Source organism: Hemiscyllium ocellatum, chromosome 13, assembly GCF_020745735.1.
Source record: "Hemiscyllium ocellatum isolate sHemOce1 chromosome 13, sHemOce1.pat.X.cur, whole genome shotgun sequence".
Classification (NCBI taxonomy): domain Eukaryota; kingdom Metazoa; phylum Chordata; class Chondrichthyes; order Orectolobiformes; family Hemiscylliidae; genus Hemiscyllium; species Hemiscyllium ocellatum.
Window position 1 is genome coordinate 23796333 of NC_083413.1, and position 288358 is coordinate 24084690.

General features: G+C 42.1%; 3 protein-coding genes across 9 annotated transcripts; all 3 read left to right on the forward strand.

The window, feature by feature from the left end:
* The first annotated feature begins 253 nt into the window (after positions 1–253).
* slc2a2 (solute carrier family 2 member 2) lies at positions 254–113575 on the forward strand. Of its 5 annotated transcripts, XM_060834636.1 has the most exons (12): positions 254–298; positions 4460–4555; positions 12233–12426; positions 14084–14208; positions 16183–16298; positions 17778–17940; positions 23450–23637; positions 24742–24846; positions 34361–34462; positions 38575–38778; positions 46941–47072; positions 60341–60377. In XM_060834636.1, exons 1-11 carry the CDS (start codon positions 263–265, stop codon positions 47025–47027), a joined length of 1416 nt encoding a protein of 471 aa, XP_060690619.1. In that variant the 5' UTR covers positions 254–262; the 3' UTR covers positions 47028–47072; positions 60341–60377. The 5 variants fall into 5 exon arrangements, with proteins under 5 accessions (XP_060690619.1, XP_060690621.1, XP_060690620.1 ...); XM_060834638.1 differs by lacking the exons at positions 46941–47072; positions 60341–60377 and adding an exon at positions 113102–113575; XM_060834637.1 differs by lacking the exon at positions 46941–47072 and having other exon boundaries at positions 60341–60505.
* A 1234-nt stretch (positions 113576–114809) lies between these two features.
* On the forward strand, positions 114810–140928 carry LOC132821814 (eukaryotic translation initiation factor 5A-1-like). 2 transcript variants are annotated; one of them, XM_060834640.1, is made up of 5 exons: positions 114810–114891; positions 127638–127826; positions 129202–129306; positions 138799–138930; positions 140186–140928. In XM_060834640.1, the coding sequence occupies exons 2-5, from the start codon at positions 127662–127664 to the stop codon at positions 140249–140251; spliced, it is 468 nt and encodes a 155-aa protein (XP_060690623.1). In that variant the 5' UTR covers positions 114810–114891; positions 127638–127661; the 3' UTR covers positions 140252–140928. The 2 variants fall into 2 exon arrangements, with proteins under 2 accessions (XP_060690623.1, XP_060690622.1); XM_060834639.1 differs by lacking the exon at positions 114810–114891 and adding an exon at positions 114898–115007.
* A 4126-nt stretch (positions 140929–145054) lies between these two features.
* On the forward strand, positions 145055–149098 carry LOC132821815 (ribosomal protein eL22-like 1). 2 transcript variants are annotated; one of them, XM_060834642.1, is made up of 4 exons: positions 145055–145139; positions 146441–146545; positions 147849–147970; positions 148847–149098. In XM_060834642.1, exons 1-4 carry the CDS (start codon positions 145131–145133, stop codon positions 148989–148991), a joined length of 381 nt encoding a protein of 126 aa, XP_060690625.1. In that variant the 5' UTR covers positions 145055–145130; the 3' UTR covers positions 148992–149098. The 2 variants fall into 2 exon arrangements, with proteins under 2 accessions (XP_060690625.1, XP_060690626.1); XM_060834643.1 differs by having other exon boundaries at positions 145092–145139; positions 146444–146545.
* The last annotated feature ends 139260 nt before the right edge of the window (positions 149099–288358 follow it).

A 288358-nucleotide genomic window follows, 5' to 3' on the forward strand; every position in this document is an offset into this window, starting at 1 on the left:
TTGTCACCTCTGCTCCTGACTCCAACCTGCTGGTCATAGGTGCACACTAGCACACTCTGTTAGGCAAACTCAGACCCTCTCTCAAACTCTCACTGACTCTCCCATAGGCTGACACACACACACACACACACACACAACGATAAGGTTCATGGGTCTGCCCCTTTAAGATGTGAAAGCGGACGTCAGTTAAATAGGGAGGATCCAGGTGCCTGTGTTAGCTTCGCTCTCAGGTACTTTTATCACTTGGAATTCCGCACCGGGGATGGGGAAGATCAGTGCAGACAGCCAATCGGGAAAGGTGAGTGGGACCAGTGAGAGGGACCATCGGTCCCGAGCCCGGGATACCGGCGTGTTTCAATTTTCCTGGGGACATGCGGGACCTGTCCCATTCCTCAGGGGAACCTGAGGAACTGAGCCGCACTCAGTCTGATCAGAAACTTCTGCCGGTTCTGTCTCTCTCAAACACACACACACACACACACACTCGATGAGGCTCACAGCGTTGCACCTGTTGTGAAATGACCTGGAATTTCTATAGCGTCTTCCGTGACTACAGGATGTGCCAAGTCATCAGAGTCAGATCAAGTATTTTTTCAGGGGTTGGAATGTAATTGTTGGTGTGAAGGAACCCCAGCAGCTAGTTTGTGACTCGCGCGAATAGCAACGTGTTGGACTCAGGACATAATGAAACAGAAACAGAAGTTGCTGGAAAAGCTCAGCAAGTCTGGCAGCATCTGTGGAGAGAAATCAGAGTTAACCTCTCCTGTCCGGTCACTCTGCAGATGCCACCAGACCGGCTGAGTTTTTACAAAAATACAAATCGGCAGTTCTTTAGATTTTTTTTAGTCAGGACCGAGTGAGGCTGAGATGACTTAACATCCATCTCAGAGGTCAAACGGCGCCTTATGTACAAACTTAAAAACACTCCTCTGCAGTGCGGCACTCCCGCAGCACGACCCTCTAACAGTGCGGCAGTCACTCAGTACTGACCCTCTGTCAGTGCAGCACTCCCTCAGTACTGTCCCCTGACAGTGCAGCGCTCCCTCAGTATTCACCCTCTGACACTGTAGCACTCCCACAGTACTGAACCTCTAACACTGCAGCTCTCCCTCAGTAATAACCTCCCGGCAGTGCAGCACTCCCTCAGTACTGACACCCTGACAGTGTAGCACTCCCTCAGTACTAAACCTCTGACAGTGCAGCAATCCTTCAGTACTGGCCCTCTGTCAGTGCAGCACTCCCTCAGTACTGACCCTCTGACAGTGCAGCACTCCCTCAGTACTGTCCCCTGACAGTGCAGCGCTCCCTCAGTATTCACCCTCTGACACTGTAGCACTCCCACAGTACTGACCCTCTGACAGTGCAGCGCTCCCTCAGTACTCACCCTCTGACACAGTAGCACTCCCTCAGTACTGAATCTCTGACACTGCAGCTCTCCCTCAGTAATAACCTCCCGGCAGTGCAGCACTCCCTCAGAACTGACACCCTGACAGTGCAGCACTCCCTCAGTACTGGCCCTCTGTCAGTGCAGCACTACCCCCGTATTGACCCTTCTAACAATGCAGCACTCCCTCAGTACTGACCCTCTGACAGTGCTGCACTCCCTCAGTACTGATCCTCTGGCAGTGCAGCACTCCCTCAGTACTGACCTATCTAATAGTGCAGCACTCCCTCAGTACTGGCCCTCTGTCAGTGCAGCACTACCCCCGTATTGACCCTTCTAACAATGCAGCACTCCCTCAGTACTGACCCTCTGACAGTGCAGCACTCCCTCAGTACTGACCTATCTAATAGTGCAGCACTCCCTCAGTACTGACCTTTTGACAGTGCAGCACTCCCTCAGTACTGACCCTCTGACAGTGTAGCACTCCCTCAGTACTGTCCCCTGACAGTGCAGCACTCCCTCAGTACTGACTGCAACAGTGTAACATCCCCCCAGTGTGGCACGGCATGTCCACGTTTGTTACCTGTTCAAATCCCTGCAATGGTTTGCAACAAGACATTCTGATTCGGAGCCAAGTGGGTTTCAAAGTGCTATCTACAAGAGCAGGAAACGCAGAGAAAAAAAATCTAGTTAAAACAAAAACTCTTGGTTAGCATTAACAAGAAAAGAAGGAATAAATTAATTTAACTGAATTTCAGTAATCATAGGTTCGTAATGCAGGATGTTGCCAGTTATGTTCAATCAAGCGATCTTTGTTCATTGTGGTGATTATCAAGGGAGATTCGGAGTGATTTCTAGTCTGCCGTTTAATTTGAAGCTGTGGCCCTTGGGGACCATGTGTAACTATCGATCCGGTTAACTGAGATCAGCAGTAAATATTAACCCATTCCTGACAGTGCAACAAATTCCGAAACACAGTCAACTCAGTTGCATGTTTTTTTTAAAAAATCGAATAAACACAATTACTGAGAGTATCCAGATTTATAAGGGCTCCCTGGGAAGTCTGACAGTATTTATAAGAGGTTCGATTAGTTGTGTCAGTGTTTGCAGGAGGGAGTCGTGGGGACTGTGACAGTACGGAGTGTGGCAGTACTTGCAGGGGTCTCCGGGCAGAATGTCAATATTTTCAAGGCATTTCGGGGGCATGTATCAGTAGTTAATGCAAATCGCCCAGCTGAGGTAATTTTTTTACAGGGGTTATGTTGGGAATGTGCCAGTATTTATTGGGGCTAGTGTTAGCATTTGCCAGGGGATTTTGGGGAATGTTTCAGCATTTACTGGGGGTCCTGGGGCTAATGTCAGTGTTTACCAGGGCTCACTGGGGAATGTACTAGCAGCTCAGGGTGTCAGGCTAGCTCAGTGGTTCGCACTGCTGCCTCACAGCGCTACTGACCTGCGCTCGATCCCCAGCCTTGAGCTCCTGTTTAAATTCCACACGGATATTCTCCCAGTGTTTGGGTGGGTTCCCTCCAGGTGCTCTGGTTTCTTCCCACAATCTAAAGATTTGTAAGTTAGGCCCGATTGCCCTTTGTGTGCAGGCTAAGGATACTAGACATAAGAAATGTAGAGATAGAGGGGTGAGATGCTCTGCAGAGGGTCCGTGTATATTCGAATGCCTATTGGCCTGTTTCCACGCTGTCGGGATTGTATGATTTACAAGAGGTCACTGGGAATGTAGTCGTAGTTGCAAGGAATCTCAGGTCTAATGTCAATATTTACAGGGGATCTCTGGGGAATGTGTCAGGATTTATATACAGTACAAAGGCATCATTGAACATTCGCAGGTTTGGTCTCGGACTTGTCAGCATTTTATGACTCCTAGAAGGTTATAATTTCTTTGAAAGCTGTCCACAACCAGTTGACCACGTTTAAAAGTTTGCTTTTTGGTCACGATCTCCCGATTTTCTGTTCTTCCCATACCAAAAGTGCTGACATAGTTCACAAGTGTCTACTCCTTGACCACAGGGTAAGGGTCTCAGACGTATTACCTGTCCCTGATCTTTACCTGAACGGACAGTATTGGTGGACAGTGGGGCTAGGAAGTATTAATGTCTCCTGCAGAGGTCAATGGGCAGTGCTTGGAGGAAAGGAAGGTATTTGTGGTGACTGGGGAAGTTTCCTTTATTCTCTAGCGCTGTGGTGATGACGTCTCACCAGGTAGCCTGAGAACTATAACTTTAACATCGTGAATTTGGGATTAGTGATTACAGCACAGTTAACGAGAGATGTTGTTAGTAACATCGCACATGCTCCGTTGCCCGGCTGATGCCTTTTAAATGTTAAAGTAACTGCAAGGTAGATTCTGTCAATCAACAAAAACTATAAGCAAACAATTGATTTGATCTCTGCCTGGAAAATTTCAGTTTCCTGTTTAATCTGATCTGAAGCAGCCAAGGCTGGTGTCACAACAAAATCGTGGGTGTCCAAGTATTTGGAAAACAACTCAAGGCTTCCTTCCCTTCCAGTCCATTCCCACCTTTAGCCCTTCCCTTGTTTCTAATTCCCTTCCTTCAGTGTTTGCTTCCCTCCAATTCTCTCCCCTCAGTCCTACCTCCCATCCCATCCCTCACTCCTTCCCTCTGTTGCTAGGTCCTCCCATCATTCTTCAGCTTTGCTTGTAATCCTTTTCCTCATACCCACTCCAATTCCGACCCCTCCTTTTCCATTCTCTCAAATCATTTCTCCCCTTACCTGCCAATCCCTCCACTCAGTCTTCTCCCCCCATCCCTTCCTTCATTCCTTCCTTCTGTTCCTCTTTCCTTAGCTTTGTTTCCATGCTGTTTCCTCTCCCTCCTCATTCCCTTCCTTCCCTCCCTGTCCCACAGCTCATTTCTTCACCTCTACCTATTTTCTTCCCTCATTCCTCATTTTACCTCCCAATTCCTTTTCTTCATTCCTCATTTCTGTTCCATTGTCTACCGTCATGTAAAAGTGCTTTTGGTAATCACACTGTTGATGATTGATTCTCATGACTGATTGAACTTCTAAGTTGAGTTTTTCATTATCTTCTTTCAGGAAGTGACAGGATTGCTGCTTCTCTCTGTCTTTGCAGCAGTGCTTGGCTCATTACAATTTGGTTATGGACTCGGTGTTATCAATGCACCCCAGGCGGTAAGATTTCTCATCAATGTACTTAATGGCAGCTTCACCCTTGACCTCTTGTCCTTTGAAAGCAAAATCTTGCATTTCTGTAGCACCCTTCAGAACCTCAGAATGTCCAAGCGCTTTGCAACCAATGAAGTGTATTGACTGTTGAAGTGCAGTAAATGTGATTACCAATTCATGTTCACACAAATGGCAATGTGGTAATAACCAGATCACCTATTTTGTAATTGATGTTTGTTGAAAGATAAATATTGGCCAGGACACCAACAACAATTTCCATTGCACTTTTTATTTGGTAAAACATTTCAAAGTGATTGACAGGGGCTTTATCAAACTAAATTTTCAACCAAACCACCAACTAGGATAGATGGTCAAACACTTGGACATGGTGGTAGATTTTAAACCTTGTGTTAAAGCAAGAAGTAGTGAGGTGGGGGAGTAAGGTGTTTATGGAGGACTTTTTTTTCTGTATTCATTCACAAGATGTGGGCATCGCTGGCCAGGCAGCATTTATTGCCTATCTCTAACTGTCCATAAGGCAGTGAAGAGTCAACCACATTGCTGTCAATCTGCAGTCACATGTAGCCAGACTGGGTAAGGACAACAATTTCCTTCCCTGATGGATATTAGTGAACCAGACGGGGTTTTCCTGACAATTGACAATAGATTCATGGTCAGCATTAGACTCTTCACTTCCAGATATTTATTGAATTCAAATTCCACCATCTGTCATGGTGGCATTTGAACCCAGATCTCCAGAACATTACCTAGGTCTCTGAGTTAACAATTCAGTGATAATACCACTAGGCCATCTTCTTCCCCTTATTCCACAGCTCAGGATTCTGGTGACTGAAGGCACAGCAATGGGAGAAGAGTTAAAAGAGATAAGCAAGAGGCTAGAATTGGAAAAGGTCTCAGAAGATTGTGGGCTGGAGGAGATAACAGAAGAGTGTGGCCAAGGAGGATTTGAAAGCAAGTTTGAAAAGTTAAAAATTGAGCTGTTGTCTCTTGTTCTTTGAGCAATGTTGTGTGATCATTTATGGTCACCAAGAGGGAAGATGGGATCCTCAGTTTAATAACTCAGCCAAAAGACTGCCCTCTGAACAGTGCAGCAGCCCCTCCCATTTATCTCTCCACCCTGGAGGCGCCCTGCCTTCACTCCTGATGAAGGCCTTTTGCCCAAAATATTGATTTTCCTGCTCCTCGGATGCTGCCTGACCTGCTGTGCTTTTCCAGCACCACTCTAATCTAGACTCTGATTTCTAGCATCTGCAGTCCTCACTTTTGCCTAGTCCTTCAGTACAACATTAGAAAGCTTGCTCAGATTTCATCCTCAAACTACAGACTCACTGAGCTACATCTTTAATTATGAGATATATGGGAGCTTTTATTTCACATTCATGAGTTTTCTTATTAGACTGAAATGGAGGTTATGACTTTTGGCCATGTCCCAATATCGCTTGGGGATGAAGTAAGGAGTGCCAATTCTATTTGTTGTTTAGATACTGTGAAAGGTTTGTGTACAGGTTGTCTAGTGACTAATTTACTTGAAATCAGCCCATATTATGGTCTCTTTCTTATAAGTTAATTAAACCTAACTGATTGGCATCAAGGCTAAAACAGGAACACAAGAAAGAACCAAACATAGTAACAGAGGTAAGCCATTCAACCTTTCAAACCTGATCCATCATTCAATAAGATCATGGCTGATTTGGTGGTGATCTCAACTGCACTTTCCTGTCTGTGTCCATTAGCTTGGACTCGCTTGTCTATCACAAACGACTTAACTCACAGTTGAGTAAATTTAAAGACGCAGTTTCCACTATCCCCCAGGGAATGGAATTCACACTCCAATGACCTGTTGAGAAAAAGCATTTCTCCTCACCTCTGTATTAAAATACAACTCTGATATCCTGAAACATTGTTTCTTTGTTTAAATCACCTAAGCAAGAGATTTAAAGAACCCGTTCTCTGAGGTGATTTTAAAATGTATCACAACTCAATTTTGAAGACCAGATAGATACTGTAAGATGTTCTGGCCAATAGTTATCCTTCCAGCAATAACGCCTAAACAGTTTACCTGATCATTATCTAATTGCTGTTTCTGGGAAATTGTTATGCACAAATGGTTGCCATGTTTCCTGTATTATCACAGAGATTATGTTTCCAAAAAAAAGGCACATGATTGGCTGTAGAATGCTTTCTTTATGTTGTCTTGTTTTTTTTTAACAACCAAATTCACATGGATTTTAGCAAGGCCTTTGACAATGTCCTTAATGGAAGGCTGTTACAGAAAGTGAAGTCACATGGGATCTGCAGTGAGGTGGTAAATTGGGTAGAGGTGATGATGGCCTAGTGGCATTACCATTAGGCTGTTAATCCAGAGATCCAGGAAATGCTATGCAGGCTTGGGTTCGACTACCGCAATGGCAGATGGTGGAGTTTGAATCCAGTAAAAATCTGGAATTAAGGCGGAAATGATGACTATGAATCCATTGTCGATTGTCAGAAGAAACCATCTGGTTCATTAAGGTGCGTTAGAGAAGGAAACTGCCAATCTAGCCTGGTCTGATCTACATATGACTCCGATGTTGTTGACTCTTAACTGCCTTCTGGGCAATTGGGGATGGGTAATAAATGCTGGCCTAGCTAGTGATGCCCTCATCCATGAATAAATAAAAAAAAGACAGAGTAGCAGTGGAAGAGTGTTTTTCTGACTTGAGATCGGTGACCAGTAGTCTGCTGGGACCTCTGTTGTTTGTAATATATACAAATAATCTGGAGGAGAATGTGGGTGGTCTGATTAGTAAGGTTGCAGAGGACACAAAGACTGGGGGAGCTGTGGTTAGGAAGGAAGATTGCCAGAGGATACAGCAGCATGTAGATAGCCTGAAGACTTGGGCAGCAAAATGGCAGATGGAATTTAATCTGAACAAATGTATACTGATGCGTTTGGGAATGAATACAAGAAGGAATTGTACAGTAAACGCAGAACCCTTAGAAGCATTAACGTATAGATGGATCCATTTGTACAGATCCACAGTTGCCTGAAAGTGGTAATACAAGTGGTCAAATGGTGTATGACATGCTTGTCTTCTTTGGTTGGAGCATAGAGTATAAATATTGGCAAGTCATGATGCAGCTGTATAGAAGTTTAGTAAGGCAGCATTTGGGATATTGCTTACAGTTCCAAATGGATGTGGAAACTTTGGAGAGAGTACAGAAAAACATTACAAGGTTGGTTGGTTTAGAAGGTAGTAGTTATGAGGAGAGATAGGACAAACTTAATTGTTTTCACTTGAACTTCGGAAGCTGGTAAAAATTTACAAAATTATGAAAGACAGATAGTATGGATAGTTAAAGTCTTTTTTCCAGGTTAGAAATATCAATTACAAGGGGACATAGATCTTACATAAAAGTTTAAAGGAGATTAAGAGGCAAACTTTCTACATAGAGGGCAATAAGTGCCGGGAATATGTTGCCAGATTAGGTGATAGAAGCAAATGCAGTAGGAAAATTTAAGATGCATTTTGTCAGATACATGTATAGGCAGGGAATAGAGGGATGCAGATGACATAGAGGCAAAAGCTTTTTAGTTTAGGAAGGTGTCATGTATTGGTGAAGGTGCCAAAGGGCCTGTTCCTATTGTCTTTATTCTTTTATTTCAGCTGGTCATGAGGAGAAAAATGTAGCTCTTGTAGCAAAAGAGCATCCAAGAGATGAATGTGATGGACAAATACCGTGTGAGCCATTGTAGTGTTTGGTAGTATGTCTCACTCAGTAAAGCATACTCAACTCTCTCCGATTCTGGCCTCTCCCTCCCCAACAATCCTCAATGCTTCTTGGCTCCAGGCCACTTGGCCTCGTGATCCCAAATGTTAATTCTATTGTTGAAACTCCCAGTTTTCAGCTTCCCTCTCTGAGTCTCTCAGTTTCTCATATAACGTCTCGGACATTTGTTTCCATATATCCCTGCTTCAACCTCCTGATCCTTTACACCCCTCTCTGAGGTTCGTGAATTCACTCTGTGGTCTCATTAACACCAAATCCTGTTTAACAGACCGATATTCAAGCATTGAATTATTCAAATGACTTTCAAGAATTTATAAGTTCCATTGCAAATCCACAGTATAGCACAAACAATCATTTCCACCTTTTCCTTCATGACACTTACCGGTCTAGAAGCCAACTCTCCATGGGGAAAGAACCCAGCTTTTTTTGTTATTGTTGACAAAGTGGCATATTGGAGGATGAGCGAGTAGAACAAATGGCAATGGTGCCCAAGGGGAATGTCAACCAGGGAGTGACCTTGATTGAAAACAGGTGCCAATGATAGCTGTGAACAAAGAACCCAGCTTTATTTTTAAGCTATTTTTAACCAATCTGATCTGACATATCTATGGAGCTGTTGATAGGGTGGTAGAAGAGGTAGGGTGCCTTCAATGTACCACAGATCCTGAGAACACAGTTCTTTTTCTAAGTTTTATTTTATAAATCACACCAGTAAATCACCCAATCATGTAACTAAACCGAATAACTAAAATTGCCCTCTGGGGAGAATCTAACAAAAGCAAAAAACAATAAAAAATGCAGGAGGACAAGGGAGAGAACTAAATCAAAATAATATTGGAGGGGGAGATAATGCACTCCAACCCCACAATGTCAATTACACAGGTCTTAACAAAGTCCAAAAAGTGATATTTGATTTCAGTTAGCTCTGAAGCTCTTCTGATAGATTCTGAAAGAGACCTGTATTTCTAACAGTGATAAATCCCTCATTCTTCTCTCTCAGGCTTTAAATCCCCATTTTCTGTGTCTCTCAGGTTTATGATTCCCTAGTTGATTGATTTAACATTTCCATTGCCCCTGTTTCCCTCCCTTAGCTTCTTCAGTTCTATGCCAGTGATTGTAGGTGGGCTGCTGGATTCCTTTCTGGGATTCTTTTGCCTGGAAAATAGAATTATTTTTGAAGTGATTCAGTCTTCTGCAGTTTTACACGTTCCACCAGCTATTGAACTCCAAGAACTGGAGATACTAAAAGATACTTCATTGCTGCCAGCAATTCTTTTAATCACAATCTGAATCATACCTGGGCAGTAATAACAAGTTAGGTTCACCCTGCAGCAAGTTAGGGTTTGATATAGAGTTATAGAGTCAGAGAGCTGTACAGCATGGAAACAGACCCTTTAGTTCAACTAGTCCATGCCGACCAGATATCCCAACCCAATCTAGTCCCACTTGCCAGCACCCGGCCCATATCCCTCCAAACCCTTCCTATTCATGTACCCATCCAGATGCCTTTTAAATGTTGCAATTGTACTAGCCTGCACCACTTCCTCTGGCAGCTCATTCCATGCACGTACCACCCTCTGCGTGAAAAAGTTGCCCCTTAGGTCTCTTTTATATCTTTCCCCTCTCACCCTAAACCTATGCTGTCTAGTTCTGGACTCCAGGGAAAAGACTTTGTCTATTTATTCTATCCATGCTCCTCATTATTTTTATAAACCTATATAAGGTTTCCCCTCAGCCTCTGACACTCTAGGGAAAACAGCCCCAGCCTACTCAACCTCTCCCTATAGCTCAAATCCTGCAGCCTAGGCAACATCCATGTAAATCTTTGCTGAACTCTTTCATGTTTCACAACATCCTTCCGCAATATTCAAAAAGTGGCCTAACCAATGTCCTATACAGCCGCAACATGACCTCCTGCACTCAGTGCTCTGACCAATAAAGGAAAGCATACCAAATGTCTTTTCACTATCCTATCTACCTGCAACGCTACTTTCAGGAAGCTATGAATCTGCACTTCAAGATCTCTTTGTTCAGCAACACTCCCTAGGACTTTACCATTAGGTGCATAAGTCCTACTAAGATTTGCTTTCTGTAGGTTTACCAATTGCATAGCTTCCTTTAACACTAATATTCCACCTCCACTGATCCAATGGAATTCTGTCTCTTGTGAACTTATAGAGAATGTAATGCATCACTATTGATATTGAAATTACTGAAGGTGAAACTGTGAGCCATCCAAGAGAATTGGTGAGTCCAGCACAAAAACATGTCAAAACAATTCAGAGCAATATTATTAAGTAGAAGAACAGGAATGATCTCCCCGATGTCCTGACCCAACATCTATTACTCAGCCCATCAGGAAAATAGATTGAGCGGTCTTTATTTTATTGTTGTTTGCAGAACCTGGTTTCAATATAACAGTGGCTTCAAAACATACAGTTCATTATCTGGGAAACACTGAGGTGGTGAGGACACTATTTAAATACAAGGCCTTTCTTTCTTCAATTTAGTTCTCTAGTGATAAGGAGTATTACGATCAAAATAAGTCAGCACAATTTGTAAGTGTTTAGGCACAACTTGCAAGGCAAACAATTACTGTCCGTCCTTAGTTCACTTTGAAGAGATAATGAACTTTCTTCCTGAACCATTGCATTATCTGAGGTATTTTGCTGAAGTTAAATGGGAGTTTCAGTGAATGGACCCTGCTCGTGCTGCAAATGCATATAAATATAGTCTTGTATGTGTAAGAGATGTCTTTAACTTGTTTGGATAGAGTCAAACTCCAATTTTCTTTTTGTTTCTTTGATAGCTACTGTAGAAAACTGAATGCATTTGTTACTATGTATATACACAAAGATATATTATGTGAATAAAGTATATTTTTGAAATTTAAAAAAAATTGCAGTTGTGTGTAGTCAGGCGTAGGGTTGGGAAAGTGTTCTGTCACTATTTTGTTCGGGATGGAATTCCAGGAAGTTTACTGGGTATTAGTGAAAGAATTAGTAATGTATACCTAAATTGGAATCGCATATGTGACCTTCAGGGGAACTCAGAAATGATGATATTTCTTTTTTCTATGTCAGTGGAAGTGACAGGTTTGGAGGTGTTCCTGAGCAAAACTTAGTGAGCTGCAGCATTAAAAATGATGCAAGTCAAATCAAGAAGCATCAACTACAAGCTTTGTAATAAGAAAGGACACAACGCTCCCCCAAACCACCTCCCCAGATCAGAAAATAAGAAGAGTCAATGATTGAGGAGCTACGATACGCAAAAGGCTAATGGTAGCTCTCAGATAAAATACAAATATAAAATAAAAACACCCTCAGCTTCTGGGGAAAAGAAAACAGAGTTAATGGATCACATTGATGAACATTTGTCAGAATTGGGTAAAGTTAGAAATGTACAAGTATTGAGCAAATACAGAGGTTATGAAAGGAAGTGGAGGGAAGAAAGAACAAAAGGAAGATCTGGTCGGGAAGAGGGATAGCTGAGGGAGACTTAAAGTGATTTGCAAAAGAAGCAAGTGTGAGGTGAGGAAAGACTTTTCACACGAGTGGTTAGGGTCTAGAATGCGTGGCCGAGAAGTGCGATGGAGTCAGGTTTCAATGAGGCATTCAAAAATGATTGGTAATTTAATTAGAAATAATATGCAAAGGAATGGGGGAAAGGCAGGAGAATGACACAAAGTCATTAAACTCATTTGAAGAGCCAAACCAGATGCAATGGGCTGAATAGCCTCCTTCTGCACCACAAAAATGCTGTGACTCTGTAAAGAGGTTGATGCAAAAGGTAATGGTAATGGAATTAGTAAGCAAAAAGGAGATGGTTCTGGAGGAGGTGTAAATGAAAAGAAAATAATACCCCTCAATGTGGCTTTCTAATTCTTTGCAGATTATTGAGAAACATTATGCTCACATCCTCAACATTGACCAGAATGAGACAATGGCCACCAATCTCACACAATCACCCAACCCAATCAAAGATCGCAGAATCATCATTTATTGGACTGTTTCTGTCTCCATCTTCTGTATCGGTGGAATGTTTTCTTCATTTTTTGTTGGATGTCTAGCAGACAGGTTGGGCAGGTATGAATTTTAATTAAGTCACCATTGAAGCTCAGAATATTTAGGCCATTTTTAACTGAACAAGATCAACTATAATTTTTGCCCTCTTCCTTAAATTCCCCATGCTCCCAGAGATGGGAACACCTAAAATGATGTCATATTTTCAAAATGGATAGTCAATTCACCTTAAGCGCATAAGAATGAGTGAAGAGGTGAAAATCCCCTTTTGAGTTCATCATTATTGAGCTTTATTAGAGAATGAGCAGGTCAAAGGGTTGAGTTTGACTGGATGTTTCTACAGATGAATAGCCAACACCCATTGCCTTGGTTACTTTGTGAAAAATGCAAGGTTTTTTTTCACTTATTTATTCATGGCATGTCAGCATTGCTGGCTCAGCTAGCATTTATTGCTTGACCTTAGAACATAAAACAGTGCAGCACAGAACAGGCTCTTCGTCACTCAATGTTTTGCTGACCTTTTATCCTACTCTAAGATCAAAATAAACTGCATACCCTTCATTTTATCATCATCAATGTGCCTGTCCAAAAGTCGCTTAAATGTCCCTAATGTAACTGATTCTACTACCACAGGTGACAGTGCATTCCATGTACCCACCAATCTCCCCTAAACCTTCCTCCAATCATGTTAAAATTATGTCCCTCATGATAGCCATTTCCACCCTAGGACTATTCACGCTATCTATGCCTCTCATCACCTTGTATACCTCTATCAAGTCACGTCTCATCCTTCATCACTCCAATGAGTAAAGCCCTCGCTCCCCCAACCTTTCTTCATAAGACATGCTCTCCACTCTAGGTTGCATCCTGCTAAATCTCCTCTGCACCCACTCTAAAGCTTCAACATCTTTCCTATAATGAGGCAACCAGAACTGAACACAATATTTCAAAGTGGTCTAAACAGGGCTCTAGAGAGTTGCAGCATGACCTTGCAGCTCTTGAACTCAGTCCCCCTGCTAATGAAAGCCAACACACCATAGATCCCTCTATTCTTCCACACTGCCAAGAATCCTGCCTTTAACCCTGTAAGCTGCATTCCAATTCGACCTTCCAAAATGAATCGCTTCACCATTTTCCAGTTTGAACTCCATCTGCCACTTCTCAGTCTAGCTCTGCAACCTGTCAACCCTCAAAACTTAGCATCAGCTCATAACAATTTCTTGTCCAACTTCTCTTATTGCATTGTGTTTCTTAACAGTTAGACCTCTGTAAAGGAACGATTTAATAGAGATGTTCAAAATAATTTTTGTGATTTAATTGAATAATTAAGGACAAATTGCTTCTTGTGACAGGAAGGCTGGTAGCCAGAGGGACACAGATTTAAGATAAGCTGCAAAATGAAACAAGACAGAAATTGGGGATGTTTTTCAGGCAGCCAGTTGTTGCCTTGAACACCTGCATGATGGGAGCAGATTCAATGAAAATGTTTATTGGGGCTATGGGGATAGAATGGGGAATGGAAACCAGTTTGATAACTTTTTAAGCATAGGCACAATGGGCCAAATAGCCTTGCATTGATGGCTCTATGAAAGCCCTTAGAACTGAACTTGGACAATCAGTCTCATTACATGAACTGGGCTCTAAGTATCTCTCTGCAAGTGAGATGTTTGAATAGGATTATATTCAAAGAAATAACTTTAACATTTGATTCTTTTCCTAGACTGAAGTCTATGTTAGCTATAAATATCCTTGCAATAGTTGGTGCCCTTCTCATGGGATTGGCCAAATTTGGCCCATCGCACATCCTCATCATTACAGGACGGGCTATCACTGGAATTTATTGCGGTAAAGTATCAATATTCTGAATGATTTTTCTAATGTGACTGGCAACCTTACAAATTTTTGAATGAGCTTTGAAAATTTCTTGATAACTTCCAACAGAGTGCCATTTGGATTTAAGGAGAACTTGCTGTGGATCTAGAGGAAGTGTCAAGTCACTCTGGCATTGTGACATTTTATTTTATAACCTTGAGCCGAATTAAGTAACCTGGCTTTTACAGAAATGAAAAGCTTAAGGATTAAACTGTGCCAAACCCTATTGAGAATTAAGGGGAAATGTTTCTGTCTGCAGGTTTCTTAAGTGTCAAGGTGGGCAACTGGAACAGGAGTAGGCCATTCAATCATTCAATTGGATCAGAAATGACCATTGACCTCTATGGCATTTTCCTGCACTATTCCCATATTCCTTGATGTCATGAGTATCCATAAATCTGGGTACTGGGGAGTGTTGCCGAACAAAGAGACTTTGACATGCATGTTCATAGATCCCTGAAGGTCAAATCGCAGGTAGACAGGGTAGTGAAGAAGGTGTTTTGTACGCTTGTTTTTATTGGTCAGTGTATTGAGTATAGGAGTTGGGATGTCATATTGCAGCTGTATAGGACATTGGATATGCAATTTTTGGAAGATTGCATTCAATTCTCCATGCCATAGGAAAAGTGTTGTTAAACATGAAAAGGCACAGAAAAGATTTGCAAGGATGTTGCTGGGGATGAAGGGCTTGAGCTATAGGGAGAGACTGAATAGGCTGGAGATATTTTCCTTGGAGCTTTGGAGGCTGAGAGGTGACTTTATAGAGGTTTATAAAATCATGAGAGGCATGAATAGGGTGATAGGCAAGGTGTTTCCCCAGGGTAGGGGAGTCCAAAACTCGAGGCTGTGGGTTTAAGGTGAGGGGGACAATTATTTCACACAGAGTGTTGTGCATATATGGAATGAGCTGCCAGAAGAAGTGGTGGAGTGCGGTACATGAATCTGGATGGGTATATGATTAGGAAGCGTTTAGAGGGATATGGGCCCAGTGCTGGCAAATGGGACTAGATTAATTCAGGATATCTGGTCAGCATAGACGAGTTGTACCAACGGGTTTGTTTCCATGCTGCACCATTCCATGACTCTATGACTCCAAATCTATTGATTTCTATCTGCAATATACTGAATGATTGCCTCCACATTTCTTTGGGGAAGAGAATTTCAAAGATTCACCATCCTCTGATTGAAAGAAACTTCTCTTTACCTCAGTCTTAAAGAACCTGTCCCTTATATTAAGACCATGCTCCTTGTTTTTATCTTCACTAGCCAGGAGAAACAACCTATCCACATTAACCCTGTCACACAATTCAAGCTGAGCCTTTTGGTAAGAACTGGGATGTTGCCAAGTCACCAAAACCTCAGATTTTCATTTCTATACATCAGTAGAAATAAAATCCAATGATCAGAGATTTTGCATAGCAGGTGTCTAAAATACAATGCTTGTGTTATATCTTGGACATTAGATACCTTACTCTGCACTCAGGAAAAGCAGACAAGAGAAGACTTTATTAAAAAAAGAGTACATTTCACTTCAAGATTCCTCAGCAGCCAATAGACATGTCTGACTGAGACATGCTATTGGAGCAATGAGTTGACAATTGAATCTTGTTGATGTTGATTTTAGAGTAAAAAATGAGGTCTGCAGATGCTGGAGATCACAGCTGCAAATGTGTTGCTGGTCAAAGCACAGCAGGCCAGGCAGCATCTCAGGAATAGAGAATTCGATGTTTCGAGCATAAGCCCTTCATCATGATGAAGGGCTTATGCTCGAAACGTCGAATTCTCTATTCCTGAGATGCTGCCTGGCCTGCTGTGCTTTGACCAGCAACACATTTGCAGATGTTGATTTTAGCGCAGATTTCATCAAGGGAATTCTTTAACTTTGGGTGCCATTGTTCTTTAAATGCTTCTTCAAAAACTAATCAAGCTCTTTTTTCACTCATTCAGGGCTGTCTTCAGGATTGGTACCCATGTATGTCGGAGAGATCTCACCCACCAGGTTGCGAGGGGCACTGGGCACCATGCATCAATTAGCCATCGTCACGGGTATCCTCCTCAGCCAGGTACAGAATTTCAAAAAGCTTTGTGCATGCAGTGAGATTTGAGCCAGAAAAGTAACCTTTATCAAAATTGATCAACCAGTTCTGTCAATTCAAAGCCGTCATTGCCACAGATGTGAAACTGCTCAATGTTACAAACAAAGCATGACATTTTATTTTGCCTTATTTCCTGTCATGGCTTGTGTGTTACTGACATTGCCATTCCTTTGTTGCCCCTTGAGAAGGCAGTGGTGTAGCTGCCTGTAATGAAGATACCTTCACATACTGTAACATTTTGAATTATTGAATAATCACTGACTAGGGCAACACAAAAGGAGACCAATCAGGCTGAGCCAATTGTCCCACAGTTGAATTGATCTGTAAGGGCTAACCTTCTGGCATGTTCTGAAGTGTGTGTTTGGGAGGGAGGTGCATGGTGAAGTTGTGATAAAGACAGCATTGGGTGCAATGTCATGGCTGAGGGTGGAATGAATTACCTAACCTATACACAATGAAGGAACATCCCAGTTACCATCGCGGCATCTGTTCACTCAGCCAGTGGTACATTGGGTGGCAAAACAATCAGCCAGTTCCAATTCCAAGGGAATTCAGGGCTCATACTTATCCCTTGAACAACCTCTTAAGAAATGACAGATGACCTGGTGATGATCACCTTACTATTTGTGGGGCATTTCTGCAAACAAATTGGCAAATGTGTTTCTTAAATGATAACGATGACTAAACTTTAAAACAATTTATTAAAGATGTGGTAACAAGGCACTTAGAAAACCATAATGTGATTAAGCAGAGTAAATGCGGATATGTGGAGGGACTTGAGCTTTTGTTAAAGATATTATTAGCATTACTTCATTCTTTTAAGAATGGGTGCCATTGGCAAAACCAACTTTTGTTGATTTTGATTTGCGAGGTTTTTTGACTATAAAGTATTAGCCCTACATACTGAGGAAAACTCCCCTGGATTAGCGTTTGGATTTTTGGCTATTCATTCACAATTGCTAATGATGCTGTGGCTGATTGTCTTAGTTCCTAGCTTACCAAAGACTGAGTAAACAGAGTGCTGGGATGGAACAGGGCCATTCCTGCTTGACTGAATATGTTTGGTTGAGATAAGAGGATCATAACTTTATTTTATTCACGTGAGGGATGTGGGTGTCTGATGGCTCTTTCTGTCTTATTCATCGCCCCAAGCTGTTAAGCTATTTGGGAGCCAAAAAGGCAGGCAGAAAGCCTTTGGGATGGATAACTAGTCACTAGTCCACAATCCAATCAGCTACTTGCTGCAATTTAATCTCCATTTGTACTCAACCATCTCACTCATCCCCAGCAGCTGCGTAAAAATGAGTGCCAGGTTACTTACTTTCAAACAGTTCTTTCCCCTTGTCAGTCCACAAACAAAAATGCAGGGAAATAAAAAGAGAAAAGCAACATTTACAAAAGCACAACAGGAATTAAAGTGAATTTCATTATTTTCCATTCTTGTAGGTGTTTGGCTTATCGTTCCTGCTAGGTAATGAGCGGTTGTGGCCTGCAATTCTTGGCCTTTCAGGTGTGCCAGCCCTTCTACAGACCATCCTGCTGCCCTTCTGTCCTGAAAGTCCTCGCTACCTCTACATAAAACTCGGAAGAGAAGATGCAGCAAGGAAAAGTGAGTGAATAGGAGCGCAGGGTCATACCGAAGGACTATGGCACTGCCCAGGGGTCAGTACTGAGGGAGTGTTGCAATGTCGGAGGGTCAGTACTATGGGAGTGCAGAACTGTCAAACAATCAGTACTGTGGGAGCACTTTACAGTCAGAGGGCCAGTACCGAAGGACTGCTGCACAGTCAGAGGGTCAGTACTAAAGGAGTGCTGCACAGTCAGAGGGTCAGTCCTGAGGGAGTACTGCACTATTAGCACATTGGTACTCAGGGAGTTCTGCACTGTTGAAAGGTCAGTACTGAGGGAGCATTTCAATATCAGGGGGTCAGGGCTGAGTGAGTTCTGCAGTGTCACATGGTCAGTACCAAGGGAGTGCCGCACTACTTGAGGGTTAATATTGAATGCTGTACCATCAAAAGATCAGTACTGAGGGAGTGCTGCATGTTTTGAGGGTTAATACTGAGTGCTGTACTGTCAAAAGATCAGTGCAGCACTGTTGGAGGGTCAGTACTGAGGGAGTGCTGGACTGTCAGACGGTCAGTATTGAGGGTGTGTTGCACTGTTGGAAGTTCAGTACTAAGAGTGTGCTGCACTGCCAGAAGGTCAGTACTGTTGGAGTACTGCACGGTCAGAGAGTCAGTACTGATGGAGTACTCCACTGTCAGAGGGACGGTACTGAATGAGTGCTCCACTGTCAGAGGGTCAGTAATGAGGGAGTGCTGCACTGTCAGAGAGTCAGTACTGAGGGAGTGCTGCACTGTCAGAGGATCAGTACTGAAGGAGTGCTGCGCTGTCATTAGGTGAGTACTGAAGCAGTGTTGCACTGTCGGAGGGTCAGTACTGAAGGAGAGCTGCACTGCTAGAGGGTCAGTACTGAGGGAATGTTGCACTGTCAGAGAGTCAGTATTGAGGGAGTGTTGCATTGTCAGAGGGTCAGTACTGAGGGAATGCTGCACTGTCAGAGGGTCAGTATTGAAGGAGTGCTGCAGGCTCAAATGGATTCTTGCTCCTATTTTTTGTGTTTCTATGAGAAAGGATCTGGTTCTGGGTCATTGACCCAAGTTAAGCCCAGTACTGTTTTCTGTCCAGAGATATCATTTCAGCCAATGTTAGTGAGTCTTTGGTGCAAGGTATTCCTTTGTTGTAGTTCTTTGCTCAACGTAAATGCATTGAAAAATGTGCTTGATCATCCTTGTGGCTGGTCGTGCTGGGAGATGAGGGTCTCAAATGTGATGCCCTGTGTGGTGGAAGATACTCAGAAAGTGCTTTTTTGGCTGAGGACCTTACAGGGTTCCAGGCTCTCATACAGCATCATGAGCACATACCCTTGCGGGAGCCAGAGGGGTGGATGGGGAGGAACTAACTGGCTGGATTAGGAACCAATAGGAGGCCTGGATCATGCAGACAAATTGCTTGAAGTATTGCCTGAGCAATTTAAAATATTCTTCTACAAAAGGGTGTTGCTTTGAAACAGTAAATAAGGATTGGGGATGACGTGGATTCAGGTTGAATGAGTGCTTTCAACATAACAGTGTTGAATGCATTACTGTAACAGGATAGTGTTTATGATTCATCAACAGACATGTTTGACCAGACATACTTTAAACTCTGATTGGCTGAACGCAGAGGTGTGTTACTGGCTGGACAGAGGTGGGGCAACACATTGTTCAACTTGGCATTTATTTTCGGTCTGTTTGAAAGTATTTGTGTATGTGCATATACGTATCTGCTTTCTTTTTTAATACTAACAGTACAAAGCGAATTAAATGTTAAAGGTGACTCTTAAGCCTCAGACTGTGTTGTCCCAAAGGCACTGGAGTTTGACCTGGGAGGTGAGGGGAAGGAATAAACGGTCTGAGTGAGATGACAGGAAGATAGTTGAATGAAGTTTCACGTTCCCATCAGATTATACAGCCAAAAGTCCCCATTCTCTCATTAAAGAGTGATGACCGGTGGTGGCTTAACCTGAGGGTCACCGTGCCTCAGGTGAGGGGAGAGGTTAGCAAGGAGAATCCTGTATGGAAACTGCAAGAATTGAATGTGTACCTATGGTGTTGTTCTGCATTGTGAGCCAACCAGCCAACTGAGCGAACCAATCCCCTTTAGGGACTCACTATATCTGGGAAGAAAGGGAAAATGCTGGCAAGCATATTGGGTTAGGCAGGGGAGGGTCAGCAAGTGTTCTTGGACAGACAGGAACAATGATCAGAACATCAGCCGATGATTTATCAATGGCAATCAAGCCCTAAGAATCTATTAGCACAAAATATTTCTCCACAAAACAAAAATGTGTTTAATAAGTGTAAATTCAGGCTGGGAAGTGATAAGAATCCGGGTTGAATGAGGTGAGGTATTGTAACAATCATCCTTCAGTGTTTGAGATTAATCACTAGCTGTGTTCTCAACTCAGATTGGCTGAGTGCAGGGGCTTGTCAAAGGCAGAGCAGAGGTGGGGCAAATGGTTGTTTAGTTTGGCATTTAGTTGCGTGTACAGATGAATTTCTACGTGTCTCTTTATGTCTTTCTGTTTGGGTGCGCCTGCTAAGTCGCTGTTAAAACAAAATTAAGGACTTGCATTTAACTTTCAACATGTCATAACATCCCAAATCACTTTGCAATTGAATAAATACTTTTCAGAGTGTTGTCAGTAATGCAGCAAATGGAGCAAAACGTTTTTGCACATCAAACCCCCATGAAAAGCAATAGAGTAATGACACAATTTTGACTGAGCGATTAATATTAATGAGGACAGTGAAGACAATAGGGCGAGCTCCCCTGCCCAGCCTCAACTAGCAACAGAGTTCATCCAAAAAGCAGCATTCCCATTGTGTAATTAAGGCGAGCAAAAGTCTGACAGAATTCTTCTTCAATGAGAGTGACCATTATTCACCCCAGGGAGAGCTGGTTATATACTGAGAGAGAGTTTTATGAACTCTCACACTAGAATGGAAGAGATACTGCAGACACAAGATTTCCCCTCATCATTTTTCTAATTGAGAAGTTCTAAGTTTCTAACTCTGTAACAGGAATGGCAACAAACGTGGTGGGCAAATTGTTGGAGGGAATCCTGAGGGACAGGATGTACATGTATTTGGAAAGGCAAGGACTGATTTGGGATAGTCAGCATGGCTTTGTGCATGGGAAATCATGTCTCACAAACTTGATTGAGTTTTTTGAAGAAGTAACAAAGAAGATTGATGAGGGCAGAGCAGTAGATGTGATCTATATGGACTTCAGTAAGGCATTCGACAAGGTTCCCCATGGGAGACTGGTTAGCAAGGTTAGAACTCATGGAATAAAGGGAGAACTAGCCATTTGGATACAGAGCTGGCTCAAAGGTGAAAGACGGAGGATGGTGGTGGTGGGTTGTTTTTCAGACTGGAGGCCTGTGACTGGTGGAGTGCCACAAGGATCGGTGCTGGGCCCTCTACTTTTTGTCATCTACATAAATGATTTCGATGCGAACATAAGAGGTACAGTTAGTAAGTTTACAGATGACACTAAAATTGGAGGTGTAGTGGACGGTGAAGAGGATTACCTCAGATCACAATAGGATCTTGACCAGATGGGCCAATGTGCTGAGAAGTGGCAGATGGAGTTTAATTCAGATAAATGCGAGGTGCTGCATTTTGGGAAAGCAAATCTTAGCAGGACTTATACACTTAATGGTCAGGTCCTAGGAAGTGTTGCTGAACAAAGAGACCTTGGAGTGCAGGTTCATAGTTCCTTGAAAGTGGAGCCGCAGGTAGATAGGATAGTGAAGAAGGCATTTGGTATGCTTTCCTTTATTGGTCAGAATATTGAGTACAGGAGTTGGGAGGTCATATTGTGGCTGTACAAGACATTGGTTAGGCCACTGTTAGAATATTGCATGCAATTCTGGTCTCCGTCCTATCGGAAAGATGTTGTGAAACTTGAAAGGGTTCAGAAAAGATTTACAAGGATATTGCCAGGATTGGAGGATTTGAGCTATAGGGAGACGCTGAACAGGCTGGGGCTGTTTTCCCTGGAGCGTTGGAGGCTGAGGGGTGACCGTATAGAGGTTTACAAAATTATGAGGGGCTTGGATAGGATAAAAAGACAAAGTTTTTTCCCTGGGTTCGGGGAGTCCAGAACTAGAGGGCATAGGTTTAGGGTGAGAGGGGAAAGATATAAAAGAGATAAGATATAAAGGACAACATTTTCACACAGAGAGTGGTACGTGTATGGAATGAACTTCCAGAGGATGTAGTGGAGGCTGATACAATTGCAACATTTAAGAGGCATTTGGATGGGAATATGAATAGGAAGTGTATATGAATATGAATATGAATGGGCTGGGTGCTGGCAGGTGGGACTAGTTTGGGTGGGGATATCTGGTCAGTGTGAACAGGTTGACTGAAGGGTCTGTTGCTATGCTGTACATCTCTATGACTCTAAATGAACTAAAACCTGACTCAGTCTTTTGGTGTGTTGCATTTTTCACATATGAAATAGATAGTCATCAATTTTTGATCATCCCAGATGCTGTCATCTGTCACACACCTCAAATAAGAAAATAATGTCACCATGAATAGAATAACGTTGGGATAATTTTAGGTCTGCAGGAAACAATTTATATAGTTTACATCAACTAAAAGTCATAATAGGAAGTGAAATAAAGAAACTTTGGACTACAGTGCGATGAAACCTTCAGTTCTGCTCAAATTTCATTTCTGAATTCCTTGAACTGTTCACATTTCCATTTTTCTCTTTAGAAATATTTTAAATCATTACATGTGTAAAGCAGTTCTGAAGTAGATACAGAATTTTGATTGTAGGAATTTCTTGAGACCCCACTTCTGAGATATAAGAAGCCTTGCATTTCTACAGTGACCTCTACAACCTCAGATGTCTCAACATGTTTTATAGCACTATGAAATAACACTTTTGAAATGCGGGCACTGCTGAAATGGAGGAAAACACAGCAGTTTGCACACAGCAAGCTCCCACATACAGTGTGCTCATGACTGGATAGTGCCTATTTATTAAATTGAGGGGTAAATATTGTCTGAGGGTACTGGAGAGAGCTTCCCTGTGTTACTCCAAATAAAGTTAGGCTTGCTTATGAGTCAAAAGGTAATGGGCTTAAATCCCTCAGTAGAAAGTGCTGTACTTGTCTTAGGAGTGTTTGAGAAGAATAGTGTAGAGAAAGACTCACTAAAATAAAAGAAAGAACCACTGATGATAGAGATCTGAAACAAAAGTAGAAATTGCTGAGCTGGAGATCTAGCAGTTCTGAAGAAGGGTCACTGGACTCAAAACACAAACTCTGCTTTATCTCCACAGATACTGCCAGACCTGCAGAGTCTCTCCAGCAAATTTCTGTTTTGGTTTCGAAGTAACATTCGTAGTTTGTCACCCAGTGCTGTTGCTGCACTGAGGCCAGCATGAAGGGAGAACTGCTTTGTTTAAAGGGGCCAATATTTATGTGCTTGCTTGTTCTGTTCTGTGCAATGACTTGGTGATTAATTTGTTTGGCCTTTTGCATTTGCCAGATTTGAAAAGATTGCTGCAGATATCTAACACTGACAAGTACATTGAAGAGATGAAGAAGGAGAAGGAGGAAATCCAGAAAGAGAAGAAGGTGTCCGTGGCACAGCTGTTTTGCTCTTCCAACTACAGACAGCCCCTCACTGTTGCCTTGATGCTGCACATATCCCAGCAATTATCTGGAATTAATGCAGTGAGTGCCAACAATAGCAGCTCTGCTGAGGTTTTACTATTCAAGTTAATGCTGAAGTAACAGTTTGGCAGTACAGACCTTGAGAATTGTTGAAAAAGTAATCACTTGTTGAAGTTTTTCATCGTACACATATTAGGATAATTTATAAGAATGCCAATGTAAAGGAAAACACATATTTATACCATAGAAGAGGAGAATGCTGTTTAGTTGGCAAGTGGACTATGACTGGTGTGAATGTACTGGCCTCATCCAACAGTCTGTACTAGCAAAACCCCCAACAATGTCTAATATTAACTGTGGCTCTGCAATTGAATAACATTTGCTGGATAATCCTGAATGTGTGAAGAATTACAGTGCCAACCAATTTAAAATGATCAGTCAGGCTTGCAGTGTGGCACATATGCACATAGTAGAAGCTACAGACATTCGTACACAAGGCTCTATGTAGTCCAGAAAGAACATGTATATGCAGTTCACCTGTCTCAACCCAGCAAAGTAGGTGACAGCCATTTGCTAGTTAATTTCTCAGATCAATACCCTAACTGATCAGAGGCAACTGCATGGTTTGAAATCCAACACAACTCAGTAGTTAACTGTCAGTTATCATTAACTGCTGCATCCTCCAGGGCAACACTTTTACCTTTATCTGGTAATGTTCCCAAAAGAAACAGAGGGTGAATGTGGAAGATTTGACATCACTCGGTGAGTTTTTTGTGATCTAGAATGTCCTGCTTGAAGGGGGAGTGAAGGAAGATTCAACAGTGATTTGAAAAAGGAATTAGACAAATGCTTGTAAAAGACAAAAATACATGTAAGCTTATAGGAGAAGGTGGGACTTTTAAAGTGTTGGCACTGACATTTGGGTTGAATGGCTTTCTTCTGCGTTGTACATTCCTATGCTTCTTGTCTTATTTCAGTTTCCAGGGAGTGTGTCTAAGCGAAGTGGGAAGGTTGTACTTTGATCTTAATTTCAGAGGTCATGAGATCATAACCTCAAATTACCACGCATCTTCTAGGTCCAATAGCACTTCCCAGACCTTCAGTTTGATCCAGTATCAGATATCTGCTACTTTTTATCATAACACTTCCTCTCATTCCCTCTAGATATTCTACTATTCCACATCTATTTTCAGACAGGCTGGTTTATCACACCCTGTGTACGCTACCATCGGGGTTGGAGTGGTCAACATCATCTTCACTGTGGTTTCAGTAAGTAGTCAGAAAAACATGGTTTTGGAATCTTTCCTGATGAATAAGAGAAAGACATGGATTTCTATAGCCCTGTGTTACAATCTCAGGACATCACCAGGAGTGAAATATATGATGCGTATTCACTGTTGTAACATTTGTGAGGGAAGTGGGAAGGTTAGGTTTTTTTAAAATATATATTTTTATTGAAAATTTAACATGTTTTTACAAACTTACAAAATAATACACTCAAATACAAACATTAATATACAATTGAATATTAAATAAATAATAACCAGGGAAGGTTAGTTAGCTGGACAGCTGGTTTGCAATGTAGAATAATGCTAACAGCACAGGTTCAATTCCCACACTGTCTGAGATTACCATGAAGGACTGTTCTTCCCAACTCCTCGGGTTAAGCCACCACCAATCATTTCTCTCTAATAAGTGACTATGGCAACTTTACCTTACCTTTTTAATGCAACATAGGAAATGTCATAGCTAGTTTTCACATAGCAAGATCCCACAGGCAATAATAGATGACTAGTTAATCAATTGGGGATAAATATTGACCAGGAGAAATCACTTTCTCTTACACCAATGTCTGAAAATTTAATAGATTTTCATGAGATCACCTCTCATTTTTTAGAATCCAGAATTTTGTTGCAAGGTAATGGTTGTTAAAGGGAGAGTGTATAAAGCTCAACCAATCTGATGATATCATACTGATTTGGGTGGGGATAAGGCAAACCATTTTAGGGTCTTTCTGAGTACAAACAAGTCTACTCATAGCCTTAGTAACAAGGATATTCCTATGGCCATAGATTTGTTGAAGAAGCATAGGCCAGAATTGTACATCAGGAGCCGGTGGAATCCCAGACACAGCAGACTCCATCAGAATAGCCTGCAAATGGAAAATTCTGATGGGAAATATCTCTGCATTTCAAGACTCATTATTGTCAGAGAAATTCATGAATAACTAAAGGAAAGGTAGATGTTTACTAGCCTACCAACTCCTGAATAGCTATTAAGCTAAACCCTCAGATTACAATTCCCTCCCCCCGCCTACCCTTTCCCTGAACACCCTTTATAACACAACAACATCTCCAACCAGATTCCCTCAACCAACTGCCGCTCTGGTGTCAACTGCTTCACACACCAGCCCCAATATTCACTGCATTCCTACCATCCTAAATCACCTGGTAACCAACCCTGACAACCCTCCACAAGCCCTGACATCTACCCCCACCTTTTCAGTTCCGACATAACCCATCCCCCAACCCTGCCAACCCCGATAAAGCCATCTGACCTACCTGAGGCAAGCTATTATGGAATCATACAGTATAGGAGAGACCTCTTGGCCCATCAAGAGTCTGCATCAACATAAATCACTCTAAATCTACACTAGTCCCACTTGCCAGCATTTGGCCCATAGCCTTGAAGGCTCATCCAATTACTTTTAAAAGGTCCCTGCCTTAACTACCCTCCCAAACAGTTTCCTAGTACCCTCTGGGTGAAAACATTTTCCTCAAATCCTGACTAAACCTCCTTCCATTCAGCTTAAATTGATGCCCCCTTGTTATTGACCCTTCAGCTAAGGGGAATGTCTGTGTTCTATCCATCCTATCCATGTCCATTATAGCCTTATACGCCTCAAATCAGGACCCCCTCAGCCTTCTCTGCTCTAAAGAAAACAACCTGTGCTTATCCAGACACTGTTCATAGCTAAACTGTTCCACCACCCGAAAGATCCCAGTGAATATCCTCTGCATCCTCTCCAGTACAATCTCATCCTTCTGATGATGTGGTGACCAGAACTATACACAGTCTTCCAGCTCCAGCTTAACCAAGGTTCTGTACAGTTCCTGCATGACCTCCCTGTACTTATAATCTGTGCGATAATTGTTGAAGGCAAGTCTCCTGTATTAATCTGTCCTGTCACATTCAAGGAACTGTAGACAAGCACCCCAAGATCTCTCTGTTCCTTGGAATTTGCTAACATCCTTCCATTAATGAGTATTCCCTTGTCTTGCTTCTTTTTCCAAAGTGTATCACATCACGCCTATCAGGGTTAAATTCCTTCTGTCATCCTGTCAAGCTGTTTGTATCCTCCTGTAATCTGAGACCTTCTTCCTCACTGCCAACCATCTGACCAATCTTTGTGTCATCTGCAAACTTAATTATTGTCTAGCTCACATTCTCATCTGCATTGTTAATATACAGTACATCAGGTTCAGTAAAGGACACAGCAGTGATCCCTGTGGTATGTCACTGAACACCAGTCTCCTGTCACACAAGCATCTTCTACCACCAACCTCTCTCTCCTACCACTAAGCCAATTTTGGAACCCACTTGCCAGGTTACCCTGGATCCCATATGCTTTTATGTTCTTTATTAGTCTCCCATGTGGAAACTTGTCAAAGCTTTTGCTGAAGTCCATGTAAACTAAATGGAGAGAATTCTGAGGATAGGATTTAAGTACATTTGGAAAAGCATGGCCTAATTAGGAATAGTCAGCTTGACTTTGTGCAGGGCAGGTCATGTCTTACTAACTTGATTGAATTTTTTTGAGGAGATGACAAAGGTAGTCGATGAGGGTAAAACAGAGGATGTTATTTACATAGATTTTCATGAGGCTTTCAACAAAGTGTCTCATGGTAGGCTCATCCAGAAGATTAAGATGTATGGAATCAATGGTGTCTTGGCTGCATGGATTCAGAATTGGCTTGCCCATAGACAGGAGAGGCTATGGTGGAAGGGTGTTTTTCAAGCTGGAGGCCCATAACCAGTGGTGTTCCACAGGGATCCATACTGGGATCTTTACTGTGATATATATAAATGACTGAAATGAAGATGTAGATGGGTCAGTCAGTATGTTTGCAGATGATACAAAGATGGGTGCAGTTGTGGATTGTGTAGAAGGTTATCAAAGGATACAGTAGGATACAGATCAATTGTAGATATGGGTGGAGAAATGGCAAATGGGGTACAATCCAGGTATGTGTGAGGCGCTGCACTCTGGGAAATCAAATGTTAATGAAAAGTATACAATTAATGACAGGACTCTAAACATCATTGATGTATAGAAGGATCTTGGGGTTCAAGTGCGTAGCTCTGTGCAAGTGGCCACACAAGTAAATAGGGTGGTAAAGAAGGCATATGACATCCTTGCCTTTATTGGGTGGGAATTGAGTACAAGACTCAGGATGTCATGTTGCAGCTTTATAAGACTTTGGTTTGGCCACATTTAGAGTATTTTGTTCAGTTCTGGTTACCCCATTCCAGGAAGAATGCAGAGGCTTTGGAGAGGGTGCAGAAGAGGTTTACCAGAATTAGAGGGTATGAGCTATAAGGAAAGGCTAGAAAAACTCAGGTTGTTTTCTCTTGAGTGGCAGAGGCTGAGAGCAGAGTTGGTAGAAGTCTGTAAAATTATGAGATGCATAGATAGGGTTGACAGCTGGATTTTTTTTCCTTTGAATTGAAATGTCTAATACGAGGAACATTTGTTTAATGTGAGAAGGGACAGGTTCAAAGTAGATGTGAGGAGCACATTTTTTTATGCAGGGAGTGGTAGGAGTCTGAAATGCACTGTCAGGGATAGTGGTGGAGTCAGATATGAAAAGGGTATTTAAGGGACTTTTAGATAAGCACACGAATATGCAAGGAATGGAGGGAAATGGATGAAGGGCAGGCAGAAGGGATTACTTTCATTTGGCGTCATGTTCAGCACAACATTGTGGGCTGAAGGGCCCATTCCTGTGCTGTAGTGTTCTATGTTCTATGTTCTACATCAACTGCACTACCCTCATCTATACACTTGGTCACCTCTTTGAAAATTCAATCAAATTTGTCAAGCAAGACCTCCCTCTGACAAAGCCATGCCTTCTATCCCTGATCAAACTTGTCTCTCCAAATGGAGATTAATTCTCTCCTGCAAAATTTTTTCCAGTCATTTCCCCATCTCTGATGAGAGACTCGCTGATCTATAATTCCTTCGTTTATCCCTACCACACTTCTTGAAATGTGCGGCACCTCATGGGCAGTATGGTGGCTCATGGATGGCATGGTGGCTCAGTGGATGGCATGGTGGCTCAATGGGTGGCATGGTGGCTCAGTGGTTAGCACTGCTGCCTCACAGTGTCAGGGACCCAGGTACGATTCCAGCATCGGGCGACTGTCTGTGTGGAGTTTGCACATTCTCCCCGTGTCAGCATGGGTTTCCTCCAGATGCTCAGGTTTCCTCCCACAGTTTAAAAATGTGCAGGTTAGGCGGATTGGCCATACTAAATTGCCCCATAATGTCCAAATATATATTGGTCAGGTGAATTAGCCATGGGAAATGCAGAGTTACAGGAATAGGGTGGGGAGGTTGGGATAGGTTTGGATAGAATGCTGTTCGGAGGGTCAGTGTGGACTTGATGGGCCAAATGGCCTGCTTTCATACTGGAGGTATTCTATGGTTTCTAAGTGGAACCACATCAGCTGGTGTCCAGTCCTCTGGCATTTCCCCTGTCACCAAAGAGGTATTAAACATTTGTCAGAGCCCTTGTAATTTCCTTCCCTCTGTCCCACAAAGTCATAGAGTCATAGAGATGTACAGCACAGAAACAGACCCTTCAGTCCGACTTATCTATGCCAATTAGATATCCTAATCTAATCTAGTCCCATTTGTTAGTACTTGGCCCATATTCCTCTAAAACCTATTCATATACACATCCAGATGCCTTTCAAATGTTGTAATTGTACCAGCCTCCACCACTTCCTCTGGCAGCTCATTCCACACACGCACCACCCTCTGAGTGAAAAAGTTGCCCCTTAGGTGCCTTTTAAATCTTTTCTCTCTCACCCTAAACTTATGCCCTCTAGTTCTGGATTCCTCCACACCAGGGAAAAGACCTTATCTATTTACCCTATCCATGCCCCTCATGATTTTATAAACCTTTGTAATGTTACCCCTCAGCCTCTGTCGCTCCAAGGCAAACAGCCCTAGCCTATTCAGCCTCTCCCTATAGCTTAAACCCTCCAACCCTGGCAATAGCTGCTCCTATATCTTATGAAATTATGAACATCTTGTAAATCTTTACTGAATCCTTTCAAGTTTCACAACAGCCTTCCTGTCGGAGCGAGACTAGAATTGCACACAATATTCCAAAGGTGGCCTAACTGAATACCTGTACAGCCTCAACATGACCTCCCAACTCTTCTACTCAATGCTCTGACCAATAAGGAAAAACATACCAAATGCCTCCTACACTATTCTATCTACCTGTAATTCCACTTTGAAGGTGCTATGAACCTGTACTCCAAGGTCTGTTTGTTCAGCAACACTCCCCAGGACCTTACGATTCAGTGTATAAGTCCTGCCTGATTTGCCTTTCCAAAATGCAGCACCTGGTATACAACGCAGGTGGACCTGGGGATGTGTCTCCTTTCAAGCCCATCAAATCATCCAATTAGATGGGCTTAAAAGGCCAAAAGTTCATTTCCTTTGCCAAACTGCTCAAGAACCTCACAATCCTGCTTCTAGAATTCTGTGCATACATCTATCTTCTTCTGAGTAAAGAATGATATGAAGTCCTTGTTTAACCCCTAACAATGCCCCTTGGTCCTTAATGGGCCCAACTTGTACCCTCTTATACTTTTCCCCTTGATATATGTTCTTGGGATTTTACCAATCAGTGTTTTTTCATATCCCTGCTTTGGTTTCCTAATTGTTTTCTTAAGGATCCCCAGTACTTTTCTGTCCTTCACTAGGGCCTCTTTTGAACTTGTTAAAAGCTTCTCATTTCCTTCTTATCCATTTCTGAAAATTCCTCGACATCCAAGATTCCTTGGGTTTGTTACTCCTTTATTTCACCTTAAAGGGACCATGCTGGGCCTGTACTCTCACCAACTCACTTCCATGGTATCTACCACCTCATACACCTGACACCTTACTCACGTGACACCTTACATAGCTGACACCCTAAACCCACACTTATATATTCAGCCTTTCAGAACAGCTGTCAAAGATCCTGGCTGTACTGCTGGATGCTTACATCACAAAATGCATTATGCTAACTGGTGCAATGGGAGCATGGTTTGACTTCCCCTGAGTATACCACAGGAGAGGTAATTATTTTTTCATTTTCATAAAATCCCTACCTACACTCTGCATGTCTGAAGGAGAACAAGATTGAAACTCCGAGCGGAGTTCAATAGTAATACAAAAGGAGTAAAGTGACAATCTCTCTGTGATTGACACTCTTCAGAATATCCAAACCAATGTCTATCATACCAGTTTAACTGCTATCATGCAATAAATTACATCTTTTTTTAAGAAAAGAGCATCTGCTTGCTAGTACTCAATAATGTTTGACCTTCTACCAAAATAGACCCTTGAACACAGTCAAGAAAAGAGGATTTGTTACTGAATTCCATAAGCAACACAAGTTACCACATAGGACATTTCCTTAATCTCAGGAGTTAATCTTGGGAACCTCCAATTTTAAGAGTTTGAACCCATAAATACTAATTCACAGGCAAGGGTGCTATCAGATGAACAAATAATTATATTTTTAATACAGCAAATATTCCCAAAATGCTCACCTGTGCGAGTAAAGTTCGGGCTGTCCAAGGTTTCATTGCCAGTCTGTGTTCTCAGTGCAAATAATTAGCTGACCTACAATTAATCTCAGTCGGCGGTCCTGAGAATAATCAACTGAGACTCTCACTGGTGACTACTGGTCAGAGACCCCTGTTATGATGAACATCATGAGCTATATCATGGATTAATGGACATCAGACGATGACAGCCAGTTTGTTTTTCATCACAATCATCACCTCTATCCCCAACCCCCATTGTGATTTGGTTTGCTGTAACTTCTTATATTTGAAACATTCGTCACTACTGTCAATGTCTCAGAATGCCAAATATGATCTGGGATATCTTGGGTAGATTCCTTGCCACCAATCCTTCTTTCTAGTATAGGTCGAGGCTACTGATATCTTGCAGGAATAGTTATCCACATGAAGTTTTAGGCAGAAATGTAAGCTTGATCTTGGTTAAACAGAGTATATTTATTGCATATTTTTGGACAGCTAGTTCCACTACATCTAAGACATATAATGGTCTCTTATGAAACATCTCAATTTAAGAGTACATTCACATTCCAGTTTTTACAACATTGCCACACAGTATTGGTAACCAGCACATAATGAGAAGCAGAGCTGAACATTGGAGAACTAGTTAGCTCTTTCCAGGAACAGGTCTCCATATCCTGATGGGCAGAGCTTATCTTGTGATGTCAATTTTTAGGTCTTAGCTGTCTTACGCAAGACCATTGAATTAACCTATAACAAATAGATCTTTTTTCACTGAAGGGATACCAATCATCATCAAACATGGTGCCCAAGCAAGGACTCAAAGTCAATTATCAGCTGAAATATTAAGTCTATCTCCATTTCTCTATCTGTTGACGTGCTGCATAATACACAGCATTCTTTAATTAGTAGCTTGCTATTTGTTTTATAGCTCTCAGGATGGGGATAGTTTTGCAAAACATTATTCATTGTGGAATGTGGATGTCAGTGGCTGACCAGCATTTATTGCATGTCCCTAGTTGTCCTTGAGAAAGTTACAGCCTTCTTAAACTGTTTCCGTCCACATGTGGGGTTGGCTCATGATACCATCTCCGATTGTTAATTTTGATTAGCTAGCATTTATACCAGAGCACTATCAAAGCTGAATTGAATAAATAACATTTTACAATCAAGGCCAGTAATAGTTCAAAGTATTACAAGGAAGGACAAAACAAGAATAGACAATTCTATAGGACCTTGCACAACCTCAGGACATAGCCCAGCTGATTTGAGTTGGAAATATTCCTTCTACTATCAGCCAGGTCCCATATTCCTTTTGTTATGTGGTGTACTCTTTGTGGAAATTTTTATTTGTTCATGAGATATTGGTGCCTCTGTCTAGGCCAACAACTATTGTCTATCCTGAATTGTTAGATGTTAGTTAAGAGTCAACCACATTGCTGTGGGTCTGGAACTACATGGAGGCCACACTGTACAAGACAGCAGATTTCTATTCCTTAAGGACATCAGTGAACCAAATGGGTTTTTACAGCAGTGTTACCATCAGGCTGGCTTTTTAATTCCAGATTTTTAGTAAGTTCAAATTCCACCATCTATTATGCTGGGATCCGAATCCATATCACCATGGGGGTCTGGATTACTAGCCCAGAGACAATACCCCTAGGACATGTCCTCAGCTGTATCCTGCAAAAAAACATGCAGTTTTAGTTACAGTGCTTCTATATAACAGTTTAAGAAGCTGAAAATGTGTTGCTGGTTAAAGCGCAGCAGGTCAGGCAGCATCCAAGGAACAGGAAATTTGACGTTTTGGGCAAAAGCCCTTCATCAGGAATTTGCCCGAAACGTCGAATTTCCTGTTCCTTGGATGCTGCCTGACCTGCTGCGCTTTAACCAGCAACACATTTTCAGTTCTGATCTCCAGCATCTGCAGACCTCAATTTTTACTCGAACAGTTTAAGAAGGTGATTAGTCACCATCTTGTCAGATGCAATTATGAATGAGCAATAAGTGTTGGCCTCACCAACATAATCACATCTCATGAAAGAAAATAAACAAACGTTGGGAAGCCTTTTACCATTAACCATTAAGGATTACACATCAAGAGGCATTTAAAATACTTAAAGTTTCAATTACGTCAGGCATAAAGAGAAACCATTTCTGCTGATGGGGACATTAAAAATATGAAGACTAGCATTAAACTTGGAACTAGACTGATTGGAGGGGAAAGAGGACGAGTTTTTCCACACAAAGAGAAGTGGTGTTCTGGAATTCTCATTTTCAAAGGCTATGGATTGTGGGATGAAATTAAAGCTTTATCAGACAGTGATTATTAGATATTTGTTGGCCACCTAGACTAATGGACCAAAGGTGAATAAATAGAGTTAAGAATTAATCTGAGTCGAGAGTGTGGTGCTGGAAAAGCACAGCAGGTCGGACAGCAACTGAGGAGCGGGAGAATTGACATTTTGGGCTTAAGCTCCTCATCAGGAATGATTCCTGATGAAGGATGTATGCCTGAAACATTGATTCTCCTGGTCCTCGGATGCTACCTGATCTGCTGTACTTTTCCTGCACTACACTCTCGACTCTGATCTCCAGCAGCTGCCGTCCTCACTTTCTCCTCCTTGAGAATTAGATCTGCCGTAGTGTAATAGAATGATCGTGTTTGGAGGTTCATGGCCTTCTATTCTTTCTATATTCCTAAGATTGAACTTGGTATCAATATTTGTAGAAATATTCCCAAATGCTAATCTATAGCTTCAGTGTTAGGACAGTGCTGAAATTTGAAGAACTGATGTACAAAGATATCTGCATAAGAAACAACAGGCAAGATCCATCCAAGAAGGCTTGCTGCATAGCCGGAGGAATCTTAGCTATGGTCTCTGAGAAGCAGCAGCATCACTGCTTCTAGACTGGACATATTTTGTTTCCTCTGACATGTATCTTTTTTTAGGTCTTCCTGGTGGAGCATGCTGGCCGTCGGTCTCTCTACATCATAGGCCTGGCAGGGATGTGCAGCTGTGCATTTCTAATGACAGTCGGGCTAGTTTTCCAGGTGAGTGGATTTGATGTACAAAATGTATCCAGCGAGAGAAGGCACATGTATGCAGCTGTAAACATGTAAAGGAAAACTTTGCATTTGCATAGTGCCACTCGTAGCCTTAGAAATCCACTTTCCTGCTCCTCGGATGCTGCCTGGCCTGCTATGCTTTTCCAGCACCACACTCTTGACCGTTCACAGCAAATGGCAAACTTTTAAAAGTTTATTCACACACCATCAAGATGTTTGGTCACCCGACAGAGTTCACAGACAGATTACTTTTACCCTTGTACGTTTATTTTTAGCTAATTTTAGTTGGGTCCACAGCACTGAAATAGGCACCTTTCATTTAGTTTAGACAATGTTAGAAATTTCTTTTGTTCTGAAAGTGCTAATATTCTAATGAAAAAGGAAATCACTTTGTTTTCTTATATATATATATATATATATATACCTGTAACTAACAGCACAGAGGCCAGCATCCCAACATCAAGACACCCTTTATTTACATGTGCACTCTGTGACCCAGCTCAAAGCCAGTCCATAGATTGAAGCGCCCTTCTGAATTTTTGTGTGTTCTTCTTTTTGCAAGATACAGTGAAAAATACCAAGTGAAAATAACTTTATTAACATTCCACGACCAGATAAGACACCCATGTGGTCAATGAACCAGTGACTAACAAAGCCCAGAGTGAGCCATGCTTAAATGAAAAAGGTGAAGGGAAGGGTAGCTACTAAATCAAAATAGAATTGGAGGAGGAAACAAAGCAGTCCATTCCCCATGGTGTCCCTAAAGAGGCCAAGAGAATTGGTAGACACCACGTGCTCCACCTCCAGGGACACCTGTGCCCCAATATAACTGCAGAAGAGGGGAAGGCAGTCAGCCAGAATGACCCTCTCCTTGGCCCGCTGCCCGGACCTGTTAATGGCTAGCTTGGCCAGGCCCAGGAGCAGAAATCTCCTGTTTATTCCTTTCTTTTCATTTTTCTTTTCTCAGAGTGAACAGAACCTCTGACATTCCAGTTTATTTTTTCTCTTTTTTTCTTTTTCCTTTCTTTTTCTCTTTTTTCTCCTTTTTACAAAAAAAATTATTTCCCTCACACTACTGCCTAACAGTAGTAAGTGCCTATTTTTCCCCAGCACCCATGTCATGTGTGTGCAGGTGTCAGACACAGTGAAGAACAATAAGTGTGTAAATCTTTATTTATAATCCACCACCAGGAAGAAAGAAAATGCCAGAGAGGCCAGTGACAAGCAGTGTCCTTCTTGACAAAGGGCATGCTGCTTGATCAACAAGTGAAGGGGATGGCAGGGATTAAATCAAAATAGAATTGGAGGGCAATATCCTGGGTTTTTTTTCTTTTTCTTTTCTTTATTTTTGACAAGCAGTGCCCTTATCCCCTGTTTGTGTTTTTTTTCTTTTTTTTATTTTCCCCACACTACCGCCTAACTGCAGTAGTGCTTATTTTTTCCCCCAGCACCCATGGTGTGTGTGTGTGTGTGCAGGTGGAATCATACAATTCCTGCAATGTGGAAACAGGCCATTCGGCCCAACAGGTTCACACCAACCCCTCTGAACAGCATCCTGTCCAATATCCTGTTTATTTTTTTTTCTTTCTACCTTTATTTAATTTTCACCACCAGGAAAATAGGAAAACACCCAAGTGGCCTGTGACAAGCAGTGCCCTTCACATCAAAGGGCAATGCTAATCTAATATCCTGTTTATATCTGTCAGTCAAGGCTCCCTGATTGGCTTAGTTAACAACCCTAATCAAGAATTGCATACTCAATGTGATCCACCTGGCCATGGTGCCAATCACTGGAACCTACCTGAACATACAGAAACTGATGCTGCTGCAGGGTGGGAAGTTCTCTCTTTCTCTAAAGTCTGTTATCCAAAACCGTTGACCAGCTGTTTCTCAATTAGGTTTTCAAATATCTGTCGAAGACAGCCACTGCTTGGCTCCGACAGGGTATTTTAGATGATATGGCAATGCTTGTTATATCCTATAACATAAGAAAACGAGTGATAATATCATAACATTGAAAAATCCAATAGACATTCATTACAACTCACTATTTTGTTGAAACATTAAATTTCCCATGTCCATAAGTATCTGGGCTAATAATACATTGTCATGGAATGTTACAACAGAGGAGCATGCCTTCATAATGTTTTTAAAAATTCATTCACGGGATGAGGGCATCACCAGCTCGGCCATCCTTAATTGCCAAGAAGGCAGTTAAGAGTCAAACACACTGTGTGGACCCATGTAAGCCAGACCAGGTAAGGATGGCGTTTTCTTTCTTAAAGATCATTAGTGAACCAGATGGGTTTTCCAGCAATCAGCAATGAATTCATAGCTATTAGACTCTTAATTCTACCCTCTTATTGAATCGAAATTTCATTATCTGTCATGGTGGGATTTGAACCGGGATACCCAGTACATTATCTGGGTTACTGGATTAACAGCCCAGTGATAATACCACCAGGCTGTAACCATTGAAAAAATAGAACATGAGAACTTTATAAATTCAGGTTACATGCTATAATACAGTGATGATTTCATGGGTATAACTCTCAGAGGTATATTGCAAAATTGATCATTAACCATAACACAATACACAAGCCTCTTTTTATGTCTCTTCAACTGATTCTATCAGCATATTGTCCTATTCCTTTCACTCTCACGTGTGTATCCAACTTCTTCTGATTTACTGTAACTACTCTTTGTGGTAATGAGTTATTGTCTGGGTAAAGACTTCTTTTATGAATTTCCTGTCTGATTACATTTGTGGCCCTATCTAGTTCTGGGCTGCCACCAATGGAAACATTTTCACTGTCTAACCTCCTAAGCCTTTCATTATCATAAAGCTGTCCATCTGGTTCATATTCAGCTTTTGTTTCAAATAAAAATTCCAGCATGTTCAATATTTCTAATTATTTCTAACCTCTCATTTCTGGTTTGATTCTCTTCTGATGTCTTTTTTTTGTATTTTCAGAGTGCTCCAATCAAGGTTGGGGGCAATTTATTAGCTAGGATAGAGGATTGACTAACCAACAGAATGCAGAGAGTTAGTGTAAGAGATTTAGCAAGATAGAACTGGTGGGGTGCAACAGAGTTAAGTCCTTGTGCCCCACCTATTTACAATCTGTGTTGATAACTTGGTTGGAGGGATCGATGATACTACAGCCACATTTGAAGATGACACAAAATTAGGTGGGAAAATAAGTTGCAATAAAGAAATAAGAAATTTACAAATGGAAATGCATAGATTAGGTGAATGGGTTAAAATTTGGCTGATGGAGTTTAACGTAGAACAGCATAATGTGATCCATTTTGGTCAGCAGACTAGAAAGACAACTTATAACCTAAATAGAGAGAAACTATAGAGTGATTGGTGCAGAAGCACCTGGGCATCCCTGTGCACGAAGCGCAGAAAACTAGTATGTAGGCACAGCAGATAATAAGGAAGACAACTTGAATGTTGGCATTTATTGCTATAGGAATAGAGTGTAAAAGTAGGAAAGTATCGCTGCAGTTGTACATGATATTAGTTAGACTGTACCTGAACTATTGTGTACAGTTTTGGAGTGATATAATTTTTGCACTGGGGGAAGTCAGATGAGATTCAGTTGATTGATTTCAAAGGTACGTGTTTTTTCTTATGAAGAGGAATTGAGCAGCTTAGGCCTATACTCACTCGAGTTTAAAAGGAAGAGACGAGATCTATTGAGGCAAGTAAAGCATTAAAGGGGAATGACAAAGTAAATGTAGAAAGATTGCTTCCTCTTGTAGGACAAGCTACAACGAGAGGGCACAGTGTTAGGATAAGGGATGGCAGATTTGAAACTGAGATGAGGAAATATTACTTCTCTCAAAGGGTCGTGAATCTGTGAAATTCATTATCCCAGAGTGCAGTGGATTCCCAGGACACTAACTAAATTTAAGGTGGAGATAGCAGATTTTTAATTAGCAATGGGTTGAAAGATTATGGAGAGCGGGTGGGAAAGTGGAGTTGAGATCAGATGACATCAGCAATGATCATGTTAAATTGTGGAGAAAACTCAAGGCCTACTTCTGCTCCCCGTTTTTATGTTCTTATGCTCCTTCTTTACCCACAGCACAATTTCACCTGGATGAGCTACCTGAGCATGTCAGCTATCTTTATCTTCGTAGCCTTCTTCGAGATTGGACCAGGCCCGATCCCTTGGTTCATTGTAGCTGAGTTATTTCGGCAAGGGGCACGGCCAGCTGCTATAACCATTGCGGGTTTCTGCAATTGGACCTCTAATTTCATCGTGGGAATGTGCTTCCCATACATTGCGGTAAGGGAATTTACAACCTGCTTTTTCAATGACGTATAAGTCTGGAAAGACATAATCCAAACTGACATCTTAATGTGTCTTTGTTCAAAAGGGTGATATCTCCAGGATTCACTAATGCTATATACCCAACATGCTAAGACCATGATAAAATCACACACTCCTAAACTCCATCACAATTTGCATTTAGTTAGCATTTTAAGCATATATATAGAACATAGAATATAACATCACAGTAAAGGCCCTTCAGCCCTCGATGTTGCGCCGACCTGTCATACCAATCTGAAGCCCATCTAACTTTAGACTATTCCATGTACGTCCATATGCTTGTCCAATGACGACTTAAATGTACTTAAAGTTGGCGAGCCTACTACCATTGTAGGCAAAGCATTCCACACCCTTACTACTCTCTGAGTAAAGTATAGCAGAACAAGTCAGAGTAGTAGAATTGAAAATGTGTTGCTGGAAAAGTGCAGCAGGTCAGGCAGCATACAAAGAGCAGGAGAATCGACATTTTGGGCATGACCCCTTCTTCAGGAATGAGGAGAGTGTGCCAAGCAGGCTAAGATAAAAGTTAGGGAGGAGGGACTTGGGGGAGGGGCGTTGGAAATGCGATAGGTGGAAGGAGGTTAAGGTGAGGGTGATAGGCCGGAGTGGGGGTGGGGGCAGAGAGGTCAGGAAGAAGATTGCAGGTTAGGAAGGTGGTGCTGAGTTCGAGGGATTTGACTGAGACAAGGTGGGGGGAGGGGAAATGAGGAAACTGGAGAAATCTGAGTTCATCCCTTGTGATTGGAGGGTTCCTAGTCGGAAGATGAGGCGCTCTTCCTCCAGCCGTCGTGTTGCTATGGTCTGGCGATGGAGGAGTCCATCGAAGAGTACTCTTCTCCTCGAAGAGTAGTAGAATTCCAGAGTTTTGGGTCCAGGGCAATGTTAGAGCAATTAAAATCAGGGATGTGCAAGAGGCCAGAATTAGAGAAGCAAAAAGATCTCAGAGGGTTGTGGGCTGAAGAAGCTTACTGAGATAGGAGAGATTTTGAATATCAAAGTGTTGCTTAACTGGGAGACCATATGTATGTTGGTGAGCACAGCAGTGAGGGGTGAGTGGGAATTGGTGTAAGTTGGGACAGTGACATATCACTGTAGCAGACAAAGATTTCATTTTATTGAGCAGATGAAGTGAAAACCAAGAAGCACAGTGCCCAAAGTCATGTAGACAGGAATAAGGAATAACACAGTTTTATTTAATTTTGTTGGCATGACTCCGATCTGATCAGAGCAAAATGTTGTTTTATAGAACCATTAACAAAATTTCAGCAAATGAAGAGGCCATTGAGCTCAACATATCTCCACTGGCTGAATAAATATGCTGCCCATCCTAATCCCAGTAAATAGGTCCCAGTCCAGAGATTTGCAGATTACAGATCTTCAGGTGAAGAGTCAGGTTTCTTTGACATCAGTTTCTTCCCTAATTACCAAACCAGATGCAAAATTCCAGACACTCAACACCCTCTGGGTGAGAAAGCTTTTTCTCATGTCTCCTATAATCCACCAACCAATCACCCTAAATCTATGCCGAGGTTTTATTCAGGATTTGTTCTGCATTCACCTTAGTGGAATGTAAAGTCAGCAAACTAATTGGTGGATCGGATCATATCAATTTCCCTGATTGAACAGTTGAATGAAATTATATCCTAATTTAGAGATCTCTCTAAATTCTATATTCCAGCCTATTGCCATGGTCTTCAGTGTCCAGGTGCAAACGCATCCAATCCCAGTTAGGCAAGAAATCCAAAGAGTGGAAAAATGGAGTAGTGCAGCATGAAAACAGACCCTTCAGTCCAACTAGTCCATGCTGACCATGTTCCCAAATGAACGTAGTCCCAATTGCCTGCATTAAGCTTATATTGCTCCAAACCTTTCATATTTATGCATTTATCCAAATGTTGTTTAAACGTTGCAACTGTAGCTGCATCTACTAAACCATTTCTATGTAAAAACGTTGCCCCTCATGTCCTTCTTAAAACTTCCTCCTCTCACCTTGCAAATATGCTCCCTAATTTTGAACTCCCCCCACCCAAGGGAAAAGGCCTTTGCTCTTCACCTTATCTATGGCCCACACAATTTATAAACCTCAATAAGATCATCTCTGAAATTCCTACACTCCCAGCCCATCTAGCCTACTTTTATAACTCAAACTCTCTATTCCTGGCAACATCCTGGTCAATCTTTTCTGAACCCTCTCCAATTTAACCATATCATAAGGAACCAGCATTATACACAGTACTCCAGAACAGGCCTCACCAGCACCCTGTACAGCCTCAACATTACATCCCAACTCCCACACTCAAAGGTCTGATCTGTGGTGAATTTGGAAGCTGTGGGACACTATCTCAATCTCCAGCTCGAGGCTTTTCCCCATTACAATGAATGTCAATCTAGAAAGTAGATTGATGCATCAGATTTATCCACTGGTCAGGAACTATAGTTGACAAAAGAAACTAGTGACATGACAGCTGTTTCACTTGAAGCAGACAAGATTGACAGGCGATGAAATTAACAATTATAAAGCAATGAAGGATTTTGACATGTTGAAAGGGTAAAAAGTGCATTAAGTTGGAGCTTAAGCAATGAAGTGTCACAAATTATTCTAAGATTGTGAAAGAGTAATTTCTTTCACAGAGCATTTTTAGAACATGGAAATACTTTAAAATTGTGGATTGGTTACAACACAGGGGGACATTTGGCTTGTACAGCCATAGCTGCCTCTAGGCAAGCGCAACTCACTTGCCATTTTGCTGTATCCCTGAAAAAGATTCCTCTTGAGGTGCCACAGGAAGTGCTTGAACCAGAGAACATTGCACCTTCCAAAGGAAAATTAGGTCGATATTTGAAACAGAGGAATTTGCAGACCTGGAGGGAGAGAATGGTTTCAGGACAATGGGATTGATAGAGAGCTATGGTGAGATAGAGGGATTAGTATTAAGTTCATAGAATCATTGAGTCTCTACAGTGCAGAATGAGGCTATTTGACCCTTCGAATATGCATTGACCCCCTAAAGAACATCCCACCCAGATCTGGCCACCTCCTCTAACTCCAAAACCCCATATTTACCATGGCCAATTCACCTATACTGCACATCTTTGGATTGTGAGAGCAAACCAGAGCACCCAGAAGAAACCCAAGGAGAATGTGCAAACTCCACACAGTCACCCAAGGATAGATGCAAACGTTTCGTCCCCTGGCTAGGAGACATCATCAGTGCTCTGGAGCCTCCCGCAAAACGCTTCTTTGATGTTTCTTCCAGTATTTATAGTGGTCTGTCCTTGCCGCTTCCGGGTGTCAGTTTCAGCTGTCTGCTGTAGTGGTTGGTATATTGGGTCCAGGTCGATGTGTTTGTTGATGGAGTTTGTGGATGAATGCCATGCCTCTAGGAATTCCCTGGCTGTTCTCTGTCTGGCTTGCCCTATGATAGTAGTGTTCACGATTCACAAGAGAAGAAGAAAAGGATAGCCAACTCCCATTCCTAGACGTGATAGTACAGAGAACACCGAACGGGGAATTCACCACAAGGGTACACAGGAAAACAACACACACAGACCAATTCCTAAACTAAGAAAGTAACCACCCCAACACACACAAACGAAGCTGCATCAGGACACTATTCAAAAGAGCCACAACACACTGCAGTACACCAGAACTGCGAAAAGAGGAAGAGGAACACCCTTCAAGGTATTTGCCAAAAACGGATACCCGCGCAACTTTATCAACAGATGCCTAAGAGATAGACCACGGAACGAGGACATGCCACAACCAAAAGGACTAGCCACACTACCATACATCAGGAGCGTTTCAGAACTGACAGCCAGACGACTGCAACCCTTAGGACTCATAACGGCACACAAACCAACAGCCACGCTCAGACAACAACTTACTAGAACAAAGGAGCCAATACCCAACATGAGCAAAACTAATGTAGTTTACAAAATACCATGCAAGGACTGCACAAAACACTATATAGGACAAACAGGAAGACAGCTAACAATCCGCATACATGAACATCAACTAGCCACGAAACGACACGACCAGCTATCCCTAGTAGCCACACACTCAGACAACAAGCAACATGAATTCAACTGGGAAAACACTACTATCATAGGGCAAGCCAGACAGAGAACAGCCAGGGAATTCCTAGAGGCATGGCATTCATCCACAAACTCCATCAACAAACACATCGACCTGGACCCAATATACCAACCACTACAGCGGACAGCTGAAACTGACACCCGGAAGCGGCAAGGACAGACCACTATAAATACTGGAAGAAACATCAAAGAAGCGCTTCACAGGAGGCTCCAGAGCACTGATGATGTCTCCTAGCCAGGGGACGAAACGTTTGCAACAAAAACTTCCAGCTCGGCGAACAGAACCACAACAACGAGCACCCGAGCTACAAATCTTCGCACAAACCTTGAACCCAAGGATAGAATCAAACATGGGTTTCTGGTGCTGTGAAACAGCAGTTTTGTTCCTGATGAAGGGCTTATGTCCGAAACATCGATTTCCCCTGCTCCTCGGATGCTGCCTGACCTGCTGTGCTTTTCCAGTACCATACTCTCGCATCTGCAGTCCTCACTTTCCCCTAGCAGTATTGGACCAGTTTGCTTTCCGTTTTGCTATAAACGTTTGTGGGCGTATAACTCAAGTACAAATTGGGAACTATTTCTGATTCAATCCTCTTCAGGCTGATTGATCACTATTTATTTTGAAGACATTCTCTCCACATTTTCTCCACAGGAGCTGTGTGGTCCTTACGTATTTGTCATTTTTGCTGGGCTGCTCTTTGGTTTCACCTTATTCACGTACTTCAAAGTGCCCGAGACAAAAGGAAAGACATTTGAACAGATCGTGCAAGGATTCCGACGAAAGAAATTGTCATCAGCCCAACTCAAAGCTTCCGCTACTGAACTCGAACATTTGGGCAGTACAGAGGCCTAATGGATGGACAAAGGGAAAAGATCAGATTCTGAAACTTTCTATTGTGCATATTGTGGTGAATGGATTCAAATTAAGACTGAAACAGGAACCATGTTAAAAGGTCTACCAGTACCTCGAGGGAAACATGTTGGAAAATCGCTGTGCATCTTCCCTTGCTGTTCGATGGAACCAGAACCATCTACAATGCATATTGATATTGTACGAAGAATGACTAAATGAACACAATTAGTAAAACAGATTTCCCAGTGTGGGCTGGTGCTAGTCTGGGCTGGATCCCAGTGTAAGCTGGATCACAGTGTGGCCTGGATTGTCTCTTTGCCCTTTGTTCCAGTGCTGTCCTGGAGGTGGATGCACAAGATCATTCTGTCAACTGTCCATGATTAACCTTAAATTTCTGGTGACTCCAGGTTAATTTCTGGATTCTGGCGTAAATTGCCCTGGAGGGTTATCATCAATTTCTTTCTCTGTCTGTTTTCTTTGAACACTTACACTTGAAAAAGTTCGGAGTTGGGGAGAAACAAAAAGTTCTTTTAAGTGACAGTTGAGCATTAATCAAATCACTGGAGATGAACACTGATGACATTAGGGCACAATAATAATGGTGCTAATGAGAAACAGTTTGAGATTACTCTACGTGGAATTAGTGGATGAACACTTACCTTGTTTAAATGAAATTAATTGCCCAATTGGAGTAAAACAGAAATGAACTCCATTGTGTTCTTTGGATTAGCACCATCTGCTAAAATGAGGGTGCCATTTCAGATGAACCATAAAGGATTTTGGAAATAGAATATAACTTTTTTAGGGAAGGAGTGAAGTGGTGCCTATTGCGCACTCTGCCTGATCTTTTCTTCACTCATGTTAATGCAAAGGGAAATGGCGATCTGATGTACATTCATTGCCACACAAGTTGTGATTTTTCCCTACTTCCTTTTATTGAAGGTCATGCTTTTTGATGTGTTATTGCCATGCAGCTTTAAAGTTATTATTAACTACCCAACAGTATTCTTAAATCTTGTCGAGAAGAATATTAGCAAGAATTTTGTGCTTTTAATGATGTCATCATTAGCCTTTGAAGTTGCCAGCAACTTCTGCCATGCACAGTTAAACATGGAAATCCAGAAATTGCTGTTTTCTGCTCCTCTGCAGGGTGCACTGTTGAAGTGTCTGTAGGTGACAATCTGTCAAAATCACTGACTGATGAAAATTGTACCTTCTAAGTTGTAATCTTGCTGTTAACAACCCACAAAATGTCACACCTCATTGAAACCTTCCCAGGTTTTTAAGTGCATTTAGTTACAAAAAACCCCCCAGAAATTTCTGGAAAAACTCAGCAGATCTGGCAACATCTGTGCAGTGAAAGCAGATTTAACGATATGGATCCAGTGACCCCCTCTTCACAAGGACCCGAAATGTTAACTCTGCTTTCTCCCCATATCTGCTGTCGGACCTGCTGAATTTTTCCAGAAATTTCTGTTTCTGTTCCTGATTTCCAGCATCTGCTGTTTTTTGTATTGTTCATATTTAGTCACAAGTATTGCTGAACAATCAAAAATTTTATATAATGGAATAAAGGAAGAAGTTTAATAAACGTTTAATAAAACAAAACATAGTTTTACAATAATATTGCAAAATAGTTTTAAAAAGTGAAGGATAATCAGTATATTCCTATTCTTAGGTTGCTTATTTGATTGCATCACAATTGCTGAATGCATGGAGATACCCTAGACTGGATGCCAAGTTCAAATTAGCATTGGGAAAGGGGAAGTCCCCACCAAAGATATTGTTGGAGCTGGGTTTTCGCCAAGATCTGTGATCTGAGTCATTGCTTCTCCATTGACCAGAAGAAAATATATTTTGCACAGATTTAGGCCATTTGAGCAGTATGCACTGCTTCTCCCTACCTCCTACTTGTAGTCCTTCTGTTATTCTGGTTTGAAAAGGGGGTGATGGAATACTGTAAGTCTGTGGAGGAGATCATAGGTGGAAAAGTACTTATGTAAAGTTTCTAATTAAATAATTCATCTATAATTGTTCATTTCTTTTATAGTAACTTTTGCCTGATTGCTAAAGCACTGAAAATGGGTGAATTGAGGATTGAACTGAATCTTCACTGGTGGTTTATTGGCATACCAGGCTCTGGGGAAGCAACAATTGAGGTATTCATTATTTCTTTCCTCAAGGTGACAGACTTTGTTTCAGTCACCAGCCCTGAACCCATCAGCCATCAGTGCTCAATCCAATCTTTTGCCTCTGAGAGCCATTTTAGAATGTTTAGGATTAATTTTGCAACATTAAGCATAGCATAGGTGGAGCCGTGGCTCAGTGGTTAGCACCGCTGCCTCACAGTGCCACGGACTTGGGTTCGATTCCACTCTTGGGCATCTGTCTGTGTGGAGTTTGCACATTCTCCATGTCTGCGTGGGCTTCCTCCAGGGGCTCTGGTTTCACCCCACAGTCCAAAGATGTGCAGATTAGGTGGATTGGCCATGTTAAATTGCCTAGAGTGTCCAGGTTGTGTATGTTAGATGGATTAGTCATGGGAATTGTCGGGTTACAGGGATAGGATGGGTCTGGGTGGGATGTTCTTCACAGGGTTGATGTGGACTTGAAAGGCCTAATGGCCTGCTTCCATGCTGTTGGGATTTTATGATCTCACTCCTGATCTTAAAAGATACAATCATAGGGAGAGTGGCATGGAGTTGGATTAGAGAGGGATGGGCAGGCTGAGTAGGTATTCAGGGTAGTTGGCCTGGTTATTGTGATCAGGAAGTGATGATATAGAATAATGTACACCAGCAATTCATGGAAGCTGATCCACAGAGCAGCATATTACTCACTGCTTGCCTCTCAGTAAATGTCATCTGCTATGCAGAGATTTATAATGTTTGAGGATTGATTTAAGTCCCATTAACACATCTAGTAGTATTTTTTGAAAAGACTCATGTACAATTTATTAAATTAATCTGTTAACAGACTGAACAGTTGGTTACTGGAATTTACTTCAAGACTTTTGATTATCATGATGTCATATGCAACAAAGAAAGCCTCTCTGATGTACTGCATTTTATTAAAACACATTACAAAAGGAGGAGAGTAGGAGAAGGGATGAGTTGTTGTGTCCAGTTGGAGTTAGAAGATTGCATGCTGTTCATTTCTACCATTTCAGATTTGCAGCTTTCTTCCCAACCATTCTGAAGAAGGATCGCACTGGATTCAAAATGTTAACTTTGGGTGGAATTTTCCACTCCCTTGAGTGGCATGGGGAAGAATGTTAGAAAGATACAACTAAATGAAACAGGTTGGAAAAACTCTTGATTTTCCTTTCAAGCTTCAAACACCAATTTCAGAATTTCACTAGAAATTCCATGCATTTGCCTCACATTATTAGCCTAACTCATTTTATTCATGTGCTATTTCAATATTTCTACTCTTACTTGAGAAACGTAGTATATGCAGACTTCCAAAAGGCATTTGATAATAGTGTCACACAACAAACTTGGGTGACAAGCTATAGCTCATAGAATAAACACGGACAAGAAAATAGCTAAGGAGCAGGAGAAAGATTTGTAGCTCAGCTCTCTCGGGGTAAGTTTTGGAACCCTTCCTTTTCCTAATAGCTGTTAATGACCTAGACCTTGGTGCTTGGGAAATAAATTCCAAGGTTATGGATGGTTCAAAGCTTTGTAAGCACTGTAAACTGAGAGAAGGACAGTGAAGAAATGTCAAAAGGACATTAACAAATTGATGGAGTGGGAGACAGATGGCAAATGAAGTTCAATACAGGGAAAATGTGAGGTGATAAACCATGGTTGAAAGAACATGCAGAGACAGTATAAAATAAAGCATGCTACCCTAAAGAGTGTGCAGCAGGATATGTGCAGAAGAGTAAATATGACAGGGTACGTGAAGGGACCAGCCATGATTTGTTAAAGATACAGAGAGTGCAGGACCAAGGAGGTTATACTGAACTTGCAAGAATCAATTGTTAGACCACAGATGAAGCATTTTGTGCGGTTTTGGGCAGAACACTTCAACCAGGATATAAATACAGTGGAGAAAGTGCAGAGGAGGTTTACAAGAATGATTCTAGGGATGACAAATTTCAGTTATGAGGCTAGATTGAAGAGGTTAGGATTGTTCTCCTTGGAGAGAGGAAGGCAAAGAGGAGATTTGGTGCAAGTTTTCGAAATTAAGTGGGACTGGACAAAGTAGATCGAGAGAAACTATTCCTGCTCATTCCAGATTTAGAACCATAGGGCAAGAATATAAGATAATTTGTAATCAATGTAAATGTGAGGTGAGAAAAAACATTTTCACACAGCAAGTCGTTAGGATATGGAATTCCCTGCCTCGATGTGTGGTGGAGGTAGGCACAATTCAGGCAATCAAGAGGGTATTATGTGATTTAAATAGAAATAATATTCAGGATTATAGGGCACAGGTAGGAGATTGGCACTGATTCATAATGTTATTTTAGTGTACCAAGGCAGATAAGGTGAACCAAATTACCTTTTTTTATCCTAATAAATATACAGTTCCGCAAGGCCAATAGCCAGGCAGTGGAATTCTCCACTGTTGCTGGCTCCCCAGGTGTAGGGCACTATAGCCTGCACCCACATTGTTGTAAGTGCCCTGACCACAACCTGCCAAATTCATAGTTTCCAGTTTATCAATGTTCAATTGAATTAGGAGATCTGGGAGCTGGCAAGCTGGGAATGACCATGATGCCTATGTAATAGACAATCACAAGTCCCTGCTTCTAGCCAAGATCCTTGGGTCAAATAAGGATAGCTCCTAGGAGACAAGGGCTATCCCCTACAAGCATAGCTGATGACTCTTTTACAGACTCCCCTCCTTATGATGAAGTTTTGACGCCTGGATCGCTTCAGCATGGCCTAATTGTTTTAAGAGACCATCTCTTTTCTTTAGGCTGTGGACTGAAAATTAGAAAGATTGACACAGCCTTTAAAAGTGGAGAATGTACAAGAGTTATCTGCAGTTTGGAAAATAAACAAATGAAGCTAACTGACGCATGAGAGATAATGTTACATTTTGGGGACATTCAGGTCACCTGAACTAATTGCTGTTGGAGCAGTAATAACTCCCTAATTGGTCAGGTTGTAAATTAACATGGACTTTGTAAGGGAAATTAAAAACAAGAAGAAACAAGGAAATCTCCAGTTATTTCTCTCTCTCTCTCTGAAAAGTAACTGACTCTAAACTTCTACCTGAAGTACAGAAAAATTATGTTCAGAGTCACTGAAAGAAACAATTGTAAAATCAAAAGGCAAAAGGAAGACCCTGTGTGTGCATGTGTGTAAGTTTACGATGTACAAGTTTGAATTTTGTTTCTTTTACTATTCATGTTGAAGTACATAACAATAAATCATGTATATTTTCTCTGTTGCTGAAGGAACCTGATGTAATTTGCTTTTGTCCTGAGAAAAACACACAGGGGAGGACAAGGTAATCATGGCTGACAGGGGAAATTGGAGCAGCGAAAAGCAAAAGAGAAAGCATTCAATGCGGTGAAAACTAGTGGGAAGCCAGAGAATTTGGGAAGCCTTTAGAAACCAGCAGAGGATGACTAAAAAAGCAAGAAGGGGGCAGAACATGAAATATGAGAGTAAACTAGCTAGTGATATAAAAGAAGATTGCGAAAGGTTTCTTGGAGTTATAAGAGAAAGAAGCAGGAGTGGACATTGGACTGCTGAAAATGAGTCTAGAGACGTAGTAACGGGAACAAAGATATAGCAGAGGAACTGAAGAGGTATTTTGCCTCTGTCTTCACAGTGGAAGACACCAACAGCAAACCAGAACTTCAAGAGAGTCAGGGATAGAAGTGAGTGTAGTGACCATCACCAAGGAGAAGGGGCTGGGGAAAGTGAAAGGTCTGAAGCTGAATAAATCACTTCGACCAGATGGACTACACATCGGAGTTCTTAAGGAGTTGGCTGACGAGATTGTAGAGCATTGCAGGTGATCTTTTGGGAATCACTGCAGTCAGGGAGGGTTCCAGAGGACTGAAAAAAGGCTAATATAACACCCTGGTTTAACTTCTTAAGTTAAGAACAAAAGACGTAAAATTGTAATCTGGTTAGCCTGACCTTGGTCATTGATAATATCTTAGAGTCCATAATGAAGGATGACATTGTGGAGTGATTGGAATTGCATGGTAAAATCGGGTTGAGTCAGCATAGCTTCATCAAGGGGAGGTCATGCCTGACAAATCTGTTGGAATTCTTTGCAGAGATGACCAGCAAGTTACTCCCTGCCATAGGAAAGATATTAAACTTGAAAGGGTTCAGAAAAGATTAACTCTGATGTTGCCAGGGTTGGAGGCTTTGAGTTATAGGAAGTGGCGGAATAAGCGGGGCTACTTTTTCTGGAGCATTGGAGGTTGAGTAGTGACATTACCGAGGTTTATAAAATCATATGGTTGCATGGATAGGGTGAATGGTCAAAGAATTTTCCCTGGGTTAGGGAAATCCAAAACTGGAGGGCATAAGTTTAAGATGAGAGGGGAAAGATTTAAAAGGGAGCTAAGGGGTAAGTTTTTCATGCAGAGGGTGGTGCGTGTATGGAATGAGCTCCCAGAGGATGTGGCAGAGGCTGGTACAATGACAACATTTAAAAGGCATCTGATTGGTATATGAATAAGTGTGGTTTCGAGGGATATTGGCTAAATACTGGCAAATGGGACTAGATTAATTCAAGATATATGGTTGGCATGGTCAAGTTGAATTGAAGGATCTGTTTCCATGCTGTACATCTTGTACATTCTTCAGTAGACAAAGGAGAGCCTGCAGACGTGATCTGTTTGGATTTCAGAAGGCCTTTGATAAGGAGGCGCACAAGGGGCAGCTGAATGAAATAAGAGACCATGGTGTTAAGGGCAAGATATTGGCACGGAAAGAGAATTAGCTGACTGGTAGAAGACAGAGAATGGAGATAAAGGGGATTTTTTCAGGATGGCAGCTGGTGACCAGTGGAGTTCCAAAGGGATCGGTGTTGGCACCACAATTATTCACGTTATACATTAACAATCTGGACGAAGGAACTGAGGACATTGTTGCTAAGCTTGCAGTTGAGATAAAGATGGATGGAGGAATAGCTAGTGTTGATCAAGTGGGGAGGCTGCAGAAGGACGTGGTCAGTCTAGGATAATAGGACAAACAAGTAGTAGATGGAGTACGATCTGAGAAAGTGTGAGGTTATGCACTTTGGTAGGTATAATAGAGGTGGAGACTATATTCTAAATAGGGAAATACTTCAGAAATCTGAAGCAGAAATTGACTCGGGAGTCCCAGAACAGGATTCTCTTCAGGTTAACATGCAGGTTCAGCTGGCAGTTAGGAAGGCAAATGCAATGTTACCATTCATTTCAAAAGGACTAGAATACAAGTGCAGGGAAGTACTGCTCATGATGTATAGGGCTGTTATCAGACCACATTTGGAATACACTAAGCAGTTGTGGGTCCCATATCTAAGAAGGATGCACTGGCATTGGAGGGGATTCAGAGAAAGTTTACAAGAATGATCCTGGAGATGACAGGCTTGTCATGTGAGGTGCAGTTGAGGACTCTGAGTCTGTACTTGATCGAGTTTACAAGGATGAGGAGGCTCTGATTGAAATGTACTGATTAGTGAGAGGCCTGGATGGATTGAATGTAGAGTAGATGTTTCAAGTAGTAGGTGAGACTAAGACTGAAAGCATAGCCTCAAAGTGAGTGACAGCTCTTTAGAACTGAGATGAGGAGAAATATCTTCAATCACAGCATGGTTGATCTGTGAAACTCATTGCTGCAGAAAGCTATGGAGGCCAAGTCATTGAGTGATTTTAAGACAGAGATAGACCGATTCTTCATTAGTGAGAGGATCAAGAAGACAAGAGAATGGGGCTGAGAAATGTATCATCCATGATTAAATGGTGGAGTAGACTCGATGGGCCAAATGGCCCAATTCTGCTCCTCCATCTTATTACCTTATGGTAACAATTAGGCAGTCAAATTGGGATTTTTGGTAGTTTAATTAAATTCTCGCATTCATGGGAAGTCCAGGAATAACGGGGGTTGATTTCCAGCATCAGCCAGTGAGTTGTCACAAAGTGTAGTCCATGAAGGATGAGTTACATCATTTTGCTATGCTGTGTCATTCACAACTGGAGCTGACAAAGTGAGAATGCCCGGAATGTAGAGGACATGGGGGCTCGATAGCAATCTTCTGAGGATGAAGATAAGGATGAGGATTAGGGCATTAACTGGAAGGAAAATATCCAAGAGGGCATGGCAGAACAAAGCATGAAAAGCCAGAAATAATTTAATTGAAATCCATTTCCAGAATGAATGAGGTGGATTTGTTCATCCTTTAATTGACAAATTTCTGTGGTTTTCTGGCAAGCAGCTCTGCTTAGTGCATTGGACATGCAGAGCTGGTTATTTGTGAAATCTATGACCTTTTCCAGAGGATAAATGTTTTCTTTTATCCATCTGATTATACGTTTGATATCCTTCGGCAATCTCACTTTCAAGTATCTAACCATTACTTGTCTTATTGACTGTAAGGGAGAAAGCAGCAGTCAGTGAGATACTCCACAAATATCACATGGTATAAAGGTTAAGTTTCCCTTTAGGCTTCATTCAGCATATAGTACCAAGTATGCAGTGAAGGCTGCCATGACAGGCTCCACTTTGCGAGTAATCTTTGAGGCCTCTGCTTTTGACCCTTCCTTCATTGGCTACCATCCAACATTTCAGAATGTTTGTCAATTGCTCAACTGCTCTGAAATGCTTCAGTATCCTTAAGTTAGAGTTTAACTTGAAAAAGGCAATACTTCATGTTGTGATCTGTTGCGAGAAATTGCACATTATGGACAGCAGACATATGAACTGCCAGACTTGAATGACAGTGAATTTTCTTGAAAAAAGTGATACAAAGAATGAATCTTTTCCTCCAGGGATGTATGGAATCACAACTGGTGATTCTAAGCGTGGAAGAAATGTGCAATCTCGGTCCCATGTCTACATTGCTTTTAACCTTAGTGTTGTCTGTATTAAAGTCCAATGTCTTGGCTGCAGTCATCAATGTCACAGTTCAAGGATCTCTAACATCTGAGGTTATCTGCAGTCAAGGAGTCTATTTCTTGTTAGCAGTGAGCAATACATGGCAATTACAAATTCTTTTATCTTTCAAAACTAGGTATGATCGTGACAAAGTCACTTGGATAACCATTTTATATTTTTTTTAACTGGAGGTAGGGAGTCTACCACTGTACTACAAATAAACATTTTAAGAGTGCAAATGCACATATATGTGTATTAAAAAGTGGAACATAATTACAGTGATGTGTCACGCTTGCCATCTATATGTCCTCATTAAGTATTTTCTTTCTTTCCTTCTCACTACATCTCAATAAAGTTTCAACTTCTGCAGCTGGTGTGGAGGGAGTCTGTTCTGTAGTTGGACTTGTTGCTATGGAAGATTTGATCAGTTGTATCTGGAGGCGTCTGGGCCTAGAGGATCCTAGCCTTCTGAGAGTGTCTTGCCCATAGAGAGTCATAGAGTCATAGAGATGATTAGTATGGATATAGACCCTTCTGTCCAACTGGTCCATGTCGACCAGATATCCCAACTCAATCTAGTCCCACATGCCAGCACCCGGCCCATATCCCTCCAAACTTTTCATATTCATGCACTCATTCAAATGCCTTTTAAATGTTGCAATTGTACCAGCCTCCACCACTTCCTCTGGCAGCTTATTCCATACAGGTACCACCGTCTGTGTGAAAAAGTTGCTGTTTAGGTCTCTTTTATTTCTTTCCCCTCTCACCCTAAACCTATGCCCTCTAGTTCTGGATTCCACCAAACCAGGGAAAAGACTTCATCAATTTATTCTATCCATGCCCCTCATAATTTTGTAACCCTCTATAAGGTCACCAATCAGACTCCGACACTCCAGGGAAAACACCCCAGCTGGTTCAGCCTCTCCTTATAGCTCAAATCCGCCAACCCTGGCAACATCCTTGTAAATCTTTTCTGAACCCTTTCAAGTTTCACAACATCTTTCCGATAGGAAGGATACCAGAATTGCATGCAATATTCCTGCAGTGGCCTAACCAATGTCCTGTCCAGCCGCAACAAGACCTCCCAACTCCTGTACTCAAACTCTGACCAATAAAGAAAAGCATACCAAATACCTTCTTCATTATCCTGTCTACCTGTGACTCCACTTCCAAGGAGCTATGAACCTGCACTCCAAGGTCTCTTTGTACAGCAATACTCCCGAGGACCTTACCATTAAGTGTATACATCCTGCTAAGATTTGCTTTCCCAAAATGCAGCACCTCACATTTATCTGAATTAAACTCCATCTGCCACTTCTCAGCCCATTGGTCCATCTAATCAAGATCCTGTTGTAATCTGAGATAACCTTCTTCGCTGCCCACTGCACCTCCAATTTTGGTGTAATCTGCAAACTTACGAACTATACCACTCATGCTCACATCCAAATCATTTATATAAATGACAAAAAGTAGAGGACCCAGCACTGATCCTTGTGGCACTCCACTGGTCACAGGCCTCCAGACTGATAAACAACCCTCCACCACCACCACCACCCTCTGTCTTCTACCTTTGAGCCAGTTCTGTATCCAAATGGCTAGTTCTCCCTGTATTACATGAAATCTAACCTTGCTAACCAGTCTCCCATGCCTTACTGAAGTCCATATAGATCACATCTACCACTCTGCCCCTCATCAATCCTCTTTGTCACTTTTTCAAAAAACTCAATCAAGTTCGTGAGACATGATTTCCCACGCACAAAGCCATGTTGACTATCCCTAATTAGGCCTTGTCTTTCCAAATGTATGTACATCCTGTCCCTCAGGATTCCCTCCAACAACCTGCCCACCACCGATGTCAGGCTTACTGGTCTATAGTTCCCTAACCTGTTCTTACCATCCTTCTTAAACAGTGGCACCATGTTAGCCAACCTCCAGTCTTCTAGCACCTCACCTGCAACTATCGATGATACAAATATCTCAGCAAGAGGCCCAGCAATCATTTCTCTAGCTTCCCGCAGAGTTCTAGAGTGCACCTGACCATGTCCTGAGGATTTATCCACCTTTATGCATTTCAAGATATCCAGCACTTCTTCCTCTGTAATATGGACAATTTTCAAGATGTCACCATCAAGATGTCAATATGCAAGCGCACCCTCCTCAGTTTGGACTCTGCAAGCTTTGAAATTGGGAAGGTGAAGGAGCCAGATATCTCTGGAGTGTTCTGAGAGAAAACTGTTGGGGTTCAGTGTGTGGCTGTTTTCTTCAATGGGAACCTGCTGGCTACCTCTGGTCTCCCTAAGAGAATGAGGCACCTGAAGTGAGGTCAATTGCTGAGCTTCCATGGTGAGAGCAATGGAGTGCAGTTTCATATGCATATGTGAGACATTGAATGTGCTAGACCTGGCTTTCCATATCAGTCACCAACTTGGCCATGGAGACAACCAGATGCATGCATACCGGGCCATTATGGTACAAATAACTTTGGTGGAATCCTCCATCCTTCAATCCAACCTCTCACAACCCCCACTACTGTCCCAGTGCCTGTCTGTGCAGTTTCACAAAGCCATTAATGACTGGAACCCTGGGATCATCTATTATCTGGCTGAGCAGATGCCCAGTCTCTGGCTGCCATCAACCTTGCTTTCTCTCCACAGATGCTGCCAGACCTGCTGAGTTTCTCCTGCAGTTTCTATTCTTGTTTCTGATCATCAGAATCCGCAGTACTTTGTTTTATTTTAGTGCTAATAATAGACTGGGTCACCACCAGGAATTGTGTCTCAAGAGGTAAGTAGGTTAGGATGCAGATTGTAGGGAGGGGGCAAGTGGGCAGGGGTGTATTTCATGCAAGGGCAGAAGATGGTTTGCAATGCAGACACCCTTTCTGAGAGTCTGGGTGCCTCAATTGAGCATTAGGTGCCTATGAGTGAGGGATACCTTCCCATACCCCCAGCTGGTAACCCCAGCTCTCTGGAAATGTGGTCACATTCAATCCCTGAGCCACTATAGAATCCTAGTGGGAACAGGAATAATTAAATTAAAGTGGTTCATTGACAATTCTAGTTACCATCCCCCAGCAGGTGCACCAGCTCCATGTTTTGGTCCTTACCACTACACACTTAATCCAGAGGTTTGCCCTTGGCTGAGGATCAGATATGTGGAATCCTGCGTGGTTCTCCAGGATCCCTACTCCAGTAACTCCAATTAGTGGACAATTGCTCCCCAGTTCCCTCTGACCTTAATTTTATTGTTAGAAGAACTTGTCTGTCTTGTTTACAAACAATTTTCTACAATCACCTGCCACCCAATTAGCATTCAGCATGTAGAAAATGTACAAGCGTTCAACAGACTCTGTAACAGAGATGGACTTTGTCTTTAAAAACAAGAAGTTTTGGAGATAACGGTTGGCTTGAACTTTCAGCCTTCTATCATTTTTTAACTACTCCAGCTAATAATTGCTTCTATTAGTGCCAAAAGGGTTCAAGCAGTTGAAGGCAAATAAAACATAATCAATATTCATAAAGGTTAATGAGTCCAGTGAGCAATTATTTATTGCTGAAAAATATCTGACGATTTAGCTTACTCTTTTCCATTTTGCCAAAGGATTGAGATCTTAATTCAACTTCGATGTTCATGGCAAACTTTGGGCATGACAGGTTCATGCAGTGTTTGCTGCTGACTTTGTGACTGTTGTGTCAAGGTTGGTTGTAAAAAGCCAGCCCTTTGCACAAAGAGAAGGAATGCTGTCTGATATTCAATCGGTCAACTGTTTTAAGTTGCGATGCTAGAATTGGTCATTTCTGACTCTGCAAATGGGGATTTAAGAACAAAACACATTGCACTTTACCTATTGATCATGTTCCAGTAGCCACATTCCATTACCCCCTCCCCCCTACTGCACTGAAAGAAGACATCTCATGATGTGAAAGAAATAGCATTACTGCGAAGGGCCAAACAGTCTACTCCTGCTCCTATTTTCTGTGTTAATGTTCCAAATTGCAAGTGACATGCTTTTAGAAAGCACTGAAAAAGCACTATTTTCATGCAGGACCAGAATCCTGTATGAGGTCCAGACTTTTAAAGACTGCATTTTTTCCTCCCTAAATGGGTTCTTATGTCACTCCAAGTTTCATGTTCATTTATACTGACACTAGACACGTATTTTCAGATTTTATGAAACTGAATTCAATTCTCAAACTGGACTGGTGGGATATGAACTTCTATTTTCTAGACTATTCCTAGGTTGACTGAGGACATGGGAAAAATTTTAAAGAGCACCCAGCAACAGTAAAGGAGACAGCACAAATCTGAACAATAAGAATTCTGAAATAACAGGAGAGAAAAATATATAAAGATTACCTGAAAGTCTGAAACTTAGATTAGATTAGATTAAATTCCCCACAGTGTGGAAACAGGCCCTTCGGCCCAACCAGTCCACACCGACCCTCCGAAGAGTAACCCACCCAGATCCATTTCCCTCTGACTATTGCGCTTAACACTATGGGCAATTTAGCATGGCCAATTCACCTGGCCTGCAAATCTTCGGACTGTGGGAGGAAAACGGAGCACCCGGAGGAAATCCATGCAGACACAGGGAGAATGTGCAAACTCCACACAGACAGTTGCCCAAGGCTGAAATCAAACCTGGGACCCTGGTGCTGTGAGGCAGCAGTGCTAACCACTCTTAAAGACCAGTGTCCATTTTTAATGTCACTCATGGGATGTGGGTTTCACCGGCAAGGCTAAGATTGACTGCCCATCTATAAATGCTGTGGAGAAGATGGAGGGGAGATTTCTACCTTGAAAACAGGTAAGTATATGCTAAGTAAAAACTGAAAGAATTGCGGATGCTGTAAATCAGAGACAAAAACAGAAATTGCTGGAAAAGTTCTACAGCATCTGTGGAGAGAAATCAGAGTTAATGTTTCCAGTCAAGTGATCCTTCCTCAGTAAGTTTGCTGTGGATCTGGTACAAAATGACATTAGCATTTTTTTGAAAAAGAAACCTCAATTTATCATAAAACTGACTATTCACACCAATGAAGCTCATTTTATCTGGTTTGAAAAGTCATTTTCAATTTTTTTTAAAAAATTCTCTCTGGTGGCATAATGACATTTACTGGTGTTATTCTTTGCACTAACCCATTTTCAGATGTATTAATCAAACTGCTCCAGCTACACTCTAAGATATATGAAGGAATATATTTTAATGCATATCTTTTATTTTAACCACAAATGTAGATCTGAAATGCTGCCCAATTCCACTGGTTCATGTCAGGTTCTTTGCTATGCAAATAAGTTGATGAGCAGAAATTTGAATACAAAACAATACAATTTTTAGTGCAACTTGCCTTCACATGACACAAAGCTAGAACTCTTGTCCTTAGAGTCTTTAAAGTCATATGTTTTAAACAGTGTGATTCAAAAGCTATGGCAACTTATGCAGCCTGATGGCAGGAAGGAGGAATAAGGGAGTGTGGGTTCTATATTACAGAAAAAGGCCCTTCAGCCTCTTAAGGCTACGTCAGTCAAAAATGTATTCTAACCCCTGCTGGCTGTTCAGTTTGATATTTTTCAACTACTCCAGGTATGCTTTGTTAGAATAGGGAATTCTCCCAGCTATCCTAGCCGCCATTCCTCCTTTGACAAGCAGTTTGCCTAGTAAACTACTGTTTGTGCAGTATTACTGGTGCAGATGAGCTGTATTACCTTGTTGTGTACCAAGATTGATGAATTTTAATAGAATTCACTGCATGAATAGTTTTGAAGCACTTCACTGACAAGTTAAGGTAGCTAGTAAATTTCACAGCATTTCTTCGTTTTTCAAAATAAGTATCAGCTGTTATGATCTGGAATATGCTGTCTTGAAAGAGTATTGGAAGTGATTTCACAAGTTGTTTTCAAAAAGGGGAATTTAATATTCACTTGTAGTGCTCTGTGGAAAGAGCAAGCAGAGTTAGATTAATCAAGGAGCCAGAAGAGACCAGATGGACCGAATGTTCTCTGCATAATGAAACTGGGTGATATTGTATTATTATTTCATATGATGTTGGATGTTTTGCTGTGCTGTATGTTTTTTCATTCTATTAGACAGCTGGCAGTAACTTGGATTCTGTTCTATTAGGCTAGTGAGCTAACCTACACTTTTTGATCAGACTAATCACAATTTTACTCAGAGCCCCTCTGCTGATTAGAGCTGAATTCAAATCCTGATCAAAAAGAATATGATTCTGCATCTATACAGGCAAAGTGCATGATCCCAAGATGAACCAAAGTGCTTTCAAGCTAACGCAGTACTGTTTTAAAGTAAATTCAATGCTATAATGCAGGCAAGTTTAACAGACAATTGTTGCACAGCAAGGTTTCACAAACAACAATGGGATAACTAATAATTGAGTTTCTGATAGTGGTTGATTGATCAATACTAGCCAAAACAGAGAGCATTGTTTAAGACAACTCCGTTGACAACGTTCCTGAGAAATGCTGGGATGTTCTTCTATTCAGGAAGGTTCCAAGCATTAGGAACTTTGAGAGAAGGTGATGATATTGTAGATTTTATGAATTATAGAAAATCCTCTGAGTTTCAATGGCCATGTTTCTGAGTTGAGTGAGACCCAAGAAATCTGAATTTTTTGAGCACCACTCTGAATTGTTTCCATTCGTTTGTGTCTCTCTGAATTTTTCCCCAAGTCATCTAACCTTTATTAACTCAGATGCTTGTGAAATCAAACTGAGTAGTGTACTGCCCTGCAGTGAGTTGTTCAATTTATAAAGCAATTGCTTCATACCTCTGGCAAGATTCCATCGTGAGGAAAAAGCAAAAGGTTAAGGACTGTTGTCTTGTTAATGCATAACTGCCTCAAATGAAGCTTCAAACATTTTATCAGTGAAAAAGCTCCACAATAACATCTGTAAATGACTAATGACACTCATTAATAAACTAAGTGCTCCTATTGCATGATATTGCCTGCTCTCCTGAGAACCATTGGCCCAATCAGCTTGGCCTAATGATGCAGTGATTTTCCTTTCCCCTTCAGATAGCAAATATAGCCTTAGCCCTTTGCGTGAGCCAAACACAATCTTGAAAAAAGGTGTATCTCATCTGGAACCAGAGATGCAAACAACAATAAACAACAGATCATTCTTTACAGATTTTTAAAAGAAGCTGTTGGCTAGTGAATATTTCAAGTTTTCAGATGTTGCTGATAATATCTTTTATAATGAACACCTAAGGCTACATAGAATAAGGAGACCATTCTGCCCCTCCAGTTTAATCTTCTATATTCAGTGATGTTATTGTTGATCTCTATCTTAAATTCATCCACTTAGTTTGGACAGTTACACTTGTTTGATCAATGTCAGATTTAAAATACTAATTGAAGCTAATATGTACTTTTTTTGTGGCAAAGAGTTCAATATTTTGACTACACTTATATTAAGAAATGTTTCTTCGTTTCTGTTATAAATTGCCTAGCTCTGATTTTATGATTATTTTCCCTTCTCCTAGACCCTTCTTATCATCAGAGAAACAGCCTGAAATCTACCATTTCATCTCCTTTCAAAATTCAAGAAACCTCAAACAGGCTGTTCTTTGACTTCCAATATTCCATGATGTCGAGATGCCAGTCTTGAACTAGGGTGGACAAAGTCAGAAGTGACATGACATCAGGTTATAATCCAACAGGTTTGTTTAAAATCACAAGCTTTTGGAATGCTGCTCCAAATGATTTTGATTTTAAGTAACCCGTTGAGCTATAGCCTCGTGTTGTGTAGGTTCTGACTTTTTCAATATTCCAGGGAATAAAATGAAGTAATTTACCTTGTATCATTCCAGTGAATATATTCCTTCCAAGGCCTTTCTAAGGTGCCCAAGCAGAACAGTATACAATACTTTAATATTCAGACCTTGGTACTGCTGTGGAAAAACCTTCCCTTTATATTCCAGTCCTCTTGTCAAAAAGGTTAATTGTCCATTAGTCCTTTTAATCAATTTTTGTAACACATTGAATAATACTAATCTGTGTGCGTGGACTGTTACATCTCTTTGAACCCTCAATATTCCTAGCTTTTCCCCAATTAGGTAATATATGATCGAATCATTTCCATCAAAAATTATCTCACATGTACCTCAGTTGAAATCCATATACAATAATTTCAGCCACTCACTTAGTCTTCAGCAACAATTTATAATATTGAGATCTAAATTACACAACTTTTTAAGTCACCGACCTTTATTTTAAAATAGTGATGGAAAAGGGTAGACCAGATCTAAAAGCTGAAGTTCTAAATCGGAGGAAGGCCAATTTTGATGGTGTTAGGCAAGAACTTTCAAAAGCTGATTGGGGACAGATGTTCACAGGTAAAGGGAAGACTAGAAAATGGGAAGCCTTCAGAAAAGCGATCACGAGAATCCAGAGAAAGGAAAGGCTGGTAGGTACAGGGGATGCTGGATGACTAAAGGATTTGAGGTTTTGGTTGAGAAAAAGAAGGAAGAATAAGTCAAGTATAGACAGGATATATCGAGTGCATCCTTAGAAGAGTTTAAATGCAGTAGGAGCATATTTAAGAGGGAAATCAGGAGGGAAAAAAGGGGACATGAGATAGCTTTGGCAAATAGAGTTAAGGAGAATCCAAAGGGATTTACAAATACATTAAAGGCAAAAGGGTAACTAGGGAGAAAATAGTGCCCCTCAAAGATCAGCAAGGCAGCCTTTGTGTGGAGCCGCAGGAGATGGGGCAGATACTAAACAAATATTTTGCGTCAGTATTTACTGTAGAAAAGGATATGGAAGATATAGAATGTGGGAAAATAGATGGTGACATCTTGAAAAATGTCCATATTACAGAGGAGGAAGTGCTGGATGTCTTGAAATGCATAAATGTGGTAAATCCCCAGGACCTGATCAGGTGTACCCTAGAACTCTGTGGGAAGCTAGAGAAGTGATTGCTGGGCCTCTTGCTGAGCTATTTGTGTCATCGATAGTCATGGGTGAGGTGCCTGAAGACGGGAGGTTGGCAAACGTGGTGCCACTGTTTAAAAAAGGTGGTAGGGACAAGCCAGGGAACTATGGATCTGGCTGATATCAGTGGTGGGCAGGTTGTTGGAGCGAATCCTGAGGGACAGGATGTGCATGTGTTTGGAAAGAGAAGGACTGATTAGAGATAGTCAACATGGCTTTGTGCATGGGAAATCATGTCTCACAAACTTGATTGAGTTTTTGGAAGAAGTAACAAAGGATTGATAAGGGCAGAATGGCAGACGTGATCTATATGGACTTCAGTAAGGCATTCGACAAGGTTCTCAACTAGCCATTTGGATACAGAACTGGCTCAAAGGTAGAAGACAGAGGGTGGTGGGGGAGGGTTGTTTATCAGACTGGAGGCCTGTGACCAGTGGAGTGCCACAAGGATCGATGCTGGGTCTTCTACTTTTCATCATTTATATAAATGATTTGGATGCGAGCATAAGAGGTATAGTTAGTAAATTTGCAGATGACACCTAAATTAGAGGTGCAGTGGACAGCGAAGAAGGTTACCTCAGATTACAATGGGATCTTGATTAGATGGGCTAATGGGCTGAGAAGTGGCAGATGGAGTTTAATTTAGATAAATGTGAGGTGCTACTTTTTGGGAAAGCAAATCTTAGCAGGACTTATACACTTAATGTTAAGGTCCTCGGGAGTGTTGCTGAACAAAGAGACCTTGGAGTGCAAGTTCATAGCTCCTTGAAAGTGGAGTTGCAGGTAGACAGGATAGTGAAGAAGGCATTTGGTATGCTTTCCTTTATTGGTCAGAGTATTGAGTACATAATTTGGGAGGACATGTTATGGCTATACAGGACATTAGTTAGCCACTGTTGGAATATTGCGTGCAATTCTAGTCTTTTTCTATCTCCTTCCTATGTTGTGAAACTTGAAAGGGTTCAAAAAAGATTTACAAGGATGTTGCCAGGGTTGGGGGATTTGAGCTATAGGGAGAGGTTGAATAGGCTAGGGCTGTTTTCCCTGGAGCATTGGAGGTTGAGGGGTGACCTTATAGAGGTATACAAAATCATGGGAGTCATGGATAGGATAAATAGGCAAAGAATTTTCCCTGGGGTGGGAGAGTCATGAACTGGAGGGCATAGGTTTAGGGTGACAAGGGAAAGATATAAAAAAGATCTTAGCGGCAACATCTTCATGCAGAGGGCGGTATGAGTACAGAATGAGCTGCCAGAGGAAGTGGTGGAGGCTAGTACAATTGCAACATTTAAAAGGCATCTGGATGGGTATATGAATAGGAAGGGTTTGGAGGGATATGGGCTGTGTGCTTGCAGGTGGGACTAGATTGGTTGGGATATCTGGTCGGCATGGACAAGTTGGACCGAAGGGTCAATTTCCGTGCTGTACATCTCTATGACTCTATGACTCTATGTGATTGGCAAGCCTAAGAATAAAGTTCTGTCTTGTACAGTCAAATCATCAACTATAGTGAATTGCAAATATAAATCTTTGTGGAAACTGCTTATCACTTCCTTTCCATCTCCAGTGCTGCAAATGGCAGACATGGTGTCATGACATAAAGAACCAAGACAAATATATGGAGTTTGTCTTTATTCTTTGATAGGGGTCTGGGCATCAATGGTGAGGTCAGTATTTGTTGCCCATCCTTCATTTGTCTTCAACGGAGTGGCTTTCTCGGCATTTCTGGAGGAGGTTAAGAATGAGTCAAGTTGCCATTGATTTGAATCTCAAATAAGCTAAGTCAGGAAGTGCTACTGAACTTGTCTCTAAATAATAATAAATCAATGATAGTTTCATGGTCACCATTACTGTGAATAGTCTTCAATTCCAGATTTTATGATTTGAAATGCCACCATCTGATATGGTGGGATTTGAACTCATTACCTCACAAGGCATTAACGTGGGCTACTGAATTGTAAGTCCAGATACATTACTGCTACACCAGCTTCTCCCTCATGGAGTAGCATTTACTTAGTGTTGGGACCACAGCTAATAATATTATAAATTAACAGTCTAGATGAAGAAACCAAGAACATTTTTGCTCAGTTTGCAGCTGACACAAAGTTAGGTGGGGGGACTACTAGTGTTGAAAATGTGTTGCTGGAAAAGCGCAGCAGGTCAGGTAGCATCCAAGGAACAGGAGATTCGACATTTCGGGCATAAGCCCTTCTTCAGGAATGAGGAAAGTGTATCCAGCAGGCTAAGATAAAAGGTAGGGAGGAGGGACTTGGGGGAGGGGAGTTGGAGATGCGATCGGTTCAACTAGTGTTGAACAAGTGGGGAGACTGCAGAAAGACTTGGGCAGGTTAGGAGAGTGGGCAGAGAAGTGGCAGATGGAATACAAGGTGGGAAACGGTGAGGTTATACACTTTGGTAGGAAAAATAGAGATATGGGCTATTTTCTTAATGGGGAAAGGTTTCAGAAACCTGGGAATCCCAGTTTAGGATTCTCTTCAGATTAACAGGTAGGTTCAGTAGGCCATGGCAGGATTTTCCTCCTTTGTCCTTGAGTAGGTCAACCCTTTCTCCTGTTACTCGCTTGCTCTTTATATGTGAACAAAAGGTTTTGGGATTTTCCTTAATCCTGTTTGCTAAAGATATCTCATGACCTCTTTTCACCCTCTTAATTCCTTGTTTCAGGTTCGTCCTACATTCCAGATATTCTTCCAAAGCTTTGTCTGTCTTCAGTCGCCTAGACCTTATGTATTTATCCTGTTTCTTCTTAGCTAGTCTCACAATTTCACCTGTCATCAATGGTTCCCTAACCTTGCCATTTTGATCCCTCATTTCCACAGGAACATGCCTCTCCTGAATTCTAACCAATCTCTCTTTAAACGCCTCCCACATATCAAATATGGATTTACCTTCAAACAGCTGCTCCCAATCTACATTCCCCAGAGCTGCTCCCAATCGACATTCCCCAGAGCTGCTCCCAATCGACATTCCCCAGCTCCCACTGAATTTTGGTATAGTTGGCCTTCTCCCAATTTCCTTTAGGACTATTCTTGTCTTTGTCCACAAGTATTCTAAAACTTATGGAATAGTGATCATTATTCCCAAAGTAATCCCCGACTGAAACATCAACCACCTGGCCAAGCTCATTTCCCAACACCAGGCCCGGTATGGCCCCTTCCCGAGTTAGACTATTTACATGTTGCTCTATAAAATCTCCCTGGATGCTCCTTACAAAAAAACCATCCTGGATGCTCCTTACAATTTCATTTCGAGAGGGCTAGAACATCAAAGCAGGGATGTACTGCTAGGGCTATATAAGGCTCTGATCAGAGCATATTTGGAATATTGCAAGCAGTTCTGGGTATCTAAGGAAGGATGTGTTGGCCTTGGAGGGGATCCAGAGGATGTTAACAAGAATGATCCTGGAAATGAGGGCTTGTCATATGTGGAATGGCTGAGGGTTCTGGGTCTGTATTCAATAGAAGTCAGAAGAAAGAGGGAAGGATCTCATTTAAATTTTTAGAATACTGAGAGGCCTGGATAGAGTGGATATAAAGAAGATGTTTCTACTTGTAGGAGAGACAAGGATCCAAAGGAAGGGACGATCCTTTAGAACTGAGATGGGGAAGCATTTCTTCAGCCAAAAGGTGGTGAATCATTGCCATGGATTCTGTGGAGGCCAAGTCACAGAGTGTATTTAAGAAAGCGATCGATAATTTCTTGATTATTAAGGGGATCAAGGACTATGGGGAGAAGACAGGAGAATGGGGTTGAGAAACACAGCAGCCATGCTCAAATGCCAGAGCAAACACGATAGGGTGAATGGCCTGATTTTGCTCCAATATCTATGGCCTCTCATACATTGCCCAGCTTCATGACTTGCTGCATGAAGAAATTCTCTGACTTAATTTCTTAAATTTCATTCTACATCTCTCATGCTAGAGACATCAACAGTGTAACTCATCAATTAAATAAAATGTTGGAGCATTGAACATGAGAGCGCAATCTGATGCTGTTTGTGTCTTTTGCGGGAAATTTAAACTTAACTTAAGAGGAAAGTGATGGCCTAGAGACCCAAGTAACATTCTTGTGACCCGGGTTCAAATCCTGCCATGGCCAATGGTTGATTTTGAATTCAATTTTTAAAAATCTGGAATTAGGAATCTAATCATGATTATCACTCAATTTTCAAGAAAAACCTATCTGTTGCACTAATGTCCTTTAGGGAAGGAAGCTGCTGTCCTTACCTGGTCTAGCCTACATGTGACTCCAGGCTCATAGTAATCTGGTTAACTCTAACTGTCCTCTGGGCAATTAGGGTCAGGCAGTAAACGTTGGTTTATCCACTGATGCCCACAACATGTGAATAAATAAAAGATGTCATGTCACTAAAAACCAAAAAGATTCACCAAATTAATATTGGAGCTTGTTATTGAAGGACTAGATAAACATGTTTTCTGTAATTTGAATAATGAAAGTTAAGAAGAGATTGGCAGGAACACATTAAACTTATGAGAACCCACAAAATAACTTAGAAAACTCAACTATTTTCACTGATCAGAGAAGTAAGTTCAAGTCCAAATACACTTTATGACTGAGGTGATACTCAGTAAAGAGAGGCATTACTACTGATCATTATTGGACGGGATCTGAATACTGAATCAAAGGTTGTATGAAAATCCCACAGTCTGCTCCAGTTTAACAGTAAGAGTGTTGCTAATGCACAACGTAAACTTCCTTTTCGCTACGTCAGGACACCTCATTGCATTTTATAGCCAATGGATTACTGTTGAGGTGTATTGACTGTTGCCATACAATATGTGGCATACAGTGGCTGAACTGCAAGTTACCACAAACAGCCATGTGATAAATAACCAAATCATCTGTGGTTTTCTTATATTGGTTTACGTTTAAATATTGGATTCAGGAAATAAGTGAGAGCCTACCTGTTAATCTAATTCTGATGTGGAATCTTTTACACCTTCCTGTGTGGCTGACAGTGCATCATTTCAACTCATCTGATGAATAGCACCTCAGACAGTGTACTGCATGTTCAGGACTGCATTCAGACTGTCAGTCTGAATTCTGTGCTCAAACCTCTGGATTTGACCCACAATTTTCTGATGAAGGGCTTATGCCCGAAAAGTCGAATTTCCTGTTCCTTGGATGCTGCCTGATCTGCTGCGCTTTAACCAGCAATACATTTTCAACCACAATTTTCTGACCAATGCTGACTAATTCCCAAGGTTGACAATCACTGTAAAGTCCACAACTCCAAATCATCCACAGTCCAGCCACATGTATCCTGCTCTACCAATAGACCTTGCTTCTGAGATGGCCAGAGCTGAATGAGCAGTGGAAAAGCTTTTATGTAAGCACATAACCATACAGGAGATAGAGCACAAGTAGGTTGTGTGACCCTCTGAGTCTGCTTCATGATTCACTAGATCATGGTTGAATCTGATCTTGTTTTCAACATTCTGGCTAGTTGCTCACACTTCTCTGCTGCTATACAGTTCAAATATCTGCCCAGGTTAAAACAATGACTGCAGATGCTGGAAACCAAAGTCTAAATTAGAGTGGTGCTGGAAAAGCACAGCAGGTCAGGCAGTATCTGAGGAGCAGGAAAATCGACGTTTCGGGCAAAAGCCTCTATTCCTGATGAAGGGCTTTTGCCCGAAACATCAATTTTCCTGCTCCTCAGATTCTGCCTGAACTGCTGTGCAAATATGTGCCCAATCCAGTCTTTAATATCATCAATGACTGAGCCTCCACAACTCTATGGAGCAGAGAATTCCAAAAATTCATGACTCTCTGAGAGAAGAAATTCCATCATATCTCTGCCTTCAACAGGAGACAATCCCGTTCCACCACTCTACTTCTCTAATATTGCTGCCTGTTCAAGGCCTACCACAAAGGGACATTTGTCCTGTCCTTTAAAAATTATTTATGCTTCAATAAGATTAGTTCTGATTCTTTTAAACTCTAAAGGGCATAGGCCCATCCTGCTTAGCTTTTCCTTGTAAGACAACACCTTCATGAACAATAACAGTTTGCACATTGCATTATAAAAGTATGACACTGAGGCTTTTAAATAAATATTAGGTCAAATGACCAAAAGTTTGGTCAAAGCGCTAGGCTTTAAGAGGTGTCATGAAGGAGGATAAATCAGTAGAAAGGCAGAAAAGTGAAGAAAGGGAATTTCAGAGCTTGGAGCTTAGGCAGCAGAAAGTGTTGGCACTAATGGTGGAGCAATTATGACTGGGATTTGAATAAAACTAAAATATTGCTGTGTGGAGTTTGCACGTTCTCCCCGTGTCTGCGTGGGTTTCCTCCGGGTGCTCCGGTTTCCTCCCACAGTCCAAAGATGTGCGGGTCAGGTGAATTGGCCATGCTAAATTGTCCGTAGTGTTAGGTAAGGGGTAAATGTAGGGGTGTGGGTGGGTTGCGCTTCGGCGGGTCGGTGTGGACTTGTTGGGCCGAAGGGCCTGTTTCCACACTGTAAGTAATCTAATCTAATCTTCCCTTTGGGGCGGCACGGTGGCACAGTGGTTAGCACTGCTGTCTCACAGCACCAGAGACCCGGGTTCAATTCCCGACTCAGGCGACTGACTGTGTGGAGTTTGCACGTTCTCCCCGTGTCTGCGTGGGTTTCCTCCGGGTGCTCCGGTTTCCTCCCACTGTCCAAAGATGTGCGGGTCAGGTGAATTGGCCATGCTAAATTGCCCGTAGTGTTAGGTAAGGGGTAAATGTAGGGGTATGGGTGGGTTGCGCTTCGGCGGGTCGGTGTGGACTTGTTGGGCCGAAGGGCCTGTTTCCACACTGTAAGTCTAATCTAAAATTGCAGATGCTGGAAATCTGAGATAAAACAGAAAGTGTTGGAGAAACTTAGCAAGTCTGGCAGCATTAGTGCTTCCAGACCTTCTGAGTTTCTCCAGCTGTTTCTGTTCTTGTTTCACTTATGATCGGGGATGCTCAGGTTGCCTGATGAAGGGCTTATGCTCGAAACGTCGAATTCTCTATTCCTGAGATGCTGCCTAACCTGCTGTGCTTTGACCAGCAACACATTTGCAGCTGTGATCTCCAGCATCTGCAGACCTCATTTTTTACTCGGAATTGGAAGTGGTGAATATCCTGGGGACTTGTGGGGGAGAATCAGATTAGAGACAGGAGGGGTAAGGACATGGAGGGATTTCACAACAAAGGTGGGAATTTCAAAGTCAAAACTTTTATCGGGATATGTCATAAAACTCAGCGGTGAAGGGGAACAGACTTGCTGTTAATTGAAATAGTAGAGTTTGATAAACAAACAGCATTCCGAAATTACTAAATATTCAAGGGACAAATAGAGGAGAGGAAATTAATACAATAATTAACACCGGAGAAAGAAGAATTAGGGAACTAATGGGCTCAAGACTGATAAGTTTCTGGATCTAATGGGATGCGTTCTAGGATAGTAAAGAAAGTGGCTCAAGAGATTATGTATGCATTAGTAGTGTTCTTCCAAGAATTTTGAGATTCTGGAAAAGTTCCAGAGGTTTGGAAAACTACCGGTGTGATACATTTATGCTTAAAAAGAGAAGGAAGCAAAAATGTTCCCTTCCAACAAACCAGCCCACTCCTTCTCCATTCCCAACATCTTGCCATACCCCCATGGCACTTTCCCATGCAATCACAGAAGGTGTAACACCTACCAATTACTTCCTCCCTCCTCACTGTCGAAGGCCCCAGAAACACCATGGTCAACATTACTGTCTCAGGCCTGTTGCAGTGCTCCAACAAAGCTCAGCGCAAACTGGAAGAACAGCATATCATTATCATTATATGAAGTTCAATAATTTTAGGATCTTAACATCTTGTTCTGTGGCATTTACCCACACCCTTGGCCCTGTTATGACATGTAGGCTGGTTTCATCACAGCCAACCCAGTTTCACCTACTAATGGTCCAAATTGTCAGCTTTTCTTTCTCCCTTGCTCACCATTATGCATTTCCACTTTGACTACCTAACTGCTGTTTTCTTTTGCTGGGTTTCAGCCCTGCCTGTCGTGTACTCCTTCACCTACCCCCTTTCTTCAGCTTACATGCCCCCTTTTCCTTCACCAATTCGGAAGAAGAATCACTGAATGCAAAAGGTTGACTCTGCTTTCTCTCCACAGACCTGCTGTGTTTCTCAAGTATTTTCTGTTTTTGAATGTGACACCAGATAGATTTACTTAATCTCAAAGTGTCGCAATGGAATGGGATGGAGTCGGAAGCCAGGGGTGTGAATTAAAAGGGGAAACATAAAGATATTCAGTATTCCCAATATATAATAAGAAGGAATGTCAGCTTATTCAGTGCTGGTTGTAGGGAATCAGTCTAATAACATAGAAACAATGGAGAAATCAAGACTCAATAGCATGGTAGAACTGGATGTCATTGGTATACATATGAAAATTGACTTTATTCTGCCAGATATGTTGCTGAGGGGCACAATACAGATTTGAATTTATGAGGAGGCCGAGTATGGACCCTTGGCAACACCGGAGGCAACAATTTGGAAGCAGGACAGTTATGAAGACAAGCAGGTGAGAACAGTCACAGCAAGGGCTGGAGGATTCATGCCTGGAGTCAACGTAATAAACATTCCTTAAATGCAACAACAAACCCAAAGCTGCATGCAATAATCTAGATATAATCTCACTAATGCCATGCACAATTCTAACAAGACTTTCATATTTGTATACAAAACCCATCCTTTTATACTAAGTAACATTCCACTTAGTTTCCTAATTACTTGCTGTATCTACACACCAAAGGTCAGTGTTTCATAAACAAAGTCACTCAGATCCCTTTGTACAGTGGCATTCTTTAATCTTTCTCCAGTTAAGGAATCCATCGCTTTTCTATTTTTCCCACTGATGTGGATCTCTTCCCTTTTCCCCACAGTTTACTCCATCTGCCATTTTTTTGCACATTCACTTAATCTATTCATATATATTTTGTTATGACTCACTGGGGTAGTGCAGTGGAAATCAAGCCCTATTCTTCATGGAGTAGTCACAAAAGTTAAACATTTTATAAAGAATACAAGGTTCCCTTATTTAACTGACTTGCAGGTCCAGATTGACAGAAGGTATAGACCAGGTTTCTTACTGAACAAGAATTATCATTTATTACTAGTAATTAGACTTTAGCTTCAGATAAAAATTATAAACTGTCAGTACATACCACTAAATAAAAATATACTGTCCTTATAAATGCCTCTTCTCTCTCTCTCTCTCTCTCTCTCTCTCTCTCATACACACTCACAGACAATCAGGGAAAGGTAGGTTCCTAGCAGAGGGGAATAATAATTCTGTAGGTTTAGATTTTAGATTTTATTATCTTATGTATTCAAGTACAGAAGTACAAGAGTATAACGAAAACTGCATAATGTTGCCACACATGTGACTTAGATACCCAATTACTGAAATTTTAGGTGCAAAGTAGTAAGCAAAATGAGAGATGAAATGTTAAGCATTATTTCATAGAATAGTAGAAAAAAAAGACAAAAGATAATAGTTAATATTAAAGACATCCATAGTTTAAACCAGGGGAATAAAGGAATAAGTTAGAAGTTCAACAATCTATGCTGAATCTTGCTCTCTGGGAGACCTCAGCTGTCTGTTCTCAATGTCGCTGCTGCAGATACCGCCGCTGTTGCAGAAACTGTCACCTCTCCCATCTCCTCCTCTACCTCAGAAAAATGCCTGGGCAGGATCCACTTTTACACCAAGCTGAGATACTGCCATGAGCCCCCAAGAGACCGGCTGACATAATGCTGAAAGATCAGGCTGAGAGGCACTGTGAGCAATCGAGAGACCAGGCTGTGACCCACCACTCGGCATCATGAGACCAGGCCGGAACTCACCATGACACCGATGAGACACCAGGCCGGAATTCACCATGACACCACCGAGAGACCAGGCTGGGACCCACCACAGCTCATAAAGGGAGCAAGCAGAGGCCCACCACAGGCCACTGAGAGACCAGGCCGGAATCCACCATGACACCATCGAGAGACCAGGCTGAAACCCACCACAAACCACCGAGAGACCAGGCTGGGACCCAATATGAGCCACGAAGAGACCAGGCCAGGACCCAACATGAGACACTGAGAGACCAGGCTGGGACCTACCACCAGTCATACAAGGAGCAGACAGGGACCTACCATGAGCCATAAAGAGACCAGGCTGGGACCCACCATGAGCCACCAAGAGACCAGGCTGGGACCTACCATGAGTCACTGAGTGACCAGGTAGGACACAGCATGAGCCACCAAGAGACCAAGGTGGGAACCACCATGAGCCACCGAGAGATCAGGCTGGTTCCCAGCATGAGCCACTGAGAGACCAGGCTGGGACTCAGCATGAGTAATTGAGACACCAGGCCAGGATGCACCATGAGCCACCAAGAGACCAGGCTGAGAGATATCACGGTGCCAACACAGTTTTGTGAAGGGTAGGTCATGCCACACTAACCTCATGAGTTCTTTGAGAAGGTGACCAAACAGATGGATGAGAGTAAAGCGGTTGATGCGGTGTATGTGGATTTCAGAAAGATGTTTGATAAGGTTCCCCATGGTAGGCTATTGCAGAAATTACAGAGGCATGTGATTGAGGCTGATTTAGTGGTTTGGATCAGAAATTGGCTAGCTGAAAGAAGACAGAGGGTGGTGGTTGATGGGAGAAGTTTAACCTGGAGTTCAGTTACTAGTGGTGTACGACAGGGATCTGTTTTGGGGCCACTGCTGTTTGTCATTTTTATAAATGACCTGGATGAGGTATTGATGGATGGGTTAGCAAATTTGTGGATGACACTAAGGTCAGTGGAGTTGTGGATAGTGTGGAAAGATGTTGCAGGTTACAGAGGGACATAAATACAATTTCTCCTTCGAATCCTCCCACTTCCTCCCGACCAAAGGAGTAGCCATGGGCATACGTATGGGCCCCAGCTACGCCTGTCTCTTTGTTGGCTATATAGAACAGTCGATCTTCCGTAATTACACCGGTACCACTCCCCACCTCTTCCTCCGCTATATTGATGACTGCATTGGCGCCACCTCATGCTCCCGCAAGGAGGTTGAGCAATTCATCAACTTCACCAACACATTCCACCCTGACCTTCAATTTACCTGGACCATCTCTGACACCTCCCTCCCCTTCCTGGACCTCTCCATCTCCATTAATGACGACCGACTTGACACTGACATTTTTTACAAACCCACCGACTCCCACAGCTACCTGGATTACACCTCTTCCCACCCTACCTCTTGCAAAAATGCCATCCCATATTCCCAATTCCTCCGCCTCCGCCATATCTGCTCCCAGTAGGATCAGTTCCACCACAGAACACACCAGATGGCCTCCTTCTTTAGAGACCACAATTTCCCTTCCCATGTGGTTAAAGATGCCCTCCAACGCATCTCGTCCACATCCCGCACCTCCGCTCTCAGACCCCATCCCTCCAACCATAACAAGGACAGAATGCCCCTGGTGCTCACCTTCCACCCTACAAACCTTCGCCTAAACCAAATCATCCGCCGTCATTTTTTCCACCTCCAAAAAGACCCCACCACCAGAGATATATTTCCATCCCCACCCCTTTCCACCTTCTGCAAAGACCATTCCCTCCGTGACTACCTGGTCAGGTCCACGCCCCCCTACAACGCACCTTCCCATCCTGGCACCTTCCCCTGCCACCGCAGGAACTGCAAAACCTGAGCCCACACCTCCTCCCTCACCTCCATCCAAGGCCTTAAAAAAGCCTTCCATGTCCATCAAAGTTTTACCTGCACATCCACTAATATCATTTATTGCATCCATTGTTCCCGATGCGGTCTCCTCTACATTGGGGAGACTGGACGCCTCCTAGCAGAGCGCTTTAGGGAACATCTCCAAGACATCCGCACCAATCAACCACAACGCCCTGTGGCCCAACATTTCAACTCCCCTCCCACTCTGCCAAGGACATGGAGGTCCTGGGCCTCCTTCACCACCACTCCCTCACCACCAGACGCCTGGAAGAAGAACGCTTCATCTTCTACTTCGGAACACTTCAACCCTAGGGCATCAATGTGGACTTCAACAGTTTCCTCATTTCCCCTTCCCCCACGTCACCCTAGTTCCAAACTTCCAGCTCAGCACTGTCCCCATGACTTGTCTTACCTGCCTATCTTCTTTTCCACCTATCCACTCCACCCTCCTCCCTGACCTATCACCTTCATCCCCTCTCCCACTCATCTATCGTACTCTATGCTACTTTCTCCCCACCTCCACCCTCCTCTAGCTTATCTCTCCACGCTTCAGGCTCTCTGATTTATTCCTGATGAAGGGCCTTTGCCTGAAACGGTGATTTTGCTGCTCCTCGGATGCTGCCTGAACTGCTGTGCTCTTCCAGCACCACTAATCCATAATCTGGTTTCCAACATCTTGCAGTCATTGTTTTTACCTACATAAATAAGCTGCAGAGCTGGGCTGAGAGGTGGCAAATGGAGTATAATGTGGAAATTCTGAGGTGATTCACATTGGGAGGAGTAACAGGAATGCAGAGTGTTGGGCTAATGGTAAGATTCTTGGCAGTGTGGATGAGAAGAGAGATCTCCATGTCCAGGTATATAGATCCTTGAAGGTTGCCACCCAGGTTGATAGGGTTGTTAAGAAGGCATATAGTGTGTTAGCTTTTATTGGTAGAGGGATTGAGTTTCGGAGCCATGAGGTCATGTTGCAGCTGTACAAAACTCTAGTGTGGCCGCACTTGGAGAATTGTGTACAGTTCTTGTCACCGCATTATAGGAAGGATGTGGAAGCATTGGAAAGTGTGCAGATCAGATTTACCAGGATGTCGCCTGGTATGGAGGGAAGATCTTACGAGGAAAGGCTGAGGGACTTGAGGCTGTTTCCATTAGAATCACATTAGAGAGGTGACTTAATAGAGACATATAAGATAATCAGAGGGTTAGGTAGGGTGGACAGGGAGAGCCTTTTTCCTCAAATGGTGATGGCTAGTATAAGAGAACATAACTTTAAATTAAGGGGTGATAGTTATAGGACAGAGATCAGAGCCAGTTTCTTTACTCAGAGAGTAGTAGGGGTGTGGAACGCACTGCCTGCAACAGTAGAAGACTCGCCAACTTTAAGACCATTTAAATGGTCACTGGATAAACATATGGATGATAATGGAATAGCGTAGGTTAGATGGGATTCAGATTGGTTTCACAGGTTGCCACAACATCGAGGGCCAAATGGCCCGTACTGCGCAGGAATGTTCTACAGCTATATGCCTACTTCTGTGCCAAGAGACCATGCCGGGACCAGCCATGGGGGAGGTCAGCACTAAGAGGGGAAAACACCAAAAAGGGGGAAAAAAAGAGGAAGAAAAAGAAAACATTAAATAAACAAAAGGAGCAGAGAAGCTCCGGTTAGAGTGTCCATCACCACCACCAAGAGGTTCTGCTGCTGAAATGACTCTCCTGCACTTAGATTGTTGTTTTAGTCATTTTCTCTGGATGTTTCACTGGTTGCTAAGAGACACAAGGTGGCTGGTTCATTTGTAAAATGTCTCCGACTTATCAATTAGAAGTCACAGCTAGCATCATTTATTGTAGGAAAGATCAATTTTTCTCTAGGTTTAAAGTGAGTTTTGTTTACAAAGAACAGAGAGACTGCCCCCGAGTTGGGGAAGAACTGAACACATCTAGGGCCAATGGGCTGAGGAGTGGCAGATGGAGTATATTTTAGATAAATGTGAAATGTTGCATTTTCGAAAGGCAAGGCAGGGCAGGACTTATACACTTAATGGTAAGTTTCTGGGAAGTGTTGCTGAACAAAGAGACCTTGGAGTGCAGGTTCATAGTTCCTTGAAAGTGGAGTCCTAGGTACACAGGATTTTGAAGAAGACATTTGGTATGCTTTCCTTTATTGGTCAGACAACTATATACAGAAGTTGGGAGGTCATGTTGTGGCTGTACACGACATTTGTTAGGCCACTTTTGGAATCTTATGTGCAATTCTAGTCTCCCTCCTATCAGAAGCATGTTGTGAAACTTGAAAGGGTTCAGAAAAGATTTACAAGGATGCTGTCAGCATTGGAGGATTTGAGTTTTAGGGAGAGACTGAATAGGCTGGGGCTGTTTTCCTTGAAGCATTGGAAGTTGAGGGGTGACCTTATAGAGGTTTAGAAAATCATGAGGGGCATGGATAGGGTAAATAGACAAAGTCTTTCCCCTGGGGTGGGGGAGTCCAGAATTAGAGGGCATAGGTTTAGGATGAGAGGGAAAATTTAAAAGGGACATAATGGGCAACTTTTTCATGCAGAGGGTGCCAGAGGAAGTGGTGGAAAGCTAGTACAATTACAAAATTTAAAAGGTAACTGGATGGGTATATAGAGTGTTGCTTTTTCATTGATGAAGGAGCGATGCTCCGAAGGCTAGTGTGCTTCCAATTAAACCTGTTGGACTATAACCTGGTGTTGTGTGATTTTTAACTTTGTACAGCCCAGTCCAACACCAGCATCTCCAAATCATGGTATATAAATAGGAAGGGTTAAGAGGGGCATGAGCCAAATGCTGACAAGTAAGACCAGATGAGGTTAGGATATCTGGTCAGTATGGACGAGTTGGACCAAAGGATCTGTTTCCATGCTGTACATCTCGATGACTATGATATCTCTCCTTCTCTGTGTAACTTGTTCACAGCCCCAAGCTGTTCAGTTATCCGAGAACCAATCACACAGCGCAGGCAAAAAGGTCTCTGTCATTGATAAGTCATCATTTCTCCATAGACCAGTTAACTTCTGATTGCATTGCTACACTCCTTCAGCTCTGAATTAACTGCAATTCAAACAGTTACATAATGTATGCAGTGGAAATTGGGTTACTTGCTTTCAAGACATACAGCCACCCATTCAAACACTGGATTTATAATAGCTCTTTCTCATTTCATTCTACAGGTTTTTTTTTTAAACACACAACATAAAGAAACACGATCCTTACACTTTGTACACTGTTTGTGCTCACTTCACAACTTGTTTTCCAATCCGTCTTTGTAGATGGCAATTAGGAACAAATTTGGTTACAATACATTCAGTCCCTTCATCCAACACTGAAGACAAACTGAGGCCTCAGCACCATTCCTTGAGGTACCCTGCTTGTGGCCAATGTTGAAATATCCCACTTACCTCTGTTCTCTATTATTTGGACATTCTTCTATATCTGATTACATATTAGCTCCAAAAAAACAGGATTCCTTATCTTTTGTAATAATTATTTATGTGGTACCTTTATGGAACGGCCTTGGAAATTCAAATAGACCGGATCTCCTGTTTCCCCTTCTCCATCCTGTTTGTTATATTGGCTAAGGACTCAAATACATGGGTCAAACATGATTTCCCTTCTATAAACAATGTTGAGTCTGCCACAGCTTTCTAAGTGTCTTGCTGCTATTTTCGTACTAATAGCTTGCAATATCCCAATGATTGATATTAGACCTTCAGCTTCCTCTGATGATATTCATCATAGAATCATAACGTTTTGTTGTAAAAAAAGGAGGCTATTCAGCCCATATGTTTGTACTGGCTCCTTTTTTTTACAGCAAAATGTTATGGTTCTATGATGAATATCATCAGGAGAAGCTGTAGGCTTAACATCTATCATTGGAATATTGCAATGTATTAGTCCGAAAGTAGCAGCAAGACATTTAGAAAGCTATGGCGTTTGCCTGAAACATCGATTTTCCTGCTCTTCGGATGCTGCCTGACCTGCTGTGCTTTTCCAGCATCACTCTAATCTTGACTCTGATCTCCAGCTTCTGCAATCCTCACTTTCGCCCAAAACAGCTACCTAGCTGATTCCATTTTCCATCTCTGTTGTTGCAATCCTTCAAATTCATTACTTTCAAATGTTTATCCAGCTCTTTTTTTCAAACCTGTTATGGAATCCACCACTCTCCCAGGCAGCACACACCAAATCCTCTCAACTCTCTTAAGTAAAGAAGTTTCTCCTTACCTCACTCCTGGCTCCCTTCCTGACAATCTTGAAGTTGTAGCCTTTAGTTACTGACATACCAATTAATGGAAGCAGAATATTCTTCTTTACCCAGTCAATATTATTCATAATTTTGGAAACCTCAATGAGGTTGCCTCTTAATTATCTCTGCTCCAAACAGAATAAGCCAAAATCTGTCTGATCTTTCCTTGTATCTAGAATCCACCATTCTGGTATTACTGTAGTAAATCTCCTTTGCAATCTGTGCAGGACTTCGACTTCCTTCCTTAAATAAGGTGCTCAGAACTAAACACAACATTCCAAATGTGGTCGGACCCATGATTTGGAGAGGTGTACCATCACCAACTTGATTTTATGCTCCATGTGGCTATTTATAAACCCAATGATCCTTTAAGCTTTCTTAACAACTGTTTGAATTTGCCTGGCCGCTTATGCACTTGAACACCAAGGTCTCTCTGCTCCTGTTATCCTCTCATTGACCTTGTACTGTCTCTCTGTGTTTCTTCTATCTATATGTATTACCATACATTTCTCGGCATTGAAATGTATTTGCGTGGTATCTGCCCATTGGCCAACTTGTCAATGTCTCTCTGAAGTTGCCTCATGTCATCCTCACAATACAATTTGCCCTCAACACCAAACTCCAACTCAGGGGAGGAGTCCTAACTCTAACCCCTGAACAACACCATTTTCAAATATCGCTAATCTGAGAAATGCTCATCTCTACCTACCTCTTTTTTGGTTTTTTTAGCCAATTTCTAATCTATTCTGCTAAGGACCCAATCCCAAACACTTTAAATTTGCTAACCAAGCTGCCATGCTTTCTGGAAGCCCAAATATGTATTACCCTCGTCCATTGCTTGTGTGAAAGAACTCGGTCAACTTTGTTAGACCTGCCCTTTACTTGTTGACAGTCTGTTATTAATTTATTTATCATTTTCAATGCCTCAGTCCCTTTTGGCCCTTGATTTTTGACAATTGCTGGGATGCTTTTAGTGTCTTCTACCTTAAGGACAGATACAAAACATCTCATGCCAGGCAGGTGACCTGAAACATTTGGCTGAATCTTATGTTTCTTTGGCTATGTGCCTGTTCATCGAGTCTTGAGGAAGGCTCCGTGCTGCAAGGTCTGGCACAACTTTTTAATGTGCCTTTATCAAACTCACCTCATTGACTACCACTCCTCTCCTATGCCAATTCTCTCACCAGATCTTAGCCTCAATCTACCACTTGCCATTCCTGGACCAACTTGCCATTGAGCAGATATCTGCCAAAAGACCAGCATCCCTGGCACTTGAGCCAATTTTAAAAGGCTGCTGTGCATTCGGATATGCATTGGGCATCTGGCATTGCCCTTATTGGCAATGTGATGGCAGAGCAGACACAGCTTATAGCACATAGCTAGCATGACCGATACTCCATCACACACAACAACTCCATTCTCTCATCCTAGTCACTGCTTAACCACCAGGTCACACTTTACCTGTTCTTAGTTACACCTGTATAAAGACCCTCTCTAAGCCATTGCTACTTTGTCCAAATTCCTACTCGACATCCACAAACTGTCATTGTCCAGTAGGGGAAAATCATATTCAGAAAAGCAATCACCCATTTATAAATAGCACGTTCTCTTACACCAACCAAAAACAAACACCAACCAAATATGTAGAGGCTGCAGCTCACCACCACAGTGCAAAGCAAATACTGGCATAATGACCAACAAATATTCAACAGTATTTGATGATCTGCTGCACCCAGCTCTCATCTGGAAGCTGATGTCCTGTCTGGTTTGTAACACCTGAACTATTTTGCTCAAAGATATCTTCCTTTTCCCCAACATCCTCATTTTTCTTCCTTGGAAGACTGCTCCAATTCTCCCAGATCCGCAGCATTCACTGCATTGCCTGCTCCAATAGTGCTAGCACAGCAGGAATGATGTACCATGCTCTGTCTGGACTAAACAGGAAGGTGCTCTCCACCCAGTCCAAGCAGCTGAACTATAGTCTGATGTGACATGATCCCAATCATAGCAAGTGCACCAAATTGATGCAGATGTAATGCTGGCTGAGGGACCAATGACATCAAAAAGAATGTGTCTGCTGCACTTCAAACCCATTCCCATTCAAGACCCACATCAATCATTCAAGTTTTTATTGCAGTCAGTAGATGTCATTGTTATACCTACAGAAGAGATAATCAAGTGATATTTCCCACCTCCTAGAGCACTTGGAAATTTCCAAGTGCTCTAGGAGGTGGGGAATATCACTTGATGGGATGCTTTTGGCCAGTATTCAACTCTTTGAAGTCATTGCCACTAAATTCTGAAGCATTGTGATGCCAATGTTCAGATTAAATAAAAATTATATGATGCAAATTACCAGCATTTGGAGTTTAAGCATGTTCACCCAGCGGTCTACTTCCAGTAATTTCTATTTTTATTTCAGCTTCCGACATCTGCATTATTTTTCTTTTGTTTCCATTCTCTTTAGTGTTATGAGTCAATATTTATGCCTCAGCTCACTTCACTAAGAGAGTTTATCTGGTCATTATCATATTATTGTTTTGGGGAGCTAGCTGTGTGCAAATTGCCCACTGCACTCTCTACATTAAACAGGCAAAATACTTCAAAAAGTACTTAATTTGCTGTTAATTGTTATGGGACATTCTGGGCTGATCAAAGTGTGTTGTATAATAGTGACTGTAAGCATTTAGCTCTTGGCAGTTCTGAGGAAGGGTCACTGGACCTGAAATGTTAACTCTGATTTCTTTCCACAGATGCTGCCAGACCTGCTGAGCTTTTCCAGCAGTTTCTGCTTTCCAGCATCCACAGTTCTTTCGGTTTGCATTTAGCTTTGCTGAGATCAAAACCTCTCCAGAGTTAGTAAGAGAGTAGATAAGGCAAAGCCTTTTCCCAGTGTGGAGGGATCAATATCCCAAGAAGAGGCAGGAGATTTAGAGGAGATGTGAGGAAAGCAATTTTCACCCAGAGGATGGTGGGAATCTGGAACTCACTGCCTGTAAAGGAAAGGCAGAAACCTTCATACATTTAAGAAGTACTTAGGTGTATATTGCAGTGCTAAGACATGAAAGTCCAATCCAAGGCCAAGTGCTAGACCATAAGACCATACAATATAGGAGTAGAATTAGGCCATTCAGCCCATAGAGTCTGCTCTGGAATTCATGGCTGATATGTTCCTTAACCTTATTCTCCTGCTTTCTTCCTATAATCCTTGATCCCCTCACTAATCAAGAACCTATCTTTCTTTGTCTTAAAGACACTCAATGGCTTGCCTTCCACATCCTTTTGCAGTAATGAGTTCCACAAATTAATCAACCTCTGGCTGATGAAATAACTCCTCATCTCTGTTCTACCCCTTCACCATAAGGCTGTGCCCTTTGGTCCAGGTTTCTCCTACTCATTGAAACATCTTCTCAATGTGTGCTCTATCCAGGTCTCCCACTAATCCATAAGTTTCAATGTGATCCCCCCTCATCCTTCTAAATTCTAATTAGTACATACTGCTCCTCGTATGATAAACCCTTTGTTCCTGGGATAACAGCTGTGAACCTCCTGTGGATCCACCACCAATGCCAGCATATCCTTCCTTAGATACAGGACCCAAAACTGGGATTAGAATAGTTAGATGGTTGGTTTTGATGGTTCAGACCGGATGTGCCAAAAGGCTTTTTTTTTGTTGCGAGATCTCTATAACTTGAAAAACACATTTGGTTCAGTGATGCCCTTTGGAGAAGAAAATTTACTGTCTTTACTTGGGTTGGCTTACATGCGACTCCTGACTCCAGATTCTTAACCACTCCTAATAGCAATTATAGATGGACAGCAAATTCCTGCAATACCCACCATCCCATGAACAAATAAATAAATGTAAATTTTCCGATAAAGGACAATCCAGGCTATTACACTGGGATCAATAACATATTGATCACAATTACTCAGGTCTGATGCTAGTGTCTCTACCTCTAGGCAAAAAGGTTTTGGGATTAATTCCCATCTGCCATGGATGGGTGTCACTATGTGTCCAAAAAAAAAACAAAAACTTTCATTAAGTTGCAGAGGGAAAACGAATCCCTGAATATAATGGGAGAGATAGGAATCATAAAATAGCTATAGCACAGAAGAGTTGTGGCTTAGTGGGTAGCATTCTCTGTGATACAGAAGGTAGAAGTCCCAGACAATGCACAAGCTATAATCTAAACTGACAGTTGAGTGGTTTATTGTAGTCAAAGGTGTCTGGGGGCTGAACTCTGTATAATAGTGCACTATGTTTGGCATAACAGTCCTCCATGCTGTGTATTAACCTTTTTAAATCTTATTAATAACAGGTTTTACTTATCAGGCTCATCTTCAGTTTTATCCTGAAGTTACAGCTCCCTCTGCTGTATATCTGTGCACGTGGTTCTGACCTGGTGTTCTGACAATGTTAAATGTACTTTCATGATCAGCTGATTTTTGGGGGTGGTGAGTTGAAGTCTGCACAACAAGTCATGATGTTTGATTATCTTGCATGAAGCAGTGTCATTCCCAATGATTGGGGTTCTAGTTCGCAGTTATTTAATAACAGCAGAACACGCAATGATTTGACTGGGCATATCACCAGCTGATCCATGACAGAGTCTTAAGGCCCAACCACAATATCAACTTGCCAGGCACAGACAAAGCTCAGTGCTAAACTGATGACCCCATTCTCTTGTCTTAAACCTTGATACACAGCTTGACATTACTTTGAAATATAACTATCCTCATACAAGTAATGTTGAAGATGAATGGAAACAGTTCCATGGTCAGATCTTTAAGATGTCAGGAGACACCCTAGGATACTGTAAGCACTAAGACCTGTTTGGCAAGAATGATGAAAGTATTTCACATCTTCTTAAATGAAATAGCTTGCCCTTTTGAGTCCTCAATAATCCCCACAAGGTCAACAACAAGCATCAAGGCTTAAAAGTACTAAATATCACCGTGCCTTAAGAGAGATTCTGAATGAATAGAAGAATATATAATCTAATGAACTGCACCATCTAGCTGAACGGTATGATCGTGCTTTTATAGCATGCGATTAGCCTACACACCACAACCTTTGTTTTAACCACAAATTGATGGGAATGAACAAATCACTGATAGGAGAGTAGTAATACAATTGTGGTGGGACCACATTGCCGAATTTCTCAACAAACATTCTCATGTTGCAAGAGATCCTCTGCATCAAACAGTTACCCAAGAAAGAAAACCTTCCTCATTCCACTGTAGAGGCGACAAAGGCAATCCAATAACCATATAAACACAGTGACTAAAAGTGCAGGTCAGAGGCAAGGAATACGGCAGTGAGTAACTCACCTCCTGACTCCTCAAAGCCTGTTCACCATCTACAAGATACGAGTCAGGAGTGTGATAGCATACTCCCAACTTACCTGGACGAGTGCAGCTCCAACAACATTTGACACCATCCAAGACCAGGCAGCCACTTGACTGGCATTACATCCACAAGCATTCACTCCCTTCACCATTGATGCTCAGTAGCCGCAGTGTGTACTGTCTACAAGATGTAATTCACCAAAGATTCTCATATAGCACCTTCCAAACCCTCGACTACTTCCATCTTGAAGTACAAGGGCAGCAGATATTGTACATGGGAACACCACCATCTTTACATTCCCCTCCAAGCGACTCACCATTCTGAATTGGAAATATATCACTGTTCTTTCACTGTCAAAAGCCTGGAATTCCCTCTCTAAGGGTATTGTGGATCAAGCAACAACAGGTGGACTGCAGCGGTTCAAGGAGACAGTTCACCACCACCTTCTCAAAGGGCAACTAGGGACGGGCAATAAATGGTGGCTGGCCAGCGATGCCCACATCCCACAAATGAATAAATAAATAAAATCACTAAATAATGTAAAGCCCTGGTCCAAATGATGTTCCATCACAGATGTGGAATTGTAATAGTACAGAGATTGTTAACAAATTTCAAGAATATTTCAGATTGGGTAATAGTTCCATAAAACTTCCAAGATGTCACCTTAGTCTGCATCTCAAAGCAAGAAATATCCAAAATTGTGACTGAAACATATCTTATTTCTCCATGATGAATCTCACAAAGATACTATTAAATTTTGCAGATGATGTCTTCCCAGAATCCCAATGTAGTTGTACGAGTTTTCTTATTTTTAGATTCCCATGAGTGTGGAAACAGACCCTTCAGCCCAACAAGTCCACACCAACCCTCCAAAGAGCAACCCACTCTGGCTAGTGCACCTATCACTACGGGCAATTTAGCATGGCCAATTCACCTAACCTGCACATCTTTGGATTGTGGGAGGAAACCGGAGCAAACCCACGCAGACACAGGGAGAATGTGCAAACTCCACACAGACAGTTGCTTGAGGCAGGAAATGAACCCGGGTACCTAGCACTGTAAGGCAGCAGTGCTAACCACTAAGCCACCAGGTTATGCGGGACAGTTCCGCACAAGTCATATCAGACTTGAAATTTTAACTGTTTCTCTCTCCACAGATGCTGCTACAACTGCTGAGTTTATCCAATGCTTTCTGTGTTTATTTAATCCTTCCTGTCTTGTTGAACTGCACAGAATCCTATCAGCTATGGTCACCACTGAATACTTTCACTAAAGACACCCAATTATCAATCAAAGGACTTTGAGGAGAAATGCAGAATAAATCACAAACAATTAGGTCCTTTGTCATACTGGGCTCAACAGTGTAAAGGTCACACTCCAGGAGCTCACTACCACTTTCTCAAGGGCAACTACGGACAGGCAATAAATGCTGGACAGCCAGCAAAGTCTACACCCCACAAAAATAATATGTATTTTTAAATATTTAACCTGTTTGGGCAGGTGATGTCTCTTGCATGGATTAGTATAGAATTTGCAAGCAGATCTTGGGAAACTGTCTCATGGCAAAAACATTAAGATCGTGCTCATAGAAAATGCACTGACACCCTGAAAAGGAGTCTTACCAATGTCTGCATTGCAGACCACAGCTCTTGGGAAACCACTGCAGCCGATTGAGCTATTTGGAAGCAAGCTAAAATTTGGTTCAGCATGTTTCAAAGACCATCTAAGCAAGATTCAGTGTCCAACGTGACAAAAGAAAACCAGAGTTCCAGAGGGTTTCCCAAACATCAGAAATTATACCGAGAACTGCCAGTTCTGGAGACATTCCTGCCAACTGAGCACAGTTTTTCAATCCTAGAGGATTCACAGAAGATGATGAAATCACTTATAACTTGGCAATACCCAACATGGCATCAAAAATGAACAACTTACATGATTACATACCAGGATCTTTACAAGATGTTGAGGGATTATATTCCACACTTTGCCCACTTTTTTGTGAAAGCTGCAAACTAGGTGCCCTGATGAGAACTCTTATCCCTTAAATTATTTTATTTCATATGATAATATGTTACTTTAAAGATTTATTTCAACCTTTAAAACTGATATGAACAAGTTGGAAACACTTACATTTGACAAACAATTGCACCAACATTAGGCCAAAACAAAGAAGGAAACACACTCAATGCACAAGAAAATAAAGCTTTAGAAAGAGTTTAAAAAATCTTTGTTATCCTACCTGCAGACAAGGACTGTTATTCTAAACAAATCAGACTATCTTAAAAAGGCAAGTGCTCTGCTTGCAGACACTGACTCTTGCCAGCAGGTGACGATAGACCATCCCCACAACTACAAAACAGAATCTCATTCTTGCTAATAAGACTTCAAACATCAGGAGAACAGATTTCCAAAATACAAAACCAGATGGATCCAGCACCCCATGCTTCTATGGCTTGCCAAAAATACGCAAACCTGGGCTCCCCTGCCTCAGACCCATAGTTTCTCTACCTGGTACACGAACATACAGATTAGGTAAAAACAATGACTGCAGATGCTGGAAAAGACACCCTCCTCTCACTTATCTCTCTACCCTTCAGGCTCTCTGTCTGTTTCCTGATGAAGGGCTTTTGCCCGAAACATCGATTTTACTGCTCCTCGGATGCTGCCTGAACTGCTGTGCTTTTCCAGTACCACTCTAATCTAGACTCTGGTTTCCAGCAGCCGCAGTCATTGTTTTTACCTAGTTGATTTTAACCCTACTGCAAATCCTCTTGCAAGGATGCCTGCCTTGAAGAAGTTTTCCTCCTCTGTCTACAAGAATCTCAGGGAGTCCCTCTCCCACTGCAACTCCCAGGTCATTTCCTCTGCCCTGAAGCTCTTCCTACCTGCCTATCTTCTTTTCCACCTATCCACTCCCCCCTCCCCCCAACCTATCACCTTCATCCCCTTCCCCACTCACGTATTGTACTCTATGCTACTTTCTCACCACCCCCACCCTCCTCTCACTTATCTCTCCACACCTCAGGCTCTTTGCCTGTATTCCTGATGAAGGGCTTTTGCCTAAAACGTCGATTTTACTGCTCCTCGGATGCTGCCTGAACTGCTGTGCTTTTCTAGCAATACTCTAATACAGAGCATACAGACTAGCCAAGGAACTCCACCAAAAACTAAAACACTTAACTGAAGATTCACACCACTCCATTCACTCCACACAAGAATTCCTGAACACCATTAAAGACGCCAAGATAGAAGGGGATGCAATAATGGTCTCCTTTGATATTACAGCCCTTTTCACATCAATTAACATCAACCTGGCCAAAGAAACACTGGTGTCACTACTAGGAAAACCAAGACCACAAACACCAGAGAGCACCAATCTCATCAACAAAGACAACATCCTCAAGCTAGTTGACCTGTTCCTCACCACCCACGTTACATTCAATAACAAAACCTACAAACAAATCAACGGAACACCCATGGGATTACCAACATCAGGGTTCATACGGGAAGCAGTAATGAAGATAGTGGTGAACTTTCTTGTGATTGACTACAACTGAATGGCTTGCTAGACCACTACAAATTGTAATTAGGATGTAAATGTGGGACTGAGTCTTGTATAGGCCCAGACTGGATAGGGACAGCATGCTTGTTTCCCTAAAGGAACATTGATCTATCAGTGACATATTTATGCTCCACAACCGCCTGATGAAGGACCTGCGCTCTGAAAGCTAGTACTGTTGGACTATAAACTGATGTTGTGTGATTTTTAACTTTGTCTACCTCAGTCCAACACCGGCACCTCCAAGTTATGATGATGCAGTTAGGTTGCAATACATTTTAAAAGATGCTGTTTTCCCTGAAGCATCAGAGGTTGAAGGGTGACCTTATAGAGGTTCACAAAATCATGAGGGGCATGGATAGGATAAATAGTCAAAGTCTTTCCCTGGGGTCGGGGAGTCCAGAACTAGAGGGCATAGGTTTAGGGTGAGAGGGGAAAGATATAAAAGAGACCTAAGAGGCAACTTTTTCACACAGAGCATGGTACGTGTATGGAATGAGCTGCCAGAGGAAGTGGTGGAGGCTGGTACAATTGCAACATTTAAAAGGCATTTCGATGGGTATATGAAGAGGAAGGGTTTGGAGGGATGTGGGCCAGGTGCTGGCAGGTGGGACCAGATTGAGTTGGGATATCTGATCAGCATTGAGGGGTTGGACCAAAGGGTCAATTTCCATGCTGTACATCTCTATAACTCTATGAATTTGAATTCTCAAAACGTCAAGTGTTTATAGGACGGTTAATATTGGCCAATTTGATAGCACTCTCACCTACTGTGTGTTAAAGGTTTAGATGGAGAGGAATTTCTTAAATGGGTACAAGACAATTTTCTGATTCAGTAAGTGGATGTACCTACCAGAGAAGTTGCAAAACCTGACCTACTCTTAATAAGGCAGGGCAGATGACTGAGGTGTCAGTGGGGGAGCACGTTGGGGCCAGCGACCATAATTCTATTAGATTTAAAGTAGAGATGGAAAAGAATAGACCAGATCTAAAAGTTGAAGTTCCTAACTGGAGAAAGGCCAATTTTGACTGGATTAGGCAAGAACTTTTGAAAGCTGATTGGAGGCAGATGTTCGCAGGTAAAGGGACGGCTGGAAAATGGGAAGCCTTCAGAAATGAGATAACAAAAATCCAGAGAAAGTATATTCCTGTAAGGGTCAAAAGGAAGGCTGGTAGGTACAGGGAATGCTGGATGAATAAAGAAATTGAGGGTTTGGTTAAGAAAAAGAAGGAAGCATCTGTCAGGTGTAGACAGGAGAGGTCAAGTGTATCTTAGAAGAATATAAAGAAAGAAGGAGTATACTTAAGACGGAAATCAGGAGGGCAAAACGGGGACATGAGATAGCTTTGGCAAATAGAGTAAAGGAGAATCCAAAGGGTTTTTACAAATATATAAAGGGAAAAAGGGTAACTAGGGAGAGAATACGGCCCCTCAAAGATCAGCAAGGCGGCCTTTGTGTGGAGCCACAGAAAATGGGGGAGATACTAAATGAATATTTTGCATCAGTATTTACTGTGGAAAAGGATATGGAAGATATAGACTGTAGGGAAATAGATGGTGACATCTTGCAAAATGCCCAGATTGCAGAGGAGGAAGTGCTGGATGTCTTGAAACAGTTAAAAGTGGATAAATCCCCAGGACCTGATCAGGTGTACCTGAGAACTCTGTGGGAAGCTAGAGGAGCAATTGCTGGGCCTCTTGCTGAGATATTTGTATCATCGATAGTCACAGGTGAGGTGCTGGAAGACTGGAGGTTGGCAAATGTGGTGCCACTGTTTAAGTAGGGCGGTAAAGACAAGCCAGGGAACTATAGACTGGTGAGTCTGACCTCAATGGTGGGCAAGTTGTTGGAGGGAATCCTGAGGAGCAGGATGTACATGTATTTGGAAAGGCAAGGACTGATTTGGGATAGTCAACATGGCTTTGTGCGTGGGAAATCATGTCTCACAAACTTGATTAAGTTTTTTGAAGAAGTAGCAAAGAAGATTGATGAGGGCAGAGCAGTAGATGTGATCTATATGGACTTCAGTAAGGTGTTCGACAAGAGTGACTGATTAGCAAGGTTAGATCTCATGGAATACAGGGAGAACTAACCGTTTGGATACAGAACTGGCTCAAAGGTAGAAGACAGAGGGTGGTGGTAGAGGGTTGTTTTTCAGACTGGAGGCCTGTGACCAGTGGAGTGCCAAAAGGATTGGTGCTGGGCCCTTTACTTTTTGTCATTTACATAAATGATTTGGATGCGAGCATAAGAGGTACAGTTAGTAAGTTTGCAGATGACACCAAAATCAGAGATATAGTTGACAGGGAAGAGGGTTACCTCAGATTACAACAGGATCTTGACCAGATGGGCCAAAGGGCTGAGAAGTGGCAGATGGAGTTTAATTCAGATAAAAGCGAGGCGCTGCATTTTGGGAAAGCAAATCTTAGCAGGACTTATATACTTAATGGTAAGGTCCTAGGGAGTGTTTCTGAACAAAGAGACCTTGGAGTGCAGGTTAATAGCTCCTTGAAAGTGGAGTCGCAGGTAGACAGTATAGTGAAGAAGGCGTTTGGTATGCTTTCCTTTATTGGCCAGAGTATTGAGTACAGGAGTTGGGAGGTCATGTTGCGGCTGTACAGGACATTGGTTAGGCCACTGTTGGAATATTGTGTGCAATTCTGGTCCCCTTCCTATTGGAAAGATGTTTTGAAACTTGAAAGGGTTCAGAAAAGATTTACAAGGATGTTGCCAGGGTTGGAGGATCTGAGCTAAAGGGAGGGGCTGAACAGGCTGAGGCTGTTTTCCCTGGAGCGTCAGAATCTGAGGGATGACCTTATAGAGGTTTACAAAATTATGAGGGGCATGGATAGGATAAATAGACAAAGTCTTTTCCCTGGGGTCGGGAATCCAGAACTAGAGGGCATAGGTTTGGGTGAGGGGGAAAAGATATAAAAGAGATCTAAGGGACAACGTTTTCATGCAGAGGGTGGTACATGTATGGAATGAGCTGCCAGAGGATGTGGTGGAGGCTGGCACAATTGCAACATTTAAGAAGCATTTGGATGGGTATATGAATAGCAAGGGTTTGGAGGGATATGGGCCGGGTGCTGGCAGGTGGGACTAGATTGGGTTGGGATATCTGGTCGGCACGGACAGGTTGGACCGAAGGGTCTGTTTCCATGCTGTACATCTCTATGACTCTACTGAGTTACAAGTAGGTAACATAGGTTCAGGTCCTACCCCAGAGTATTAAATATAAAATCTAAGCTGGTATTCCCAGTGTAATATGACCAGAGGTGCCATCTTTTAAATGAAATGTGAAACCAGATCTTGTACATCACGTGGAGTTAAAAAAAAACCATGGCCACTCTTTGAAGAAGTGCAGAAGAGAGTTTTCCCTGGCTTCTGGCCAAACTTTATCCCTCAAAGCAGCATCACAATACAAATAATCAGGCCATTTTCATATTGCTGTTATTAGGAGCTTGCAGTGCATTTCCTATGTTATGACGATTACAATATTTCATTGGCTGGAAAGCACCTCGGGACATGCTGAAATTCTGAAATCTGCAGATATAGATGTAAGTTAGCTTGCTGAGCTGGAAGGTTTGTTTTCAGACATTTCATCACTATGACTAGGCAATATCATAAGTGAGAGTCTCTGGTGAAGCGCTGGTGATATATCCCGCCTCTCTGTTTATAGGTCTTGGTTTCATAAGGTGGATGATATCATTTCCAGCTCTTTTTTCCAAGGGAAAGGACATTGGGTCTAAATCAATGTGTTTATTGATAGAGTTCCAGTTAGAAAGCCAGGCCTCTCAGATATCTTGGGTGTGTCTTTGTTTTGCCTGTCATAGGATTTGCGTAATGTCCCAGTCAAGTGGTGTCCTTCTTTGTCTGTGTGTATGGAAATTAGTGATAACAGGTCATGACTTTTGGTGGCTAGTTAGTGTTCATGTATCCTGGTGGCAAGTTTTCTGCTTGTTTGTCTGATGTAGTGCTTTTTACAGTTCTTGCATGGTATTTTGTAAATGACGTTTGTTTTGCTGGTAGTATCTAATGGATCTTTTAGGCTCATTAGTTGCTGTTGAAGTGTGTTGGTAGATTTGTGGGTTACCATGATGCCAAGGGGTCTGAGTATCTGGAAGTCATTTCTATTATGTCTTTGATGCAAGTGGTAATGTGGCTATAGTTTTTGGTTGTGTTTTCTCTGCTTGTTTGGGTTTGTTTCTGAGGAATCAGCGGATTGTGTTTATTGGGTACCCGTTTCTCTTGAAAATGTTGTATAGGTATTTTTCTTCTGCTGTTTGTAGTTCTTGTGTGCTGCAATGTGATCTAGCTTGTTGCAATTATATATTGATGCAGCACCGTTTGTATGTGTTGGGATGATTGCTTCTGAAGTTAAGTATTTGGTCTGTGTGTGTTGCTTTTCTATAGATGCTGGTTTGAAGCTCTCCATTAACTGTACGTTCAATGTCACATCTGGGAATGGGAGTCAGTTGTCGTTCTCCTCCTCTTTTGAGAATTTTATGCCTGTCCGGATATTGTTGATGTATGTTTCCTCTAATTTGTTCTGTTTTGTGATGACAAAGATGTCATCCACATAGCTGACCCAAGTTTTGGGTTGGATGGAATGGAGGGCTGTTTGTTCTAGTGCCAGCCTAGATTTTATATTTAATACTTTGAGGGAGGACCTGAATCCTTGTTACCTACTTGTAACTCAGTAGGTGAGAGTACAATCAAATTGGCCAAGGTTAACAGTCCTGTAAACATGATTTGGAGATGCCAGTGTTGGACTGGGGTGTACAAAGTTAAAATTCACACAACACCAGGTTATAGTCCAACAGGTTTAATTGGAAGCACACTAGCTTTCGGAGCGTCGCTCCTTCATCAGGTGATTGTGGAGCATAAATATGTCACTGATAGACCAATGTTCCTTTAGGGAAAGAAGCATGCTGTCCCTATCCAGTCTGGGCTTACACAAAACTCCAGTCCCACATCCACCTCTGAATTACAATTTGTAGTGGTCTAGCAAGCCACTCAGTTGTAGTTAATCACAAGAAGGTTCACCACTATCTGTTGAGAGGCAATGTCCTAAGGTCAAGCCTGAGGTAGCTGAGCTTTGTCCAAGTGAAGTGTACATAGAACAGATTAATTAATTAAAAGCATGAGTAAGTCATTCAGTCACTCTACGCTGTTCTCCCATTAGCAAAGGTCATTTCTGCTCTGATGTGGCCTCAGTTCCGCCCCTAAATTTTTGACTCTTTTGTCACTCAAGAATCTATCAAACTCAGCTTTTAAGAGTAGATATTGACCTTACCTGTTCATGATTATCAGCATGAGTCAGAGGCAAAACAGATCCTACAATAACAGTCAGTCTCCCTTACCTCAGAATGGTAAGGAATTAAACAGGCCTTCCACAGAATTTGGCACGCTGAACAATCATGGTGTATTCAGGAGGCTGGAAGAACACAGCAGGCCAGGCAGCATTAGGAGGTGGAGAAGTCAGCGTTTCAGGTGTAACCCATCTTCAGGACTGGGGTGGAAGTGGGGGGAGCTGCAGATAAAGGGAGTGTCAGGGTCGGGGTGGTGAAGTGGGAATATACGAAGACAAGTAAAGGTATGACCTGTTTGGTAAGTGGGAGGAATGAATCTGGTTGGTGGCTGGGAGGGGTGGAAGGGAGGTGGAGGGACTGGGAAGGAAGTTGGGGATAGGGAGAGAGGTTGTTTGAAATTGGAGAACTCAGTGTTGAGTCCTCCAGGCTGTAGGCTGCCCAGTCGGAAGATGAGGCATTGTTCCTCCAATTTGTGCTGTGGTACATTTTGGCAATGGAGGGGGCCAAGGTTGGTCATGTTAGAAAGGGAATAGTCGGGAGAATGAAAATGGGCAGCGACTGGGTGGTCCGGTTAGCCCCTGCAGACCCGGCTGCGATGATCAGTGAACTGTTCCCTAAGTTTAAGTTCGGTCAACCTGCTGTAGAGAAGTAGGTTGCAGTAACCTACTTTACTGCATCAGATGCTCCAAATGTGGTCTTCTCTACATGGGGGAGACTGAATGTAAACTTAGGGAACGGTTCACCGAGCATCACAGCTGGGTCCGTAGGGGCCAACCAAACCTCCCAGTCATCGCCCATTTCAATTCCCCTGACCAATCTCTTTCCAACATAACCATCCTTGGCCTCCTCTGTTGCCAAAATGAACCACAGCACAAATTGGAGGAATAACTTCTCATCTTCCAACTGGGCAGTCTACGGCCCGGAGTACTCAACACTGAGTTCCCAATTTCAAATAACCTCCCTCCCCATCCCCTGACTCCCTTCCCAGCCCCACCTCCTCCCTTCCATAGGTCCCTGCAACCAATTGGATTCATTCATCCCATTGACAAACCAGGTCGCACCCTCTACCTGTCTTCACCTATCCCTACTGCATCACCCTGCCCCCAACCCTTCCTTTATCTGCAGCTCCCCCTATGCCCACCCCGAGTCTAGAAGAAGGGTTACACCTAAAACATTGACTTCTCCACCTCCTGATGCTGTCTGGCCTGCTGTGTTCTTCCAGCATCCTGCCTGTCTATTTTGGATTCCAGCATCTGCAGTTTTTTCGTGTCTGAACAATCAATGTGTATCATTCAGAATAGTTTGGAAACTAGCCACTTACAGATTCAAAGAGGCAATTTTAACCTCATCCATCCATTGACTACTAAACAGTGTTGGGTACAATGTGGGTTTTATTTACACATCATTGAGGTCAATGTGTAATAAATTGCCATCCAACCCAATATAGTAATTTCCCTCTTAGAACATTTAGATCAGATATTTGCCCCTGGGGATGATTCATGATGATTGGACAGCTGGATAGACTACCAAAAAGCATGAAATAAGTATCTTCAGAGAGGAGGTGGTAACTTGAGGAGCAAGTGTGCAGATGTTAAAATCTCCAAAAAAAGCGATATAATTACCATAATCACCTCTGAAGCAAACCTTGATTGGATGGAAATTGGAGACAAGTTGGTTGGGTTTTGTCAGAAAACTTCTCCTCCTACTCACATAACCTTGTCAACCAAGGTCATTAGTATAAAAAAGACAGCCACTACTGGTTCATGGTCTTTTATTGGAAAATTCAGCAGAGTTGGAACCAGTCTTACAATGCCAACTTGTTTGTACACTCTTCAATACTCAGGTCATGATTCTTCCAAGATGTGCTTCCAAATTAAGTGCTTTATAAGGAGTTGTGCTACATCAATACACTGGAGCTAGTGAGAACTGCAAATGCAGGAGAGTCGGAGTGGATAAAGGGTGGAGATGGAAAAAACACGGCAGGTCAAGCAGCATCAGAGAAGGAGGGTAGTTGATGTTTCAGATTGGAACCTTTCAGCAGTCCTGAGGATGCTGCTCTGATGCTGCTTGACCTGCTGTACTTCTTCCAGCTCCTCTCCTCATCCATATATTACTATGTTGACAACTTTTAAATCAATACATTTTTAAGGAATATGTTGACAAAAAGAATGTCATTAATACTTAAGTCAAGTTTCCATATCGCTATACGTCATCAAAATTGAATAAAAGGGGACATGACTGTACAGATACTAAGTTGCCTCACTGAACCTTATGCAGGAAACACCGAGTCTTTGTAACTCAAGGTAAAAGATATAAAAGTAAAGATGGTGAACTTTTTTAAGAGACTGCTTTACCTCACTGGAATATTGTGTCTAAATCTATATACTGTTACAATTCTGATGGGTGTGGTGTGCAGGTAATCAGGTCCTACTACTTCTCAAGATTTCCCAAAGTGCTGCCATAAAGCTGGGTTTTTTTTCTAAAAGATGTTCCTTTACTCAAGGATACTATGTCCTTGGTTTTTTTCAGAGTGTTCGCCAATAGTCCCAGTGCCAATTAGACTGGTTTGGTACAGAGATTAAAGGGTATTGAGAGGCCTTTTTGTTTACATGTAAGTAGATGAGACTTCAAGCCAAAGTGGCCATGCTTTAGAAGTGACCTGTATAATGAAAGGGGAGTGGTCAGCTCTCTAGCTGGGCAGTCCAGTCCTGTCCAGACCTAGTTGGGAGTTCAACAGTGGGCTGTGTGGAAGCTCTCTCTCTCTTTCTGCCCTTCTCACTTCAACCTGTAAGCATCTGTTACATGTTTTTTATTGTTTTTTTTAAAGGGGACTTGCTTATCGGGATTGTTGTATATATTGAATAGCATAATTAAGTCTACTTTGGATAGACTGAGTTCTGTCGGAGTTCTTTATTTTGTTCTTTGTGTTGCATTGAGTAATTTGTGAATACATTTTTGTCTGTTTTAAAATCTGTTAGTCAGCCTCGCCATCTTACTCTGGATACTTTTCACTGTACACTTACTGATACAAATTGTAAAGTTATAGTCTGGGCTGCCTGATAGAGAATGTTTTGAGTTGTCTGGCCTAATCCATAACAGATTGAGAGCGCTTTGCGGGATTTTAAACAGCGAGTGGTTGGTGCTAGTGTCTTTATTTTGGGTGTTGGTATGGTTGGGTAGACAAAGCTTGGGATAGTAATGGCTCTTTCAGTTGCCAAAAGTTTACTGGAAGTGGATGCGGTGGCTTTGGAAATTTTGCAAATGGTGAATAAGACCAAGCTGTAGGAATTAGCAGAGAAGCTGAAATTGGAACTGCCTGCTTTGGTGAAGAAAGGAGAGATAATTACATCAGTAGCTCATCATGTAAACTTGCTGGAGAAGCCATCAGAATCTATGGAGATGGCAGGAATTCCATTACAAATGAAGCAGCTTGAGTTAAAGGTGAAAGAAAGGACAGCAGAAATGAAACAGTTTGAGTTATGATTAAAAGCAGAAGAGAGGGAAAAAGAGAGCAGCAGAACTTAGAGAAAGAGAGAGCAGCAGAACAGAGGAAAAATGAGAGAGTAGAGAAATAAAAGGAGAAAGCTTTTGAACTTCAAAAACTGACACTGAAAAAGGTAAGTCAGCTTAAAAGGCTGGAGATAAAGGATGAAGATAACCTTAGCGAGGAAGTAGTGTGAACTCATGTGGAATAGCAGAGAGTTAAAAGGTAAGATTAGCAGCTGAAGTGACTGATGATTATGAGCTGGTCCACAAAATTCAGCTTGGCTTCCAGAATCAATTTCAGCCCATGAGGGATAGAAACTGGGGCAAAGAGAAACCCTCACATGGAAAGGGAAAGGTAGATCTCAGTGAAGATCATAAAGATAATTTACCACAGGATAAAAAAGAAACCCTTGAGGGGACAAAGAAGTTAAACAGTTCCAGTGTTTTCAATGTAATAAAGTGCCACTCAAAATCACAGTGTTGGTGGGCTAGGAGAAAGCCAGATGTAAGAAAACCAGATAAGCTTGGAGGTTTTGTTGGACTAGCAACAAAAAGCTCAAGGGAATTTAGACAACTGCCTCAGAGTGTACAAGATGATCAGAGGTTGATTAAGGAGGAACTATTGCCAGAAAAGGCACTGGTGACAGGAATCAATGGTGAGACCAAAAGTGCTAAATTATGTAATGTGAAGCTAGAGAGTCCAGAGGAGAGTGGAGAATTTGTGGTAAGAGTACTGGACAACCTCTCAACTCTAGGAATACAATTTGTCTTGCAAATGATATAACTGATTCACCAGTCGGCATGCTGTCTACTCTAATTGAAAAGCAAATGGAGACGCAGGCAACTGAAGACATGAAGGATGTTTATCCAGGAATCTTCCTTGATTGTGTGATCACAAGATCACAGAGGCACAAATTAAAGCAGGAGAGATCAAAAGGCACAGAAAAGGAAGCTGACATACCGTTATCCGAGACTTTTTTTGATCAGAGAAGTGGTGCAAAGCATGAGCAAATAGGTAAACATACAAGTTTCTTTAGCTCTGCTAAGCTGATTGAATTGCAGCAGAAAAATGAACACTTAAAACAATTATATCAAAAGACATTTACAGAGAAAGAGAGTGAATGAATCCCTATGTTATTACTTAACGAGGAAATGGAGACCATCTTACATTCAAGTAGATGAGAAGTGGGCAGAGATTCATCAAATGGTTTTGCCAGTAGGGTATAGAAAGGAGTTGCTGCAAGTGGCGCATGAGCTACCACTTAGAGCTCATTTAGGGGTGAGGAAAACACAGGCTAAAATACAAAGACATTTTTACTGGCTGGATTATACAAGGATTTAGTTGAATTTTGCCAGACATGTCATACATGTCAACTAATCACAAAACTATAGGCAGTAATAAAACCTGCACCTTTAATACCTATTCCAGCATTTGAGGAACCTTTCACAAGAGTCTTGATTTGATTGTGTAGGTCCCCTACCAGAAACAAAAAGTGGGAATAAGTATTCATTAACAAAAATAGATGTGTCGACTAGATTTCCAGAGGCATTCCCATTATGCACCATCACAGCTAAAAGTGTTGTAGAAGAATTACTTAAATCTTTTACTAGATACAGACTGCCAGTAGAGATCCTGTCAGATCAAGGATCAAATTTCACATCCAAACTATTCAAGAAGGTTATGGAGATATGGCATCAAACATTAAAGACCATGTTGAGGGTTTAATAGTTAGGATTATCCAGATGATTGGGATAAGGGAGCTCTGTTTGTACTTTTTGCAATCAGAGATGCACCGAATGAATCAACCAAATTCAGTCCATTTGAATTAACTTTTGGGAATAAAGTAAGAGGAGTGTTAAAATTGATTAAGGAGAAATTAATAAGTCAGAATTCAGAGACCACTGAGTTGGACTGTGTGTCAAATTTCAGAGAACTATTAAACAGAGCTGGAGAGTTGGCTAGACAGCATTTAAAATTATCTCAGCATACAATGAAACAGGAAGTGGATAAGAAGTAACAAATTCGCAATTTTGCAATTGGGGATAAGGTATTGGTGATACTTCCAGGAACAAGTAAGCCTTTAAAAGCAATGATTTAGTGGACCTTATCAAATTGAGAGGAAATTGAGTGAGGTGAACTACTTTATAAGAACTCCAGACAGGAAGAAATCTCACAGATTGTTTTATTTGAATATGCTCAAAAGGTATTTTGATAGAGAAGGAAAGCAATAGGAGAAGGTGTTAATGATTACAGCACAGAAAGAAGAACCAATTTCAGAGGATTGGACAATGAGGAAGTTGTCAAACATTGGGATAAATTAATGAGCTACCTTCTACAAGAAAATGGAAAAGACCTGAAATAGTTATTACTATCACATGGGGAGATATGTGGAAATAAACTGGGAAGTATTAACCCAATTGTGCATGACGTAGATATAGGAGATGCTGTTCCAATTAAGCAACATCCTTGTAGGCATAACCCTCTAATGTTGGCACAGGTTCAGAAGGAGAGAGAGCGCATGCTCCAAGATGTCAGAATCGAAGTGAGTTACAGTGACTGGAGCTCACCCATAGTCATGGTGCCAAAGCCAGATGGTACCCAACGGTTATGTGTGGACTATTGCAAAGTCAATGCCGTTACAAAGACTGATGCGTATCCAATTCTACGATTGGAGGAGTGTCTTGAAAAGATGGGACAAGCAACTTACATTTCTAAGTTGGACTTGCTCAGAGGCTACTAGCAAGTACCTCTTTCAGAGAGAGCAAGGCAATTTGAGCTTTTGTAATGTCAAATGGACCATATCAGTTCAAAGTCATGCCATTTGGTATGAAAAACACTCCAGCCACATTGCAGATACTGATTATTAAGATCATTGCCGGATTACACAACTGTGGGGTGTATATTGATGACCTGGTGATTTTTAGTCACTCATGGAAGGAACATTTACAGCATTTATTGGAATTGCTGGATCAACTTCGGAAGACAGGCTTGGTGGTAAACCGAGCTAAAAGTGAATTTACTAAAGCGCAAGTCACCTTTCTGGGCCATGTTATTGGACGTGGACAAATGGCCCCACGGGATGCGAGAATGAAAATAATAGGAGAATTTCCCACACTGTTGATGAAAAAAGCAGTACTACAGTTCCTTGGGAATAAGTGGATTTTACCAGAAGTTTGTGCTGAACTTTAGCAGTGTGGCTGTTCCACTCACCGAATTGTTAAAAAAGAGCAAGGAGTTTCAGTGAATAGCAGACTGTCAAAAGGCATTTGACAGCCTAAAAGCTGTGTTAACCACTGCCCCAGTATTAGCCACATCGGTTTACATGAAACCTTTCAAGGTGGTTATCGTTGCCATGGGTGTCTGTCCGGCGCTCCTGCAGGAGGATGACGAGGGAATAGAAAGACCCATCGGGTATTTTTCCAGGAAGTTGAACGTTCATCAACAGAAATATTCAACGGTGGAGAAGAAGACTTTAAGCTTCATGTCGGCATTACAACATTTCAGTAGTTATATCACCAGCAATATATCTGAGACAATCGTAAACACTGACCAGAACCCATTGACTAGTGTGGAAAAAATTAAGGACGAAAATGCCAGAGTGTTTAGATGGAGCTTGTTGTTGCAGCCATTCAATTTGGCAATTGTGCACGTGGCAGGGCATAAAAATGTGACTGCCGATGCGTTATTAAAGCTCGAATGAGATACGGAGGCATTCAGTGGCAGGGATACAGCAGCCTGAATTTGCATGTGGTTGTGTATGTTTGCATGTTTATAGTTAGTAAAGTATATATGCGTGTTTAGACTACTAACTGGATTTTAGAAGAGTTTTAAAAGTGAAGTCATGTTTTAGTGTTGATGGTTCATTTTTTTTAAGGGGGTGAAGGTGTCACAAAGCTGGTTCCTTTTTTCTAAAAGATGTTCCTTGGCTCAAGGATACTATATCTTTGGTTTTTTTTCAGAGTTTGTAAATGCTCCCAGTGCCAGTTAGACTGGTTTAGTACAGAGACTAAAGGGTATTGAGAGGCCTTTTTGTTTATATGTAAACAGATGAGACATCAGGCCAAAGTGGTCATGTTTTAGAAGATACCTGTAGAATGAAAGGGGAGTGGTCAGCTCTCTAGCTGAGAAGTTCAGTTCAGTTCAGAACTAGTTGGGAGTTCAACAGTGAGCTGTGTGAAAACTCTCTCTCTCTCTCTCGCCCTTTTAACTTCAACTTGTAAGCATCTGTTCCATTTTTTGCTGTATTTAAAGGGGATTTGCTTATTGGGACAGTTGTGTATATTTGGAACAGCATAATTAAGTCTAGTTTGGATAGACTGAGTTCTGTGGGAGTTCTTTATTCTGTTCTTTATGTTTTGTTGAGTAATTTTGTGAATACATTTTTATCTGGTTTGAAACCTGGTAGTCAACCTCATTAACTTACTCCAGATAATTTTCACTGTACATTTACAGAAACAAATTGCAAAGTTTTGGTCTAGGATGCCTGCTTACGAATGTTTTGAGTGGTCTGGCCAAGTCCATAACAGTGTTAATATCCAATTTGTTATGGAGCAGGCCAGAACCCTTCAAAACATTTCAAGAAGGTAGTCCAGACCTTAACTTTTCTAATTGTTTTAAGCAGCTGCAAAGTGGATATTCCAGGAGTGATGCAGTTGGCCCAACCACTCAGTTTTAAATAAACCAGAATTTATTTGTACACAAACAAAAGAAAAACAAATTTAAAATAACATAACTGTTTGAAAACCCAACCAACATGAAAACGCAACTTAACAAAGCTGTTCCAATTTCCTACAACATCCCATAACATTCCCTTGGCACAAAAAGCCATTTCAAACACAGGTTCTTACAGGAGAGAAATGTCAAAGAGGGAGAGGATCATTATGGAGCTGTTTCCTTGGGTCCAACACTTTTTCTGGGTTCCCAGCTAACAACCTGACCAGCAGTTTCAAACAGACTGCTTGCTTAAACCAAACCAAACCAAACCATGAACTGGGAGAACTAGCCACTCCCCTTTTATTATACAAGTTTAAAAAAAAACTTAAAAGCCTTTGTAAGTAGGCATTTCCAGACATATCAGAACCTCTGCTTGTACAGCCCATCTAAAAAAAAACATGGACAGAATAACATTGTTAAAGAGGCAACATTGTCACACACACCCACCCCCCCTTAAAGAAATGAATCATCAGTATCCAAAGATGGCTTCATTTTAAAACCCCTTAATCTTACATTGTTAGTACCCTACAACATATATACATTATATCGACTATAAACATGCAACCATGCATTACTACTCTGTTTCAGTCCATTTATTCCTGCCACCGAATGCCTTCATTTCTCATACAAGTCTTGACAATAAGCCAGCAATCATGTTTTCTCATCCTGCCACATGTACAGAGTTCAAATTGAATGGCTGTAACAACAAGCTCTATCTAAACAGTCTGGAATTTTTGTCCTTAAATTTCTCTTCAAATTTCAATGGGTTATGATCAGTATATATGATTGTTTCAGATACGTTACTGGTAACATAAACGCTGAAACGTTGTAATGCCAACACCAAACTCAAAGTCTCCTTCGCAACTGTTGAATATTTCTGTTGATGATTGTTCAGTTTCCTGGAGAAGGACCCAATTGGTCTTTCTATCTTCTTGTCATCCTCTTGTAAGAGCACAGCACCTACAGTCACATCACTCGTCTCAATAGCCACCTTAAATGGCTTTGCGCGGTTAATACTGAGGCAGTGATTAACACAGCTTTCAGGCTGTCAAATGCCTTCTGACAGTCTGCTGTCCACAGAAACATTTTGCCTTTCTTTAATAACTCAGTGAGTGGAGTAATGTGTGGAGTAAAAATTTGATATGAACTTCCACTAAAACCCACTCAATCCCAGAAATCATAGTCCTGCTCTTTTTGTCAATGGTATGGGAAAGTCCTCAATTACCTTTGTTTTGCATTTCATGAGGCCATTTGTCTATGTCTGATAACATGGCCCAGGAAGATTACTTGGGCTTTGGCAAATGCAATCTTAACTACGTTTATCACTAAGCCTGACTCCCGAAGTTGATTGAACCATTCTGATAAATGTTGCAAATGTTCCTTCCATGTGTGACTAAAAATCATCAGGTCATTAATATCAACTACACAATCGGGTAATCTGGAAATGACCTTATTAGTCAGCACGGTGGCTCACAGTGCAAGGGACCCGGCTTTGATTCAAGCCTCCAGCGACTGTCTGTGTAGAGTTTGCACATTTGTTTTGTGTCTACGTGAGTTTCTCCTGGGTGCTTTGGTTTCCTCCCCCAGTCCAAAGATGTGCAGGTTAGATGAACTGGCCATGCTAAATTGCCCATAGTGATCAGGGATGTGTAAGTTAGGTGCATTAGTCAGGGGTACACATAGAATGGTAGGGGAATGGGTCTGGATGGATTGCTTTTTGGGGGGTTAGTGTGGACTTGGCCAAATGGCATGTTTCCACACTGTAGGGATTCTATGATGATTCTATGATGATGATCCCTGAAATATGGCTGGCGCATTTTTCAAACCAAATAGCATGACTTTAAATTGATCTAGTTCATTCAGCATTACGAAATCCAAAATTGTCTTTGCTGTTTTGGACAAAGATACCTGCCTGTATCCTTCAAGCAAGTCCAACTTAGAAATGTAAGTTGCTTGTCCCACTGGTTCAATGCAGTCTTCCAAACGTGGAATTAGATATGAATCAGACTTTGTAACAACCCACACATAACGGTTGGGTACCATTTGGTTTTGACATAGTTACTTTGAGTGAGCTCCAGTCACTGTAACTCACTTTGATTAAGTCATCTTGGAGCATGCGTTCAATCTCCTTTTCAACCTGTGCCAATTTTAGAGGGTTATGCCTATAAGGATGTTTTTTAAATGGATCAGCATTTCCTATATCTGCATCATGCATAATTAGGATAGTACTTCCCAGTTTATTTCCACATATCTTCCCATGCAATGATAATAACTCTTTCAAGTCATTTTGATTTTCTTCTGGAAAGTAACTTAATAATTTATCTCAATTTTTGACAACTCCCTCGCTGTCCAATTTAATTTGAGGAATGTCCAATTCAGAATCTTCTGAACTTGGCTCTTTACTCTGTGTTGTAACCAATAATCCATTCTCTTTTTGATTTCCTTCCCTGTCAAAATACCTTTTGAGCATATTCACATTACACACTTTGTGAGATTTCTTTCTGCCTGGAGCCCTTATCAAATAGTACACATCACTCAATCTCTGTTCGACTTGATATGATCCACTAAAACTTGCTTTTAAAGGTTCACCTACCACTGGAAGGAACACTAACACTTTATCTCCAATAGCAAAATTGCGAGTTTTTGATTTCTTCTCTGCTTCCTGTTTCATTGTATGCTGTGATACTTTTAAATGCTATTAGCCAGCTGGTTGATCAAATATTCAAATGGAAAGACACACACTAAGTAATGAAACATAATGCAGGGAGTATATATACATATCACTGTTATACTTTATTTATAGCATAAATCAATGAAATAATAATACTTTGCCTTAATTGAATCTGACTGGCTGACAGCCTTCACACACACACCCTCAACTGATTACTCAGATATCACGATAATACAGTAAACCTCTGGTATTTCAGGTATATAATTTTTGCTGGTTTATCAAGAATGCCAGTTCATAAGGTGTCAGTTAAAATAAAGTTTTCTGTATTAAATACTGCTATGCAAACATAAATGCAAATGCACACATATTCATACAAAGACAGCACAAGATGGGACATATAACTTGCAGAAATATTATAGGTGGGAAGAATCAGACAACATAGAAAATCAAAAGTCAAAATCTTAAAGGTGGAATGAGGTGATTTTCTCACAGTTTTTCTGGTTTCCAATGACGAAATCATGTTACTGGATCAGCGGTGCTGGAAGAGCACAGCAGTTCAGGCAGCATCCAACGAGCAGCGAAATCGACGTTTCGGGCAAAAGCCCTTCATCAGGAATAAAGGCAGTGAGCTGGAAGCATGGAGAGATAAGCTAGAGGAGGGTGGGGTGGGGTGGGGTGGGGTGGGGTGGGGTGGGGTGGGCCCACCCCACCCTCCTCTAGCTTATCTCTCCATGCTTCCAGCTCACTGCCTTTATTCCTGATGAAGGGCTTTTGCCCGAAACGTCGATTTCGCTGCTCGTTGGATGCTGCCTGAACTGCTGTGCTCTTCCAGCACCACTGATCCAGAATCTGGTTTCCAGCATCTGCAGTCATTGTTTTTACCTAGAAATCATGTTACTGTCAGCCGCAAGGCTTTGGAAGATCTCAAATTGGGTAGGCAACTTGTTAGGTCCAGGTATTTTATTGAGTGGGCAGATCAATCTTCAGAGTCTTTGAGCAATATTTTTACTCTCACATAAAGGGAGAGTGAGTGGGAATGTAACAGCATTGCTTCTTTGCAAATGTCTACAGAACTTGAAGGGCTTTTTGTCTTTTCCAGGAGAGAGGGAGACCTGTCTTTACAACAGGCTTCTTGAGGGTCTCTTTTCAACTTCCTATGCCCATGTCTTTGCCAAAAGAAAAACTAAAGGTTCAAAAGGTGTTGCTTAGCAATCTGCAGCCTAATGCTGCTTTACAATAGTTTGTCTAAAACAAGTACATCTCTTCACTCTCTCCACTACTATGTTTTCACAAAAGGTCACTTGATTTTATTGTAAAGAATAAAGTGAAAAACAGCGCAGTTCTACTTTTGAGTTCCAAAACATAATATGGTAAACTCTTTGCACCCTGGGTCCCAGACCTCTATAGTCTTCCAGTTTTCATTCAAAGAATATGGTTCTTATAATCCCACATTTTAGGAGCATTGGGTAGGACGCAAAGAAGATTCATGAGAATGGTTCTGGGGCTGAAAGACTTTAATGATGTAGATATCTTGATATAGTTGAGACTTTTTTAAATAGGAAAGAGAAGATTGAAAAATATTTGATAGTGTTCAAAATCATGAGCAATCTAGACAGACTAGCTAGGGAGAAAACATTCCCATTGGAAGAAGAGTGGGGAATCAGAGGACAGAGCTTTACGGTAACTGGCATAAGAACCACATATGATCACATGAATAGTCCTGTTAGCCCCTTGAGCTGGCTATGCTATTCAATAATATCATAGCTGATCTAATTGTTCCACATTCCTGCAATCAACAGTTTAGCAAGAATCTATCTACATCTGCTTTAAATATGTTCAAAGACTCTGCTTCTGCCACCTTTTCAGGAAAAGAGTTCCAATGACTCACCAACCTCTGTGAGAAAAAAATTCTCTTCTCCATAGTAAATGGTTAACCTCTTGTTTTTACACATTGATCACTAGTTTTAGATTCTCTCATGCGGAATCATTTTTGCCACATCCCCCCAATGAAGACGTCTCAAACGCTGATGCATTTCAACAAGTCATCTCTTACTCTCCTAAACAGTGGCTATGAGCCTAGCCTGTCCAACCTTTCCTCACAAGCAGCGCTGCCAACCACCTCCACCATCACCCCCTTCCCCACTCATTCCAGGTACTAGTTTCATAAGCCTTCTCTTTCCAACATATTTAAATCCTTCTTTAAATATGGAGATTAATACTACATCAAATAACACAGATATGTTCTCACCATTTCCCTGAATAACTGAAATATATCCTCCTTTCCTTTGTACTGAACTATCCAAGCAATAAATGAGAACATTCTACTCAATTTCCTAATTAGATGCTTTGCCTGCATACTAACTGTGTCCAGTGGACTGCTCATGATTTTAAACACTGTCAAGTATCTTTCAACCTTCTCTTTCCTATTTAATGAAGTCGCATGTGTGAATACCACCCACTACAAACATGGCAAGTACTCATGTGACTCAGCCAATGTTGTTTATCTTACATGATGCAGGCAAGGATGCCAAGGCATGGTACATTGGCGAAACCATGCAGACACTATGTCAACTGATGAATGGACACGGCACAATGATCAACATACAGCAGGGGTTTCCTTCCAGTGGGGGACCACTTTGGTTGTGCAGGACATTCCGCCTCTGATCTTTGGTTGAGTGTCTTCTAAGGCCTCTCACACATGCACCCTCTCTTTCTCTCACATGAACGCACAAGCACACACACACATTCTCTCTCTCACCCACACACAAACACACACACACACACACACACACACGGGAATTATATTATTCAAGATTCTTTCTGGCAAACAAATAAGACTGGACCTCAACTTACAACATAGACAGATTCGAAGCGGAATCTCACACCTAAAGACCATTGTCTAACCTGAGATATCACCTCTTGTACATTGATAAACCTTATTATCTAGGGACAACGACTTGAAAGGAATCTGGATTTTGCATTGTAATCAGCAACCTACCTCCTAAGTGATTAAAGGATTCAACAAGGGCAGCTAGTTTTAAAGTTGTGAATATTTTGCTTATAAATACTGTGTTTTACACCTCCCTATCATACCACACTTGAGGAAGGAGTGGAGCTCTGAAAGCTTGCAATTTTATATAAATCTATTGGACTATAACCTAGTGTTGTTTGATTTTTGACATTGTCTACTCCAGTCCAACTCCAGCATTTTCACATCTTAACCATTTGTGATTTACGCAATAGGACATTCAGATCTCTTTATATTACATAGCTCTGCGTCTGTCACCATGAAGATACCATCATTTTAAATCTTCATGCCAAAATGGACAATTTCATATTTCCCCACATGGTATTTCATTTGGTAGATCTTCATCAACCTCACTTAACTTTTTATATTTCCCTTCATAGCTTCCTGATGCTGTTTATACAACTTATCTTTCTAGTCATCCTTCTGTCATCAGCAAATTTAGCTCTCTCTCTTGCCTTATCTCAGCTCATTGATTTATGACATCTTCCAAAATAAGGAAGAAGTGATATATGTTTTTAAGTAGTATGTGGTCAGGCCTGATGAGATGTCTATGGCTGGCCCTGTCTGTGTCTATCTGCCTGATGAGATCCCAGTGCCAGACTCTGTCTGAGTCCATCTGCCTGATGAAATAGCAATACCTGGCCCTGTCTGTATCTACCTACCCAATGAGATCCCAGTGGTTAACTCTGTTTGTGTTTATTTACCAGAAGGCATAGTGCCTTAGCAGTTCACACTGCTGTCTCACAGCGCCAGAGACCTGGGTTCAATTTCACTCTCAAGCAACTGTCAGTGTGGAGGTTGCACTTTCTCCATGTCTGTGTGGGATTTCCTCCACGTGCTCTGGTTTCCTGTCACAGTCCTAAGATGTACAGGTAGGGTAGATTGGTCATGCTAAATTGCCCAAGGTGTCAAGGGATGTGTAGGCTAAATGGATTAGCCATGGTAAATGTAGGTTACAGGAATAGGGTAAGGGTCTGGGTCTGGGTGGATGTTCTTTGGAGGGTCAATATGAACTCAAGCTGAATGCTCTGCTTCCACACAACAAGGATTCTATCATTCTAGGAGATCCCAGTATCTGGCCTCTGTCTATGTCTTATCCACCTGATGTGATGCCAGTGGCTGCTTCTGTCTGTATCTACCTACCTGATGAGATCCCATTGTCTGCGTGTATCTGGTTAGAGTTTAGTGTCTAACCCTCTCCGATTTGATCCTAACCTCGCTCTAAGTCTACAGTAGTGAGTAGAGTGGGTTCTTACTTGATTATATATTTTATTGAGATCTGTCATGATTAAATTTTAAAAATATAAAACATTAGTATAAAGTTAGCTTGGATCACTTTTTTGGAGCAAAAAGACGGTGCTACTTTCTGGGTCTGTAGATTGTGAAGGAGCAAAGATGGCCTTTAGTAGAGTGACACGCTCTTCCTGTCGTAAGTGGGAATTTAGGGAGCATTTCCATGTTACTGATGATTATATTTGTAGGAAGTGTATTTGGTTGCGAATGCAATCAGATTGCATGGATTGGTTGGAGTGACAGTTAGAGCTAGGGGGTGTAATGGAGGGCGGTTATAGGAAAGGAGAAAAGCCACAGATATAATCAGGTAGGTGGGTTAACTCCAGGAAAGGTAGAGAGCTAGACAGGTAGTGCAAGTCTTCTGGGTTATCCATATTTCAATCAAGTATGCTGTTTTGGAAAATATAGGAGGTGATGGACTCTCAGGGAAATATAGCATAAACAGCCTGGTTTCTGGTATTGAGACTGGCTCTAATATAATGAGGGGTATGTCAAGTTCCAAGTGATCAATTGTGACAGGGAACTCTCCAGTCAGAGGCACAGACAGACATTGCTGCGGCGAGCAGCAAAACATTAGAATGGTGTGTTGCCTCCCTGGTGCCAGGATCAAGATTATCTCATAGAGCAGAATGTTCTCAAAGAGGAGAGGAACCAGCAAGAGGTCATTGTAAACATTGGAAGTAATGACATTGTAAGGGAAAAGGATAAGATTCTGAAGGGAATATAAAGAAAGTTAGGCAGGAACTTAAAAAGAAGGTCCTCAAGGGTAGTAATATCTGGATTACTCCCGGTGCTACGAGCTAGTGAGGGTAGGAATAGGAGGAGAGAGCAGATAAATGTGTGGCAGAGGAGTAAGAGAAGGGGAGAAGCATTCATATTATTGGATCATTTGGATGTCTTCTTGGGCAGAAGTGACCTGTACAAGAAGGACAGATTCACCTGAATTGGAAGGGGACTAATACACCGGCAGGGAGATTTGTTAGAGCTGCTAAGGTGGATTCGAACTAGTAGGGCAGGCAGGTGGGAACCAGGGAAATAGTGTGGAAAGAGATCAATCTGAGTCTGATACAGTTGGGAAAGGAAGTGAGTCAAACAGGCAAGCAGGAATAAAGCATAGAACAAGGTAGGACTGGTCAATTAAACTGCATTTACTTCAATGCAAGAGACCTAACAGGGAAATAAAATGAATTCAGGGCATGATCAGGAACATGGGACAGTGATATCATAGGAATTACAGACATGTGGCTCAGGAATGGACAGGACTGGCAGCTTGATATTGCAGGATACAAATGCTACGGGAAGGATAGAAACGTTGGCAAGAGAGGAAGGGGAGTGATGTTTTTGATAAGGGACAGCATTACTGCCGTACTGAGGGAGGGTATTCCTGGGGATACATCCAGAAGTTATGTGGGTAGAACTGAGAAATAAGAAGGAGATGATCAACTTATTGGGATTTTATTATAGCCCTTTTAATATTGAGAGTAACAAATTTGTCAGGAGATTTCTGTTATCTGTAAGAATAGTAGATTCGTTATGGTAGGGGGTTTTAATTTTCCAAACATAGACTGGGACTGCCATAGTGTTAAGAGTTTAAATGAAGAAGAATTTGTTAAACGTGTACAAGAAAACTTTCTGATTCAGTATGTGGATGTATCTATTAGAGAAGGTGTAAAACTTGACCTAGGTCTTGGAAGATAACACAGAGCAGGTAACAGAGGTGTCAGTAGGGGAACGCTTTGGAGCTCGTGATCATAATTCTATTCGTTTAAAATAGTGATGGAAAAGAATAGACCAGATCTAGAAGTTGAAGTTCTAAATCGGAGAAAAGCATTGGGCAAAACTGATTGGGTCCAGATGTTCACAGGTAAAGGGATGGCTCGAAAAGGGAAGCCTTCAAAAATGAGATAACAAGAGTCCAGAGATAGTATATTCCTGTTAGGATGAAAGGAAAGGTTGGTAGGTATAGGCAATGCGGGATGACAAGAAAAATTGAGGTTTTGGTCAAAATTCTGGCTATTGAGGGAGTGCAGCGTAGGTTCACGAGATCAATCCCTGGAATGGCAGGACTATCTTATGTTGAAAGATTGGAGCGACTGGGCTTGTATATCCTTGAGTTTAGAAGACTGAGAGGGGATCTGATTAAGATGTATAAGATTATTATAGGATTGGACACTCTGGAGGCAGGAAACATGTTTCTGCTGATGGGTGAGTCCTGAACCAGAGGACACAACTTAAAAATAAGGGGAAGGCCATTTAGGACAGAGATGATGAGAAACTTCTTCACCCAGAGAGTGGTGGGTGTGTGGAATGCTCTGCCCCAGAAGGCAGTGGAGGCCCAGTCTCTCGATTCGTTTAAGAAAGAGTTGGATAGAGCTCTCAAGGATAGTGGAATCAAGGGTTATGGAGATAAGGCAGGAACAGGATACTGATTGAGGATGATCAGCCATGATCATAATGAATGGTGGTGCAGGCTCAAAAGGCAGAGTGGCCTACTCCTGCACCTATTATCTATTCTCTATAAAAAGAAAAAAGCATACGTCAGTTCTAGACAGGAAAGGTCGAGTGAATCCTTAGAAACATATAAAGGCAGTAGGAGGATACGTAAGAGGGAAATCGGGAGGGCAAAAGGGGAAATAAGATAGCTTTGGCACATAGGAGAATCCAAAAAGTTTTTATAAATACATGAAGGATAAAAGGCCAACTAAGGAGAGACTAGGGCCCCTCAATGATCAGCAAGACAGCCTTTGTGTGGAGCCGCAGGAGATACTAAATGAGTATTTTGAATCAGTGTTTAATGTGGAGAAGGACATGGAAGATATGGAATGTGGGAAAATAGATGGTGACATCTTCAAAAAGTCCATATTACAGAGGAAGAGGTGCTGGATGTCTTGAAATACACAAAAGTGGATAAATCCCCATGACCTGATCGGGTGTATCCTAGAACTCTGTGGGAAGCTAGGGAAATGATTGCTGGGCCTCTTGCTGAGATATTTGTATCATCGATAGTCACAGTTGAGCTGCTGGAAGACTGGAGGTTGGCTAACTTGGGGCCATTATTTAAGAAATGTGATAAGGAAAAGCCAGAGAACTATAGACTGGTAAGCCTGACATTGGTGGTGGTTGAAAATGTGTTGCTGGTTAAAGCACAGCAGGTTAGGCAGCATCCAAGGAATAGGAAATTCGACGTTTCGGGCATAAGCCCTTCATCAGGATGCTGCCTAACCTGCTGTGCTTTAACCAGCAACACATTTTCAACTGTGATCTCCAGCATCTGCAGACCTCACTTTTTACCCTGACATTGCTGGTGGGCAAGTTGTTGGAGGAAATCCTGAGGGACAGCATTTACATGTATTTGGAAAGGCAAAGACTGATTAGGGATAGTCAGCATGACTTTGTGCATGGGAAATCATTTCTCATGAACATGCTTGAATTTTTTTGAAGAAGTAACAAAGGATTGATGAGACTAGAGCGGTAGACGTGATCTGCATGGACTTCATTAAGGTGTTCAACAAGGTTCCTCATGGCAGACTGGTTATTAAGGTTACATCTCATGGAATACGGGGAGAACTAACCATTTGGATACAGAACTGGCTTGAAGGTAGAAGACAGAGGGTGGTAGTGGAGGGTTGCTTTATAAACTGGAGGCCCGTGACAAATGGTGTGCCACAAGAATCGGTGATGGGTCCACTACTTATCGTCATTTATATAAATGATTTGGATGTGAACATAGCCGGTATAGTTTGTAAGTTTGTAGATGACACCAAAATCGGAGGTGTAGTGGACAGCAAAGAAGGTTGCTTCAAGTACTTCATCAGAATCGCCAATTGGCTGAGGAGTGGCAGATGGAGTTCTATTCAGTTAAATGTGAGGTGCTGCATTTTGGAAAAGCGAATCAAATCAGGACTTATACACTTAATGGTAAGGTCCTGGGGAGTGTTGCTGAACAAAGAGACCTTGGAGTGCAGGTTCAAAGTTCCATGAAAGTGGAGTCGCAGGTAGGTACAATAATGAAGAAGGCATTAGGTATGCTTTCACAGCACAGAGTATCAGAGTTGGGAGGTCATGTTACAGCTGCACAGAACATTGGTTAGGTCACTATTGGAATATTGTGCGCAATTCTGGTCTCCTTCCAATTGGAAGAATGTTGTGAAACTTGAAAGGTTAAGAAAAGATTTACAAGGATGTTGCCAGAGTTCGAAGATTTGAACCAAAGGGAGAGGCTGAATAGGCAGGAGCTGTTTTCCCTGGAGCATCAGACTCTGAGGGGTGACCTTGTAGAGGTCTACAAAATCATGTGGGGCACGGATATGATAAATAGACAAAGTTTTTTTCACTCACAAAGTGTGAGTCCAGAACTAGAGGGCATAGGTTTAGGATGAGAGGGGAAAGATATAAAAGGGACCTAAGGGGCAACTAGGCACATAGGAGAATTTATGGAATGACCTGCCAGAGGTGGCTCATTGTACAAATGCAACATTTAAAAGGCATCTGGATGGGTGTATGAAAAGGGAAGGTTTAGGATATGGGTCAAGTGCTGGCAAATGGGTCTAAGATTAGGTTAAGACATCTGGTCGGCATGATGACTTGGACCGAAGTGTCTGTTTCTCTATGACTCTATCTAAGTAGTCATGATTTGGAGGTGCCGGTGTTGGACTGGGGTGTACAAATCTAAAAATCACACAACATTAGATTATAGTCTGACACAGGGTAAATCCTCCTGCTTAATTTAACGCAGCAACACAGAAAAGATTTATCCTGTGCAGTAACCAGTGAAACTTTGAGCGGCCTAGAACTATTTAAAGTAAAAATTAACAACTTTATTTCTTAAGGCATAACAGAGAATAATTAACTAACAACTATTCATAACCCTTCCTCTAACGTACCTTTTGCTTTCCCCTTCTACAATACTAGTCCAATAAATCTCCCCAATTAAGATTTACCAAAAGTTCAAGTTTTCAAAATCAGCCAGATGTCGAATCTTCTCTTCCACTGTCTTCTTTTCTTCTTAGGGATTTCTGTTTCACAGGTTACTGATTGATAAAGGTACCTTTAAGAGAGCTATTCTCTGGGCTGTCTGCAGATGTTGGTGGCTTGGCAGTTCTCCTCTTGACTGTTCAATTTTCCCTGGTGTTATTCTCCCAAAGCATCAGATTGTGTCATTGGCTTTTAAGATAATCAATATACTAAATCCAAACTTGATTGGAGGTTAGTATTTCTTGGGGTATAATTTAAACTGATTGGCCGAATTTGAATACATTTTGTCATGTTCTGGCAACCAGCTACCCTAGCTACTGAACCACGTTACATTATATCTTGTTCAGAGCACTTGTGCTGTCAGGTAATTCTGCTAGCTTTTAACTCTCTGAAAGTTACTGTACACACACGTCTTCATAACACCTCCCCACTTAAGAAAAACGAACCACTATAACAAAAAGGTGACTTTTTTTTCTATTTTTTAAACACATTACCCTAACATACACATAACTTGAATTTAAGTTCACCTTAACTTCTTCCCATAAAGCTATATAAAACATTAAATAAATAAAAAAATTATCTACTTTATCAGATAAATCCATGATTACATTCTTACGACCCACAACATGTATGATTTTTGATTTGAATTTTGTAACATAAGACTCCAATGAAATAGTCTCATATTCTTGTCTCTAAAGTGTTCTAAGAATGCCGTGTACATGGTGAGCGGTGTTCCCACATGTAATGGTGGTATCTGTGTCAAAGAATCTGACACGTCTTGCAACGTCCACCGTGACAAGGTTGTATGTCATGTATGCGGCATATATTCATGTCACTCAGCCCACATTATCTATCTCCTATGCTGCAGGCAAGAATGCCCTGAGACATGCTACATTGGCGAGAACGAGCAGAGGCTATGGCAATGGATGAATGGACACCGCACATCAATCAACAGACAGGAGTACTCCCTCCCAGTTGGAGAACACTTCAGCAGTCCGGGACATTTGACCTCGGACTTTTGGGTGACCATCCTCCATGGCGGACTTTGGGACAGGCAACAATGCAAAGTGGCTGAGCAGAGACTGATAGCCAAGTTCAGTATCCATGGGTATGGCCTCAACTGGGACCTTGGGTTCATGTCACACTACAGGTGACCCCACTGCATTACAGACATAGAAAGACAGACACATACAGACAATCACACACAGACACTCTTACAGATCCATATACTCATGCAGACTCTTTCTTATAGACAAGCTCTCTCTCATAAGGTCGCACATACCCTCACAAACTCACGCCCACACACATACACTCTCACAGACTTACACCTCTTTGCACTCATACTCCCACACAAACACGTACACACACTCAGTCCCCTCCACACACACATACATGCATACACACATACAAGTGTGTGGTGTGAATTTGTAATTGCAGAATTACATGTTATTTTGCTTAAAAACTGCATGAATCCATGTAAGATTCTGTAAATCTTTTTTTAGAAACAGAATCAGTCTGAACATTGGGGCACAAACAATCTCATACAGGACACCCCACACCTTCAAAACATTATGGGCGGCACGGTGGCACAGTGGTTAGCACTGCTGCCTCACAGCGCCTGTAGACCCGGGTTCAATTCCCGACTCAGGCGACTGACTGTGTGGAGTTTGCACGTTCTCCCCGTGTCTGCGTGGGTTTCCTCCGGGTGCTCCGGTTTCCTCCCACAGTCACAGAGATGTGCGGGTCAGGTGAATTGGCCAAGCTAAATTGCCCGTAGTGTTAGGTAAGGGGTAAATGTAGGGGTATGGGTGGGTTGCGCTTCGGCGGGTCGGTGTGGACTTGTTGGGCCGAAGGGCCTGTTTCCACACTGTAAGTCTAATCTTAAAAAAAAAATTATCGGGGCTGACAAGGCACCTATTGTTAAGATTAGATTCTCCACAGTGTGGAACAGGCCCTTTGGACCAACAAGTCCACACTGCCCCTCCGAGGAGAAACCCTCTCCCCAACCCTATATTTACCCCTGACTAACACACGTAACATTGTGGGCAATTTAACATGGCCAATCCACCTGACCTGCACATCTTTGGATTGTGGGAGGAAACCCACACAGACACAGGGAGAATGTGCAAACCCCACACAGACAGGCAGGAATCAAACCCAGGACCCTGGTGCTGCGAGGCAGCAGTGCTAATCACTGAGCCACCATGCTACCCACTCTTGAGAATGTAACTTTAAAAAAGTTCTGTGATTTACATATGAAAGAATTGAAACTAACATGGTCATTCAATACTTTAACAATCTAGGTCTTTTTCAATATATTATCTCAGTTGCATCACACTATAAACTTTTGCTGTAAATTCTGTGACTTTCGACCTTATACTCCACAACCACCTGACGAAGGAACAGTGCTCCGAAAGCTAGTGCTTGCAAATAAACCTGTTGGACTATGACCTGGTGTTAACCCTATCTAAGCAGCTGTCATTGCTGTGGGCTCACTGCTGAACGTCAGGGGGAGGATCTTCGCCAGCGTGATGACGTACCCGGTTGAGACAGGGGTATGGGTTATTGCTCATTAGCTGGATCCCCTCCCTTCACACTGGCGCAGTCTGGGGGACTGCGCATGCGTGTAGCGGCGCCTTCTTCCTGAACGGTTGGAGGGTGAGACGGTGGCGCGCGTGCGAGCCAGCGACGCGGGTTGTAAAGTCCCCGGTCCCCGCGGCCCCACAGCCCGGAGGGAGGAGGCCTAATAGCCTTACAGTCAATCCCGGACCTGGGTGGGTGGTTGGCGGGGGCATGGAGGGCGGTTTAAAAAAAAAGCCCTGGCCTTTGTTTGGCCCGTGTTCAGAGGAGGGCAGTAGCAGCAGCCGCTGCCGCCTGTCGGTCGGCTTGCCCCGCCGGTACCCGCACAGCCCTGCCGGCTGCGGCTCGGACGCCCCTCTGCCGCGTATTTACTGGAGCCGCTGTGCCCGAGGTTGTAGGCCTCACTGCGTGCGCTTCCGGTTCAGAGGTCAGCGCTGAGTTTCTGTTTCAACCCACAATAGATCTGGGGCTAAATATCCTGCCCGTTGGGGGTGTGTGGGGTTACAATATCCTGCCTGTTTGGGGGGGGGGGGGGGGGAATTACGATATCCTGCCTGTTTGGGGGAAGGTGTGGGGTTACAATATCCTGCCTGTTTGGGGGGGGGGGGAAGGTGTAGGGTTACAATATCCTGCCTGTTTGGGGGGGGGGAAGGTGTAGGGTTACAATATCCTGCCTGTTTGGGGTGGGGGGAAGGTGTAGGGTTACAATATCCTGCCTGTTTGGGGGGGGGGAAAGGTGTAGGGTTACAATATCCTGCCTGTTTGGGGGGGGGGAAGGTGTAGGGTTACAATATCCTGCCTATTGTGGGGGGGGGGAGGAGGTGTAGGGTTACAATATCCTGCCTATTGTGGGGGGGGGGAGGAGGTGTAGGGTTACAATATCCTGCCTATTGTGGGGGGGGGGAGGAGGTGTGGGGTTACAATATCCTGCCTATTGTGGGGGGGGGGGAGGAGGTGTGGGGTTACAATATCCTGCCTATTGTGGGGGGGGGGGGGAGGTGTGGGGTTACAATATCCTGCCTATTGTGGGGGGGGGGGAGGAGGTGTGGGGTTACAATATCCTGCCTATTGTGGGGGGGGGGAGGAGGTGTGGGGTTACAATATCCTGCCTATTGTGGGGGGGGGGGGAGGAGGTGTGGGGTTACAATATCCTGCCTATTTGGGGGGAGGTGTGGGGTTACAATATCCTGCCTATTTGGGGGAGGAGGTGTGGGGTTACAATATCCTGCCTATTGTGGGGGGGGGGAGGAGGTGTGGGGTTACAATATCCTGCCTATTGTGGGGGGGGGGGGGGGGGGGGTGTGGGGTTACAATATCCTGCCTATTTGGGGGGGGGGGGAGGTGTGGGGTTACAATATCCTGACTGTTGGGGGGGGTGGAAGGTTACAATATCCTGCCTGTTTGGGGGTGGGGGTTTACAATATCCTGCCCATTTTGGGGTGGAGGGTTACAGTATCCTGCCCATTTGGGGGGGGGGGTGTGTGGAGGTGGTGTGGGGTTACAATATCTTGCCTGTTGTGGGGGGTGGGATTTTACAATATCCTGCCTGTTGCGGGGGTGTGGGGTTGCAATATCCCGTCTGTGGGGGTGGGGTGGGGTTATAATATCCCACCTGTTGGGCAGGGGGTTGGGGGGGCGGGTTACAAAATCCTGACTGGTTTGGTGTGGAGGTACAATATCCCACCGGTTGTGGGGGTGCCGATATCCCGCCTGTTGGCCGGGGAGGTGTGGGGATGCAATATCCCGCCTGTTGGCCGGGGAGGTGTGGGGATGCAATATCCCGCCTGTTGGCCGGGGAGGTGTGGGGATGCAATATCCCGCCTGTTGGCCGGGAGGTGTGGGGATGCAATATCCCGCCTGTTGGCCGGGGAGGTGTGGGGATGCAATATCCCGCCTGTTGGCCGGGGAGGTGTGGGGATGCAATATCCCGCCTGTTGGCCGGGGAGGTGTGGGGATGCAATATCCCGCCTGTTGGCCGGGGAGGTGTGGGGATGCAATATCCCGCCTGTTGGCCGGGGAGGTGTGGGGATGCAATATCCCGCCTGTTGGCCGGGGAGGTGTGGGGATGCAATATCCCGCCTGTTGGCCGGGGCCGCGGGGTGCACGTTATCCCACTGGTTTGTGGGGAGGGTTGGTTGGGTGTGCGATATCCGGCTCGTTGCGGTCGTGTAGGGTTACAATCTCCTGCCTTTTGGGGGTTGGGGGGGGGGTTACAATGCCCTGCCTATTGTGTGGGCATGGAGTTACAATATCCACCAGTTGGGAGAGGTATGCAGTACAGTATCCCGCAATTCTGGGTGTGCGGTTACAATATCCTGCCTGTTTGGGGGGGGGGGGGGGAGGAGGGGAGAAGATATGGCATTACGATATCCTGCCTGTTGGCGATCTGTGGTGTTGCAATATCCCACCTGTTGTGGGGGGGGGGTTATGGGGTTACAACATCCCGCCTGTTGGGCGGGTGTGGGTGTACATCGTCCCACTGGTTTGTGGGGGGAGTTGGTTGGGCTTGCAATATCCCGCTCATTGTGGGCATGTGGGGTTACAATATCCTGCCTGTTGGGGGAAGGTATGGAGTTGCAATATCCTGCCTGTTGGGGGTCTGTGGGTTTGCAATGTCCCACCTGTTGTGGTGTTACAATATCCCACCTGTTGTGGGGGTGTGGGATTACAGTATTCCGTCTGTTGTGGGGTTACAATATCCCACCGGTCGGGGGTTTGTGGGGTTGCAATATCGTGCTTGTTGAGGGGAGGTGTGGGATTGCCTTATCCCGCCTGTTAGGGGTCTGTGGGGTTACAATATCCCACCTGTTGGGGCGAAGGGTTTGGGGTTACAGTTTCTCACCTGTTAGGGGATGTGAGGTTACAATATCCCACCAGTTTGGGGTGTGTGTGGGGGTACAATATCCTGCCTGTTGAGGGCATGTGGGGTTACGATATGCCGGATGTTGGGGGTTACCATATTCCGCCTGTTGGTTGGAGGGGGAGGGGTTACAATATCCCGCCTGTTGGGGGGCGGTGTGGGGTTACCGTATCCCGCCTGTTGGGGGGGGTGTGTGGGGTTACCGTATCCCGCCTGTTGGGGGGTGTGGGGTTACCGTATCCCGCCTGTTGGGGGGTGTGGGGTTACCGTATCCCGCCCGTTGGGGGGTGTGGGGTTACCGTATCCCGCCCGTTGGGAGGGGGGTGTGGGGTTACCGTATCCCGCCCGTTGGGAGGGGGGTTGTGGGGTCACCGTATCCCGCCCGTTGGGAGGGGGGGTGTGGGGTCACCGTATCCCGCCCGTTGGGAGGGGGGTGTGGGGTCTCCGTATCCCGCCCGTTGTGGAGGTGGATGTGGGGTCGCCATATCCCGCCTGTTGTGGGGGTGGATGTGCGGTCGCCATATCCCGCCTGTTGTGGGTAGGTGGAGGAGAGGGGTTCCAATATCCCGCCTGTTGGGGGGAGGTGGGGGATTCCAATATCCCGCCAGGAGTGCGGGGTTGCAGTATTCCACCTGTTGGGGGGGCGGTGTGGGGTTGCAATATCCTGCCTGTTGGCCGGGTGTGCTGGATTCCAATATCCCACCTGTTGGCCGGGGTTCCAATATCCCGCCAGTTTGGGGATATGGGTGAACATCCCCCCACACAAACTAGTGGGATGGGGGGGTGGGGGTTGGGCAAGCAATATCCTGCTCATTGCAGGCATTTGGGGTTACAGAATCTTGCCTTTTGGGGGTTGGGGTGGTTGGGCATGCAATATCCCGCTCGTTGCAGGCATGTGGAGTTACAATATCATGCCTTTTGGGGTTGGGGGGTGGGGGGTGTTACAATGTCCTTTCTGTTGTGTGGATGTGGGGTTACAATATCCCACCAGTTTGGAGAGGTTTGCGGTACAGTATCCCACTCGTTCTGGGTGTGGGGTTACAATATCCTGCCTATTAGGGGGAGGTGTGGGATTGCAATATCCCGCCTGTTGGGGGTCTCTGGGGTTACAATATCCCACCCGTTGGGAGAGGTATGGGGTACAATACCCTGCCCATTGGGGGGGTGTGGGTGTACAATATCCTGCCCGTTGTGGGTGGTGTTCAGTTACAATATCCCGCCTGTTGGGTGGGGGGTTACTGTATGCCACCCATTTGGGTGTGTGTGTGGTGGTTTACAATATACTGCCTGTTTGGAGGGGGGGGTGGGGGGGGCGGGGAGGGTGTGGGGTTACTATATGCTGCTTGTTGGTTGGGGTGGTGGGGTTACAATATGCTGCTTGTCGGGGGGGTGGTGTGTGTGGAGTTACAATATGCTGCCTGTTTGGGGGGGGAATGTGGGGTCGCCATATGCCACCTGTTGGGGGGGGTGAGATAGAGATGTGCGGTCGCCATATCCTATCTGTTATGGGGGTGGGATAGAGATGTGCAGTTACAATATGCCGCCTGTTGGTGTGGGGGCGGGGGGGGGGGGGGGGAAGTAGAGGTGCGGTATTCCTGTATCCCCGCCTGGTGGCCGGGTGCGGGGTTCCTGTATCCCCGCCTGGTGGCCGGGTGCGGGGTTCCTGTATCCCCGCCTGGTGGCCGGGTGCGGGGTTCCTGTATCCCCGCCTGGTGGCCGATATGGGTGAACATTATCCTACTGGTTTGTGGGGGGTGGGGAGATTGGGCGTGCAATATCCCGGTCGTTGCAGGCGTGTGTGGTTACTATCTCCTGCCTTTTGGGGGTTGGGGGGTTACAATGCCCTGCCTGTTGTGGGTGTGGGATTACAATATCCCACCAGTTGGGAGAGGTATGCGGTACAATATCCTGCCCGTTCTGGGTGTGTGGTTACAGTATCCTGGCTGTTGGGGCGAGGTGGGAGGGGAAGGTTACAATATCCCGCCTGTTTGAGGGAGATGGGGGGTGGTTACAATATCCCGAGGTGGGGGAGGGGATTTACAATATCCTGCTTGTTTTTGGTGGGGGGGGGGGGTCCAATATCCCGCCTGTTGGCCGCAGATCCAGCATCCCGCCTGGTGGGGGGGGGTTTACAATATCCTGCCTGTTGGGGGGGGGGGGGGCGGGGAGGGGGAGTGGGCTACGGGGTTACCATATCCCGCCTGTTGGGGGGGAGGGGGGGATGTGGGGTTACCGTATCCCGCCTGTCGGGGGGGGGGGGGGGGGGGGATGTGGGGTTACCATATCCCGCCTGTCGGGGGGGAGGGGGGGATGTGGGGTTACCATATCCCGCCTGTCGGGGGGGGGGGAGGGGGGGATGTGGGGTTACCATATCCCGCCTGTCGGGGGGGGATGTGGGGTTACTGTTCCCTGTTGGGCGGTGTGGGGGTGCAATATCCTGCCCGTTGGAGGTGTGTGGGTGGGGTTACCATATCCCACTGGTTTGGGAGGGTGTGTGGGGTTACAATATCCCGCCGGGTGGGTGTACAATATCCAGCCAGTTGAGTGGAATTACAATATCCAGCCAGTTGCGGGCGGGGTGGGGGTACAATATCCTGCCTGTTGGGGGCAGGTATGGGGTACAATACCTTGCCCATTGGCGGGTGTGGGGGTACAATATCCTGCCCGTTGTGGATGGTGTTCAGTTACAATATCCTGCCTGTTAGGTGTGGGTGTGTGGTGATACAATATCCCACCTGTTGGGTGGGGGTTACTATATGCCGCCTGTTTGGGTGTGTGTGTGGGGGGGGAGGTGGGGGGTTTACAATGTGCTGCCTGTTGGGGGGGGTGGGGGGTTTACAATATGCTGCTTGTTGGGGTGGTGTGTGGGGTTACAGTATTCTGCTTGTTGGGGGGTGGAGTGGGGTGGGGCTACAATATGCTGCCTGTTGGAGGCGGGGTGGGGTTGCAATATCCTGTCAGCTGTGGGGGTGTGGGATTGCAATATACTGCCTGTTGGGAGATATGGGGGTTACAATATCCTGCCTGTTGGGGGAATGGGGTTACAATATCCCGCTGGTTAAGGACTGTGGGGTAACAATATCTCGCTGGTTGGTGTGGCCGTACATTATCCCATTGTTTGGGGGGTATATGGGCGTGCAATATCCTGCTCGTGGGGGGGTGTAGGGTTGCAGTATCCCGCTTGTTGGGTGTGGGGTTACAATATGCTGTCTGTTGTGGGGGTGGGGGGGTTACAATATCCCACCTGGTGAGGGGGGGTTACAATATCCTGCCTGACTTGAGGGGGGGGGAGAAAGGTGTGGGGTCACAATGTGCTGCCTGTTGGGGGTTGGGGTTACAATATCCTGCCTGGTGGGGGTGTGTGGGGGTACAATATCCTGCCTGGTGGGGGTGTGTGGGGGTACAATATTCTGCCTGTTGGGGGGAGGTGTGGGGTTTCAATATCCTGCCTGGTGGGGGTGGGGGAACAATATCCAGCCAGTTGAGAGTGGGATTACAATATCCAACCAGTTGGGGGTGGGGTGGGAGTACAATATCCCACCCGTTGGGAGAAGTGTGGCGTGCAATACCCTGCCCATTGGAGGGTGTGGGGGTACAATATCCTGCCCATTGGGGTGGTGTTCAGTTACAATATCCTGCGAGGTGGGGGGGGGGTTTACAATATGCTGCCTGTTGGTGGGGAGTAGGGGGGGAAGGTGTGGGGTCACAATATGCTGCCTGTTGAGGGGGGTGTAGGGTTACAGTATCCTGCCTGTTGAGGGGATATGGGGTTACAGTATCCCACCTGTTGGGGGGTTATGGGGTTACAGTATCCCGCATCTGTTGGGGGGAGGTGGGGGTTACAATATGCCACCTGGTGGGGGTGGGGGGCGAAGTTGTGGGGTTGCAATATGCTGCCTGTTTGGGGGTGTGGGTTTACCATATCCCGCCTGTTGGGGAAGAGGTGGGGGTACCATATCCCGTCTGTTGGGGTACCATGTCCCGCCTGTTGCGGGGGGGATGTCCTGCCTGTTTGGGGGGGGGGCATTCCATTTCCTGCTGTTTGGGGGGGGGGGTGTTGTGGGTGTATATGACCCCACTGGTTGGGGGGGGTGGGGGGCGAAGGGGGGATTTGGGTGTGCAAAATCCCGCTCGTTGGGGAGTGTAGGGTTGCAAAATCCCGCTCATTGGGGAGTGTAGGGTTACAATATCCCGCTCATTGGGGAGTGTAGGGTTACAATATCCCGCCTGTTGGGGGGGTTACAATACCCTGCCTATCTGGGGTGTGGTGGTGCAATACCCTGGCTGTCGGGGTGTGTGCGGATGCAATATCCTGACTGTTGGGGAGTGTGCGGTTACAATATCCAGCCTGTTGTGTGTGTGGGGGATTAAAACATCCCGCATGTGTGGGGTGTGGGGTTACAACATCCTGTCGGGGGGGGAGTGGGATTACAACATCCCGCCCGTCGGGGAGGGGGAGTGGTGTGTGGGTTATAACATCCCGCCCTTTTGGGGGGGGGGTGGGGGGTTACAATACCCTGCCGTTTGGGGGTGTGGGGTAAGATATCCTGCCCGTTGTGGGTATGTGGTTACATTATCCTGCCTGTTGGGTGCGGTGGTGTGTGAGAGATTACAACATCCCGCCTGTTGGGGGGTGTAGGGGGTTACAATATCCCACCTGTCGGGGCGGGGTGTAGATTTACAATATCCTGCTTATCGGGGGGGGGTGTGGTTACAATATCCTGCCTGTCAGGTGAGGGGGGTGTGGGGTTACAATATACTACCCGTTGGAGGGGTGTGCGGGCTTACGATATCCCGCCCGTCGGAGGTCGTGGGGTGTGGCCTAACGATATCCCGCCCATTGAGGGTGCTGGGGTGTGGGCTTACAGTATCCCGCCCGTCGGGGGGGGGGTGTTGGGGTGTGAGGTTGCGATATCCCGCCTGTTTGAGAATTAAGATGCCTGCCTGTTGGCAATTAATGTGGGGTTTGGGTCGGGGGTAAGGATCCTTTTGTCTGTGTGGGGTGGTGGGAGGAGAAGGTAAATTATCCCACGGCTGAGGAGGTTGGTGGGGGGGTGGGGATGCTTTTTATAAAGTTGCTGAACTAGGGGTAAGTAGTTTAAAAGATTATTCTGCTGATAGGAATTTGTATAAGCACTGAGCTGGATGCGAGTTATAAAATTACTGGGCTGGAAGCATTTATAAAAGCATTGAACTGGGTGGGAACTTTATATCACCAGGCTCTTGGGGTTGGTTACATAATCACTGGTCTGGGAGAATGCGATAATATGACTCAGCTCTGAGTGTTATAAAACTGCTGAAGGTTATGTAAATGCTAGGCTGGGGTGGTTGTCATAAACTTTCTGGGGTTTATATCAATTCTGGGAAGGGGTAGGAGAACATTACACGTTCTTGCTGCAGCAACAATAGGCATTCAAGTGAGAGGAGAGTTAATGGGCTGTGCAGCCACTGCTAGGCCCCATTCTGAGTGCCAGAAAACTTAGTTCAGAGACAGCCAGGAAATAGGAGAGGCAGTACTTGGTCCTCAGTCCTGGGAGCTGTATAAGAAGGACAGGTCGAGCAGAATATCAGGTGAGGGAAGGCAGGCAGGCAGTTGCAATAGGTGCCTGTGTGCGCACTAACAGATGGTAATGTAGAAACAGTGGAAATGAGAGAAAAATGGAGTCAGTTAATCGAGAGCATTTATTAGCACCTGATGTAGGCCACTGGACCCAGAATAGAAACCCCGGTACTATGTTTGCAGCAAATGGAAAAAAACCGTTGCTGGCTTCAGGAGATTATAGGCCGGATGACTGCCATAATCGCATCACCAAGGTCCTCTTCAACCATCTCCTCCCTGCAGCTGAAGAACTCCTCTGGAATCATAGTGTGGCATCTGGCCACACGCAGAAGGGACATGATTTTCACCACATGAAAGCTGCAGAGGAAACGTGGAGAAAAGAATCTACCCCGTACACGGTCTTCGACCTTACAAAGACTTTTGGCACTATTGACTGGGTGACATTATGGAGTGGCCGCCTTCCCTTTGGCTGTACCGCGAAATTTGTCACCATCCTTAGCCGCCTTCACGATGACCTGGAAGTTGTGGTAATGACAAGTGGCTCCACCACCAACCCATTCCTGTTTGGATCAGTGTCAAGCATGGCTGCATCATTGCCTGAACACTCTTCTCGATCTACCTTACTGTAATGCTTTGCTTTACAGCCGACAAGCTCCCTGCTGGAGTAGAGCTCACCTACAGTTGTTCAATCTCTGCCACCTTCAAGCCCAAATGTGTCATCTAACTAGCATCATCGAGCTGCACTACGTGGATTATGCATGCATATGTGCCAACTCAGGACAAACTCTGGCATTGTCAGCAACTTTACAGAGACTTTACAGAGACATGTCAGAGCATTGGTCTCACTCTGAACATTTGCAACACAAAGGTCCTCCACCAACCTGGCCTAGTATTGTGGAGTGAACCCCTGATCATCAAAGTCCAGGGGAGGCCTTTGACAACATTGGCTACTTGCAATACCTTGGGACTGTCCTCTCATCCAAAGCAGTGTTGTGGTTCTGTTCGCCGAGCTGGAAGTTTTTGTTGCAAACGTTTCGTCCCCTGGCTAGGCGACATCATTAGTGCTTTGGAGCCTCCTGCGAAGCGCTTCTTTGATGTTTCTTCCGGTATTTATAGTGGTCTGTCCTTGCCGCTTCCGGTTGTCAGTTTCAGCTGTCCGCTGTAGTGGTTGGTATATTGGGTCCAGGTCGATGTGTTTGTTGATGGAGTTTGTGGATGAATGCCATGCCTCTAGGAATTCCCTGGCTGTTCTCTGTCTGGCTTGCCCTATGATAGTGGTGTTGTCCCAGTCGAATTCATGTTGCTTGTTGCCTGTGTGTGTGGCTACTAGGGATAGCTGGTCGTGTCGTTTCGTGGCTAGTTGATGTTCATGTATGCGGATTGTTAGCTGTCTTCCTGTTTGTCCTATATAGTGTTTTGTGCAGTCCTTGCATGGTATTTTGTACACTACATTAGTTTTGCTCATGTTGGGTATCGGGTCCTTCCTTCATACAGAACAGCCAGACTACTGCGTCCCTTAGGACTGAGAACAGCACACAAACCAACAGCCACGCTCAGACAACAACTCACTAGAACGAAGGACCCGATACCCAACATGAGCAAAACTAATGTAGTGTACAAAATACCATGCAAGGACTACACAAAACACTATATAGGACAAACAGGAAGACAGCTAACAATCCGCATACATGAACATCAACTAGCCACGAAACGACACGACCAGTTATCCCTAGTAGCCACACACACAGACAACAAGCAACATGAATTTGACTGGGACAACACCACTATCATAGGGCAAGCCAGACAGAGAACAGCCAGGGAATTCCTAGAGGCATGGCATTCATCCACAAACTCCATCAACAAACACATCGACCTGGACCCAATATACCAACCACTACAGCGGACAGCTGAAACTGACAACCGGAAGCGGCAAGGACAGACCACTATAAATACTGGAAGAAACATCAAAGAAGCGCTTCGCAGGAGGCTCCAAAGCACTGATGATGTCACCTAGCCAGGGGACGAAACGTTTGCAACAAAAACTTCCAGCTCGGCCAACAGAACCACAACAACAAGCACCCGAGCTACAAATCTTCGCACAAACCTTGAATCCAAAGCAGTTATTGATTAAGAGATCCAGCACTGCCTCCAATGTGCTAGTGCACCCTTCAATTGTATGAGGAAAAGGGTGCTCGAGGATAACAACATCAGATCTGACACCAAGCTCATTGTATACAGAACTGTGGTGATTCCCGCTCTCCAAAATGGCTCTGTGGAAGCTGCATTGAACTATACAGCCAGCTATGGACTCGCCCTGAGAGGGGAAGAGAGTCATCCTCGCCTGCGAGGGACTGCCGATGGTTAAATATCCCACCCATTGTGTGTGTTGGGGTGGCAGTAAAAATCCGGGGGGTGTGTGTGTGTGTGTGTTTTGAAGTGAGGGGGGAGGGGGAAGAGGAGGTAGTTAGGGTCCACTGTGTGGGATGAACAAATATATTGCTCACTGAGTGGGTGTTGGTACATAGACTGCCCTTTGAGGAGGGTGGGCAAATATTCCATCCAGTGTGCGGAGAGGGGACTAAATAAATAGTAGACTTATTTTTGGATGTGTATGGGTGAGGCATTTCATTTTTGGGAAGTGTTGGTGTATGCTACTGTTCATTGTTTGGGGATGGCGGGGGGGGGGAGCTGCTGCCCATGGTTTGGGGGGAGGTGGTGAGTGGAGATTGGTGGTAAAGACACCGTGTCCATTGTGGAGTAAATTAACGTGTGGGTTAGCACTGGGGACCTGTGTCCTTTCCGTGAAGATACCTTAATACCCTGGTCCTCGCCTTGATTACTGTGTTTACAGAGGACATTAGATTTCCTGTCACTTGTTCTAATTTCTTAAAATATCTATAACCAAGATCTGTTAGAATAGATTTCTACTTCCACCTTTTACTGGTGCTGGATGCTTAAAATTTGGGAATGTTATTGCAAAAAGTATTTGTTAGTAAATCCTGGAGGGTCTATGATCTGTTCAAGAGTAAATAGTAGTTTGATATGAGGGTTTCTTATGTCTTTATTAATGAGGGTTTTATTCTGAAATATCTTCTGAGAGTAATTTGTTCCTTAGGATCTGCCTTTATCAGACCTTTTTGTGGCTTTCATAGAACAAATGGGGAGAAACACTTACCTGTGACAGGAGGGTTGCTAGCCAGAGACAATATTTTAAGATGGAGAAAGTGAGGACTGCAGATGCTGGAGATCAGAGTCAAGAGTGTAGTGCTGGAAAAGCACAGCAGGTCAAGCAGCACCACAGAAGTGGGAGAATTGACGTTTTGGGCTTTCCCAACTCCTTGGATGCTGCCTGACCTGCTGTGCTTTTCCAGCACTTCAGTCTTGACAATGTTTTAAGATGCTTGACATTAGAACTGTCCTGATTGGGAGTATTTTAATGTTGCGAGTTATGATCTAGAATGTACTGTGTAGAGCAGTAGCAGAAGCTGATTGATCAATAACTGCTAATAAAGAATTTGGCAAATATTTTCAGTATTTTGTATGGCACTGAAGAGAAAATTGGTGTGTGGGGTTTAACGGCATAGATTTCAAAGAGCCAGCACAAGTTAATGACTGGCCTCCAGCTTTACTGCAGGATGCTACAAATTCGAATGTATGCGTAAATTCACATTTACTAGGATTTGCTAGGTATTGATCTCAGTCAGCTCAATTCATAGAATTTGGAACAAATTAAATATTGAATTCAGTGAAGTGTCATTCGTCTCGCTATTTACAGTTCTTCTATCCTTTTGTCCCATCTGTTTTTATTACATTTGTACACTCTACTCCTTAAGTTTGATGAAGGGCTTTTGCCTGAAACATTCATTTTCCTGTTCCTCGGATGCTGCCTGACCTGATGTGCTTTTCCAGCACCACTCTGATCTAAACTCTGGTTTCCAGCATCTGCAGCCCTCACTTTTGCCTCCTTAAGTTTGAAACAGTGTCTCCTAGTCCTGGATTTGCTCACAAGAGTAAAACTACATTTCACATCCACCTTGTCAACATCTTTCAGTCTTAAATACACAAATCAAATGAACCATCCTTCTGAATTCAGCTCAGTTAATGAATACGTTATTGTGTTATTGTTTAGCTGCAGTGGAGCGGGTAGACATACCATTAACCTCCCCCCCCCCCCCCCCCAAAAAAAAAGGTGAAGGATGAGAAAATCAGAAAGGGTTCTTAATTGTTTCATTTTTTTATCTGGTACAAAAGTTTTATCCAGTATTGTTACAGCATCACAGCTATAAATCGCCATTAATGTATCTGGATCTTCCTTGCTCTATCTGATTTTTATTTATGGGCTATGTGGATGTATCTGTATTTCTTTTGCCTTTGCTGTTTAATAAGTCAATGTTCTCTCTTTAGTGTCACCACTAAAACTTAAGAGCCATGGATGACAACCTAGATTTCACCACTGGAGATGCTGGGGCGTCTGCCACCTATCCGATGCAATGTTCCGCTTTGCGCAAGAATGGATTTGTGATTCTGAAAGGGCGTCCCTGCAAAATTGTTGAAATGTCTACGTCCAAGACTGGCAAGCACGGGCATGCCAAGGTTTCTACTCATTGTTGAAGTCCATAATTTCATTGTACTTGAGTTTGCTAACCATCTTCATGTTAATATCCTCTTCTTTCTCCTCTCCTCCTCCTCCTCCCCACCCCCCCCCCCCCCCCCCCCCCCCCCCCCCCCCCCCCCCCCCCCCCCAAAGCTTGATAACATGTACACCTCGATCCATTTTCTCGGTGTCCCACTCTCAAATCATCTCTAAGTATGAAAATAAATGATCAAGTCTTCATTGTTTTTCACCCTTTAAAAATATATCTATGGGATGTGGGTGATGCTGGTTAGGCCAGCATTTATTGCCCATCCCTGGTTCGTCTTAAAAGTTGGTGGTGATGTGCCTTCATGAACCACTGAAATCCTATTGATGTAGTTATGACCATAACTTTGTTAGGAAAGGAGTTGCTGGATTTTTAACCCAGTGACACAATGAACAGCAATATAGTTCCAAGTCAGGATGATGGACGGCTTGGTAGACAAAATGCAACTGGTGCTTTTCCAAGCCTTTGCTGTCCATGTCCATCTTAACGGTGTTAGTTATGCATTTTGAAGGTCCTCTCTAAGGAGTCCAGATGAATTTATGCAGTGCATCTTGTAAGTAATGTATTTGAAGTAGAGCAATCTCTAGGCAACAGTTAATGCCTTAGCCTGGCTTTTACCTCTCATCTGAAGAGTTGTTGGTAGAATCCCATCTGGACTGCATTGACTCAGTGTGTGTTGCCCCATCAGGATTGTCCTTTGCTTTGCCCAAAGAGCAACAAAAAGTTCACTTGTGTCTGGACTATTTTATTAAATTCTAATATTTTAAATGGATTGAAGAATTTAGTCACTTTTGATGAATGTTTTGTGTAGTAGAGCTATTGAAATGTTTTTGAATGGTTAACCAAGCCAAAATAAAATCAGACATTTTAAACTGAGTTACAAAATGGAGCTTCTCAGCGCCGAGTCTAGATTTGAATGGTTAAGTTTCACTTGGTGTGTTTCGTAGTCAGTTCTATCAATACCTTCATTTTGTGAATCTTGGTCTTGCACACAGGCCATATTTGTTGCCCTGACCCCAGTAGCCCTGAGAAATTTAGTGGTCACTGTATTGTTGATGGTTTGAAATGGCAAGCTATGCCACTTCAATAGTTAGCCTTCAAACTAATGTTTTGCAAACTTCCTAAACCACACAGGGATAATTCAAAGTTTTTTGAGTCTATGACTATGGAAGTTTGTGTGCGAATTGTATGGAAATAAACGTATACAATTAAGATTTGCTGCTGAGGTTCTGAATTCTTGTATAGCTTGTTGGTCTGAACATTGTTGACTAGTAATGTTGTACAGTATTGAAACTTAGTGATATGTTTGGCGTTTCTTGTTTTTTCAGGTGCACATGGTTGGTATTGATATATTCACTGCAAAGAAATATGAAGATATCTGTCCCTCTACCCACAATGTTAGTGTCCCCAGAGTCACAAGGAATGATTATCAGGTGAGATCCTGTTATTAATTGAAAAATTATTCCAATATCATATAAGAACCGTTCTCAAAAAATGTAAACTGGTCAGATGAAATGATGTTCACTGTTCTTGCTCTCATGCTTTTCTTTGGTTTATTAGCTGTAGGAGAAAATGGTTGGCATTTGCATTCCAGTTACAAGAATGTGTTCATGATAGAAGGGTGCAGAGAAGATTGATGTAGATCTGAACAAGTGGAAAATTTTAGCCACGAGGAAAGATTGGATTGGTGAGGTTTATTTAAGGAAAGAGAAATTAAACAGGCATGTAAAAGTGACAAGGGACATCATAATATGGATAGGAGAGACCTATTTTTTCTTAACAAATAAGCCAGTAATTGGAGGAATAAATATGAAGGAAAATTCAGAAGAATAAACAACAGTTAAGAATGTATTCACTCTGATCATTGTTGGGTCTGCAATCTTCTGTCTGGAAGTATGATTGATGCAAAAGCCCTCAATCCATTTAAAATAAAAATTATTTGTCATGCCTGTGAATTCCTGTAATATATATGGCTTGAGAACAAGAGCTGGAAAGTGAATTTATATGCAAAAACTCTTTATTCGGCATACATTCAGCTGATGGCAATCTGAGACTTGCGATTCATGAACAGGGAAACACTAAAAATGTACATGCAGGTACAGCAAGAAATGAGGAAGGTGAATGAATTGTTGGCCCTCATCACAAGAGTATTGAAATACAGAGGTTACAATGTCTTGTTGCAATTATATAGAGGCTTGATGAGACCATACCTAGATTAATGGGTACAATTTTGGTTCTCTTAACTAAGGAATGATGCCTTTATCACAGAGGGAATGCAAAGGAGATTTGAGGAAACTGGGTCTACAGTCATTCGAGCTTTGAAGAATGAGTGGTGATCTTATTGTAACTGTACAAAATTGTTTACAGGCTGTGACTGTCGTTGTGGATCTGTTGTTTCTTACGTTAGTAAAGCTAGAACCAGTGGACATATTCAGATGTAGGCAGGCAATTTAAGACTGAGACGAAAAATTTCTTAACTCATGAGGGTGGTGAATCTTTGAAGTTCTCTTCTCCAGAGGGTTGTGCAATCTCTCTCATTGTAGCCAGGTTCAATACAGAAATCAGTAGTTTTCTGGAGACAGATGACATCCATGATATGGAGGAATAATGGTTTAATATGGAATTGAGATACATGATCTGTGATAAGTGTTTGGTGGAGCAGGCCTGCTTCTATTTCCTGTGTTCTGATGTGGGTTTTCTATATTTCTACATTCATTACCTTAAAATTGGAGAAATGTAGAGAATTGAGTAGTCATTCCTCTGGATGCATAAGGGTTCTGTTCCTGAGAAACCTGCAAATAATGAAATTTGTGATTGCAAATGCAGATTAAAATTTGCTGATTTGTGAATTTTTCCCATGCTTGTTACTCTTTGGCATGAATAGGCAGATTTGCAAGTCATGACCTTACAGATGCATAGGATTTACTGTGGTTGCAATTTGTAAGGGCATACAGTTTTCCTGAGATCATTCATGTGTTTCTTAGAATTAGTGCATTTCGAGTCAGGGGATGGTAATGTTTAGATTTGTTGCATTTTCTCAGTTTATTTGGAAGGGCACAATTATCTGGCATATGTCCAGTTCAGCATGACCTTTGACTATTTCTTGTACAGGTTAAGTGTTAGCTGCAGGTTTAGACCAATTTTACAGGGTGTGGAACTAGCTAGTTAAACAGTGACCCAAGTATTAACTTAAAACAAAATCTGCACTCTTTACAGAATTGCAATATTGTTCCAGTGTATTCATCCCATGTCCATGCCAGTTCTCTGAGCATTTTCATTTGATGCTGAACTCGCTCCTTTTCCCCATAATGCTGTATATAGTTTTTGTTTAAATAATCATCCCGTGTCCTCTGAAATGTCTCAATTCACTCTGCTTCCATCACATTTCTAGGTATTGTATCCAGGCTACTCACTTTTTGAATTTTTTTTCCATCATTTCATATTTAGTTTATGTAAGATGTAGGAACAGAAATAGGCCATTCAGCACTGAGTGCTCCACCATTTGAGTAGATCACGATTTATCTGATAATCCTGAACTCCCCTTCTTCTTTCCCATAACCTTTGATTCCCTTGCTGATTAAAAATCTTTCCACCGAAGCCTTGAATATACTTAGCGATCCAATCTCCAGAGCACTTTGTGCTAAAGTGTTCCACAGATTCACTACCCTATAAATTTTTCCTCATCTGTCTTAAATAGAAAGTTTGTTTGTAACCTGGCCAAAACTGGTTGATTGTTAGCCTGCAAATTCTTCCACTTCCAATATAATAGAAGTGGGAGAATTTCATGTTGACAAACCAGTGCAGTACTTTGCCCATAAGCATTGATCAATCCAATGAAAAAATACCTTAATTGTTTGTTGAGTGTCTCATCTGTTAGAATGACCATGACAGTTTCACTTCTTTCATATGTAAATCACAAAATTGTTTTAACATTCTCAGGTTAACTATAAGAATTCGTGTCAGCCAGATAAGATGTTGAAGGTGTTAGTCCCCTCTGCTCCCCATCTGCCCTAACGTTTAGACTGATTCTAATCTTAAAAAGTGAGTTAACAGAGTCTTACATGGATTCATAGAGTTTTTGAGCAAAGTACAATGTAACTCTACAGTACAAATTCACCCTATAAATGTATGTGTGTCCCCGTCTGAGGTGGGGGGGTTGAGTGTATGTACACACATGCGTGCACACAAACTCACATGTACACAAGGTTTGTGGGGTGAATTTGTACTTGCAGAGTTACATTGTACTTTGCTCAAAAACTGCATGAATCCATGTAAGACTCTGTTTACTCACTTTTTAGATTAGAGTAAGTAAACATTATGGCACAGACAGAGATCACTGGGCTAACACCTTTAACATCTTATCTGGCTGATGCCAATTGTTACAGTCAACCTGAGAATGTAAAAAAAGGTTTTGTGATTCACATATGAAAGAAGTGAAGCTATCATGGTCATTCTAACAGATGAGACTCCACAAACAATCAAGGTATTTTACAGTGTATAATTTCAGTAACATCATGCTGTAAAGTTTTGCTATAAATTCTGTGTCTTACAATTGTGTACTCCACGACCACTTGATGGAGTGACGCTCCAAAAGCTAGTGCTTCCAATTGAAACTGTTGGACTACAACCTGGTGGTGTGATTTTTAACTTGGTACACCCAGTCCGACACAGGAATCTCCAAGTCATTTATTGATAAAGTGAGAACACTGCACTCGGAAGTGCACTAAACTCCTCATCAAAACCAGACCATAAGCTATCGCTTGCAATCTTTCTGCGAGTGGGAACAGTTTTTCCTCATCTATGCTGTTGGAATCCTCATGATTTTGAAAACTTCTGTCAGATCTCCCCTCTGCCTTCTGTCCAAGGAAAGCATTGCCAACTTCTCCAGTCTATCCTCATTCATCAACAGGTATTGTACTGACAGCTTGCTAACTCTGCAGCAATTGTGGAAATATAGTTACGTTTAACTATGAAAATACAGAAAAACACTCAGTCCGTTACAGAATTGTGATCTTGATGAGGTCTGGATTTTTTTTTGGGGGGTAGGGGAGGAATGTGAAATGAATTAATGATATTCAAATTCTGACATGGTACAGATGACTTAGTGGTCTGCACTGTTGTATTGAAGGTTTCATTTTCAGCGAGGCACCTCGTCCCGAACAGTAGCAGCAGTCTCACCGATAAACTCGGCCCTCGTTCATTGAGAGGAGTAAAAGTCGATGAAGCACTCTTTTTGGAAATGTTTGCTTAGGCATTGATTAGATTACTTAGTGTGGAAACAGGCCCTTCGGTCCAACAAGTCCACACCGACCTGCCGAAGCGCAACCCACCCATACCCCTACATTTACCCCTTACCTAACACTATGGGCAATTTAGCATGGCCAATTCACCTAACCCGCACATCTTTGGACTGTGGGAGGAAACCGGAGCACCCGGAGGAAACCCACGCAGACATGGGGAGAATGTGCAAACTCCACACAGTCAGTCGCCTGAGGCGGGAATTGAACCTGGGTCTGTTCTGTTGATCTGTTTCTGGGTTGTAGCATCATGAATGTTTGCTGAATCTTGGGAAAGAATTATCTCTGATTACATTGCCAAATCTGCTTCGCAGCTATGTTGTAGTGGCAACTGAAAGACCATGGAATGAACAGACAGGTGGTGCTTGTAGTTTAATATTGGCATTATGAGGTAACTTCAGTTTAGGACATAAAACATAGAAAAGTACAGCACAGAGCAGGCCCTTTGGCCCATGATGTTATGCCGAGATTTAATCCTTCTGTAAAATATAGTAACTTAACCTACGCACCCCTCAACTCACTGCTATCCATGTGCATGTCCAGCAGTCGCTTAAATATCCCCGATGACTGCTTCCACCACCACAGCTGACAACGGATTCCATGCTTTCACAACTCTGTGTAAAGAACCTATCTCTGACATCTCCTTTATACCTTGCTCCTAATATCGTCAAACTATGATATTTGAAAGTACCAGTCAACCCTGCCCTGGGGAAAAGTCTCTAACTATTGACACTGTCTATTCCACTCATTATTTTGTATACCTCGATCAGGTCTCCTCTCTCCCTCCTTCTCTCTAGAGAGAGAAGTCTGAGCTTATTCAACCTTTGTTCATAAGGCAAGCCCTCCAGTCCAGGCAGCATCATGGTAAACCTTTGCACTCTCCGAAGCCTCTATATCTTTCCTATAGTAGGGCGACCAGAATTGGTCACAATATTCCAAGTGTCTCAGCAGGGACTTGTGGAGCTGCAGCAAAACCTCGCGGCTCTTAAACTCGAACCCCTGTTAATGAAAGCCAAAACACCATATGCTTTCTTAACAACCCTATCTACTTGGGTGACAACTTTTGAGGGATCTATGTACTGGAACACCCAGATCCCTCTGTTCCTCCACACTGCCAAGAATCCTGTCTTTAATCCTATATTCAGCATTCGAGTTTGACCTTCCAAAATGCATCACTTCGCATTTATCAGACCAGCTTTGCATCCTGTCTGTGGCGCGCTGCAGCTTGCAGTAGCCCTCTATACTATTGACGACACCTCCAACCTTTGTGTCATCTGCAAATTTACTAACCCACCCCTCACCCTCCTCATCCAAGTCATTTATAAAAACTACAAAGTGCAGAGGCCTAAGAACGGAGCCCTGCGGGACCCCACTCAACATTGACCTCCAGGCAGAATGCTTTCCATCTACAACCACTCTCTGCCTTCTGTCAGCCAGCCAATTCTGAATCCAGATAGTCAAATCTCCCTGTATCCGATACTTTCTGACTTTATAAATGAGCCTACCATGGGGAACCTTATCAAATGCCTTGAAGTCCACATACACCACATCCACTGCTCGACCTTCGTTGACCTGTCTTGATATCTCCTCAACAAGATTTGTGAGGCATGACCTGCCCCCCTCAAAGCCATTCTGACTGCCTTTAATCACACTATGCTTTGCCAAATAATCATAAATCCTATCCCTCAGAATTCTTTCTGTCCACTCAGCACACTACCTCGAATTCCATACACTTTAATTTTAGACATTAATTTCTTATGCAGGACTTTTTTGAAAGCCTTCTGAAAACTCTAAATAAAGTACATCCGCTGACCCCTCACCCCCATGAAAACTCCTCGTTACATCCTCAAAACTCCCAGTAGATTTGTTAAGCATGAATGCCTTGATAACTATGGTAACTGTCATTTTACCACTGTTTCCTGAGCACTCTGTTGAAAAATCCTTGGTGAACTGTAGCATCTTCCCCACTGCTGATGCCTTTGACTCCTAGAACAGTACAGCGCAAAGCAGGCCCTCGATGTTGCGCTGATCTGTGAACTAATCTAAGCTCATCCCCTACACTATCCCATCATGATCCATGTGCTTATCCAAGGATTGTTTAAATCTCCCTAATGTGGCTGAGTTAACTACATTGGCAGGTAGGGCATTCCATGCCTTTACCACTCTGAGTAAAGAAACTGCCTCTGACATCTGTCTTAAATTTATCACCCCATAATTTATAATTATGACCCCTCACACAAGCTGTCATCATCATCCTAGGAAAAAGACTTTCACTGTCTACCCTATCTATTCCTCTGATCATCTTGTATGTCTCTATCAAATTTCCTCTTAGCCGCCACTTTTCCAATGAGAACAGAGTCAAGTCTCTTGGCCTTTACCTACAAGAGCTTCCTTCCAGACCAGGCAATATCCTGGTAAATCTGCACCTTTTCCAATGCTTCCACATCCATTCTGTAATGGGGGCGACTAGAACTGTACACCGTATTCCAAGTGCGGCTACACTAGCGTTTTGTGCAGTTGCAGCATGACATTACGGCTCCAGAAATCAATCCCTCCGCCAATAAAACCTAACACACTGTATGCCGCCTTAACAGGACTATCAACTTGGGTGGCAGCTTTCAGGGATCTATGTACGTGGACTCCAAGATCCATCTCCACATCCGCACTACCAAGAATCTTTTCATTGACTCAGTATTCTGCCTTCCTGTTATTCTTCCCAAAGTGAATCACCTCACATTTAGCTGCATTGAACTCCATTTGCCACCTCTTAGCCCAATTTTGCAGTTTATCCAAGTCCCCATGCAACCTGCAACATTCTTCCACACTGTCCACTACTCCACCAACTTTAGTGTCATCTGCAAACTTACTAACCCATCCACCTATGCCTGCGTCTAAGTCATTTATAAAAATGACAAACAACACTGGTCCCAAAACAGATCCTTGTGGCACACGAGCTGAATATTTTCCATTGACCACCATTCGCTGCCACATTTCAGAAAGTCACTGGTCTATAATTCCCTGTTTTCTCTACCTCATGTTTTAGACTCGCAAAATTACATTAGCTACCATCCATCCAGTTTCGACTGTTTCAGAGTCTAAAGAATCGTGGAAGATGACCCCTATTTATAGTGTCACTTTCTAAAGTACTCTGGGTGGCCCTGAGGATTTATCGGCCTTCAGTCACATCAATACAAGGAGCAAGGGGATAACTAGAGAAAGGGTTGTCCCGCTCAAGGACAAAGGAGGAAAGTTATGCAAAGAGTCAGAAAATGGGTAGGATGGTTAAAGAGTACTTTGCATCGGTATTCAATGAGGAGTGGGACTTGACGGATATTGAGGTTAGGGATAGATGTTTGATTACTCTAGGTCAAGTTGGCGTAAGGAGGGAGGAAGTGTTGGGTATTCTAAAAGGCATTAAGGTGGACAACTCCCCCAGCTTGGATGGGATTTATCCTATGTTACTGAGGGAAGTGAGAGAAGAAATAGCTGGGGCCTTAACAGATATCTTTGCTGCATCCTTGAGTGTGGGTGAGGTCCCGGAGGACTGGAGAATTGTTATTGTTGCCCCCCCTTGTTTAAGAAAGGTAGCAGGGATAATCCAGGTAATTATGTCAAAGGTAGGGAAGGTACTGAGGGATAAGATCTATTTACATTTGGAAGAAAATGGGATTGTCAGTAATAGGCAATGTGGTTTTGTGCAGAGAAAGTCATGTCTTACTAATTTGATAGAATTCTTTGAGGAAGTGATAAAATTATTGATGAGGCTGTAGATGTCATATATATAGGCTTCAATTAGGCATTTGATAAGGTTCCCCATGGAAGGCTGATAGAGAAAGTGGGGTTGCCTGGTGTCCAGGGTATACTAGCTAGATGGATAAAGAACTGGCTGGGCAGCAGGAGACAGAAGTAGTGGAAGGGAGTTTCTCAAAATGGAGAACTGATCAGTGGTGTCCCACAGGGATCGTGTTGGGACCACTGTTGTTTGTGATTTACTGAGGAACCTTGATTATCCGGATGACACGAATGGGTGGTATTTTGTTCAGATTGTTGAATGCCGGACAACACAGTTAAGCCAAGCATCGGGACCATGCAATCTTGTCTGGGTAATCTGAAATTTGGATAATCGAATGCTGGATAATAGGTTTCTCTGTACATAAATGATCTGGAAGAAGGTATAGGTGGTTTGATTAGCAAGTTTGCAGATGACAATAAGATTGGAGCAGCAGATAGTGAAGGGCATTGTTGGGGAATGCAGCAGAATACAAATTGGAGATGTGGGCAGAGAAATGGCAGATGGAGTTCAACCCAGGCAAATGTGAGGTGATGTGTTTTGGAAGATCCAATTCAAGAGTGAACTATATGGTGAATGGAAAACCCCTGGGGAAAATTGATGTATAGAGAGATCAGAGAGTTCAGATCCATTGTACCTTGAATGTGGCAATGTAAGTAATTAGAGTGGTCAAGAAGGTATCCGGCATGTTTTCGTTCATCAGATGTGGTACGGAGTTGGCAGGTCATGTTACAGTTATATAGGACTTTGGTTTGGCCACATTTGGGATACTCGTACAGTTCTGTTCGCCACATTCCCAAAAGGATGTGCATGCTTTGGAGAGAGTTCAGAAGAGCTTCACCAGGATGCTGCCTGGTAGAGAGGGCACTAGCTGTGAAGAGAGGTTGAGTAGGTTAGGATTTCCATTAGAAAGACGGAGGTTGAGGGGGACCTGATTGAGGTCAACAAAATTATGACTGGTATAGACAGGGTGGGTAGCAAGTAGCTTTTTCCCCAGAGTGGGGCCTCGATGACTAGGGGTCACTAGTTCAAGGTGAGAGGGGAAAAGGGAGATATACACAAAGTTCTTTATGAAGAGGATGTTGGCTGTCTGGAATGTGTTGTTAGCGGAGGTGGTATGATAAAATCATTTCATGTATATGTCAAGATACATCTTAATTAGCAGGGAGCAGAGGGATACAGATCCTTAGGAAATAGTCAACAGGGTTTAGATAGAGGATCTTGGTCAGCGCAGCCTTGGCGAGTCAAAGGGCCTGTTTCTGTGCTGTAACCTTTTGTTCTTTAGCAGTGAATGGCTAATCCTTTCTAATCCTGCATAATACTGCTTCACCACATAGACTGGGTCATTATTGGATGGCTATTTTTGATTGCCTGCCTAACAATTATTTTTAGATAGCAAGTCTTCTGGCAGTTGCTTATAAGTTGGGATGAAATTATCCACAATTTTTTTATCCCCAAGTGCTTTTTACCTCCTTCAGGAGTTGGTATTGTTGTAGAGGTGGATTTTTTTGTCTAGTAGATGCAGTAATAGTCAAACTGGTGGATGATCATTTTTTTATTGGTGTGGAAGTTTGATCTTTATGATCTTCCAATGATCCTTTGCCCCAACCCTTCCCTATCAGCAACAGTCAACTAGCCTACTAAGCTTGATTATTGAGACTTATATGGAATATCAGCTGCATTGAGGTTGCCTGTTTATTATTATTGCTGTAACACAGCAATGCCTTTGTAGTGGCAGAATTACACAGAACTGTACTGGCAATTATCAATGATCAATTCAAAATCTTGCAGCAGATGTTCATAAATTTGTTTTTTTCCTACCTCTCTGTTTTCTCTAGTTGATTGGAATTATAGATGGCTACCTCTCTCTGATGACAGATAATGGTGAGATACGGGAGGATCTGAAACTAGCAGAAGGTGATCTGGGAAAAGAAATAATGCAGAAATATGATGTTGGTGAAGACATAATGGTAAGGACAACAGGATCAGTACTGTGGAAAGAAAACAATAAAAATGTCAGAACCTCAAGACATTGGCAAATTCATGGTGAAGTCACCAGTTTTATTCATGTTCTAGTTTAAATCTAACTTCTACGAACTGAGATTTGTGAAATGGATCATAATCCAGGATAATCTTATTCCTGATTTGCTCCTAACAGCTACTACTGGGAGTGATCAGGTTTAGATTTGTTAGCTTCCCATCCGTGCTTAATGTTTAATCTCTTATTTGAAAATGTGGCCGCTCCATGAGGCACTAGCCTGTGGTTTGATGATCAGCAAGGAGTTGGTGGTTTTAGGGAGTTTTTAAAAAATGGGAAAAAGAACTGAAGAGCAATGTGGTGATCTGTTCACTTTCTTGCAGTCAGTGACTTTTCTTTTGAAGATTCTATTCTGTGTGGATCTGACCTGCCACCAATTGATTTATTGTGTGCCTTCTCATTTGTCTCGCCTCAGAGATAAATACAACCAATCCATTGGCCGTCATCATGAGACAAATAAATGTGAAGCAGACCATGCAACAGCTGGTACTACTCCTGCAGAGTAATGCAGTGGTGTGAACTACCAACTTGTTGGTTGAATTGGTGCTTAAGTTATTTTTTTCTGTAAAAGAGCAATAGTGAAGTAGTCAGGGGGTCTTGATCCTTACCTCAAATCAGAGTTAGGCCATTCAGGCCAAGCTTAGAACGACAGTTTTGTCTTCTCACCAAGATAATTTTTACTCCATCTCATATCCAGTTTAGAGTCCTAGAGATGTACAGCATGGAAAAAGACCCTTCAGTCCAATCTGTCCATGCTGACCAGATATCCCAACCCAATCTAGTCCCACCTGCCAGCATCTGGCCCATACTTGGATGCTTGCTGCATGGTATATTCCTAAAGCAAATCCCTAGATTAGTAGACAGTAAATATTTGGCTGCTGAATGAAGCAGTTTATTCTGACAACTCTCTAATCTTGGGATTTTGACATTGTGCTTTTTAAACTTAGTTGTGTTATCTTTGTGATTATAATCAAGTCCCAGAATTTAAAAATGAACTTTCCTTTAAAGCAGACTGATACTGTAACTGGTCCTTCTGATGAATTTCAATCTTCATAATGTGTAACGAGGCTGAAGATTTAACAAATAGTGGAATAGTCTACTTTTCCTATTTCTGATGTTCTTAATGAAACCTGATCTCCTAGTTATGACTAGCTTTGATGATAATTTATTTTTTCCCTTCTACCTAGATTACAGTTCTGAGTGCAATGAATGAAGAGGCTGCTGTTGGCATCAAGCATATGACCAAACAGTAAACAGGGATCAAGAGACCAGACCTGACCACTCAGGCCAAAACCTTGGATCTTAATTAGGTTAACTATCGCCAAAGTAATGGCCTTCACACACGACCTCATTTCCTTCGAATTTGTTTTCCAAATGGCACCAGACTGGACTTGACCTTGCTGTCCAATCAGCTGGTCAAGTTGTTGCTGCGGGCTGATTGGCTTTGTACTAAATCATGGGTGTTGGTGCTCCCAAATAAAAGTATGGTGATGTAACATTTGCTGCCGTTGATCCTATTTTTGTTTGTAGAAATGGCATTTAGTGTGAAATTCAAAAGCTGCCTGCCCAGTGAGTGGTTTGATGTCCAACCTCATTGCCTAATGAGTGTTGCCTACAGAATACACTTAGCAGCCATGAGCAACTATTACCTCTGTTACACTCCTGCTAAGTTTTTTTAAAAAAAATCTGTTGCACCTGGTGTTGGGAAATTCTACTAATACAATTTTGGTGCTTGTCCTGGGCAGATGGGGCAATTTTTCCAAATACTTCATTATAAAAGAAGTCTATATAAATCTGGAGACTGTGTATTATGCTGCAAAATTTCACTTGAGGTCTCAAGACTGACTAAAAATTGTTATATTCAATTGCTTATTACTTTCATTGTATTTATCATGCAATAGGATTAAAATATGTGAATCATTTCCTGGAACTTGTCTTTGAGGTGCGTTTTGTGTTGTATTTGTCAGACACAAATTCTTGAAAGATGATTTTGTTAAACCCTTTTACGGAAGGGACGGGCTGCTGTGTATGGAAATCTCTTCATGACTTGCTTGTAGCTATCATACTCACCCACTCATTTACTCCAGTATCAAACTAGATCAGACTGCCAAGTTCAATGCATCACTCGCTGGTGTGACATTTTTAAAAAATGCATGTGGTGAAAGTTGAACTTTATCCCTGAAAACTACTTTAATTTTGCTGATTTTGACCTGTACACATTTTAACAGGACACAGAATGGATTTCACAGAAGTTCCCAAAAGCCTTATTTTCTGTGTCCTTTTTCTGCTTGTCTTCTCCACCCCTTGCTCCCCAATCCTTTCCTGTGATGTGGGAGTATTACTGGGTTCCATCTTTTCTGACTACTCATTGCCTATTGGCTGACTTTCTTTGTGCTACCTGTATGCAATTTAACAAATACTGTTTTGTGGGGCTGCTGAATTATGTAGTTTGTATTTGACCACTTGGTTGTTCGAAATCCATTTCAAAAAGTGTAACAGAAATACTCTGGGTTGATGTGTGGCTATGAAATAATATTTTCAATTATTAGTCTTTCCAAATCCAAGATTTGTGTCCTTTTTTTAAGTTTTACATCTGTTGGTACAGAAATGGTTGCAATTGGTTGGGCCTTCACCCAATTCTTTTACAGCAGGCTGCTTGAAATTAGGGGACAGTCGCTTTTGGAATGATTTACCAGGTAGCAGATTGGGTGCCTTTCTCACAGCAACCCAGGTTTGAGTTCAGCTTATGTGTGAAAGTTACTTGTGGAGCAAGGTAAGACTGGTAAGGAGGAAGTGTAAAGCAACTAATCACAGTGTAGATTTGCAGTATTAAACAGCTTGTAATAAAGTGACAGTTTTGTTTAAGGATTGGTATTGGGAATGCCACATTTTTGCAGTAAATGAGCTGCAATCTCCTTCTAGAATTGAATAGGCCAGCACAGATGCCAGCTGTCTGAAAGAGCTACCAGTTAATCCAACTATCAATGTTTATCTTGAGCGCTGCAATTTGGTCCTCTTTCAAGTATTTCTCCAGTACGATTTTGACAATTATTCTTGCATCTATTTCCATTCCATGGCCACGAATTCCAATAGGAACTTAATATAACTGTTTCTTCTCTCAACCTTGCTTTGCTATTTGCCAATTACCATAAATCTGTCATCTTTTTACATAGCCCTGTCAGTGAAGTATTTTCATTTAGGATATCCAAATTCCTCATTCATTTTGGGAACAGCTATTACGTTGCCCCATAATTCATTCTTTAATAGAGAACAATCCCAGCTTGTCTGGTGGTCTTTGTTGTTGGGGAGCGGGGGGGGGGGGGCGTAGAAGTAGCAAAGTGGAAATGTTTCATTCATTCATCCCTCATTGCGTGGAAAATTTTGTTTTACAAGGGGATTGTTGAGTGATTGTTAGCATCCTCACAAACCACTAAAACCACTACTATTTGATTTTGCAACTATAATAAATAGTGCTTCACTGAATGAATGGAGTCCTTCTCCAGCCATTTGATGCATTGAGCTGGGCATAGATACTCAAGATTTGATTTCAAAAGATTTAAATCTGCGTGCACAAATCAAATAGTTGACTAAAATGCAATTGTCAAGTTATTTTAATGTAATATATTACACTCTTTTGATTTGTGTATATTTAAATGCATGATGAATCTTATTGAAAGTTTTGTAATGCAATTAAAACTTATTTTGCTTTAGAAATCAAATTCAGACACAGACATAACTGTCAGCTTCCTGAAATTGTTACAAATAAAGAGCATCCTTGATATTTTATTCACAGTACATGTACTTCACTAATTCTTGCCAATTTAAGATCGCATTGGTCTCCTTTGAAGTAAGTAACAGTGTGCTTGCTGCATAAGTTCAGCAGCAGATGAGTCAGGCTACTAATTTTATCTGGTTTTTTATTTGCAACTAATAAGGGCTCAAATAGTAAAAGCTGTATCAAAAGATGTTTAAACTGAATGCCTGTGATGCCATTTATAAAGCAATGCTAATGCAAATTTGAGTTTTGCACAAAACTTGTAAACTTCGATTAAAATCTGTTCAGATAATTGCTCTCCTGGCGACTAAATGTTTGTTTTTCCTCCAACTCCTTTCTGCATCAGCTGTTTGAATGAATACTCAGCCAGTTGCCATATTATTGTAGAACTTCCAACACTGAACAAAACCCATTGTTTTTGCTGTATTGATGTTCAGCTACAAAACAGATATAGTGTGGTAGGAGAAAATACAGTAGGATTACTTTTGTGGCTGTTGTCAGATACACATTTTAGGTAGAGGACATTTTACAAGATTAGATTAACAATAGAAAATGCAATGGAGCACCACAAAAGGTCTGGTGGCATCTGTTGAGGAAAAAAAAACCAAAACTTTTTAAGCTAGATAGCTAGGTTAACTGGTTTGTGATAGAATAGCACCAATACTGTAGGTTCATTTCCCACAACAGCTGAAGTTAGGATGCAGGTTGTGCTTTCTCAACCTCAGCAGAGGTGTGGTGACCCTTGGGTTAAACTTATGATCTGTGTCTCTGAGAGCAGCTCAATTGTCCTTAGTACTGTGGCGGCAACTACTACTTGTAAAATACAAAGTATGAATGTTTTTTCAAAAAAACCAAACCTCAAAAAATCAGTTTACATCAGTACCTAAACAGAACAGTTTAAAAATTCATCTTTGATATGGTCTAGCAGCACTCAGGAACCTCTGATCATGTGAGAGGTGCAATGAAGTTTTTTCTTTTATGTCCTTCCCTCATCTACCTAGTTACTTTGATAGCGGGTTCCATTTTTCACCACTGGGTTAAAAGAAATTCCTAAATTTATGGAAAGGGAAATCTTGTATTTGTGGAAACTTTCTGTAGTCTTCAGTAATCAAGTTCTTTTGAAGTACATAATAGTTGTACAACATTACAGCAATGACATCATTTAAAACGTGACTGATAATTTGAACATGAAAAGCTACCACAACCAATGAGCAAAGATAAAGTAATATCTTCGAGTAAAAAATGAGGTCTGCAGATGCTGGAGATCACAGCTGCAAATGTGTTGCTGGTCAAAGCACAGCAGGCCAGGCAGCATCTCAGGAATAGAGAATTCGACGTTTCGAGCATAAGCCTGATGAAGTGCTTGTGCTCGAAACGTCGAATTCTCTATTCCTGAGATGCTGCCTGGCCTGCTGTGCTTTGACCAGCAACACATTTGCAGCAAAGATAAAGTAATAGTCCAACTGCAGCATAGGGTAGTGCAGGGTTTTCTAGTCCCCCAAGTGAAAATGTCTTCTCTGTATTGTACATTTATCAAAGACTTCTCAGCAAGAGGATCGTGTGGGATAATTTAATGCTGTAGGAATGTTAGCTCGTTGAAAATGGAAATTCAGTTGTTTAAAACTGGAATATAGCATACCTCAGTAACTGCTATACAAACCCCACCACTTGTTTTAAAAACCATGTGCTTTACTGTTATCCTGGTTTGAGTTGCATGTGACTCCAAGATGACAGGTAGTGGACACTTATTTAACCTCTAAAATGGCTGAGCCAAACATACAAATGGCAATTCCGGATGGGCATTAACACTGATGCTGCACACTTCCCAGGAAAGAATGGTGATAAAAGGAGGACTGAAGCATGTGGTCTGCCACGTGACAGGCGAACGCGTATGTTGGCCGCGGGGATGTGATCTGGGATGACGTCATTACGTCCGTGTCGAGATAAGGTGGGGGATGCGCGTGTTCGTTCTTTTGGCCGCGGCGGCGGTGATCTGCGTGGTAACGTTATGACGTCAGTGTCTATCTAAGGTTGGGTGCTCGTCCTTTTTCATTGTCGGCCGCGGTGATCTGCGTGGTAACGTTATGACGTCAGTGTCTATCTAAGGTTGGGTGCTGGGGTGCTCGTCCTTTTTCATTGTCGGCCGCGGCGGCGGCGATCTGCGGGGTGACGTCATGACGTCAGTGTCTATCTAAGGTTGGGTGCTGGGGTGCTCGTCCTTTTTCATTGTCGGCCGCGGCGGCGGTGATCTGCGGGGTGACGTCATGACGTCAGTGTCTATATAAAGTAGGGTACGCGGGTGTTCGTCCTTTTCTATTGTCGGCGGTGGCGGGTGTTGGAGTTGGAGAGGGGTTGGAATGGCGCCGGTGAGTGAGGAGTAGGCCTCGGCCAACCGCCCGCCAATGCAGACACCGGCTTTCCGACAGCTTGACTGCCCCGCGCTGAGGCTTTTTGTGGCCTGTTGGCAAAAGTTTAGCAGAAACCGTCCCAGATATTTGGATTTAAAAACTCTGCTCTGTCGCGGCAAATTGTAGGCAGCTGGGAGCAATTGTGCATCGTTCCGAAGATTAGTTCACCTTCTGTTTCTTGCATTTTTAAACATAATTAATTATATCCAACAATTTGTTGTTTGACAACCGGCCTGGACCTCATCTTTGCCACTTGATTACATTACAGTGATACAGCATGGAAACAGACCCTTCGGTCCAACCAGACCATGCCGACCGTAATCCCAAGCTAGTCCCACTTGCCTCCTTCTGCACCCCTGCCCTATCTCCCCAAATCTTTCGTATTCACGCGCTTAACCAAATGTCTTTTAAACATGGTAACTCCCTGCATAAACCACATCCTATGGTAGTTCATTCCACACACACTATTAAAAAAAGAGTTGCCCTTCATGTCCTTTTTAAATTTTTCTCCTTTCACCTTAAAATTGTGCCCACATTCTTGAAATTCCCTCACCCGAGGAAAAAGACGCCTACCATTAACCCAATCTGTACCCCGCATTATTTTATAAAGCTCTATAAGGTTGCTCTTGCATCCTGGAAAATCTCTTCTGGACCTGCTGCTCAGTAATACTCTTTCAAAACAGGGTGACCAGAACTGAACACTGCTCCAAAAGAGGCCTCCAGTACCCCCTCAACACAACATTCCAACTCCTATCCTTAAAGGTCTGAGCAATGAAGGCAAACATGGTAAACACCTTGCCCTATTGATATGTGATGCAAATTTCAAATAATTTGTTATTTGAGCCCCTCGCTCTTTGTTCTAAACACTGCCCAAGGCCCCACTTTTAATTGTATAAGACTTGTCTTTGTTTGTTTTACCATAGTGCAATACCTTGCATTTATCCAAATTAAGTTCCATTTGCCATTCTTCAGCCCATTGACAATTGATCAGGATCTCTTTGTAATCTTAGATAACTTCCTTCACTGTCCACTATACCACTAACCTTGGTGTCATTTGCAAACTTACTATGCTTTCTATATTCTCATCTAAATCATGTATATGAATGACAAGCAAAAGTGGACTCGGCACTGATCCATGTGGAAGACCGCTGGTCATAACCCTCAACCATCGCTCTCCTGTCTCCTGAATGTCAGAGTTTGTAGTTGAGAAGCTGCTATTTGGTGATTGTATTTTCTCATATGTTCCTTCCTGTCCACAGAAGAAGTCATCTGTACACCTCAAGGCCAAGAAGAAGCCTGTTTGGAGATTCACCCTCAACCTCTCTAACCCAGTAGAAGATGGCATCCTTGACTGCAGCAACTTTGTAAGGAATTTAAAACCGACATAACTAATGGAGTCTTGAGTTAAAAACAGAATTTGCTCAAAATGCTTACTTGTTTTGCCAGCACCTGGGGAGAGAAACAGAGTTAATGTTTCCAATCTGCAATCTTTTGTCAGAACATTTGATGAAGATGCTAATGTCAACCCGAAGTATTAATTCCCTTTTTCTCTCCCAGGTGTTGGTTGACTACTGGGCATCCCCAGCACTCTTGGGTTGTTAGTATAAACAACAATTTGCCCTCTTTATTTTCTGCCTGCCTTGACCCCAAGCTCTCTGGATTCCGAGGTGGGAATGGCAATTTTCCTTTGAGTGTTGATGGATTGATTTGGTATTACAGTAGTGTGTGGCCTCTGTTCTTGTGTGTCATGGAACAAGTCGATTCAGAGTGGGACTCTGCACAGCTTCTACAGGGGGGTATATATAGGCAGTAAGAGCTGTGTTTTTACTCTGTATAATAACTATTGTACCTTGTAAGTAGTGACACTGGGAATTGGTATACTTCCAAGGATGGTCAAAAATCCCCCACCCGTACAAATTGGCCATGAGAAAGGCTGATGAAATGAAGGTGGTTTATATTAGTGTGACTATTCACAATTTAAGTGGAGGTGGGTGCCTTAAGTGACATGGATCGATTTTAAATATATTAGGTATTAAATGGGTTGTGCCCCAATCTTGCATATGGCAGTAGAAATCGCTGTGTTCTGTTCATGACTTTGATTCGCTGTAGTTTGTAACAGCTGTGTTTCGTTAGACTCTGTAGAATGTTACCAATAATGACTGCCTTTTATGTTGTTGCTGTACTGATCCCTTTGTGAGTATTGGCTTAAATTCAGCACTTCATTCTGAAGGAATGATTTCCACAGAAACTGCATGCTTTTACCAGGTCTGTTTCAGCACCTCCATTCCCATCAAGATGACTGAGTCTTAACTGCAGAAAAATTTGGCACTACCCTCATTGTGACATCCGCAAACACTTTTAATATTGGAAAAGATCCCAAGGCAACATTAATTGAGTTAGTTGTCCTGTTACGTGCCTGAGTAGGCTTAGAACTTTGGAGAAGGAGGAGACTTTGAATTTTGTCTGGTCTGTTGTCTAAAATGAAGAGGGCAACTAGCAGCTGCAAGGTCCTAGAACTTGAGTTTTTGACAAACAATCAAATTTCATTCTCTTCCACCCTTTAACTCTTGGCCCTTCTAACTGCTATGTTTTGGCTAGGGTCCTCGTCCCTAGTCTGTGCCTAGGGTTTCCTTCCCTAGTGTCCCATGGTTTTATGTTCCGTAACAGGAGCAGTTTCTGCGGGAGAAGGTGAAGGTTGGTGGGAAGACTGGAAACCTAGGCAACGTTGTCCAGATTGAGAGCCTGAAAAACAAGATTACTGTCACGTCGGCCAAAAGGTTTTCCAAAAGGTAAGTATTTTGCTCCTTATGTCATTTCCGGTGGTGGAATGGGAGGTTGAGGCTTTTGAGTTCTGACTTTGTGCCATTACCTCAAGGATGGAAGTGGTTTAAGAATGTGTTCCCTGCCAGCATTTATTTTGAATAGTTTCATTTTAATAAAAAAGTGCTTAATTTACATGTTGTACAGAGCATTGAAGAGTCATATTTGACATTTGTGTGATGCTGCTGTGGTTGAAAATCCATGTTGTCTCTGAGCAAGCCACTTGATTAATACCACCGGATGTGGGGGTGCAATCATTCATGTAGCAAACGCATCACAGCGTGGTACAGCACAAAGAATGGGCCATTTGACTGGCCTGTAAATGCTGTCGTCCCTGCAAAGTTCAGATATTTATCCAACTCCCATTTTGATGTGTCAGGTTTAATTTTGGATTAATTCACTGATCATCTCAGCATATTGCCACTGTACCTTGCTTCACATGAGATATGATGCTGTTGGCTTGATTGTGGTGTCCTGTGCCACTTAAGCTTTTGTTGGTGTCAGTGCAATCAGTTGTTAGTAAAACCATTGGACCTTTAAAACATGCAGATATCTGCTTAAGGGCCAGATGTTTCACTGATGTTCAATCTGAAGAACTTGATTATGCTGTCACCTTGACTTAATGCCAAGGAATGACTGAACTGTGTGGAATGGTGTCCTGTCCATCAGGAAGGCTTCAGCCTTCACCCTGGGCGGAATAATACTAACATTTATAGGGCTTTTTTCAGAACTTCTGAAGGACTTTACATTGTTGAATCAACTTTGAAGTTTAGTCACTGTAATATAAGAAACATGTGTTATGACTGATGGGAGTAATCTTGACTGCATCTCTTATGCCCCCTCAGATATCTGAAGTACCTGACCAAAAAGTACTTGAAGAAGAACAACCTGCGAGACTGGCTGCGGGTTATCGCTTCTGATAAAGACAGCTACGAGCTCCGCTACTTCCAAATCAGCCAAGATGAAGAGGAGTCAGAAACGGAGGATTGAACAGAAACCTGAGTTTGGAGACCAAGGACTCTTGTACAAAAAAAAGTTTTCAGAGTGCATCTATATAAAATGTTATTAACTTATTAATAAATCATACTTTCACAGAACAGTTGTTTGGTCCAGAAATTTATATTTGCTGAAAAACACATTTTGTTAAAGCTTTTGACCTTGCATACGTCGGGACATTATAATGTGAGAAGGGCTCTGATGAATTGGCAAATGAACTCTTGTTAAGGCGATTGTACCAGTTTGTTGATGACTGATGTAACTGGTGTTTTTTAAATGTAAACTAAAATGAGGAAAAACAATGTAAAAGTAAAGTTGCCATTATCCTATTGGACCACAGGCTGCTCTCATTTGAGCACAGATCTCAGTAATTTATAAATTAAATATGATACAGTAGGAATGCGTGATGTGGAAACAGTGGGATGGAGAGCAAGCACATCTGTAGTAAGCGTTGCTCAAGGAAGTTCAGCTTGGTGTTGAGCTGGAGTCTTGAACAGATGTTTCAGGGAAAGGGCAAAGTTACCTGGACACTTACTCCAAATAACAGTTGCACCACTTCTTTATTAAGATGAAAAGTAACATAGTTGATTGAGACTCGAGTCCTGAATCTAAAAACAGTAAGCTAAAGTTCTTTGAGATGTTGGATAAGCAATGGCAGGCATGTACAGAGAGAGTGGAGGAAGTGTAATGGTTTATGTCTTTCTGGTATGAAAGTAAAGTGGGAAAGAAGACCTGGCCATGGCAGATAAAGGAAATTAAGGATAGTATATCAAGGAAGGGACATATAAATTGGCCGAAAAGAGCATCCTACCAAATCAACCCCCTACTGTAACCTTGCATTCCTAATGGCTAATCCACCTAACCTGCACATTCCTGAGACGTTATGGTCAATTTAACATGGCCAATCCACCTGACCTGCACATTTATAGACTGTGGGAGGAAATTGGGAGTACCTAGGGGAAACCTACACAGACATGGGGAGAATGTGCAAACTCCACACAGACTGTTGCCTGGGGCTAGAATTGAATCTGGGTTCTTGGCACTGTGAAGCAGCCATTGCTGACTATGGAGTCACCATATCACCCCTTTGAGAAAGCCTGGAGGAAACAAGCTGATTGCAAGAGTTTTTATAGGTAGGTAAAGAGAACAACATTTATGCAATATGAATATAGATCTTTTGTAATCAATGGAAACGTATAATTTTAATAGGACTAAACAGTGTAAATGCAGGAAGGACATTCACAATGACCAGGGACTCCAGAACTAGGGTTAAGAGTCTTAAGAGTCCTGAGTAGGCCATTTAAGATTGAGATGAAATTTCTTCACCCAGAGTGGTGAGCTTGTGGAATTCTCTCCACAGAAAGTAGTTGAGGCTAAAACATTGAATACTTTTGTCAGAGAATTGGCCAATTTCAAATCAAGTTCATGTGCAGACCTTGTGAAATTGACACGCTTGTTTATTTCACAATATCATAGGAAGAAGTCAATGACGGCTCAGGTACAGAATGGCTACTCCGCACTGATGAGTCGAAACCCCTTCCCTCAGTTTACAGTCGATAGGTTAATCACAAGACAGTACAGGTCAAACAATGATAGTTCAATAATACCAAAAAAGGCTAACAATGCCAGCATTGATTACAGTAGTTGAACAATCAGTAGCAGAGTGGCCCATGGTCTGTGGTCATTAATATTAAGCAGTTTGGTGACGTCTTGCCTGCAGGGGCATTGTTTTAGTTAAGGTTCCTCATAGAGAGATGATTTGGAGATGCCGGTGTTGGACTGGGGTGTACAAAGTTATAAATCACATAACATCAGGTTATAGTCCAACAGGTTTAATTGGAAGCACACGAGCTTTCGGAGCGACGCTCCATCTTGAATTGCATCTTTGGGTACCCTGCTGGAGTTTGCCATTCACCCCCTCAAGTCTGCTCCACCATTTGGCAAGATCATAACTGATCTGATTGTGCCCTCAAGTCCATTTTTCTGCCTACACCCATATCTTTTGACTCATTTAATAGTAAGAATCTACTTATCTTAACCATAAATATATTAAATGACATAACCCTTACCACTCGAATTCCACAAACTCAACCTGCTGACAGAACATTTTCTCTTTTTCTCTGCCTTAAGTAAAACCTTTGTTTTAAATTGTTTCCCCCAGCTCCAGTCTCCCAGAGGAAGAAATGTCATTTTGACTATTTCTGTCAAAATTTTGAATGCCTCAGTTGGGCCTACCTCCACCACTTTACCAGGCAGTCATTTTCTAGCCTAACTACACGCTGTGTGAAAAGTGTTTCTCACCCAGGTTGTCAACCACCTTGTATCCAATGTATCAGCATTTGTGAATTACTTGCAGTAGTGTGTTGCAATGTTAGCCACTATGATTTAAAGTTCTAGTTGAATATGTCATGGATTTCACTGTTATCATGGTATAGATTCTCCGACATTCCACCCAATCAGTTTCTACAGCACGACAAATTCTGCTTCAAAGCTCCATCTAAACGCATGTCCCAGACTCTCCCTAATCTCTCTGACCTGGACCATATTCCTTCCTGACCTGATCTGATCGCCTGGGGCATCAGGAAGGGAGTATTGGTGGCTAAGAGACGTTAAAATGGCTTTACTCTCCTCTTGTTCCATTCCCCTTTGTTGAAAAACAGAAAACAACTTCACCTTCAGACTTGAAAATGAACACGTTCTTTGTTTATGAGCATAATGCAGTGTCCAAAAACTTATAAAATGTTAAATTTCACCATATTTATTTGTCTGGAAATTTGAACAGGACAGTATAGAGGGAGATGTACTCTGTCTCTAACCCATTGCTGTACCTGTCCTGGGAGTGTTTGATGGAACAATGTAGAGGAAGATTTTACTTTCAGTTTAAAAAAATTATCTTTATTTGCAGTTTAAGGGAGTAGAGGAACCTTTATTTGCAGTTTAACTATATCTAAACCCATGATGTTCGTCGTGGGAGTGCTTCATCAGGACAGTGTTGTGAGAGCTTTACTTAGCTGTACTTTGTAGCTAATCACGTGCTGTACTGTCATGGGAGTGTTCGATGGAGACAGTGTTGAGGGAGATTTACTGTGTACCGAACTACATTCTGTCCCTGTCCTATGAGTGCTTTACAGAAACTAATTCGAAGCAGATTTACTTTGCTTACTTTCAGTTTAAAAGACTGAAAGATGCTTTACTCTGCATCTAATCCGTGCTGTACCTGATCTGAAAATGTGTGATGGACCATAGTTTAAGTAAGTAGACAGGGTTTATTTACAGTTTATATAAGTAGTGGGAACTTTCATCTCTAGCTAACCCCTTGCCGTATGTATCCTGGGAGTGCTTGTTGGGGACAGCCTGAAGGGAGCTTTAATTTGTATCTAATGCCATGTTGTACCTGACGTGGGAGTATTTGGTGGAGACAGTGTAAAGGAAGCTTTAATCTGTATCTAACCCCGTGTTGTACCTGTTCTGGGAGTGTTTGATTGGGGCAGAATTGAGGAAGTCTTGTGTTCAGCTTAAAAGGACAGCTTCATTCTGTATCTAAACCTATGCTGTATATTCCTTGGGAATGTTTGATGGGGAATGTGTAGAGGAAGGTTCAGTTTTAATGTAAAGGTGTAAGGAGAGCATTACCACCAGCTTAAAAGAATAAGGGGAACTTTAGTCTAAATCTAAACCTGTACTGTACCTCTCCTGGAAGTGTTTACTGGGATACTGAGTATCTGCAATCTATATAAGCCAGTGCCCACCAAATTGTAGGTCATAAATAAATAAAACATATCACTCCAATTAAGTTTTGTAAGCCTCCTTCCATCAATGTCTTAAACATTGGAATTTCACATTGAAAGTGTACAACATATCCTACAGGTTACTGAACGTGCCAGTAGAGGGCAATACATGACAACATTTGATTGAAGCACAAGAGAAACACTAACTAAACATAGTGTCAAGAGATTTATGGAGTATGCAGTTTGAGCTATCCCAGTGGGTCAGAGGTTGGCAGTCAAATATTAAGCAGATCAACGTGTGGCTGGAGAAGTGTTGCAGGAGAGAGGGTTTTGCTTTTCTAATCATAACAGCGATTTGGAGGGGATAGGACCAGTACCCAACAATAACAGTGGACCTTTCACAAGCAACAAGCCTGTTCAGTATATGGCAAAGAATGGGTTGCAACTAAACAGGACATCAACCAATGTCCTTCACGGCTAAATTTTCTTGAGCTACTGGGAAGCATTTAAAAAATGTGGTAGGGGCTTGGAAACCAGGAGGTAATACGAGAGTGGGACAGAAAGGTGCACAGAACATTAGGAGAAAGTGAGGACTGCAGATGCTTTAGATCAGAGTCGAAAAGTGTGATGCTGGAAATGCACAGCAGGTCAGGCAGCATCTGAGGAGCAGGAGAACCAACATTTCGAGCCTGAGTACTTCATCAGGAATATGGGTTAGGGGGAACGGGGCTGAGAGATAAATAGGGTGGGGGAAGGTGATAGGTAGATGCATGTTGGAGGGGTGATTGTGATGGGTTGGACAGGAAGGTGGAGCAGATAGGTGGGAAGGTCGATGGACAATTAGGACAGTTCAAGAGGGCGGTGCCGAGTTGGAGGGTTGGATCTGGGATGAGATGGACAGAGAGGAGATTAGGAAACTGGTAAAGTTGATGTTGATGCCATGTGGTTGAAGAGTCCCAAACAGAAGATGAGGTGTTCTTCCTCCAGTTGTTGGGTGGCTTGGATTTGGCAGTGGACTTCCATGTACTTGGCACAGCGGGAGGAGGAATAAGAACATAGAACAATACAGCACAGAATAGGCCCTTCGGCCCTCGATGTTGCGCCGACCTGTGAACTATTCTCAGCTTGTCCCCCTACACTATCCCATCATCATCCATGTACTTGTCCAAGGATTGTTTAAATCTCCCTAATGTGGCTGAGTTAAATACATTGGCAGGTAGGGCATTCCACGCCCTCACCACTCTCTGAGTAAAGAAACTGCCTCTGACATCTGTCTTAAATCTATCACCCCTCAATTTGTAGTTATGCCCCCTTGTCATCATTCTAGGAAAAAGACTTTCACAGTCTGCCCTATCTAATCCTCTGATCATCTTGTATGTCTCTATCAAATCCCCTCATAGCGTCCTTCTTTCCAAGTCTCTCAGCCTTTCCTCATAAGACCTTCCCTCCAGACCAGGCAACATCCTGGTAAATCTCCTCTGCACCTTTTCCAATGCTTCCACATCCTTCCCGAAATATGGCGACCAGAACTGTGCAAAATATTCCAAGTGCGGCCGCACTAGTGTTTGGTACAGTTGCAGCATTGTGGCTCCGGAACTCAATCCTTCTATCAATGAAACCTAACACATCTTAACAGAACTATCAACCTAGTGGCAACTTTAAGGGATCTATGTACATGGACTCCATATACATAGTTGAAGTGGTTGGCCACAGGGTGGTGAGGTTGTTTAGCATATGTCCCAGACATGTTCCCTGAAACATTTCGTGAGTTGGCGTGCTGTCTCCTCACTGTGGGGGAGACCACATCCAGACTAAAGGACACAGTTAGTGAGGTGTTTGGATGTGCAGGAAAATCTCTGCTGGATGTGGAGTAAGGATTGGGGGTGGGAAGAGGCATAGTCCAGGTAGCTGTGGGAGTCAGAGGGTTTGAAATAGATGTCCATGTTGAATCGGTCACCGGAGATGGAGATGGAGAGGTCCAGGAAGGGGAGGTATCTGAGATGGTCCAGGTGGATTTAAGGTCAGGGTGGAAAGTGTTAATGAAGTTGATGAACTGTTCAACCTCCTTTTGGGAACATGAGGTGGCACCGAAACAGTCATCAATGTAGCGGAGGAAGGTGGACTGTTCCACGTATTCTATGAAGAGGTAGGCATTGTTCGGACCAATGCGGGTGCTCATTGCTACCCCTTTGTTCTGAAGGAAGTGGGAGGATTCAAAGGAGAAGTTGTTGAATGCGCGTCTCAGTTGAAGGGTACTGTTTGGTCGATGGGACAGGAAGAAACGGAGGGCTTGGAGGCCTTCACCATGGTGGGTGGACATATACAGGACTGCATGTCCATGGTGAAGATGAGGCATTGGAGGCTGGGGAAATGAAAGCCGGAGGTGAAGTGCATGGGTGATGTCCCGATTGTATGTGGGGAATTCCTGAACCAAGGGCGACAGGACAATGTTGAGATATTAGAAGATGAGTTCAGTGGGGAGGAGTAGGCAGAGACAATAGGTCGTCTGGGACAGCCAGGTTTGTGGATTTTGTGGAAGTAGTAGAACCGGGGTTAGGGAGTTCTGGGACTATGAGTTTGGAGGCTGCGGAATTTGCCTGAATTAGGTTTATGTAAATTTATGTGCAGGTGCAGAAAGCAACATGGAAGTGCGGTGTTCTGGCTGCAAGAGAGACCTGATTAATATAAGGTCAGGATTAGGTATTAAATATTCCTGGATGTAAAGTGTTCATAGTATTGTATCAGTAGTGTAGTGCTCTGTGAGTGAATATATAAGGGGTAAGTGCATAATCTATTTGGCTGAAAATAATGAACAAAAAAATGTGCAATTTCACTGCTTGGTGTAGTTCACCAATTAATGGGAAGCATATGATTTCACAGATTTGCAAGGAAATTACAGAAGGATTCAGGATATAGGAGATATAATCGATGTCTTTCATTATTCAGATATAGACAAGGATAGTAATGAACAGGCAGGGTCAAGAGCTCCTATAATTCCTGAGAATCCCTATAGTTCCTAATGTGTTGAGGAGAATTTTCTACAGCAGTATATTTCTAGTCCAGTGAGAGAGGTGGCACTGCTCGACCTGATTCCAGGAATGAGGTAAAGCAAGTGCATTAGGTGACAGAGGGTGAACTTGCAAGGACAGTGATCGTTATGAAACAATTTTTAGGTTATCTATGGAGAAGGAACAATCCAGAGTAAGAATACATACCAGAGGAAAATTAATATCAATGATGTAAGAATGAAGAAGCATGAAGAAGCTGAAATTGTTGTTTTTAGTGAAGGAAAGATTGAGAGGAGATCTAATGTAGTAGAGGGGGATGAGGGTACAGAAGCAGACACAGAATGATTGTGAGGTAACAGAGAAAAGATGGTGATATTTACCTGGTGAAGCAGAGAGGTAATTGACCTTCCTCGGCATTGCTGGGCACTCCACAAACACAAGTGACTACGTCAGACCAGTCTGGCTGTAGTGGTGTCATCTGCCAGTGATAGGAAAAGAGGACATTCCTCCTCTGTTCCATCCTGTCCAACAGGCATGTTCAACTTCCTGACCACAGAGTGGGATGTCAATACTACCTTATATCCCACGTCCAAAGGTCACAAACTATTCAGGGCAGCTGCAGACTGTCATTGCTTGACCAGGTGCACAAGAGCCTTCGAAATATCTCACCAGCACTAGGTTTTTGAGGAGTGCTGAATACTTTCACCTTTAGCGAGGGGCATAATTTGGCTATTATCAGACGAGAGTGGCATTATATAGGTCTGGTACCTAGTTAATGACTCAGGTTTGGGGCAATGATGTAAGAAAACCTGTTATGCCTTGCGGAGAGAAACCTTGAAGCTCCAAGAAAATGGCTCTTAGGTATTTTTGGTCCCTGCATTTAAGAAATAATATGCCAGTATTGAAGGCAGTTCAAAAGAGATTCACTAGCCTAGGATGAACCCCTATAATCCAAATATCAATTATCCAAATTTTGGATTATCCGAAGAAGGCACCAGCAAGCAAGAGGTTGGTTTAAAGTGCGTCTATTTCAACACCAGGATCATCGGAATATGATGGTGAACTTGCAGCATAGGTTGGTACCCGGGATTGGATGTTGTGGCCATTTCAAAAACATGGGTAGAGCAGGGATAGGAATGGTTATTGCAGGTTCCAGGATTTAAATGTTTCAGTAAGAACAAAGAAAATGGTAAAAGAAGGGATGGTGTGACACTGTTGGTCAAGTATTACAGTTGCAGAAAGGATGTTTGAGGATTAAACTACTGAGATGTTATGGGCCGAGATTAGAAACAGGAAAGGAGAGGTTATCCTATTGAGAGTATTCTGTAGGCTTCCAAATAGTTGCAGAGATATAGAGGATGGGATAGCAAAAATGATCCTAAATAGGAGTGAGAGCTACAGGGTAGTTGTTATGGGGGTCTTTAACTTTCCAAATATTGACTGGGAATACTATAGTTCAAGTACTTTAGATGGGTCAGTTGTTGTCCATTGTGTATAGGATAATTTCCTGACACAGTATGTCGACAGGGAAACAAGGGGTGAGGCCACATTAGATTTGTTACTGGGTAATGAACCCGGCCAGGTATTAGGTTTGGAGGTAGGTGAGCACTTTGGTGGTAGTGATCACAATTCTGTTATGTTTATGATGAAAAGGGATAGGTATTTTACCTTATAGGTACATACCGCAGGGCAAAAGTTATAGCTGGTTGAAAGACAATTTCAATGCGATTAGGCAAGATGTAGGATGTATAGGATGGGGAAGGAAATGCAGGGGATGAGCACAGTTTGAGCTTATTCAAGGACCAGCTACTGCAAGTCGTTGATAAGTATGTACTGGTCAGGCAGGGAGGAAGTTGTCAAGTGCTGTGGTTTACTAAGGAAGTTGAAACTCTTGTAAAGAGGAAGAAGAAGGCTAATGTTAGGATGAAGTGTGATGCCTCAGGGTTCTTGAGAGTTACAAGTTAGCCAGGACAGACTTAAAGAGAGAGCTAAGAAAAGCGAGGAGGGGACATGAGAAGTTGTTGGCGGATAGGATCAAGGAAAACACTAAGTCTTTCTATAGATAGATCAGGAATAAAAGAATGACGAGAGTAAGATTAGGGCCAATCAAGCATTGTAGTTGGAAGTTGTGCATGGAGTCAGAGGAGATAGGGGAAGTGCTAAATGAATACTTTTTGTCAGTATTCACACAAGAAAAAGACAATGTGGTTGAGGAGAATACTGAGATACAGGCTACGAGACTAGACGGGATTGAGGTGCAAAAAGAGGACGTGTTAGCAATTCTGAAAAGTGTAAAAATAGTTAAGACCCCTGGGCTGGATTGGATTTATCCTGGGATTTCTGGGAAGCAGGGAGGAGATCGCCGAGCCTTTGGCGTTGATCTTTATGTCTACAGGAATAGTGCCAGTAGACTGGAGGATAGCAAATGTTGTTCCCTTGTTCAAGAAGGGGAGTAGAGACAACCCTGGAAATTAAAGACCTGTGAGCCTTACTTCGGTCGTGGGTTAAATGTTGGAATCATCTAGAAAGGAATAAGTTGATTAGAGATAGTCAGCACGGTTTTGTGAAGGGTAGGTCATGACTCACAAACCTTAATGAGTTCTTTGAAAAGGTGACCAAACAGGTGGATGAAGGTAAAGCAGTTGGTGTGGTGTATATGGATTTCAGTAAGGTATTTGATAAGGTTTCCCACAATAGGCTATTGCACAAAATACAAAGGCATGGGACTGAGGGTGATTTAGCAGATTGGATCAGAATTTGGCTAGCTGAAAGAAGACAGAGGGTGGTTGATGGGAAATATTCATCCTGGAGTTCAGTTATTATTGGGGTACTGCAATGCTCTGTTTTGGGTCCACTGTTGTTTGTCATTTTTATAAATGACCTGGATGAGGGCATAGAAGGATGGGCGAGTAAATTTGCAGATGACTCTGAAGTCGGTAAAGTCGTGGATAGTGATGGAAGTTGTTGGTTACAGAGAGACATAGATAAGCTGCAGAGCTGGGGGAGAGGTGGCAAATGGAGTTTAATTTGGAAAAGTGTGAGGTGATTCACTTTGGAAGGAGTAACAGGAATGCAGAGTAATGGGCTAATGGTAAGATTCTTGCTAGTGTAGATGAGCAGAGAGATCACGGTGTCCAGGTTATTAGATTTTTGAAAGTTGTGGCACGGTGGCACAGTGGTTAGCACTGCTGCCTCTCAGCGCCTGAGACCCGGGTTCAATTCCCGACTCAGGCGACTGACTGTGTGGAGTTTGCACGTTCTCCCCGTGTCTGCGTGGGTTTCCTCCGGGTGCTCCGGTTTCCTCCCACAATCCAAAGATATGCGGGTCGGGTGAATTGGCCATGTGCTAAATTGCCCATAGTGTTAGGTAAGGGGTAAATGTAGGGGTAGGGGAATGGGTGGGTTGCGCTTCGGCGGGTCGGTGTGGACTGGTTGGGCCGAAGGGCCTGTTTCCACACTGTAAGTAATCTAATCTAATGCATTAGCTTTTATTGGTAGAGGGATTGAGTTTCGGAACCATGAGATCATGCCGCAGCTGTACAAAACTCTGGTGCAGCCACATTTGGAGTATTGTGTACAGTTCTGGTCACTGCATTATAGGAAGGATGTGGAAACTTTGGAAAAGGTTCAGAGAAGATTTACTAAGATGTTGTCAAGTATGGCGGGAAGGTCTTTGAGGAAAGGCTGAGGGGCTTGAGGTTGTATTCGTTAGAAGAAGGTTGAGAGGTGACTTAATTGAGACATACAAGATAATCAGAGGGTTAGATAGGTTGGAGAGTGAAACCCTTTTTTCTCGGATGACGATAGCTAGCACGAGGGGATGTAGCTTTAAATTGAGGGGTGATAGATACAGAACAGATGTCAGAGGTAGTTTCTTTACTCAGAGAGTAGCAGGGGCTTGGAATGCACTGCTTGCAACAGTTGTAGATTCACCAACTTTAAGGACATTTAAATGGTCGTTGGATAGGCATATGGAAAGGAATGGAATAGTTTAGGTTAGATGAGCTTCAGATTGGTTCCACAGGTCGGCACAAGATCGAGGGCCGAAGTGCCCGTACTGCGCTGTAATGTTCTATGTTCTCAAGGTCCCGTAATAGCGTTACACCAAAGGGGTAAGTGAATTTTGGATTACCTGAAGTATTGAAGAACATGTGAAAATGCTGGCAAAAACAAAGAAACACAAGCATCTCAAGCAACAGCAACTGGATTTTTTTTTAACATAAAGGTTAGTTACACAGCCCTTTGCAAAAGTAAGTGATTTATTGCCATCACTTTACTGGGCCATTCATGAAAAAAAATGGCAGTGAAAGTAAATGCCCGTGCAAGGCAGTACTTCTGTCTTTCTATTACAACACTGAGTTCATGGAAACTGACAAATATTCTTGTGATTGTAGAAGCTATCCGGGACTTTGTTTAATGCTGTGATTTTGTATATTTATGTGATAGTAAGGGTTTAGTCCTTGTCAGGTTAACCTGCAAATTGCAGGATACAAAGATTAATTTGTTTAAATAGCAGACTCATCGAAATTATAGATTTAAATAAATTGTCCAGTAGAGCACAGTGTTTGATTAGTATGGCTTCCCTTGTTTAAGATCAAATCGATTATCTGAATAATCAATTATCTGAATGAAATAGTGCCTGCCCATCTCGTTCAGATAACCGAGGTTCCTCTGATGATCTATCAAGGATAGCTGAACAGGTCAGGCCATTATGCATTAGCAGTTAGAAGGACAAGATTCTAGGGAGCCTTGACAGAGTGGATGTTAAGAAGATGTTTGACAATTGGGCATAAATGGGAGATAGTTACAGAATAAGAGAACATACATTTAAAACTGAGATCAAAGGAATTTCTTATCCCAGAGGGTAATGCAGGTCTGGAATTCTCTAAGCGGAGACTTGATCACTGAACGTATTCAAACAGAGGTAGATGGATTTTTGAAACGTCAAGGAGTTAAGACCCATGAAGAACTGGCATTTAAAAGGAGTTGAGACCTGGGATAGATCAGCCTCAACCTTATGGAATGGCACGGCCGACTTGATGGACTGAATAGCTATCCCTTGCTCCTGTTTCTTACATTGTTCTGAGTCACCAGATATCTATTTTGACTTTCACATCAGGAATTCTCACCAATTAGTTTCTAGCCAGTGAGTGGGAGAACAAGAGCCTGACTAAGATTCAATACAGCTTTAAGTTAACATCTGTGGACTTTATCTTTTGATAAACCCTGGTGTTTGATTAGGCTTTCTTACGACTTTAATGAACTGTAATGTTATAAAATATTAATGAGGCAAGATTAAATAATAATGAGGGTGATAATGAGCAGTAATCTATGCTAATAGGCATCGCGCACTCACCAGTGCGATTCTCACCTCGAGGTTCAGGACTTGATCAAAAATTGAGAAATTTTGGTCTCAATGTTGAGAAAGGTGTTGCTGGACATGTCACCCAATTCTGCCTAATTTTTCACTTTAACCCACACTGTACAGGGTCTGGGAAGGTTCCACATGGACTGTTCAAAGCCAGGAGTGGTCTACATAGAGTAGAAATGGAGAAACTCGTTCCTATTGATGGAAGCATTGAGAAACAAAGTGCACAGATTTAAGGTAAATGGCAAAATAATCAAAAAAGACTTAAGAAACCTTTTTCATGCTGTGCATAATTGGGATCAGGAATTTGCTGCCTGAGAACATGGTGGAATCATCTTCAATCAAGGGACTCAAGAGGGAACTAGACGATTATCTGAAACAGAAGAACATGTAGGGCAAAGTAAAGCGGCTGTAGCTGAACTGCTTCCTCAGAAAGGTAGCAGAGAAATGATGGACTAAATTGCATCCTTCTCTGCTGTAACTATTCTGGGATTCATTAGTTGGTTCAGTGGAGTAAATTGTTCCTCCTATTTCTCTGAAAGTTATTATTGATCCTGCCTCCACCCCTCTTTCGAGTAGTATACTTTGGACTGCAACAACTCAACGACGTGAAATCAATTCTCCTCATCACCCCAAAAGATCATTTGGCAATTATTCCTCTGGTTACTGACTACCCAGGCAGTGGAAAGCACAGAGTTGCTGAGGCCAGCATCCACAGTACAGGATTTGGGAGCAAGGACACAGGGTATCTTTAATAAGCTGTCACTCCTGAGCTCAATTCTACTGATTCTAAAATTGTCTACAGTGAAGAGAGTGTATCCTGTGCTTCTATTCTCAGTCAAGGATGCAACAGTAAGTATTAAACCTAGCTTTGTTCTGTAAAACAATGGTCATTGCATTTGTTTACAGTAGAATTCAAGGGAAATAAGGGATGAAATATTGCTGTTGTCCAATTTGGGAGGAACAAATCCTCTTTTAAAATCACTCAAACTTTTAATTGTTACAGTACAATTTTTAAAGTAGTAAGAAATGCTAATCAAACATTATGGTTTATCAAGGGGGAGTTGAAATGCATAGAAGCTATGTTAAATTTGAATCGAACTTTGACTAAGCTCGGAGAAACATTTCGCTGTTCTTCTAAAAATGATATAGAGGTAGAGAAGGTCACATCTTACAAGTTTAGCAAGTAATAGGGAAGCAAATGGAATGTTGGCCTTTATTTCAAAGAGAACGTGGCATAAAAATAGAGAGGCCTTGCCAAAACAGGCAATAGCTGGAATTCTGTGAACAGTTTTGAGCCTCATCAAAGAAAATACATACTGGCATGACAGGCAGGCCAGAAAAGGCTCACCATGCTGATCCTGGATATACAGGGACTGTCTTGTGAAGGCAACTATATTAGTCTTGTGGACATAGAATCAGAGAGTCAAACAACATGGAAAAAGGCCCTTCAGCCCACCTCGTCCACGCAGAGCAAGTTTCCTAAACTGAACTAGTCCCATTTGCCTGCATTTTGCCCATATCCCTCCAAACCTTTCCAATCCATTTGCCAAACCAAATATCTTTTGAATTTTGTAATTGTATTTGCCTTTATGACTTTCTCTGGCAGCTCATCCCATATGTGCAACGCCTTCTGTGTGCAAGAAGTGTCCCTCGGGTCCCTTTTAAATCTTTCCCCTCTCACCTGAAATCTATGCCCCCTTGCTTTGGATTTTCCTACCCTGGGGAAAGAACCTTGGCTGTTCACCTTATCGGTCCCCCTCATGACTGTATAAACCTCTATAAGGTCACCCCTCAATCTCCTACATTCCAGGAAAAAGTATTCACAGCCTATCTAGGCTCTCCTTATAAGTCAAACCTTTCAGTCTAGGTAATATCCTTGTAAATCATTTTTGTACCTTTTCTAGTTTACTAACATCCTTCCTGTAACAGGGCAACCAGAATTGTTTGCAGTACTCCAAATGTGGCCATGCCAATGACTTAAAGAGATATAACACGACATCCCAACTGTTTACTCAATACTCTGATGGATGAAGGGCTCATGCCCGAAACGTCGATTCCCCTGCTCCTCAGATGCTGCCAGACCTATTGTGCTTTTCCAGCACTGCACGCTCGGCTCTGATCTCCAACATCTGCAGTCCCTACTTTCTCCTCCTGATGAAGGTAAACACGTAAAATGCCTTCTTTGTCATCCTGTCTACTTGTGATGTCAATTTCAATGCACTATGTAACCGCACCCCTAAGTGTCTCTGATCAACAAGACTCCCTAGGCCCTATCATTTGAAGGGAGACACGGTGGCTTAGTGGCTAGCACTGCTGCCTTGCAGTGCCAGAAACCTGGATTTGATTCCATCCTCGGGTGACTGTCTGTGTGGAGTTTGCACATTCCCTCCGTGTGTGCGAGGGTTTCCTTCAGGTGCTCCAGTTTCCTCCCACAGTCCAAAGATGTGCAGGTTAGCTGAATTGGCCATGCAAAATTTCCCATATTGTCCAGGAATGTGCAAGCTAGGTGGATTAGCCATGGGAAACGCAGGGTTACAAGGATAAGGTAGGTGGTTGGGTCTGGGTGGGATGTTCTTTGGAGGTTTGGTTTGAACTCAATCGGATAAATGGGCTGCTTCCACACTGTAAGGATTCCATGGTTAACTGTGTAAGTCCTGCCTTGGTTTGTCTTACCAAAATGAAAAACTTCACTTTTGTCTGCAGTAAATTCTATTTGCCATTCTTCACCCACTGACCCAGATGATCAAGATCCCATCGTATTCTTAGGTAACCTTCTTCACTGTCCACTATGCACCAATTTTAGTGTCATCTGCAAACTTACTAACCATGTCTCCTGTTTTCTCATCCAAATTATTTATATAAACAATGAACAACAGTGGACCCAGCAATGATCCTTTTGGCACCACTAGTCACAGGCCCTCAGTCTGATCAACAACATTTAACCACCATCTTCTGTTTCCTACCGTCAGGCCAATTTTGCATCCAACTGGTTAGGTCTCCCAAGATTCCATATGATCTAGCCTTACTAACCATTTTACCAGGTGGAAATTTGTTGAAGGTCTTGCTAAAGTTCATTAGGACAATGTCTACTGCTGTACCTTCATCTATCTTCTTTGTCGTTTCTTCAAAAAATTCAATCGGAAAGATTGAATAAAAAAGGATGTTGTGAAACTTGAAAGATTTACAAGGATGTTGCCAGGGTTGGAGGGTTTGACCTATGGGGACAGGTTGAGTAGGCTGGGGCTATTTTCCCTGGACCGTCAGAGACTGAGGGGTGACCTTACAGAGCTCTATAAAATCATGAGGGACATGAATATGGTAAATAGACAAGGTTTTCTTTTCCCTGGGGTGGAGGAGTCCAGAACTAAAGGGTATAAATTTAGGGTGAGAGATCAAAATTTAGAAGGGACCCAATGGTCAACGTTTTCACGCATTGGGTAGTGCGTGTATAGAATAAGCAGCCAGAGGAAATGGTGGAGGCTGGTACAATTACAAGAATTAAAAGACATCTGGATGGGTATATGAATATATAACCTTGCTCACCAGTCTATCAGAGGAAGAAGATGACAGTATTGCTGTCTTGTCTCAGTGAGAAGCCTGTGTGTTCCAGCTCCACTTCAAAGGCAACCATAAAAAATCAGGGTGCCGTATCAGTTCAGAGCTGAGGGATACTCTCCCTTAGAGGCAGAAATCCTGTAATTGTATGAAGAAGAGCAGTAGATTTCATCCCATTATCTTGCGACAATGTTTTCCTGATGGAGGGCTTATGCTCGAAACGTCGAATTCTCTATTCCTGAGATGCTGCCTAACCTGCTGTGCTTTGACCAGCAACACATTTGCAGCATCAACCAATACCAGAAAAACAACAATCATTCAGTATCACACTGCTGTCCCTGGGGCTTGTGTACACAGATTAGTTGCCATATTTCTTACATCAAAACCATGCTTTAAAATGACACTTGCAAAATGCTTTGGAGTGCCATAAAGGGTGCTATTGAAATGTACATTTCTGTTTATTTGACAGCACTGATCACATCCTTACAATGCATTTGAAGAAAAGAAGGAAGTAATAATTAAAGAAACCATGCCATTTTAACTTGTAATACCTTCTTGGTGTATGAATGTTTTATATTTAGAAGTCTCTGTAATCAGTGTGGATGATTGCTGTGCCTATAAAATACATGGCACAGAGCAATCAAACAATTGTGATTTCATTCTCAGAATTGCTAATGGAACAGTTTCCTGTCATTCTGGCTTTCTCTCAATGCTCCACCTAATAGCACCAGATTCCGGAGGATGTCCGGCTAGAATTCAGTGTTAATCACGGAATAAATATTGAACATCCTGAACACCACATAGCTACGAGCTTGGATTGGAGGAGTGAGAGGATTAATTAGAAGCTTTCTGTCATTTTTCAATCCCGGACATGATTTCTGACCCAGTCATAACCAGCTGACTTCATCACTTCATTTCCACCACTGCAGATTATCTGATGTGTAAAATCTAGAAACAAACAGAGTTTGTTTGTATGAACTGGAAAGTGGGGCTACATGTAATGCAGTGTGCATTGTTCTAACACACCTGCTTCCTAGTGGTGCAAGGCCTTATTGCCATGTCACAGAGTGAGAGAGAAGAAAGCCTTGAGCTCTGAAGTTTGAAATCAGCACCTGTGAGAAGCAAAGAGAAGGGTAGTGGTCACGGCATTTATCCCAACTCTGCTATTCCAGGTTCTAGTTTGCAACAAGTTCCATTCAGCCATCATCCCATCTGCGCGCTGACTAACATTGGCTCAAAGTTTAAGAATGCCTCAGTTTTAGAATCTCATCCTTGTTTACAGACGCCCCCATTGATCTCACCCCTCCTTCTCTCTCCAATATCTTCTAGCTCTATACGAGCACATGAAGTAAAGTGTGAGTAGACCATTCAGCCCCTCGAGCCTGTGTTATCATGTAGTAAAATCATGGCTGATTTGTTTGCATTTTGAATGCCACATTCTCATCTGTATCTAATGACATTTTATTCTTCTGTTTATCAGGCCAGTGCTGTTCTGAAAGTATTCATTGACCCATCTCCACTCCCTTCTGAGGCAAAGGGATCAATGTCATTTCACTCTCTAAGAGAAATAAATTCTCCTCATTTCTGTCCTTTCTATAATCCTCTGATAATTCTGGCTTGATCAGTATTCCTGATTTTATTCGCTTCAACATTGTTGGCTGTGCCTTCAGCTACCTGAGCCCTATATTTTTCTGCCTTCCTTTGTCACTGCTTAAAACCCACCACTTTGATCAAATGTTCCCAAATCATTTGTGATAACATTGCCTTACAAAGCCTGCTGCTAAATCATTTCCTGTTTCACCACAGTGAAGCATCTTGAGACACTCTGTTGTATTAATGGCACTGACATCAGGCCACGGCATGACTCGACAATAACAGTATGAATTTTAAAATGGAGGTATTGCAAGGATGGACAAAGGTGAGTCAGTATCAGTCAGTGAGCATGGGTTAGGACATGGAATGAGCTGAAGTTTATGGATGGTTGAGGACATGACCAGGAGCACATTGGAACGTTGAGTCTGAATGGGACAAAGGCACAGTGCCTCTGAGACTGGGAGGAAGGATTATTTGTCACTGAACTTTATTGGTAATGTCAGGTGGGCGAAAGGGTTTAGTGAGTGAATGTTCCAATATCTTGGGGCAGTTTTCTTTTGAGAAACAGGCATATTGGCGGTTGAGGGAGGTGAGGAAGTGATCAAAGACACTGTCTGATGGATGATCTTTTATGAGGTAAGTTCATGTAAAATGTGAGATTACAGGAGACCAGGGAAGGGGGAAAGAAGCATGGCAGAAGGCAACTTAGAGTGACAACATGGAAGTTATGTGAATGAGACATTGAAGTAACTCCAAAACATCCAGTATCCCATCATCAAGTCACCATTTATTTACATGCGCATAGTAGTTGACCCTGATCTGGCTTTCTCAGAGCTAGCTCTCAGAGAGAACAGAGCCTCTGACACTTCTGTTTATATCTTTCAGCTAGGGTTCCCTGATTTGACCAGATTAATAGCCACAATCAGGGAACTCATTTTTATAGGCCCACCTGGCTGGCCTTGTTACAATAACTACAGAAACTATTCACTGTATACTCAGGGAAATTGATTTAGAGTGAGTTGCCATAACCTAAAAAGGTGTGGAAGCAGATTTCATAATAACTTTCAAAAGGGAATTAGAGGACAAATTCCTACAATGAAGATTGGAAAATTCAAAAGCTTTTTCATAGATCTCATACAGATTGGCCAAATGGCCTCTGACAGGGTCATTTGCACCTTTTATTCCCTCTTAGAGCAGATGAGACTCGGCTTACTTTGTTTAGACATTTGTTCATTCAAGAGTAAGTGATTTCATATCAAAAATGTCACACAGCTCAAATCTTTATTACAAACACAAAGATTTTACACCATTTTTCCATGATTATTTCCCGTGATAACAACTTTCCAATCAACCATTTCTACAGATAAGTTTTGATTAAAAGGCTACTTATTTACTCATCCAGTCCTCTAAGCAACAGCGTTGACATACTCTACATTCCATGTTAGCACTCATGACAATGTTGTCTAATTATATTCAAGCTAAGAAACATGATGATATCATATAATCAAATTCCAGCTAATGCATGTGATTGTATTATCCGGACATATGATAAATGTGTTCACATTTTCTATCTGTGAGTAATCTTTTAACTTTCGGTATGTTCTTGTGATTACCAGAAAACTGTCCCTTTTCCCCCTTTCAGTCTGTTTCTGTATGGTATGTTTCTAACTGTACCCAAGATGGAATGATCCCTCTGGGACAGGTGACGTGACATTTTCCAATTTTTTTCCTGCATTTTTCTCCTGGTGATGTCATCCAGATGTGCACACAAGATGTGGTCAATTGTTGTATTCTGCTTTACAGCTGTAGCAGGAGGCCTTGCCATTTTTCTTCTGAAACAGCCATTTCCTGATGGAGTCCTGACAGGAAGTAAGTGTGTGTAAACAAGACCTATAAGACTAAAAGACCTTTCCTGCCCTCTCGACAGAGGTGACTCATTTTCCAACTCATAGGTCAGATCAGAAAAGACCATTTCCTCCACAGGTGCTTTCCAGTTAATCATTGCTTCATTTTGAGTTTCTCTGAACTCATTATTAAATTTACTGCAACACTGCACAGGGAATTTAAAGAAAGATATTTATTCATGATTCCCAAAGCTCTTTGGACCCAAATAAGTCCTTTTTGAAACGTGGTCACTGTTGTGTACATAAGGAATGCGCAGCACAAGCTCCCAGACACACAAATGAGTCAATATGTGGATCGCGTTTTTAGTTTGGTGATTGTGAGTTGGGAGCACATCCCTGCTCATCTGTAAATACTGTAGTTGTATAGGAAGGCAGGAACAGGAAGAGGCTATTCACCGAGACATGGGTGACAGTTGAATGCATTCCCTGGGCAGTACTGAGGGACCGCTGCATTGTCAGACACGACTTTGAATCAGAGCTCTGTCTTGTCTCTCCAAGTGGACCACAACACTATTGTGAAAAAGAAAAACTGGTATCTTTCCAGTAACCTGGGCCACTATTTAGGCTTCAACCAACATCACTGAAGCAGATGATTTTGTTAATGCCACATTGTTGCTTTTAGAAGCTTGGTGTGCACAAATTGGTTGCCATATTTCCAACATTTACAGCAGGTGATTACTCCTTGACAGTATCAATTATGAAGTGCTTTAAGATGTCCTGTGGGTGCCAAAGACACCATATAAATTCAAATTCTTTCTGACAGCTGAACATCCCTGCCAATCTGCTTACACCCTATGAATAGCATTGCAACGTGTGGATTGAACCCTATGTGAATCTGTCTGAAGGAGAAAGTCTGTGTAAGTAATCGCTGGCACAGTAGGAGCTCCTGCTGGAATCTATGGATTGAACTTCTCCAATACCCTAAATACATTCAGAAATGCTGTTTGCTGGATAATGTATTCAAACAAGGCCCTTTCACAAGTGGGTGTAAAGGATCCCAGGGTCACTCTGGAGAAGATCAGGGAAGCTGTCTCTATGTCCTGCAGCTAGCAATCACTGAAACAGATTTTCTGCTCATTACCATTTTGTTGTTTTGAGCTTGTTTTATGTATAATGAATGCCTCATGTCCTACATTCCTACATTTGACTTCTCGTGAAAAAGAAATTAATTCATGAGGCAGTACTTTAAGATAGCTTGAAGTTATGAGATGTGCTGTGTAAATACAAGTACGGATGTTCTTCCCAACATGATGAATGTCCTAGGGTGACCGGCAACTCTGGAATTGTACCCAAAGTGGATTTTGTTGGATTTTCAGCTGTGGGGAAGGTGTAATGCATGAGGCTGCCCACAGTGTGGCACTCTACTTAATCAAATCCATCCCCAAATAGTTCATCACAAAATCACTGAAAGGGTTTTAAAATATAATTAGAGGGAACACCCTCTCTTACAATAATAGCTTCTTTTATCAATTTTTTTAAACTCTGGTCATTTATAGATGTGAAGTATTTGATACTATACAGGCAGAACCTGCAAACAGCACCTACTGTATTTATATAGTTAAAGGCATTTCACAGGAACATTATCACAAAGAAATTTAGCACTGAGCCTGACTTCCAAAAACAAGGTGGAAGGACTAGATTTTAAGGAATGACTTATGGGAGGATACAGAGAGAGAGGTAGGTGGAGATATTTAGGGAGAGAATTAGTGAGCTTAGTTCCCAGGTAGCTGAAGGCATAACCACCAATGATGGCGTAATTAACATCAGGGATTATGCAACATTGGAGAACAGCAGAGAATGTGGAAGGTTGTGGAAGCTTGAGAAAGTATGAGTCTATGGTAGAATTTGGACAGGAGGATGAGAATTTTAAAATCAAGATGTAGCCAGGTTGGGTATAAATGTAGGTCATGTGTTGCTGGAAAAGCACAGCAGGTCAGGCAGCATCCAAGGAACAGGAAATTCGACGTTTCGGGCATAAGCCCTTCATCATGCTCTCTGATATTTCGCTGCAATGGCTCTCATTGGAATTTAACAAGTGGGAGGGAAGGAATAGTTTGTGAAGCCCAAAAATTATCGTGAGCAACATGAAATAGTCATTTTTGGCAAAGCCCATCTCCAGATCACTTTGTACTCCTCTAACATCTGTCAATCATCGGAAGAAAGGGCATCAGGCACACGGCACATCATCACCTGCAAGTTCTCCTCTAATCCACTCATCATCCTGACTTGGAAATATTTTGTCATTCCTTCAGTATTGCTCAGTCAAAATCTTCAAACTCTCTCCCTTACAGCATTGTGAGTGTCCCTACATCACAAGGACTGCAACAGTTCAAGAAGGCAGCTCACCACCACCTTCTCATTGGCAACTCAGGGTGGGCAATACTGGCCCAGCCAGTAACAACCACACGGCAGGTGAAAAAGATAATGGTGTGTCAACTTGCAATTGTGAACTTAATAGTTTGCTAAGACACTGGAGTAAGGAAAATGAAGGTGAGATGAAAATGACGGAGGGAGGAGAGTGAGGAAGGAGCAAGAGGAAGTGGAGGAAGTAGAGCATGATGTTGGTTATTTAATGTGTTATTGTGAACTGCAGGAGGAAGATGCTTGAATGCTAGAGAGGGGGCAGAAACATGGTTGTAGTTGAGGGAAAGAGTTAAATTTCCAGAGTGGGGTGTAACCTAAACTGCTGAGCCAGAATGAGAATGCAAATTCTTTCTGATCTTCTTGAATTTACATGACTGAGTAATGGAGCTGTTCTTTTGCTGTCTTGGGATGTTGTTTGCTGATCTTGAAAACGCTATTATTTCAAGACAGTGCAAGGAGGCATGTACCTCACAGTTCTCGAATTCCCCCCACAACCTGGGATGGTTCCAGATGGTTTCGATTTCTCCACTGCTGCCCTCAGCTCGTCCAGTTCAATGCCACGCTCATGGTGAAAATCATATGTGCTGCATGTCACCTGTGTTGGTGATTGATGGGGCAAATAGCCCAAAGCAGATGTGGGATTTGGCATCTGCGCACCCAAGTGTGAGCAGGTTTAACAATGACTGCTACAGATTAAACAACAAAGAGACTGTGAATAGTAACATATTTTCAGCACATGAACTCAGCTCTTGAGTTATAATAGCTGTATCCCCCGGCTGCCTGTGAAATGAGACCTATATTTCCATCACACTTTCCACTAGTTAAAGTACACTATAGGCAATGAAATACTTTCTGGGAAGGATAGTCACTGTTGTAATGTAGGAACCGTTGCAGCTAATTTGTGCATAGCAAGCTCCCACAACCAGCAATGTGATTCTCATCAGATAATTAATTTAGTGATGGAAGGACATTAGCCCTCCTTGCTGGCATCAGAGACATTTCAAATCACTTCAGAAATATCTCCAACAATACCTGTTGAAAATTCTGCAAATCGACCCTCCAATATCAGTGTCCTGTCTCAGGTCAACATCCCCAGTATTTTAGATTAGATTAGATTAGATTTCCTATCGTATGGAAACAGGCCCTTTGGCCCAACAATCCGCACCAACCCTCTGAAGAGTAACCCACCCAGACCCATTCTCCTACATTTACTCCTGACTAATGCACCTAACACTATGGACAATTTAGCATGGCCAATTCACTGAACCTGCACATCTTTGGACTGTGGGAGGAAACCAGAGCACCCAGAGGAAACCCACGCAGACACAGGCAGAATGTGCAAACTCCACACAGACAGTTGCCCAAGGCAGGAATCGAACCCAAGACCCTAGCATTGTGAGGCAGCAGTGCTAACCACCATGTTGCCCCAATCAGTATGCTGATTAAGGTTAATCAATTGTGTCAGGCAGGCCTGATCCAAGACTTCCAAAACAAGCTCTTTCCCCCAAACCTCATTACGACAAGCAGTTACAGGATGAAACACTTCAATTTCATCCACAAATCCTTGCTGCCAAAATGTAATAGCTTCACGGAATTGTAGGAACCTTGAGTCCGAGGCTGTTTTAACTGGGGAAGGAGCACCAGTGAAAGTACCAATCATTTTGAGTGTGTCCAACAGGCCAAACTTGAACAATGGAAAGAATGTGCAAAACTCTGAGCATCCCATTCACCCAACTCTTCAAACACCACCTGCCCTTGTGTAGCTGAGTGTGCAGATTCAATGTTGGATTGTTTTGTTCTCTCAGGACAGTCATCCTTGTTCTCAAGAAGCTGCCTGTGAAATGGAAGAAATATTGACCAAAGACACTTCCCCTGTTCTTTGAAATAGTGGCTTTGAGATCTTTCACATTCACCTGACAGGGCAGATGGAATTTCAATTCATGGAAATAATAAATGGTTACAGAGCAGAGAGGTCATTCAGTCCATTCTGGTGATACTGGCTCTCTATTAAAGCCTGAAGAAAGTCAGTTTAATTTCCCAAGTGTTGTAAGCTGTGCTTTTAACAGTAACTAACAATTTGTGAACTAATTCTCTTCCTCCTACAAAGAAGTAAAAAATACCTTGAGGAGAGAGATTGAAGTACTGCAAGTCCTAGCAAACAATTTTACTTTTATACTGCTGCACTTTTATTTAACTTTATTCCTTTATTCTTCTAGTTTTATTTAGAAGGGCTTTAATGATAACGATTACCTTATTTCTTTATTTTTAAAACTTACTCTATGAAGGTAATGCTTAAGTTTTTTAAGTTTATTCCTTTTGCTACTTTCCACCTAAATTTTTTTGTACCTAATTACCTTTGTACCTTTAGATGTAATTTTCACTATACTCCTGTACTTCTGTACTTGAATACACATGACAATAAAATTTAAGTCAAAATTGAAATCAAATCAAAATCTCAGTGAAGTACATGGACAGGGGGCATTGAACTGCCTTTCCAGTTTATTCCCTCTATAATAACACCATTTTTTTTTGTGTGTGAGTCTGTCAATATGTGTGTAGGGTGGGTTTTTATGAAGGACTGAGAGTTTTAGTGAGTAGAACTATGTGCTGACAGTTCAAAGATGTTTATCTGTAGCTGTAAATTATTTAATTGTAATAAATAGCATTTCTGATTGAAAATTGAAACTATCTTGTGTATTCTGTGAACCTGGATCTAAACAGAGAGGTAAATTGGGGAATTCTGTGTACTTTGATAAAATCTTTAACTTTTGTGATAATTCTGGGAATAGCAGAGATTGATTTTCAGGATGCTATCCACATGAAGTGTTATATCAAAACATTGGGGTTGATCTTTGTGTGAGAAGGTCAAAAGGGGACAATTGCAAGCCAGCTGCCGGTTTTACTCACTGAGTCCCTGGGATTGAATGTGGGGAGTCTGAGAATCTAGTATCACCCACTTCATGGTAACAGTGTCTGCAGAAATCTGATGAAGGAAACAAGATCTGGATTATGTCATGATGAGCTCCGATGCTGCAACCTGGTACAAGCTGGAGAAGAAATAAATAGACTTGTGTGCTGTGTGTCATTCTGTTATCAGCTGTTGTCAGGACTGTTAAAGCATTGCAATTACCTGGATGCAGCTTTTCTAAGCATGTTGCAGTCGCTTTGAGCTGCTCTTGGGAGGACATAAAATATGCCATGGCATCTTTGGAAGTTGTGTAATTTTGAGAATAGTTTACCATCTGCCATCTGTCATCTCCATCCAACGCCCTTCCTCTCTATGACACAATGTTTCTTGACTCACAGTCTTTTGTCAACATGTCTGTCACAGTTTTTCCCCTAAGCTATCAACACTAGTTTTCTCTGACTCAAATAATGTGCTTTCCTGGACTGGTGACATTAGCACTGCTGCCTCAAAGTGCCAGGGACCTGAGTTCAACTCCACTGTCTGTGTGGAGTTTGCACATTTTCACCGAGTGTGCATGGGTTTCCTTTGGGTGCTCCCATTTCCTCCTACAATCCAAAGATTCACAGGTTAGGTGAATAAGTTGTACAAAATTGTCTGTGGTGTCTAGGGTTGTGCAGCAGAGGTGGATGATGGAGACAGTGTAGGGCGGGGTGATGGTAAACCTAGGTGGGATATTGTCAGGAAGGTCAGTGCAGACTGGATGGGGCCAAATTGTCTCCATTTGCACTGGAAGGTTCAATGACTCAACACAAACTCAGTAAGGGAATCAAGTGTTATTGGCATGTGGAGTTGAGGATATAAGATCAGTCATGATCTCATTGACTGACAGAGCAGATCGATGGACTGAATGGACTGCCTCTGTTCCTACATCTTACAGTCCATGGTCAAACCTATCAGCCACCTACCATTAGACAATGGAGTGATACAATGCTGCTGGAGGCCATTGGGCCCATTGTGTCTGTGTCAGCTTTTTGAAAGACCTTTCCAATTAGTCCCATGCTCCCACCATTCATAAGATTTTGCCTTTAATGCTTAACCAATTCTTCTTGGAAAGTTGTTATTGGATCTACTTCCATTGCCCCTTCAGGTAATGCATTTTAGATTACATAAACTTACTGAGTTAAAACAAATTCCTCATCTGCTACTTCTTTAGTGCTGAATCTGAGACCTCAGCATTCATTACCATTGATAATGGAAGAACTTTCTCCTTATTTACACTATCAAACTCCCAACAATATTTGAACACTCAGATTCAATCTCCTCTTAACCTTCTATACACTAAGAAGAACAATCTCAGATTGTTCAGCCTCTCCATATCACTGTTCTGCATACATGCTCCTATTCTTAAAAAGCCCTCTCTGCACTCTCTCCAAGGCCTTTCTAAAGTCTAAGCCCAGAATTTAAGCATAATTTCTCAGCTGAGGCCTTACCAATGACTTAGCAAGACTATAGCAGTGGTTTTGCCTTTTCCTTTACTTCCAGAGTAGTTTGCACCATCCTTTACTCCACAAAGAAACATCAAACCTTAACAATTTCAGATTGTAACCATAACTATCAATTTTTCCAATGGTGTATCATTCTATTGTTATCTAATCTAAAATGTGTCTTTCTCCATGATCACTCTCCTTTACATTTCCCTTCCCCTTGCTGTCTGTCCAGCTCTGTTAGAATCTTTAACATTAGAGTTGAGAAGGATGAGAGAGATTCAAATGAATATAGGCCCAGTCAATCTAATCTCTCATAGAATAGTCCGCCATTCCCAGTATCAGTCTAGTGAACTTCTGCTGCACTTCTGCTATAAAAGTATATAATTTATTAGGTAGGAAGACCATAACTGCATACAATACTCCAGGTGGGTCTCACCAAGGCCTTGTGAACAATATTTCTGAATTCAATCCAATGTTTTGCTATTTAATCCCTCCGGTCATCCACCATGTCACAGGCTTTCCTTTTGTCCTGTCATGCCCTCTGTCCTTTTCCCACATTTGTGTGATTAGCCATATTCCTTGAATGACCATTGATGTCTTTTTTCATCAGGGAGAGCCAATCTACCGTGTATAATTAAGGGACATATTGCACTATATATAACTAAGAGATATACTACACAATGTGGGATATGGTGAGGAAGTAAGATCTTCATGACATACCACAGCCAGAAGATTAATCCCACATCACTGGGGCTCATTCTGCACCACACTCTAACTATCTGAGTTAATTGATCTCAATGTGGGTGTGAGTGAGAGTGTGTGTGTGTTTTGGGGGTGCTTGGTAGAGGTTGAGGACTTTGGTGACAAATTGTGTTTGCATATGACGCCCCTTACAGTGAAAAAGACCATGTGCCACTTCTCCTTCCTGTTTCATCTCTGCCTCCACTCCTTTTTCTCATGTCCTCTTCATGCCCTCCCCTGCCCGACTCTTACCAAGTGTGTGTTCCAGTCTGTCCAACTGGGATAATGAGATCTGCAGGTGTGCCCATGGCCATGTGGAGTCCAGATGCTGACAAGAATGCAGTAATATAGAAAACAGCAGAAAACCCCTTTCAACTTACACTTCAAAGGGAACAAACACTACTTGCTTGCTTGGCAGGACACCTGCTAATTGTTTTCTGCATATTTTCCAAGTGAGCAGCATTCATTTTTGATATTTTTGATTGAAAAAATGTGTGTTCTTAAAGCAATGATTACTGTGTTTTCAAATTCCATCCCTTTTTCTGAGAACTATTAATCAAGTAGTTTCCCAGATCCCAGCCATGACACAAAGAGTGATTATTCATCATACACCAATATACCTCTCAACCCAACTGCAATTTCTACAGTGCTTTTTCCCATATCAGGATTCCCAAAACAACTCACCACCAGTGAAGTGCATTTGGATGGGTAGTCACTGTTGTTATGTAGGAAACATAGCAACCAATTTGCACATAGCAAATTCTCAAAATATGTATAAACCAGACAATCTATTCTTGCATAATTGATTGAGAGATTAATTACTATCCAGGAAACTGGGAGAAGTTCTGCACCCTGCTTCCAAGTAAGAGCTGTGGGATCTTTTACACGCACCTGAAGGACAGAGAGAGATATTGCATTAAACAAGGTAATACACAGGTTCTAATTTGCCACAACTAGAGTATTCTGATTTAAAGACATTGGGATTGATTTTGACTTAGTATGCAAAGTTAGAAGGGGGTGATGATCTGTCAGCCGCCAGTTTTAATTATCGATTCTTACGGAATTAAACATGGAGAGTGATATAAACCAATTTGGGAATCTCTTATCACCTGTTTTATAGTAACACAGAAAGCCAGAGAACTACCCTGTGTGCCTGCAGAAACCTGATAAACAAAACAACATCTGGATTATGTTGTGAAAGGCTCTGATCCTGCAACCTCTTTTGTACCTGGTACAAGCTGGAGACAGAATAAATAGATTTGTGTTGTATGCTGTTCTGACCTTCTGGTAGATAAGTCCAAATGTTCTCTACACCATATATCCCTCTAAATTCAGATCATGTATCCATGTCTGCCTTAGTTTATCTGCTGCTGAAGTCTTAACTGTGCCTTTGTTATCTCTAACTTTCACAAAGCCTGGCTGGCTCTCAAATCCTACTCTGTATAAACGTGAGGTTGTCTGGAACTCTGATCTCCACGTCCTCTCCTTGTATGTAGTCCCCGTTGTCTGTCACCCATGCTGTTTCCAATTGTTCAGACAGAGCTGGCCTTCAAAATTTTCAAAGAAAAGCAGAAAAAGTTCAAAATGCTGAGGTGAGGCAGCCTCTCTGGAAGGAAAATGTTTCAGGTGCTTTGCTTTTGTCAAAAATTGTCATCCTTGTTTTGAAATCTCTCCACAGAATGCCCCTTCCGAACTCCAGCTCTGGAATTTCCTCTATGCGCCTCTCTGCTTATCTTTGTTTTTTAAGTCATTTATCAACGCTTAGGAGATAATATATCTTCCATTGTTACGTTTTTCTTCCTGTGAAGCTTTCTCTGACATCTTATTACGTTAAAGATGCTACGTAAATACAAGTTTTTATTGTTGATGATCGAAAGCATTGCATTCTCCTGGAAATAGTGATGGAAGCTGCTTCTTCTTAACATTCAACTGTCAGTCAACTTCCTCCCCTCCCTTGTTTGACAAAGTTGTGGACGTGCTGGTGTTGGACTGAGGTGGACAAAGTTAAAAATCACACAACACCAGGTTACAGTCCAACAGGTTTATTTGGAAGGACAAGCTTCATCAGGTAGGTAGCAGCCCTCCGAAAGCTTTTACTTCCAAGTAAGCCTCTTGGACTATAACCTGGTGTTGTGTGATTTTTAACTTGGTTTAACTGTGAGGAGACATTGTTGATGCTGAGCACAGTTAACTGACTCACCACGGGAGAAAGAATGGTTTCTGGATTCTTGTTCAATCTTGCAAGTTGTCTGAAAGCCTGATCAAATCTGTATAGATTTGATTTGATTTATTGTCACGTGTTCCTAAGTACAGTGAAAAGCTTTGTTTGTGAGCAGATTATAGGAAGCAATGACATACAGATCATAGGATGCTTGGACAGAGTGAGGCACACAGGTTACAATTCTCAGGAGGTGTGCAAAGCAAGATCAACATTCCTTGAAGTTAGAGATTCCATTAGTCAGTCTAATAATGGCAAGGAAGACGTTGTTCTTGAACCTGCTGGTGCAGTGTGTTCAAGTTTCTGTATCTTCTGCCTGACAGAAGAGGTTATAGGAGAGTATTACTGGTGTGGGAGGGATCTCTGATGATGTTGGCAGCCTTTCCGCAGCAACGGGAAGTGTAAATAGACCCCATGGATGGATAGAATGCTTTCATAGAACATAGAGCATAGAACAGTACAGCACAGAACAGGCCCTTCAGCCCACGATGTTGTGCCGACCACTGATCCTCATGTATGCACCCTCAAATTTCTGTGACCATATGCATGTCCAGGAGTCTCTTAAAATGTCCCCATTGACCCTGCCTCCACAACTGCTGCTGGCAACGCATTCCGTGCTCTCACAACTCTGTGCAAAGAACCCGCCTCTGACATCCCCTCTATATTTTCCTCCAATCAGCTTAAAACTATGACCCCTCATGTTAGTCATTTCTGTCCTGGGAAATAGTCTCTGGCTATCGATTCTATCTATGCCTCTCATCATCTTGTATAACTCAATTAGGTCCCCTCTCCTCCTCCTTTTCTCCAATGAAAAACGTCTGAGCTCAGTCAACCTCTCCTCATAAGATAAGCCCTCCAGTCCAGGCAGCATCCTGGTAAACCTCCTCTGAACCCTCTCCAAAGCATCCACATCTTTCTTATAATAGGACAACCAGAACTGGACGCAGTATTCCAAATGCGGTCTAACCAGAGTTTTATAGAGCTGCAACAAGATCTCACAACTTTTAAACTCAATACCCCTGTTAATGCAAGCCAAAATACCGTATGCTTTCTTAACAACCCTGTCCACTTGGGTGGCCATTTTAAGGGATCTATGTATCTGCACCCCAAGATCCCTCTGTTCCTCCACACTGCCAAGAATCCTATCCTTAATCCTGTACACAGCTTTCAAATTCGACCTTCCAAAATACATCACCTCACATTTATCCAGGTTGAACTCCATCTGCCATCTCTCAGCCCATCTCTGCATCCTGTCAATGTCCCGCTGTAGCCTACAACTGCCCTCTATACTGTCAACGACACCTCCAACCTTTGTGTCATCTGCAAACTTGCTGACCCATCCTTCAATCCCCTCATCCAAGTCATTAATAAAAATTACAAAACAATAGAGGCCCAAGGACAGAGCCCTGTGGAACACCACTCAACATAGACCTCCAGGCAGAATATTTTCCTTCTACTACCACTCGCTGTCTTCTGTTGGCCAGCCAATTCTGTATCCAGACAACTATGTTCCCCTGAATCCCATTCCTCCTGACCTTCTGAATGAGCCTTACTGATGGTCAGCTTTTAGAACATAGAACATAGAGTCTTAGAGATGTACAGCATGGAAACAGACCCTTCGGTCCAACTCGTCCATGTCGACCAGATATCCCAACCCAATCTAGTCCCACCTACCAGCACACAGTCCATATCCCTGCAAACCCTTCCTATTCATATACGCATCCAAATGCCTCTTAAATGTTGCAATTGTACCAGCCTCCATCACTTCCTCTGGCAGCTCATTCCATACATGTACTCTGTGTGAAAAAGTTGCTCTTTAGGTCTCTTTTATATCCTTCGCCTCTCACCCTAAACCTATGCCCTCTAGTTCTGGACTCCCCAAACCCAGGGAAAAGACTTTGCCTATTTACCCTATCCATCCCCCTCATAATTTTGTAAATATCTATAAGGTCACCCCTCAGCCTCCAACGTCCAGGGAAAACAGCCCCAGCCTGTTCAGCCTCTCCCTTTAGCTCAAATCCTCCAACCCTGGCAACATCCTTGTAAATCTTTTCTGAACCCTGTCAAGTTTCACAATACCTTTCCAATAGGAAGGAGACCAGAATTGCACGCAATATTCCAATAGTGGCCTAACCAATGTCCTGTACAGCCGCAACATGACCTCCCAACTCCTGTACTCAATACTCTGACCAATAAAGGAAAGCATACCAAATGCCTATCTACCTGTGACTCCACTTTCAAGGACCTATGAACCTGCACTCCAAGGTCTCTTTGTTCAGCAACATTCCCTAGGACCTTAACATTAAGTGTATAAGTCCGGCTAAGATTTGCTTTCCCAAAATGCAGCACCTCGCATTTATCTGAATTAAACTCCATCTGCCACTTCTCAGACCACTGGCTCATCTGGTCCCACAGAACAGGCCTTTTGGCCCACAATGTTGCGCTGGCCTGTGAAGTATTCACAGCTTGTCCCCCTACACTAACCCACAATCATCCATGTGCTCGTCCAAGGATTGTTTAAATCTCCCAAATGGGCTAAGTTAACTACATTGGTAGGTAGGGCATTCCATGCCCTTACCACTCTCTGAGCAAAGAACCTGCCTCTAACATTTGTCTTAAGTCTATCACCCCTCAATTTGTAGTTATGCCTCCTCGTACAAGCTAACGTCATCATCCTAGGAAAAAGACTTTCACTGTCTGTCCTATCTAATCCTCTGATTACCTTGTATGTCTTTAACAAATCCCCTCTTAGCCTTCTTCTTTCCAATGAGAACAGACCCAAGTCTCTCAGCCTTTCCTCATAAGACCTTCCCTCCAGACCAGGCAACATCCTGGTAAATCTCCTCTGCATCTTTTCCAATGTTTCCACATCATTCCCGAAATATGGCGACCAGGACTGTACACAATATTCCAAGTGTGGCTGCACTAGTGTTTTGTATAGTTGCAGCATAATATTGCGGCTCCAGGACTCAATCCCTTTACCAATGAAATGTAACACATCATGTGCCTTCTTAACAGCACTATCAACCTGAATGGCAACTTTCAGGGATCTATGTACATGGACTCCAAGATCCCTCTGCACATCCACACTACCAAGAATCTCTCCATTGACCCTGCATTCTGCCTTCCTGTTATTCTTCCCAAAGTGCATCACCTCATATTTAGTCGCATTGAACTCCATTTGCCATCTCTCAGCCCAATTCTGCAGTTTATCAAAGTCCCCCTGCAACCTGTAACATTCTTCCAAACTGTCCACTACTCCACCGACTTTAGTGACATCTGCAAATTTACTAATCCATCCACCAATGCCTGCGTCTAAGTCATTTCTAAAAATGACAAACAGTAGTGATCCCAAAACAGATCCTTGTGGCACACCATGAATAACCGAATTCCAGACTCAATATTTTCCATTAACCACCACTCTCTACCTTCTTTCAGAAAGCCAGTTTCTAATCCAAACTGCTAAATCACCCTCAATCTCATGCCTCTGCATTTGTGATGGTTTGGGCTGTGCATAAACCTTCTGTCGTTTCTTCTGTGCTAAATCACAGGTAAGACTTCATTTTATATCTGCCCCTTTGGATCCTTTGATAATAGTCGGCCCTTGTAGCAAGTTATAAATAAAAGCAAAGTACTGAAGATGCTGGAAATCTGAAATAAAAACAGAAAATATTGGAGAAACTCAAGTAGACTGGCTATATCTATGGAGGGATAAACAGAGTTAATGTTTAGAGTCCAATATGTCTGTCCTTGTTTCCTTCAAAGCCATTTTCCTCAAATAAGTTTTCCTGACTTAGCACTTCCATTATCCTTTGAGGAATTGGCTTTATTGAAATTTTTTAAAACTATCATTAATAGGTCTCTTGCTGTGTTTATTACAGTAGATTTCATGCCAGTCTCTTGTTTCTATGCATAAACATTTCTTATAAATAATATTCAGATGTCTGGAACAGAAAATAAGCCACATTTGTTACTGGCTGCAGTACCAACTACCGGTAGTTTGTCTCTGGGGTTGATCGCTCATCTCTCTTTTTAATAAGACTGTGGACAAAATTAAATCAAATTAGCATTGACAGGTCTGCCAACAAAGAGGTAAAGGTAAAAGTGCCATAGTTCACTTTCTCATCAGAAAGAGACCAAACCACCCAGGGTTATGGTAAGAAAAATCAAAGCAGGAAAGAAACTTATCAAACATAAATTTCACGCAGAGGATAATGAGTGTATGGAATGAGCTCCCAGAGGAAGTGTGGGGTGGGTACAATTACAACATTTATAATGTACTTATATGGGTATATGAATATGAAGGGTTCAGAGGGATATGGATCAAATGCTGGCAAATGGGACTAGGTCAGATTGGGATGTCTGATCAGCGCAGACAGGTTGGACCAAAAGTTCTCTTTCTGTGCTTTATGACTCAATGATTCTAAAATATCATTTTAGAGCATGTAATGGTGTATTCCAGCCCCCATTGTGACAACAGGTCACAGAAGAGCTGAAACGTACTAGCAGACACCACAAGTTCCCTCTTCCAGGAAACCCCAACATGGATGTAGCAGCAGAAACTAGGAAGGACATTGGGTGCAGATAAACCCTTGATTGACCCACTGCCTGGGCCTGTTAATGACCATCATGGCCAGACCCAAGAGATTATGCATGTGGAGCCTCTTTGAACTGTCCACCCCATCTGCATCAGATGCCCAAAAGACCTTGCTCTCTTCTCACAGCAGGAGGCCAGAAGCCAATGACACAAGATTCTTTTGTTTGTCTCTTGGTCACACATCTGAGCCTTCCTTCAGGGAACCAGGATGATTCTATCCAAAGAAAGAGGAAGAGACCTCAAGAATTCCTGACAATTAATAGATCACTGCTGACTCCATTGATATCTTTTGGATCTGGAATCTGAAATAGTCCTTGTTTTACATGAATCTCTCAGCCTCAGCTATTCCATTTTTAGCTGTCTCAATAGACAATAGGTGCAGGAGTAGGCCATTCTGCCCTTCAAGTCAGCACCACCATTCATTATGATCATGGCTGATCATCCTCAATCAATATCCTGTTCCTGCCTTATTCCCATAAACCTTGATTCCGCTATCCTTCAGAGCTCTATCCAAGCCAGCCTCTATCTCCCAGCCTCAACAGCATTTTTGGAGGGAGGAAGGCAGGGAAGTCTAGATTTTTCACTTTATGTTCTGTGAAAAGGTGCTTTCTAATTTCACCCCTGTACCTCCTTAAGCAAATTGAAGATCTCTTTCATCTTGTTTTGGACCACTCCACCAGGGAGAATAGTCTTTCTCAAATCCTTTCATCATCTTTAAGATCGGAACAGAAAAAAATGGAACTGGCAAAGATAATTCATCCAATTGAGCCTGTTCTGCCACTTAAAAGGATCAGAGATAATCATTTCCCACTTGTTCTCTACATCCCTTAATCCTTCTTAGGGGTCAAAACACCATAAGTAGATCACCTTTTAATCTTCTATATATAATTCTACAGCCTAGTTTACCCAACTAGTCCTCATAATTTATCCTTTTAGCCCAGGATCAATCCCAAAGTCCTGGTTGCGTTTGGTTTGTGCTGGTGACCATTCCAGTATTGAAGGTGTTGTTCCTTCAAACAGAGAACAATTAACAGTTATTGAAGGCCCTGGGTTGAGAAAGGACCCTGGAACCATTTAGAGACAAAATGGTATTGAATTGAGTGCTGGGCTTGTGGTGGTTAGCTTGACCTTGCTGACTGGATTAATATGGCCATCCCTAGTGTCCAAACTTCCTTGGTAACTGTATTAATACAGCCATCCCTAATGTCCAAAGTTTTGCAATGGCAAATGATATTGAATTTGATTTGGAGGTAAAGGGATGGATCTCAATTCCAAGACAGAATTTGCACTGGATAATGTTAAAGCAAAAACTCCATCTGATCTAGTTAATCCCCTGACAAAGTTTCTCACTGTCTTCCAATCTAATGATGGAACAGAAAGTCTGAAGAATCTGAAGTAGAAAGGTCACATGATTAAGGCTGAACAAAGACGTCAGGGCATTTCAATGGTCATGACCCAGGATGATAGTAAAGTGGTGACTCTCACCTGCAGACTGGTCATAATAAAAGCAAAATACTGCAGATGCTGGAAATCTGAAGCAAACACAGAGAATTCTGTAGAAACTCAGCAGATCTTGCATGTATGTGGAGAGAGAAACAAAGTTAAAATATTGAGCCCAGTATGATTCATCTTCAGAACTCTTCTTCAGTAGGAAGTTTGTGGCTCCTTATTTAGAATCTGTATCTTCACACGAAAGGAATAAGCTAGATTAGGGAAAGCAAACTGTCCTTCGAAATCAGTTTGAAAACAAAAGAAACAAAAACTGCAAGAAGGTATTCTGGAGTTTGTGTAACTAAATTATAGAGATATTCATTTTTGGTAAAATGTATTTTCTAGGAGAATCTAGAGAAGTTACTTTCGAGAAGTTCTGCCCTTCAGACAATTAAAAGATTTAGTGAGGCATTTAGGATTGTAACTTTGCCTCATAATCAGAAAATCCTGGTTTCAAAAGGGGTGAGCAGCAGTCTGCAGTGGAAATTGAGGATGATGAAGTGAATAGCAACAGAGAAATTAACATTGAAATTAGACATTTAGGAAAAAGAAAAGGAAGGGAAAATAAGAAAGGAGATAGAGCATGGAGAGAAGAGAGAGAAATCCAAGACATGAGAAGGAAAGGGAGCTTAAACTAAAACTACTTTCAGAAAGCAGCTTGACTGGATGTACCTGGAATATAGAAGGCTTAAGTTAACTTGCTTTTGATCAGTGGGTGTGAGTATTGAAATCTCAGAGAATTAATTTTCCATGAGGAGTTTAAAAACTGTGTCCTTCCCAATAAGAACACACCTTGAGGAACAGAAATTAACAGAGGCCAGGAAGGCAGCTGCACTATCTGATGACTATGAATTGATCCACAGACTCATGTTCCAGAAGAATTTCTCCTTAATCAGTGTCATCCAGCTGAAAAGGGGAGAAGTGGGGAGAGCAAAGGAAACTGAGAAGAGGTCCCCCGCATGACTCAAACGTTGGTGTTGAGATGAAAATTGATGAAAAGAAGCCTATGTATTTAATTGTTGAAAGAGAGGGCACATCCAGGCCAACTGCTGGAAGTCACAGGAAAAGCCAATAGGATTTATCAGGGCATCTAAATCCCATGCAAAGAATAGTATCAGTCAGTGAATCTAGTTGGCTATAGCTCTAACTATGTCTGCAAATCCCAATGGAGGCCTTCCTGAGAGCATAGAAGAGGGTAAACAAATCCCTGAGAGTTACTGTGAGATTTTGTATCCAATGGAAGTCTGATTACATTCCACCCACGTCCTCCACCCTCTAGATGAGGGGAGCAAACTTGTAGTGATATTGAACGCAACCAAACTCCACCGCCGTTCATTCAGTGTTGCTGGGTCAAAATTCTGGAATTCCCTCCCTAACAACAGTGTATGTGTGCCCACACCATGGAAACTACACCCGTTCAAGAATGTGGCTCAACACCATCTCGTTAAGGGAAAGTTAGTAAATGCTGGGCCAGCCAGCGATGCACACATCCCATTAAGTAAATAAATAAAACAGTATTCAACCTTCTAACTGACCTGAGCACTAAACTCCGAAGTTACCACTTCCATGAAACATTTGGACAAACCTAATTTGCTTGAGAATGGCTCAGGGAGATTTGTCCACTTGCTCCACAAGTTGAAGATGTGGAACAGCTCAGAATGTGAGTGTGACTGTGACTACCCACGACCACTGCCCAAACATTGAACTCCTTCCCTGAGACTTCAATTCTGCTGCAAAGAAGTCACTGACTGGATTGTTAACTTTAACATCAAATTATAATTATTTCCCTGGCTGTACAAAATGATAATAAGTTACAAAAGTACTTTATAGCTATTGGAGAAATTTGTTGAAGTGTAGTCTCTGTTCTATTGCAGGCAATACAGCAGTCAACTAGTGCACAGCATGCTTCCTCAAACGGAAATTAAATAATTACCAGATAATCTGTTTTACTGAAATTGAATGAGCAAGTAACTTAGATTCAACACTTTGGGTAGACATCTCATGCTAATCTTCATAATAGCACCAAGGGAATCTTTACAGCAACATCAGATGTCAGACAGGGATTTGATTAATTTCCTGCCAAAATATAGCACCTTTGAGAGCGCAGCTGTTCCTCACTGTACCTTATGCTTGAATTATATCCTCATGTCTCTGAAACTAAACTCAAATGTATAACCTTCTGACTCACAAGTGAACAGTTTGTTATGATTTCAGTTGATGGTAATTCTGGACAAGTTAGATACCAAAGTGAAACCCAGCTAGTTAGATCATAACTTGTGTTTTTACAATTTAACTACCATGGTGGTCAGTCACAGAACATATTTGCATAAGGCTGCCAATTATACACTTTATTTAAAAAATCTAGGTCATTACATAAAATAGTTTTTAAAAAAACAAAGCTTTGGAAAAATGTCATCAAGAGCAAAAAGAAAAATTCAATACATTTCCTGGCAATATCCTTCACAGATACTCAAGCCCTCTGAAATATCAACCCTTTCTTTGCCCTTTCTGAATCAACTGTCCCTTTCCAGACCCTCACCTTGGATTGCTGAAACAGCTTAAAACTCCTTTTCAGTTCTGACAATCTGAAGATTGTTTTCCGATTCTGACAGGCTGAACATTTCTAGCAACTCATACAGCCTGAGACTTCTCCAAATAAAGAAAGACAATCCTTCTGCTGGTATGACTTCTCTTCTGAACTCAACCAACTAGTGATACCTGACCATCTGTTTCTGTGTAGGTCATCAAATTTGATTGTCTAAACATTCTACAATTAACTTCCAAATAGCTGGCTATGCCATTTAATTTAACACACACTTCGTTAGAAAGCTGTCTTTAATGCACTGCCCAAAATGACTTTTTGATCTGAGTTAAAACAACAAGTTACCTTCACAGAAACTAAAATTAAAATTATTTTTTCCTCTGCTTTTAACTTGAAGTTCACAAATAATGGCAATTGTTGTGGTTCTGTTCGCCGAGCTGGAAGTTTTTGCTGCAAACGTTTCGTTCCCTGGCTAGGGAACATCATCAGTGCTATTGGATCCTCCTGTGAAGCGCTGCTTTGATGTTTCTTCTGGTATTTATAGTGGTTTGTTCTTGCCGCTTCCGGGTGTCAGTTTCAGCTGTAGTAGTTTGTATGTGGGGTCCAGGTCGATCTGTCTGTTGATGGATGTTCTTGCCGCTTCCGGGTGTCAGTTTCAGCTGTAGTGGTTTGTATATGGGGTCCAGGTCCATGTGTCTGTTAATGGAGTTTGTGGATGAATGCCATGCCTCTAGGAATTCCCTGGCTGTTCTCTGTCTGGCTTGCCCTATGATAGTGGTGTTGTCCCAGTCAAATTCATGTTCCTGGTTGTCTGAGTGTATGGCTACTAGGGATAGCTGGTCGTGTCGTTTTGTGGCTAGCTGATGTTCATGGATGCGGATTGTTAGCTGTCTTCCTGTTTGTCCTATATAGTGTTTTGTGCAGTCCTTGCATGGTATTTTGTAAACTACGTTAGTTTGGCTCGTGCTGGCTATTGGGTCCTTTGTTCTAGTGAGTTGTTGTCTGAGTGTGGAAATTGGCTTGTGTGCTGTTATGAGTCCTAAGGGTCGCAGTAGTCTGGCTGTCAGTTCTGAGACGCTCCTGACGTATGGTAGTGTGGCTAGTCCTTTTGGTTGTGGCATGTCCTCGTTCCGTGGTCTATCTCTTAGGCATCTGGTGATAAAGTTGCGTGGGTATCCGTTTTTGGCGAATACCTTGTATAGGTGTTCCTCTTCCTCTTTTCGCAGTTCTGGTGTACTGCAGTGTGTTGTGGCCCTTTTGAATAGTGTCCTGATGCAGCTTCGTTTGTGTGTGTTGGGGTGGTTACTTTCATAGTTTAGGACTTGGTCTGTGTGTGTTGGTTTCCTGTGTACCCTTGTGGTGAATTCTCCGTTGGGTGTTCTCTCTACTAACACGTCTAGGAATGGGAGTTGGCTATCCTTTTCCTCTTCTCTCGTGAATCGTATTCCTGTGGCGTTGATGATTCGGTGTGTTCTTTCTATTTCTGTGTTTTTGATGATTACAAAGGTGTCATCGACGTATCTGATCCAGAGTTTGGGTTGGATTTGTGATAGGGCTGTATGTTCTAACCTTTGCATAACTGCCTCTGCTATGAGTCCCGAGATTGGTGATCCCATGGGTGTTCCGTTGATTTGTTCGTATATCTGATTGTTGAATCAGATATCCCATATACAAACCACTACAGCTGAAACTGACACCCGGAAGCGGCAAGAACATCCATCAACAGACAGATCGACCTGGACCCCACATACAAACTACTACAGCTGAAACTGACACCCGGAAGAGGCAAGAACAAACCACTATAAATACCAGAAGAAACATCAAAGCAGCGCTTTACAGGAGGCTCCAATAGCACTGATGATGTTCCCTAGCCAGGGAACGAAACGTTTGCAGCAAAAACTTCCAGCTCGGCGAACAGAACCACAACAACGGACACCCGAGCTACAAATCTTCAACCAGACTTTAAATAATGGCAATATTTGGGATGGCACGATGGTATGCACTGCTGCCTCACATTGTCAGGAATATGCAGATTAGGTGAATGCAGAGATAGGGTGGGATGAACTTTGGAGGATCAATGCAGACTTGATAGGCTGAATGGCCTCTATTTGCACTATAGAGATTCTATGATTCTATATGTTACACACCTGCAATACAATGGATCATACACATAAATACATACAATATTTTACTTTTGTTGTTTGACTTGAACTTGTGGCTTTGTACATTTTCATAGTTTGTAAGGCTGTAATGCTTCATAAGATATACTCACATACATTTTTAGACACATATTCAATCATTCACAAACTCTTTTACATTCAGAGAAACTTCCCTTCACATGGAGGTGCTCTCAGACATGCACATACATTTCCGAGCAACACATACACTGTGTAAATACTGTCTCATGGATATACTACAGCAACAGCAACAGCTTAAACCTTAGTAAAACATCCTAATTTACTTTGCAGGAATTATTACCGAATAAAATGTTACAATGAGCCATTAAAATAGACATTGGAACAGTGCAATGAAAACTCGGCATGCCTAACGAGGCCAGAATTGGTGGAGGGCAGGCATCTTAAAGGGCTGTTGAGCTGGAAGTGGTGACTGAAATTGGGAGAAGTGATATCACAAAAAGAGTTAACTACTCAGATGAGAATCTTAAAATGAAAGTGTAATCAGATAGGGGCCAGTGAGTGAATGCACTTTATAGAGGTGAGTATAGGTAATGCATATGATAGAAAGCATATGGAGTTGGCCATTCAGCTCAGGGTTAAATAGGTCAAACACATAGAAACATTCCAACACAGTTTACTAGATAGGGATCAAGAAAGATATTCTGGTTAATGAACAGACTCTCCTGGGCACAGACTTTCAAATAATGCAGTGGGGCCCTACTATTTTGAGATTAGTTTGGGCCATTTGTTCATTTCTGAAGAATTTAATCCCCTGATAAGGTCAAATCCTTAGTGTTTTGTCTAAATATGGCAACAAGAGCATGTTTTTGAAGAAATGGAATGTGAAGGATGCACCTGAGGTCATGCAGCTTGATTATAACTTAAGCTTTGACCAGCTCATGTGTGCCAGTAACTGAATCAGCGAGACATGAGCTTTGAAATGAATATACCACAAATGTAACTCAACACTTGTGAGTTATGATTCCTGTATTCTGAGGAGTGTTCACAGAAGAGAGCAAAATATGTAAATTGGCTCAAACCTAGTACAATGCTAGTTGTATGTTTGCCATATTTTGTCAATCAGAGAAGAATACTTCCTCTCATGTGTGAATTACACTTCAGCATGTAGTTCTGTGGCTGTAAGTTTGAGAGTTCCTGGAGTCATGAAAGAGGCTGTGTAAATGCAAGTTCTTCTTTTAAAACTGCAGAACAAGTGACACCAGTCCCTAGGATGGTTGCTGAATGGAATTCATTAACAAGTGTAAACAAGTATTCTGTCATTGAATGAAAGAAAGATCTTCATGGGATATAGGTGTCACTGGGTGAACGTGAGGACTGCAAATGCTGGCGACCAGAGTCAAAATTAGAGTGGTGCTGGAAAAGCACAGCAGGTCAGGCAGCATCAGAGGAGCAGGAAAATCGCTGTTTCGGGCAAAAGCCTTTCCTGATGAAGGTCTTTTGCCTGAAACATCGATTTTCCTGCTCCTCGGATGCTGCCTGACTTGCTATGCTTTTCCAGCACCACTCTAATTTTGACTACAGGTATCACTGGTGGTTGGCCATCATTTATTATCCAGAGGGTAGTTAAAAGTCAACCACATTGCTGTGGGTCTGGAGTCACATGTAGGTCAGGCTGGGTAAAGACATCAGATTCTCTTCCCTAAAGAGCACTTGTGAACCAAATAGGTTTTCATGACACAAAAACAGAAATTGCTGGAAAAACATAACAGGACTGGCAGTATTGTTGACAGAATTTAGAGTTAATGTTTCAGGTTGACAAAAGGTCACTCAACCTGAAATTTCCAGCTATTTCTCTTTTTGTTTCTGATTTACAGCATTCTCAGTTCTTTTGGTTTTTGTTTAGACATTTTTATGACAATTGACTGTTGTTGATAGTCACCATTGGACTTTTATTCCAGATATTTTATTGAATTCAAATTCCACTGTCTGCCATGGTGTGATTTGAACCTATGTTCCCAGAACATTAACCTGCACTTCTGGATTACTAACTCGGTAATATCACCACTACATCACCATCTCATGGCAGAAGATTGGGTGTTGTAGGGGAGGGATGTTGCAGGGGAGCTTATGTAGAGAATAATACCATACACAAGCAAATACTTTTGAGTTGTGGTGTTCTGTGGGCCTATACCAGTTTTCTGATTGGGAACAACAAACTGTAATCAGGCCAGTCTCCGTCTGGGCTAATGATGGAACCTGGAGAATACAATTAAAACAACTCAACTATCAACTTGTGTGCTCACTCCTGCCTGCCAATTCAGCCACGCCTCAAATTTTAAGTGTTTGTTTTCTTTCATGGCCCTGCCCATCCCCATCTCTGAAATCTCTTCCAACCCCTCAACTCTCCAAGATCTCTGCCCTCCTTTCATTCTGACATCTTGAGCATCACAAATTTGATCATTCCACCACTCGTAGCCATGACTTCAGCTACTTAAAGCCTAAAGCTCTGAAATTGCCTCTCTAAACACTTTCATATCTCTTACTGTCTCTCTCTCTCTCTCTCTCTGTCTTCCTTTAAGATGCACTAAACTTTTGATCACCTGTGAGCAGCTTGTGATGTTTAATGCCACAGCATGGGTGCAAGTTATTGTTGTCACTAACTCAGTTCTTGGGACTATTCCAGAACAACATCTCACACTCCTGGAGATGCAATGGACTAGTCACTGCTTTATGGCTTGAAGCTGATCGGTTTAAAGATATCACCCACATGTGAAGAACTGAAGCCAGCATCATTTACATTGAATTCCTTCTATTCTTGATGGAAACCATCTGCTCCAATATAATTTGTTTTTCTTTTAAGAATTAAGATTGTTGTGACACCATCACCATCCCTGAAGCCTTGGCCTAATAAGCAGAAATAATGGACAGTGAATATCCCAGTTCTTCTGATCCGCTACATCTGCCTCTCAGAAAATTACATTCATTTGGTTTATTGAAAGCACTTCCCCAGTGAGTCAGGCACAATGGTCTGTCAAAAAAGTTCTACTCAAGGAATATTGACCCAACTATTTTACTTGCCTAAAAGGAATGGGAATCTAAGATTGCCTTTGCAAGATTTAGACAACTGGATGGACAAGATTGAGAAGAAAAGTAGACCTCCCCTTCCAGCACTTCTTCTGAAAGATATAAGAACAGAAGAAACAGGTGCAGGAATCTGTCATTTGCCACGATAAACCTACCTGTAATTAAACTAGATTATGTCTGTTCTTTTATCTCAACCTTATCTTCACACACTACCACACATCCCTTAATAGTTTGGGTGCCCTCTTATTTTGAATATCAATGACTGAGCATCTGTAGCCCTCTATGGTGGGAAATTCCAAACCTTCACCTCAGTCTGAGTGAAGAGACTTCTCATCTCAGAAATAAATGGCTGCCCCTTTCAAGCACAATTTATTCATTCTGGGATCTGAGCACAGTTGATAAGATCATCATGTATTGTTGATCTCTAATTACCCTTGAGAATGTAGTGAACCAACTTGAACCGTGGCTGTCTCCTGAATGGTACTGAGCTGCGTTAGTGCTGTTGGAACTGTGTCCATTGAAGAGAGTGGAGAGTACTTAATCACATCCTGATATGTGTGGAGGAAGCCCAGCATTCCTGTCTTCAAATGGACAAATACCTTGTTTTGGCAAGGAGCCATTATGATTCAGTGGATCACTGACTCTCACCTGAATCTGAAGATTATGACATATCTCCTACATTCCAAAGACTTAACTCACAAACTAGGTTGAGAAACCAGTATAGCTGCATTGCCAAAGGTTTTATATCTTTGATACAACAGTAAAGTGCAATCTGGCTGACCTCTCTTGTGAATGTAAATGCTCATCTGGCTCTATTTGAGGAAAGGCGTGTGAGTGTCTTCCTGGTATCCTGGAACAATATTTACTTCTGAACCAAAATCACCAGATACAGCAACTAATGGTCTCATCACTGTATTTGGGATCTCACTGTGCATATATTTCCATGCATTCTGACAATAACTAAACTGCAAAAGAACTTTGTTGGTTGTAAAGTGTGATAGGGATGTGCTGAGCATGTGAAAGATGATAGATAAATACAATATTTGCTTTCTTTCAACTGTGGCTTTGCAGAATGAGGTTGTGGACATTTAGAGAACATTCTATTACAGTCATGAATTGTACCTTACACATGGTTGTCAGGCTCTGTGGAGTCAGGAAGTGGGTTACATGCTGCAGCATTCCTATCCTATGACTTGCTCTTGAAGTCACTGCATTTATGTGGTGAGTCCAGTTCAGTTTCTGCTCAATGGTAACCATCAGGATGTTGATAATGAGGTATGCAATTTTGAATGCCAATGTGTCGGTTACATTGTCTCTTATTGGAGATGGTCCTTGCCTGGCATTTGTGTGACATGTTACTTGCCATTCTTCAGCCTGAGCTTGGACATTGTTCAGGTCTTACTGCATTTGGACATGGACTGCTTCAATATCTGAAGAGATGCAAATGGTGCTGAATATTGTGCAATCATCAGTGAACATCCCGGTTCTGACCTTATGATGGAGGTAAGATCATTAATGAAGCAGCTGAAGATAGTTGAGCGAGGACACTAACCTGAGGAACTCCAGCAGAGATTTCCTGGATCTGGTTTGACTAATATTCAACCATCACAACCATCTTCCATTTTCCATGTTTCAATGAAAGGTGAAATGAGGTCAGGAGCCTTGGTAGAAGGAGGAGAAAGTGAGGTCTGCAGATGCTGGAGATCAGAGCTGAAAATGTGTTGCTGGAAAAGCGCAGCAGGTCAGGCAGCAACCAAGGAACAGGAGAGTCGACGTTTCAGGCATAAGCCCTTCTTCAGGACCCTTGGTAGAACCCAAGCTGAATGTCAGTTAGCAGGTTATTGCTGAGCATGTGTTGCTTGATAGTACTGTTGATGATATCTTCCTTCACTTTACTGATGATTGAGAGTAGACTGATGGGGTGTTAATTGGCTGGGTTGGATATATCTTGCTTTTTTGTACAAGCCTATCTGGGCAATTTTCTGCATGGTTAAGTAAATGCCACTGTTGTCGCTGTACTGGAACAGCTTGGCTGGGGTGCAGCATGTTCTCGAACACAGCCTTCAGTACTATTGCCAAAATGTTGTCATGGCATATAGCTCTTACAGTAAAGAGTGCCTCTAATCAATTCTTGAAAGCACATTGAGTGAATTGAATTTGCTGAAGACAGCCATATATGATGCTGGGGACCACTGGAGGAAGCCAAGATGGATCATCCACTTGGCACCTCTATCTGAAGATTATTCCAAATGCTCAGCCTTTTCTGTGCACAATATGCTGGGCTATTCATTCATTGAGGATGACGATATTTGTGCAACTTCTTCCAAGTCCAGTGAGTTGTTTAATGATCAACTATTTAGGCATTAGTGAACCAGATAGATGTTTCTAAGAATTGGCAATGGTTTCATGGTCAGGCTAGAATATGTAAATAAATAGTGTTATTTTCTGGGTCTGTAGATTGTGAAGGAGCAAAAATGGCCATTAGTAGAGTGATATGCGCTTCTTGTCAGATGTGGGAATTTAAAGAGAGTTTAAGGGTTACTGCAGATTATATCTGCATTGGATGCTATTGGTTGCAAATCTTATCGGATCAAATGGATCGGTTGGAGAGATACTTAGAAGCAATGAGGAATTTGCAACAGCAACAGTATGGGATGGATGGCAGTTATAGGAAGGGGGGAAAGTCTCAGATACAGATGGGTTAATTCCAGGAAAGGTAAGAGAGGTAGGCAGCTAGTGCAGGACCCTTCTGTGGCTATACCCATTTCAAACAAGTATGCTGTTTTTGAAAATGTGAGGGGTGATGGATTGTCAGGGGAACATAGCATGAACAGCCAAGTTTCTGGTATTGAGACTGGCTCTAATGCAATGAGGAGTGCATTGGGTTCCAAGAGATCAATTGTGTTAGGGGATTCTGTAGTCCAAGGTACAGACAGACGTTTCTGTAGCCAGTGGCGAAAAATCAGAATGGTGTGTTGCTTCCCTGGTGCCAGGATTAACGATGTCTCAGAGAGGGTGAAGAATGTTCTCAAGCGGGAGAGGGACCAGCAAGAGATCATTGTCCACATTGGAACCAACAACATAGGGAGGGAAAAGGTTGAGATTCTGAAGGGAGATTACAGAGAGTTAGGCAGGAATTTAGAAAGGAGGTCCTCAAGAGTCGTATAGTTGGATTACTCCCGGTGCTACGAGATAGTGAAGGCAGAAATAGCAAGATAAAGCAGATGAATGCATGACTGAGGAGTTGATGTATGAGAGAAGGATTCACATTTTTGGACCATTGGAATCTCTTTTGGTGTAGAAGTGACTTGTACAAGAAGGATGGATTGCACCTAAATTGGAAGGGGACTAATGTACTAGCATGGAGATTTGCTAGAACTGCTTGGGAGGATTTAAGCGTAGTAAGGTGGTGGGGGGACCCAGGGACATAGTGAGGAAAGATTTCAATCTGAGACTGGTACAGTTGAGAACACAAAGGAGTCAAACAGTCAGGGCAGGCAGGGAAAAGGTAGGACTAATACATTAAACTGCATTTCTTTCAATGCAAGGGGCCTAAGAGGGAAGGTAGATGAACTCAGGGCATGATTTCGAACATGGGACTCAGATATCATAGCAATTACAGAAACATAGATCAGGAATGGGCAGGAGTGGCAGCTTAATTTTCCAGGATCCAACTGCTACAGGAAGGATAGAAAGGGAGGCAAGAGAGGAGAGGGAGTGGCATTTTTGATAAGGGATAGCACTACAGCTGTACTGAGGAAGGATATTCCTGGAAATACATCCAGGGAAGTTATTTGGGTGGAATTGAGAAATAAGAAAGGGATGGTCACCTTATTGGCATTGTATTATAGCCCCCCTAATAGTCAGAGGGAAATTGAGAAACAAACTTGTAAGGAGATCTCAGCTATCTGTAAGAATAATAGGGTAGTTATGGTAGGGGATTTTAACTTTCCAATTGTAGACTGGGACTGCCAGAGTGTTAAGGGTTTAGATGGAGAGGAATTTGTAACAAGAACATTTTCTGATTCAGTATATGGATGCACCTACTAGAGACGGTGCAAAACTTGATCTACTCTTGGGAAATAAGGCAGGGCAGGTGACTGAGGTGAAAGTGGGGGAGCACTTTGGCGCCAATGACCATAATTCTATTAGATTTAAAATAGTGATGGAAAAGGATAGACCAGATCTAAAAGTTGAAGTTCTAAATTGGAGAAAGGCCAATTTTGACAGTATTCGACAAGAACTTTCAAAAGCTGATTGGAGGCAGATGTTCGCAGGTAAAGGGATGGCTGGAAAATGGGAAGCCTTCAGAAATGAGATAACAAGAATCCAAAGAAAGTATTTTCCTGTTAGGGTGAAAGGAAAGGCTGGTAGGTATAGGGAATTTTGGATGACTAAAGAAATTGAGGGTTTGGTTAAGAAAAAGAAGGAAGCATATGTAAGGTATAGACAGGATAGATCGAATGAATCCTTAGAATATAAAGGAAGTATGAGTAAACTTTAGAGGGAAGTCAGGAGGGCAAAAAGGAGACGTGAAATAGCTTTGGCAAATAGAGTTAAGGAGAATCCAAAGGGCTTTTACAAATACATTAAGGACAAAAGGGTAACTAGGGAGAGAATAGGGCCCCTCAAAGATTAGCAAGGCGGCCTTTGTGTGGAGCTGCAGAAAATCGGAGAGATGCTAAGCAAGTGTTTTGCATCAGTATTTACTGTGGAAAAGAATATGGAAGATATAGAAAGTAGCAAAATAGATGGTGACATCTTGCAAAATGTCCATATTTCAGAGCATGGATGGAGTTTATTTATTCTTTCCTGAGATCGCAACATCGCTGGCTAGGTTAACGTTTCTTTCTCATCCCTAATTGCCCTCATGAAGGTGGTGATGATGAGTTGTCGCTGGAACTGTCCATGGGACGTAATTATACCCATACTTCTGTTGTGGAGGAAGTTCCAGGATTTTGACTCAGTGACAGTGAAAAAAACAGCAACACAGATCCAAATGAAGATAAGTCTATAAGACCATTAGCCATATGAGTGGAAATGAAACACTTGGGCTATTGAGTGGTTCAATGAGATCATAGCTAATATGATATTCATCATCTCCACTTTCTTATCATATCCCCATGCTCTTGATTCCTTTACTGATTAAAAATTCAGCATTGAATATATTTAATGACCCAGCCTCGATAGTTCCGTGTGGTAAAGATTTCAATAGATTTACATCCCCTCAAAGAAAACAATTCTTTCAGTTTGAAATGACCTATTTTGAGACTGTGTCCCTAGTTTTGGAGTCCCTTCAGACAGGAGAAACATTATTCTTACATCCAATCCATTCAGCCCTGTCAGAACTTTATAGGTTTCAACAAGATTCCCTTTCATTCTTTGAAACTCCAGTGAGTACAGACCCAATGTACTCCATCTCTCCTCATATGACAAACATATCATCCTAGACATCAGCTGAGTCTGCAAGCTCTGCTGAAAATGCAGGGTTGCATCACTTCAGAATAGCAGAGAAAGAAAAGTCCAAAGGTGTGCAGATTAGGTGGATTGGGACTGATCACGCTAATTTGCCCAATAGGGATATGCAGGCTAGTTGGATTAGCCATTCGGTTACAGGGATAGGGTAAGGTGATGGGTCTGGGTGGGATGCTGTTCAGAGGGTTGGTATGGACTCGATGGGCCAAATGGCTACTTCCACATGGAGGTTTCTATGATACTGCAATTCTATGATTCGAACACACAGTAGGTACATGAAGATACAATGAGGGTGCTTAACACAATGTGAGACGGCTAAGTTTCTGCTCTTCCCTGTAAATGTAATTTGTTTTGCATTATTTCACACAACAGGTTGTAGGGCAAGACTGAATTGCACATTGTTGTGGGTAATTTATTAACAAATATAGATTGAACAACTCACTGAAAAAAGAGATTTGGAACAAATTGATTTTTTTTCAGTCTGGCAAATTATAGCCAGTGGAGTGTGACAGCGGTCAAAGCTGGGGTCTCAACTATTTATACTCTATATTAGTACCTGGATGAAGGCACCAAATGTATTGTAACCAAATTTACTGATGATACAAGAGTGGTAGTAAACTCCATTATGAGGAAGACACAGAGAAGATACAAAGGGTTTGGATAGGTCCACTGATTAGGAATAAAATGGCAGATGGGGGCATAATGTAAGAACTTATAAGGTTATCCATTTTGTGGGAAGAATAGAAAAGCAAAATATTATTTAATTGGAGAGACACTGCTGAATGCTGCAGAATAGAGAGATCTGGGTGTCCTCATGCATGAATTGCAACAAAATTAATATGCAGGTACTGCAGCTAACTAGGAAATCAAATGCAATGCTGGTTTTTATTGCAAGTTAGAATGAATATTAAAGTTGGGATATCTTGTTACAAGAAGAAAGTGAGGACTGCAGATGCTGGAGATCAGACCTGAAAATGTGTTCCTGGAAAAGCGCAGCAGGTCAGGCAGCATCCAAGGAGCAGGAGAATTGACGTTTTGGGCATGAGCCCTTCTTCAGGAATGAGGAAAGTGTGCCAAGCAGGCTAAGATAAAAGGTAGGGAGGAGGGCTTGGGGGAGAGGCGTTGGAAATGCGATAGGTGGAAGAAGGTTAAGGTGAGGGTGATAGGCCGGAGTAGGGATGGGGGCGGAGAAGTCAGGAAGAAGATTGCAGGTTAGGAAGGTGGCGCTGAGTTTGAGGATTGGGACTGAGACAAGGTGGGGGGAGGGGAAATCAGGAAACTGGAGAAATCTGAATTCATTCCTTGTGGTTGGAGGGTTCCTAGGCAGAAGATGAGGCGCTCTTCCTCCAGCCGTCGTGTTGCTATGGTCTGGCGATGGAGAAGTCCAAGGACCTGCATGTCCTTGGCGGAGTGGGAGGAGGAGTTGAAGTGTTGAGCCACGGGGGGGGTTGGGTTGGTTGGTTGGTCTGGGTGTCCCAGAGGTGTTCTCTGAAACGTTCCGCAAGTAGGCGGCCTGTCTCCCCAATATAGAGGAGGCCACATTGGGTGCAGCGGATGCAGTAAATGATGTGTGTGGAGGTGCAGGCAAATTTGTGGCAGATATGGAAGGATCCCTTGGGGCCTTGGAGGGAAATAAAGGGGGAGATGTGGGCGCAAGTTTTGCATTTCTTGCAGTTGTAGGGGAAGGTGCTGAGGGTGGAGGTTGGGTTGGTGGGGGGTGTGGACCTGATGAGGGAGTCACAGAGGGAGTGGTCTTTTCGGAACGCTGATAGGGGAGGGGAGGGAAATATATCCCCGTGGGGTCCGTTTGGAGGTGGCGGAAATGACAACGGATGATACGATGTATACGGAGGTTGGTAGGGTGATAGGTGAGGACTCATGGGGTTCTGTCCTGGTGGCGATTGGATAGGCGGGGCTTAAGGGCCGAGGAGCGGGAAGTGGAGGAGATGTGGTGGAGAGCATCGTCGACCATGTCTGGGAGGAAATTGCGGTCTTTGAAGAAAGAGGCCATCTGTGTTAATCGGTATTGGAACTGGTCCTCCTGGGAGCAGATGCAGCGGAGACGAAGGAATTGGGAATATGGGATGGTGTTTTTACAGGGGGCAGGGTGGGAGGAGGTGTAGTCTAGGTAGCTGTGGGAGTTGGTCGGTTTATAGTAAATGTCCATATTGATTTGGTTGCCCAAGATAGAAATGGAGAGGTCTAGGAAGGGGAGGGAGGAGTCTGAGACTCCGCCAAACCAAAGGAGTAGCCATGGGCTCCCGCATGAAACCCAGCTATGCCTGCCTCTTTGTAGGATATGTGGAACAGTCCATCTTCTGCAGCTACACTGGCACCACCCCCCACCTTTTCCTCCGCTACATCGATGACTGTATCAGCGCTGCCTCTTGCTCCCACGAGGAGGTTGAACAGTCCATCCACTTTACTAACACCTTCCACCCCGACCTCAAGTTTACCTGGACAGTCTCAGACTCCTCGAGGAACCTGGAACTTTTAGTTCCAAAATAAGGAATCTCCCATTTAAGATAGAGACAAGGAGAAATTTCTTCTCTCAGAGGGTAATTAATCTTTGAAATTCTCTTCCCTAAACAGCATGGAGACTGAGTCATTTAAATATATTCAAAGCTTATTTTTTGATTTAGAAAGGATTGAAGGGTTATGAGGTGCAAGCAAACAGCAAAGTGGAGTTAAGATCAGAATCAGATAAGCCAAGCTTGATGTGCTGAATCGTTGACTCCAACTCTTGTTATGTTCTTTTTTTGCACTAGTAGTTTAACCTGTTACCTGAAAAGTGGCCTTCCAACTTGTGATTAATGATAAAATGATGAAATACGATGATTTGTTGAATGCCAAACTGATTTGTGTTTGGGAATGGGGGTGCCAAGTGGGCTTGTAATTTGCGTGGAGGCACACCTGCTACATCAGTCTAACTGAATTGTGTTAAAAATCACACAGCTGATGTGGAAAGGGCAGCAATAGTGGTCCACATAGTTGCTAGGGATGCTCAGGACAGTCTACTGCTGTCACAGTTCAGTTATGCTGGAGAAGAGCCAGTGTTGGACTGGCAAAGTTAAAAATCACACAGCATCAGGTTTTAGTCCAACAGGTTTATTTGGAAGCACTAGCTTTCAGAGCACTGTTCCTTCATCAGGTGCTTGTGGGGGAGCAGCACTCCGAAAGCTAGTGCTTCCAAATAAATCTGTTGGACTATAACCTGATGCTGTGTGATTTTTAACTTTGCCAGTCCAACACTGGCTCTTCTACAGCGTAACTGAACTGTAACAGCAGTAAACTGTCCTGAGCATCCCTAGCAACTACGTGGACCACTATTGCTGCCCTTTCCACATCAGCTTCAGTGCCTTCTTGTGCTCCTCTGAAGAGCCAGTGCACTGAGTCTTCTTCCTCCTGCATTTCTAGTCCTTACTGCTGTTCCACGTCAACCTTGCCCTTACTTCCATCCAAGTTAGCAATATTAGCCCAGGGATAAATATTGGACCAGGGCATGGGGAGGGGGGAACCTTCACTTCTGTACTGAGTATTGGCTATGGGATCTTTTCCATCCACCCAAGTAGGCAGATAAGATAACTGTTTAATATGTCAACTAAAAAAAGCCTGCAGCATTTTCTTCGGTACTGCACTGGAGAGACAACATAGACCTTTGCTTTTGAGTCTGTATACTGAGATTTGGATCCTCAACTTCTGACTCAGGATGAGAGAGACAAACAATTTTGGTTTTCTTCATTAAACCTGCAGTGATTGATTGCTGTAGTCAATTTTTAATATGGTTTCCCTTGAAGGTTATGGTTTATAATTTGTCTGCTCACTGAATTTGGGGATTTTTTTTCAATTTTGTGCCCCTGTTTTAATGTCGTCCGCTCATGATGAAGAGTTGTTGCTTTTCACTGAGTCAGAGTCAGCGATACTCAGCAGAGAAAATTGGCAAAACATAACATGAAATAAACATTCTGAAAATGACAGCTAGACAGAGTTTAAAAGTGACACAATATTAGTCTAGTTGGGTATTACTGAAAACAACTCTTCACTCATAGTCATCAACAGTCAAACATGATTTTTTTCGAGGCTGTTATTGCTAGATTGGAGATTGTCTGACTTAAACATTGATGCAAATTCTGTTTTTCAGCAAAATTGCATTTAATCTGTCAGAAGCTAAGAAAATTTGCTGTGTTCTCATTAACTTCTGTCACAACCTGCGATATGCAATTAGAGAGATTGATATTCATTGCATAACCTCAAGCTGAACTTTCTCTATCTTTTCTACAAGTTTGTTCTCCCAATCGCTCTCTCCTATGCCATTAGGCTTTGATTAATTGAATCCCGACATTGAAGAAAGGGTCTATTTAGCTCATTGAGTCTGCACCAACCCTCTGAAGAGCGACCCACCCAGATCCAGCTCCCCTCAACTGTTCCCCTAACCCTGCATTTCTCCAAGGCTAATCCACTCAGCCTGCACATCCCTGGACACTTAAGACAACCTGTATGTCTTTGTACTGTGGTAGGAAACTGGAGAACCCAGCAGAAACCCATATAGGCATGGAAAGAATATACAAATTCTACATAGACAGCTACCCAAGGCTAGAATCCAACCTGGGTCCCTGGCATTGTGAAGCTGCAGTGCTAACCATTGAGCCACCATGCTGCTCCAATCCCACAAAATTCTTCTGTGCCTTGATAGCTTACTGTACTTTCTGGCAGAATGGGAGTGTAATTGGCAAAGGAGAGAACAATAACATGCCATAGATAGCAGAGACCCTGACTATGCCAGGACTTTGGATCTTCTGAAGACCCTTGCAAGAGTCCAGGTTTCTTACAATGTCTTTACAAGGATCGTATTGACACTGCTTTTAACTCCTTGAAGACTGAAGATGGAGGGGTTTAATGACTTGGTGAAGTGGATAGAGAGAAACAATTCCCTCTGGCAGATGAATCCAGAACAAGGGAGGATTGCTGTAAACGTAGAGCCAGGGCCATTCAGAGGTAATGTCTGGAAACACTCCCTCATACAATGGGAGGTTGGACATCTGCAACTCCCTCTCGCAAGCAGCTCTGAATGTTGGAGATTAATGAAATTGCTCCAATGTGAAATTCATAGATTTCTATTATTAATAGGCACTATGAGTTTGGGAACCAAGATATGTGGAAAGAGGGAGGAGATGACATAGAACATAGAACATAGAACAGTACAGCACAGAACAGGCCCTTCAGCCCACAATGTTGTGCTGACCACTGATCCTCATGGTATGCACCCTCAAATTTCTGTGACCATATGCATGTCCAGGAGTCCCTCAAATGTCCCCAGTGACCCTGCCTCCACAACTGCTGCTGGCAAAGCATTCCATGCTCTCACAACTCTCTGTGTAAAGAACCCGCCTCTGACATCCTCTTTATACTTTCCTTCAACTAGCTTAAAACTATGGCTCCTCATGTTAGTAATTTCTGCCCTGGGAAATAGTCTCTGGCTATCGACTCTATCTATGCCTCTCATTATCTTGTATACCGCAATTAGGTCCCCTCTCCTCCTCCTTTTCTCCAATGAAAAAAGTCCAAGTTCAGTCAACCTCTCCTCATAAGATAAGCCCTTCAGTCCAGGCAGCACCCTGGTAAACTTCTTCTGAACCCTCTCCAAAGCATCCACATCTTTCTTATAATAGGGCATCCAGAACTGGACGCAGTATTCCAAGTGCGGTCTAACCAAAGTTTTATAGAGCTGCAACAAGATCTCGCGACTCTTAAACTCAATCACCCTGTTAATGAAAGCCAAAACACCATATGCTTTCTTAACAACCCTGTCCACTTGGGTGGCCATTTTAAGGGATCTATGTATCTGCACCCCAAGATCCCTCTGTTCCACCACACTGCCAAGAATCCTATCCTTAATCCTGTACTCAGCTTTCAAATTCGACCTTCCAAAGTACATCACCTCGCATTTATCCAGGTTGAACTCCATCTGCCACCTCTCAGCCCATCTCTGCATCCAGTCAATGTCCCACTGCAGCCTACAACAGCCCTCTATACTGTCAATGACACCTCCAACCTTTGTGTCATCTGCAAACTTGCTGACCCATCATTCAGTCCCCTCATCCAAGTCATTAATTAAAGTTACAAACAATAGAGGCCCAAGGATGGAGCCCTGTGGAATTATTCCTAACTGTTAATCCAGAGACCCAGGTAATGTTCTGGGGATTGGATTTGAATCCCACCATGGTAGATGGTTGAATTTGAATTCAATGAAAATCTGGAATGAACTGCCTAATGATGACCATGAATCTATTGTCAATTTTCAATACAAACCAATGTGATTCATTAACGTCCTTCAGGGAAGGAGACTGCCATCCTTATCTGGTCTGGACTACATGTGATGCCTGACCCACAACTATGTGGTTGACTCTTAACTGCCTTCCGGGATGACCTAGCCAGTGATGTCCTCATCCTGTGAATGAATGAAAATCAAACATGATTTCATCAAAGGGTGGAACACGATTAAAGCACAGAATGACCGCCTCCTGCTTCTAAATAATGGAAGATCTGAGTGTGTAAACAAACATAGCAATTAATAGACAAATATAAAAGAAGTAATGTCTTGCATTTATATTGTGCCTTTTACGGTCAACAAATGAACCAAAGTGCTTTACTGGTCACAGATATAATAGAGGCAACACCAGGAATAAATATGTTTGAATTCATTTCTTCAGTAGGCACATGATGCAATGTTAATAGAGTTGTTGACTTTCCCAGAGATCAACATCTGTCAATGAGTTGACAATAGATTCAGCCATGAGGTGAGGAAAATCCACAGTGATGGAGAGACTTGAGAACCAAAGATCCAAGATCACGTTCCCCTCACAAGTGTTTCTCTATGTTATGTACCAAATTACTGAGATACTGGATATCAAAACATTATTATCTGAAAGAAACCAATCTAATTTTTCTTTGAATTATGCAATATTAGCTATTTTCATTGTCTCCCTAGGGAGTCAAACTCACTGAATATTATCCACCTTCATAAGCAGTTTTGGTCCTCTGATTCTACTGTACTGGATAAGGTCAAACCTAATAGCATATTTCTGTGGGTAGCATTCGTACCTCCATTGTCAATAAATCTTAAAGCATGTAAATGATCTTTCAGTCCATCTCATCCATGCTGACGGTGTTCCTAAACCAAACTAGTCCCACTTGCCTGCATTTGGCCATTATCCCTCCAAACTTTTCCTATTTATGTACTTATCGAAATGACGTTGAAGTGTTGCAACTATACCCACATCTACCATTTCCCCAGACAGTACATTCCACGTACGAGTATTCTCTGTAAAAATATTGCCCATCATATCCTGTTAAACTTTTTCTCCTCTCACCTCAAAAATATACCCCCTTGTTTTGAACTTCTCCACCTTAAGGAAAAGACACTTGCTTTTCACCTTATCTACGCCCTCATGATTTTATAAACCTCTATAAGGTCACCCCTCAGCTTCCTACACTCCAGTGAAAAAGGTCCCAGCCTATCTTTATAACTCAAACCTTCCATTCCTGTTAAATCCTGGTAATCTTTTCTGAATCTTCTCCAATGTAATAATGTCCCTCAATGTAATAATGTCCCTCAACCAGCTATCCTTAGTAGTCACACACGCAGATGACAAGCAACATGAATTCGACTGGGACAACACTACTATTATAGGACAAGCCAAACAGAGAACAGCCAGGGAATTCCTAGAGGCATGGCACTCATCCACAGATTCAATCAATAAGCACATTGACCTGGAACCAATAAACCGACCACTGCAACGGACAGCTGGAACTGACAACGGAAGCGGCAGATTCAAACCACTATAAATGCCGGAGGAAACATCACAGAAGCACTTCACAGGAGGCTCCCAAGCACTGAGGATGTCACCTAGACAGGGGACGAAACATCTGCAACACAAATTCCCAGCTCAGCGAACAGAACCACAACAATAATGTCCTTCCTATAGCAGGGTGACCAAAAGTGGACATAATACTCCAGAAGAGACTTCACCAATGTCCTATACATACTTGACATGACATCCCAACTCGTATACTCAAATGTTTAAGCAATGAAAGTAAGTGTGCTAAACACCTTCTTAACCACCGTATCAACATGAGACATACATTTCAAAGAATTATGTACCTGAACCCTTAGACATCTCTGTACAACAACACTACCCCTTGCCGGACCATTAATTGCTCAAGTCCTGTCCTTGTTTGTTTTACCAAAATGCAATATCTTGCATTTATCCAAATTAAACTTCATTTGCCACTCCTCAGCCCATTGACCCAACTAATTAAGATCTCTTTGTAATCTTAATGAGCCTTCTCCACTCTCCATCATATCGCCAATTTTGGTAATGTCCGCAAACCACTTCAATAATTCAAGGAAACATCCTACCTTCACCTTCTCAAAGCAATTGGGAAAGAACAAGAGAGGAGATGGAGAAGTTATTTTATTCAGGTTTTGCAAGTTGCCTTCTGCCTGCTATGTGATTCACTCCCAGCCACCTGAACAGCTGATGAGTATAACTGCTTTAGCAGAAGCCATCAGATCTCTGGTAAGGAAGGAGCTGTCCTTTACCCTGGAGTAAAACACATCTGAAGCCTAATGAAAGCCAGTTTCTTTTCTTTCACCAGTTGCTGTGAGCTGTAACTGTTAACCAATAAGTCAAAGGTCTCTATAAGTCACTATGTGCCTCCTACAAACAAATGGAAGCAAATGGAAAAGAAAGATCAAAAAGCAGCAGATCCTACAAACAAAAAGGATCATCTCAATGAACCAAGTGGTCAGGGACCATTGAACTGCCTTCCCAGTCTTTTCCTCCATCCATCACAGCCATGTTTACTTTGTATCAGTCTGTATGTTTATATGTAGAGTGGGAGTATAATAAGGAAGTTAGAATTTTAACCAATAGAGTTATATGTCGATGGTCCATAACTGTTTACTAGTAGCTTGAAGCTATTTATTGGCAATAAATAGTAATTCTTGTTAAGTACAGAAACCTAGTCTATGCTTTCTGTCAACCTGGCTCTAAAAGACAGGTAAATTGGGGAATTTTGTGAACTTTTATACAATCTTTAACTTTTGTGAAAATTCTGGGAATAACAGTGCTTGAGTTCTAATATGTGACTTCAGTGAGGCATAACCATAGCAACTTTCAAAAGGAAATTGACAAATTAGATGAAGGGAAAAAAATTACAGAGCAATAGTCAAGTAATTGGGGAATGGGACCAATAGACAATTGCTTTCATGAGGTCTCAGAGGCATGATGAGTCAAACAGTCTCTGTCTGTCAGACATGTTCTATCAATCTCAGGGTAACAGAGATGGGCAATAACTGCCAGCATTGCTAATGGCACCCAGATCTCAAGAATGAGTATCATTCATGCTTGCTTACACCTTGCCTGAAGTTCAGTTCACCTCTGCCACAGCTGCTATTCCATCCAATACACCCATAGAAATGTAAAAATACAGTCAATTTTTCAACAACACGATGATTGTGTTCTTGTGCAATCCCACATTATAGAAAAATTGCACTTTAGAACAGTGCTTGAAGTGTTGGCGATGTAATCGTGTTACAGCCAACATACATTTTAAAACTTCATGCTGGAGAATTAGTGTCCCCAATTTGTCAACCATGTTACAGTGAATTTGCGTTGACAAACGCGGGTTACAACAGGTCGACCTGTGCTACAGTAAACTGGCTTTGTAGAATTTCCTTTTTTTTTGCAGATTAATGGCAAATCATTCCTTTAAAGGGATATATCTTGTGGGTTTCATATTGGCCATGAGACCCAAGATTGTGAATGCAAATCATTAAATTGTGCAACAAATTTGTATGAAAACACCTTGTTGATTCTCCTCCCACCTGTTGCCTGATATTTGGAATACTTAGAGGGAGTGATTTTGATGGCTAATGGGAAAGGAGGAAAATGTGAATAGTTCTTTCAGATAGCTAGCATAGGCTGCCTGGCCTTCTGTTGTGCTTTGTAATTTTTGATGCCTGATCACTATATCATGGGCCCTTCTTTTCAAGCTGAAAATGTGTTGCTGGTCAAAGCACAGCAGGCCAGGCAGCATCTCAGGAATAGAGAATTCGACGTTTCGAGCATAAGCCCTTCATCAGGAAAGGTCCATTTGTTTTCTCATTGTCCTAACTTTTAGATGTTCTTTTGGAAACCAGCCTAATAGTGAATAAGCATAACTAACCTCCCCTCGCAAGAAGCAGCTTTGTTAATTGATAAACACTCCAGTTACTTCCTTCCATCAATTAACATTGACATCACGCAAGCTCCAGGAAATGAACATCTCCAACAACAGGGAATCAATGTTCCTTGACTTTCATGACCATCTCTGAATTCAAAACCCTATCATTTCTGAATTCAACACCCCCTCCCCAACCCCCTCCCCACCACCCCCCACACCTCCAACCACCCCATCAACATCCTGGGAAAGTTACCACTGACCAGAAACTGATTGAACGAGCCATAGAACTACTGTGGTCGTGAGAGGAGGTAAGAGGGTAGGAATCCTATCATGAGTAATTCACCTCCTGACTCTCCAAAGCCTGTCCATCTTCGAAAAGGCATATGTCAGGAAAGTGATGTTACGGTCTCCACTTGCATGGATTGGTACTGCTCTGACAACATTCAAGAGGCTCAACACAAGACAAAACAAAGCAGCCTCATATCCAATTCACCACCTTCAACATTCACTCCCTCCATCTTTGATGCACTTTGGCAACAATGTATAGTGTCTACAAGATGCACTGCAGTAAATCACCACAGCTCCTTCAACAGGACCTTCCAAACCTGCAATCTCTACCAGCTGGAAGGACAAGAGCAGCCTATGCATATGCTCGCTACCACCTGCAGGTTCCCCTCTGAGTATCTCATCGTCCTGACTCGGGACTATATTGCTGTTTTTTCACAGTAAGTGAGTAAAATCCTGGGAATCTCTCCCCAATGGCATCTACATTCTAAGCACTGCAGTGTTTTAATAGTGTAGCTCTGTGTCACCTTCTCAAGACAATTAGAGGTGATTGAGATGTGCTAGTCTAGCTAGCAATGCTCATATCTCATCAATAAATGAAAATAAAATTAGATTAGATGAGTAGACCTACAGCCTTGATTCCTCACCAATTGCGGCTAAAAGTTGCCATGGTAACTTATTGGTCATTTTTTCTCATTGGTGGATTAATGTATGCTCTGCATTGTACTGCAGGCCTTTCTATTGCATTGAGATTGTTCAGTCAATCTGCTCTATTTTTGCGTAGCTTCCTGGTGACTACAAACTTTGGCAAAGGCCTTGACAGTAGTTTCCTGACTACTTCACTCTGTCACTTGAAGGACGAACTGGCAGAGAAACAAATTCTTCAAAAATAAGAGAGTCTAAATACTGCACAAATACTGTATATGGTTATCAACACTTATCAATTCAGTTCAGCTGCTTCAACAGCCCAGATGTTCAGCAGCAAGTCCAATATAAACACAAAATATTTAAAACATTTCAGCCTGTCTCATATGATAGCATCATGGTTCTGGTGAGGGAGTGGAGGTGGGGGAGGTGTATGCAGACAAAGCCAGATCAACCACGATCATATCAAATGGGGAACACGATCAACAGGCAGAATGGCTTTTTCTCACATCTAAGTCTGTGTTTCTGTACATTTACAACCTGACCAGCAACACCTCTGACTTAAAATTCACATTATGTCAAAATCCCTAAAAAAGCTTTGCCATATCTGTGATGCCCTCCCACCCTGCAATCCTACGAAATCCCTGCTGTCCTCAAATTCTGGCCCCTGGACCATTCCTGACTTTAATTCCTTTACTTTTTTTAGTTGTACCTTCAACTGCATTTTCTTTCATTGGACTTGGGATGAGGACAGGCAGTTAAGAGTCAACTATGTTGCTGTGGATCTGGAGTCACATTTAGGCCAGCCCATAAAAGGATTGCAGTTTCCTTCATTAAAGAACATTACGCGTAGGCCCCTATTTGGAGCAGCACGGTGGCTCAGTGGTTAGCACAGCTACCTCACAGCACCAGGGACCTAGGTTTGATTCCCGCCTCGAGTGACTGACTGTGTGGAGTTTGCACATTCTCCTTGTGTCTGTGTGAGTTTCCTCTGAATGGTCTGGTTTCCTCCCACAATCCAAGATGTGCAGGTCAGATGAATTAGCCATGCTCAATTGCCCATCATGTTAGGTGCATTAGTCAGGGGTAAATGTAGGGGAATGGGTCTGGGTGGGTTGCTCTTTGAAGGGTTGGTGTGGACTTGTTGAGCTGAAAGGCCTGTCCATACTGTGGGCAATCTAATCTATTTCAGCAATTCCCTTTGTAAACCCTTCCACCTCACCTCTTTAAGATGTTCTTTAGAAGCGATCTCTTTGACTGAGATGTTAGTCATCTGACTTATTAACTCTGCATGTGGCTTAGTATCAAATGTGTTTATGCCTCTCAGAAACACCTTGGGACATTTTATTATACCAAAGTGCTATATAATTGCAAGATTTTGTTAGTGGGGATATGGTCTGCATAGTGTTGTGCTGAGAATCACACATCAGTAAGATAGACCCCAGGCTATCTCTGATGAAATGACAGTGATAATTCAGTTTTCCTGAGTTATGAAAGAATGGTTAGTTAGTCAGGATTCCTGATGAATCATGCTATTGTGTAGATATTGGGCAAATACAACTTTGGACTCAATGTGATTCAATGTTCAGGGTTGAATGCTTTTTCAAAGAGGTCAGTGAAAGTCAACTGTGGACATTAGAGAGTTTTTTTTAAAAATGAGGCTTCCTGTAAATCACATGACTGGTGATAACCACTGACTTTGCTATGGATCCTGCTGGGGTTGTTTTGAACAGCAGCTGGCTCAGAGAGATTCTTGTTTTATCCAGTTCAGTTGAAGGAAAACACACTAAGAACAAGCTGAGTTGGAGAAATGTTTGCTAAGAATAAGTTGCCGAGCAGCTCACCCATTTCTGGAAGGAAAACATCCATGTTTAGTTCAGGGTGAAATACATTTGTTACTTTCAATAAGTGTTTGAGCGAACGTCTTAAGATTATATTTCCTGACTTCAGTGACTTGACCACAGACTCCTAAAAGTTCAAAGCTTTATCCTTTTGCTTTTAAGATAATATCCAACCTCAAACTGCCCTTTTCTTTCTCAGAAAGCCAATCTCTGCAGATAAATCAGTTTTTTTTGGTACTTCCCTGAAGGATGAGTTCTTTAGGGAATATTTAGAGGAATAAGTATCATCGAATCCCTACACGGTGGAAGCAGGCCATTCAGCCCAATACCTGCCATAACATCTTTGGACTGTGAGAGGAAGCCAGGACCCCCGGAGGGAACCCACACAGAGAAGGATAGAATGTGTAACTCCATGCAGGTGGAATCAAGCCCAGGTCTCAGGTTCTATGAGGCAGGAGTGCTAACCGTTGAGCCACCACGCTGTGGTGTATTAACATCTCTAGTACTTATAAGTACAAACAAGTACTTACATCTCTATGTAAATACGGGGTAAATTGCCCAAAGTGTTAGCTGAAGGGGTAAATGTAGGGGAATGGGTCTGGGTGGGTTGCGCTTCGGTGGATCGGTGTGGACTTGTTGGGCCGCAGGGCCTGTTTCCACACTGTAAGTAATCTAATCTAATCTAATCTATATTACTGAATGTATATGGTAACTAATTTTTGCACCTTAACTGAATAAAATTCCCATAACCGTGTTTACTAAGAAACTTGGTTGATGAAACTTTTTTTATTCAACAATAGAATATGGATTTGGTACTTAATTAGTTATCTTGGTAACTGGAAGAAAAAATTTGTTTTATATTACAACCAGAGGGACCAGAACAATGATGCATGATTCCACCCTTGCTCATAACACAATCAGAGTCTGTGTGCGAAACAAGGATGTTGAAAGATCCACTGCTTAGCTTCAATGAGGCATATAATTAGAGTTTTGTTAAACTGGGAGGAAGTAAGTCTTGCTTCAGGCAGCCTAATTTAGGAGAGAACAGATGAGTAGATCTTGAATTCTCCACATAGGTGTGCGGTGTGACAGGAGCATGTCTCTTAAATCTCAGAGTCTCTCTGAGTTTATCACAGGGGAGGCAATTATATGAATTGTTCTGGTGAGTCCAGGCAAGCACAGCTAACGCCAGTAGTGTTGTCCTTCCAGCAAATTGCAATAATTCTGTTTGAACAGGAGAATTGACAAAGATGAGACCAAAATGGCAGCAATTCAGCAGTCAATTCAACATTATTTATGAAGTAGAATTACAAACTTCCACCACTCTTTATGTGAAGAATTTCACACAAGCAAAGTTTTTCTGTGATTTTTGGATGATGTCCAGTAGTGCTGGATTTACAATCCATCCAAGGCCAATATATTCATCTTTTGGTGATGTTCACGGAAAGGCTCAGATTATTCCAGGGGTGTGGTCTAACCAGAGCTTTGTACAGCCAAAGTACGGGCTTTATTTTGGTGTATCTTCATGATGTGTTAAGGGTATCTGTATTTGGACCCCATGACATTTTGTTGAACTGCCACCATTTCTAGTTTGTCAACAATTTGAAAGCTTGATCCAATTCTATCCTTTTCACATCAAAAGTAGATGACCTTTTATTTTTCTCTATTGCAATTCATTTGTCAATGTTTTATTATTTACATGATCTGATCAACATAGTTGCAAATTGGTAGATGTAGTGAGCAACAAGTGTGTGGATTCACTGTACAATAGGTTTAATTATTTCATAAGGTCCGTCAAAGTGAAAGTTCTGTAACTTTCAACTGGCAATTATCACTGCCCGAACTTTTCATCCTGCTGCACAGCACTCCAACTTGCAACTCTTTTTTCTTCACCTTCCTCCTCAAATCTCCATCACAATTGACAACACTCACACTCATCCTATTGCTGTGTTGCACTACAAGCACAGTAGTGGGAGGTTGTGCGTGAATCGAAGGAGATGGGGATGTGCTAAATTAATAGTTTTTATCAGTATTCACACTAGAAAAAGACAATGTGGTTGAGGAGAACACTGAGATACAGGTTTCTAGACTAGATGGGATTGAGGTGCATCAGGAGGAGGTATTTAGCAATTCTGGAAAGTGTAAAAAATAGATAAGTCCCCAGGCCAGGATGGGATTTATCTGAAGATTCTCTGGGAAGCCAGGGAGGAGATTGCCAAGCCTTTGGTTTTGATCATTATGTTGTCATTGTCTACAGGAACAGTGCCAGAAGACTGGAGGATTGCAAATGTTGTTCCCTTATTCAAGAAGAGGAGTAGAGACAACCCTGGAAATTATAGACATGTGCGCCTTACTTCGGTTGTGGATAAAGTGTTGGAAAGGGTTATAAAAGATAGGATTTATAATCATCTGGAGAGAAATAAGTTGATTAGGGATAGTCAACACAGTTTTGTGAAGAGTAGGTCATGCCTCACAAACCTTATTGAGTTCTTTGAGAAGGTGACCAAACAGGTGGATGAGGATAAAGTGGTTGATGTGGTGTATATAGATTTCAGTGAGGCGTTTGATAAGGTTCTCCACAATAGGCTATTGCACAAAATATGGAGGCATTGAATTGAGGGTGATTTAGCAGTTTAGATCAGAAATTGGCTCGCTGAAAGAAGACAGAGGGTGGTGTTTGATGGGAAATATTCATCCTGGAGTTTAGTTATTAGTGAGGTACCGCAAGGATCTGTATTGGGTCCACTGTTGTTTGTCATTTTTATAAATGACCTAGATGAGGACACAAAGGATAGGTTAGTAAGTTTGTGAATGACACTAAGGTAACTGGAGTTGTGGATAGTGACGAAGAAGTTTGTAGGTTCCAGGGAGACATAGATAAGCAGCAGAGATGGGCTGCAAGGTGGCAAATGGAGTTTAATGTGGAAAAGTGTGAAGTGAGTTACTTTGGAATGGCCAACAGAATGCAGAGTACTGGGCTAATGGTGAGATTCTTGGTAGTGTAGATGAGCAGAGAGATCTCAGTGTCCAGGTACATAGATCCTTGAAAGTTGCCACCCAATTTGATAGGGTTGTTAAGAAGGCATACAATGTGTTCACTTTTATTGGTAGAGGGATTGAATTTTGGAATCATGAGATCATGCTGCAGCTGTACAAAACCCTGGTTTTTTTTGGGAGAGCAGGAAGTTTGTTTCATTTACAGCAGATAGAATCAATGGCTGGATCAGGAATATGCATGCTGTGTAGAATATACAGGTTCATTCTATCAGGGTTGCAGTATGAAACCCCAAATTTAGAATTTGATATTGATGTCACAGTATTAGCCAATGTTGTAAGTCATACTATACTTAGCCAAAATACCTATTTTAGATTTTGTACAATATCACGGTTAACTCTAAAATGTCATAGAAAGGAATATTGAATCACAGGAACAGGAGGAGGCCATTCAGCTTTTTACTGATAGGTATCTCAATCCAATTTGAAATCATTTGGCAATAAGAGCTGGAAGAGGTCATTTAGCTCACTGATTCTGTTTTTCCAATCAATATGATCAGGATGAACTTCAGTCTTGATTCCCTTTCGTACTATTGTATGCACATTTGTGATTCCCATCGAATCTAATGTCCTGATGATTTTAGTCTCAATTAAGACCATAAGATCATAAGACTTAGGATCAGAAATTAGGCCACTCAGCCCATCAAGTCTGCTCCACCATTCAATCATGCTGACAGGTTTGTCATCTCCATTCGCCCGCTTTCTCCCCATAACCCTTGATTCTCTTGATACTCAAGAACCTATGTATCTCAGTCTTAAATATACTCAATGACTTGGCCTCCACAGAATTCCATAGATTCACCACTCTCTGGCTGAAGATATCTCTCCTTATCTCCATTCTAAAAGATCTTCCCTTTACTCTAAGGCTGCACCCTCAGGTCCTAGTCTCTCCTACCCATGAAACATCTTCCCAACATCCATCCAGCCAGGTCATTCGGTATTCTGTAAGTTTCAATTAGATCCACCTTATCCTTCTAAACTCAATATGCTCAATGATTAAACCTCCATAGTTCTCTGGCATAGAAATTTCAAAAGATTCACAACTCTCTGAGTGAAGAAATGTCAAAGAACAAAGAAAACGTAAACCCAGGAACAGGCCCTTTGGCCCTCCAAGCTTGAGCCGATCCAAATCCACTGTCTAAACCAATCACCCAATTCTGAAGCATTTGCTTCACTCTGTTCCTCACCTACTCATGCATCTGTCCAGACGCATCTTAAATGAATCTACCATGCCTGCCTCCACTACCTTTGCTGGCAATGCATTCCAGGCACCTACCACCCTCTGTGTAAAGTACTTACGTGTATCCCCCTTGAACCTTTCACCTCTCACCTTGAAACCAGGACCTCTCGTTATTGTTTCCTTCACCCTGGAAAAAAGCATATCTCTATCTACCCTGTCTAAACCCTTAATGATTTTATAGACCTCAGTTAGGTCCCCCTCAATCTCCTTTTTCCTAATGAAAACAAACCTAACCTACTCAACCTCTCTTCATAGCTTGCATCTTCCCTACCAGGAAACATCCTTGTAAATCTTCTCTGCACTCTCTCCAAAGCATCCACATCCTTTTGGTAATGTGGTAACCAAAACTGTACACAATATTCGAAATGCAGCCCAACGAACATCGTCTAATTTTAAAATGACCTGCCCAGCTCTTATACTCAAAACCCCCTCCGATAAAGGCAAGCATACCATATACTTTCTTGACCACTCTATCCACCTGTGCAGCAACCTTCAGGGTACAATGGACCTGAGCTCCCAGAACTCTCTGCTCAGCAACCTTTCCCAACACTCTACCATTAACTGTATAATTTGCTCTAAAGTTAGACTTCCCAAAATGCATCATCTCACATTTGCCTGGATTGAACTCCATTTGCCACTTCTCCACCCAACTCTCCAGTCTATCTATATTCTCCTATGTTCTTTGACATCCCCTATGCTTTCTGCTACTCCACCAATCTTCGTGTCATCTGCAAACTTGCTGATCATACCAACAGTATGATCTTCCAGATCATATATGTGTATCACAAACAACAGTGGTCCCAGCACTGATCCTGTGAAACACCACTGGCTACCTTTCTCCATTTCGGGAAACCCCCGATAACAACTACTCTTTGCCCCCAGTTGCTCAACCAGTTCTTTATCCACCTAGCTAGAATACCCTGCACACCATGTGGCTTCACTTTTTCTATTAGTTTTCCATGGGGAACCTTATCAAACACCTTACTAAAGTCCACGTATATGACATCTACAGCCCTTCCTTCATCTATCAACTCGATCACTACCTCAAAGAACTCTATTAAGTTGGTAAGGCACGATCTACCCCGCACAAACTTATCATTGTGCCTATCACTGATAAGCCCATTCATTTCTAAATATAAATAGATTTCATCCTCAGTACCTTCTCCAGCAACTTTCCCACCAGTGACGTCAGGCTCACTGGTCTGTTGTTACCCAGAATATCCCTATTATCCTTCTTGTAATTCTGCTTGCTAAAGCTATTTCATGACCCCTTTTAGCCCACTTGATTCCTCTTTAAGACTGGTCCTACTCTTCCGATATTCCTCCAGGGCCCATTCTGTTCTTAGCTGTTAGGACTTCATGTACGCTTCCCTTTTCCTCTTGGCTAGTTGTACAATTTCTCCTGTCATCCATGGTTCACAAATCTTACCTTTCCCTCCCCTTGCTTTCAATGGGACATTCCTATTCTGCAGTATCTTTAACCTATCTTTGAAAGCCTCCCACATATCAATTGTGGGCTTCCCTTCAAATAGCTATGTCCAATCCACATTTCCCAGCTCCTGCCTAATTTTGATATAATTAGCCTTGGCCCAGTTTAGTACTCTTCCCTTAGGACCAGTTTCATCTTTGTCTATGAGTATTATAAAACTTACAGAATTATGGTCACTGTTCCCAAAGAAACACCCACCGCAACTTCTACCTCTTGGCCTGGCTCATTTCCCAACACCAGGTCCAATATGGCCCCTTCCCTCATCAGACTATAGACATACTGCTCTAGAAAACTCTCCTGCACATTCCTTACAAATTCTGTCCCATCCAGACCTCTGACACTAAATGTATCCCATTCAATGTTGGGAAAATTAAAATCTCCCATCACCACTACCCTGTTGCCTCTAAATCTTTCCATAATCTATTTACCTATTTGTTCTTCAGCCTCTCGCACACTGTTGGAGACCTATAATACAACCCAAACAATGTAACTGCACCCTTTTTATTTCTCAGCTCTACCATAATGCCTCACTACTCAAGCCCTCCATAGTGTCTTCCTTTAGCACAGCCGTTATGTCATCCCTGACCAGCAATGCAACTCCTACCCCCCTTTTACTTCCCACCCTGTCCTGTCTGAAGCATCTATATCCTGGAACATGTAGTTGCCAATCATGCCCTTCCTTCAACCAAGTCTCTGTGATTGCAATAACGCCATACTCCCAGGCACCAATCAAAGTCCTAAGTTCATCTGTCTTATCCACTATAATCCTTGAATTAAAGTATATGCACTTCAGGCCAGCAGTTTTTTAGCGTTCATCTGCTCTCCGCCTATTCTTCCCCTTATTAATGCAATTAATGCTATCTTCATGATTCTTACAGTCTCCACTTTCCACCTCACTGCCTACTTGTCTTCTCATCTCAGTGTTGTGTTCTGCCACCCCAGTTCTACACTCTCCAGCCAAGGGAAACACTTTCTTAGCAAACAGTCATTGAACACTTTATCTGCTTTTAATCACCTCTTCTACTATTAGGGAACCATTCCTCTGGAGACAATGCTCTCATCCCAGGATTTGGAGGTGCTGGTGTTGGATTGGGGTGGAAAAAGTTAAAAATCTCACAACACCAGGTTATAGTGCAACTGGTTTATTTGGAGGCATTAGCTAGTGCTTCCAAATAAACCTATTGGACTATGATCTGATGTTGTGTGATTTTTAACCTCATCCAGGAATCAATCTATCTTCACTACAGTTGCTGTAAGACAAGCTTATCCTTCCTTCAGTCATGAGATCAAAACTATGCCTATATACCAGCCTTAATCCATTGTGTTACTTCCCAAACAAAAATGCTATCAGTCCTTAAATTTTCAATTGACTCACATTCTCAAAAAATATTTTGGCTCTTAACTTCCACTATCATTCATGTGAACAAATGCTTCCTGATATTATCTCTGACCAGCCTGATCCAAACTTTTTCTGCTGAACTCAGTTCCATTGCTTCTTCCGGTATCCTTGCTCCCCCGGCTTCACTCCTTCCATTTTTAGAATTGAATGAATTATTTCCCCTGTTTCCTTCTATCTCCTTTTCAATGCCTCTGAAAAAACATTTGTTTGGCCATGGTCTTTGCCTGTGCTAGCTCTGTAATAAATCTGTTTATACTTACAATGGCCTTTGTGTGGGAAATCCTTCCTGAAATTGGAGCAGTGTGTACACAAAGAACTGGTCTGCCTCAGCTTAATATCTATGTGTTTACTTAAAACAGATCCTCAAGCCTTTTGGTTTCCCTCAAACAGCTTTTCCTGTTACTGGTTTTCTCTCCAGCTTTTATCTTTGTATCATCAGTGTTGTTGTCATTTAATTGCTCCTGCCTTCACCTCTGTCTCAGATCCTGCCTTTCATTCATTTCTTTCCTCCCCAACTTTTTCAAGATCTGCTGAAAATTCATCGACCTAAACTCTTAAATCTTCTTGTCATGTTATTTGTTCATGGGATGTGAGTGCCACTGACTGGAATAACATTTATTGCCCTAGGAAAGATGGCACTGAGATTCCTTGAACCACTGCTGTCTTTGTGGTGTTAATCTACCCACATTGTTGCAAGGTTTGTGAAGGTTTGTAGCTCAGGTTGAGGTTTAGGGTGTAGGTTTGCTCGCTGAGCTGTAGGTTTGATATCCAGACGTTTCATTACCTGGCTAGGTAACATCATCAGTGGCAACCTCCAAGTGAAGCGAAGCTGTTGTCTCCTGCTTTCTATTTATATCTTTCTCCTGGGTGGTGTTCCTGGGGTTTGTGGTGATGTCATTTCCTGTTCATTTTCTGAGGGGTTGATAGATGGCATCTAGATCTATGCGTTTGTTTATGGCGTTTTTCACCTCTGGTACTGGACTTGCTAGTCAACAGAAACATCTTTCCTAGATTTACCCAATCTATTCCTGTTAGAATTTTGTAGGTTTCTATGAGATTTTGCCTGCATTCTTCTAAATTCCAGTAGATATATTAAAGATCAATTTTCTCTTCATATGTCTGTCCTGCCATCCCACAAATCAATCTGGTAAACCTTTGTTGCACTTCCTCTATAGCCAGAACATCTTTCCTTTAATAAGGAATTTAAAGATGCACACAATACTCTAGGTGTGGTCTCACCAAAGCTCTATACAATTGCAGCAAGACATCTTTGTTCCCTCAACTCCTTTCACTATGAAAGCTAGCCATTTACATTCTTATTGCTCCTGCATGTTTACTTTCAATGACTGGCATGAAGGGACAACTAGGTCTCATTGCATGTCCCCTTTCCTAATCTATTGTCATTTAAATAAAAATCTATCTCTCCGTTTTTGCTGGTAAAGTGGATAACTTCACATTTATCCATATTTCATCAGCCATGCATTTGCCCACTCATTGAACCTAAGCATTCTCTCAACCAGCTTTGTGTCATTTGCAAGTTTGGAGATATTATATTTAGTTCCCTCATTAAATGATTAATTATTGTGAATAACTAGGGTCCAAGTTCCCCACTGGTTGCTGACTCCAACTCATAAAATGTTCTATTTATTCCCAGTCTTTGTTTCCTTTGTGCCCGCCAGTTCTCTCTCCATGACAGTACATTACCCCCAATCCCATGCTTTAATTTTATATGCTAATCTCTTATGTGGGACTTTACTGAATGCCCTGCTGAAAGTCCAAGTAAGTTATATCCATCAACTAGTGCACTTGACTGTTCATTGCTGTCAAACATGATAAACTGTATGGCTATTTCCCTGTGTTAAAAGGCAAAGCAAGGTAAGGCAAAGCAAGGGAAGGCAGAGATGCTGTGAGCATCCAAGTAAGGACAAAGTGACTGACTGAGTGCTTCGTATGCAAGAACTTCAAGATGTAATCAGTTCTGACGCATAAATGTGCAAAGCAATCTGGCAGCAGTGTTGCAATATAAGGTGCCGGTGAGGTCTGAACTGCAGTATTGAAGTGCTTAACTATATTATAATTCAGTCCCAAATGTGCCATGCTATTGTGGTTAGGCTGGTTCATGCCAATGCCAACCTCTGTGGATGGAGGATACAGGCCATTGATACTTTGAGGTGCCAGGGTCCCAGAAGATGCCTTGAGATGTAGCTGTTAGGTTATTGTTATGATTTTCTTGTCAAGAATTGCTGGAATGTAATATCTCTCCACTTCTGTAAAATAGCAAGCTGCTGATAAATGAATCAAAATTCCACAATAATAAGTTGTTAATATATGCAAATAGAATCCTTTTCCACTCACGAACGAGATTCTCATGTAGTTATTAAAACTTTCAGTGGAAAGTCAGACTTCTTTTTCTCAACGTTGGGAATCTCACCTTTCTATTCTCACCATATTTTCCCAACTGACCTTGCCATTGTTCATGTCATTCATGGCCTGGAAAAGTTCAGGCCTCTTGTTATTGGCATTCCTGTTGGTGAACACAGTTCTTCTAACGCTATGTTAAAGAAACCTTCTTGTGTCTCTGTCAGTGAGAAACTAAAAACTGTGGAGGAATAAATGCACTTAGATATCCACATGGTATTGAGGTGATGCTCAAGGTTTGTCCTTGTGACCGGAAGGCTGTGTCCAGTGGAGTTCCACAGGGATCAATGTTGGGGTCCTTGCTGGTTTTGATTTATACAATGAATTTAGGAGAATTGATCAGTAACTTTGTGGATGGCATGAAAATTGTTGGGGTAGCAAATTGTGAGGTGAATAACCTTAGATTACAGGAGAATACAGATGACTGGTCAGACGGGATGACGAGTAGCAAATGGAATTAAATCTGGATAGTCTAAGTTGATGCATTTGGGTAAGGCAAATAATGTAAAGGAATACATGATAAATGGTAGGACCCTGGGAGGTAATGAGGATCAGAGGGACCTTGGTGTGAATATCCACTGATCCCTAAAAGCAGCAGAATAGGTAGATAAAGTGGTTAAGAAGATATAGGGGAAAGCTGGTGGCTCAGTGGTTAGCACTGATGCCTCACAGCACCAGGGTGCCAGGTTCGATTCTAGACTTGGGTGACTGTCTGTGTGGAGTTTGCACATTCTCCCCATGTCTGCGTGGGTTTCATCCGGGTACTCCGGTTTCCTCCCACAGTCACAAAGATGTGCATGTCAGGTGAATTGGCCATGCTAAATTGGCCATAGTGTTAGGTGCATTAGTCAAAGGGGAAATAGGTCTGGGTGGGTTACTCTTCGGAGGGTCAGTGTGGACTTGTTAGGCTGAAGGGTCTGTTTCCACACTGTAGGAAGTCTAATTAGCTGAGGCATAGAGCTTAAGAGGAGGAAGGTCATGCTGGAACTGTATAAAGGTTGCTTAGGGTATCTCTATGGTATTGAGTGCAATTCTAGAATTCACATTATATGTGGTTGCATTGTATGTGGAGAGGGTGCAAAGGAGATTTCCCAGGGCAATCCTGGGCTGCAGTGTTTTAGTTATGAAAAGAGATTGCATAGACTGGGGTTGTTTTGCTTGGAGAAGTGGAGACTGATGAGCTAGTTCTGAGGAAGGGTCACCAGACCCAAAGCGTTAATTCTGATTTCTCTTCTCAGATGCTGCCAGACCTGCTGAGCTTTTCCAGCAATTTCTGTTTTTGAGACTGATGGGATATGCTTGAGATATATCAATTTATGAAGGGTATATGCGGGGTAGACAGGAAGAGGTTTTGCCCTTGGTGGAGGGATCAATGACCTGAGGGCATAGATTTCAGCTAAGAGACAGGAGGTTTTGAGGGGATGTGAGGAAGATCCTACCTGAAAGAGGGTATTGGGAATCTGGAATTCACTGCCTGTCTGGGTAGTTGAGGCAAAAACCCTCATAACATGTAAGAAGTGTTTAAATGTACACAAGCGATGTCAAGACATACAAGGCTATGGGTCAAGTGCTGAAGAATGGAGTTACAATAGTTAGGTGGCTGTTTTTGACTGGCAAGGACTTGCTGGGACAAAGGACTGTTTTCTGTGCTGTAGCTTTCACTGACTATGATTCCATGTACACAAACACTTTAAATTGAACTCTGAAAAACTATTGGCTTCTTGTGAAGTGCTGGGAAACTAACTGCTGAATTAAAAGTGACTTTATTTTTAAGTTCTGATCCTGTTTAAAACATACTTTGGTGCTTGTATAAACTTGTTCATAAAACCTGGATGTTTACACCTAGGCTGGTATTTATTGTCAATCCCTCATTTTCTGAGGGGAGTTAAGACTCATCCACATTGCTGTGCATCTAGAATCTCACATAAACCTGTCTGGGTAAGGATGATAGCTTACCTTACCTAAAGAACATTAATGAATCAGATAGGTTTTTAACAATAGCTATCATTGGGTGAGCTTTTTAGTGATTGAATTCAAATTTAACTATCTGCCATGGTGGGATTTGAACCTGTGCCCCCAGAACATTACCCTGGGGTTGTTGTGGTTCTGTTCGCTGAGCTGGGAATTTGTATTGCAGACGTTTCGTCCTCTATCTAGGTGACATCCTCAGTGCTTGGGAGCCTCCTGTGAAGCGCTTCTGTGATCTTTCCTCCAGCATTTGTAATGGTTTGAATCTGCCGCTTCCAGTTGTCAGTTCCAGCTGTCCGTTGCAGTGGTTGGTATATTGGGTCCAGGTCGATGTGCTTATTGATTGAATCTGTGGATGAGTGCCATGCCTCTCGGACCCAATATATCAACCACTGCACGGACAGCTGGAACTGACAACCAGAAGCGGCAGATTCAAACCACTACAAATGCGGGAGGAAAGATCACAGAAGCGCTTCACAGGAGGCTCCCAAGCACTGAGGATGTCACCTAGACAGGGGACAAAACATCTGCAACACAAATTCCCAGCTCGGCGAACAGAACCACAACAACGAGCACGCGAGCTACAAATCTTCTCACAAACGTCACCCTGGGGTTTAGATTTACTAGGTCACTGACATTACCACTTCGCCACTACCTATACTAAGATAAAAGTAATGGGCTTGTCTTCTATTGCAGCTTTTAACTTAATTAGATTTTAATTTAATTGAGCAACAGTAATTATTATGTACGGAAATAACTTTATATACGCGCGTGCAATTGACAAATTGCAGCATGAAAATTAATGCAGACCCTGACCTGAGCATCAGCTTGCCGGTGACACAAAGTCATGACCCTATAAATTACAATAATTCACATGGTGCCATGGAGCCTCTGGTGAGTGAACATGAGTGGGAGGTGTCATGAGGCTTGTTTTATATTTTGGATTCTGATGACAGTGGGAAGACTGTTTGTGTCTGTCATGCATAGTTTGCGGTCGAGTTGCAAAAAGCCCAAACAGTGGGATGGCAGGTAACTTGAAAATAGGTGGATCTTAGTCTACATACTCTATGGTTATCGATGAGGCAGCCTCTTCAGCCCACCTTAACTCATCCAAACAGAAAAACCCAGCACCCACCTCACAACTGGATTGCCACATGCCTAACTCTTCTTCAGTCTGTTCCAAGAACTATTCACTCTCTGTGAATCAAACCTTAGATAAGTTCCTTTTTTCCCTTTATTCTACCTTGCTAAGACTAAGTGGCTCTGATTCAGCAAGCTGTGAATTGAAGTCAAGTTCCAGAAATTTGGGTACGTTGACCTGCCAAGACTGAAGGAAATGCTGAATGTCTTCTGGGTGATGCATTAATTTGAGCCTGTCTACCATCTCAGACCATGTAAAAGATTCCTTAGTATGATTTGAAAATGAAATGGAAGATTCACATCATGAATATTTAGGCTTCAACCAGAATCTCTAAAACAAATGTGTCTTTGGTGGGTGCGCTGCTCTGTGTTTTTTGGCTGGATGGTTCATACATTTAAACAGTGACTACGTTTCAACGTTAGTGCACAGACTGCAAAATACTTCAGAATGTGAAAGGCATTTTTTTTTGAGATTAGATTGATTATTTACACTGTGGAAACAGGCCCTTCGGCCCAACAAGTCCACACCGACCCACCAAAGCGCAACCCACCCATACCCCTACATTTACCCCTTACCTAACACTACAGGCAATTTAGCATGGCCAATTCACCTGACCCACATATCTTTGGACTGTGGGAGGAAACCGGAGCACCCGGAGGAAACCCACGCAGACACGGGGAGAATGTGCAAATTCCATACAGTCAGTCGCCTGAGTCGGGAATTGAACCCGGGTCTCAGGCGCTGTGAGGCAGCAGTGCTAACCACTGTGCCACTGTGCCGGAAATGCAAATTCTTCCTTGCTGAATCTTGATAAACAGCTATTATTGTGTCAATGTGATTGGCTCTTAACACCCCCTGGAGTGACTTCAAAATGTCACTCAGTTGTATTGTATCATGATCATGCTGCAGGTCTAACTTAACCACATTGACTCCGGTCCTTTGAGAAGGCAGCTTGCCTTCTCATGGTGAGCAGGGATGGAAGATAAAGGCCAGACTTAGCAGTGAGACCTACATGCCAAGAGTGAAAAATAAATTTGCAGCTGTTGCTGCATCTCAATGTTGAAAATTGCAATGGCTTAAGCTGCAAGTGTGGAAGCCGTAAGTGAGAAAGGAAATCAGACAGAAGTGTTCACAATACATCGGGCTGTAAGCATAAACCCAAGTGTGAGATTGTCAGTTTGAAGCCCGGGGCTGTGTTAAACATGCAAATTCAATTCACATTTGTGAAGTTGTTTGTCTAGATGGGATATGGAGACAGGGATGGCAAAAGAGTGAATTCTTCTGCTTGTTGTGCTTGGGTTGTATATTTCCACAATTGGAAAGAAAGACCTTCCACTTGCACACTGACATTCAGTGCCACAGGTCTCCACAAAGTGCTTTACAATCATTGAATTATTTTTCACATACTTTGTAAGGTAATAGTTCTGAAGGATTTGATGTCCATGATATATTGAGCTCAACCCAATCGAATGACATCATTTAGACTTTGGGTGGAGGCAGTTGAGATTTGCTCAAGTATCCAAAGAGAGCAGATTTTCTTTTATTGACCAGAAATAGGTGTTTCTGACTAGATCAGAATTTATTGCCTGACCCTAGCTGCCCTTGAGAAGGTGGTGGTGAGCTGCTTTCTCGAACCTTGCAGTCCATTTGTTGTATAGGGAACTATAGACCGGTGAGACTGACCTCAGTGGTGGGCAAGTTGTTGGAGAAAATCCTGAGGAACAGGTACTTGGAAAGGCAAAGACTGATTAGGGATAGTCAACATGGCTTTGAGTGTGGGAAATCATGTCTCACAAACTTGATTGGGTTTTTTGAAGAAGTAACAAAGAAGATTGATGAGGGCAGAGCAGTAGGTGTGATCTATATGGACTTCAGTAAGGCTTTTGACAAGGTTCCTCATGGGAGATTGATTAGCAAGGTTAGATTTCATGGAATACAGGGAGAATTTGCCATTTGAGCCAGACAGAACTGGCTCAAAGGTAGAAGACAGAGGGTGGTAGTGGAAGGTTGTTTTTCAGACTGGAGGTCGGTGACCAGTGGAGTGCCACAAGGATCAGTACTGGGCCCTCTACTTTTTGTCATTTACATAAGTGATTTGGATGCGAGCAAAAGAGGTACAGTTAGTAAGTTTGCAGATGACACCAAAATTTGAAGTGTAGTGGACAGCGAAGAGGGTTACCTCAGATTGCAACAGGATCTGAACCAGATGGACCAATGGGCTGAAAAGTGACAGATAGAGTTTAATTCAGATAAATGCAAGATGCTGCGTTTTGGGAAAGCAAATCTTAGCAGGACTTATACACTCAATGGTAAGGTCCTAAGGAGTGTTGCTAAACAAAGAGACCTTGAAGTGCAGGTTCATAGCTCCTTGAAAGTGGAGTCGCAGGTAGATAGGATAGTGAAGAAGGCATTTGGTATGCTTTCCTTTATTGGTCAGAGTATTGAGTGCAGGAGTTGGAAGGTCATGTTGTAGCTGTACAGGACATTGGTTAGGCCACTTTTGGAATATTGCGTGCAATTCTGGTCTCCTTCCTATCGGAAAGATGTTGTGAAACTTGAAAGGATTCAGAAAAGATTTACAAGGATGTTACCAGGGTTGGAGGATCTGAGCTACAGGGAGAGGCTGAACAGGCTGGGGCTGTTTCCCTGGAGCGTTGGAGACTGAGGGGTGACCTTATAGAGGTTTACAAAATTATGAGGGGCATGAATAGGATAAATGGACAAAGTCTTTTCCCTGGGGTCGATGAGTCCAGAACTCAAGGACATAGGTTTAGGGTGAGAGGGGAAAGATACAAAAGAGACCTAAGGGGCAACTTTTTCACGCAGAGGGTGGTACGTGTACGGAATGAACTGCCAAAGGATGTGGTGGAGGCTGGTACAATGCAACATTTAAGAGGCATTTGGATGGGTATATGAATAGGAAGGGTTTGGAAGGATTTGGCCGATTGCTGGCAGATGAGACTAGATTGGGTTGGGATATCTGGTCGGCATGGACAGGTTGGACCGAAGGGTCTGCTGCAAATGTGTTGCTGGTCAAAGCACAGCAGGTTAGGCAGCATCTCAGGAATAGAGAATTCAACGTTTCGAGCATAAGCCCTTCATCAGGATTCCTGATGAAGGGCTTATGCTCGAAACGTCGAATTCTCTATTCCTGAGATGCTGCCTAACCTGCTGTGCTTTGACCAGCAACACATTTGCAGCTGTGATCTCCAGCATCTGCAGACCTCATTTTTTACTCGAAGATTTTTACCCGAAGGGTCTGCTTCCATGCTGTACATCTCTATGACTCTGTGACTCTATGTGACAATAAATAAATAAATTAACTTCATCTGTGGTCAACCCTCTATCACTAAAAATGAGTCATGGTCTAGACTCACCATTTATAAAGTTTGATAAGTATTCGATATACTTTTGTAAGTTTTCATTAAAATGTTCATCTTTTGTTTCTCAGTGGCCCATCACTTGAAGGAATAGAGAAAAGTAGAGAAAAGAAGTTTGGTGACAATAAACCACACAAACCAGAGTAAGACAGTTCTTGTTGCAATGTAGGACACATGGCAAATAATTTGTACACAGAAGGATCCACAAGCAGTCACATATTCATTACGAGAAAATTCTCCTTCAGCATCATGCATGGAAAATGAGTACAGGCACAGGATACCAGAAGAACTCTTTTCTGTGAAATGGTGACAACGGGATCTTTTAGAAAGGCACATAGGAAAAGAACTAGGCCAGCGAGCTGCTCATGCCTGTTCTGCCAATCAATTACGTAACGGCTGATCTGTGGCCTCACCCCATATACCTGCCCATATCTCTCAATACCTTTGTTTAACAAATATTTATCTGCCTCAGCCAACTGATCCAACACTAGTTGTGGAAGAGAGTCCTAACCTCTACCACGCTTCGTTGGTCGAAGTACTTCCTGAAAAGTCTGGCCCTAATTTTTAGACAATGCCCCCCAGTTCCAACATCCTCCACCAGAGGATATTATTTATTTTTACCTTTACTGTCTTTTCCTGTTAATTTCCTGAGGGTAGACTGTGTCTCTATCAAATGCCTTATCTGAAACGGAACACTTCTGATGGTGAAATACTCCCTTAGCATTTTACTGAGTGGATTAGCCTGGATTATTTGATTAAATCTCTAGATTGCAATTCAAATGAGAGGAATTGATCATAAAAGTAAGGATTTAAGCTTGAGCTATCCAGGGCATTGGTGAAAGCACATCTCAAATACTATGTGCAGCTTTGGTCTTTTTTCTTGAAGGAAGGATATAAATGAGTTGGAGGAGGTTCAGAAGAGGTTGACAATATTGATATCTGGAATGAGTGGATTGTTTTCTGAGGATAAGATGGACACACTGGGCTTGTTTTCGAAGGACTAAGCATGACTTGAATGAAGTGTATGAGATCCTGATTAGTCTTGAGGAAGTGGATGTGGAAATTATGTCTCCCCTTGAGGGTAAGTCCAGAACTTGGAGACACTGTTTAAAATCAGGGATCACCTTTTATGATCAAGATGAAGGGAATTATTTCCTCTTTGAGGGTTGTGTGACTTTGGAACTTCCTTCCACAGAGAGAAGTGAATGTGGAATAATTGAATATTTTTAAGGCAAGGAGAAATATATTTTTGTTAGGGTAGTGAGTCACAGGTTATCAAGATTAGATATGAATATGGAATACAAAACAGCCATGATCATATTAAATAGCATAGTAATTTCAAGGGATTGAAAGGCCTACTCCTACTTCTCATTTGTGTATTCTTATGAACAGCTGACACAGATATTTCCACTGAGCTTTGAGCAGATGGCATGGAATACAATAGATCAGAAAAACTTATTTTTCAAACTCCTGCAGATTTCTCTCTCTGTTCAAGCATATTAAGAATATAAAGAAATCTATCATCCTTTTGACAATATCCAATTTAATATTTTCAAACCCATTATCCACAATCAAATTAAAGTGTACTTCCTTAATAAAGATATGGCATTTAAATTCTATATAAACTCCACAATGTTCTCACTGACTCATTCTAGTGACTCATCTTTGTTCCCTTCTGCGATGAATAGCTTGGTGACGTTTCAATCAATCTTCTTTGAACTGGTTTTGAGTAAATAGAAGGTCAACAGTAAAGGGTTTTGGCAGCTGTTCTTTTTAGCTCAGGATTTAGTTGACAATGTGAACTGTGGTCCTTTGAAGGATTCAAATTTCACTCTACACTTTGAGCCAATTCTCCAAGCTTATGCTTCATTGTAAAATGAAAGGAGCATAATAGTGATGTAAGCACAATTCTCCAGATACGACATCCCACCGAGGCATTGTCAATCTGATTTCTTGCTGAAAGCAGATTCAATGATATTACTTGAGGACTCGGGACTATCTTCTGAGGTGTGGATTGCTGCTATGCTAGAGCTGCCTGCTTTCCATTGCAACATTTAATCTGTCTTTTCAATTGGATGCAAAAGATATTGCTGTTTGAAAACGAGCAGGGACATTTGCTATGGGTCCTCTAGTCAATAATACTTTAGCTAATATCACCAAACCAGCTAATATCACTATTCTCTTCTCTCATAGTGATTGATGGGAGCTTCCTGTGTACTAACTGATATGTTTTCAACACCGTGGGCGGCACAGTGGCACAGTGGTTAGCACTGCTGCCTCACAGCGCCTGAGACCCGGGTTCAATTCCCGACTCAGGCGACTGACTGTGTGGAGTTTGCACATTCTCCCCGTGTCAGCGTGGGTTTCCTCCGGGTGCTCCGGTTTCCTCCCACAGTCCAAAGATGTGCGGGTCAGGTGAATTGGCCATGCTAAATTGCCCATAGTGTTAGGTAAGGGGTAAATGTAGGGGTATGGGTGGGTTTCGCTTCGGCGGGTCGGTGTGGACTTGTTGGGCCGAAGGGCCTGTTTCCACACTGTAAATCTAATCTAATTACAACATGACTATATTTTGAAAATATTTAATGAGCTGTACAGCATATTGATACCTCCTCACATAAGGTGTGAGAGAAATACAAGGGCAAAGGGAAAAGCCATGGGTACCCGCATGGACCCTAGTCATGCCTGCCTCTTTGTGGAACATTCCTTGTTCCAGTCCTACTCCTGTCCCTATCCACAACTCCTTCTCCAATATATCGATGGCATCATCAGTACTGCTTCCCTCTTTCATCTGGAATTGGAAAAGTTTATTTCACTTCCAATTTTCACCTGGCTCTCATCTTCACCTGGTCCATCTAAGACTCACAGAGTCATAGAGATGTACAGCATGGAAACAGAACCTTCACTCTAACCCGTCCATGCCGACCAGATATCCCAACCCAATCTAGTCCCACCTGCCAGCACCCAGCCCATATCCCTCCAAACCATTCCTATTCATAAAGTCATCCAAATGCTTCTTAAATGTTACAATTGTACCAGCCTCCACCACATCCTCTGGCAGCTCATTTCAAACACATACCACCCTCTGTGTGAAAACGTTGCCCTGTAGGTCTCTTTTTATGTCTTTCCCCTCTGACTCTAAACCTATGCCCTTTAGTTCTGGACTCCCCAACCCCAGGGAAAAGACTTTGCCTATTTACCCGATCCATGCCCCTCATAATTTTGTAAACTTCTGACTCTTATCTTCCCTTCCTCGACATTTAATCCTGAACTTCCTATTGCCTGCCACCTCAACACATGACGGCATTCCCTGGCCAACATCTCAGTCTCAGGTTTGCTGCAAGTGCTCCAGCAAAGCTCAGTGCAAGCTCATTTTTCACTTTGGAACTCTACAGTTAATATCAAGTTTGAGAATTTTAGGGTTTGAGCACCTTTCTGCATGCTTTCCCCATCCCAAACACCAGGCCTTGTCTTCACACGGGTTGTTAACACACACAACCCATTGTCAGCCACAAATAATCCCCATTAGCAGCTATTCATTCTCCAAAGCTGACTGTTATCTAATCCTTTGTCCGTTCAACAGTCTTTCTTTCTCTTTATGCTCTGTCTCCACTTATCATTTATTCCTCCCCTCTCCCTCCTCTATCTTCTCCATAAAAAACATCCTTTTCAAGCTCTCATCAGTTCTGAAGAAGGTCACTGGACCTGACATATTAACTCTGATTTCTCTCCACAGTTGTTACTGGACCTGCTGAGATTTTCCAGTAATTTCAGTTTTTGTTTCAGATTTCCAACATCTTCAGTTCTTTTGGTTTCTTATCAAGTAAAATACAAGTCCTTCCTTCTAATTCTGTGATGACATGGATCACATATCTCTAACCATCACCAACAAGTGTTGCATCAATGTACAGCAAGGTAGGCTGTTCCAAAAATAAGAGGATACACCTTAAAATGAGAAATGAACCTGGTGAAGTAACTATGATAAGTAATCAGAATACTAAGCATAAGAACACCAAAACAGTAGATAGCATTAAGTCGTCCTCGAAACAATGGATATGAGTGAAGTTCTGTCATCCTACTATTTTAATTGAGAATGATGGTGAACTAACAGGAGAAGAAGATTATTAATCATAACATATTCTATATCATGCCAGGATCGAAATGAATTACAAGTATTTTCAGCCAGATATAATGTAGATGGTTCTACCAGGACTTTCTCATCGATGCCAATTTCCACACAACACTGAAGTGCAACTGATAAATAATTTTTCTTTTAACTTCTGAATACAATCACTCCTTTGTGGTCCTGGCTTATCTCCTACCTTTCATCCTTCACAAATTTAAGTTTAGCAGTGCGCTACTCTCTGTCTGTTTCAATCACAGCCCCAGTGCTCACTAACTCATACTGGCTCCGTTCCAAACAACTTAATTTTAAAATTTGCATTCTTGTAACCATCTCTAGCCTCAAGTTCATCCAAGATCTCTGCAAACCTCTAACTGTGACGTCATGTCATACTTTGCATTAGCACTGTTGATCAGAGGTCTGTTAAAGAAATGACCCATTTTTTTTTACCTGACTACAATGGAGAAGAGTTGATTGATGATTATAGAATTCTAGAAACTTATGATGCAGAAGGAGGCTTGTGCTAAAGTTGGCTTCTTGCAAAAGCTAGCCACTTAGTCCTACTCAAGCCTACTTTTACTCCAAAACCCAAGTATTTTTCCCATTTAAGCATTTTAAAATTCTTTTTTGAAATTATTACTGAATCTGCTTCCAATACCCTTCCAGTTAGAATATTCCAGATCTGAACAACACACTGCCTTAAAAATGTCTCCTTATAGTGCCTCTGCTTTTTTGTGTTAATTTAACAGCTGATTTCCACTGTAAAGTCATTGCTGACAGTGCGTGTTCAACATCTGCAATAATTTCAAGTTGTGCACTGGTTGAAGTTATCATGGCTGTCCCCCCATCTCAATTTATCCTTTTGCCTAAAGCATTGTGATCCTCAGGTTAGACCATCATCAGTTGTCTCTTTCTAATGAAAGACGATGACTTTACCTTTATTTTTATGAACTATAGATGAGATTTTGCAGAAGAATTTCAGAGTCATGCAGTGACAACACATAAGGACAAAATAATTGGAAGTTGTAGATGCAAACAATTCTTTCTGAAAGTTTGCATGTTTTTTACAAGCTTGCATGTCTTTTACAAGCTATCATTTGGAAAGTGAGAGAGGCAGGATTTTCTCAAATTAAAGCAAAGGACAGGAAAGCTTGAGTGAATGCATGGCAATGTTGGAATTTCTCTTGTAAACCTGAGTTGATGAAAATGATATATCCAAAACAGAACTGTTGTGATGCTGAACAGATCCAGCATTTGTGCAGAATTTAGATCAAATATTTGAATTTCTTGCTTCTGTTAATTTTTCTCTACAATGAAGTGATCATGAATCACTTCAAACATAGAACATTATAGTTCAGTACAGACCCTTCAGCCCTCAATGTTGCGCTGACCTGTGAAACCAATTTGAAGCCCATCTAACCCACACTATTCCATTATCATCCATATGTTTATCCAATGACCATTTAAATGCTCTTAAAGTTGGTGAGTCTACTATTATTGCAGGCAGGGCATTCCATGCCCTTTGCAAGGCTCCCACTGAAGTCTGTGATTGACAGGAACATATGAACATAAGAATTTGGAGCAAGAAAAGCCCATTTGACCCTTTGAGCCTGCTGCACCATACAACAAGATCATGACTGATCTTTTACCTTAAGTCCAAGTTTCTGGACGATCTTTATATTCCTCAATTGCCTCGCACTAAAAATCTTCGGGCATGAGCCCTTCCTGAAAGAAGGGCTCATGCCCGAAACGTCGATTCTCCTGCTCTTTGGATGCTGCCTGACCTGCTGCGTTTTTCCAGCAACACATTTTCAGCTCTCACTGAAAATCTATCAATTATAATCTTGAATATGCTGAGCTACTGACATTCTACAACATTTTGGAATAGAGAATTCAAAAGATTCATAATTTTCTCAGTGTAGAGTTCTAAATGGCTAAGACAGAGACAGAGACATGAGACTCCTCAGCCAGAGAGCCATTTAATGTACATCAATAGCACAGATTAAATTAACAATAGCTGCTGTTATAATTCAATTTTAATACAATTAAAGAACCACAACAATCCAGATGCATATGCTAACGCTCCAAACACACTGCTTTTAAATCCATTCGGGATATTTGAACATCACTGGCTGGGCGAGCATTTACTGCTTGTTTCTAATCACCCCTTGAGAAGGTGGAAATGAGCAGCCTACTTGAACTGCTGCAGTCCATTTGGTATAATTATGCTTACAATGCTGTTTGGGAGGGTGTTCAAGGATTTTGATTGTGACAGTGAATAATATATGACAGACAATAATATATTTGCAAGTCAGTATTGTGAGTAGCTTGGAAGGCAATTTGCAAGTGGTGATGTCTCCATAAAGCTGCTGCCATTGTCCTTCTAGATGATGGTTGTGAGTTTGGAAGGTATTGGCTAAAGACCATTTGGTGATTTGACACAGATGGTTCACTTGCTGCAACTGAATGTTGATGGTAGATGCAATAAATGTTTGTGAATGTGGTGCTAATCAAGTGCTCTGCTTTGACCTGGATGATCTTAAGCTTCTTGAGTGCTACTGAAGCTGCACTAATTCAGGCAAGTAGGGAGTATTTCATCAAATTCCTGACTTGTGCCTTGAATATGGTGAACAGGTTTTGGGGAGTCATGAAGTGAATTGCTTGCTGCAAGGTTTTTATCCTCTGAACTGCTGTACCTGGCACATTTCAGCTTCTGTATGAACGTACAAATACACATGAAATAGAAGAATAGGTGATTCAGCCTTTTGAAACTGCTCTGCCACTGAATAAAATCATGATTGATTCAATTTTAACCTCAGTTCTACATTCCTGAATCGATGGAAATTATGATCTATTTACCGCTGCCTTAAAAATAGTTAAAGATTCTGCATCCATTGCCTTTTGAGAATGGGAATTCCAAAGCCTCACAACTATTTGAGTGAGAGAAGTTTTACTCATTTCTGTTTTAAATGGGTGACCCCTAATTTTTAAACTATGACTCTTAGTTCTAGATTCTCCTATTTGAGGAAACATCCTTTCCACATTCAACTGATCAAGTCTCTCAGGATCTTATATGTATTACACCTTTTCTATATTCCAGAGGATACATGCCTAACCTTTCCTCAGAAGGCAATCAGTTCATTCCAGGTATTAGTCTAGTAAACCTTCTTTAAACTGCTTATAATATATGAACATCCTTCTCTAAGGACGGTGACCAGTGCTATATACAGTACTCCTTAATAAGTCTCACCAATGGCCTGTATTAATGTTCTCCCCATTCTTGCATTCAATTCCCCTTGCAAAAAAACACAACATTGTTTTGGTTCTCAAAGTTTGTGAGAAGATTTGTAGTTTGGGTGCTTGTTATTGTGGTTGTGTTCGCGAACACAGTTCCCAGCTCGGCGAACACAACCACAACATTGTTTTGGTTCTCCTGATCACTTGCTGTATCTGTATACTAACTTTCTTTGATTCATGCACTAGGAAACCCAGACCTCTCTGCATCTCACGGTTCTGAAACCTCTCATCATTGAGATAATATGCTTCTTTATTCTTTTTGCCAAAATATAAGATTTCACTCTTTACACTCCATTTGACAGATTGTTGCCCACTGACTTAAATGCAACCCTTTGGAGACTCTTATTGTTCTCCTCGCAACTTGGTTCCTTACCTAATTTTTTTTATCATCGGCAAATTTTGCTTCCATATTTCTTGTCCTTTCATCCACATCATTTATGTAATTTGTAAAGTGTTGAGGCCCAGCCCTGACCCCTGTAATATGTCACTCATGACATCCTCCCAGCCTGAAAGAAAGAACCATTTGTTCCCACTCTTTGCTTCCTGTTAGCCACCTTCTATCCATGTTACCCACCAAACTATGAGACTTTATTTTCTGCAATAACCTTGATGTGGCACCCTATCAATGCCTTCTGGAAATTCAACTATAATTCATCCACTGATTCCCTTTTATTCACAGCACATGTTCCTTCTTCATAGTACCTCAGTAAATTAGTTAATATGAAAAAGTTACTTTACCTATTTTCTATGTAGGGGAACCTTTCTTGAATCCAACAACTTTTGGAAAATTAAAGCTTACACATTAATTATCTCACTACTTATTTCTCTTAAGTTCCCAGGATGAAATTAACCAAAGGCACTGAGACATGTCAACTCATAGCTCTTACAATGTCTTCAATATGACATACCTTCCTTTCGATTCCTGACTAAGAAATCTTTCCAGGATTTTATTTGTATGCTTTCTAAGGAAAACTGATGAAAATATCTCTTCAATTTGTCTGTCATCTCTTTATCTTCTATTACTAATTCTCTGGACTCTTTCTATGGGACCAACACTTTTTCATTAACTTTATTTTTCTTATTTAAAGATCTGAAGAAACTACTCCAATCAGGTTTTTATATTTTTGGCCAACCTTTTCTTGATCCTCTCATTTTACCCTCCTTGTTAATCTTTTAGTAATTCTTTACTGTTCTTGTATTCTGTCCAATCTTCGGATCAGCCATCTATCTTTGTACAACCACATGCCTTTTGTTTTGAGTTTAACACTTCCTTGGGCTTTTGTAGTTAATCATGACTGACAGGGCCATCCTTTAGAAATTTTCTTATTTCTTGGGCTGGATCTTTTCTGTGTTTTCTGCAATATCTCCTGTCACAAAACTAGTCTCTTTTTTTGAAAAGCTGTTCTTTTTCTCAAGGATACTGTGTCCTTGTTTTTTTTTCGCAGAAGGATAATAAACAAGGTCCTGTTTCCAATTAGACTGGTTTAGTACAGAGATTAAAGGGTAGTGAGAGGCCTTTTTGTTTATATGTAAACAGATGCAGCTTCAGGCCAAAGTGGTCATGTTTTAGAAGTGACCTGTATAATGAACGGGGACTGTTCAGCTCTCCAGCTGAGCAATTTAGTTCCAAACTAGTTAGGGGTTCAGCAGTGTGGAACCTGTCTCTCTCTCTCTCTCTCTTTCTCTCTTCTTCTGCCCTTCTAACTTCAACCTGTAAGCATGTGTTCCATTTGTAAACTTTTTTTTAAGGAAGTTTGCTTATTGGGACTGTTGTATATATTTGGAACAGCATAATTAAGTCTAGTTTGGACAGGCTGAGTTCTGTAGGTGTTCTTTATTCTGTTCTTTGTGTTTCATTGTGTAATTTTGTGAATACATCTTTGTCTGTTTTAAAATCTGGTAGTCAACCTCGCTAACTTACTCCTGGTAATTTTCACTGTACACTTACTGAAACAAATTGCAAAGTTATGGTCTGGGTTGGCTGCTTAAGAATGTTTTGATTGGTCTGGCCTAGTCCACAACACCCCTTAAATTTTTGCCACTGCATCTCTATTGACCAATCCCATAACCTGAATTGACAGTTCACTTTCAAGTGCTCTACTTTTATGCCTTCATTATTGCCCTTGTTTGAAATAATATTCTTTGGCCAATTCTTTTCTCCCTTAAACTGTCTGTAAAATTCATTCATGTTATGATCACTGTTACCTCGGAGTTTTTGCCACAATGCCAATATATAATCCTATCTTGTTGTTCAAAACCATTTCTAGTATAACCTGCTTTCTGATGGTGTCATAACAGATTAGTCAATGAAATTGCTCCAAAAACATTTCTGAAGAATGCATTTTGATACTGAGGGATTCAGTGATGGTAATACCATTGAATGCCAATGACTAGATTCCTTCGTATTGGAGGTGGTCATTGCCTGATACCTGTGTGTTATGAATGTTGCTTGCCACTGTCAACCTAAACCTGAATTTTGTTCAGATCTTGTTCAGGCAGGGACTGCTTCAGAATCTGAGGAGTCACAAATAATGCTGGACATTGTGCAATCATTGGCAAATAGCCCCATTTCTGATAATGTAATAAGGGAATGTCATTGATGAAGTAGCTAAATATGGGTGGGTATTGGATGCTACCCTGAGGAGCTCCTTCAGAGACAACCTGGAGTTGACATGATTCAATGACAGCTGGTGAATTTACGTTCAATTATTTAAATAATCTGGAATTTAAAAAAACCAATGTCCGTATTAGTTACTTATTTTTATGAGACCCATCTGTGATCTATGGGAGGAAGCTCTGCTGTCCTTACCTGATCTTTACCAATATGACACTCTAGACCCACAATCATGAGATTGATTCTGAACAATCTTGTTATTTATTCATTTATTTATTCAAATTCAGGAAAACACCTTTCAGAAAGAAGACTTGAAAACTCATATCTATATCATGTCTTTCATTTCCACAGCACACCACAAAGGGATTTACCAATGATGAAGTACATTTGAAGTCATAGAGTCATAGAAATGTACAGCATGAAAACAGACTCTTCAGTCTAACTCATCCATGCCAACCAGGTACCCTAACCTGCCAGCATTTGGCCCATATCCCTCCAAACCCTTTCTATTCATATATCCATCCAGATGCTTTTTCAATGCTGTAATTGTACCAGCTTCCACTACTTCCTCTGGAAGCTCATTCCATATATGCACCATTCTCTGTGTGAAAAGATTACCCCTTCGGTCTCTTTTGTATCTTTCCCCTCTCGCCCTAAACCTATGAGCGGCACAGTGACACAGTGGTTACCATTGCTGCCTCACAGCGCCAGAGACCTGGGTTCAATTCCTGCCTCAGGCAACAGTCTGTGTGGAGTTTGCATGTTCTCCCCGTATCTGCGTGGGTTTATTCCAGGTGCTCCGGTTTCCTACCACAGTCCAAAAATGTACAAGCTAGGTGAATTGGCCATGCTAAATTGCCTGTAATGTTAGGTGTAAGGGAATAGGTCTGGGACAGTTGCTCTTCGGACTGTTGGGTCAAAGGGCCTGTTTCCACACTGTAAGTAATCTAATTTATGCTCTCTAGTTCTGGACTCTCCCACCCCAGGGAAATGTTGTCTATTTATTCTATCCATGCCCCACATAATTTTGTAAACCTCTATAAGGTCACCCCTCACTCTCCGACACTCCAGGGCAAACAGCGCCAGACTACTCAGCCTCTCCCTATAGCTCAAATTCTCCAACCCTGGCAACATCCTTGTAAATCTTTTGTGAACCCTTTCAAGTTTCACAACATCCTTCCGATATGAAGGAGACCAAATTTGCAGGCAACATTCTAAAAGTGACCCGAGCTGGAGGACAGGATAATATTGTGGCCGTAACAGCTGCTCATTTTTTGAGTTTTTTTTGTGTTAGTGTTCATACTGTTTTATTGCACAATATTTCACAGCCAAAAGGTATAAGGTGAGCTCCCAGTAACGTGATTAAAGCTCAGACAATCTATTTTTTGTCATTGTTTGGTGGACAAATAGTGGCCAGGAAATTGGTGAGAATTCCCTGTTCTTCTTTGAATTCATGCATGATTCTCATGTCTATCTAAGAGGCAGGTGGGGGCTTCAATTTAACATCAAGCACTTTTGAAATCGCACCTTCTAGAATCCAATGTAATTATAAATAATTGTTTCTAAGCAATGGGTGATCTTTGTTTTCAATGCAATCTCATGGTTACCTCATATCTGCTTATCTGTCTGTGTGTATGGAAGAAGTTGTAAGAGGTTTAGAGTTTTAACTTGTAGAACTTACTGAATTGGGTTTAATTGTTTACTACTAGCTAGAATCTAATAACCTGTATTCATGATAATAGGGTTTCTTTGGAAATCATGGGTGATTAAGAGTTACAAAGAAGGTTCTTGTAGTTAAACAGATTTTCCATGAATCACAGCATGCCTGCTTGCTTATTTTCTGGAGACTGGAGACTGCAGTCCCTCCAGCCAGAATGTAACAGGATGTTTGGTAGTCATGGTAGCAGCTATTTCTGCTGTTAGGGTATCTGGTATGACAGTTGCAGCATCACAGCAATGCATGCCAGCTTAGGTGTTTGTGGTCAAGTCTATACAGCAGGACTTGAATCTAGAATCTTTGGAGGTGGTGATGAGAGTGTCATCCAACAGCTGACACAGAAAAGAGAATCTGAAATGGAGAGTTAGGGCTGACCTTTTGAATGTGACTACATTCTGAGAAAGAAGAAAGAGTGTGCCTCGCACAGCAGAGATCAGAGAAACTATTAACACAGCAGCAAGGAGAAATGGGCAAGGAGTTGCCTGGGAAACTTGGGCCTCTGTCAGCTGTTTTTGGCCGAGCCTACTTAATTGAAATGATACCAGGACTTGACTGAAATTTGCATCAGTCATAGTGTGCCTGTGCCTCACCTGAGGAAGGTCAGTTATATTATTCCAACTCACTGAGGTAGTGTGCTGGAAATCAAACTCTATTATTCCTGGAGTCATCACAAAGTTAAAACTTTTAAAATGAAACACAAAGTCTCCAAACTATCTAATGTTCAGATGCAAGTGGATAAAAAAAAATGGCCCTGTTTGTTGTACAATAATTACTATTACAGTTAGATTCTAGCTACAGTAAACAATTAAACTAAATTCTGTAAACTCTTCAAATTAAAACTCCAAGCCCCTTATAACCTCCCCCCGACATGGACACAAGCAGGAAAGCAAAACACATGGGTGGAGGGAAAGTTATTAAAGGAGTTCCCCAGACTTGGTTCACAATAACTGTTCAGTCATGCTGATCTGAAATTTCTCCCTGACCTTTATTTTTCTGAATGTTTCTATTGGTTGGCAAAAGGCACTGAGCCGCTGGCTCAGAGACGAAGCTTTCTGACTTATTCAATTCAAAATCACAGCTCACAGCATCTGCTGAAGGAAGAATAAGTCTTTTTCCTTCTGGTTTAAATGGATTACTGCAGAGAATTGGGACAGGATGTTTTTGGCTGCTGCCCATCTTCCACTTTCTCTTCTGGTCTGAGTAGCTTCTCTCTATCTTGTTCACAGCCCAAGCTGTCCAGCTGTCTCTCAACCAATCTCAAAGTTGTTGTTTGGAGAGGACCTTTGTCATTGGTAACTGGTCCCTAATCTACAAAACAATCAGCTGACATGCAAATGACACCTTACCTCCAGTTCATCTGCACACTGCTGGAGCTCACAGTGGTACAAACAGGGTTCACAATAATGATCAAATAAGTTGCTCTGAAAACTGCTGACATACTGATGAACCCTTGGTTTTCAAAACAATTCTTTCTCATTTTAGTCCACAGTTTTAAAAAGCACAAAAATAAAAAGATATGGTCTTGCAGTATCCATCCACCCAAAAGGCTCTTTGAAAAGTCTATCCAATTAGTCCAACTCCCTTTCTTATTTCTCTTAAGCTAGCAAACTTTTTACTTTGCAAGTGTATACCAATTACATATGAAACTTTTGATTGAATCTGAACTTGTTGTGTATAAAAATAACTTCTTCTTTTCCTTGGTTCTTCTTAAATCTGTATTCTTCTAGTTACAAACCCTCCTGCCACTGTTGGCAGTTCCTCCCTTCTTACTCGGTTAAACTCTGTGATTTTAAATGCCTCTACAAAATCTCTGATAAACCTCTTCACTCTGAATTCCAATTTGTACAAGCCCAATGTACTCAACATCTGCTCATACAAAAATTCCTTCAGACCCAGGATCAATCTAGACAACCTCCTCTGGAGTGCCTTCAAACCAATATATCTTTCCTTTGATAAGGAATCCAAAACTGGGAGAAAGTGAGGACTGAAGATGCTGGGGATCAGAGTCAAAACATGTGGCGCTGGAAAAGCACAGCCAGTTAGACAGCATTCAAGGAGCAGGAGATTCAACGTTTTGAGCATAAGCTCTTCATTAGGGATGTGATGAAAGGATCCAAAACTGCTCACTGTATTGTCGGTGTGATTTTGACTAGTGCATTGTGTAGATTTAACAAAACCTCCATTTTTCTATTCTCCAGCTTTTCATCAGAAAATTACTCTGAAGAGGAGCAGGTGCAGTGTTCTGTCCTCTTCAACAACACTGTGGGTGTGGCTACACCAAATGGACTGCAGTGGCTCAAGAAGGCAGCTCACCACCACCACATCCTCAAGGGCAACTAGAGATGGGCAATAGATGCTGTTCTAATCAGTGAAGCCCACATCCCTGAATGAATGAAATCATCAAAAACATGATCACCTCTTCATAACCCCATTGTTGTTTATTGGACCTTGTTGTGTGTCAATTAGCTCTTCTGTTTCTCTCATTACTTTCTCTCAATGCAAAAAGTTGGTTTGGAGGTACAGCAGGTAATTATGAAGGCAAATGGATATTGTGCTTCATTGCCAGATGGATTACATTTTTAAAATAGGGAGATTATGCTGCAGGTGTACAGGGTGCTGGTGAAGCTACAACTGGAGTACTGTGTACAGTTTTGGTTTCCTTACTTGAGAAAGGATGTACTAACACTGGAGGAGGTGCAGAGGACGTTCACTAGTTTGATTCCAGAGTTGAGAAGGTTGGTTTATGAGGAGAGTTGAGTAGATTGAGATTATACTCATTGGAATTTTGATGAATGAAGGGGGGATTTTATAGAAATATATACAGTTGTGAAGGGATGAGAGAAGACAGAAGCAGGGAGGCTGCTTCCACTGGTGGATGAAACTAGAATTAAGGGGCATAGCCTCAAAATTAGGGGGAGCAGATTTAGGAATGAGTTGAGGAGGAACTTCTTCACCCAAAGGGTTGTGAATCTATGGAATTCCCTGCCTTGTAAACCAATTGAGGCAATTGAATGGTTTTAAAGCAAAGATAGATAGATTTTTGAACAGGAAAGGAATTAAGGATTTTAGTGAGCAGGCGGGTAAGTGGAGCTGAGTCCACCAAAAGATCAGCCACGATCTGATTGAATGATGGAGCAGGCTCGATGGCCAGATGGCCTATTCCTGCTCCTATTTCTTATGTTATTATGTTCTAACATTGTTTGGACTTCAAATCAGCAGTAAAACATCTGTGATAGCCTGAGTTTGCACAAAGGCAATGCAAGTTATTTCTTAATAGTTGATATTTAAAAATTTGAAAAACAAATGAAAATTCAACTGTCATTTCTATAAAGTTCATCCAGTTTATTCTGCTTCAGCAAACTGGGCAGGTTGTGAATCAGCTGCCAACAGATGGTGTGTTTGCTGTGACTTTAATTAAATCCACACTGATTGTTTACTAATGAGATATCGGGATCACTGGATACACAGCAGCAAAGAACAGGCCAGGAGAGGAAGAGATCTCAAAATGAGAAATTCCTTGCATACATGTTTAGCAAAACTGTTTAGACTCTTACACACATCCTACCTGCTCCTAACTAAATCCATGACTTCTCTTTCCAGATGCTATCTACATACTTCAGAGTTAAGGCCAAAACTCTCATAATTCCAATCAAAAAAAAAATCCAAAATTGCAAATATCTCATGTAATCCATGGAATAAAAAGGAAAATAAAGAAGTTAATAAAGATGATTAACATAATGATAGAATTCTGACGTTCACATGGGTTTCCTCCGGTGCTCTGGTTTCCTCCCACAATCCAAAGATGTACAGGCCAGGTGAATTGGCCATGCTAAATTGCCCATAGTGTCAGGTGCATTAGTCAGGGGTAAATATAGGATAGGGAAATGGGTCTGGGTGGGTTACTCCTTGGTGGGTCGGTGTGGACTTGTTGGGCAGAAGGGCCTGTTTACATACTGTAGGTACTCTAATCTATGATATTGAGATTCAATGAAGAAAGGAAGCACTGGAGTGCCAGAGAATTGTAATCAATATTCTGTACATTAGAACGTAGATATGGAATTTGCAGGACTTACTGAGAATGAGGGATAGTTACACGTAGATAAAGAAAGAAACAGTGCTCCAGCGGTATGGGAGTGGTTCTATGACAGTCATAGACTAGTTACCCAGAACCCCCAAGATAATGTGCTGGGAAATCAGTTCAATTCCCAAAGTGGCAGATGGCGTAATTTGCTTTTAATAAAATCTGGAATTCAAAACAAAAACAGGTTAAATGTCTCTACAAAGATTGAGAATTACTGTTACAAAAATAAATTGATTCTCTAATTTTGGGCAGGAAACCTGCTGTACTTACCTGGTTTGGCCTACTTGTGACTGTGGATCCATAACATATGGTTGACTCATAGCTGCCCTATAAGCAATTAAGGTTGGGCAATATAACACCTATAGTACCCACATGCTATGAATGAAAAAAAACTCAGACCTAGATTGACCTGTATTAAGGGCTGCCCAGAATGTGCTGTGGTAGGCAAAGTTCACGAGGGATAATGATGCAATATCAGTATAATGCAGTTCTGTTTAACCATCAGTTCCTTTGTTCTTGATCTACATTATCTCTAGTTGTATTTACAACTCTGGTGTATTGAAGGAGGAGAAATGCATTGTTGAAATAACTGCTCATGAACATGAACATTTTTAATTTGTAGTCAAAAAGAATAGGATCATGATTACAGTTCCACAAAAATTGCTAGGGCCACTGCCACTTCCCTTTTGCAATCAGGTCTCCTGCCAATCCCCACTATTTTGGAACAGGCTGTTCACCGCGTTGGTTGAGTAGTATCGGGTCAGTGGATTGGTGCCTCTGTCTGCTCCGGATTGCAGAAATTAAAATTTGGTTTGGAATTTACACCCATCTATATGGACAATAAAATGGAATGACGCGTACTGATAAAGATGCTGTCAGCAACTGGGCAACTCTGAGGCCAATTTGAATCTTTAGGAATTTGAGCTACACGAAAATTCCATTTCAGATCCTTATCTCAGAGTCGGAGACTTGTGAGTTGTACCTCCACTCCAGATAGCTGATCTCATAGTCCAGGCTGACACTGTCTCTCTGATAAATAGTTAGCAAAACGTAACCAAGTGGGCATAAAAGATCCTGTGACGTTATTAATGCAAAGAGCATAAATCAAAGAATAGAAAGTTTGTGGGAAATTGCAGAGCCAGGCTAGCATGCACTCTTATATTATAGCAGTGTCTAGACTACAACAGTTGACTGTAAAGTGGGTTATCCTATGATTGTGAAAGGCGCTATATAAATGGAAGTCTTTCATTTAAAAAAATTCATTCATGGAATGAGGGCATCGTTGACTAGACCGGCATTTATTGTCCATCCTAACGACCCAAAGGATCGTTGAGTCAGTCACGCTACTTTGGGTCTGGAGTCACATGTAAATCAGACCAGGTAAGGATGGCAGTTACCTTCTCTCAGGGGCACTGGTAAACAATTGACAACAATTTCATCTGCTCACTATCTGTCGTGATGGGTTACAAACCCAGGTCCCCAGAATATTATCTGGGTTATTGGATTAACAATCCATTAGGCTGTCACTTCTCATTGCTAAATAGTGATTGGATGGTCCAAATAAATTGCATGAGTTGAAATTGCTGTAATTTCAGAAGCTTGCTATTTATTTTGTCTGTGATTTTCTAAGGGGCAGATATGATTCTAACTATATGATTTTCATAACCCACAATCTGGAACAATTTCCTATCTTTGGTTATTATCTTCTGGTGCTTCCATTTGCAGTCAGTGCAACATCTGATGACTGTTTATATAGCACTGTGGGATGCAGATACTGTTGAGCTCTGTAGAGGAAGAGCAGTCCTTTTCAAAACCAGAACAGCAGTAGTTTAACCTTGCACATGCGTCTCCTTTGAGTTAATTTGATTGGTACTCCATTGGTAAAGAGGAAAGTGTTCTCCTCAATATCCCGACTCACTGTTTATCATTCAACCAACACCATGAGAAAACAGGTTGTTATCACATGGCTGTTTGTAGGATCTTGCTGTGTCCAAATTTACTTCACCATTTCCTATAGCAGTAGTAACTTTTCAAAAGTGGCTGTAAAGCATTTGAGACATCAGAAAACTGAAAGGTGCTGGAGAAATGCAAGTTACTTAATTTGTTGGGCTAGCTCCTGCCAAGCCCATTGAATGCTCAGAATCAGTGGCTGTTCACTTGACGAGTCACGAGCGGCAAGAAATGGAATATTTTGAGCTTCACTGTTTTTTTAGAAAATATGTTCTACATCATAAAATCATTATGAAGTTGACAGACCATTTGAAGAAATAATTTGCAAAAATAACCCCTAATGAAATTCATTAAATATCAACATTGGATCTGTGCCTGATGTGTTTCTGCAAACCTTCATCCTGCAGAGTTGAGCTTGAAGTGCATTGAGAGAGAACAACAAAGCAACTTATAAGTGTGTGTAAACACATGCAAGTGCACACTCTCAAGCCTGCATACATACAAACAAGCGTGCAAATACACATGAAGAGACTCACAACTACAAGCATGTCCCTCTCTCTCTCTCTCACACACACACACTCAAACACATAGTAATTAGCTATTATGGATAATATTCTGAAAGAAAAATCACTTAAAGTGTACTCTATAAAACGGGATGTGGAAGGCATTTCTCATCAGTTATCTTTGAGCAGGGGTCAAACCTGAAACCAGTCTTAGATTTATCAGATTATAACACAGAATCACAAACTTATTACGATGCAGAAGAAGGCCATTTGGCCCATTGTGTCTATGCAGACTCTTTGAGAATTTTGGCTTAGTGCTAATGCACTAATTTCCCCTAACCTGCACATTGTTTCTATTTAAATCATCTGATTCCCTCATTTGAACATGTCTATACCACATTTCTAGACAGTGCATTCCAAACCCTAACTACACACTGTGTGAAAAAGCTTTTGCTCACCCCATAGTTGTTTCTGTTGCAAATTTGTGCCATCTGGTCTTGATTCTCTTATGAACAGGAGCAATTTTTGCCCATCTACTCTGTCTAGACTCTTCATGACTTTGAAAACCTTTATCAGATCTTGCATTAGCCCACTCCTCTCCAAGGAAAACAGACCCACTTTTCCATTCTATACTCCTAAGTATCTGATCCCTGGTACCTTTCTTGAAAACCTTTGATGCACTCCTTCTAATGCTTTTGCATTCATCCTATAATGTGCCATCGAGAACTGTAAATAATACTCCAGGTGAGTCTAATTGGTGTCCCATATAAGTTGAGCATGCCCTGTATAATGATACAGCACAGTTAGGAGGCCATTCAGTCCATTGTGTTAGTTCCAGCAGACCGACATGTAGCTCTTCCAGTTTCCATGTAGCTCTACAAATAGCTCTTGCCAGATAATACTCCAATCTCCATTTGAAAGGCAAAACTGAATCTTCCGCCAGCATAATCTCAGACTGCACATTCCAGTTCCCAACTATTTGCTGTGCACAAAATTCTTCCTCATGTTACCCTTAGCTCTTTTGCCAATTCTATTAAATCAGTGTCCTCTGAATCACAATCTTTCCACCAATGGAAGGTTTCTCCTTACTGACTTCTGTAGACCCTTGATATGATCTGTTCTGGTCTGTGGTGTCCAGTCATTGGGTCCTTGATTTTGTAAGTTTTAGTACATTTTGCAGTTTTTCAGACACTGCAACAACCCCATTTTTATATGCAGCAGTCCTGGACAATAGTCAGACTTAGGCTGATAAATCTTCTAGGAGAAAGTGAGGACTGCAGATGCTGGAGATCAGAGCTGAAAATGTGTTGCTGGAAAAGCGCAGCAGGTCAGGCAGAATCCAAGGAGCAGGACAATCGATGTTTCGGGCATGAACCCTTCTTCAGGAATGAGGAAAGTGTGAAAAGCATGCTAAGATAAAAGGTAGGGAGGAGGGACTTGGGAGAGGGGCGTTGGAAATGCGATAGGTGGAAGGAGGTTAAGGTGAGGGTGATAGGCCGGAGTGGGATGGGGTGGAGAGGTCAGGAAGAAGATTGCAGGTTAGGAAGGTGGTGCTGAGTTCGAGGGTTGGGAGGGGGGGAGGGGAAATGAGGAAACTGGAGAAATCTGTGTTCATTCCTTGTGGTTGGAGGGTTCCTAGACGGAAGATGAGGTGCTCTTCGTCCAGCCGTCGTGTTGCTATGGTCTGGCGATGGAGGAGTCCAAGGACCTGCATGTCCTTGGTGGAGTGGGAGGAGGAGTTGAAGTGTTGAGCACGGGGTGGTTGGGTTGGTTGTCCGGGTGTCCCAGAGCTGCTCTCTGAAACGTTCCGCAAGTAGATGGCCTGTCTCCCCAATATAGAGGAGACGACATCAGGTGCAGCGGATGCAGCAAATGATGTGTGTGGAGGTGCAGGTAAATTTGTGGTGGATATGGAAGGTCCCTTGGGGCCTTGGAGGGAAGTAAGGGGGGAGGTGTGGGCGTAAGTTTTGCATTTCTTGCGGTTGCAGGGAATGGTGCCAGGAGTGGAGGTTGATTTGGTGGTGGTGGTGGGGGGGGGGGTGTGTGGACCTGACGAGGGAGTCACGGAGGGAATGGTCTTTTCAGAATGCTGATAGGGGAGGGGAGGGAAATATATTCCTGGTGGCGGAAATGGCGACGGATGATACGATGTACATGGATGTTGGTGGGGTGGTAGATGGGGACCAGTAGGGTTCTGTCCTGGTGACGATTGGAGGGGCGGGGCTCAAGGGCTGAGGAGCGGGAAGTGGAGGAGATGCAGTGGAGAGCATCGTCGACCATGTCTGAGGAGAAATTGCAGTCTTTGAAGAAGGAGGCCATAGCCAGACCATAGCAACACGACGGCTGGAGGAAGAGCACCTCATCTTCCGTCTAGGAACCCTCCAACCACAAGGAATGAACACAGATTTCTCCAGTTTCCTCATTTCCCCTCCCCCCCTCCCAACCCTCGAACTCAGCACTACCTTCCTAACCTGCAATCTTCTTCCTGACCTCTCCACCCCATCCCACTCTGGCCTATCACCCTCACCTTAACCTCCTTCCACCTATCGCATTTCCAACGCCCCTCCCCCAAGTCCCTCCTCCCTACCTTTTATCTTAGCATGCTTTTCACACTTTCCTCATTCCTGAAGAAGGGTTCATGCCCGAAACATCGATTGTCCTGCTCCTTGGATTCTGCCTGACCTGCTGCGCTTTTCCAGCAACACATTTTCAGCTTAGGCTGATAAGTGACAAGTACCATTTGTGTTACACAAGGACCAAGAAATTACTATCATTGACTATTTGTCATTACAGTTCTATGAGGAGGTAACATGCAGTGTAGATAAAGGGGAACTAGTAGATGCAATATATTTGGATTCCAAAAGTTATTTGATAAGACACCACATGTAAGGTTATGTAATAAGGTGGGCCCATGGTGTTTGAGGTAATAAATTAACATAGATAGGGGATTGGCTAATTAATAAAAGACAGAGTTGGAATAAAACAAGCAATTTTATGACATCAACCTGTAACTGGTGGGGTGCCACAAGGATCAGTGCTGGGTCCACAACTATTTACACTACCCTTTAAAGACTTGAAGGAGTAAAGTGAATGTACAATCAACAAGTTTGCAAATGACATTAAAAAAGTGGGAAGGCATGAATGAGGATGACAGAACGAGACTGCAGAGATTTACGAACAAGTTAAATGGGTTGGCAAACATATGGCAGATAGAATATAATATGGGAAAATATGAGATTTTGCTCTTTGGCAGGAAGACTGGAAGAGCTGATGATTATTTTAAAGGGAAAGACTGCAGAAACTTTGAAGACAGAGGATTTTGGAGATCTTCATGAATGAATGAATGAATTATGAGATGCTGAGTAGGTTGGTCCTGTACTCATTGGAATTTAGAAGAATGAGATATGACTTTATTGGAACAGCTAAGATTCTTAGAAGACTTCTCCAGTTAAATGTGAAGAGTTTATTTCCCCTTGCAGAAGAGTCCAGGACCATAGAGTCATAGAGAAGTACAGCATGAAAACAGACCCTTCGGTTCAACTTGTCCATGCCGACCAGATATCCCAACCCAATCTAGCCCCACCTGCTAGTACCCAGCCCATATCCCTCCAAATCCTTCCTAGGCATGATCTCAGATTACCAAGTCACCCATTTAGGTCATGTATTAGGAAGAATTTTCTGTCTCAGACGATGGTGAAACTGTGGAATTCTTTACTGCAGAGGACTATTGAGGCTGGATCATTAAGTATATTCAACACTGAAATAGACATTAAATCATGTAATCATTAAAGGAATCAGGATTATGAGGAAAACAAGCAGGGAAGTGGGACTCCCAGGCATCTACTGTCTTTGTCCTTCTAGGTGGCTACATTAAAGATTAGGAAAGTGTAGTCAAAGGAGCCTTCATGAATTTCTGCAGTAAATCTTGTAGATGGTACACAGTATAACCACTGTCGGTCAGTTGCGGGAGGTAGAATGGAATGAATGAATTAGGCTCCTTTCTCCTTTCTCAAGTGTCTTGAGTGATTTGGGAGCTGCACTCATGCAGACAAGTGAGAAGTATTCCAACGTACCCCTGGAAATGATGAACAGGCTTTGGGGAGACATGAAATCAGCTACACACCATAGAATTCCCAATCTTTGACTTGCTATTGGAGCCACAGGATTTATTGCTGAAATTTACGAGGGCTCCTTTGACACCATTTTCCTAACCTGTAATATCTACCACCTAGAAAGATAAAGACATTAATTACATGAGCATGCCACCTCCTGCTTGTTTTCCTCATACTTGGAACTTTATCACTCTTGTTTCACTGCTGCTGTGTCAAAATCCCAGAGCTCCCTTCCTAATAGTAGTGCTGGTGCCTTGACACTTCACAAACTGCAGTAATTCAAGAATGTAGCTCATCACCATCTTTGATAGGCCAATTAGGAATGTGAAATAAACACTGGATCTAGCCAGTGATGTTCACCCCTGTGAACAAATAGAACAAAACTATGCAAACCATCTAGGAGAAAGTGAGGACTGCAGATGCTGGAGATCAGAACTGAAAGTGTGTTGCTGGAAAAGCGTAGCAGGTCAGGCAGCTTCCAAGGAGCAGGAGAATCGACATTTTGGGCATGAGCCCTTCTTCAGGAAGAAGAAACGTCGATTCTCCTGCTCCTTGGATGCTGCCTGACCTGCTGCGCTTTTCCAGCAACACATTTTCATCTATGCAAACCATCTGTAAGGCACTGATTCAAGGCTTTTCAAAAAATTGGGAAAGGTGCTACAATCCTAGCAAATGTTGCTTTGGGACAAGTCAGATTCCAGAATGAGACTTAATTGAAAGATTACTTTTAAAATTTGTTTACTGAGATGGTTAACCTTTCACATGAGGCTGCCAATGTACTTTGAAGAAGTAAAGATTGTTGCATAAAGGAATAAAAAACCTTACTATAAAGACAATTAGGAAAGATCTTTTCATAAATAGCATAAACAAAAGGTTCAAATCTTTTTCCCAGATACCCAGTGAAATATCACTTCCATCTTCATTTTAAAACTGAGTTGGATAAATTTATGTTAAGCAAATGCATTGAGGAATATGGATCAAAGAGAGGTATATGGAGTTAGGATACAGATCAGCCGTGATATCCTTGGATGAGAGAACAGGTTTGAGGGGCTGAATGGCCTACTCCAATTTTTATGTTCCTAAGTCCCTAACTGACAAAGTCACATGTGTTTCCTTTCAGTGACTTTCTGTGCATTCACCAAATATGATTCTCTCCATCTCCGCAGCAACATTTACACACACTGACTTTCCTCATTGAACTCTAAGAAAAGCTCAGGGATTTCTTCAATCTTGTCTACTTGAACTGCTAAAATAGCTTGAGACCCCTTTCTCATTCTGGTAGCCTGAAGACCACCAAACTAAAACAGCTCTTCTTTTGTCCATTTAGTAAGCACTTCAGCAAGCATTCCATCAGGTGCCTTGCTTGGATTCGATTACATTTTGGGCAGGCTGCTAAACAAAAATAACTTCTGACACTTCAACTAAAACAGGTAATCTTCACAGAACTAAAAAACAAAAATCCATTTATATCTACTCTAGAACCCATGTTCCTGAATAATAATAAAACATAATAAATATTTATTGGAAAGTCACAAATACACCAATAAAATTGAACTGTTGAATGATGTTTGATTATTGCAGTGTAAATGTTGCTGTTGTAGTGACATTCTAGCTTAATATCTATATTGACCAGGGACAATAAAGTTCAAAAAACTCAAGAAACCAGGTGGAGAGCTGAAGAATTGAACCTATTGACAGGTTATTTCAATATTTGATGTGGGAATGAAACAGATTTTCCAAATAGGAAATTTTCCAGCTTCCTGGGAGCTGGAGATGCTAAAGCCTGGATTGAATAGTAGCCACTTGGGAGGATAATCAACATCCTTAACTGCCAGGTTGATAATGTGGAATTCTTTGTCCCTCTGTTGTGTAATACAACTTATGTCATCTATATATTTTCTTCAGTAGATTGGTAAGGTGCCATAATCAGATGCAGATTACAATGATCAGACAAGAGCAGCAATGTATTCCCAAATTCCCAATAAAGGGCTTTTGCCCAAAACGTTGATTTTCCTGCTCCTCAAATGCTGCCTGACCTGCTGTGCTTTTCCAGCACCACTCTAATCCTTACTCTGATCTCCAGCATCTGCAGTACTCACTTCTGCCTATTCCCAAATATACATGCAGCCCTGAGCAGGAGGTCGTGTTACCTCTTAGAATTCTATTAAGTGTTTCCTTTAATTTACTGTATTTCGCTATCATTTTATTTCTCATTCTATCTCTTCCCCTTCTCCCTTTATCCTTAATTCAATCATTATACTTCCTTGTCCTTGTTTCCCTTGAAATCTTTCCTTCACCACCTCTCTGTTGCAATATCTCATTTACTCTCTTTTCTCCTGATGGAATATTTCTGTCACGTCGCTGCCCACTCTTGATCTGTCCTGGATGCCTAATGCTCATTCAGAAAATAGGACAGACTGATAGGATTGCTCTAAACTGAACCGTGAAATCTGCTACAATAAGCTCCATTTCCCCTTCATCCACCCTCCCTTTCTGGCCACTCTCTTGGCTCTACCACAACAATGCAGAGCTAGTCTTCAAATCCCATATTCTCAAGTTGGTGAGCCATTGTAAGAGTCTTCAAGTTATTCTGAAGCTGCAATGTTTAACAGGTACAGTTTAGTGGGAGTTTTAGTCTGTATCTAACACCATGCTACATCAGTCTTGAGAGTGTTTGATTGGGACAGTGTCGACTTACAGGGAGCTTCAATTTCTGTATGCTTTACCTTCAGTTTAAAAGAATAAAGGGAGCATTACTCAGTATAGAGCTCAGAGAGTGAGAGTGATTGATGAGGATAATGTAGAGGAGCTGCGACTAATGGGGATAATGTAGAGGAGCTTTACTTTCTGCTTCAAAGAATAGAGGGAGCTTACCTTTCAGTTGAAAATATTAGAAGGAGCTTTATTGTGTATTTAACCCTGAGCTGTAACTTTCCTGAGAGTGTTTGTGTCAGGGCTGTTGTTGAAGTTTGCACATTCTCCCCGTGTCTGCGTGGGTTTCCTCCAGGTACTCCGGTTTCCTCGCACAATCCAAAGATGTGCAGGTTGGTTGAATTGACCATGCTAAATTTCCCATAGTGTTCTGGGTTGTGTAAGTTAGGTGCATTAGTTAGGGGTAAATATAGGATAATAGAGTAGGGTAATGAATCTGGGTGGATTATTCTTCAGAGGGTTGGATTGGACTTGTTGGGCCAAAGGGCCTGTTTCCACACTGTAGGGATTCTATGAATTCTATGGAAAAAGGGAGTATTTGATTAATCAGCATTTTCTTTGACCTTAAGGTGTTTTAAATTTGAATGAAGAAAGAGGAATGATATCAGGGTAAAGAAATTAAAAGCATGGATGCTATCAGATTAACAAACTCTGTGAGACAATATTCAGTCCATCCAGCTAGTTGTGCTAGTCATGTAGATCAACAGACTATTGATGTGCAATACCTGAACTCTATTTAACATCATTTTCTCCAAATTGCTTGTCAAGATTTCCATTGCTTGTCAAGAATTCACAACCTTTTGAGAGAGAGACAGTTTCAGATTCTATCTTCACTTTGCTTAAGAATGTTCATTGATAGATCTGGCTTTAAATTCTCCCCAACCAGAGGAAATAATTTGATGTATTCACAATTTCAGCAACAATTTTATTGTGGGATAAATGACAGCTGGGGAAGCGAGAATGCTTGCAGCATTTGTCCACAAGATTCCTCATCATTTAAGGCTACATTGCAGCTCCTGGGAGAGCAGAGGTTAATGCATGAATATGAAGCAAGCTCAAAGATAAACAGCGGTTGTCCTTTACATCAGATGCCCTCCTTCCTATCATTACTTTTATCTAAAGGTCAATAATTCTTTTAGAATTATATTTCAGTGTGCATCAATATAATTTTATCATTAATGAAAGCACGTTCCCAACAGCGAAGAGTGAATTTGAAGCCCATGACATTCTCAGTGTTAAGCAGCCTGACTCATTGTTTTCTTGCCTGTTTCCAGTGTCTGACTGACTGCAACTTTCAGAATTGTCTTGCATGTTTTGCACTTCTTATGCACCTTATGCCGCCCTGTGTATGATCGTGTAGTTTGTGCAGTCCATGTAATATCTTGGTCCAGGAGAAACACTGTCTTGTTTTTTACTGTATCAGTTGTATATGGTAGAAATGACAAATAAAACTGCTCTTGACTCTTGACTCTTGAGAGTGAACTTCAGGACTCAACTGCAGAATTGCAACTTGCTTCAAAGGTCTGGTCATTGCTGAACCTCATTGCAAAGCAATGAATTACTCACTAATCTTTGATCTCCTGCAATGGAGATAACAATTGAAATTGCAGAAGTTGCTGTACAGTGGATGGATATTTGATCCAATGTTACTGTATTCCATTAAGCCAACTCACTTGTTCTATATTCCATACCTGTGCAAATTTTCCATCAGGATGTCAGCGCCCAAAATCCAGGACTAGGGATCTATGGGCCCTACTGTGCTCAGAGGCTGGGGTCCCAGGGCAAAGCAACGGCGCCCATAATTTTTGACCCTGCCACTTGCCACAGCGAGATTTAAAGTGCAGCTTGAGTGCAAAATCAAATTCTTCGGCTCACATTCCTAACTCATGCCAATCCTGTCCATCGGCCCTGGACTCATTTAAGCATAGAAACATAGAAAATCGATGCAGGAGGAGATTATTCAGTCATTCAAGCTTACACGACTATCAATATAATCAAAACTGATCATTCCTGCCCTCCCCCCATACACCTGCATCCCTTTAGCCACAAGCACCACAGCCAGCTCCTACTTGAATATATCTAATGAACTGGCCACAATAGCTTCCTGTAGGAGAGAATTCCACAGATTCACAACTCTCTGAGTGACAAAATTCTTCCTTATCTCAGTCCTGAATGGCTTACCCTTTATTCTTCAACTCTGACCCCTAGTTCAGGACTTTGCCAACATTGGGAACATTCTTTTGGTATCTAGCCTGTCCAGTCCAATCAGGATTGTATATGTTTCTATGAAATTCCCCTAAATCTTCTAAATTCCAGTGAATACAAGTCCAGTTGATCCAATCTTTCCTCATATGTCAGTTCTGCCATCTCGGGAATCAGTCTGGTAAACCTTCGCTGGACTCCCTCAAGAGTAAGAATGATGTTTCTCAGACGAGGAGGCCAAAATTGCGCACATTACTCAAGATGTGGCCTCACCAAGGTCCTGTATAACTGCAGCAAAACATCCTTACTCCGATACAGGTAGTTCTCCTATAGTTGTGTTCCTGTGTGATGCCGTGTCATAGAAAATTGTGCAATAGAAGTAATAGGGCTTGTAGGAAAAACAGAGTTAGGGACGCCAGTTTAGCAAACCTGTCCATTTCTGACTACAGAAATGCTAAGTTGTTACAAGTGAAATTTCCCAGTGTATTGTTGTATTCCCAGCTCCTTGTGGTGTGGAGTTTACCCAGAACCTGCTCTCTGCCATTAAACTTTGTGAAACTTGCAGAAGTTTTTTTGAAGAGGCGGCTAAAGGGCTGGAATACTCTGATGGCTGAAGGTTTTGATGGGTCTTGAGTTTCAGAGAGAATGAGGGGCCGAGACTCTCAGATCCACTACCGCCTTTCAAATGGAGTCTGGATGAACATGGATCAGGCATAATTTAGGGATGGGTGGGGTGGGGAGTGGTTTCACGCCTCCCTCCTTCCACACACATACACCCACCCTTATAAAGTCGCCGTGCGTTGAAGGTTCAGATAGTCAGTAATTGTATCTGCACCTTCTTTTGTTCCCTATTTTTCTCACACACTCTCTCTCTCTCTCTCTACCCACTTCTTGACTCCCAGCCCTGCCCCCCCCACCTCTGTGCATGATCCCAGTAAGCATTCTTGGGGTGGCACAGTGGCTTAGTGGTTAGCACTGCTGCCTCACAGCGCCAGGGACCTGGGTTCAATTCTGGCCTCGGATGAGTGTCTGCATGGAGTTTGCACATTCTCCCCGCATCTGCGTGGGTTTCCTCCGAGTGCTCCAGTATCCTCCCACAGTCCAAAGATGTGCTGGTTAGGTGAATTGGTCATGTTAAATTGCCCGTAGAGTTAGGTGCTTTAGTTAGAGGGTGTGGGTCTGCGTGAGTTACTCTTCTGAGGGTCGATGTGGACGGGTTGAAGGTCCTGTTTCCACACTGTAGGGAATCTAATCATTCCAGCAAAACAATCCAATGTTCACTTCCCCAACCTTTGTTGGAGGAGAAGCAAAAAATACACACACACAGACGACAACCTGTTGCAGTAGATGCACCTGTAGAATAAATCACAGCCAGCTGGTATTACAGTGTTTGGAATCATATAACAGTGAATGGGAGTTCGCTTTATAAAACAAAGCTCTGCAATTCACAATTCACAGCCAAATTGTGTTTATGAAATGCACATTACAGGAGAACTATCTGCACTCAAATCCTCTCACTATGAAGGCCAGCATGCCATTATATTCCTCACTGCCTGCTGCACCTACATGCCAACCTTCTGTGACTGTTCCACCATGACACCCAGGTCTTGTTGTACCTCACCTTTTTCGAAACTGCCTCCATTCAGATAATAAATTGCTTTCCTGTTTTTGTGACCAAAGTGGATAACCTCACATTTATCCACAGTAGAATGCAATTTCCTTGTATCTGCCCACTCAGGTAGTCTGTTCAAGTCACCCTGCAGTCCCTTAGCATCCTCCTCACAGCATACACTCCACCCAGCTTAGTGTCATCTGTAAATTTGGACATATTGCATTCAATTCCTTCATCCAAATCATTAACGTATATTGTGAACAGCTGAAGTCCCAGCACTGAACCCTGCAGCACCCCACTCATCACTGCCTGCCACTCTGAGATGACCCATTTATTCCAAAGTCTGCTAACTGCCAAACAGTTCTCTGTCCATGTCAATATATTACCTCTGACATCTCACTGATATCACTGACTCCTGCTCCGGTCACACCTTGATTTGAAGATTCTTATCCAAATCCGACCACATCCACTTGTAGCCTTGCTTCTCCCATTCTCTGTAACTTCCTCCAACCCTTCAACTCTCTAAGGTTGCTGCTGTATTTCAATTCTGGCCCTTTAAAATGTTTATGCTGGTCTTTGGCTTCTTACACATTCCCAAATTTAATCAATGCTGAATTGGTGGCCATGCCTACAATCTCCAGGGTTCTATGATCTGGAATTTCTTCCCTGAATATCTGCACTTCTTTACCACTGTCTCCTCCATTGCTACTCCTTAAAGCTTACCACAATCCCCTGTCTAATATTTTTTCATGTAACTCAGTGTCACTATTAAATAATTATGGTCTTATAAATGTCCATAGGACAATCTTTCTATTTCACATCCTATATGCAGTCGCTGTTGTTGACAATGTTGCTTTACTTCTGTTTGAGATGGGTAGATGAGTGATGTTAACATCACTGGGTGGCTCTGCTATTTGCAAATGCTTTTCTCTGATCTCCTAGTGTAAACTAGACGGGGGATGGGGCTATCAGCAGGAAAATTGCAGGAAGTACAGAGAATCCTGGCAGAATTACCCAAGAAATAAATCCTTCAGAAATTAGAGGTGGGGGAGCAGTGTGGGTTGTGATGGTATTCTTTGCTTGGGTCTGGCAGGACAGGACAATTATATATGGGAGTTTGATAACAGTAGTTTTTGCAACCAGTTTTCTCATTCCCTGCCTGGGATGTGAACATTCCTGGCAGAGGTATCATTTTATTCCTTTCAGAAGCTGTTCCACAGAAAGCCCATTGGATCTTCAGAAATCTGCTGCCCAACTGGTGGTTGAGTTCAGTGAGTGCCCGTGGAGTTAAGATCCCGATTGAGGAAGACATAAATCATTCAGCAGTATCGTGAGGGAGGCCATTGTTGATGCAAGTACACCTCCCCAACTCTCAGAAAAAGGGGAGACAATAGCCTAGTAGTACTATCACTGGACAATAAATATAATGCTGAAAATGTGTTGCTGGAAAAGCGCAGCAGGTCAGGCAGCATCCAAGGAGCAGGCGAATCGACATTTCGGGCATGAGCCCTTCTTCAGGAATGATTCCTGAAGAAGGGCTCATGCCCGAAACGTCGTTTCTCCTGCTCCTTGGATGCTGCCTGACTGCTGCGCTTTTCCAGCAACACATTTTCAGCTCTGATCTCCAGCATCTGTAGTCCTCACTTTCTCCTATTAATATAATGACCTAGATAATATTCCCTACAGTGTGGAAACAGGCCTTTTGGCCCAACAAGTCCACACTGACCCTCCTAAGAGTAACCCACCCAGTCCCATTTCCCTGTGACTAATGCACCTAACACTATGGACAATTTAGCATGGCCAATTCACCTGTGCTGCACATCTTTGGACTGTGGAGGAAACTGGAGCACCCAGAGGAAACCCACGCAGACACGAGGAGAATGTGCAAACTCCACACAGACAGTCATCCAAGGCTGGAATTGAACCTGGGACCCTGTGAGGCAGCAGTGCTAACCACTGAGCCACCATGCCGCCCCTAATACTCTGGGGACTTGGGTTCAAATCTTGCCTTGCAGATGATGGAATTTAACTTCAATAAAAGTCTGAAATTAAGACAATAAATGTCAATTGTTGGGAAAACCCAACCTGGTTCACTAATGCCCTTTAGGGAAGCAAACTGCTGTCATTACCTGGTCTGGCTTACATGTGACATGGACTGACTGACTCTTAAATGAACTCTGAGCAATTAGGATGGGTAATAAGTACTGGTGTAACCAACGGCACCACATCCTGTGAATAAATAAAGGAAAGTGACCAGAGTGAGTGCTATTGGAGTGAAGTTTTCAAATATTGATATTGTGGGGATGAGGGTGCCATGGAGGCCAGAGACAAGACTAGCTCCCCCCACCCCGTCCTATGTCCAATCTCTCAATTGTGCAGTGATTAATGCAGGGTAAGGGACTCCCCCGCCTAACCCCCAATTCTCCAGTTGACAGTCTGCCCATACCAGTCAAGTCAACTGACTTCTTCTTGTTCTACCTAGAGCTAACTCAATGCAGTCTGAGTAGGGATAGGCTATTAAATTGTTTTTAATTGACCACTTAAGTGCCTCAATCATGCCTCACCATGGAAGAACTTGGTCCTTCCTGCATAGAACTTAATATCCATATGAGGTGAGAAGCTAGTAGGGTTCTGATCTAAAACCACCTTGCTGATTTAAGTTTCCTTTCTACCTTGTGGCTTCCTGCCTCTGAGTCCAGAGTATACCACACTGTGTGCCAAAAATATTCCCTAGTATTTTTGGTCAGGATTACTAGGATTTTGATCCAGCAATAATGATCGAATCTCCAATAAGTCAGGATGATGAGTGTCTTGGAGGTGAACTTGCAGGTGGCAGTGTTCCCATATGTCTTCTGCTTGAGGTGGTGGAGATCACATATTTGGGAAGTGCTGCTGATGAAGCCTTGAAGCAATGCATCTTGTAAATGAAATACACTGCAACTGTGATGTGCTATCTCACCCTGTTTTAGCTGACACTTTGACAAAACAGAATAAGTGATAAGTTGCACTTCATTTAATATCAAGTGAGTTTCAAGCGGTTTTTCCTTCTGCTTTCCTTAAAGAAAGTGAAGTAGTTCATTTTTCAAGAGATAATTTGAAGTCTTGAGTTTGTTTATATTACGTTGCACCTGACAACAGCAGGTAATATTTTATGCATGAAAGTGGCACTAATAATTCACTTCTGTTTGTAGGTTTGATCTTCAACTTTCTTTCTAAAGGAATCCCATTTCCCTTCACATATGAGCCAGTGAGATGCATCCTGCTTTAAAATCAGAAAATGATGAGTTCAATCACCTTTCAGACACTAGCATAAATTCCCATCTAGCTCTCCCAGTGCAGCACGGCACTGTCAGAGTGCTTCATTTGGATCCAAGCATTAAACTGTGCCCCGGTCTGCCCTCTCAGGTCTGCCCACAACTCATATTCCTTCTGATTTTGATTTCTATTGTGCAGACCTCTGAGGTCATTGTGCAGCAGTGACTTCTGAAATCTGTACTGGGATTGATGTCAGCACATCAATGTGCAGACCCTTGGAATGGCTGCAGTGGAGCTTAGAAAAAAAACTGCTCATAACCACAATTTTGAAAAACACTCAGGGAGTTCTCCCCAGTGCCTTGGCTAATTTTTATCCTTTAACTGACACCACTTAGAATAGACTTATTATGTGGTTCGAATCACCTTCTTGTTTTGAGCCTTGCAGACACAGGCTAGTTGAACACAATCAGCACGATCCTCACCGTGAACGGACTAAGTTGTGATGTTTGATTTGGTCCAGCAGTCTTTTGGATATACGCCCTACACATCTAGCACCGCACCAGATCTGAAACACATATAGTGCATTGCATATTTCTGTTGTAGGCAAGGATGCTATTGACATTTGCACTATGCCACTCAATCATGAAAATCTAGATGTGTCACCACTTCATCAAACTCTTGAACGTAGTAAACTGATGTTGTTGAGCTCAGTTTCAATGACATCAACTATGGTCACATAGGTGACGTTGCCAACATGATCCTGTCTTGGTCTAGCTGTTGCTAACACCCTTGTTGGTTACATTTTTGATCAAATGTCACTAATATTTTATTCCTTGCAAGGTTCCAATACATGCATGACGTGTTTGCTTTGTTTGAATCTGCATCTGCATCTCAGGTCTGCCCACAACTCATTTTCCTTCTGATTTTGATTTCTATTGTGCAGACCTCTGAGGTCATTGTGCAGCAGTGACTTCTGAAACCTGTACACTGCTCAATAAACTCCATCCTGTACTTTTAAAAAACTGTTGAAATGGAGTGATCAAGTGAGCTCCCTTTCCTTAATTTATTAGTTGAGAAACATATCATTTGCTCCTATATTATTATCTCCTGGAAGCCTATGTTGACTCCTTATATACCTGTTGGTGTTCCCACAATTCCAGGTGCTACAATATCAACCTGTTGTCAATCTTGTTAATAGAGCCCTAGTCGCTTGTTCACTGTGCAAGCTTGATGCTGAGGTAAGGAATGCCAAAGCTACTCTGCATTATATGAGATCCCATGATCAAATCATCACTTGTTATATATTGCACAGATTCATGATAGCATCTTTAGCCACCAGTTTTTGCCCAGAATGGTATCCACTCTACCTCAGATTACCCAGGAAAATGATGGTGTCTAAAAGTTTGAGCAAGAGCTGAATCTCATGTTGTTGCTTTACAGGAGTGGTGTTTGTCACTAACAGGCTACTGCCATCAATCCAAGAGTACATTGCATCAATCACACAAATGATAATGTAATGTGGTATAATGTGATGTGATATATGGGTACCAGTGCCTAAATGAAACAAAGTATGTGAATTACATGTCCCAATGACTTGTGGATTGTATCATACAACATGTCCCCTTTACCATCTACAACAGGCAGCGTGCTTATCATACTCAACTTTGCAAACCTCAGATCATCATAGTTATAAATCAGCATAGCATAGATTATTGTTCAAAAAATTTAATTAGATATTGAATACTATCAGATACATTACGATCAAGGAAAGGCTTTCTAGAAGCAACTTTCTTTTATTTATTTGCCCTCCAAGTCTCTGCCTGAACTGATTGTGGGTTTGGGAGTGTGAAATTGAACTATGTGAATAATGGTTCCAGAGAGCTAGAACAGGCATAACAGGCTAAATTACCTCCAAACTTCAGACCCTGACCCACTCTATCCCCATTGGAAGGGGAAACTATTTAAGTTTCTACATTCCAGATCACCTTCTAGAGTCATATGATGCAGCATTAGCATGTTTAACTATTATAAGGACAGAGCGATACAATGCTGCACTCCTTCAGTCAGATAGTTTGCTAAAATTCAATGTTAAATTGCAAGATGCAAAATTGCCGCGGATGTAATAACATAAATGGCTATGTTCCTGGACTAGTGAGTCATGACCCATGAGCTCTACTGCCATTATGGAAGTGGGACAATTTACAATCAAATTTAAAAAGCTGATGTCAGTAAAAGTGACCATGAAGCTGACAGATTGTTACAACAGATTAACTAATTCATTAATCATGGAATGATTTGACTGATGGATTTCCAAGAGCTACTTTGCAAGTCCCACTCCTCACGTTTTCTCCTGAACTTTACAATTCTTTCTTCTTCAGGTCCTTGTGCAATGTCCTTGTCAAAGCTGTGATTGAACCTGCCACCATCAGAATCTCAGTCAGCACATTCTAGCACCCACACGCTCGCTGCTGCAATAATAAAAATAAATCCCCAGTTTGCCTACAACTCCTTTGCCCACCTTTAATCAGGAAATAAAAGCAAAGTAATGTGAATGCTGGAAATCTGAAATAAAAACAGAAAGTGCAGGAGAAACTCAGCAGATCCGGCAGTATCTGATACGACTCTTCTCCAGAATGCCCTGAAAAAAAATCATAATGAACATGAAATGTTAATTATTTCTCTCTTGACAGTTGCTGCTGGATTTCTATTTCTTGAGCTTTCCACTAACGGGAGCAGTTTCTCCAAATTCACATTGTCTTCATGATTTTGAAAACCTCAGTCAGACCTCTTCTCAACCTTCTCTTCGCTACAGAGAACAATCTAAACTTCATCAATATATCTCTGTGACTGAATTATCTCATCTTTATAACCATTGTCCCAAACCATTTCTGCATTCTTTCCAAATGCCTTCATAGCCTCTGTAAACTGAACACCCTACTCCTATTGAGGCCAAATTAACGCTTTTGTAACAGCTGGTTGAAACTTCTTTGCTTTTATGCCATGCTTCCAGTTATAGAGCCAAGAATCTCATCTGTGTTAATTGTAATGTTCTCAACATGGCCTGTCTCTTTCTGTGGTTCATGTTTATCTACACACAGATCCCCTACCTCTGCATTCTCCATAGAACTGAATCCATTATTTTGTATTGTCTCTTCTTCTTCTTTTCCTTCAAGGTCTTCTTAATCTTCCATCATTAGTGAGTCCGGGCCTCCATGTAACTCCAGTCATGTATTGATGTGGTTGACTTTTAATGGTCACTGAAGTGACCCAACAAGTGCCTCCCATTCAACACATTGTTCTGAGAAAATTTCCAGTCACCTGTCCCAAGGCAACTGGAGACAGAATAATTAATGCCAGTGACAACTGGAGGTTAATTGTTTTGAAGGTAAATATAATCAATGTTTAGTCAGGGGAAAGGAAATATTTGTTATACAGGTAACTCCACCACCCACATTCTCTGTCATTTTCATGCCCAATTTTGGGCAAAGTAATCAAAGAGACTCAGTAGTTTAATTGCCGAGAAGAAAAAGGAATATCAGGAAGTGTCTTCAAAATATTTCTGTCATGGCACCAGTGCTTTCAATTTTCATTTGTTTAAGTGCTTTTGGACTCATTTCATCTGTTGCAGTAAGTAGCTTAAGTTGTCAGTCATTATGACATTATTGTCCTCCACTATCTCCTTCAATTCAGTGAGGAGCTATTGGCAATTTGGCAATGATGATTGTTCATTAACATTTCTGTCTAAATATTGGCAGTTTCAACAACGTCGTCCTCTTTCATTGCAAAATTGGCTAGTTCATTGATAATATGCTAATTGTAACAGTTGACAGTTTGCTGCTGAGTCAGAAAGCTGTGAGGGTCAAGACTTGGTTGAAAGATTTAAACATAAAACCCGGACTGGGGATGTCTCATGGAGTATAGTTGTAATGTTCCTCCCACTCGATCAGAAGGTCTAGGTTCAAGTCCCACTTGTCATGGGCATGTCTGACCAGGTTTCTTAAACATAATTAAATTCAAGACAGAAACACCTAGTACCGTACTGCAGTCAGTAATACCAAAAGCATGGGTTCAGTTCCTGCACTAGCTGAGGTTAACCATGAATGAGTCTCCTTCTCAACCTTTTCCCTTGTCCTCTGGATAAACCATTATCAGTGGGTGGGAATCAGATAGCTTCCCAGTCAGATCTGGAGTCAGGCAGGGCTGCCCTCTCTCTTCTGCCTTGTTTGTGTGCTACATAGAGCCATTTGCCGAGTCCATCAGGAAGGATGTGAGTCTGAGAGGGGGGACTATTCCTGGCAATGGAGGCCTGCAGGTTAAGGCCTCCCAGTACATGGATAATGTTGCCATTTTCTGCTCAGATCCACTGTCCATGCGCAGACTCATGTGCATATGTGACCAGTTCGAACGGGCCTTAGGAGCCAAGGTAAACCGAGGCAAGAGCGAGGCCATGCTCTTCGGGAACTGGGTCGACCAATCCTCGATCCCCTTCACCGTCAGGACCGACCAAATGAAGGTGCTGGGTATTTGGTTCGGTGGGGGGGGCTGGGGCGTGCACCAAGTCTTGGGAGGGGCGTATCAGCAAAGTGAGGCAGAAGCCGGGTAGATGGAAGCTATGGTCGCTCTCCATCGCGGGAACAAAACCTGGTCATCAGGTGTGAGGCACTGTCATTGCTGTTATACATGGCACAGGTCTGGCTTATTCCCAGAACCTGTGGCACTGCAGTCACCCAGGCCACCTTCCAATTTAAAGGAGGGCAAAGATGGACCGGGTCCGAAGGGACTCGATGTATAAAGATCTGGGCAACAGGGGAAAAAATACACCCTATGCCACCCTCACTCTGATGTCCACCTTTGTGTGTGGCTGCATCAAGCTGTGCGTGGATCCCCGGTATGCAAACACCAAGTGTCACTATGTACTGAGGTTCTACCTGTCCCCGGTGTTGCGATGGATGGGCCTGGCCTCGCAGCCGTGGAACGCTCCGAGTAGTTGGACCGTTCCGTATCACCTGTCCTTCGTGAAGAAATTTATGAAGAAAAACACCTTTGTCTACAAGTCCATCAGGAAGTAGTCAGCACATAGTGTCCTTGAGACCCTTCGGGGAAAAGGAGAGGATGGATCCTATCAAGCGGTTCCCTGAGCAGACTGTCAAAGCCATTTGGTAGAATGAATGCTTCATCGCCAGAACTTTCCAACAAGCACCAAGACATGGCTTGGCTGGTGGTGAAAAGGGCTCTGCCTGTGAGATCCTTTATGCATGCCCGGACTCTCTCCCGTATCGCACGCTGCCCTCGAAGCAGCTGTGGAGGGGACGAGACTGTCACACACCTCCTTCTGGAATGTGCCTATGCAAAAGAAGTCTGGAGAGGAATGCAGTGGTGTTTGTCGAGGTTCATCCCGAGCAACGCCGTGACGCGAGACTCCGTGCTCTATGGTCTATTCCCCGGGACGCACACCGAGACGAACATCAATTGTGCCTGGAGGATCATCAACTCGGTGGGTGGTCCGAAACTTGTTGATCTTCCAGCTGAAGTAGTTGACCCCAACTGAGTGTTGCAGACTGGCACGTTCCAAGGTCCAGGACTACGTGTTGAGGGATGCGCTGAAGCTTGGAGCAGCGGCCGCCAAGGCGCGGTGGGGAAAGACCACCATGTAACATCTGCCTGCCTAAGAAGAACAGGGCCCATGCAGTCATTTGGGCTCTGCTGACGCCTCAGCTAAATATATGGACATATGATTGATAAACGTACAGACTAGTATATACAAATGATAAATTCTGATCTCTGTATGTAAATGTTTATGTATGTATGGCATGACCAACTGTACAGACCATCAAATTATTTTATGAATAAAGTATATTCTTGAAATAAAAAAAAATTATCAGTTGTCTCTTTCAAATGAGAGACCAGCCTTTTGGTCTGGCAGGAATATGGTGACTTTATTGCTTTTAAGATAGTGGTGTATCAAGGTGCCGTCTGGATATAAAAGGCCTCAGAGTGCTAATAGAAGAACAGCAGGTATACACACCTTGATCTTGATGAATACTTCAATCCTTAATTACAACCTGAAGCACATAATTCAGTCCATCTCACTTTGCTGGTAATGGGATCTTTTAGTGTGCAAATTGTTTGCATTACAACAGTAAAAACTGTTAAGAGCTGAGCCTTTGTTAATGGAAGGTAGGAATTTACTGCAAAGACTATTAAGTACTGCAATTTTCTGAAGTGTCATCATTGTTTCATGGTTCTAATTGATGGTAATACCAGACAAGTCAGGTTCCAGAGTGAAACATTGTCAGTGGGAATGGTGGGTCTTGAGAATCAGAACACTTTCCCAAATGGGTTGTAATGTATTTCAGAAATGGTTTCCTCACTGTTGGGGTAGTATGCTTCTGAATAAGGAAGAGTGGGTTGTAACCTAGCATTTGTGCTATAGATTTACAACAACATACTTATAATCACGGAAACCATTTTTTGCAGCCTAATTGGACATATAAATATTAGTCTGTTAAACAATGACTTGAAGAACCATTTTATTTTGGATTTTGTTTATTGTGGCAGTCATTAACCAAATACATGAAAAGCTGTCAAAGTACTTTTAATAAAGAGCATCAAATTATTATGCCAAGAGAAGAAAATACAATAATTATTTCACACAATATAAAGAGTAGTAGAAATGGTTGTATTAAAATTTTAGAAATAATAAAAAATCTTTTTACCTGCAAAACAACCTTGTGGATAGTCAAACCTCAATGAAAGGTCATCCTGTTTACACATTAAAGTTTCTTGTTCAGTTGGTATGGCTGATGTGGCTTCTTTCCAAATATCCTTATTCAGTAAGTGCTGTCTTCTTTACTCAATATTTCTATATGAAACAATTAAATGAACTGCTAACTCATGTTGAACAGTCTCAGAAAACCTTCCTGCCCCATACTTTGAAGCTCATTTTTCACTCAACCTTTAAAACAACTATGTCTTTTTTGTTTGTACTTTTGTATCTGTGTGCAATGGTTTTAAAAAGGGGATTAGAGTGTTAATTAGTAAAGGTAGAGGTAAAAACAATGACTGCAGACGCTGGAAACTAGATTCTGGATTAGTGGTGCTGGAAGAGCACAGCAGTTCAGGCAGCATCCAAGGAGCAGCGAAATCGACGTTCCGGGCAAAAGTCCTTCATCAAGAATACAGGCAGAGAGCCTGAAGCGTGGAGAGATAAGCTAGAGGAGAGTGGGGGTGGGGAGAAAGTAGCATAGAGTACAATAGGGGGAGGGGATGAAGGTGATAGGTCAGGGAGGAGGGTGGAGTGGATAGGTGGAAAAGGAGATAGGCAGGTAGGACAAGTCATGGGGACAGTGCTGAGCTGGAAGTTTGGAACTAGAGTGAGGTGGGGGAAGGGGAAATGAGGAAACTGTTGAAGTCCACATTGATGCCCTGGGGTTGAAGTGTTCTGAGGCAGAAGATGAGGCGTTCTTCCTCCAGGCATCTGGTGGTGAGGGAGTGGCGGTGAAGGAGGCCCAGGACCTCCATGTCCTCGGTAGAGTGGGAGGGGGAGTTGAAATGTTGAGCCACGGGGCAGTGTGGTTGATTGGTGCGGGTATCCCGGAGATGTTCCCTAAAGCGCTCTGCTAGGAGGCGCCCAGTCTCCCCAATGTAGAGGAGACCGCATCGGGAGCAACGGATACAATAAATGATATTAGTGGATGTGCAGGTAAAACTTTGATGGATGTGAAAGGCTCCTTTAGGGCCTTGGATAGAGGTGAGGGAGGAGGTGTGGGCGCTGGTTTTACAGTTCCTGCGGTGGCAGGGGAAGCTGCCAGGATGGGAGGGTGGGTTGTAGGGGGGCGTGGACCTGACCAGGTAGTCACGGAGGGAATGGTCTTTGCGGAAGGCGGAAAGGGGTGGGGAGGGAAATAGAACCCTGGTGGTGGGGTCTTTTTCGAGGTGGCGGAAATGTCGGCGGATGATTTGGTTTATGTGAAGGTTGAAAATGTGTTGCTGGAAATGCGCAGCAGGTCAGGCAGCACCCAAGGGGCAGGAGATTCGACTTTTCGGCATGAGCCCTTCTTCAGGATTCCTGAAGAAGAGCTCATGCCTGAAACGTCGACTCTCCTGCTCCTTGGATGCTGTCTGACCGGCTGCGCTTTTCCAGCAACACATTTTCAGCTCTGATCTCCAGCATCTGCAGTCCTCACTTTCTCCTTTATGCGCAGGTTGGTCGGGTGGAAGGTGAGCACCAGGGGCGTTCTGTCCTTGTTACGGTTGGAGGAGTGGGGGTCTGAGGGCGGAGGTGTGGGATGTGGACGAGATGCTTTGGAGGGCATCTTTAACCACATGGGAAGCGAAATTGCGGTCTCTAAAGAAGGAGGCCATCTGGTGTGTTCTGTGGTGGAACTGGTCCTCCTGGGAGCAGATACGGCAGAGGCGGAGGAATTGGGAATACGGGATGGCATTTTTGCAAGAGGTAGGGTGGGAAGTGGTGTAATCCAGGTAGCTGTGGGAGTCGGTGGGTTTGTAAAAAATGTCAGTATCAAGTCAGTCTTCATTAATGGAGATGGAGAGGTCTAGGAAGAGGAGGGAGGTGTCAGAGATGGTCCAGGTAAATTTAAGGTCAGGGTGGAATGTGTTGGTGAAGTTGATGAATTGCTCAACCTCCTCACGGGAGCACGAGGTGGCGCCAATGCAGTCATCAATGTTGCGGAGGAAGAGATGGGGAGTGGTACCGATGTAATTAAGGAAGATCAACTGTTCTACGTAGCCAACAAAGAAAAGCCAAATGCAGACATTTCATAAAGCAAGAAAAAAACTGCTAGAAATCAGAAATAAGAACAGAAAGTATTGGAAAAACTCAACAGCATCTGTGGAGAAAAATCTGATTTAACATTTTGGGTCCAGCGATTCTTCTTCAGAACTGCGGACAGGTCATAGCAGTTCACTTGTGATTAAAGTGAACTTATTTGTAACAGATAGTAGTTCTTGTTAATTACAGGAACCTGATCAGTGTTTTCTGTAAGCTTGATTCCAACAGACAAGTGAATTGAGGACTTCGTATATTCTGAGTAATTTTTTAAAACACATTCATGGGATGAGGGCTTTGCTGCCTAGGCCAGCATTTATTGCCCCCTCCCTAATTGCCCAGAGGGTTTTTAAGAGTCAACCACAATGCTGTGGGTCTGGTGTCACATGTCGGCCAGACCAGGTAAAGGTGGTAGTTTCCGTCCTTAAAGATCAATAGTGAACCAGATGGGTTTTTCCTGACAATCAACAATGGATTTGTGGTTATGGTTGGACTCTTAATTCCAGATTTTTATTGAATTCAAATTCCACCATCTGCCATGGCAAGATTCAAACCCAGGTTCCCTGAATATTACCTGAGTCTCTGGATTAATACCACTACACCACTGCCTCCCCTGGTTTCCTTCATTTTTGTGGCAACACTAGGAATGGTGGGGTTTGAGAATCGGAGCACTTTCCCAAATGGGTTGTGACATATTTCAGAAATGGATTTTTCCCTCGTGGATAATTTGCTTCTGGATAAGGAATGGTAAGGTGGAAACTGGTGTTTGTGCTAAACTATAGATTTATAATAACAGGCCTGCAAATCTCTGAAATCATTTTGTTGCTGCCTAATAGAACATATAAATATTGGTCTGTTAAACAATACTCACGTGGGACTGTGATGACTTTACCTTTAATATGGGAAACTTGTAGGTGGCAGTGTTCCCAAGCATTGCTGCCCTTGTCCTTCTATATAGTGTAGGTTGTGTTGTTGGAAGATGGTGTTAAAAGAGACTTAGTAAGTTGCTGTAGTGTACGTGGTAGATGGCATATAACACTCTCACTGTGTGCCAGCTGTGGGGGAAATGGATGCCGAAGGAAGTGACAAGATTCCAATCAAATGAGAAGATTTGTTCTGGATGCCTAAGAAAGTCTGGAGTGTTTTTGGTTCGGCACTCAACCAGGCAAATGGTAAGCATTCCATCAGACTCCCACTTTGAGCCTGGTACAATTTCCAGCCTCTAAACTACACTTGCATCCAAAGTATTTATAGTCCAATTAAATTTCTGCTCTCAGAATGTTGATTATGGAGTATTTACCAAAGGAAATGCTGCTGAATGTCAAAGGGAGATGTATGGTATGATACTAGCCAGTGCAGTGATTTATATTGACTTTAATATGTGAAAATTCCAACCTAAATGGTGTATTACTAAGTGTGTGTCGCATTAGGGAAAGGTCATGCTGTCTTTAGAGGAATTATAAAGGGAGGGAGTGAATCCAAGTTTTGTCGTCAATGTTAGAACAAACAACACAAACAGGAACAGAGAGGAGGTCCCGCTGAATGACTATCAGGAGTTAAGTTCCAAATTTAAAAACAGGAACTTAAAGGTAATAATTTCTCAATATTTTCCAAGCCATGTGCAAATTGGCGAAGAAGCAGACAATTCAGGAGGACTGACACATGGCTAAAGAGCAGGTTCCTTTCCATTAGACATTTGTACTACTTCTGGGACAGGAAGAATCTGCATCAATAGAATGGGAGTCAAAAAGAGTAAATAGGGAGTAACAAGGGCTTTAAACTCACAAAATAGGGGAAGCCACCTACAAAAAAGATTTGAATCTTAAATATAATGAGAACACAGCAAATGGATGTAGAAAAGAGGAATGCAAGAGAGGATACTAATGCCAAGGGAATAAATAATTATAGAATGGGAGTCTAAAGGATGGTGAAACATAAGATGAGAGAAAATTCTATTAAAAATGAATTAAAATGCCAATACAGAAATACAGAGCATCATGGATTGGTTGGGCTGAATGACCTGACTCTGCGCCCTGTATTATCCAATGTTCCGTTTCAATGGTGTCACACTTGTTCAAATGCTGCGTAATATCGAGGGCTGACTCTCACTATGCCACAAGGTTTAGACGGTGGTGTGCAAAAATGGTGTTCATGTAGAAGATCAGCCACGATTTGATTAGATAGCATAACAGATTCACGGAGCCGAATGGCTGTCCAATAGGCAGTCACTTTCTCTCTGGGAAGTCTAGCAACATTAATAGATGCATGCAGAGAAATCGTCTAGACTAGAAAAAACTCCGCCAGGCAGGATATAGACAGCCAGGCTCACGTCAGGGATCAGCAGAAATGAAATCCCAGGTAATTAAAAAAAAAGCAAGTTTTCGAATGGTAACCATTATTTGTAGCGGAACATAATTGGCACAAACCAACTAAAAGACATAATATGTCCATGGCTACAGGCACACACACTTCCTCATATACAGACATAAAATACACACAAATAGATCTTCTCTCACTCCACCGGCTTATCTCAGTATTCTGTAATATAATAGCAACTGATGTCACCAACTGTTTACTATATACTGTGAGTCGCCTATATGTAAAAAAAAAGTAAAATCCAAGGCAAGGTGTGTAGTTTAAAAAATGCAGAGTGCGCGTTGACCCCGAATTGCTGTTGTGGGGGGAAGGGAGCGGTGTCGGAGTCGAAGGGGCGCTGGTCAGACAGCCTATGTCTCCTTCTCTAACCCTAATACGTTGGGTGCTCGCTCTTTGACGCAGAGCTGCTGATGGAGCCACTATTTAAATAATGAATTGGCCAGGATCACGTGAGCTCTGATTCTGAATAATTCAGCGTGTTTGCCAGATCATATCACCCTCCTTCAATCAATCCAGCATCAAAGCGACCCTGAAGCAATGTGTGTTTTTACCTGAAACAATCCTTGACTAATCTTTGTGGGGGTGAGTGGTTTTTTTCCAAATCGTTATCATTTCGCTTTATTTCTGTTCTTCCGCGGATTATGAGCCGAGCGGAGCCAGTTTATTTTTTTTTAGTGTTGTTATTGTAGAACTGAGATGCGTTATTTATGAGAGGCCGTTTATTGGTTTAAGGGAAACGCAGATGCATGTACCTGTCGCCTTGCTATCGATCACGTAGATTTTCTCTGCATGAATTGAACGGCACTGCAACAAACCCTTCACTCCTACAGCACTGTCGTCATGCTTTATCTAACCACGTTGCAGTTTTCAGCAATATTTTAGCAAAGCATTCTTCAAATATTAGAAAGAACTGGAGTATAATTTCTTTAGGAAAGCAGATTACAATATCTGGGCTATGCTATTTACGAGGCGAACATAATATTGATCAAGTTTGCAGTAACATCAGAAAAGCAACACATCTGTCCTCTCACTCGTAAGGAAACTGGGAAGCTGAGGTGGTCCCTCCTACACGCACTTCCTCTCAGACGAAGGAGTCCCAGTAGTCTCTCTTCAGAGGTGAGGAGCTTCGTAGGCATTTAGATTGACCAGCAGCTTCTCTTCACCTGTTCAAAGAGCCCTCTTAAAATGAAAAAAGACTGCAGATACTCGGAACACAACTCATTGGCTGATCCCTTGTTCACCCCGAACGCAACGATTCCTCCCTCATTCTCTTCATCGGCTGTCCGCTGTCCCTGGTGCTGAAAGGCGAGACGAACGGCACACCAAGGCATTCAATTGTTAGGGAGCGGGTCCTGCGCTCGTATTCATGGTGAGAATGCGTTCGATTTAGTTTGGGTGCATTTAAGGGTTAATTATTCTTTTTGAGCCGGGTTGTGTTTGATTTGATACTGCAGTGGATACAGAGTGCTGTGAGTCTCCCAAGGAGCCTTAACAACCTGTCCCTGTGCTATTCTCAATAATCAATGTCACTACCATTTGAAATCTTTCTCAATTGAACTGTATCTCGTGTTCCTGGGGAGTGCCTGTTTCTCCTGTTTGAAGATTGATTTTGTTGAGTTCCCCGAGGACTAAACTAGCAGCTGTCTCGGGTACTGAACTCTGCTTTGAACTAATTATACACATAAAGCCTTCAGATGTAGCTCTTGCCCATAACATCAGAATCTGAAGCATATGTATGTCTCTGCATATATTTCTCTCTCTATTGCTTCGTGTTCACTGTCGCTCATTTGATTATATATCCACTAGTTTTACACTTAAATTTCAATGACAAATACATACAAACCATGAGCTTAAATTCTATATATAATTTGAATTATAGGTTCGGACTGGGATGATGGAAAGATTATGCTTCTACCTTCCCTGCCCAGTTGCTTCTTCATATTGTTCCCCAGTTCAGATCATATGTACATCACTCACACTCTGACAGTATCTCTTCTGTTCCCCTGCATTTCTCACATCTCACTCATACCACTTTAATATTGTTTCAAATCTGAATCACAACTCTTGCCAATACCTTTTCATTTTCGTACCTGTTCCATTTCAAACTGTGCTCTCCAGGTGCTACTACTTCCTAATAATTCAGACATACTGGTCAAATCTTATAGGGGTCTGAATGAATGTGCTATGATGAGGTTGATGAAAAGTCTAGTATTCCTGTACTCAACATCAGGAGAACTCATTCTATCTTATGTTTTTGATGAGCAGCAGATGAGTTTCTCATTTGCCTACAGGTTACCAGTTGGTTATGCAGAAAAAAGAATGACGTGATAAATGACAAGGTGGCAAGATTATTATTTATTAAATGCACTGTTGATGGCTCAACTCAGCTTAACATTTCACTTTTTGTGTTACTAAGCTCACTTACAAAGCTTGACATTGAAAAAACTTGACTTGGGAACCATATTCGGCACCTGACAAATTCAGCTTGCTGCATGCTCCAAAGGACTTCAGTGTTGGACACAGGCAACAATAGCTGAGGAAACATTCCATGGGCACTAGCACATGCACCCCACCAGATGTCTACATGTGACAGATTCCATTCTCGAAGAAGCCTCCTGGCACATCACCAACACACTTACAGGATGCTTCTGGACTTTGAAATGCACCAGAAACTATTATTGTAATGCTGCAACAAAGATACCGTGCTCTCAGGGACATGCACCCAGCTCAGGGACTTGATCAGGTTGAATTTCCAGGCTCTTTATTCAGTGTCATAGTGCTAACAAACATGAGCCTACCTGGATGCAGGGAGCATTCCTGCTTTATATTGTCTTGCTTTGCCTCTTTGTGCTTTGCTCCTTCAGCCAGAGATAATAGGCTCATGTTACTACTATCTTGACTTGCTATTTTGTACAGATGCAAACTAGGAAGCTTTTCTATTGTCAGCTGGCTTCAGTCAAGTCGAGGAGATAGCCTTTGCTTTTGGGGGCATGGAGGGGGTGGGTGGTCCTGGCACAGCACGTCAAGAACAGCTCTCAATACCAGCTCATTTGCTTGGAAAATGTTGGTCAGCCACTCAGTATGCTCAGAGTAAGGATGTTTTCCAAATAAGAGTGAGGAGTCAAATGGCAGGCTGCCAGTCTCACATTTTGAATCTTTCTGCCCTTTTGGAGTTTGCTTATCTCTTTGAATGAGAGATAAGCACATCCTAAGGAGGATGAAAATGGATGGCAAGCACTTTCTTTTGGTGTAGGTAGAGAGGTACCTCAAGCAGAGAGCATACAGACTTAGCACTGCATGAGGTGACAGCAAGTGAGGGACGATGTTGCAAGCAAAGGTGAAAGTGGTAGAGAAAGAACTTTTGTGGAAGGCAGTACAGTATCAGAGATAGAGTGAATATGAGATAGCATAGTGATGGGCGATGGCAAATTATGCTGATGGTTGGAGAAGGCCATTAACCTTCTGCCTCCAGAGAGTTGAAGCTACTGTATCCTGGGTGGCAACCTTGCACCCCACCTGTCATGATTAGTGTAGTGGCCTTCATTGCTCATCCCGGGGAAAGACTAAGTACCATGTCTGTTCCATCCCATTCAGCAGACCTCCAAGTCCTTGCCCACAATTGGGGCACCGATTTCTCATTCATAATGTCCAGGACAGATGTCAGGAAGTATGCAAGGTACCTCTGGACTGAAACTACATGTCCAGGTGCATAACAGGGTTTTAAAATGGTGCAAGTGCATGGGATACAGCTAAATTCCAGGAAACCTACTGACTGGCAACTTATTCTGATCACAGCACAAAGTACATTGGGGCAGGTGATTATACAGGAGAATATAGACTAGAATAGATACTTATTGAGATGAGTTTGGTAAGATGTGAGAGAAATCTTGCTAGATATCATAACAAAAATATCTCCAAAAAGGTCCTACACAATGAGAACGTATCCAGATAAAATAAGATGTGACCTACTGACTCTAGTAACCATGAATATTGCTCTTAACTGCCATGTTGATATTCTTGGCAGTCTGTCTTAATTCCAGGTGACATGTTATATTGTCTCAATCAGTATTTGCCCATTGAATCTCTGTTGAAATATTTAAGGGGCTAGTTAAAGATATGATAAATGTTCCATTAATTTCAGGCTCCTGTTGCATCTCCCTCTCTCCCCCTTTCCCACCTTACCTTCCAATATGCAATGACTGTGAATCTTAATTCTACTCCAGTGGGAATAAATTTATTCGTCTTTAGTTATTATGGAAAGTTGGTCCAGAAGTCATAAGCTTCTTTGCTGCAAAATAATTTACATCTTCAAATAGGTGAGTGGGTGTATTTGGATAATTGTGTCAAATCCATCCATAGTTACTGTGAAGGCAGCAATTGTTCTCTTCTTGAACCATTGCAGTTCTTTTGCTGATGGTGCTTCCACACAATGGTGCTAGATACATAATACAGACACAGTAGAGCACTGATGGAAGTGTTTGGTATTGGTACAGTTGGTGGGAGCAAAGTCAAATAAACCGCTGAATCTTGGATGGACAAAAGTTGCCTTGATATCAAATCCCACCTACTCCCTGGTACTTAGTTGCTGAATTTCATGTCAGGAACAGGACTGTGAATTGACTGAAGCCAACTCCTTCTAATGAAACTTAAACTGAGACACACTGAATACTTTATTGTTTCATTGTTGCTGTTTACTGGAACTACTGATGACTCTTTATCTTATTTTATTGATGATTGGACCATTGCTGATAGAATAGTTAATGGTCAAGTTAGTTTTGTAGATAAGATCTATCTCAACAATTTTCACTATTGTGGGCATTGTCTGTCATTGCCTTTCTGAACTAATTTGACTGGTAGAGTAGAGAACTCTGGTGAACAGATGTTGAATATTACTGCTAGAAAATGCAGGATCACATTTCGTGATAATTTCATTGACCCCACCCTCAATGATAGAACATAGAACATAGAACAATACAGCACAGAACAGGCACTTCGGCCCATGATGTTGTGCCAAACATTTGTCCTAGCTTAAGCACCTATCCATGTACCTATCCAATTGCCGCTTAAAGGTCACCAATGATTCTGACTCTGCCACTCCCACAGGCAGTGCATTCCATGCCCCCACCACTCTCTGAGTAAAGAACCTACCCCTGACATCCCCCCTATACCTTCCATCCTTCTCCTTAAATTTATGTCCCCTTGTAACACTCTGTTGTACCCGGGGAAAAACGTCTCTGACTGTCTACTCTATCTATTCCCCTGATCACCTTATAAACCTCTTTCAAGTCACCCCTCGTCCTTCGCCGTTCCATTGAGAAAAGCCTAGCACTCTCAATCTATCCTCATACGACCTATTCTCCATTCCAGACAACATCCTGGTAAATCTCCTCCGCACCCTCTCCAAAGCTTCTACATCTTTCCTAAAGTGAGGCAACCAGAACTGCACACAGTACTCCAAATGTGGCCTTACCAAGGTCCTGTACAGCTGCAACAGCACCTCACGACTCTTGAATTCAATCCCTCTGCTAATGAACGCTAATACACCATAGGCCTTCTTACAAGCTCTATCCACCTGAGTGGCAACTTTCAAAGAGCTATGAACATAGACCCCAAGATACCTCTGCTCCTCCACCTTACTAAGAACCCTACCATTAACTCTGTATTCCGCATTCTTATTTGTCCTTCCAAAATGGACAACCTCACACTTGACAAGGTTGAATTCCATCTGCCACTCCTCAGCCCAGCTCTGCATCATATCTAAGTCCCTTTGCAACTGACAACAACCCTCCTCACTATCCACAACTCCACCTATTTTCGTGATGATTTATTGCCATAGCTACTATCAACTAATTCAGAAACATTAGAAATTGAACATCTAGTCAGTAGTATAGAATCAAGACTTAAGCATTCGAAATGTTGTTAATAAGGCATAGAAAAAGTTATCATCCAATCAAACATATTAAAGGGAGTTGAATAGTTACTACTTATCAAGTGTTCCTGAACTTTAGATTGCTTTGCTATAGGGTGCTTTGACAACCTAGTAGCTGAAAATAGCAGATGATAGAATTGTAATTATTTTCTATCTAAGATCCAACAGGTGCCTGAAATTATTGGAACATAACTCATATCTTTAGCTAGCCACTCAAATATGATTTAAGCATTGAACCAATTAATACCAGAACTTATTTATTTTTCCTTTCACAAGATAGGGGGCTCACTGGCAAATCCAGCATTTATTAATTTACTCAAATAAAAAAGGCAATAGTAACCTTGTGTACAACTGAGTGTCTTGCTGAATCATTTCAGCAGACTGTTCAGAGTCAAACACATTATTGTGGGTCTGGAGTCATGTGTAGGCAGGATCAGGGAAGGATCACAGATTTCCTGCGCTAAAGAATTTTTGTAAACCAATTGAGTTTATACAACAATTTGATAATTTCATGGTTACTATTTCTGAGAGTAGTCTTTCATTCCAACTTTATTTAAGTAATTGAATCTAAATTACTCAGTTTTATTGGTGGGGTTTGACCTTGTGGTTCCAAAACATAGTCCCAGTTTGTGGATTCCTAATTCAGCCACTATGCTACCATCCCTGGCTCATGAAGGTATAACCCTGTTCCTTAGCCACTAATTTCACTTCTCATCCTTCTCATTTCACAAATTGAATCATTGTTACCACATTGGAAAATCCATATCCTTTCTAATACCTCCATGACATTAGCCATCTCTGTCTCACCTCAGCCCATCAGCTACTGAATCTCTTATTCTATCATTTTACCTGCAGCACTTCAAGAAGGTAGCCCACCTACCAGCTTTTTAAGAGTAATTAAAGGATGGATAATAAACACTGGTCTAACCAGGAATGCCCACTTACGTGAACAAATTCACAAAAATATCTCTTTAACATCTTTTGCTGTATAGCCTTCTGAGATTTCTGCACTACTCCATTGGAATTCCATTCATGGCTGTGCCTTCAGTTGCCTGGGTCCTAAGCACAGAGATTCCCTCTCTAAGCATGTGCCTCTCTCTCTGTCATGCTCTCTCTGTTGCTGTCTTTCTCTGTTGCTTTCTCTCTCTGTCACTTCCTCTCACACTTTCTGTCTAAGATAGTCTTCAGAACTTGTCTTTTTACCTCAGCTTTTTGATAACTGTTGTATTGTTTCCTTCTTTGGTTCATGTCAGTCTTTGTCTGCTGACTCTCTGTTAGGTGCCTTGGGATATTTTGCTATATTTAAGTCACACTGTAAATGCAAGCTGTCGAACCCCGAACAGGTTTGTATGAAATCTCTGCTTGCTGTTTTAAATTGATTCACTTTTCCATTAAAATAGTCAGACATTTGGCCTATTTGGTTTGAATATAGTGTGCTTCTGAAATCCCAAGGGGAGCTGATATTACAGAAATTGTGAATCAGAAATAATAACAAAAAGTACTGGAGAAACTGAATTCTGAAGAATGGTCATGGCTCTCTTGAAATGTTAATTTGATTTCTCTCTCCTCAGATGCTGTGCACCTACTGGCTTTCTCCGGCATTTTCTGTTTATATTTCAGATCTGCAGCAGCCAGAGTACCTTGCTTTCATTTAAGTGTAGACCAGAGTTTGGATTGCAGTGTTGTCATTCCCATTCTCTATCTTAATCACCGGTGAGATTCAATAGTTTTAACCAGAGCGCAAGATTGCAGGACCAATCCTCCTTCTTTAATCATGTTTTTCCCTATTATATTGTTTTTGCTATAATTCTGGACATTTTGTGGGTGTAGGATGGGGATGTGTGTTGGTGTTAAATTTATAACATTGCTTGCAGTTTTCAAATAATCTTTTTCACCTCACTCCACCCACTCACTGTAATGCTGAAACCTCTTTAGTTAGCACCTAACAATTCACAATAACTGAGACAGTACTGCAATGTCAGAGTGGATGATGTTTTAAATTAACGAGTAAAAATGAGGTCTGCTGATGAAGGGCTTATGCTCGAAACATCGAATTCTCTATTCCTGAGATGCTGCCTGGCCTGCTGTGCTTTGACCAGCAACACATTTGCAGATGTTTTAAATTAAGTCTTCTTCTACCTTCACAAGTGGATGTAAATGAGCCCACGATCCATTTCAAGAAGGGCAGGGTAGTTCCTATGTCTCAAAAGCATCACTAAAATTTATCTAGTCACTTTTCAGTTTAGTGCTGAGTATAGAAGTTTGCTGTGAACAAATTGATTGCTACATTTCCCATATTAACTGCACTTCAAATATATTTAACTGATTGTGAACAAACACAAGTATCATCTATTCCCGTTCCAATGATTTTTCTGCAAATCCTTTTTCTTCAGATAATAATCTTGTTCCCTTTTGAAAGCCTCCACTAAACTCTTAGGCAGTACATTTCAAATTCTAACCTTTCACTTCATATGGTGTTTTTAATCTCCTGTTGTTATTTGATAATAATCAATTTGCTTTGAGCATTGAGAAATGCTCACTGCAAGGGAGTTAAATTAAGTTTAATTAGGGAAATAGAGGGGAAACAAAGTTAGAACGATGAGAGAATGTTAACAGTTTTTGAATCTCTTACAACAGTTCACATTTTGAGGGAATAAGATTTCACTTCTATTTCTAATCAACTATTCAGAAATGTATTCATTTGTGATGTTATATAATTTCTTTCTTTCCTTCCCATGCAGCAGATCCTCCCATTATGCAGATCAACACCTAATCCATTTGTAACATCAAACACAGGTGAAAAGTCAAAACACTGCTATAAACTATCAGAAGAAAATAGTGAGCAAATTGTTAACACATCAACAAATTTTGCATTGGATCATATGTTACTGAAGGCCCCCTACATTGTACTGTGGTTTTCAGTTTACTCAGGAATTGTTGACTCCCTGACAAACAGGACATCCTTTACTGTGATGTATTTTGTAGATGCCAGGGGATTTTTTCTCAATGTAACACATCAAGTACAAGTTTTACATTTACCTCAGTTAATGACATACATCCATGCATTTTCCATCAGAAGTTATTGAACAGCCATCTAAGGGATGAGTAGAAAGCCTCCTGAGGTAATATTTTCTTACCCTTGCCACATAGACCAGACAATTGCTCAACCTCAACCACTTTGATCAATTTATTGCATACAGGTAAGTTGAAATTATTTTACAGATGTCATTGGGCCAGTTTTTACTGAACCATGGTACCTCATGATACCCTTTGTTAGATTTACAGTTGCACATGCAAAGTTTCAAACATTTGCCCCTAAAGTTAGCTCAGGTGCAAATTCAGAAAGACAACAGGTCATCTAAGACCGTAGTGAGTAATAGGAGACATGGCACTTCTATTTAATCATAGAACAGTTACAGCATAGAATGAGGTTATTTAGTACATCTTTGTGTCAGCTTTAAAAAAGCATAATCTATTCCCATTCCACTGATTTTTCTGCAATTCCTTTCTCTTCAGTTAATAATGTTGTTCCCCTTTGAAAGCCTCAACTAACCCTGTCTCCACTAAACTCTTAGGCAGTACATTTCCTAACCATTCACTTTATAAGGGGTTTTTAATCTCCTGTTGTTATTTGATTTACTTTAAGCATTGAGAAATGCTCACTGCAAGATAGTTACATTAAGTTAAATTAGGGAAATAGAGGGAAAACAAAGTTAGAATTATGAGAGAATGTTAACATTTTTTTGAATCTCTTACGCCAATTCACAGTTTGAGGCAATAAGATTTCACTTCTATTTTTAATCAGGCTATTCAGAAATGTTATTACACATTTCCAGGGAAGCTAATTCACTCCTATACTTGTTCACTTCTGAGCAAAAATTGATTGGCAGTTGTCACGTTGTTAAAAGTATTAGTCTATTATTTTTTAGACAGATTTCTAAGGGCTGTTGTGGTGCAATGGTAGAGTCCCTTTCCCTGACCCAGGAGACCTGAGTTCAAACCTCACCGGAGGTGCATAATTACATCTCTGAAGAGGTTGAAGAGGAATAAATACCTGAATTAAAGTTACTGTACTGTATTTGATGAGTAATTAATGTGTGAATGCAGAGACTTTATTAAAAAAGAGGGAGGTGTTCACTGCCACCAATCTTCCCTACTGAAATTCATCATAACACTGATACCAAGTGCAGAAGCATGGCCACAGAGTATAGGCACGGCTTTGATTTTAATAGAAGAGAATTGTTACATTTTACTGAATAGCCAGTTCCATCACATCTTAGATACACGGTTGTCTCTTGTAAGACACGAGGCTCAACTTAAGAGCTACATGCTGTTAACTCATAAAAACAGTCACTGAACCGACAGTTTGTATGCGTAATACAACTTGGGCAGAACAAATTCAGAACTCATTCCTTACAGGAACAGTTCTTTCGAACCTGAGCAGTGAAGCTTATCTAGTGATGTCAGTTAACCCTTTCAGGTATTAAATTTCTCATACAACAGTTTCTTTCCAGTTCAATAGCATCAGTTATGGTAGGGGAGGTCCTTAATTGACAATTAAGTGGTAATTGGCCGCCATAAGGGAAGGTTAACTGCAATTTTCATGGCCCAGGCTGAATCAAAGGGCTGTGGGGAAGGTGGTTCAATGTCCAACTTGCAGTTGCCACACGTCTCCAAGCTCAACTGAAGTATCTCTTTATTATTTCAGAAGCAATAATATTCAGTGTTTACAAATGGTTCTGAAAACTATGTTGGTAATTTCAAGTCAACAACAATTGCCATTTTAGAAAGGAACTGAATGTAATTAAAGTGATTGCTGTCTTCCACTTTAAATTAGTGATGGGGATTGAGCCAGAAATATGTCTTTTGAGGGATTAATATAGCTGTTGATTTAGTAGATGAAGTGCTTTCATTAAAGCTCTTTTGTTATATTTATCCTTGGAAAAAGCAAAAACTGAATTCTCTGCCATTTTCTTTTGTACTGGGGCAGATTTTAACTTTCTGGCTTCAATGCAGTATTACCAGATCAGCTACCATTTATGGAAAATACCCAGCTTTCATTTCCAGCTGGCAAAGGACAGCTAATTGACAATGTCAGTTACGCAGCTAGAAGGCAAGTTGAAAGTCTTCCCCAACTATTCCCAGATAGCCACCAAGGGTCAAATGCCTGTAAAGACAGCAGAAGTAAACTGTACCTAAGGAATAGTACTCCTGGCAGACTATGTTGAAAGGATCTACTGGAATGGTAACTCCAAAGAGTGGCAACAGTCTTTCCCCTAAGATGTACATGTATATGGTCACAGAGCAATCATGAACATAATACACAGTGAAATAAGAAGGCCACATAAAACCAAGGAGGATTGTAAGGAAAATTGAGCAGTTACAGGGAGAGACCAAATAAGTGGATTATTTCCATTAGAGCAGAGTTAAGTGCCCACTTAATTACTGTGATCAAAATTAGGAAGGGATTTGGTAAAGGAATAAAGAAGGATCTGTTTAGTGTCTTTGACAGGCCATTTATTTAATGAACAGCTAATTAGCAAAAACGCAAAGGGGAATAATTTGGAGAATTTTTCACTCATGAATTATGATGGCTTAGAATTTACTGCTGGAAAGATTTGATGAAGCAGGTTCTATAAAAATTTACAAAAGGGTTAGGATAAATGCTGGAAGGCAAAGGAACAGGGAGAGTAAGACCAAATTGGATAGGGCCAGTTCAGGACATGTTAGACTGAGTGTTTTTAATCTGTGCATTGTCACTTTATTGAAGCAGGTGGAAAGCAGGGGAATCTATTAAAGATAAGTAAAAATAGAAAGTGCTGGAAATATCCAGCAGATCTGGCAGCATTTGTGGAGATAGAAACAGAGTTAACATTTTGACTCTGCTATGACTCCTCCAGAACTAAAGATAGAAATGTGAGTGGGCTTTTGATGTTGAAAGAAGAGGGAAGAAAGACGAAGGGGAAAGCCAGGGATATAGATAGCAGAAAAGATTAAATGGTGAAAATGTCAGAGTTTAAAAGGCAAAGGGAATAGTAATAATTATAGTAAAGAGCAAAGCTTGTGTCCAGACTGAGTATGAATAGCTAAAGAATGAATATCTCTGGCTGAAAGCAAAACATGAAAACTAGAATTTAATCTAGACAAATACCTCATTGCTACAGCTCTTATCATTTCCTTTATCTTTGTTCCATGATATCTTTGTCATTGTTGTTGTTACTTATCTACTGCCAGATCTGCTGAGTATTTAGGCATATTCTGTTTATGTTTCAGATTTCCAGCATCTCTAGTGTTTTACATTTCTATTAAAAGTACCCTTCATGGAGGTAGGAGAATCGGCAGAAGCCTTTCATGGATGCACACTGGAAGTTTAGACTTCAACTTTACCTGTCCTGGTCTCTCTCTTCCCCTCCCCCTCCATCTCCTCCCTAACACCTCTATTCTATACCTTCTGGAATGCTGATTTCCCAACTTACCCGGTTGCCAAGAAGCTGGGCAAGTATATCCTCAAATCTCCTCCTGTTTATCTCACTTCAGCAGTATGTTTATAAGTCTTGTCAATTAAGACCAACTGTGGGTTTACTGGGTCTTCTGAACTGTAGGATCTCCGTTACTTTGAGGTGGCTGAATGCAGACTATGTTACCATTTTGCGAAACAAAGCACTTCCACTCAATGCATATGATATTTCAACACACCTTCTGACTCTCTTACTGACTATTCAGTTTTAAGATTGCTGCAGCGTTCCACAAATTGGAGGAACAGCACCGCTCCCCTGCTTAGACAACTTATACCCTTCAGGGCTCAGGATTCAGATCAACAACTCTGAAATCTAGCTCCATTTTGATTATATACCCCTTTTCCTGTGTATTGTTTGCAAGGTTTTGCTTTCTGCAAATCTGACCCACATCTGCTCTTAATATCGACTATGTATCGATTACTACACAGAATACAGGTTAATACACAGAAACCATTGCCATGCCCTTCAACATTTGTTCTGTGGCATCTGTGATCTCTAACTCCTCCACCTTCCCTTGTCTACTCTTCCTCTATTTTTTCAATAGTATAATCCATCACTTTTCTCCTAGCCCCCGTCAGTTCCAAAGAAATGATATATTGATGCCACAGATGCTGCCAGACCTGCTGAATTTTAAAGTACTTTGTTTTTATTTCAGATCTCCAGCTTCTGCAGTACATGGCTCTTGTTTTTGTAGGTTTGCTGGGATTAGAACTATTGCTCACGTATTCCTGTTAGTTGTTACACCCACTCAATAAATTGAAATAAATTCACCACTTTGTCAATAGAATAATTTATGAGCAATTTACTTAGTCAGACCATTTGCTTATTGCTTATAAATTGCTTATTAGTCACTGACAACAGTCAGCCCCCTCTCGCCTTCTGTATCCTCACACCTGTGTATTGATTTTTAAGAGTACTTTACAAAGGAAAAATGTTGTTGATTTAGTTAAAGTGCTTGGATTTTCAATTTTAATGAAAATGCACTATTGAATGTTTCCAGCCTGCTTCATTCCATTCTCTCATTCTTTCCTTTTAAATAGCAAACGTACCCTCCCCGATCAGATCAGTTCCCTCTCTGCCAACTTCTCCAGATCTTTGTTCATCCTAAAAATGTCTCTTTGGCAGTGTTCCAAATATGATCTGAGCCCAGAGATTGGGACATAACTTTGCGATGGGGTTTGTGTCAGGTACCACTTTTGAAGAATCTTTTGAGGAAAGAATTGCCAACACAGTGAAGTTACTATGCTTTTATGGATATAAAGCTCAATGGAATGATAGTATCAATCTGAAATATAACCATGAAGTAATGTTGATTCAGTTGTGCAGAACATTGGGCACACCTTATTTGGAGTTATTACTGTCAATTAGGGACACTGCATTTGATAAAGATAGGTTGGCCTTGGGGCAGTTTGCTGCACAGATTAGTCAGATCCTTCCTAAAATGTGAGCACCAGAACTGAATGTATTATAGCCTAAGAAGAACTTTATAAAGGTTAAGTATAACTTTTTGTACTCAATATCATTATTGGTGGAGACAAAATTACATATTATTTGTTTTTTATGTCCCGCTAAAGTAAGCTGTGGCCCATTTAAGACAGAAATGAGATGAAATTCTTTCTCTAGAAGAACCTTAATTCTTTAGAATGACCTTCTTCAAAAGGCAGAGCTAACAGAAGGCTGAATAATTTATTGATGAAATCCAAGAGGCATCAAGTTTTTTTGGAGGGATTTCTGCTATGAGGCCTAGCAAGTTTTCTCACTGTATCTTACAAAATGTGTCTTGTTAACCAACCACCATGCACTAAGGCAGCACTCATGTCTGATTCTAAACCCATGTTAACATGTGCCGTTCCTAGAACAACTCTCTATTGAGTGGATATCTCAAAATTTATTGGCATCCCTTGCACCCATGCCATCTTTAAATATCTATCTTGTACCTTGACAAGCACAGTCTGGAATTGCTCTGCATCGTTTCTGAAACTTGCCCCGGATATGGCACAGAGTTGGAAATTGGCACCTTGCTTTGTGGAGAAGGAACTGGAGGTCCTGCTGGACAGAGTAGTGCAGGTGTGGGATTTTCTCTTCCTTCAGGAATGGCATTACAGTCTATAACACCAGACAGTGCCAGCTTGGTCCAGTGTTGCCACCTTAATTACAATATTCTCTGTGGTCTGGAGAAATTCCCAGCTCTACAGAAAATAGTTAATGTCCTTCTTCACTGCACTAGCGCAAGCACCACATTTTCTCTGATATCTTACACACACTTTGTCGCTGCTACTGTGCTTCCCTCCCACCAAGGCTCATGTTCTACCATTTTCACTATTGGTTGCAACATCTTCTCTCACTCACAAACACCCACCGCAACCCTAACTCATATGTTCTCATGTATGTCCTGCCACCTTCAAAGATCTGTATATATGATTGCAAGAATCTCTATCCCGACATTCTTTAGTACGGACCACTAAACCTATATTACCCCTCCCGATTCCTTCTGCCAAAATGGATGACCCCCCACACTTCAGTGTATCTGTCACTTGTCTGCTCATGCTGCTCATCTAGCCATGCTTTTTTGGAGTCAAGTGTTGGTACTATCTTCACTGTTTGCTACATCCAAATTTGGTAGATTTATCATCTGTTTCATGCCAAGGCATTTATGTATGTCTTTTAAAAAAGAAGTTGCTCTAGCACTGATTCTGGGCTAATCAACCAACCTCCAGTCTGAAAACACCCATCTATCTCAACCTATTTTTTCTGCAGCTAAGGTAACTTATATTAACTGATTCTCCATTTTTTTTAACCAGATTTTTTGTGCAGCAATTTGTTAGATATTTTCTTAAAAATCATATAGTCAAAATCCATTGCATTCCTTTCACCAGCCTCCATTGTTATTTCGTCAAGTAGTTCAAATAGATTAATCAAGCATGATCTGGTCTTTACAAAACTGTGTTGGCTCTTTGTAATTAACTTAAACCATTCCTAACCCTTGTGACTCTGGGGAGTTAGGATGTGAGCCCTTTAGTCTTTATTCATCTGAAACAGTTCTGAATGGAGTCACATAAGTGTGAAAACGTTTTTTAAGACCCAGAGTGCAGACTGTGAATTGTCAAACATGCCTTCTGTTAGGAGGAAAATTCTCAGATCCAATATTGTCTCAAATGATTATATTTAGTTAATTATTTCTGACAGTCGAATTCCCAATATACCTATGGCTTTGTGCTGACGCTGAGTCTTTTTTGGGCCATGATCCCTGTGTGTAAGAAAATTAAAAACACATAAGGCCCTTTATTGCTACTAGCTTTTCTCATATCTCTTATATTTGCTATTCTTTTGGGTCAGGCTTTGTCATCTATTCAGTTTTGCCTGAGGGGATAATTTAAACTGATTGCTACTTTGACAACAATTTGAATTTAACCAACCAACTGAGGTATCTATCTCACAGCCAAATGTTACATATTTTCAATTTTCCAGTACACTCTGAAATTGCTAGCTAGTCAAATGACAGGTGCTTGTAAGCTGTCAGTGCAAAATAGTATTCACTCTCTCTTAAAGGTCCAATACATGCATTCAACTACATAACAGTAACAGTAAATACAGATCATCTTGCTCTGTTGAAACGTCGCCTGTTTGCTTTAAGCTCTCTCAATTTCACTTCTTTAAAATACCACAGAAATAACATCATTTCTATTTCAACTTCATCACTGGAAATTCTCAATTTTATACCTAAAAATCTCCGCCAACTCTACACCCATAGTCTAGAAATGGAAAACCCCTTTGCCATTAACAATTTTCAACCTACACAGATTGCAACATCCACCAGTTATGTGAAGCAGGAGCAAATTACAGCAGATGCTGGAATCTGAACTAAAAGCAAAAAAATGCGGGAGGTCACATCGGGTCAGGCAGCATTCATGGAGCAAATGTTTTGAGTCTAAATGAGTCATCTACAATTGAAACATTAGCTTGCTTTCTTTGCATTGATGCTGCCCGACAAGGTGTGATCTCCAGCATTTTTTGCTTTTAGTTACATGAAGCAGTCAGTCTCCATGTCAATACTCTGTTTTGCTGCTTGTGAGGCCTACTTTAAACTGGTCAGAATCACCAGACTCTTTTGGATTGTGCATGTGATTGACTATATACCATTACAGTTAAACTCAATATTATGAAGCTGTGGTTTGTTTTAATTGAGGGTGTAAATTTTCTCACATTCTTGGAGTGTGACCCTGCTTAAAGTAAAGATAAAGTCGCCATAATCCGACCAGACCATAGGGTTGCTTTCTCATTAGTGAAAGAGAGATGGCTGGTGGTGGTTTTTATCTGAGGGTCACCATGCATCAAGGAAGGGGTGAGGGTAAGATAGAGAATCCTTTATGGTAACCTTAGTTGTGCAAGAACTGAACACATTCAGTTGGTATTACTCTGCACCACAAACCAGCCACAATCAACAGACAGGAGGCTGGAAGAACACAGCGAGCTAGGCAGCGATGTTTCGGGTGTAACCCTTTTTGAGGACCAGCCACCTAGTTAAATGAGTATTATTAGTGAACACTAAACACTTAAACCCATTTCTCCTCCTTATGTCCTGTGTCTGAAATACTAGTACAGGTGTCAGATGGAGGTTGGCGGGAAGAATATTCCTTCTGGATCAGAAGATTCTGGTCCAGCTGAGTGTCAATTAGTCGCTACAATCGAAGCAAGATTTTTTTACAACTAAAATGTTTAAGTGATAAAGTTTTGCATCATCTGCAAATTTGGAAATATTACAATTAGTCCCACATTTAGTTTCTTTAAACAATCTGTTCAGAGGTATTATCACAGGTAGTCCTCGGGTTATGAAGAGGTTTCGGAGTCTGTTTGCAAGTCAATTTGTGTGGTCAACCTTTATAATTTAAGTAAGACCTTCCTTTTTTTTAATTCTCCAAAGAGACAAAAGAAAAATTGTATTCTTTAAAGAGATTATAAGGCGCTCATGGATAGACAAGTCAAAATCGGTTGAATAGATTTCTTCTCCAGTAGTAATTTTGTGATCGTGAGTTCTGAGTTGTGTTGGTATTTGAATCTGTTATGATGAAGGAGGAATCATTGTCCAGCTATCAAACACATCAATTCAGATCGAGCTTCCATTGGACTTCAGCTCATTCCTGTATCACTCCAGCTTCGTGGCATCACGTCATCTAAGGTGACATGTCCACATTAGTTCTCTTCCAATGTTTTCTCCTTTCATCTATGAAAAGCCTTTGCATTATGGATGAGCTGCAGTTTTTTTTTAATCATTACCCAGTCAGTGCTGTTAATGTAACCCAAGAGCAAGGTTTGAAATGATAGCAGGACTCTATTTTAACCTGTGTCATATTACATACGCTTTGCCTCAGAAGACTATTGACATTGCAGCTCACTGCTGATCTAACTCTTTCCATGTTAGAGTTTTGTTAAGTAGGTCAGGTCCATGAGATAATCTATGTTTCCTCACACAGCATTCACCCTAGGGACGTATAAGTTCCATGTATTCTGATTAATACCATTCTGGCACTATATTTCATTTTTAATACATTTTAAATTGGTACCTGCTATTTTTTTTTGCAATAACAGAATGAATGCATGCTTGCAATTCCCTCTCTGGAGTTCTTTCCTGCTCTCTCAACAGTGCTGAGATCTGGGAGGATTGAACATTGTCAATGATGACCTCTGTAAATGCGTTGCATTCAGCATGGGTGGGTATGGGATGTTTGCAGGATGGAAAATGATAGGAATTATAGTTACTGTTACAGATAAAATTCCAAAATAATTAACTTGTTGAGTGATCATTGGGAAGAATGTTTGATAGGGCAGTTGGGTTTGAAAAGCCATGTGATAAAACCACATAGAATACAATTCAAACAAAATTGACCATCTTAATTTAGAAAGTGTTTGAATAATCATAAAAACCAAAAGAATTGCAGATTCTGGATATCAAAACAAAACAGAAATTGTCGAAAAGGCACAGCAGGTCTGGCAACATCTGTGGAGAGAAATCAGAGTTAATGCTTCAGGATCAGTGACCGTCTCTCAGAACTGATGGTAGCTCAGAAAAAGTTGTTTTTATGCAGAAGATATGGTGGGTGTGGAAGTAACAGCACAAAGAGAGAGAAGATAGTTGGACAGACAAAAAGAGTGAAATAATCAATTGCTTGATCAGAACTTTAGTATTGCCGAAAAAAAGATACATTTTGTTGAAGATTTCCATCTTGTACCCATTCGCAAAAACACTGATACACGGGAAATCAACAATGTTATAACGGAAACATAGA

What these genes read in the sequence shown, in the direction of transcription:
- slc2a2 (XM_060834634.1), top strand. Translation starts at nt 263, where the DNA reads ATGGGGAAGATCAGTGCAGACAGCCAATCGGGAAAG. An exon ending in CGGGTATCCTCCTCAGCCAG is followed by an intron (nt 16,299 to 17,777) that starts GTACAGAATTTC and finishes CCATTCTTGTAG; the next exon opens with GTGTTTGGCTTATCGTTCCT. An exon ending in TCATCTTCACTGTGGTTTCA is followed by an intron (nt 24,847 to 34,360) that starts GTAAGTAGTCAG and finishes ATCTTTTTTTAG; the next exon opens with GTCTTCCTGGTGGAGCATGC.
- LOC132821814 (XM_060834640.1), top strand. Translation starts at nt 127,662, where the DNA reads ATGGATGACAACCTAGATTTCACCACTGGAGATGCTGGGGCGTCTGCC. An exon ending in GCAAGCACGGGCATGCCAAG is followed by an intron (nt 127,827 to 129,201) that starts GTTTCTACTCAT and finishes TTGTTTTTTCAG; the next exon opens with GTGCACATGGTTGGTATTGA. An exon ending in TCACAAGGAATGATTATCAG is followed by an intron (nt 129,307 to 138,798) that starts GTGAGATCCTGT and finishes TGTTTTCTCTAG; the next exon opens with TTGATTGGAATTATAGATGG.
- LOC132821815 (XM_060834642.1), top strand. An exon ending in TCCTTGACTGCAGCAACTTT is followed by an intron (nt 146,546 to 147,848) that starts GTAAGGAATTTA and finishes GTTCCGTAACAG; the next exon opens with GAGCAGTTTCTGCGGGAGAA. An exon ending in GCCAAAAGGTTTTCCAAAAG is followed by an intron (nt 147,971 to 148,846) that starts GTAAGTATTTTG and finishes ATGCCCCCTCAG; the next exon opens with ATATCTGAAGTACCTGACCA.